At 38.9% G+C, this 288358-nt stretch overlaps 8 protein-coding genes across 8 annotated transcripts; 4 read left to right on the top strand and 4 right to left on the bottom strand.

The window, feature by feature from the left end:
• Positions 1 to 65037: 65037 nt before the first annotated feature.
• Positions 65038 to 106678, bottom strand: LOC140239728 (uncharacterized). Its single transcript, XM_072319550.1, has 11 exons — positions 106531 to 106678; positions 98865 to 99173; positions 97596 to 97931; positions 94644 to 94658; positions 90350 to 90478; positions 81851 to 81898; positions 81315 to 81476; positions 75234 to 75401; positions 69218 to 69305; positions 66124 to 66191; positions 65038 to 65369 (listed from the first exon to the last, which is right to left on the bottom strand). The coding sequence occupies exons 1-11, from the start codon at positions 106676 to 106678 to the stop codon at positions 65038 to 65040; spliced, it is 1803 nt and encodes a 600-aa protein (XP_072175651.1).
• An 11710-nt stretch (positions 106679 to 118388) lies between these two features.
• LOC140239521 (uncharacterized) lies at positions 118389 to 123081 on the top strand. Its single transcript, XM_072319352.1, has 4 exons — positions 118389 to 118470; positions 119596 to 119691; positions 120455 to 120698; positions 121404 to 123081. The coding sequence occupies exons 1-4, from the start codon at positions 118464 to 118466 to the stop codon at positions 121504 to 121506; spliced, it is 450 nt and encodes a 149-aa protein (XP_072175453.1). The 5' UTR covers positions 118389 to 118463; the 3' UTR covers positions 121507 to 123081.
• A 240-nt stretch (positions 123082 to 123321) lies between these two features.
• LOC140239520 (protein N-lysine methyltransferase METTL21D-like) lies at positions 123322 to 129815 on the bottom strand. Its single transcript, XM_072319351.1, has 5 exons — positions 129519 to 129815; positions 128405 to 128515; positions 126480 to 126552; positions 125414 to 125533; positions 123322 to 124748 (listed from the first exon to the last, which is right to left on the bottom strand). The coding sequence occupies exons 1-5, from the start codon at positions 129752 to 129754 to the stop codon at positions 124620 to 124622; spliced, it is 669 nt and encodes a 222-aa protein (XP_072175452.1). The 5' UTR covers positions 129755 to 129815; the 3' UTR covers positions 123322 to 124619.
• A 5714-nt stretch (positions 129816 to 135529) lies between these two features.
• Positions 135530 to 167549, top strand: LOC140240046 (uncharacterized). The gene is made up of 8 exons (XM_072319858.1): positions 135530 to 135567; positions 137731 to 138455; positions 138954 to 139172; positions 141319 to 141485; positions 143783 to 143875; positions 145687 to 145899; positions 147321 to 147389; positions 167186 to 167549. The coding sequence occupies exons 2-8, from the start codon at positions 137786 to 137788 to the stop codon at positions 167348 to 167350; spliced, it is 1596 nt and encodes a 531-aa protein (XP_072175959.1). The 5' UTR covers positions 135530 to 135567; positions 137731 to 137785; the 3' UTR covers positions 167351 to 167549.
• A 10674-nt stretch (positions 167550 to 178223) lies between these two features.
• LOC140240111 (uncharacterized) lies at positions 178224 to 189340 on the top strand. Its single transcript, XM_072319920.1, has 5 exons — positions 178224 to 178357; positions 179363 to 179426; positions 186092 to 186190; positions 186885 to 187061; positions 187621 to 189340. Exons 1-5 carry the CDS (start codon positions 178224 to 178226, stop codon positions 188884 to 188886), a joined length of 1740 nt encoding a protein of 579 aa, XP_072176021.1. The 3' UTR covers positions 188887 to 189340.
• Positions 189341 to 207397: 18057 nt separating this feature from the next.
• LOC140240123 (ciliary microtubule inner protein 5-like) lies at positions 207398 to 211801 on the top strand. The gene is made up of 3 exons (XM_072319934.1): positions 207398 to 207693; positions 210165 to 210204; positions 211528 to 211801. The coding sequence occupies exons 1-3, from the start codon at positions 207398 to 207400 to the stop codon at positions 211717 to 211719; spliced, it is 528 nt and encodes a 175-aa protein (XP_072176035.1). The 3' UTR covers positions 211720 to 211801.
• A 9163-nt stretch (positions 211802 to 220964) lies between these two features.
• On the bottom strand, positions 220965 to 222993 carry LOC140240145 (caveolin-3-like). Its single transcript, XM_072319952.1, has 3 exons — positions 222745 to 222993; positions 221982 to 222074; positions 220965 to 221258 (listed from the first exon to the last, which is right to left on the bottom strand). Exons 1-3 carry the CDS (start codon positions 222991 to 222993, stop codon positions 220965 to 220967), a joined length of 636 nt encoding a protein of 211 aa, XP_072176053.1.
• A 7012-nt stretch (positions 222994 to 230005) lies between these two features.
• Positions 230006 to 275113, bottom strand: LOC140239438 (caveolin-2-like). Its single transcript, XM_072319276.1, has 5 exons — positions 275073 to 275113; positions 233417 to 233600; positions 231829 to 231921; positions 230082 to 230336; positions 230006 to 230044 (listed from the first exon to the last, which is right to left on the bottom strand). Exons 2-5 carry the CDS (start codon positions 233585 to 233587, stop codon positions 230006 to 230008), a joined length of 558 nt encoding a protein of 185 aa, XP_072175377.1. The 5' UTR covers positions 233588 to 233600; positions 275073 to 275113.
• Positions 275114 to 288358: the final 13245 nt, after the last annotated feature.

Raw genomic sequence — 288358 nt, 5'->3', positions numbered from 1 at the left:
ATCATCCCAAGACTTTATTAAACAAACATGAAATGTAATCATCTGTGATGCAGAGATGTTTTAATTTCTCTGTACAAAGTGTGTGCCAAACATGAAGTATGAGCAGCATGTACAAGGAATTGGTGGTGGTATTGTTAAGGAGTATGTGTTGGCATTGCTAAGGAGTATGTGTTTGATTGAACAACTGTGAACACTGTGCTGTACTTTAAGCTTGAACATCTCCATTATTTCAGCAGGATATATAATATATATAATATTGTATGTAATATTGTATATTATATATATGTCTATTTAATACATGTATTATATATATATATATATATATATATATATATATATATATAATATATGTAACCCATTAAGGAGGAAAAATAAAAACCAGGGAGCGTACATGCACCGCAAAGGGTTCAATTTTGATATCTGAAAAGTTCAAGAATTAACCCTTTTGGGTGGAAGAATGAACCTTTTTACAACCTTGAGGTTAAACAATGTATCCTTCAGAGGTTCAATTTTTAACCTGCCTGGGTGCAAAAAATAAACCTTGAGGTTCAGTTTTGAACTCAGCGGGTTCATTTTTATGGAATTCAAAATTGAACCCTAGACAGGGGTTCAAATTTTGAGGGAAAAGGGTTCATTTTTATGGGGTTCAAAATTGAACCCTAGGCAGGGGTTCAAATTTTGAGGGAAAAGGGGTGCTGCTATTGCATCACGCCTAGAGGTTCAATTTTGAACCCTGATTTCTTAGTGTGTAGTTGCGCCCGATGCCCCCACCCACCCCTTAATTTCCAAAGCGAAAGATAAATATAGCTACAAACGGGAGTTGTTGGACTCTAGAATGTCAACATTTTCAAGCTCGCTCGCTTCGCTCGCTCGCATTGAATCGTTATGCCATTCTCCTAATGTTGCTGACAGTAATTGCCAGTAGTTGCGCCCGATGCCCCCACCCCTTAATTTCCAAAGCGAAAGATAAATATAGCTACAAACGGGAGTTTGGGGACTGTAAAATGTCAAAATTTTCAAGCTCGCTCGCTTCGCTCGCTCGCATTGAATCGTTATTCCACTCTCCTAATGTTGCTGCCAGTAATTGCCAGCAGTTGCGCCCGATGCCCCCCCCCCCCTTAATTTCCAAAGCGAAAGGTATAGTTACAAACGGGAGTTTTGGGACTGTAACATGTCAAAATTTTAAAGCTCGCTCGCTTCGCTCGCTCGCATTGAATCGTTATGCCACTCTCCTAACGTTGCTGCCAGTAATTGCCAGCAGTTGCGCCCGATGCCCCCCCCCCCCCTTAATTTCCAGAGCGGAAGATATAGCTACAAACGGGAGTTTGGGGACTGTAAAATGTCAAAATTCTCAAGCTCGCTCGCTTTGCTCGCTCGCATTGAATCATAATGTTGCTGCCAGTAATTGCCAGCAGTTGCGCCCGATGCACCGCCCCATTAATTTCCAAAGTGAAAGATATAGCCACAAACCCCAGTTTTGGGACTGTAGAATGTCAACATTTTCAAGCTTGCTCGCTTCGCTCGCTCGCATTGAATCGTTATGCCATTCTCCTAATGTTGCTGCCAATAATTGCCAGCAGTTGCGCCCGATGCGCCCCCATTTATTTCCAAAGCGAAATATATAGCTACAATTAAAACTCCAGTTTTGGAACTGTAGAATATCAAAATTTTCAAGCTCGCTCGCTTCGCTCGCTTCGCTCGCTCGCATTTTATTGTTATGCCATTCACCTTATGTTGCTGACAGTATATAATTTGTCGATCGTTTCACACCGTCATTCCATAATCCATGTAAGGAAAGCTTACGAATGTTCCTCAATGACTGCGTTGTTGAATGTATCACATTCCGTAATGTATTGTAGTCCCATTATTGCTCACGCACACACGCACAAGCATACAGACCGTCAAAATTACTTTATGGTTCCCCCCCCCCATGTTTCGACCCACCGTACGCCACTTTACATATATATATATATATATATATATATATATATATATATATAATAGATGTGTGTGTGCGTGTGCGTGTGTGTGTGTGTATGTGTATGTTGTGTAACATAATGCATGGTCTAATCTTGAGCCCCCTCCAATGTTTGCCCCCCCAATCCAAAACTGCTTCCGGCGCGCCTGCTTGTAAGGATTATGTTTTAGCAGAGAATCATGCTGTCATTAATGCAATTATACCTCGCAAGAGTTTGTGGACAGAAATCCGAACCCAAGTTTGTCTCGTGAGAGTACAGAACATCATACATGTCTAAACATAGTTATAACTGTACATACAAATCAGGATTTACTGATGGATTCATCCAGTGAAATATCTAGACAAATATTTTGTACATATTTCATCTTCAATATTTAGGCAATAATTACAGCATGATCATTCAAAATAACTATTTCAAAAATATGATTCTTCTTTTTTTTTCTGTCTCATGAACATCACTGACCCTATAGTATGACTTAGGGAAATAGACATTCTGTATTTTTTTTATGTATGTTATTTGGTATGAATAAATAACATATGTGCATGTGTGCTTGATCTCAAAAGTGAACAGTCAAAAGTATTACCATACATAAATATAACAACATAATGCCATATGCAACTGCTCTTGCAAATCTGCTAGCTATCTGCTAACTGCTATCTACTGATTGCCCATCCCACATCACTTTTTCACCTCCACTGTGCCGTAGATCAATCACAAGAGAATATTGAAATGATTATACATTACACACACAAACCTACACACAGACGTTTCAATTTCATTGCGTCAAATATTAAGTGAAGAGATCAAAGAAGTTTGATCACATCTGAGAGTCATCGCTTAGGTCTCGGAATAACCAGCTGTAGTCATGAAAAGCTCCAAGAATAAGGAAAATGACATGAATATATTTTCATACATGATGCCATGCTTACCGCACCCATGGCCTGTGAAGTGAATTTTTACTCCATTTTAAAGTTGACTTGTGTCATTCAACCAAAGTGATGGCAAAAACGGTCTCCCAATTTAGTATCCAAATCTTCTTCTTCTTCTTCTTCTTCTTCTTCTTCTTCTTCTCCTTCTTCTTCTTCTTCTTATCGCGTACTGTCCAGCGACCCTTAGTAGGTCATTTTTGTGACTTTTCTCTTTAGTTTACGGGAATCGGAAACGGTACAAAATACACAATTCGCGAAACATAAGCAAAACAAATACACAATAAATTGACAATAGACTCTATGCACTATTATAGTTACAGCCACACACCCAGCGGGACCCTACGCCTCAGCTCTGGTCTCTCATTCAAGGAACGTCAGCCGTTTGACTATTTAACTTACTTTCAAGTTTCTCGGTCTCTCAACGTCCGGTTTTCGTTTTAATTTGTGTCTTTGTTTTTGTTTTTTTATTTGTCTTTGCAAAACGAGGACATTGATAACACGGGTTAGAACGGATATTGACGTCGTATACGGTATAAGTGCAACGCTATTCACAGAGTATACTCTATTCTAAGGATTTTGTGTTACAGAGAATCATGTTCTCATTAATATACCTCACAATAAAAACGATTTCAATGACATGATTCTTTTTTTTTCTGTCTCATGAACATCACTGAGGTTATAACATGAATTAGGGAATTAAACATTTTCTATATTTGCTTGACTTTGCTCGGTATGAGTAAATACTAGTAATGTGCATGTTTGCTTGACCTCATGATTAAAGTGAACAGTAAGAAGTGTTACCATACATACTATATCAACATAAAAGCGTAACATATCCAACTGCTCTTGCAATTTGCTAGCTATCTATTAACCGTGCTAACTGCTTCCAATTTATACTGATTGACCATCCACCTCACCCCCAACCCACATCACTTGTTCACCTCCACTGTGCCGTGGATCTATCACAGACAAGAGAATCGTGAAAATGATTATATTGATATTGATATTATATTGATCTGTATGTGTGTATATATCATATACACACACACAGACACACACGCAAAAGCGGACGTTTCAATTTCATTTTGTCAAATATGAAGTCAAGACCTCAAATATATTTAACCACATCTAAAAGGCATCGCTTTGGTCTTGGAATAAACAGCTCTGGTCATCACAAGCTCCAAGATTGCGGAAATGGCAAGCGTAACATATACAACTGCTCTTGCAATTTGCTAGCTATCTACTAACTGCTTTCTACTGATTGACCATCCACCTCACCCCCACCCCACATCACTTCTTTACCTCCACTTTGCCGTGGATCAATCACAAGAGAATCGTGAAATGATTATGTATATACACACAGACACACACAGACACACACACACACACACACACACACACACACACACACACACAGACGTTTCAATTTCAATTTCAATATTATTGTATTGAAGAGCTCAATTCAAGATTCAAGATTCAAGATTCAAGATAATTTATTGTCATGTATGAAATATACATAAAATTTGTTTCCGGACATACATAAAGATAGAGGTGCATAAATGAAGAATATAGATCATGAAATAACTTAACATGAGTTTTATACCATACATACATAAAATATATACATTTAATACAAAAAAAAAATGAAATATTGCAGGAGAAAATAAGCGTATATAAAGTATGATTTTTTTTTCCTTCGCCCCATTCGCCCCATCCAGGCACTTCCATATGCTAGAGCACTCCTCCAGTTGAGACTTTAGCACATGTTCTACACACCACCACTACCCTCCCCCCGACTCTCAGAGAGTACACTTCCACAAACACACCCACACACACACGCACACACACATACACGCACACGCACATACCCCACACCCGCGAGTTACACCCATATCAACTTATATTTGATATATTGTGTTTATGACTCCAGATTTGTTATTCTCAAAAACATATAATTCGCTTCACAAACAGATATTAAAGCTGAGGAAGACCACGGTCGAAAGCTTCACAACTCTGCCGGTTTCATGCGACATCTTCTGTTATCTACATTGTCTCAACTATAATTTCATTTAAGATGACAGAGGCGTACGGTAGGAATATCAGCATCATCACTATATATATATATATATATATATATATATATATATATATATATATATATATATATATATATAGTGTGATGATGCTGATATTCCTACCGTATAAAAAGCACAGCGGTATTCACAGTGTTGCTGATCACTTGATGATCTAACAATTAACCTACATGTTGCATAATTTTTTAAATGGGCCATTGGAAGTTTGACGGAAATTTGTATACATTGCTAACCATTCTCCTTTCGTCCATTTATATGAATTCGTCAACATAGAATGAAGTTTGAAGATGCGGCGCCTAATATATTTGAACCGAATTTTGGAATATGCTTCAGGTTTTCTTCCTGCAGATGTTAATCCCACAATGTCGATCAAATCATAAGACAGTTAATCTTCCTGAAGCGGTGGACACACAAAATTGTCATGTCAGTGATCTTCCTAGGAATGATGTGTAAGAAGACGAAGCTTAACCTTGCCTTTGGTTTTGTATTGTTTTACCGCTTAAGTTGACACATGCGAACACAAGGTTTTACTGTAAAACGAGGAATAATTGCGTGCATGATACTTTCGCAAATTTCTTGAGAACCAAGAAATTACCATGCAAGTGGAAGTTCTTGCCTACACTATATGCATTGAATGCCAGCGACAATAAGCATAGTTGAATCGCAAATCTTCAGCATTGCAGGGATGAACCATAAAAATCAAGCATAATCATGACTGTTTTATGCCAAATAACATTGTTTTCTTTTTTTCTTTTCTTTTTTTTGTTTGGGTGTTTTTTGGTTTTCCTTTTTTTTTTTTTTTTTTTTGGGGGGGGGGGGAGGGCGCCGTGGCACGGTGGATATTTAAGCTTCACGACTCCCAGTCGAAGGACCCGAGTTCAATTCCCTCCCCGCATGCAGCGATTACGTCCTATTCCGTCCTATAGCAACTCTATATAGGGCAATAATGTCAGGCGGGCCCTCTGATAGCTAGAGCACTGATAGCATTGAAGAGGTTACTCTAAAAAGAGAAGACTTTTTTGCAATTATCATCATTATTATCGTTATTGTTATTATTATGATTATTGCGGGTTTTTTTCTTTTTTTGGGGGGAGGGGGTAGTACTATTGCTACAATATCATTAGTCTTGCATGAATACGGTTAGGATATGTTCTACCTCCTATCTCTTTATAACATTCATCTATCATCTTCACAACAAATTTCAAGACATCATTATGTTTGTGTCATGTAACTATAGTTAGTAGGGATATTCATTTCACTTTGAAATACTACGATAGTAATTGACATAATCAGACAATAATTATTCTTTTTAGTATGACAGGAAGGGCTCATCGTGAATCCAAAACCCAAAGAGAAGTGCGGTTTGAAATGGCTGAGATATAGGTGCCCGCCTTTTACAAGGATCGCTATGTTTCACTTTGTTTCTGGATATCTCTACCATTTCAGAACCGATCTTCACCAAATGAAATTTGATTTCCTGTCAGAATTGTATGCTCTATAATATTTCTTTCTTTTCAAAGTATACGTTGTATCTGTAAAAAGGCTAATAGCTGAATCTTCATCTCAACCAATACTATTTCATGCTTGAATATGCTTCTCTGCACCTCGAAAAAAAGAATGCGGACAGTTTATCAGCATGTAGCACATTGATTTGATGAAACTGCAATACTGATGCTGTACTTTTTTTTTACATGTTTAGATTAGTTTCTTTTTGATAGCAGCGGAATAGTGTGCAATGAAAGCCGACTTATGGATGTTATCATAATAAGTTATCGAGTCTTATATGATACATTGTTACCTGTAATCTTTAATCATAATTTTGCGATTTTCGTCTTTTACGTTAACTTTCAGTATGTATCAAAATGGACATGCGCCATTTTAGATATTAAATAGAGTTATTCTTGACAACGGTTTGTTACATTAAACATATTGAAAGTGCTTTTTTTTTTCAGTACCATGCATTCTATCAAAATAGTCTAGTAAGTTTACAACTAAGAATTAGTATGCTTAGAATTGCACCATTTGCCCATTTTTATGCAAGAGTCAAATTTCCCTCTTTTTTGTACGCAGTGGACACCTCAGTGTCTATATAGAATATGAGAATGATAGTTATTTCAGGCTATAGGGCGCATCAATTTTGAACTTTGTGTTTGAAAGGCTATTGTCATCTTAAAGACAACTAATGATGTCGCTCAAATCGACTGGAGCAAGCCCTCTTATGATTCATGCTCGGATCTATAAAGACTTTATGGTCTAGACATTCCCAGTAGTACAAAGAGACGGGACGAAAAGCATCGGTGGTACACAGGATGTGGTTGCTTAGGCGACGCTTTCTATTGTCGGGATTCATGGGGATGAAGAAGGTTCTTTTATTATGTGAAACGTTAAGCGCGTGGCCATCTTAATCTCCTGAAAGTAGCTAGTATAATATAGGAGTCCATTCAAAAAGAAACTGCCGCGTTCCATTGAATTGTATATCCGAGAAGCTTACAACCTGTTTCTTTTCTCGGACGAAACGCTATAGCAGTCCTGCTTAGCGACGGCGTTCACGCTCCATCTCACGCACTACCATTAGAAGGAATAGCGATACCACGCATGATACATGAAAACATGTTTAAAAGGCGAGAAAACTAATGAAGTTTAAAGTTGACTTTTCCTTCCTCTTTCAATGAAAACAGAATAATTGAATAGATCTATTGAAGCGGATTGTCACTGCTGCGATCGATCGCCATAGCATCGTTAGTCTTGCGAGCAAATCGAAATCCTAATACATGTACTTTTATTTTTGCCTGATAATATGAGTAGTAACCCTTTAAAGGACTCGCAAATTCGACGTTTCAAACAGTAAAGTAAAACAATCGCCAGTATATATTGTGTGTTGTTTAGACGCCCTCTAGAGGCGACTGTATTGTAACCATGTTTCAGCCTGGATCTCCAATAAAGTGGAGTGTTCTTTTCGCATCCTAAATCCGATGTGTTATGTTTGTCTGTTTTACGGTAATGGCGTGGTGGCAGCGCTCGGATCGTTTTCCACGCATCAACCAAGGCTTGCAGGCCACATATGGCCGACACATCAACAGTTAGATACAGTAGCTGTCGTGATTTTTGTGATTTGAACTGGCTGTTCATCACCTCCATCAGCGTTAGCGACACACAGGTAACGCTTTGATAGCCCCACGTATACATACGATACGATGGCGCGTCAGCTGCGGATGCGCCCGCACAATGGCGCTTATGTCGGGACGAGACTCCCGAGTCCTTCCTAGCGTGGAAGAGTAGTCTCATGAGCACACTTCGTGCATACCCGGAATTCTCTCCATTCCTAGCGGAGGGGGTTTCTTGGAAAAGGAAGTCGAAGGCAAATCGTTTGCGCGGTTTCGTCGATGATTCCTCTGACTTGTCTGGCGGCAAGACAGCCGCACAGAAAGTTCAATTGCTAGAATTGATGCTAGGTCAAATTTCAACTTTCTGCCCAATCATTTCTCGAGGTTCAATTGTCAATAATTCAACTTCCCTGGCAGACATTTGGCACCTCGTTTGCATCCACTATGGGTTTGATAGACAGGTAGTTGATCATGACATACGTAACTGTGATTTTGTTGATGGTGAATCTGTTGCCAGTGATGATGAACCAGTGAATGATGTTGAGCCATTAGATCTAGAGGATTATAATGATAGTGAATTGAGAATCATTGATGAGTCTGAATACGAGATTAGGCCCAGAGCAAATAAAGAAAGCAATGATGATGGGTTGAATGTGAGAAGTGTAGATAACGGGATAAGTTATGCCAGATCTAGTCGCTATTTGGATGAGTCACAAAGTGAAATGACTAGCAGTACCGGTTGGGATATGTCTGTTGGACGCGTTGTACGTGTAGCTCTTCCCATTGGTTGCACAGGATCTAGATCTGTTACAGACTGTGATCATGATCATACCGCTGTTCCCCCTTATGGTCTAGGCCAACATGGCACGTACACTGACAAGAGGTTGGTAGTAGATAAAGTCAAGCTCCCTGATGACATTACCAATATTCCTGGTGATCATAAGCATGTGGAGAGTGTGTCAGTGTTAGATGAGGGTATTCTCGGATATTCTCATGGTCTTGAACTCGCTCTTGGATGCGACTGCCCTTGTCACATGTTGGCACATTTTGGTTTGTCAGAAATCAGTAATGTTGAGTTTACTGCCAATGTTGACAACTGTTTTTGTTGTGTTGGGCCAGTAGGGAAGGGTGAAACTGTCAGAGAAGAGGAGTTTTGTGGTAGCGTCCCTGTATTGCTGGCTCAGTTCTCTTCTTCTTGTGTCGATGAGTCCCAGTGTTCTGTAATGCTGCACTCTAGGCGTACACACACTCAGCATTCACACTCACGCAACATGCACGCTGTATTTGGTAGCGAACATCACGATTTCGCCATCAAGCAGAACACCGGTCCAGCCAATGCCTTGAGCACACATCATCCGGATATGTACGTGGACCAGCCATTTCCACATCAGCCATCACCGCTCGATAGTCCACCCCCCACACTAGATCTGGGTGCCACTCACAAGCACGTTACGGCAGACGGCCAGCTCTATCCGTGTGTTGATGCTCCTCAGCCCCACACAGACCAGGTCCAGCTCATTGCAGTTCCTGATCATCCTTGTCTCTGGGATACACGTCCACAACATCTCTGGCGCAAAGCAGCGCAGTCGTTCCTTGATGACACGCACATCTTCATGTACCAGCCAACCAGTCCCGTCCACCCCACCCCCATTATAATCGATGTCGAGGGAACTCAACTTCAGCTTGATATGAATCAGGCTCCTCCAGGCCGCCCTCCTGACACCCCCGCTGATGGGACCCACCTTCAGCTTGATGTGAATCGGGCTCATTCAGACCGCCCTCCTGATATTCCTGCTGATGGGACCCTCCGTCAGCTCAATGTGAATCGGGCTCCTACAAACCCTCCTCCTGATACCCCTGCTGATGGGACCCACCTTCAGCTCGATGTGAATCGGGTTCCTTCAGACCGCCCTCTTGATATTCCTGCTGATGGGACCCACCTTCAGCTCGATGTGAATCGGGCTCTTTCAGGCTGCCCTCCTGATACCCCTGCTGATGGGACCCACCTTCAGCTCGATGTGAATCGGGCTCCTACAGGCCGCCCTCCCGATACCCCCGGCTGCCAGCAGACAAGCGGTTCTTACTCCACCCTTCCCGTTCCTGACACCATTGCGACCCATTCTCCAGGCCGCCCCCCTGATGTCCTTGACTATCACCCTGCCTGTGGTGCTACCTTTGTTGCTGTCAAGGGTAGCTGTTGTGGAACCTACCTCCTGTGTGACAACATGTCATCTCCTCCAGGTCGTCCTCCGAACATTCTGCAAAATGACATCACCACCACTGCAGCACTAGGGTTGCTGTTACTGCATATTTGCATACCAATGAGGATGCCTGAGATCATCTGCACTATCTTGCCACAATATCTCCTAAGTGTCTCGGTGCTAACTCAATCCATGTTTGCTGCCTTGCACTGATCATTGTACAGCATGTTTTTGGCACTGGACTGTTAAAACATGTTTTAGTTGCAGGCTTTGCCTTTTTTGCTTTGAAATGTTAACGCATTTATCAGAAACGATGATGTATTTTTGCATATTTTTGATAGTTATGGTAGCCTGCCGGCTGTTTTGTATGTTGATTCATTTCTTCATACCACTTTTGACTGAGCAGACAGTTTTGTTCAAATCCTTCTTGCTTGTTTAATACACATGCATTTGGTGCTCGGATTTATATATTAAGTGTATGTAGGTACTACATATTTACCAATCATTTCCTGTTTGTACTGAGTGTTGGTAAAGTATGACTTTGTCATTTGTGCAGGTTGTCGGAATTTTTGTGTATACTTTGTTTTATTGTCTCTTACGCTCATACTCGTACACTTGAAAAGAACTTTCTGCGAATTTTTTGATGGTTTGTTTAGAATATTACAGCGCTACTGTAATGTTGTTAACGGGATTTTTTTTTCTCCATTGGGAGGTATTTTATTGACCACTGTATTTTTGAACGCTTTAGTGATATAAGTATTTTGGTGTACTTTTATCGTTTATGTACATGTCGTATGCTGTGATGATACAGTTTTGATTAGTTTTATGTCTGTGGTTATTTTTTCCAATTCACAGTCCTGAATAGTTCAGGGGAAGGGATATGGAACGTGGTAAAAGAAGGGAAGAGCGTATAGCTAACAATGCAGTTATACAGTGTACTTGTTTTATGGGGGCAAATATGTATAGAAGTTCGGGTAGTGAAAGAACAGAGGAGGTAAGGGAAGTAGTGTGTGTGGATAGGACCAATGAAGATATTATGACAGAAGAATAAAGAGAAGTTATGATGTGTATACAGAAGCCACAGTGTTTTGATAGGACAGAAGATTATAGAGAAGTTATGTTGTATTGATAGGATAAAATGATTAAGTTATATGTTATTAGAGGGAAAGAATGACGTTATGATTTAATGGATAGTATACAGTGTATTGACTACTGTCATAGGACAAAAGAATGTCAGATGTGGTGAGGTACAATGTAATGACAGGACAGAGTAATGTACAGAAATTTCAGTGTAATGAAAGAAAATGCTGAAAGTTGCATGGATGAGAAGAAGGGAGATAATTTCATGAGTTATTCGCAGTTTTTTGATGCATTCTGAATATGTTAAAGTGTAGCATGCAGCACTTACAATACGTAAGTGTATGTTGTATTATATTTTGGAGATATACAATGGTTCGGTGAATGTAGGGTTTTTTTTTATTTAGGGGTTCCAGTTTGGGCTTACTGGATTGATAAAAACAGTTCGCATACTATCCCCTCTCTTTTTATGGAATACAGTGTTAGATGTTGTGTGATGGTACATGTGTATTGTGATGTTAGCGCTACACTCGTACTACGGTCAATCCTTGTTTTTTTGGTTTGGTTGACTAATCACATAAATTGTCAGAAGATAGTAGATATTGGATGCATACAAGTACTGCTTGAGTTATTTTTGAACGTGTATGTATAAATAGTATGTATGGCAGTACACCTGTAGTTCAGAATATAGTACCTCACAAGTTTTTTAGTATTTTTATAGTTTATACAATAGACCTGTATATACGTGAAAGGTAAAAGATGACATATTAAAGAAAGTTTGGTGAAGTAAAAGGCTGCTTTGATGCCAACATCATACACGTGTGATTTTACACGTCTTATGTGAGGTTGTGGAACACGTGACATATTTATTGTTAGTTATTTCTAATAGAAAGTTCTGTCTCAAAAGCAACACATGTTTGCACTACGTACAATACATATTGCTTTTATTGCAACTGATTGACAAATTGCCCTACATCGACGTAAATAAGCACTGAATTGATCAGTGTTTTAGTAGTAGCCATGGTAAAAAATCATGGGCGTACATACTCGAGCAGGATTCGAACCTACGACCTCCTGATCACCGGACAGGCGTCATCTCCACTAGACCACCGAGCTTTCGCCCGAAAGCAAGTGTTGGTTCTAATCCTTATAGCATGCAGCGGGTACTGCTTTGTTATTCAAATTCATTATTTACGTCGATGTAGGGCAATTTGTCAATCAGTTGCAATGAAAACATCTCGACGGAAGAAAATCATGAATTTGAATAACAAAGCAGTACCCGCTGCATGCTATAAGGATTAGAACCAACACTTGCTTTCGGGCGAAAGCTCGGTGGTCTAGTGGAGATGACGCCTGTCCAGTGATCAGGAGGTCGTAGGTTCGAATCCTGCTCGAGTATGTACGCCCATGATTTTTTTTTACCATGGCTACTACTAAAACCCTGATCAATTCAGTGCTTATTTACGTCGATGTAGGGCAATTTGTCAATCAGTTGCAATGAAAACATCTCGACGGAAGAAAATCTTGAATTTGAATAACAAAGCAGTACCCGCTGCATGCTATAAGGATTAGAACCAACACTTGCTTTCGGGCGAAAGCTCGGTGGTCTAGTGGAGATGACGCCTGTCCGGTGATCAGGAGGTCGTAGGTTCGAATCCTGCTCGAGTATGTACGCCCATGATTTTTTTACCATGGCTACTACTAAAACACTGATCAATTCAGTGCTTATCTACGTCGATGTAGGGCAATTTGTCAATCAGTTGCAATGAAAACATCTCGACGGAAGGAAATCATGAATTTGAATATTGCTTTTAGTTTGTTGGAGTATGGTACAAAGTGTTCCCATACTTGTGATACATTATTCCGCACTACGTACAGTACATATTGCCTTTAGTTTGTTGGAGTACAAAGTGTTCCCATATGTATTCATTATTCATGGTATGCACATGTTTGCACCATTCCCAAGAGAGGAAAGAAAAACAGAAAGAAAGAAAGTAGTCACGCCAGTATACATTGTGTGTTGTTTAGACGCCATAGAGGCCACTGTATTGTAACCATGTTTCAGCCTGGATCTCCAATAAAGTGGAGTGTTCTTTTCGCATCCTAAATCCGATGTGTTATGTTTGTCTGTTTTACGGTAATGGCGAATGAAATGTATTTCAAAAACATTTGGATGCGTTGGGTGTTAGCATTTAATAGCATCCATCTGCATTTTATTTTCCGTCCGTATTGCACACAGAAACGCAAGCAAACAGTATACTGTGAATGCGCTGTAAAGCATCGTATCATTATTAAAAGTGTATTCATTCTTCTTTTATTTTTCAGCCTGCTTGAAGTAGTAGTCAAATCATGTGATCAGTTAGGCAGCCTATGTATAAAGAAAGTCGTTACTCAATATTCGTTTGATTTGTTACTGTGTGGTTACGATTACGAACGTTGGTTATGAGTCCGAAACACTCGTTCATATTGAACTACATGTATAAAGGTCAAAGCTGTTTCGATAGTATAGCTCGGTACGAGTTCAAAACGCAATCGAAATCATCAGAATGCTATCATAGGCGGAAATTATAGCTAAGGAAAACTTGTATTAAATATAGGCATGGGCGTAAATCCCGGGGGATGGGGGGGATATATCCCCCCCCCCTGAAATGGAGGAGGGGGGGGATGGCCTGTACAATCATCCCCCCCCCCTGAATTTTTAGGAAAAAAATGGAGGAAGCAGAAATGTGATATGAGGTGTATCAATTTTGGCATATTGCATGACGTTTGTACGCCGGCCTTCAGACAGGTAACAGAGCTGAACATTAAATTTTATGCTATCTTGTAGGAAAATGTATACACAGTTTTCTCAGGCGCTCGCTCGCTTCGCTCGCTCGCGAAGAAAGTAACATCGACATACACTGCGAGGTATGGCTCAGACGTTGACAACGTCAAATAGTATAGGCCTACATGTAAACATCCTATGACGCGAGTAACTGGGGACCATCTGCAAAATATGTACGAAAACAAACAAACGAACAATAACAAAAAAATATATCGCCATAATTGAACCCCCTCCATTTCCTGAATCATTATTGAGAAACGACAGTGACTGATGACTCAGTCAGGATACATCTATGGGCATACCCAGGGAAGATCAGGGGCGTCGAATCTATTGGGGGGGGGGGGGGGCAAAGGGGCATTTGCCCCGCCCCTATACGGATGTGTTTAGGCAGACAAATCATTTATCCCCCAAGCAATTCCCGAGATGAGGACAAATCTCGAACTTTCTTAATGGAACATATTGTCCAAATATCGCCAGAATTATGCACCAGATCGTTGTATTGCAATCATAAACATGCAAATGCTCTGCTATACAGGATCCCTTTCGATAAACTTTGTACACTTTTGATATTGACGTATATTACCCTAATTCATCAAAGAGTGTGGAGCAGATCTTTCACTTAAAGGCAGCCGGTCGTCGCAGGCGATTCGCAGCTCAGTAGAAAAGCACGACAAGCTGCTCCTCCCGTTGTTGTACCCTGTAGAGCCCACTAATGTCAAAATCGCCCACTAATGTCAAAACAACCACTAATGTCATAACACGTCGACGACAAATGTCAAAACAACCACTAATATCATAACGCGTCGACGACAAATGTCAAAACAACCACTAATGTCATAACACGTCGACGACAAATGTCAAAACAACCACTAATGTCATAACACGTCGACGACAAATGTCAAAATCGGATCAACCACTAATGTCATAACACGTCGACGACAAATGTCAAAATTTCCATTTTTACTGCAAATGTCATAACACGTCGACGACAAATGTCAAAATCGGATTAACCACTAATGTCATAACACGTCGACGACAAATGCCAAAATTTCCCAATTTTCTGCAAAATGTCATGACGCGTCACAAGGGCGGATCGAGGAATTCCATAAAGGGGAGGCGCCTTTACAAAATCAAAGGCTGGCGTGACCCTCGGCCCCCTCCCCCCCCCCCCCCATTTTCTTATTTTTATTTCTGTTGTCTTGACAAAATAGAGAGAGGGGGCTCTAAAGGGGGATGCGCCCCCTCTAAATCCGCGATTGCGTCAACCACAAATATCAATATTGGATTAACCACAAATGTCATAACACGTCGACCACAAATGTCATAACGCGACACAGGGGCGGATCCATGAATTCCGTAAAGGGGGGGGGGGCCTTTACAAATTCAAAGGCTTGCGCGACCCCCTTTTCTTTTTGTTTCTGTTAGTGAGGGTGCACGAGAGGGGGAAGCGCCCCCTCTCGATCCATCATTGCGTCAACCACATAAATTATGGACAAACTCATTGCTTGCATTACAGGGGCGAATCCAGGAATTTTGTCAAGGGGAGGCGTCTTTACAAAGTCAAAGGCTGGCGCGACCTTACCCCCTCCCCATTTTCTTGTGTTGACGAAATAAAGAGAGGGGCACTAAAGGGGGATGCACCCCCTCTCAATCCGCGATTGCGTCAACCAAAAGTCAAAATCGGGGATTAACCACAAATGCAATAACACGTCGACCACAAATGTCATAACGCGTCACGGGGGGGGGGGGGGGATCCAGGAATTCCGTAAAGGGGGGGGGGGGGGAGGCGCCTTTACAAAATCAAAGGCTGACGCGACACGTCCCCCCCCCCCCAATTTTTTTTTCTGTTGTTTTAACCTAATAATTACAGTGAGGATGCATCAGAGGGGGATGCGCCCCCTCTCGTCGACCCATCATTGCGTCAACCAGAAATATCAAAACTCATTGCTTGTATTACGGGGGCGGATCCAGGAATTCCGTAAAGGGGAGGCGGCTTTACAAAATAAAAGGCTGGCGCGACCTTCGCCCCCACCCCCATTTTCTTATTTTTATTTCTGTTGTGTTGAAAAAAAAATAAAGAGAGGGGGCACTAAAGGGGGATGCGCCCCTCTAAATCCGAGATTGCGTCAAGCACAAATATCAGTGTTGGATTAACCACAAATGTCATAACGCAACACAGGGGCGGATCCAGGAATTCCGTAGGGGGGGGGGGCGCCTGTACAAAATCAAAGGCTGGCGCGACTCCCCTTTTCTTATTTTTGTTTCTGTTGGTTTAACCTAATATAGTGAGGGTGCACGAGAGGGGGAAGCGCCCCCTCGCGATCCATCATTGCTTCAACCACATGATACAATGGACAAGTGATGGAAAAGCTCATTGCTTGCATTACAGGGGTGGATCCAGGAATTCCGTACGGGGGGGGGGGCGCCTTTACAAGATCAAAGGCTGGCGAGACACCCCCCCCCCCCCTTTCTTATTTTTATTTCTGTTGTTTTTAACCTAATAATTATAGTGAGGGTGCACCAAAGGGGATGCGCCCCCTCTCGATCCATCATTGCGTCAACCACAAATGACTAAACTCATTGCTCTCATTACAGGGGCGGATCCAGGAATTTCGTAAAGGGGAGGCGTCTTTACAAAGTCAAAGTCTGGTGCGACCCTCCTCCCTCCCCCATTTCGTTCTTGTTATTTCTGTTGTCTTGATGAAATAAAGAGAGGAGGCACTGAAGGGAGATGCGCCCCCTCTCAATCCGCGATTGCGTCAACCGAAAATGTCAAAATCGGAGATTAACCATAAATGTCATGACACGTCGACCACATACAAATGTCAAAATTTTCAAACTAATTGCAAATGTCATAATGCGTCAGAGGGGTGGATCCAGGAATTCCGTAAAGGGGATGGCCGCCTTTAAAAAATCAAAGGCTTTTAACAAAATATAGTGAGGGGGCACCAGAGGGGGACGCGCCCCCTCACTCGTTCCATGCTTGATTGCGTCAACCACAAAAATCAAAACTCATTGCTTGCATTACAGGGGCGGATCCAAGAATTCCGTAAAGGGGAGTCACCTTTACAAAATCAAAGGCTGGCGAGACCCCACCCCATTTTCTTATATTCATTTCTGTTGCGTTAACAAAACATAGCGAGGGGGCACCAGAGGGGGATGCGCTCCCTCTCGATCAGCGTTTGCGCCAACCGCAAATGTCAAAATTGGATTAACCACAAAATGTCATAAGACGTCGACCACAAAAATGTCGAAATTTCCAGATGTACTGCAAATGTCATAACGCGTCACAGGGGCGGATCCAGGAATTTCGTAAAGGGGAGCCACCTTTACAAAATTAGAACAGCCGCACCCCGTTTTTTTCTTTTTATTTCTGTTGTTTAAAAAATGAAAGAAGGCAGCAGAGACGAATGCGCCCCCTTTCGATCCGCGATTGCACTATAGGGGCGGGTCCAGGAATTCCGTAAAGGGGAGACGCCATTAAAAAAATCAAATGCCTGCGCAAGCCACCTCTCCTTTTTCTTAATTCAATTTCTTTCGTGTTTACAAAAGTAGAGACGGGGAGGGGGTATACCGCCCCCCTCTCGACCCGCGACTGCGTCAACCACAAGTTTTTGGCAAATCTCGTTGTTTGCATTGCATGGGGCGGAACCAGGAATTCCGTAAAGGGGAGGCCCCTTTACAAAATTAAAGATTGCCGCACCCCCATTCCTTTTTTTTTCTTTTTTTTAACGTTTAAACAAAAGAAATGAAAAGAAAAATAAGGGGGAGGGGGATTTCGCAAGCCTTTCATTTTGAAAAGACGTCTCCCCTTTGCGCTTTAAGGAATTCTTGGACCTGCCCCCGTAATGCAAGCAATGAGTTTTGACATTTGTGGTTGACGTACGCGATTGCGGATCGAGGGGGGAGGGGAGCATCCCCCCTGGTACCCCCTCTCTATTTTTTGTTTTTGTTTTGTTTTTGTTGGTAAAACAACAGAAATGAAATAAAAAAAGGGGATGCGGCATAACGCGTTAAGGTGCAATCACACATCGCCGGTTTAGATGGCGGTTCATGGCGGTTCAGCAAATCGCCGTGCTCCGCCAAAGACCGTGTTTACACCGTACACAAACCGTGGTCATCCGTCACCCATCCGCCATGAACCCCGAGAACCGCGGGGAACCGCGGGGAACCGCCAGAAAAATTAAACATGTTTAATTTTTCGTGGCGGTCTTGGCGGTTTGAAATGGACCGTGTTCACATCGCCGTTCATCGTGTTAAGAACGGCATCCTCCGTGTTTGCACCGCAGGATCCGTGATAATACCGTGTTAACACCGCCATAATTTTCAAGCGAAAAGAAACAATGAACTTAAAAGAGAATAATGGCTCCGGCGACACTTCGTGGCGGAGCAGTGAAAATTGAAGATAAACGCAACAATGAACCCATAATGCAAGATCGGGCAAATATATTGAATGCTACAGTTTCCTTACTTCTTTAACACATATACAGTAACAAATAAAGTTTAATGTTCAAAAAGTTGTTAGGTATGTTGAATAGTACCTCATTTACATTAAAAGGTAAGTTCATAATTTTATCAAAGCTTAACAGCTTTTAAGATGGCCAGCAACGTGTTACACACAGAAGACTTATAATGTAAATATGTTAGGTTCCGCTTTCGTGATTATGTATGCCATTTTTGTAAGACATGTTGATACAGATATAGTGAAACTTAAGAGAGTAGAGGGAAAAGCAATGTTGAAACTTGAAAAAAAACACCATTATTATGTTACATGAACCTGTAAGTAAAGAGGAAACTATGCACATAATACTATAATATGCTTCTTTGATAATGTATAATGTACATAATATGTCTTTTTATTGACTGCTGTTAAAGATATCATTATTATATCATCATCATTACCGGTCTTTGATACAGCGCATAATACCTTTGGCAAGGTCTCTATATGCGCTTTAGAGGAGGAACAAAAAGATAAACAGGAAAACGTAATTTCAGAAACAGTAACATGTTGCATAAATCATCATCTACAATCACTATGTTACTATTTTAACAGTTAAGTATTTAAAAACATTTTGGACTTATTGATGGAATTTGCATGTTCTATCACTTGCGATGCTGTTCCACAGTTCTGGGGCGGCATAAACCACGTTTGCCATCTATAGTAGTTTGTCGTAATGAATCGAGGGTATCACATACAGATTCCCCTTACGATTTAGGAACTCTCCTAGGCTCATATTTCACAAGAAGCTCTGAAAGATAAGAAGGAGCAATTTTGTGAAAACATGGATAAACAAGCAACAAGATCTTAAATTCAACACGCCAAATAATTATGTGAAAACTTAATTAAGAAAGAATAAAAAAGAGAGATGTTGAAACAAGCAAGTACTAACTTGTACATCACTTAATAAATGAACCTACAAATGAACAGGAAACTTTGGAAACTATTTTGGATCCTGCTTTGATAGGTATGTCTTTTTAATGACAGTTAATACGGATATTTTAAGAATTAAAAGAGAAAGAGAAAAGTCACATTGAAACTTGAAGGTAATTGGTTGTTACATCACTTATATCAATCTGTAAAACACAGGTGGTTACAACGTTTCATAATTTCTTTAAAATTGTGTTTACCTAACAAAGCAAAACGCTCATCGTTGAAACCCATTGAGGACAAGTGAAAGGGCTCTGATTGCATCCAACTACATGGGCTTGGTATGGACTCCTCCACCTTCCGGGACGATACGTGTTAGTACCGCGTCAATCCGCGTTTGCTCCGTGTTCAAAACGTGTTGAGAACGTAGTCAAAGTGCTTTCCGCCATCATTGGGACACGGTTCACGGCGGTTTGAGAACCGCCATGAACCGCCATCTAAACCGGCGATGTGTGATCGCACCTTTACAGGGGCGGATCAAGGAGTTTCGTAAAGGGGGGGGGGGGGCGTCTTTACAAAACTAGAACTGCCGCACCCCAACCCTCCATTTTTTTCCATTTTTCTATTGTTTTAACTAAAGAAAAAGAAAGAGAGGGGAGCGCCAGAGGGGGATGCTCTCCCTTCTCGATCCGCGATTCGGTCAACCACAAAATGTCAAAACTCATTTTTGCTTGCATGATAGGGGCGGATACAGGAATTCCGTTAAGGGGAGGCGCCCTTACAAAATCAAAGCTGCTGCATCGTTTGCATTACAGGGGTGGATCCAGGAATTCCGTAAAAGGTAGACACCTTTACAAAATTAAAGGCTTCCCCCCCCCCCCCCATTTTATTTATTTTTTTTTTGTTTTAACAAAAAAAGGGGGGGGCACCAGAGATGTACCAGTCCCCTCCCAATCCATGATTGCGTCAACCACAAATGTTAAAACTCATTGCTTGCTTTAAGGGCGGATCCAGGAATTCAGTAAACGGGAGGCGCCTTTACAAGTTATAATGGCTGCCGCACCCCCATATTTCATTATTGTTTTAAAAAAAGAGAGGTGGCATCAGAGGGGGATGCGCCTCCTTCTCGATCCGCGATTGCGTTAACCATAATATGAAAACTAATTTCTTACCGTACAGGGACGGATCCAGGAATTCCGTAAAGGGGAAGCGCCTTTACAAAATTTAAATCTGCCGCACCCCCCTATTTTTTCTTTTAATTTTTCTATTGTTAAAAAAAAAATGAAGGAGTCACCATAGAGGTATGATCCGCTCGATCCCTCTCGATCCGCGATTGGGTTAACACAAAATGTCAACACTCATTGCTTGCATTAGAGGGGCGGTCCAAATTCCGTAAAGGAGAGAAGCGTTTATAAAATCAAAAAGTTGCGCAAACTGCCTCGCCTTTTTTTTTTCATTTAATTTCTTTTGTGTTAACAAAAATAGAGACGGGGAGGGGGTACCGTGTCCCCCTCTAGATCCGCGACTGCGTCAACCACAAGTTAATGGCAAAACCCATTGTTTGCATTACAGGGGGCGGAACCAGAATTCCGTAAAGTGATGGAGGCTCCTTTACACAATTAAAGACTGCCGCTTTAACTGTCGTTTAAACAAAAGAAATAAAACGATATTGATAAGGGGGAGGGGGATTGCGTCAACCTTTCATTTTGAGAAGACGTCTCCCCTTTACGCTTTACGGAATTCCTGGACCCGCTCCTGTAATACAAGCAATGAGCAAGCATTTCTGTTGTTGTTAAAACAACAGAAATGAAAAATAGGGGTGCGGCAGGTTTTAAATTTGTCAAGGCTCCTCCCCTTTACAGAATTCCTGGATCCGCCCCTGTAATGCAAGCAATGAGTTTTGACATTTTGTGGTTGACGCAATCGCGGATCGAGACGGGCGCATCCCCCTCTGATGCCCCCTCTATTTTTTTTGTCTTCAAAACAACATAAATGATAAAAAGATGGGGTGATGCGTCAGGCTTTAATTATGCAAAGGTCCCTCCCCTTTACGGAATTCCTGGACCCGCCCCTGTAATGGAAGCAATGAGTTTGGTCATTGTGGTTGACGCAATCATGGATTGAGAGGGGGCGCATCCCCCATGGTGTCCCTCTATATATTTTGTTAAAACAAGAGAAAATGAAAAGAAGAAAATGGGGTGGTGTCGCGTGAGCCTTTGATTTTGTAAAGGCGCCTCCCCTTCACGGAATTCCTGGATACGCCCCTGTAATGTAAGCAATGGGTTTAGTCATTAGTGGTTGACGCAATCCTGGATCGAGAGGGGGCGCATCCCCCATGGTGCCCGAAAAGAAGAAAATGGAGTGGTGTCTCGCGAGCCTTTGATTTTGTAAAGGCACCTCCCCTTCACGGAATTCCTGGATACGCCCCTGTAATGCAAGCAATGAGTTTTTCCATTTGTGGTTGACGCAATGATGGATCGAGAGGGGGCGCTTCCCCCTCTGGTGCACCCTCACTATATTAGGTTAAAACAACAGAAAAAAAAATAAGAAAAGGGGGTCGCGCCAGCCCCCTCCCCCCTTTATGGAATTACTTGATCCGCCCATGTGACGCGTTTTGACATTATTTTGTGTTCGAAGTGTTATGACATTTGTGGTTAATCCAATATTGACATTTGCGGTTGACGCAATCGCGGATTTAGAGGAGGCGCACCCCCCTTAGTGCCCCTGTTTTTATTTTGTCAACAGAACACAAATAAAAAGAAGAAAAGTGAGGAGGGTCGCGCCAGCCTTTCATTTTGTAAAGGCGCCCCTCCCCTTTGTGGAATTCCTGGATCCGCCCCTGTAATGCAAGCAATGAGTTTTTCCATTTGTGGTTGACGCAATGATGGATCGAGAGGGGCCGCATCCCCCTCTGGTGCACCCTCACTATAATTATTCGGTTAAAACAACAGAAAAAAAAATAAGGAATTGGGGGGGGGGTTGGGGACAGAGTGTTGCGCCAGCCTTTGAAATTGTAAAGCCCCCCCCCCCCCCCTTTCCGGAATTCCTGCATCCGCCCCTGTGACGCGATATGACATTTGTGGTCGACGTGTTATGACATTTGTGGTTAATTCCCGATTTTGACTTTTGGTTGACGCAATCGCGGATTATGAGGGGGCGCATCCCCCTTCAGTGCCCCTCTCTTTATTTTGTCAACACAACAGAAATAAGAAGAAAATGGGGGAGGGGGGAAGGTCACGCCAGCCCTTGACTTTCTTGTGAAGACGTACGCCTCCCCTTTACAAAATTCCTGGATCCCCCCCCCCATAATTTCAAGCAATGAGTTTTCGAGAGGGGGGGGGGGGGCTTCTCTCTCTGGTGCACCCTCACTATAGTATGTTAAACCAACGGAAACAAAAATAAGAAAAGGGGGGTCGTGCCAGCCTTTGATTTTGTAAAGCCTTCCCCTTTTTTTATGGAATTCCTGAATCCGCCCCTGTGACGCAATCGCGGATTTAGAGGAGGCGCACCCCCCCCCCTCCTAAGTGCCCCCTCTCTTTATTTCGTCAACACAACAGAAATAAAAAGAAGAAAAGGGGGAGGGTCGGGCCAGCCTTTCATTTTGTAAAGGCGCCCCTCCCCTTTACGGAATTCCTGGATCCGCCCCCGTAATGCAAGCAATGAGTTTTGATATTTGTGGTTGACGCAATCATGATTCAAGATGGGGCTCTTCCACCTCTGGCTCCCTCTCACTATAGTATGTTAAAACAACAGAAATAAAGATGAAAATTGGGGGGGGGGGGTGTCACGCCAGCCTTTGATTTTTTCAAGGCGCCCCTCCGCTTTACGGAATTCCTGGATCCACCCCCTGTGACGCGTTATGGCATTTGCAGTTAGTTTGAAAATTTTGACACCTGTGGTCGACGCGTTATGACATTTGTAGTTAATCCCCGATTTTTACATTTGCGGTTGACGCAATCGCGGATTGAGAGGGGGCGCATCCCCCATTAGTGCCCAATCTCTTTATTTCGTCAACACGACAGAAATAAAAAGAAGAAATAGGGGAGGGGAGGGTCGCGCAAGACTTTTACTTTGCAAAGACGCCTCCCCTTAACGAAATTCCTGGATCAGCCCCTGTAATGATGGGTCGAGAGGGGGCTCATCCCCTTGGTGCACCCGCCAGTGTTGCGCCAGCCTTTGATTTTGTAAAGGCGCCCCCCCCCCTTTACGGAATTCCTGGATCCCCCCCCCCCCCCGTGACGCGTTATGACATATGTGGTCGACGTGTTATTGCATTTGTGGTTAATCCCCGATTTTGACTTGTTGTTGATGCAATCGTGGATTGAGAGGGGGCGCATCCCCCTTTAGTGCCCCTCTCTTTATTTCGTCAACACAAGAAAATGGGGAGGGGGAAGGTCGCGCAAGCCTTTTACTTTGCAAAGACGCCTCCCCTTAACGAAATTCCTGGATCAGCCCCTGTAATGCAAGCAATGAGTTTGGTCATTTGTGCTTGACGCAATGATGGATCAGGAGGGGGTGCATCCCCCTCTGGTGCCCCCTTTCTTTTCTTTTCTTTTTTTTTTTGGTTAAAACAACATAGATAAAAAGAAAAATATGGGAGAGGTGCGGTAGCCTTTAATTTTGTAAAGCCGCCTCCCCTTTACGAAATTTCTGGATCCGCCCCGTAATGCAAGCAATGAGTTTTGATATTTGCGGTTGACGCAATGATGGGTCGAGAGGGGGCTCATCCCCTTGGTGCACCCGCCAGTGTTGCGGCCAGCCTTTGATTTTGTAAAGGCGCCCCCCCCCCCCCTTTACGGAATTCCTGGATCCCCCCCCCCCCTGTGACGCGTTATGACATTTGTGGTCGAACGTGTTATTGCATTTGTGGTTAATCCCCGATTTTGACTTGTTGTGATGCAATCGTGGATTGAGAGGGGGCGCATCCCCCTTTAGTGCCCTCTCTTTATTTCGTCAACAAGAAAATGGGGAGGGGGTAAGGTCGCGCCAGCCTTTGACTTTGTAAAGACGCCTCCCCTTTACAAAATTCCTGTATCCGCCCCTGTAATGCAAGCACTGAGTTTTTCCATGTGGTTGACGCAATGATAGATCGAAAGGGGGCGCTTCCCCCTCTCGTGCACCGTCACTAACAGAAACAAAAATAAGAAAAGGGGGTCGCGCCAGCCTTTGACTTTGTAAAGCCCCCCCCCCCCCTTACGGATTTCATGGTTCCGCCCCTGTGTCGCGTTATGACATTTGTGGTATACGTGTTATGACATTTGTGGTAAATCCAATATTGATATTTGTGGTTGACGCAATCGCGGATTTAGAGGGGGCGCATCCCCCTTTAGTGCCCCCTCTCTTTATTTTGTGAACACAGCAGAAATAAGAATAAGAAAAGGGAGGGGGGGCGAGGGTCGTGCCAACCTTTGATTTTGTAACGGCGCCTCCCCTTTGTGGCATTCCTTGATCCGCCCTTGTGACGCGTCAGGACATTTTGCAGAAAATTGGGAAATTTTGACATTTGTCGTCGACGTGTTATGACATTAGTGGTTAATCCGATTTTGACATTTGTCGTCGACGTGTTATGACATTTGCAGTAAAAATGGAAATTTTGACATTTGTCGTCGACGTGTTATGACATTAGTGGTTGATCCGATTTTGACATTTGTCGTCGACGTGTTATGACATTAGTGGTTGTTTTGACATTTGTCGTCGACGTGTTATGACATTAGTGGTTGTTTTGACATTTGTCGTCGACGCGTTATGACATTAGTGGTTGTTTTGACATTTGTCGTCGACGTGTTATGACATTAGTGGTTGTTTTGACATTAGTGGGCGATTTTGACATTAGTGGGCTCTACATACCCCCGTACGTACCGAATGCCGAACACGACGCTACGCAGCGCACCAGCGAAAACCAGATGGGGCACGAGCGCCGTGCGAGCTGTCCACTGTAATTTCAACATGGACGCCCGAATACCTACCGAATGGGGCCGAATGGGTGCATGCACAAAACCGCACAACAGACATGCGCATGAAAATCTCTCCCGGTCCGCGACACAAGAAGTAGTGAGAGCTGTCGGGTGTACGTACGTATCTGGCTCCAGTCTCTGTTTATATGCACTATGGTGCCAATTTCAGCAATCTAAGCAATAATATTTCAAAATGTCTGAAAATATTATATAACAATATCAGAAATTATTCATATCGTCGGTCGCATTACGAACCGGCGAATGTTCGAATTTGCGCGGAAACACGATTACGAGATAATCGCGTTTAAAGAATCGGGACTTCTTTAAACGTATAAAAACGTGTCTTATAACCGCACATTGATGATGATATTAAGAGAGTGATGAAAGCGGAATTTTCTGCCTTGTTTGATACTAAATATTATTTTGTAGCTGCACCTGGGGCTCTGTGGTAGTGATGCAAAGTGCGTTTGCCGGTTCGTAAAACCCCCCATTTCAGCGTTTTACGTATATCGCGTACTAAAGAGAGGGCATTACGAACCGGCAAATGTTTACATTTGCCGGTTCGTAAAGTCCATGCTCAATACGTGTGGACGTAGCGAGTGCGCATTACGAACCGGAAAATGTAACATAAAATGGCGCGTATCATCACACATTCCACACGCTTAGGTGGTACGCGCACAGTGTAATGTATACATTCGCCGCTCTAGGTAGTGGGATTGTGATTCATTCATGTTCATTCATGTTAGTTGTATCATAATCATGGATATTAGGAAAGTGTAACAAACACCACAGTTATTTTCTCAAACTATGCAACCTACTTTGTACCTGTACTTTTACACATTAATTGTTGATGCGAGTAATGTTATCAAACTGTGCAATGGGTTTTTGATTGGATGAGTACCGTTCTATTAAAGTGTGCCTGGTAGTCACTGCAGGGCTGCCAACTCTCACTCATTGAGAGTGAGACTCACTCATTTTGGTCCTTTCTCACTCTAAAACTTTATTTCATTTGCATGCATTTCTATTGATCTCACTCATTTTGCCTCCTAAATCATAGCATTGGCCTATGGCAGTCTCACTCTCAACTAGTTTCAAATGTTGGCAGCCCTGTCACTATCTATAAATATTACAAGTGTTAAGTCATTATCAGTATTGAGAGAATATAATTACACCCATACAAACACAAACATAGACAAACACACATACACGCACATATACCAGTAAACACACTCGAACCCACACACACAACCTACTTTCTGACACATTAATTGTTGATGCCAGTAATGTTATCAAACTGTGCAATGGGTTTTTATTGACTACTGGATGAGCACTAAAAGTGCGCCTGGTAGTCACTGTCTATAAAAAAGTGTAAATTCATTATTGAGAGAATATAATTACACCCATGCAAACACAAACATACACAAACACACACTATACATGCACATACCAGTACACACACTCGAACAAACACACACACACACATACCCTCTTACAAAGCAGTCATAATCACCTTGTTCTCCCAATTCTAGGTATCTGTGTCTCTCTCACTCCTCTTTTTTTTCTTTTGTTCTTTTTTTTTTGTTTTCTATTCACCAGTCCCAAGTTTGTGAAGAATTCTGCATTTTATTAATTCAAAATGCACCATTCCACATGTGTGTTCATAATTACATACAGTGACTCCAAAACAAAGCATTCTCCTCAAACTTCCAGATGTAACCTGTAAATTCAGAGAGTGATTTTTTTTTTTTTTTGCATTTTCGACAGCTCACAATAATTACATTGCACACTATTATTACAATACATTAAATTACAATTGATACAAAATAAATGTGACATTCTCCATGATACTTCACTATGTAATCTCACTTGGAATGAGAAGTTAGGCATTTGTTGCATTTCAGAATTGTGTTCTGACCACTATAAAAGTGGTGCAATAACATGTACAAAATACAAAATTCCCCCAACACTTCACGAGGTAATCTGACCTGTAAATTGGTGAGAAGTTCTGCATTTCCTTGACTTTAATGTATTACAGTAGTACGCGTGTTAGTCACAAATAGTGCAATAACATGATCAAGTGTACCATTCTCCTCACACTTCACAAGGTAATTTTGCCCAGGGTTGAATTAATGAAAGTGATACCCAATGTGTTTATAAACACGAGTCTACAAACTTTAACAGTCTGCCAACTACTGGACTGCCGGGAGGGGAGTAGTGTACGTCATTTGTCTCTTTTTGCTGTCCTTAGGATGGGGGACAACATGACAACATGTTAATAACATGTCTGGCTAGCCATTCTCTTTCTAGGACCAGAATTTTCAAGGCATGATAATATTGTCTGATAGACATTCTGCCATTTTCACTGAGGCAATCATAGCCAAAAGATTGATATGGTTACGTGTTAAATCACATCTTTGATGGTTAACATGTGTTCTACCATCTACAAATATTTCTGACTTTTTGTAGGCTTCCCCACTGTTCAGCTTTTTTTTGACAATTCTGTTTTAGATTCCATGAATTTTTTCATGACAACTGAAGATCTATCAGGAATAGAACTGATGTCAGTACCTACATATTCTTCCACATGAAAATCTTCTGGCTTTGCACTGACATCTATCTTCCACTCCCTCAAAAGCCTCAATGGCAGTAGTTTCCAAATTTGCAATGAAGAGACAATAAATGGAATACATACTGGAACACTACACTTTATTTCTATTGTTTCTTTTATATTGAATAAGGTCCTCCCGAAGTGATAAAAATTGGTCGATTTGTGTGAAACTGTGTTGAAATTATTGAAAGCATGTAGCAAATATGTAACACTGAAGATAAAATAATTACCAGAAAGTATTACAAACTTGATCATGCATCAAGTCTATATTTGTACAAGGCACTATGAGCAAGAAATTCACCAATAATTCCCTTTCCTCTCCTTGCAAGAAACATGTACAATAGTTTGCCTAAATGGTCTTTATTTTAGGAAAGTTGGTCAACAGTTAGTGCACTACATATAATAATGTAAATACAACCAGATGTATACCAACAAGACTAGATAGAGGGCAATATAGAATACATACAGCATAATATGAATATGCTGTACTTCCATTACACTTCACAAACAGTTTTCTATTGCTTTCCTGTGTCCGGTTACCATCAAAATCGGTTCTTCAATGTCTGACAGGGACATTGCTTTCTCGAGATTTAACAGTTTTCCATCATCCAGCATGGTTCAGTATTCTTTGTAATCTGAAATAAGAGTGGAGGACTTAGTCTGCTTTCAAATTGAAATCAGGTACACCTAATGCAAGGAAAACAAATACATAATTTGATGAAACTGCCAAGTCTGGTTGAATAATTGTTACTTCATTTACTGTTTTTTTTTTAAACTATTGTTTGCAGAAGACAGACTATTTTCTTTAAATTTTACAGGTTGCCTGCCACAAACTTTTTCTTACAAGAGTGAAGGATAAAAGAAAAAAAAAAGATAATCAAAGTATTTATCACATGTTTAAATTATTTTACATTTGTTATTGGAAAATTAAGTTTTGGCTCATAATTGCTTTTTTAGGAATTTGCACCGCACAGACAGATAATGCAAGAAATACAAACAACAGTTATACAATGCCCTGAACTTCTCAACTCCAGTTGAATTACCTTCAGTTTCAAAGGTAACATTGCTGCGTTGTTTCTTAGAATGCGGACACCACAGTTGTTTGTAGAGGCTCTGCTTCTGTTGCTGCTGCTGCTTCTATAGCAGTGTTGCTAATGTTCCTGGAAGTGCAGATGCTAAAGTTGCAAGTAGAGGCTCTGCTGCTACAGGGGTAAGTAGAGGCTCAGTTGCTACAGTTGTAAGTAGAGGCTCTACCACTGTTGTCGTACTTAGAGGCTCAGCTGCTAGGGCTGTATGTACAGGCTCCGCTGCTGCTGCTGCTGCTGCTGCTGCTTCAAGCGGTGCTGCTGATGTTTCTGGGGATTCAGCTGTCACAAATCGACGTTGAGGCTCTGCTACTGCTGTTGCAAGTAACGATACTGCTGGGGAAGTTGTAAACAATGCATCAATGAAAAAAATTATGTGACCATCCTGAGGGTAGAATCAACAAGATTTATACTAGATATACTTGCAAACATCTATCATGGACACTAGAATCTACAGTGTATTACATGCACATAAAGCAAATTATCAGTAATTGATTTTGTTTTGGGACTGAGAAGAGACGTTGACATAATAAATTGTAAGTAATAATCAATATCAGACTTTTAAAGAAAGGAAGTGGAAAGCTAACAGTCTTCAGCATCCTACAGTCGTTACAAACTGCAATTACGACATTTGTTTTATTCATTACACAGAATTGAACATTTATATTGAAATGGTAATGCAATGAAAGTACATTGTACCTACATGATACTATGCATAAAAATCTCTACATCATTTTAAAATGAAAAAAGACATAATATATCTTGATAAACTTATTGATGTAGAACAAATCAGTAACTATGTATTCAAATTACCTCAGGCAGAAAGAGGAATGCCCTCGTCATCTGACATCCTACGTCCATCCATGGGCATGTTGAAGACTTGAAGCACCCTCCCTTTCCACCAGCCTTTTTCACTTCTCATATGTACGCAGGAACCTTGTTTCGGTTTGGTCCGTTGAGCATGATAGAGGTCACTTGAGCTGACAGGATTCATAGAACCATCCCTCTTCCACTTGACAAGAACATCTATGCCTACGGTGGTTCAAAAACACAAAAAATTGTATGGACAATTTCAGTGAGAAATTTGACAGTTGTGTCATACACTATGTGATAAAACATTACAAGTACCTGCAGGTTTGAAAAATGTGAAGAAGAGTATTTCTTAGAGCTAAAGCACAATTTCAGAAGAAAAAACAAAGTAACATAAGGAAATTCTTTACAGGCAATCACCTACGACATTTTGTGAGACAAAATGAAAATAGCTACAGCCAGCATACCTATTTGAAATGCAAAAAAAATTGTCATCAAAGTCTGCTGATCTCTGAAGGGCATAGTAATTCAGGTGCTATTGGTCGAGCTTTTACACCTTGGGGTTGGCAAAGGTAAATAATGATAACTGCTACACATTCTTTGATTAGAAATGTGATGTCTTTCACATAAAAACCTAACAATCTTATACACAGAAGTGTTAGTGCTTGCTTTTTTCTCTTTTAATACATTGAGTAGCAGTCAACATTGATATACATGTATGAAATAATTACTGTAAGGCCATTAGAAACTTCCCCCAAGTATGCTCAAGCAGGTGCCTAGGGAAGAGCTTGTAATATCAACATGAGCCTGTCCTCACCAGGTTAATATCTGCATAAGATACTTGACAGTAGAGTTAGATAAGATCGACATTACAGAAAAGGTATGACTACATTACATTCCAGATATCAAAACAGTGATTTCTGTCAAATGACATGGTATTGTTCAATCATCTATTCCACTGAAAGTAATAAATGACCTATTCCATTCACCGTAAACTGAGAAATGTTTGTGAATACCTGGTTCCCGGTACACTTTATGGTCCACAAGTACCGGTACCATAATCACTTGTTACGAATCAAACTTACCATTATAGGCAGAAGGAAAAACATCCTCATCACCACTACTCTCTGCGGTTGTACGTAGAGGCTCTGCTGCTACAGTCTGAAAGGCTCAGCTGCTACAGTTGAAAGTTAGGATCATGCTGCTACAAATGTAGAGTTTTACGGTAGCATACGTAGACGCTCTGTTGCAATAGTACTGTCGGTAGGCCTACTGTAGTACATAGAGGCTTCGCGACTACAATTGTATGGAGAAGTTCAGCTGCTACAGTTGCACTTTACAGGCTCTGCTAATGCTGCTCCTGCGCCGAGAGGTGCTGCTGATGTTCCTGGGATGCTAGCTGCTACAGTTGTAATGATAGCGGTGCTGCCTTTGTTTATTGTGGGGACTCGGCTCCTGCTTGTAGTGGCCTGCTGCTCCTAGAATTATCCCCAAGATATAAATAAGGAAAATCATGTCAGTGTTATCAGGGCACAAATAGGATACCGGTACCGCGGTAACTTATATAGAATAATTAAAAAAATCCCTGGATATAGGCTTATACTTGTACATGAGTGTTAAAAAAAACTGTGAGTACCGGTACCGGTAATCAACTTCGTTTAATTTTTCTGAAAGTTCATTGATATCTGTCCCGGTAATCAAAATAAGTAACATACCGGTGAATACAACCTCGATCTAGCCTATAAATTTACTGTTTATGTAGGATTTTAGTTAGACAGTAAAGGCCACAGCAGCTATTCTTGCATGCTTAAGGAAGCTACTAGTGGTATATGTAACTATAACTGACTTAACACTGACGCTAAACAGTCTCATCATGCAATTTCATTCTTACTTAGTGCCTAAATACTATTTTTTTTTAATGCAACAACATGAATCTTTGAAAACAATGATAATCATTTATTACTTTGGGCCTATTTTCAGTTCTACCTGGGTATTTGCAATTGCTACACGATATTTTTTTTTTCAGATTATAGATTCTACTATGCTTTAGTTTAAAAAACAATGCATACGGGTTGTATGGGAGGATTGCTTTATCTCTGACCAAGAATAATCAAGGACCCCCTTCGGCAAACATGGTGGCTAGGTGTACGACTGTGTAGGATCTACAAGGAAATGAAATACACAGGAAAGCTACTTTTACATGATAATGTCGAGCAATTCTACTTCTCTGATGTAATATTTTATGATTACACATTAACCTGCCCCGATTATCATTACTTTTGTTTTCAAACAGAAGATTAAATAACAAATGAGCAACAAAATGCACCTAGTAGTTACATACCAGCACAATTCCGAGTGCATGGGACTGATGGTGATGACGAGCCCTCGCTCGCGGCCTCGCAAGCTCCTCGATTCGCCCCACATACCTCACGTGTGTTCCGTCTGAACAGGGATTTTACGAACCGGCGAATACGAACATTTGCCGGTTCGTAATGTCACAAATTGCAGCATTTGGACATTTTGAAAATTCTTCACTACCAAAAATACATGTTTTCGTGAATTTTGCGATTTGAAATTTTGGAGATAGATAGAGTTTGGTATGGACATTCAAAACATGGAAAAAAGTGAATTTTGAAAAATTGACCCAAATTCGAACATTCGCCAGTTCGTAATGCGACCGACGATATATTACGTTGTTTAATATTTGGTATTTATAAATATGCTTTGATGAAGAAATATTAAAACTCTAAGCTTCATGTATAGCAAGTTGCAATGCATATGGTCATATATGGCAGGTTGGTATGATCTCATCGTGCAATGTTGTCTGCTGCGTCAGGTGCATGTGTTATACGTACAGCTTACAGTACGTTGGGCCGGATCGTAACATAACAAAGTTGATAGGAAGTCGTCGGTACCGGTATGTCAATATCAATATTGTGTGTGGTATGCGTGTACTGTTTGCAATAAAAAGTGCTGTACTGTTTCGGCTTAGCCTTGGCCTCGGTTTAGTAATGAACCCTCACAATGGAGATCAAACAGCCGTCCAACTCGAAGCAACGTATCTACTTGTTTGACGCTATCGACGAGTGGAGAACGCAGAGAGACGTGTTCTTAGCTGGAGGACAAGAGATCAGAGGGGGAGGCTTCAGCGTCAGCGTGCCGATGAAAAATTTGCTTTCCACTTGCTGGAGTTGCATGAACAGTTTTGCAGGAATTTTTATGTAGAATGTGCAAATTCGTGTTACGACATGCACGGTGGAATTGTGTTGCCACGGCTTACGCCAATCAAGCAACCCCAGCTGGCCAAGTCAACAACTTCAAGAATCCAGATCCAGATGATGTGTAAGTAGAAGTCTACACATGAATCAATGATTGAAGTGGAATGACTTTTTCTAATCTAGTATCAGTAACTTTAGGGCATTTGCGTTTGATCGACAAGTAGGCCTATTTTTCTATGTATAATTCCGCGAAAAACTTCTCTAAGTTCTCATTTATGTCAAATTATGATAATGCCGTAATTAAAATGTCATTTGCTGGGTCAGTTTAATGTCATTAGTCCCATTAAATGAGAAGTTTTTCATATCAATCATGTTATGCAAATTCCCCAAAAATATGATTTAGGATTTGCAAATAGGGGCCTAAATAAAAAAAAAAAAATGAATAGATCTATCGCAAGCTCCATCATACATGTAGTCTAACCCAATAGATCTGGTAGAACTCTAACGTTTAAACAGGGGAACTATAGGTTCAAAGATGATAGATCTAACAATAATAGATTCTAGTTTAGGCCCTACTTCGACTTGAAGGTATGTCGGTTGGTGCACGGCCCCCTTCTACCATGGCCACAGTTACACTGTGCAGTGCAACTGTGGCCGTTGGCCCTGCACGCGCACGGGCACAGTCGCTTCCCCGTCCTGAATTTACACACGCCAGGGCAGGTATGGTTGGACCTACTACTAATCGACCGCCTAATGTTTATCTGCTTGATAAGAATATTTAACACTGAAATTCTCGTAAAAAAACTTGACCTACGTGATTGAGAAAATCCAGCTCTATCAAATGCCGTTGTTCCGTTTTCGATTCGAAGTTTCAGTGCAAAAATATCGCCGATGAACTTGCGTGGCCTCGTTTCAGCTCCCCGCGGTAAATCGCGTTATTAGGATCGACCGCTGTTTTTGCATTGACAATGCACGCAAACCGAGTTGTATTGAACACCGTGTTGTAGAAAGCTTTTTAGAAGCCTTTTAGAAACTTCCATAGACATTACATTGTGCTGTCATTACGATTCGGTGAAAATATTCATTCGAAATTTTGTCCTTGATTAAAACCATTAATGAACAATGAATTATCGCGTTTTCCCACACCATCCTCATCTACATTCACAGCCAATCCATTTTTATGTGCTTTGCGCGCAGAGAAGTGCGTACTAATGTTCAGTGCGCGAATTATACGCGGTCGGTTTCAATAAGGGTGGTCCATAGGGCACAGCTCTACGGGGTGGTCGATATGTAGTAGGGCTACCATACAAGACACAGGGTCTCCAACCCAATCGTCCGCCGCGTTCAGAATGGACAACTCGGCGGTAATATCCGCTACTTAACCATGACGATGTGTCATCGTCCATGATGGCCACCCTACCTATATACATAATCTGATCTGACGATTACAGTGTAGTTAACGAGTGACGACGATCGACGGTGCGATGAAGAGAAGGCGTACACTGTAGTCGTACGAAGTATAGGCAGCTAGCTACTATAGCTCATGCGAACATTGCATCACACAGTACATACAGTATACCATACAATGTCATTCAATTCACATTACACAAAACGTACTCCCCGCGCTCAGATCAATCAAGCGAGCAAACGAGATACTATAGCGCGATACATTGCTTTAGGGATGTCTTGCGCACACACACATTTCGCTTCGTAGCAACTTCGGAAGCGAGTTTACGTGCTGCCGCCCGCGGCTGAAATATGTCCATGTATCCTCGCGACTGGGTGTCTTTAAAGGACAAGTTCTCCTTCATAAACATAAGGATTGAGAGAATGTAGCAATATTAGCAGAACACATATTGAAAGTTTGAGGAAAATCGGACAATCCGTTCAAAAGTTATGAATTTTTGAAGTTTTAATGCAGTAACCACTGGATGAGAAGACTACTGCATTGTATGAATAACTTTGATGCGTACAACAATATAAGGAAAATACAAAGAGAATTTCACAAAATTTCATCTTTTGAAAAAAGTACACATTCCCTTGACTCGTTACCGACTGATGTTAGGGGTAATCATCCCCCCTGCCTTTAGAAAGAGGTAAGTCAAGTGCTCTTTTATAATATGCGAAAAAAGTGAAAATAATTTATGTTGAATTTTCTTTACATTTTCTTTATACTGTTGTACGCATATGACTCACAAGCTCTAGTAGTCTCCTCATCCAGCGGTTCCAACACAAAAATTTTAAAAATTCATAACTTTTGCATCGATTGTCCAATTTTCCTCAAACTTTCACTGATGTGTTCTATTATTATTGCTGCATTCTCTCAATCCTTATGTTTATGAAGGTGAACTTGTCCTTTAACAAAAGTACCCTCATATTATGAAGAGGCGTCATGGGGGGGGGGTGGTTCCCCCATAAAAGTGGGACAAACAAAAGCGAAAAATATAGCTACAAACGGCAGTTTCTGGAGTGTAAAATGTCAAAATTTTAAAGCTCGCTCGCTCCGTTCGCTCTCATTTAACCGCTATGCCATTCTCCTGATGTTGCTGCCAGTGACTGACAGCAGTTGCGCCCAGTGCGCCCCCTTAATTTCCAAAGCGAAAAATATAGCTACAAACGGCAGTTTTGGGACTGTAAAATGTCAAAATTTTGAAGCTCTCTCGCTTCGCTCGCTCGCATTACTAATCATTATTCCATTCTCCTTGTGTTGCTGCCAGTAATTGCCAGCAGTTTTCGCCCGGTGCGCCCCCCCCCCCTTAATTTCCAAAGCGAAAAATATAACTACAAGCGGCTGTTTTGGGACTGCAAAATGTCAAAATTTTGAAGCTCGATCGCTTCGCTCGCTCGCATTTAACCATTATGCCATCCTCCTGATGCTGCTGCCAGTAATTGCCAGTAGTTTTCGCCCGGTGCGCCCCCTAAATTTCCAAAGCGAAAAAATACAGCCACAAACGACAGTTTTTTAGACTGTAAAATGTCAAAATTTTCAAGCTTACTCGCTTCGCTCCCTCGCATTTAATCATTATGCCATTCTCATGATGTTGCTGCCAGTAATTGCCAGCAGTTTACGCCCGGTGCGCCTCCCTTAATTTCCAAAGCAAAAAAATACAGCCACAAAGGACAGTTTTTTAGACTGTAAAATATCAAAATTTTCAAACTCACTCGCTTCGCTCGCTCGCATTTAATCGTTATGCCATTTTCCTGATGTTGCTGCCAGTAATTGCCAGGAGTTGCACCCGGTGTGCCCCCCCCCCCCTTAATTTCCAAAGCGAAAAAATACAGCCACAAACGGCAGTCTTTGGACTGTAAAATGTCAAAAATTTTCAAGCTCGCTCGCTCCGCTCGCTCGCATTTAACCACTATGTCATTCTCCTGATGTTGCTGCCAGTGATTGACAGCAGTTGCGCCCGGTGCGGCCCCCCTTAATTTCCAAAGCGAAAAATATAGCTACTAATGGCAGTTTTTAGACTGTAAAATGTCAAAAATTTCAAGCTCGCTCGCTCTGCTCGCTCGCATTTAATTGCTATGCCATTCTCCTGATGTTGCTGCCAGTGATTGACAGCAGTTGCGCCCGGTGCGGCCCTCCTTAGTTTCCAAAGCGAAAAATATAGCTACAAACGGCAGTTTGGGGACTGTAAAATGTCTAGATTATCAATGCAAAAAGATTTCATCGTGGGAGGGGGAAACCTCCCTACCGTACCCTCCCCCCCCCCCCCTCGCTTGCTTCGCTCCCTCCGTGGCACATAACCGCTCCTCCTAAGATCAAATCCTGTCTACGCCGGTGATAGGCCCCATTATTTAGTAGGCCTTCAGAGTGATGTCGCACAGGCGGAGCAAGAGCTGAAATACCACGATTTAGTCATTCAATAATATATTGTGAATATTTCATTTTCTTATTGTTTTTTAAAGAAAAGAAAACAAAATTTCACCAAAAGTGTGCACCAGATCGCTGAATTTCAGGTCTGAAAATGCAAAATCTTCCTCGTGTGGGAGAGGGATACACACCCTCCCCCCGTTCGGTCGTTCCGCTCCCTCTCACAGATATTTCAAAAACAAAAAGAAAAATGTTTTCATACTTTTAAGGTCTCATTTTCCGCCGAAAGTCATCTGACAAGCAAAAAAAAAAGCAACAAGAACATAACGTCTTCATATTTTTGCTGCCACTTTCCTCCCACTATAACTTATTCCATGCAAAAGAGTGGGACATCCGATCCCTGTAAAGTGTGTGTGTGTGTGTGTGTGGGGGGGGGGGGTTTCACCAAGCTTCCCTTCCCCCCCCCCCCCCCCCCAAGGCTGCGCCGGTCCGGTTATGGGCTTGTAATCGTGGTGATGGTGACCATCCCCCCCCCCCCCCCCCCACTCCTCAGTACGGATTTACGCCGTTGAATATAGGTCAATAAAGATTGCCATATCCAATCTCCGTAAAAAGTTTTGATTCATGCCATCTTCTGAGCATTTTGAGATATTTTGCTTGTGTTTTACTTATGTTACGATTTAGGTTTGAACGATGAAAATTGAAAGGTGTGGTTACCTCAACGATGTCGCAGTTCCATTAACCATGATGGGTAAAGGGAATTCATGACTTTATAAGACTAATTCTTGCTAAATTGAAGATCACTTCTTTAAACCATCACTTATGTCTTGTAGATAGATACGTCTGTAATCATAACAAAAATGCCTTTTTTTGGGGGGGGGGCGGGGGTGGGGAGACGAAAATCATCAAACGTTTATAAACGTCATCCGACAAATTTACAATTTACAATGCGAATGTATGATTGCCCCATTTGCATGTAGCTGTAAGCTATCTTTACGTTGAAGTTAACTTCCCTCCTAATTGAGAAAAAGAAAAAAAAGTCGGGTTTTCGCTAGAGGTACTTATTAGGAAACGGTAAAAAAAACAATTGTCTACTAAAGAGATAACCCATACAAACATGAAACACACGCATATTCTGTTCGTTATATGCATGGATCTGTTTATTTGTTTATTTGGTCATCATTGTAATGGCATTGATCTTGTTTTGTTTTTTTTTTTCTAATGGCATCGGTCTTGGTCGGGGGAAAGATAACAAACAAATGTATCACTCTGTTATCAGATCAGGATGATTGCGAGAAGGGTGTACATGTATTCCCGCCTTTTTTATACAGGCAAACAATAAAAGCTTTGTATGCTATTATAAAAGCCTGGAGGCAAAAGGCAGTTTCAACGTTCAACTTTAGTAACCATAGTTTATCCAGGGCTCGACACTAACGGTGGCCCGGTGGCCCGGGGCCACTAATGCACATCGGGCCACCAAAATTTCAGAAATGAAGACTTTGGTGGCCTGATCGGGCCACCAAAAAAGGACGTATGTTTGCCTTTGGGACACCAAAAATAAAAGTTAGTGTGGAGCCCTGGTTTATAGGACATAAAGTAAGTTAGCGTCTCACTGACTGTGGTTCTTTTGTTTTGGCTCAACATGAACACAAAGGGGGTCTGAAATTTGTTTGTACATAGTACTTGTAGCAGACATTTATGCCGATTCTGCAACAGCATCGCTCCATTACGTCACTTCCTGCTATCAATGGCGAAGAAAGAATGATGGCTGCTTGATTATCCATTCCTTGAGATTGCAGGAAGCTCACCTTTCTTGTGTGTGTGTTTCGTTGTGTGTGGTTCTGTGGTACTCAGTTACAAGGCGTGAAGGTTCGAGTCTTTTCATTCTGATTACACATTTCAATACAGGCAACTGATTCGAGTTTCGCAAAGCTGTTGAGGCAAATTCTTTGCAGACTTGACCTCTGAACTGTCAGGTACACGTACTACACGAAAAACATTGTTATTGAACAAACACATTTTGTGTAGCGACAGAGCTTTCTGTCATTTTCTCAAATAGGCCCTACTTCTAAAAGTGCTCAGATGAAGAGATTTCACAAAAAGAACACGAGTTAAAAATGGGCATCAGTTATTGTTCAGATTTCTCTCCCTGCTGGCAATAACTTATTTGGTCTTTGGACTGGGAAAAGTACACAATATATTGAGTTGGCGAATCAGCGAATGAATTATTACACGAATTGTCTTTGCGAAAAGGAAATTAACCTTGTATATCTCCAAAGATAAACTTTGAATAGCCCGTCACATAGTAGGGAACAGCTGATTATTATCATTATTTGAATGAATTATCTATTGATGAAGCCAATAACCTTTGTAAATGTACACACGGAGAGTTGTTGTAAGTTCGCTATTTTGTGTTTTAGCTGTTAGAAAGTACGATATATATATATATACTGAGTATATATATATATATATATATATATATATATATATCGTACTTTGTGTCTACACTTTTCAAACGCCATTGTGCGTCATGCCAATCACCACTTCATGAAATGTGGTGCGTGTATATCGCCGATCAGAGTCTTGCTCAGCTCATCAGTATTGCGCAATTCTAAAGCCCTCGCCGCCGCACGCTCTATGCCTTTTGTCTTCTATGGGGTCAATAGCAATGCTCATTAGCATCTTATGCTCTACAACGGAAGCGGAGTCTCGATCGGGCCAGCCTTTTGTCAAGGCCCTCTCGCTGTATGGTGAAGAAAGCCCAAATGCAGCTGAGTGGGGTTGCGCGCTGGCGCGGTCGGCTGGGCTCGCTTCGCTCGCCCATTACAGCGAGAGGGCCTTGACAAAAGGCTACGATCGGGCAAGAACAATAGGTGCAAAGCGCACCGTAAAGTCGATGGTTGGAAAAAAAAAATTGTGACCGAAAAAAAAAATGTCTCAAAGCAACCGTGATTTGGGACACTTTTACTAATTTTTTTCACACTGAAATTTTCTGAACAGATAACTAAAACACCAAGGAATCATTATCCGTCATAAAATAACTTCCCTATTTGACCCGAGTAGTGCATCCCCTTCATCTTGTTTGTTTGTTTGTTTTTTATTGTTCCATATTCCACATTTCAACAAATACATAAAACATAAACATCACAATACAAAAGCCTGGATGAATTGTCACGTACAGCTTATAAGACAATAAAACATGTGAAATATGAGGAATCTACATAGAAGCATTGCTTGTAGGGTGTAGATTCCAAGATGCGGATGTGAGATTATTTCTTACTTGGGTATGTAATTAAAGGAATGACAATTTCTGAATTGGAGAAATATAAACGCCAAAAGTAAAAAGGAAAAGAAAAAAGAAAACAATGAAAACAATGTCCGCGGCACAGACTTCTTGAGTGTTGCGCGATCACCCGAGCGAGGTACAAGTCAGATGCAGTGCACAATAGCAGAGATACCAAATGTGTACAAAGGAAGTTCAGGAGATAATACAGAAATCACGAGCGAGGCACATGTTACACAATCGATAATGTCAGTAATGTGAAGTATGAACAGAGAATATCGAGGAGGATTGAAGAATAGCTATAGATATGAATTCAGAAAAACTAGTTTAAGTTTATGTTGAAATGAATAAAGAGACTGAGATTGGATTATTTCTCTATCCAACTCATTCCAAAATTTAGGTCCTGTAGTGGTTATTGTTTTTAAAGTAGATACGGTTCGTACAGGAGAAAGATGAAAAGAATCTTTTTGTCTAGTAGGGTAAGAATGAACTTCAGTATTTTTGACAAACATCGAAGAAAACACATCAGGGAGACCACCTGAGTTTAATTGATACATAAATGACCCGATATTAAAATGATATAAATCCTGGATCTTAAGTGTTCTACTGGAAAAGAATAAGACATTAGTGTGTTCGAAAAATGTGGCGAAGTTAATTATCCGTATGGCTCTTTTCTGTATCAATAATAAAGAATTAAGTCTAGTTGTACAGCAGTTTCTCCCATGCCAGGATTCCATAACCCATATAAGGCAAAAATAGGGTAGAATACAATGAATGCAGAACATGTTTAGGAAAAAACTGTTTTAACTTATACATAACACCTACATTTTTTTTTTGATAATAATTTACGCAAAGAATCAACATGAACTTTCCATGTCAACTTACAATCAATATAGAGACCAAGGAATTTTATATATTCCACCTGGTTCAATTCTACGTCGTTTACAACCAACTTACCCGGTAAAATATTGATTATATTGCTAAAAACCATAAATTTTGTCTTGGTCAAATTCAATGACAATTTATTAGCCTGAATCCACTTAGATACTGATTTTAATTCAGTATTTACGGTATTCAGTAAAACATGAGGGTTTCGATTTGAATAAAAAATACTGGTGTCATCGGCAAAAAGTAGAAAATAGAGCAGAGAGAACGAACTGCGAAAGTCATTCATATAAAGAATAAACAATAAAGGACCTAAAAGACATCCTTGCGGTACCCCACAAGTTATAGGCTGTGAACTGGACACATGGCCATTCAAACTAACAAATTGAGTTCTTCCAGTAAGGTAACTTCTAAACCACTCCAAGGCCCTCCCACGAATCCCATAGTGTTGTAATTTGTATAATAATATCTCATGGTTGATTGTGTCAAAGGCCTTGGAGTAGTCAAGAAAGATACCTACTGTATGACACTTGGCATCGATCGCTTTGATAATTTTCTCTATCATGAGTAAAATAGCATGAATTGTGGAATGCTTTTTACGAAATCCAAATTGATTTTCATCTATTACATTACAGTCATTTAAGAATCGGAATACACGTGTGTACACAATCTTTTCAAGTAATTTAGAAAAAGAGGTTAATAACGATATTGGTCGATAATTTCCCAGTTCATCCTCTCGGCCCTTTTTATATATCGGGGTAACTTTAGTGATTTTCATCCTGGTAGGCACTATACCGTTCAGCAATGACAAATTAAATATATGGGCGAGAGGTACAACAATCTCATGTATAACATATTTCAGAAGATAATTAGAAATTCCATCATAACCAGTACTTTTTTGGCTTTAAGATTATTTGCAAGGTCAACAATTTCGGATTCTAATACAGGCATAAAAAACAAAGATTGATTATTGCGATGACTTAAATACGTAGAAAAAGGTATATCCGTTTCCGGAGTAACATCAGCTAAATTAGATCCAACCTTCACAAAATATGAATTAAACGCTCCAGAGATTTCATTATCATCTCTTAACCCGATGTCATTTACACAAATCTTATGGATATCCGATTTATTTCGTTTCTTCTGCAGAACAATATTGATAACTTTCCACGTGGATTTAATGTCCTTCTCATGGAGAAGAAACAGTGAAGAAAAATATTTCTTTTTTGCCTCACGCAACACAGAAGTAAGAACACTACGATAACTAGTATATTTACTTTTTGCAGCATCAGTTTTTTGAGACTTGAATATATAAAAGAGCTTATTTTTCTTATTGATAGACCTCAACAAAGATTTCGATATCCAGGGGGATCGTGGTATCTTTTTATAATTTGATATAAATTGTGATCTTATCGGAAAATGAAAAGAGAAAAGAGGAGCGATCAAATCAACAAACTTATCATATGCATCATTACGTATAGGCTCATTCGCATTGAGAACCACTGACCAATCAATATTTAACAGGCTTTCCTTAAATCTTATAATATTTTGTTCAGACATAACACGAGCTGTAGAATTCATTTCCCAAGTTGCAGGCTTAAAGCGATTTAGTATAAATGGACTGGAAGCAAACACTGGGAAATGATCAGACATATCCGAAACTATTATACCTTGATCAGTTGGATAATGAATATTAGTGAATATATCTTATCAATAATTGTATACGCTGAATCAAATATTCTGGTAGGTTTAGTTATACACGGCGTAAAAGCATATGAAAACATAGTGTCCACAAAATCCTGGCAACAGGGCTTTTCGTGACACTGCAGTAAATCAAGATTGAAATCCCCCATTAAAAAACAATGTTTATTATGCAAAGACTCAGAATTCAATACGGAATTCAGTACATCAAAAAAAAGCAGTATGATTACAGTTTGGTGGTCTATAAATCTCACCAATTAAAATATTCTGTCCAGCTGGTACATCGATTTCAATAAATATGCTTTCAAAATCTTCAGTCATATGACATAGATTCTGAATCAAATCAAAATTGAATCCTTTCTGAACATAAAGAGCGACACCCCTTCCATGTTTATTTACTCTATTATTAAACACAAGAGAATATCCATCCAAATGAACTAGGGGAGATGACACGTCAGACAGCCACGTTTCGCACAAACCTATAACAGAAAAATCCACATTGTGTAAATTCAAAAATGTCTTCAGTTGATCAAGTTTCTTATACAAACTTCGTATATTGAAATGAAGAATAGAAAAGTTGTTCTCCATCTTGAAAAAATCACGTGTACATATGTCCTGAGGGGAAATATAGTCGGAACCTCTACCTCGCAGTAATGTATCATTTTCATCATATGACAAGTCAAATTCTGGAGCTTGTTTGTTTAACCTTTTGATAACATCGGAATCAGAGATCTCATTATCATCACCATAATAATGCATGCCCATACGACTGGTCATTAAGTCACTGCTCTCTCCATTAGTTACCATAATGGAGGAATAAACCTTCGGATTTAAGAGACATTCATGATAGGTGAATCAGGGAAACAGAGCTGAATAAAGTACCTCGCCAGATAAAAGAAAAACGTGTGTGTGTAATTACATAACAAATGGCGTACATGGAATAACTCGCTCGGGTGACTCACGCATACCGCTAGGGATGATTGACCTTGTATATGCATAGCACTATATGCATTACAAACTGTGTCAAAAGGGTAAATGACATAGCTGAATATTATTCACGGACATGTTTTGACAGGAACTGAAGCATTGATAGGAATGTGAACTTGAACATCGTTTCAAAAACGGCTACGAAACACAACAGTAAGTGCATACATATGTATGCATTGTACATTGAAAAAAAAAAAAAAAAATCTATTCGACGACATTACTGAGTGAACCGGAGGTTGCGCCTGAACTAACACTGCCACCACCTGTACTTTTGATTTTTGTGTTATCGTAAACAAGCACAATACAAGCAGGCATACCTCTTTAAAAAAATGTCGTCTTGACTAAGCTTGAACCTTAGGGCGTACAGTCAAATTTAGTACATAGAGAAATGCTATATGAGTACCCTTCGACGAAGAAAAAAAAATGCCGTACGAAATGTAACTATACATACATTAAAAGATAGTATTTGTGATCCATATTACAAAGTGTAGAGTACCTGCATCCTTTGTACATCATCATTATTATAACAACTGAACATTATCGGCCTATTTGTACGTCCCTACGGTACAATTAAAAAATCCGGAGTCTACAAACATACGGTTTACATGAATTGTCAGATAGGTTCTGTAAATCTAATGCACATGCATCGTTTACACTCCACATAAACACGTATATAACTTACTCAAAAATATGCGGTGTAATATTAAAGGTATCAAAATGTGACAGTTTTTATAATCGGTAGTACACAAGCCTAAAATCGCAAAGATCTGCAATTTTCAGACAATTTCAGGCTACAGATTAATGACAATTTCTGATGAGTTCAGACTTACGCTTTTGAGTAGCTTTGCAAGACATACATAATACCAATTTCGATGGATTAATCTTTGTACAATTCCCACTTCTTTGAACCTTTCTCTTTGAAAAAGAGCACTACTTCCGTACCTGTGACAGATATTATTGTCGACAGATTCTTCTCCCTCCTCATCTTGTAGGCCACTTTCGCTAGCTGACTGCGCTTGACTTTCAGGGCAGATGGAAGGTCGGTTCTCACCGTCATCCGAGCCATGTCGCTTGTAGTGTTGGCGTTCTGCTTGCGAGGGGTATTGGAGTCGAATGCTGCTAGAATGCGGTTGCGTTCAGCCATGTAGACAAACTTCGCGATAATTGGCGGGGGTCTGTTATCATCGGCACGCTGTTGTAGGCGATGTACATTGACGAGGCAGACAGCCTTAGCCTCCTCCGTGCTCAGGCCCAGGTATAAGAAGACATCTCTCACCACTTTGTCGACATTCTCGTTGGGCGTAGACTTTACTCCGTAGAAGAGAAGGTTTGATTTGCGTTGGTAGATTTCAGCGGCGACCATTTTGTTTTCTGGCTCCAGAATCTTGCGTCTAAGTCGTTCTTTCACTTCAGGGATGTGCTGCTTTTCAATGTTCAGAACACGATCAGAATTATCCTGAACTGCACTCTCAAGATCTTGAACCTTCTAGTTGAGGACAGTCAAATCAGAGTGCATTTGATCCAACTTTGCACAGACTCTTTTTTCCGAGTCCTGAAGTGACTTCATGATGTCTGCGAGTGTGAACGCATCCTTCTCACTGCTGACTGGCATACACGTATCGGCCGCAGGTTGCGCTGGTGTCTTGAGGCGTTGACTCTGCGTAGCCATTGCTTCTTGAGGTGTAGGTTTTCGCCTCAGATTATACGATTTTTCCATGAGCACATGTCACTAGAAATATGATTCTGGAGTTAGGACATGGACGAGAGCAGTAAGGTGAGGACGGAGCATGAGAAGAAAGTCGAGTATGCTTGCTTGAAAAGCCAGAGAAATGGTGGTGGCGGAGCTCAAGAAATCACACGTCCTCCATGTTCACGGGTGTCATTCCAATGACATCTCTGGGTCATCTCTGGCTCATTACAGGAAAACTCCACGCGCGACTTAGTACTCATTTTGAGAGAGCGCCACACCGAATAGACGTTACCTAATAGGTTGCAGCGTGAAAAGCTTAAAGGGGCATTCCGGACGATTTTCATAATTTCACATCATGTAGTACATAAATCAACAGCTTCATGTATAGATTTGTAGAATTTATTGTGGTTCTTGAGCAGAGAAACAGTACTTTCAAAAACCTTAAACAAATTACACTGAACAAAGATGATGACATAGGAGCCTCACATATCTCAGAAATGTAGCAGTGTCATTCCATTACAATACCGCATGCTTGCAAGCTCACCTGTGTGTAATCTATGCATGCCTTCTTCTTTTGAGCTGCTTCCTTGAGCCACATCTCATGCATTCTTATGGTGAGGCTACCATGTCATCATCCTTGTTCATTGCAATTTGTTATATACTTCGAAAACATTCTTATTTTTCATCCCAATCATCATAAATCCTGAAACTCTGTACCCAGTATAACTAATTTATATATGTTCAAATGTAAAAATTTGAAAATCATCCGGAGGTCTCCTTTAAACTTCTTTAGACGAGCATGGGATCATTTTCTTTCTTTCTTTCTTTCCTTCTTTCTTTCTTTCTTTCCTTCTTTCTTTCTGTCTGTCTGTCTGTCTGTCTTTCTTTCTTTCTTTCTTTCTTTCTCTCTCTACCATCTTCGTCGCGACGATATGAGACAAAAGATCGTCGCCAATCGTCCCCGACGATCCAAATTTTGGGCCTCATGTGCTCATTACTGCGCTCTTTTTGGCTCATTATAAATATCAACAAAAGATGGTTCCGACGAGTCGGAACGAAGTCGTCTCTTTTCGTCGCGACTAATCAATTAAGGAAGTCTTTTGTCGATCGGCGAAGCGTTTCAGTGATTGTTCAAACGTCGCACATCGTCCCCGACGACTGCGTATTCAACTTGACTAACCGTTTTGTAAAGGTTTTGGTGATGGTTTCGCGTCGCTCATTGTCCCGACGATTGTCCATTCAACTTGAATCACTGGTCAGAGACGCGTTTAGTAATTGTTAAAGCGTCGCGCATCGTCCCTAGGCTTGCCCATTGAACTTAAATCACCGTTTGGTATGAGTTTGAAACGTCGCACATCGTCTCGACGATTGCTCATTCAATGATAGAAATTGCTCGATGCTGAGGTGTTTATTTTTTTCTAACATCGCGAGTGGTCCCGACGATTGCCCATTGAATTGAAACTGTCGTTCAATGATTGCCACCAGGGTAATTCATCTTCTATGAAGCCTTGCTTTTATGTTTGCCGTACTTGTCTGTTAACAATACAAAAACATCGTAACGAGATCCGATGGCTGTCAGACTCCCGAAATTCGTGAATGAATCATGAAAAAAAAAAGTGATGAACGTGCACTATTATCTTTCCACAAGTCCAGAGCTTGAAAGAAAACATCCGGCATTTATTTTATCATCGTACGGAGTTGAATATCATTGTTATTCATTTCCAAACGTCAAAGCAAATTTCCGACACTTATATTAGCATCTTTCAGAGCTGAATGTTATTGCTATTTACTTTCGAACGCATAAGCAAATATCCTGCATTTATTTTATCATCGTACGGAGTTGTATATCATTAGTAGTCATTTCCGAACGTCAAAGCAAACATGCGATATTTATTTAATCACCGTACGGAGTCGAATATTACTGTTATTCATTTCCGAACGCAAAATCAAATTTCTGACATTAATTTTAGCACCGTACGGAGCTGAATCTTACCGTTATTCAAATCCAAAAGTATAAGCATCCTTGGTATAAGCCAACATCTGACATTTATTTTAGTACCGTACGGAGTCGAATATTACCGTTATTCATTTCCAAAAATAAAAACAACATCTGACATTTATTTTAGCATCTTATACGTAGTCGACTGTTACCGCTGTCCATTTCCAAAAGTAAAGGCAAATACCCGACCTTTTTTGGTGGCCCGACGTGCGTTTTTGATGGCCCCGGTCCACCGAGCCACCGTTAGTGTCGAGCCCTGGTGTATACCTCACTAACCTCAGCTTGTTGGGGAAACTTTTACTGCCATAAGAGGGGAGATGCTTTCATCTCTTCTAGAGAGCTTCCCTATGAGCGAATGAAAATCTTTGTTTGGCATTTTCATTTCTATACTCCATAATCATTCGTTGTTTCCAAACTTTTCATGATGTCGGTATTTCAATATCATAATATTTTTCTTTATGTATTCCATTTTCATTCCTTGACCAAAGTCAGTAAGTCCGCCACAAGTACGGCAATCGCTGCGTTTCGCGCAGTGCAATATTATGTGCCGAAGTGCGAAACACGTGGTTATCAAGTTCAATGAAACGCGCCGTCCATGCGTGCTTCTTGTTTGGTTTCGTAGTAGCTCCATGGTTACGGCAAAGACAATAAACGGAGGAGGCACTCCGTATAGTGTTTTTCGTTTACAGTAAACAGTTTACATTCGATACAAATAAATTAATAGTCACGTCTTTTACTGTATGATGATCGCCAAGTCGGGAAGAAGTATCTAGAGGAACTTCTCAGTTGATAATATGTCCGTGATGTTCATTCTAAATTTCACACGCAGTGGTACGCAGATTTTATGAGTGTGAGATCGAAAGAAGTTTCAATATATGTCGCCATGATATTATGTAGGCCTACTGTTGTGTAATTGGGTAGGTATAGCTCTTACACTTTAAACTTGAGCTTGTTGCAGCGGCATCTAGGAAAGCGATATTTTCTTCGGCATTCGGGACCTTTTTTATATTATCATTATTTTTTTTTTTTGACACGTGATTCTATTGTAAGTATGAAGCGACGAATAACCCCTATGTTTTGTTTTAGTGTTAACATTAATGTGTAATACACCAATACTGTTCAACGTGTTTGTTTTTTTTTTACTGTTAAAGAAGCCAAGATAAGGCGACATTTTAATAGAATTATGCCGTTCGGTCGGTTCACAGACTGCTTATAACCTGAAATAGTTACAGTGCGCGCAATTTTTTTTTTTTGCCACCTGTTTTCGCAGAAATTTACACTAGAAAGATTGTCAGTTTTTTTCTTCTGCCATTATTTTCTCTGATATGATTTGTCGTGGCCATTAAGTTAGTTTCAACCTAAAAGATACGTGTCACGTAGGTCTATTGGTTGCCAGCACGCATTTATCTGACTTGTTGTGCGGTCAAGTCTGTTGTTGTTGTTTTATCATTCATGGGAGGGGGCAAACAAGAGTGAGAAATGAGGGAGAGGTGAAATCAGAACAAGGAAACATCTGTTCATTTAGTTGTCACTTATGCCAGCAGTAGAAATTGTCATCACCATTGCTATTCAGATCAATTTTAGTCATATCCTATAACATTCAATACACGACTATCATCATCATGACATGAGAGAGAGAGGGAGAGAGAGAGAGAGAGAGAGGAAAAAAAACGCCACCCGTTCAAGGCCGTATACAAAGCAAACGAATGGGGCGTTTCATCAACGAGTTCGTCGAAGGTTTTCACTGACAAATTTGCTATCAGCCAATCAGACGCAAGGATTTCAGTAGCTTTTAGCAGTTGTCAGTGTAAATCACTGACAAAAAGTTTCATGAAACGGTCCCCAGGAAGGTGGATTCCTTGTACAATATTCCGTACGGCATACCAGCAATACAAACAGACACGTTACTGCAAAATAAATGATAGAACACAGCAAGCAAGCAGGCTAGAATCAAACCTCCTTTTGTAGGGAAGTCCAACAAAAGTCTTACAACATACCTGTAATAGGGGGTTCACACCTACACAAATTAGCATGTTACAGAACTCAATTTTTGTTACCCTTTAGCAAACTCCAGTCTTTTGCACATGTGGACACACACATACACACACACACACACACACACACAACAGAAAATTAGTGCGAACCAGTAGCGCGATGCATAACCTCAGAAATCTTGCTGATATTTTTGAATGAGCGCGGTATTTGCCCCGGCAGTACTTGAACGGTCGGGTTTAGAAACTTGATTGAGTTCTTTTATTCCCATCATTAACAACAGCGTGCTCTCCACACCACTGTGAGGCACAAGAACAATAGTTTCATCGATTGGCAATTAGCTGGTTATTTTCTGTACGTGTGAACGGTTGCAAAAAAAAAAAAAAAACAACAACTATAGTTTCCGAGGGTGGCTGGAGCGTCTGAACCAAAAAGTGTATAATCCTCACGTGTACGCTCTGTTGTCTGAGAAGTTGGAAAAAAAAAACCCTGAGCATTGGAGCATGTTCAGTAACGCGCTATTTTGCACAAGTGAATGCAGGTATTGATATATCAGACTCAGCATGTGGGGGGGGGGGCTGATGAAATCTAGCATTAAAAGAATAATCTACACTGACATACTAAAAATGATAAAACTGGACATGAAGTTCATGACCTCTATCCGAGTGCCTCGGACACGGGAAGTACTATGCATGTATCTACAAGCTACATTAAAGTAAAGCATACTGATATAATCATAAACGCTGCGATTCGAAGTGTTCTTCTGTTTTGCTTTCAGCAATAACCAAAACTGTATTTTTACGCTCGATTCACAGTGGTGCACTAAATAAATCGAGCGTATAATATCAATAAATATATCAATAATAACAGCAGGCCTGTGATTTCTCTATTTAGTCTGTTGAAGTATCTCATTGATATGATTTTTTTTTTTTCAGTCAATAAATTGTGCTCCCCTGACTAAGCTATCAAGAGTACACGTATAGCTTTTGTGTTCGGAAACTGGATTCACGCAAATCATACATTCACCATGTATAGTACAATGCTCCAATATTGATGAAAGCGGTTTCGTGTGTGATACTTATTCCTCTTTCGGGTGAGTGTGCTGTGAAATCCGGTCATTTTGTTTTATTTTCAACTACATTTCCTTATTTTGTAATTGTGGATGAGACTTTATTACATTTTCTAAATCATGCAGGATGAGCCATACGTTTATTTTTCGGCATAAATAGATAATTCACCTTTTTGAATGACGAACCTTACGTGTAATTTTTGGATTAACAGATTTGTTACAGCTGCACTGGGATGTCTTCTAAATTATATTTTGAGGCCACTGAGATCAAGATGATCATGCGTAGGCATATATAACTCTCTACACTTTAATTTACATGAAGTTGTTCAATTAAGAAAAATTAACATATTAACTCTTGCTTACAATCCAGCACATTACAACGCATCGCACATTAACCTGCCAATGCCCAATAATCTTGGTAACAGCTCGTTATTCCGAAGGTTCGTTATTCACAAGACTCTTTAGTCCGAAGATTCGTTTTTCCGAAGCTTCGTTATTCCGACTTTCATTTTCGAATTAACGAATCTCCGGAATAACGAACCGTCAGAATAACGCCACAATGTTCGAATTAACGAACCCTTTTTCATTTTCGGATTAACGAACCTCGGTATAGGAAATTTGTGTGTTTCAGATTAATGACCCTTCGGAAAAGCGAACCTGGGAATAACGAACAGCACCAATAATCTTATAAAGAGAAAGGATGCCCGATACATTAAAAATATTGAGGTATAATTAAGATACAGCATTATGTACATAACAGCAGCAACAACAACAACAACAAAATTAGGATTGAGTAAGCACACAAGTTTTCAACAATGATTTGAACATATCAACACTTTCAGCTATACGAATATAGAGAGGGAGTTTATTCCAAAGGGGTGGGGAAATACAGAAAAGGTCCTATATGACCATAGTGGGTATGTGAGGGACCACGTGATAATTGGAGAGAAGAGGGAGAACAGGCTGAAGTGGAGGAGCGGAAGGGAGGTAGGATTAATCCATAATATTTATCTTGTAAACAATAAGGATGATTTTAAAGGTGATACGTTGATGTATGGGGAGCCAGTGGAGGGATTGGATAACTGGAGTAATTTGGTCAGATGTTTTTTGTCAGGGTTACAAGCCTTGCAGCTGTATTTTGAATTGTGAATTTGGTGCAATACTCGAAGCAGGGAGACCAGCAAGAAGGGAATTGCAGTAGTCAAGATGAGAAGTAACAAATGCGTGAATTAGACGTTCGGTGGAAGACTGCTCCGATAACTTACGGATATTAATGATTATTTTTTACAAATACCCCTGAAGCAGCAGAACGACATGAGTTCTTAATGTGTGTGTTATTTTATTTGTTTGTTTGGTTTTTTTTTAAGTTCAGATGCTTATCTACCATAACTCCTCGATCTCTGACGGACTGAGAGATATATATTTTTTTTTTTGTGAGAAAACTAGCCCGCCTGACAATTCTGATTTAACAGAATTCAATTTCAAATGATTATCGCGAGACCAACGCTTAATATCATCAACACAACTATATCAAGTTTGCAGAGCTCTTCGACGTTGGGTATTTGGTAGTATGATTATGTAAATTTGAGTATCGTAAGATATCTTCACGATCTTTCACAAATATTTCTTAAATGATCAATATTGGATGCCCGCGTTCTACAGCTGATCTAAATTACAGCGAATTATGTGTCCTGTCAATTGGAAACCTTCACAATACCGCAATTTAACCGTCAAACGCGATAGAAGTGCTACAACCTAAGGATTTGAATCCTCGTTCATCATTATTGTTTCTATTAATGAAAAAGAAGGGACAGAACGAAATGAGATTGAGACTTTTATGTTAGTGAAATTGATCACTCTCAGCTGCATATATTTTGAAGGAAAATTAATGATTTCGGACATGACTGTGTTAAAAGCATCGTCGACAGCGCGATGCTGCTCCATTTGGCATGTTTGGTAAAGCCTATTATATCCCCTACTCCATTCCCCCTTTCTTTATGAATTTTGGGGATCACAGTGTCATAATAGGGTACGCGCTCTTTTGAAATGAGTCAAGTCTTAGTTAGGCATATAATCTTAACTTTACAGTGATCACACTAAGGAACCCGATTCCACATCATTCCATCTAATCAGAGAATCGAAAAAGATAGCTTTTCTAATTGATGTTTGTTGATAGACCAAATCAGTGTATCCGTCCCGTGATTGCCTATCAGTGACGTAACAGTGCGAATACTATGCCCATACAACTGCTTGAGCTATCATAGGCCTAATCAGTTACACTAAGAAGCTGTCCGTGATGTGTGGTGTTTGCACCAAAATTAGTATGTAAAATTCATACAAATTTTACACTAAATGGCTTACATGATTTCTTAGCTAGTTGGCAAGAGGGATACCCCAACTCACAAGCGAGCGCACCCTCTGCGAGCTGTGTATAAAACATGTCTCGTTTTGTGTGTTGTTGAATCAGCGTGTCTTATTCGATTCTTCTTATATTGTTCCGCCAGGATGGTGTCTTTCAAGACAGCTGGACACTACTTTCATTGTTCCTGGGAAAGGGTCATCTTTCTTTTGACGGTCAAGCCTTTCATCATTATCGTGGTGAACTTCACTAATCGTCCCCACGCTAACGTACAAAGGAAGGAAATGCTTTTATTATGTATCAGTGCACGCTTATTATGTATCAGTGCACGCGTAACACCATCAGTATAGGCCTAAAAAACGAAAGTTTGACTGGTATTGTCCCGAACTGTAGGCCCTGTAATAGCAACTATACATGAAGTCAAGTATGGAAACGATGGATTCCCACTGCCAATCAAATCTCTCTCGACAAGGACGCGATCAGAATCGATCTTGATGTGATCGATCTACCTTGAACGACATTGGTTTGGCTTCCTCCTATACACGATATTTTTAACACTCTGTCGGACTATAGATCATAACAAGCAGATTTGATCGGCAGTGGAACCCGGCCCTAAGGCGGATTCTTGTTCGAAAAGTAATAGCAGAAAATATCCTACCGAAAGACAGAGAGGAAAACATCGAGAAAGTATAGTTCCAATCTAGAATTGAATGAAAGGTATATGTATATATGTAACTGAATGCCATAAAAAGATAGATAAATAAATAAACAAATACAGCTCCAAAGTTATTCGCTTTGCGACGTCCGCCACGCACACAATCTGAAAGTGAAGTTGGCTGTATGATTACATGATATTGCGCATAATATCCGTTGGTCTGTCGAGGCGGTTGCTCAACCAAAATACGTAGCACTACACTCTTAAAAAGAAAAGGGTAAAACAGCGTTTTAAAAGGGGCAAGGAGCGACAGCGTTTTCAAAATGTTGTATTCACCCTTTTTCTTGCTGTATCTAGCGCATCTAACGTTGGATTCAGCTGGATAGATAGGGTGAATGCAACATTACCTTAAAAATGCTGTCACTCCTCAGCCCTTTTAAATGTTGATTTACCCTTTTATTTTTAAGAGTGTAGGAGGCTAATTTTTTGTTTTGTTTTAAAGAATATTTTATTCTTCATCAATGGAAACATAATATACAAATAATTTGATACATAAATCTCCGGACCAATTTTATAGTCCTTTTCATCAATGGATGCAAAACTGATACCAAAACTTTACATCGGTTTAACATGTTTTTTTTTTTTCACAACCAATATATACATTCCATATGTACACATCTCTTCTTTTCTAGTTTTACATTACTAATTCCTCAATCTCTTAACAATTTTTTTCTTTCATTACATATTAAATTCTATTAACTGAATCACTTACCCCAAAACTAATTTTTTCAGCTTTCATACAATCCAACCTAAAAAATCAATATCCAATGATTGAAGTTTTTTGTTAAAAAACAAAACAAAACAACCCCCTTGCCACCCCCCTCCCCACTACTCAATACCCCGTACATTCTCCCTCTTACTACCCCACCCCATCCCCCCTCCCCCTTCCAAAACCCCCATCACAACAAAACTTCAAAAGCAACTGAAACCTGTGTGTCCTGACTTACATTATAACACCTAATACGAGTGCGTGGAAAAGACATTTCCTGGTGGATGTGCGGCAGACCATACTCTGTTAAATAAGCGCAAAGCAAATTCTCAATTCTTTTTCCAGTTTTCCCACTTTTGTAAATGTATTGACAACGTATTACGTATAACTTCTAATTTTTCTTCTTCTAACCTATCCTGCTCTATAGACCTTTTAATGAAATATTCCGTTGGGGCTGTCTTATTTTTCCTTCCTAAAAAAGCAATTTCTTCACCTAAATTATAACATCGTTAACTAACTGAGCTTTTCCTTTATCTGGTAGCTCTATACCAAAAAAGATCTCTTCCCAACTCAACTGTTGCAAATCAACATATTCGAAGAAAGTACTACGTTTTCCCCAAACTTTCCTAACAAAATCACATGTATAAAATATGTGTTTATACGTCTCTTCCTCTTTATGACAAAAAGAACATAAATTATCATTTACGAACTTAAACTGAAATAATTGATGATTTGTGTACACTATTCCAGGCAATAATCTATATTGAAAATCCCTCAAAGCAGAACTCAAAGTGCTAGTTCTTATCCTACTAAAAATACATTTTATATCTCTATTAGAAAAATCACAAAAATATAAATTTCTCATTTTTTCAATCACCGAAGAATCATCACTTACTTTCTTCACTAATTCAACATAAATGTCTTTAGAGGTAATCTTTTCCACAGGAATTTCCTTCCCATTTCTTATAAAAGTCATTTCATCTACATTTGTATTCTTCACTACCTCTGTGTTCTCTGTATTCCTTTTCCAACCAACTGGAAGCGCTTCATATATCTTTTGAATACTCAAAATATTCAAATAATTAAATCCTTTATTATAAAAATATTAAACCGAAAATAATTTACCATTCCTATCCATTATATGTTCCAATCTAAAGCATTTTTTCAAAAACAATTTTTCATCAAAACTGCATTTTCCCTCAATGCGGATCATTTTATTATTACACAAAACTTCCTTCCTTATTTGATTATAATTACCCCTGAAATCCCTTGTTTTCACCCATGTTTTCAACAGATCCCTGTAAAATTCCGGTATAGACAAATTCAAAAGATAAATAAAATAGTTACAACAAAATATAAATTTACCTCCAATATGTTTAGTAACAAACTGAAAATATTGTTTCCATTTCATTTCTTGTTTACCATAAAATAACCTTTTAACCCACATTACTCTTTGAGCGTCTATCAATGATGAAAAATGCATAAATTTTACTCCCCCGTGTTCATAATCTAATACCAACACATTTTTTTTTTTTTTGGGGGGGGGGTTTCCCTTGCCAAATAAATTCCCAAACAACCAAATCCAATTCTTTATATACCCATTCTGGCAAAGGAGTTAGAGACCCCACATATATCAATTTAGAATAAATAATTTCAATTTCAGATCGAGCAGCTAGTCATGAGTTGTTTTGATCGATGCCATGCCATTTGCCGTAATTCGCGATAACAGGTTCGGTTCAAATTTACGAAGGTGATCGGAAATTCTATATTTAGCGTTCTCGTCATTTTGGTGCAAGTTGGTACATTGTTTAATTTGATAAGTCCCCATGGGTATGAAAATAGGCCCTACACTAACGCCTGATTCTCTTTATTCGAGACAGTGTGTATATTGGTATTGTGCCATCATCACACTATATGTGCTTGTTTTGTTCAAAACCGACTGTCTTTTTCTCCATCCTTTACAAGTTACTTTCAATACGCAGTAGTTCAAAGGATGTTTTGATATACAGGAAGGTAAACGAGTAATTGCTGTTCGATCACCGCGATCCCCGACTTTCAGCTAGAGCCTCGTTGGCCAGCACGCAATGCTAAATCCCTCTAACCAAAGATTCTACGGAACAGTATTACCCAGTGATGAAAAAAAAAAAATCCAACAAATCTTTATTTCCCGTTTTTGTTGTTGTTTTTTCTGTCTCAAACACTGTCATTTCTCGTTGTAAAGTTATCTTTCGACATTATTGCAATAGTCGGGTAACGGGAAAACAAAACGTAAGGATTTTGTGTTTGATTCCGCACATATTCTCTTTTAGTCCAGGCTAGGCTCCATAGAAAGTGCACCTAACCTTGTTTTTTGATATATACAATGTTTTTTGATGGTTTCTTGTCAATTCGAGGGTGCTGATTCCAAATCCGATTGATGCCACTCGCGTAACCTTGAGCATTTTCGGCAAAATGCAAAAATCCAAAATGGCCGCCAGATGTCATGCTAATTTGGCCATGATAATCCCAGTTATGTCAATTTTATGACAAATTATTCCATCATTCCATAGGCTGAATCCCAGATGATGACACAAATGAAATTTCCAATTAACTATCCTGTTCTACATTATCTAAAAGCGATATTATACAAACTTTTTAGTCCCCTCATCCGAGAAAGAATATGAGGCAGGGGAAAATGGAAAAAGGGACCACCTCACTTCCTGTTGTCAAATCTCTGAAATGAAAACAATGCCCCAAAGTTTTTAATGTTAACCCAGATGAATTATATATGGTAGATGAATTTTACCACCGTTTTTTTTTTTTTTTTCGGAGCGAATGTGTTTGAGTATAGGCTTATGATGTCGAGGGAGACTCTGAGATCTGTACAGTGCTGCCTCATTATGAAAGCAGTGTTCTAACAACTTCACACTGCTTGTCTTTAATCTTCAGCCTTTGCAGATTCAGGATTGCTCTCAGTAACCAGACCAGCTGTGTTAGGACTCTGAATCTAACTCCACTAGAGGTCTTTTTAACATATGTGGTGACATTACATTCACTTTACGTAGGAAGTTTGCAGATGATCTTGCCTTTACGTCTCATAGAAAGTCCTTGGATGACATGAGCCGAGTACTGACCCATCTCAAGACAATAGTGGAGTACTTCATCTTCTGGAGACTTTGACCCAACCTTTATTAGATTATCATCAGACCCATGCCTTCCATCTTAGTAACCATCTTGCCAACGCTATGTTCAAGGTAGCCCTCTCTGGCAAGCCTTCCAAGCATAGGCTAAGGAAGTCCACCCTCCTTCACTGGCACTCGATCACTCTCCCTCACACTGGAAGGAAAGGATGGCCAGTGTCACCAGTGCCGTCAACGCATACCCTGACCTTCCAAGCACGATAGCATGGGGGTAGGGGGGCATTTCATGAAGCGTTTTGTCTGACAAATTTGCTCTCAGCCAATCAGATGCAAGGACTTAATAGCTTATAACAGTTTGTCAAAAAAGAAAAGATCTGAAAAAACACTTCATGAAATGCCCCCTTGAACAACCTGCCATCAATGCGCCTGAAATCCCACAAGCCTAGATTTCCCTACTGTAACTTGAAAGCCTTGACCCCAAAACAGGTTGGGGCAGATGCTGGTCTGATGTCATCTCTGATACTATCCAAGTTACCTACAACACTGTCTCTGGCCTGGCAACAAAGCCACAGGGCTTCAACGGGTGGTGATCAAGCAAGTCTTCATGTTTTCATCCTGTTTCTATGGTAAGTAATCGCCCTCTGACCCCTGAGGAAGTGCTGAACATCACCAGATGTGGTTGGAATTAAAACAATTGCAGGACTAATATGTATCTTTAGCCTGAGAATTCTGCACATTTGGGGCTGATGTCGCCTGCTGCTAAACATACAAAGGGTTCTTTAAAGACAATAAAAATGACAGTTTTAGTTTTAAGACAAGACTGAATGAGATCATGATGTCAAAGTGTATGTTGTCAACACTTGGGAACTGTGAGAGAATTAAAAGAGGTATCTCACATTGCTCCTTGGTTGATGTTTAATGAACAGTTTGTACGGTATTGCATTAGGCTGCGTTCACATTCGGGTATTCGGGGCTCGTTTTCGAGGGCACGCGAATAGCTTGAATCGAACGATAGGATTTCCTCACACCGGTTTACATAAGAGGGCACTATTCGAAAGTACCGAATAGCTGCGAATAGTATAGCAAAGTGGGAATAAAGCTTGTTCGATTTTCTTGCAGCGTATACCGTCTCTCGTTAATGAAATAATGACAATTTTGGTCTGGATTTGCCCTTTAGCAAAAATAAGCATGTAGACTGACATTCTGATGCAGTTTAGAAATTGTTCATTATATTTGCTGGGATGTAAGAGGAAGAAATCCTCACTGCATGGGATGGTGAGTTGACGGGTGATGGTGTATTCGGTACCCGAATAGCGAATTGCGAATAGCGAATAGCGAATACCGAATACTTCTATGTGAACGCAGCCTTAGGAAAGTTCCGTTTATGCCTTCAACAGTTTTTGTTGTTGTTTTAATTCAAGAGGAAAATCAGGTTTGCTCGATAATATCAAGGCGGCAATTCTAAATTAAATCCAATCAAAGTGATGGAGGTTATGATCCATTTCGAACTAGCCTCAGGACTGCCCCCCCCCCAACTCCTTGCTGAAAAAAAAAAATCTACAATGTAAAGGATTTTTAGTTGTGTCATTAATGTGTTTTTGTCTGCAACCATTATCTCCCTAACACAGTTTTTCTGTTGTGCCTTATACATACACACACACACACACACACACATACACCAAAACTATCACCTAATCAACGTGAAAGAGCGCTCCAGCACACAAAGAGCCTGGGCAAGGATATGAGACAGTAAATTATCTCAAAGAGAATTTGCTGCGTGACAAAGGCTATAAAAAAAAACAGAGACATTCATACACCATACTAAAATATAACAGGCAGTGTGACGTATTGCAAATGCTCAATAATGTTATCATATTTGTATTTTGTTGAAAAGTTCTCTTAATTCTTTTCCTTCTTTCCTTTTCTGCGTATGTTCCAGTAACAAATACAATATATAATAAATTAAAAATATTTCATCACAAAATCTAAAACATTCAATTCAGTCATAGGCCATAGGGTTGGCAAGACATGCAGCTCAAAACTTCCCAGGTGTACTGTTGGCTCATCCACAATTACACTGCTGCTGTTTACAAATTTGTGTACAACTATTTTGCAATGAGTCAAAAATATGTAACAATTCAACATAACTAATGAACAATACAATTGTCATCAAGTGCACACATACTGGACTTTCACACCACAAATATACTGCACAAAGGGTAGTTAAGTTCAACACATACAGTACATGTAGATAGGTCAGAGCCCTGCTTGGGCCGAGTCATCTGGCACTTGTCTTAAAAATACGACTCATGAATCATGAATCATTAAAACAGTTCACATATTTTAAACATATGACATGTACTATAAATAACAAAAAACATAACCTCATCTATTAAATCTGCTATTGAAAGCTTTACATGCTGCGATCAGAAATGACCGTCTGAACCTCTCCGTCTTTACTTTTGGAAATCTAATTCTACCTGCTCTGTTTACAGTCACCTCATCATGAAACGGATGTTATTCATCTTTCATTACGATATCAAATCTAAACACAAAAACAAATTGTACAATATCCTCTAGATGTTGCACAGGCATTCCTATAATTTTACTGACTTGAGATACAACCCTTATCAATTTGAACTTATTTTTCTCTGTTAAACTACTAAACCATGCTTCTGATAAAAAAAAAAACACATAACAGACTGGATACACTTTGATAAAACAAAACAAATATTTAACTCTTCACATTAAATGACCTGAGTTTTCTAAGGAAATACAATCGCTGGTTTCCTTTTGATTAAATTTTCTTATTATTTGCATCCCACTTAAGTTTATCGTCTATAACTGTTCCAAGGTATTTGTACTCTGACATCTGCTCTATGGTATCTCCCCCAATTGAAATCCTGCCATAATTGTCTTGACCAGTTTTTCCAAAATCAAAAATCATCTCTTTAATTTTCCTGGTGTTAAAAATACCATACATAAAAAATACATTCTCAAATATGTTTAATCACTTCTTAAAGTCATCGCTTTGGTCTTGGAATAACCAGCTCTGGTAATCAAAAGCTCCAAGATTGAGGAAAATGACACAAATTATTTTCTTATTATATTTTATTATACATTATACATTTTATTTCTTATTATGTTTATTAAACACAATAAATAGACAATAGACTCTCTAATGCACTATTAAGGTTACACCCAGCGGCACCCTTCGCCGCGGCTCTGGTCTCTCACCCAAGGAACCAAAACCTCTGTGGAGGCAAAAAAAAAAAAAATGCAAACCAGCATTACAACACCATATACAGTATCACAAATGTGACTAGTTTATACAACGTCATTTAGCCTCATATAGATGGTAAATTCAAAACAACACACATTAAAATGAATCATATAAAATATATAAACGCACCTTCGTATTCAACCTTCTTTCTCAAGTTTGTCAGTCTCCCAACGTCCGTTTTTTTTTTTTTTATGTCTTTGCAAATCGAGGATATTGACACCGGTTAGAACGGATTATTGACTTCGTATACGATATAATGCAAGGCTATTCACAGAGTATACTCTCGTGTAAGGATTGTGTTTCAGCAGAGAATCATGCTGTCATTAATCAATACCTCGCAAGAGTTTGTGGATAGACATCCGAACCCAAGTCTGTCTCGTAAGAATTCACCAGAGCATCATTCATGTCTAAACACAGCTATAACTGTGCATACGAATCAGGCCTTACAGATGGATTCATCCAGTTTAACATTTTGTACATACTTTCAGCATTCAGGCAATAAAAACAACGATTTCAATGACATGATTCTTCTTTTTTTCTGTCTCATGAACATCACTGAGGTTATAGCACGAATTAGGGAAATGTACATTCTCTATTTTTGCTAGATTTTGCCCAGTATGAGTAAATACTAGTAATGTGCATGCGTGTTTGACCTCATTATTGCAGTGAACAGTCAGAAGTGTTACCATACATATTATATCAGCATATTATACATACCACAAACATAACATATGCAACTGCTCTTGCAATTTGCTGGCTATCTACTAACCGAGCTAACTGCTTCCTATCTATACTGATTGCCCATCCACCTCACCCCCACCCAACATCACTTCTTCACCTCCACTGTGCCGTAGATCTATCACATATACACACACACAAACACACACACGGACGCGGACGTTTCAATTTCATTTTGTCAAATATGAAGTCAAGACCTCACACAATGTCATGTTTGACCACATGTAATAGGCATCGCTTTGGTCTTGGAATAACCAGCTCTGGTCATCAAAAGCTCCAAGACTGAGGAAAATAGCATTAAAATATTTTCACACATGTATAATGTTATGCTTACCGCACCCTCTGAAGTGAAATTTCACTCCAATTTCAATCCAAGTTGAATTGTATTATTAGAATATAATATATTTATATGATATATGGCAATAACGATTTCCCAATTTAGTTTCCAAATCTTATTCAAAACTGTTTTTAAATACGGTGATTGGAAACGGTACAAAATGCACGATTCGCGAAACATAAGCAAAACAAACACAATAAATAGACCACAGACTCTCTAGCCCACTGTTGTATAGTTACAGCCACACACCCAGCGGGACCCTATATACGCCGCTTCCAGCTCTGGTCCCAGCTCACTCAAGGAATGCCAGTCTCTGTTTTAAAACATTATTGCCAACCCATGTGTGCTGTACGTAGCTTGCCATATTAAAGTGAAATTAACGCCCAATATACAATATACACTGTACTTGCATTCGATGAATGAAGCAAGAATTTGAGGCCTGACAATAATTATATGTGACCGTGCACCTCAAAACGAAAATAAAGTCGCACACACTGATTTTGCGTGAGGACTGAAAATAAGTGAAATGGGTCAACCTAACTGAACTTGAATTTTTCATACTTTCTGAAAGAGCGGGTCTTCTTTTACATTATGCTAAAATTTGGTATCATAAAACGGGCAGGAAAGAGTGTTTTTTAGCAGTTTTTTTTTCGAACATTTTTGGTAGAATAGAATAGTCTTTTTTTAAATAGTTTTTTTAAATCCTCTACAGAGGTACTTTATTCATTCATTTCCAAAGCTTTACATCAAGCGATTTCTTTTTTTTTTTAACAATGAATGAGCACATACTCAAAAAGTACAGATTCTTCATTGGTTACCAAGTAAATGGTTTCATCATGTTTGTTACAATCTCAGAAACATCATCTAACAATATTTCATTTCTAAAACTATTCCATATTTTCAAACTATTGTATGAATGCCCTTGAAATAAATGCATCATGTATTGTTTATAAATTGCAATTAGTGCGATTAGGTGTGTCTTTAGAATCCCTTTTTCAATTCTGAAAAACCTTGTCCACACTCTTCACTTTCAGCTCTAATAACGTTTGGAAGGATAGTGCTACTGCTTTGAAAGTTGGCATTTATCATGGACAGAATATGTTAATAAGGCGTGCTTAATTTCAGTTTAATCTGACAATCCCTTCATTATCAATTCATGAATTATTAATTCATCATTATTAATTCATGAATTTGAATAATCCCTTCATTGTTGTTACTCTCGTGGTTTACTTCCTGTTTTTTTGTCCCATTCATCGCACAGCCAGCACGGTTTGGTAAAGATTAAGCGCTTGAATAGACACTGTACTTTAGAGCCTCTTTTCTCAGTTCACACTTTTCCTGAGTTTGTGCTTTCTTTCCAATATTTAGATAGCTTAGGAGAGTCAATTTGATTTGAGTTATACATCATTTTAAAGCTTAAAGTCTGCTCTGTCAGAATATGGTCTTAACTAAAATTCATGTCTGGCGACTTTTTGTTTGTTTTGAGGTGCATGGTCACATATGTACTTTTAACGTGCTGTGACTAGATGTCCCATGTCGTGACTCATTCTCCTCTCTGAGATTCTACTCTGCTCAATTAAAAACCGTTTGTATTACACTGCAGTTCTCAACACGACAACTCATGCAGTAAGACATTTGGCAATACGAATTTGGTTGACTGGGAGAAAAATAATCCGATAACAGTTTATTGCAAATTCGTTGCACGCAAAATTCCTCTCGCACGGCTGGCGAATATGTCACGGCGTGACGCTCATTGTTCTCATCGTCTTTCATCTACTTTGATGTCTGCGACGTACATCGAGGATAATGATCACGAGGTCGTACACGCGACATACAGTGGGACCTAGATTATCCGGCCATCGATTTACCGGATTCTCTGTTATCCGGAAGTCGATTGCCTGACATATCTCGTTATATTTTCTTGCATTTTAAATGACAGTCACACTGACTCAAAGCGAACATAAGTTCAACCATTATCATGCGAATACACGGCGGAACATCTTCCAATCATTGCAGCGGGCTGTAACTTTTAAAGCCAGTTCGTGAGACGATGTCAAAGACTTTATACCGCGCTTATCACTGAACCTGAGTGCACAGCAGTGGTTACAGTATATAACTGTCGATCCCATTACAATTGTATTGGTCAATATCCATCATACAAACATTATACGTGAAGGGATATCTTACTAATATTTCATTTCATTCTAATATCAATTAATTAGATATGAAACATGCAGATAATCGTAATATTAGTGAATTGATAATAATATGAGTACTATCATAAAATGCCTGAAAGTGCTGTGTTGAACATATATGTATCCGGCCAAATCGATTATCGCGGATGCCTGCTGCCGGTCAAAACGTGGCCGGATATTGGAGGTCCTACTGTACTTGGCACTGCCTTTTTATCCATCATGTTCATTAGGTAATAAACCTCGACATTAATATCCTCAAACGGCAAATCATTCTCACTCTCCCCTTTCTACAATCATTTGCCTAATTTGAAACTTTATTTTCTTTTATTTCGGTTGAGTATCACATCTTCTTCTCCCACCCCCCCCCCCACACACACATGGGCACATAATCTTTTGTCTCTACCTCCAGACGAAAACACACGCGTAGAACACTGTTTGCTGTAACTGGACCGAAAAATTGTTAAAATCTACTCAAAACTGGCAAGATGTAGACCTTCTATTATACCCGACTTCACTTTCACACATACATAATCGGTTATAAAAGACTAAAGACTAAATTGGTGGGGCTTCTAGAATATATCACAAAAACAAACGATTAAAAAAATAATTCACTGGGTTTATATGGAAAATGGTCATTTGCATTCTCTCTCTCTCTCTCTCTCTCAGAAAATTGAAGTCCCCAAGTTATGACTGAATTAAGCATTGACATAATAAAGAGCATCCAAACCGATCATTATTATCTATAACCCCTTTCACCCTTCATTTAGCGGGGCTCTTACAGTCAGTGAGAACTGCTATCTTGCCATAAACAACACGATGTTCCCTTCGGACCACAGCATATTTTCCTAAATTTTCATGGTAGACAAAATTATCAGTTGAGTTGACAATAAAGGGCAGGCATAAAATGTTGGATTACATTACACTGCACCATCTATCATCTATTGGTCTAGATTCGTCTATGGGGCGAAGGAAAGAGAGGAGATATTTTGGCTTGGGCTCCTCGATAACCTCATTGTTCTTAATGGCAAGATTGTAGGCATTCTGATCGCAAGTCTTCAAAGTTGTCCACAGAAACTGCAGTAGCTGGATGTCTTTCTCGACGTCCTCCTCGTGACTTTCCTCTCTGTAATTTTCCACCAAAAATATTTTTTTTGCGTCGCCGACAAAGTGTTTGACACTGAGGACTACAGCCTCGGGGTTTTGGTATTCATCCCTGTGAGTTATGACGAGCAGTGGTGAAGACGCTGCCGGGAAATTCAAGAGACATCTTGAATGAAGATAAGGCTGGCGTAATGTCCCAAAATTGACTCAAGCAAATATTCAATATCGCGGGAAGTGATCCCAAGTAAAAGCAAGTACGACTTTTAGTTAGCAGCCCCCAAAACTATCTGTTTCCATCTTTGCTCAACTTCGGGACAGTGTTACGCGTGCATATTAAAAGGGAAGCTTCAAGTCGAAATGGAGGGTCTACTAAAAGAACAGGCCAACTTATATACACACACAACAACAACTTGCAAACACTTGTCGGCAAAGAGGTTTTTTTTTTTTTCTATTTGAATAATAATTATAAATGAAAAATGAATGAATAAATAGGACCCTCATATACACACACATACAGTACACATAATATCATAAATTATATAAAGTATATGTATGCATTTAATACATTTATATGAACGTGTGTTTGTGTATGTTTTGGCGTTGACTAATGTGAGATAAAGTGTGAGATGAAAAAAGTAAAGAGAGTGGAAAAAACCGAAAGTCTCTGAGTCATGATTCGAGAGTTTGTCACTCCATCCATTTCACCATTATCTTTGTATGTTCCAAATCTGTCGCCATATTATATCTGACTGAAGTGCCTGATTATTCAAATTTCACGAGTACGATCTTTTTTCATCGAAGTAGCTGTGTCTCGTCACAGCAGCTCAACAATATACTGATTATTTGACTTCAATGTTTCTATTTTATCTAAAAAGAGAAAGAACAAAATAAACGTACCGTGAATTTTCTCCACCTCTTTGAAGAATTGGTTGATGAATTCATTAGCTTCACGCTCGCATAGCTCCCTGCAAATGAAAGCAAGAGTTCTTTTTTTTAATTACGACACAATGTACTAATAACGAACTCTTCATGATAGTAAAATAAATTAGAATCATTTTTATTGAAATCTTATAACAACCAAATAATGTTCGCTTCGTCATGTCAATAAAGTCACCATTTTTATAGGCGCCATATGTATATTTATAATTATATATTAATGTATATATATATATATATATATATATAATATACACATGGTGATTCTATCCTGAGTGCTCGATATCCTCAAAGGAAGAGCTTTAGACAGAAGTATTGGAACAAGTTCACGCGGTTGACTGCAGGTTCATCCGTCTTTATTGCCACTCTGAGTTTCACACAACTTCCGTGAGGTGCAATCGTCAGGCCTGATGATTGCACCTCACGGAAGTTGCATGAAACTCAGAGTGGCAATAAATACGGATGAACCTGCAGTCAACCGCGTGAACTTGAAGAGTTTGTTCGCAAAAACTGTTAAGTCCATTTTGGAAGATTTAGAAGTATGGTCTCTGTCATAAAGTACAAAATAATACCTTTTAAATGATATATTGGTCACTACATATAAAGGTAAATTTTTTAAGTTATGGTCAAAAGAAGCAAAAATATTCTTATTCTCCTTATTTTTCTTGACATTTAATCGCAAATATCTCCATTTAGCAAATATGGACTTATCGGTTTTTGCGAACAAACTCTTTACTTGTTCCCATACTATACATATATATGTATATATATGTATATATTAATATAAACATTGTAGTTGTTCCGCGTATTGGCAGTACTAGAAATAGCAATAATAAAGTCACAACAGAGGAATGCAGGGAATGCATTAATAGCCAATCTTGATTTAATGAATAATCCGAATTTTCGAGGAACCTTCCTCTTCTTCAGGCATGACAGTGCGAATATTCACACTGTCATCCCTGAAGAAGAGGAAGGTTCCTCGAAAATTCGGATTATTCATTAAATCAAGATTGGCTATTAATGCAGTCCCTGCATTCCTCTGTTGTGACTTCATATATTAATATATATATATATACATATATATATATATATATATATATATATATGCATGTGTGTGTGCGCATGTATGTGTGTTTCATTAGAGAAAAATACATGTAATCTTTCAAACATAAGTCCTCCTCAGATATTCCCGTTATTCCACCATATATACTATTGTGTCTAGTCTCTCTTTCTTTGATGTCAGCTCTCCTGCATTCTTACCGGTATGATTATGTACACAAACAATATCTATGTAATATATTCAATCCCGGTTGAATATTATCAATACTCTTACATCGTGAAATCCAGTTTGTTTCTGTCCATGACGGCGCATGTTGTGTTTTCATTTTTTTTTCTTTAATCTCCTTTTCTTCCCTTGCTAATTTGATTCCACGTAACTTTGCATGGTTTCTTTGGATTTTGTTTTTTATCGGTTTGTAGTTTGTTAATTTATATTCGCGTTTATATGTATTTTCTTAGGATCCCACATAGTGCAAGCTTTGCTTTTTAGTGGTACCCTCTATTTCCACTCCCATTCTTATTTAATTTATCATATGCAAATATATATGTTTTCTTCATTTTGCTATATACTCATTTTCACATGTACTTTGTTAACTTACGTTTTTGCAATTATTACAAAATATGTTCTGCTTATACATGACATACATAATTTGTATAGATATAAGGCAAACTAACACGGATGTAAAAGTCATCACGACTTGTTTTTGTTTTTTTATTAAATGTGCATTTTCTGCAATTTTGAATCTAAGGAATATCGCATGCCCAATGCCATTTTTTCACCTCGACAGCTGTTCACTGTAACTTCCTACTGTAAGAGTGTCGTTAAAGTATTGACGGATTTCCGTTATTACGCACTATCTGAAAACACACTAAACCTTTCGCGAGTTGAAAGTTTTGAGCAATTTGTCCCACCCTGTCCTACCTATAGCAGGAACTAATGGATAACATTAGTTCAGACTTCGGTTTCACAAAAGGAAGCAGCCTTAGGTTTCTTCTTCTTTTTTTTTTTTTTTTTGCATTATGAATTTACATTATCGTTTCACAATTCGTATGCTTGGTATAACAATAGTGCATAACCCTATAATATACAAATGATGCACAGGATAGAGTGCGTTAGTGGAGGCGTATAGTGCACTCGAGGGTATTTACAATTGTGACACATGCACGAGGCGAAGCCGAGTGCATGTTGCACTACATTGTAAATACCCGAGAGTGAGCTACGCCTCCACTAACGCCACGAAATAATCCTGTGCATCATTTGTTTTATAAAATGGGTCGAAAATTCGAAAACTAACAGCATTTTTCAGCGTTTTTCACGTACCTTTGTGGGTCAAGACGTCCGAAGATGTTCGTCCCAAACATTTACGCACGTCGCACTCGGAAATCCCGCACATATAAGTATGATGGTGGGTTGGGTTTCCGGACACTTAAGTTCCCGCATGAAAACTTACTTATTTTACATAGAATATGCACCCTTTACCTTAAAGACTTGATATAGACTCCTCATATAGGCCTACTAGACAACATACTCTGAAAACGGCGTGAGAATTAATCTGCTAAATCGTTGGATTTGCCCTTCAAAGTGACTCCATGTACGCGTCCGGTCCCACAACGCTTGGTCTACTGTACACTGTACGTATGATACGTACGCCACACGATATGCACAAGGGAAGAAAGGCCGGCCGGCCGGCAGCCCGAACTTGAAGTTGTTTACAGGATTGACAACGCGTATGCATAACGCATGCAATTCAAAGGAGCCGCCGCGCGCACAGACGATCGGCAATAGGATTTAACACGCAGTGCAATGGGACTGAGTAACCAAAGCACATGTGACTCATTTCAGCGCTTCCTATTGGCTACATTCTTGAACCCATTTTATAATATAGGCTATATTATAGCCTTATACAAATAACAATAACATGCTCCATTTTTGTCTAATCATTTCGAATACATGTAAGGTCTACGTCTTTTATTTTGTAGAGGATGTTTAACTCACATTTTGTGGTATATTAAGATGGCGGCATGGCATTCTTCAGACTTGTCTTTCACTATTTTGTGTTCCGTGTCCATGCTTCTGCAACCATCTGAAAAAAAAAATAAACAATTAGCATGGAATACACGTGTTAATATTAGGGACAAGTAGACCCAACGGCCAGAAAAGCGGTTCAACAAGGCACTGTGGAGTGCTAAGGGCAGGTTAGAGCACGGAAGATGACCTGGCCTTCCACTGCAGTCAACGAAGTTACCAGTTGTAACAATTCATCGTGCCATGGGATCATGACTTCTGCGACCGAGAGGATGGGGTTGCTCAAGCGCAACAGCTCTTCTACTAAATCTCCTTCACGCGCAGGTTTCTTGTGCTACCTCTCTGATCTTCCCAAAAATACTACGGCGATGGGGAATGGGTGATCCGACAGGTGGAGGTTGCCACTGGAAGTCGCAGCTATGAACCTGCACGTAGGCGGTCTGTGGACAAGGGGTCGCTCTTCTTTGAACCTAGGGCAGCAAAGAAGTTCGGCAGCATCTCAGGCGACTAAGAAGCCCTGTTTAGGGATAGCACTGCTTACCCTAATACTAGTATTACGGAAGGGACAAGAAAAGGTGTCCTATACAAAGCCTGCCCTATTTAGCAACTGGTCAGCCTACCGCAGCTGACAGTGTAACCCACAAAGCGGTCGACATCAACAGAAAGAGAAACAAACCAAGACTAGAAATGTCGCTATGGCGACTGATGCCTCCGCCATAATGCATGATTCTCCCAATAGGTGTATAGTACAATGTCTTCACAATGTGTGATGACAGTTTCACATAACTGGCAAAATATCGAAATAACAGGTTTGTCAGAAATATCTTGAATGTTCACTTTCCACGAACTGGGTTTGCTATAATTGTTTATTAAAGAGTGCAGGTACACATATTTGGGGAATTGAAAATTTTTACTTGACTTCTGACCGACCTTATTATAAGTTTATGCATTGAGTATAATTTTCAAGGTATGAAGAAAGAGTGTAATTACAGTACAAAATATATCTTTTTTGCATTTAAACCTGACCTTTGACCCTTAACCTTTGACCTTTGACCTTCTGGCTGGAAATTTCCAAGAAAATCTCCATTAAGTAATACATGTACATATATTAAATTTTGAAACTAATAATGCAATCATTGCATATACTAGTATATGAGGGAAATAGTAACATTTTGAGGAGTTGACCTTGACCTTTGACCCATGACTATTGACCCATGACCCCTAAATTCCCTAGATAATCCCTGCCAGTCAGTACATGCATATGTACCAAGTTCCATGAAGATACATTGAACTATTTGCGAGAAAAGTGATAAATTATTGCAACATTTTCACCTAACCTTTGACCTTTTGACCTTTGACCTTATGACATGAAACTCTCTCTGAATAATCTTTACGCAGTAGTACATGTCTACACTAAGTTTCAAGAAAATAACTGCAGGCATTGCATAGATATGGGGGAAATAGCAACATTTTTAGCATTTTACCTTGACCTTTTGACCTTTGACCTCTTGCCAATGTCACTGAAATCTACTCAACTAATTGTCCCATCATACATCATCCTTGGACCAAGTTTGGTGAAAGCTGCTTCATCCAGTTTTGAGTTATCACGTAAACAGATAAATTTTAGGATTTGACTTTGATTTTTGACCTTTGACCTCTGTCCGATTTCACTGAAAAACTAATCACGTAATTGTCAGATCATACATCATCCTCCAAGAAAGTTTGGTGAAATTTGCTACATCCAGTCTTGAGTTATCGCGTAAACGGATACAATTTCATGATTTGACCTTGACCTTTGACCCTTGACCTTTAGCCGATTTCACCCAAAATCTACTCAAATCATTGCCCTATCATACTTCATACTTGGACCAAGTTTGGTAAAATTCCAGTAAATATTACTCAAGTTATCGCGTAAACGGAAGTGGACGGACGGACGTACGGACGGACGGACAACCCGAAAACATAATGCCTCCGGCACCACTTCGTGGCGGAGGCATAAAAATTCTTCTCGGTGCATGGAATATTCGCACCCTTATGGACAGAGAGGGAACCTCCAGGCCCGCCAGGAGAACAGCCCTCATAGCGAAAGAACTAGCTCGGTACAAGTTGGACATTGTAGCCCTTAGTGAAACATGATTAGGAAATGAAGGATCAATCTCTGAGTTCGAAGGAGGATATACTTTCTTCTTGAAAGGAGCTGCAGAAAGTGACGACAGAATGCACGGAGTGGGATTCGCCATCAGAAACGGACTCCTTCGCCAACTCCGTGACTTACCCACTGGCATCAATGACCATTTGATAAAGCTCCGATTCCCTCTCTTTCCATCTCCACACATCACAATCATCAGTGCCTATGTCCCAACTCTTACCAACAGCGAGGTTACCAAATAAGAATTCTATGTGTTACTCGGGGATTTCAATGCTAGAGTTGGAATAGACCATGAAAACTGGAATAGAGTGATAGGTAGCCATGGACAGGGAAAGATGAACAGCAATGGACTGCTTCTCCTCACCACGTGTGCTGAGAACCAACTAAGCATCATCAACACACCCTTCAGAATGGCCGACAAATACAAAAGAACTTGGATGCATCCTAGGTCTAAGCAATGGCACCTCAATGACTATGTCATTGTCCGAAGGCGTGATATTCAAGATGTCCGGATCACAAGAGAGGAGCCGAACGCTGGACTGGCCATCGAATGATCAGAGCTATCCTCAGTCTACACATAGTACCGTTACACCGCAGGAGACCAAAACAGATTCGTCTATCATTCAACATAGGAAAGCTGTGCATGCCAACTATGAAAGAGCAGTATCAAGCTCACTTGGATGATCTACTCACTGCCCATGGTCCCCTGACCGGTGATCCTACTGAAAAATGGAACCAGTACAAACTGATGCTTACTGGAGTGCTAAGGAGGTTCTTGGACTCAAGAAACGAGCCCACCAAGACTGGTTCGATGAGAATAGCGTTGGGATTGGGAGACTCCTGGAGGAAACCGTGCTGCATACATCAGATGGCAGAGTAACATTAGTTCCATGTCCAGGAAAGACCATTTCAAACATCTGCAACGTAAAGCCCAACGAGAGCTTCGAGCCATGCAGGATAGCTGGTGAGACAGAAAAGCTGACGAGGTCGAGCACTACGCAGAGTCAAACAACCCAAAGGAGTTCTTCAGGTCTCTAAAGACTGTGTTTGGCCTACAAAGGCTTAGAACTACTCCACTCCTTGCAGCTGACGGAACCACATTGATCAAAGACAAAGACAGCATCAATAATCGTTGGAAGGAATATTTCTCCACTCTACTGAATACCCCTCCAGTGTTGACACCGCAGTCCTAAGACACGTTGATCAAAGACCCCCCAGTGGAAGACCTCAATCTTCATCCATCCCTTGATGAGGTCCTAAAGGCTATCAACAACACAAGACCTGGAAAAGGCCCTGGATTGGATGGCATCCCTGCACACCTGTTTAAAGCTGCTTCCCCTGCATCTCCCAACATATTTCACTGCATCCTTGTCAGTATATGGACTGAAGAGACCATGCCTCACGAATTCAGGGACACAACAGTTGTTTCTTTATTCAAAAGCGAAGGAAACAAATCATACTGTGGCAATTACCGGGGCATATCGCTCCTGTCTAATGCCGGTAAAAAACTGGCACGCGTCATACTGAATTGCCTGATCACCACTATCTCTGAAACTTTCCTGCGAGAAGCTCAGTGTGGTTTCAGACCTGGCCGAAGCACTGTAGATATGGTCTTCACGGTGAGGCAGGTCCAAGAGAAGTGCATAGAACAGAATTTGGATCTGTATATTGCCTTCATCGACCTTACCAAAGCTTTTGACACAGTGAACAGAGAGGCCCTCTGGACGATCCTCGCAAAGGCGGGCTGCCCACCTAAGTTTGTGAATCTCGTTCGTCTTTTTCATGATGGAAGTGAACGTCTCATCCTCGCCAATGGTTAAACTTCGAAGCCCTTTGAAATTGCCAATGGAGTAAAAAACAGGGATATGTGCTTGCGCCTGTCCTCTTCAACCTATTCTTCACCTGTGTACTAAACCATGCTTTGCAAGACCTGGAGAAAGGGGTGTACCTGAAATATAGATTGGATCGATCACTCTTTGACTTGCGGAGACTGAATGCCAGGACAAGGGCTATTGAGTGACTCCTGCGAGAAGCACTTTATGCTGATGACTGTGCCCTTATGGCGCATTCAGAGACTGACCTCCAAGCCATTGTTAACAGATCCGCAGAGGCTGCCCGATTATTTGGTCTGGATAGTAGCCTTGGCAAGACGGAAGTCCTCCACCAGCCATCACCAGGAACTACATCTACCCCACCAACCATCTCCATTGAAGGTACTGAGTTGGAGAATGTTGATCAGTTCAGGTATCTTGGTATCACCATCTCCTGTGATGGTAGTCTGGACAAAGAAATATCCACGCGCATCAACAAAGCAAGTCAGTCACTCGGCCGCCTTCGCTCACGAGTGTTGAGCCACAGGAACGTCAAATTGAAAACGAAGATCAAAGTGTACAGGGCAGTCGTCCTATCAACCCTACTGAATGGATGTGAAACTTGGACCCCAGAGCTACAGAAAGCACCTCAGACAGCTAGAATGCTTTCACACTAGAGCACTACGGTCAATCCTCGGGATCAAGTGGCAGGACAGAGTAACAAACTTAGAAGTCCTCAATTGAACAGGACTCTGCAGCATTGAGTCCATGATCGTGAAGGCCCAACTCCGCTAGACTGGACATGTGATCCGAATAGATACCAGTCGCCTTCCTCGCCAAAGTCTGTATGGGGTTCTTTCCCGTGGACAAAGACGAGTCGGACGGCCAAAGAAGATATATAATTCAATTCAATTTTTCAATTCAAATGATCTTATTTCCATATAAAGTAATACAAAGTAATATACATAACGCTTACATGAGTACATAACATCACAAGGAACTTTCAATCACGTAATTGTCAACAGAACATGGATACAATTATCATAATGATCTCAACTCTGATTTGGAATAATAAACAAGTAAGCAATACAATCTAATTTATAACTTTACATAGAAAACAGGAATTCACAAGAAAAGCATAGCTTGTAAAATTTGTGAATGACTCTAGAAGGTGAGGGCATCTCAAGATATAAGGACTGTATCAGGGACACTCTCAAACGCAGCGACATCTCTCCACAAAAACTTGAGGTGTTTGCTGAAGATAGGCAGCACTGGCGTGACCTGACAAGAGAGGCCCTATCTACCTGTGAGAACAAACGCCGGGAGCGAATAAACAATGCCAGAGAAGGCAGGAAGGCCTCTATCTCCGCAGCACCCCCACCAGCATCAATCCAGTGCCCACACTGTCCCCGAATGTATGCCTCAAGAATTGGACTTGTCAGCCACATCTGGGCCCATGAGAGACGATAGCACAACCCAGAATTACATCAACGACTCAATGGTCTACTAAAGATTATTGACACCACTAATACAAATGTTTGGTTCAAATATCTTATCTATACGTGCTGCAATAACAGGCGCTAAGATGAAATTATTGAACTGATGTGCATACACATGTTTATGTTCATTGTGTATTATTGCACGCATCTGCTCTCAGTGAGTATTGTCTTGAAATTGCCTGGACAGTATACATGCTTTAACCGATTCTCCCGTCAGGGCAAACGGTCGACTATCAGCTGATGCCAGTGATATATAATAAGGTTGAAACACATGGAAACTTTCTATTAAATAATCCACAGTGTGACATGCATGAACTTTAAGAATATAACGTTTTTATTGCTAGTGCCTTATTACTAAGTACAATTGAATCACAGTGGTTTAAAAACAATGTTAATGTGATAATGAAACTAAATCTAGAAATGACGACGGAAGGGGGAGAAAGAATATTTTCATTACTCGCTCCCCCTTTATTCTCCTATCTTCATCCTCGTGTTCCCCTTGAGTACGAATATGACATTGGACCTACTGATTTCATCTTTAATCCGGTTTAGTTCATGTAGGTTAAAGTGATTCATTCCCCGGTTGTCCTGCACTGTGATGTAGTCAGTCAACGGATGGTGGTTACGCAGTCTGGTTTGAACTCCCTTCGTGGTCTCAACAGTTTTTTCATCTGCTACTTTGTCAAAGATTCCACCTGTAGAAAAGGCACGTTGAAACAACGAATATTGATGGTTAATATGTCAGCAAAATATTCTAGACGAGTTAGTGATCGGAATAACACACTTCTTTTGAAAAACATAGAAATAGGTAATTGCAGCCACTTGTTGACACACCCTTTAAGTGCTCACAATTATACCCACAACGGAAACAAACAAACAAACTTTATGTCCCACTTTTTTGAGGTAGTGGTATATTGATGTAGATTACTATTGAAGAATTTGCCTATAAAATTGTATCACTTGAATAATCGTCTTGTATTAATTCTTACAAGGAATATCATAAACGCTATCTGTTATTAAGCCATCGATCAGAAAAAGCATGCACACGAGGGTGTAGATAAGGGGTATTTCTCCTTCCACACGAAGGCGATTTTGCATTTCAGACCTGAAATTCAGCGATCTGGTGCAAACTTTTGGTGCTTTTTGGTGCTTCCCCCCCCCCCCCCCCAGAAAAAAACAAAACAAAAACAAAAACACAAAAACACAAAAACCATGGAAATGATTAGGGTTTATTCGGGGAAGTGTTAATAGCTAAATCACGGAATTTAGCTCTTATTCCGCTTGTGCATCGTCCATGTGTATGTACAAAGTCCAGTGAGGTAGAGGGGGGTGTGGGAGGGGATGCTCCCTCCCACTCAACGGAAATTTTATCTTTTTAGAATTGAAGTAAAGCGATCTGAAGCACACTTTTTGTGTGAAATGCAGAAATTATCATTCCCCAAAGTGTACTAAGTCTATCAGTCAGAGGGGACCAAGCATTGGGAAGGTGGAATATAGAGCCTACCCCTTTTTCATGAGGGAACTTTTGAGTTTTCGGAATATAAGTGACAAGTCTTGTGCACTCAGAATTATTTAGAATTTTTGTAAATCTCAAAAGTGTACTAAGGCTATAGGGAAAGGGGCACAGAGGGAACGGGTTTTTTGAGGGGGTATCCCTTTCCCAAGCAAGACAGATTTTGCAATACATTTAGAATTAAAGTTCAACGATCTGGTCCACACTTTGAATGAAATATTAAAGAAATTATGATCTCACTTATAGGTTGAAAGGGAGATCCGCCTCATGCAAATGCATACCGTATGCACGCAATTTTTCATTTTTGCGTCTTCCAATCCCCGGGCCATTTGTGTCTGTATTATTTGATTTATTCACATATTCTTTTTTTTTGGGGGGGGGAGCAAATCCACCAGCAGTACTTGGCGTGGCGACAGGTTTGTTGTAAAAGGCCTGGAAGGTTCCTTCCCTGCTCCAGCCGACATGTGTCAGAACCTCTGACATTGGAACTGCGTTGCATGCGGCCTTCGAAGTTGTTGCTGCCCGCGTGGAATGGGCCTTGTACACATCTACATCAATGCCAGCGCGTGTCATTACGTCCTTGAGCCATCTTGAGATAGTATCTGTAGTGACTCGTTTATATGGCTTCCTATAGCTAATGAAAAGGTACTTCTCTTGACCTCGAAGGGAGCTGGTGCGGCGTAAATATTCATTAAGGCAGGCAAGAACACAAATACGTTTATCCTGGGGATAAGCAGCGAGAGCAACCTTTAAACCAGTCCTCCCTGGTCTGCTCTGCTTTACTAGATCTTGAACTATGAACGTACATAAAGTGGGCGACATAAGCATATCATCAATGTTCAGTAATTGTCGCGTTTGCACTCTCTGAGCACTGACGAGGGCGATCAACATACATGTCTTCAATGAAAGATCCTTAAGTGACATACTATTTAACTCTGGAAGGTTGCGAAGATAATCCAGGACAAACTTGACATCCCACGTAGTCTGATATCTGGCCCTGGGAGGCTTAAGGTGAAAAACTCCCTTCATAAAACGTGAAATTAAAGGATGGGAGCTGACTGTGTATCCATCAGTAAGAACAACAACAGACGCGAGTGCTGACCTCGCAGTATTTAATGCACTGTAACCTGAATTCTTGAAAAGTAGCGTTAGGAAGTCCAATACTTCCTTTACAGGCGCTTGCATCGGATTAGTCTGTCTCCGATTGCAAAAATCCAACCACTTCCTTGTGTAGACTGAATACTGCTTGTGGGTTGACTGACGCCAGGCAGACAAGATGATCTTGGTAGTTTCATCTGAAAGGCCTGTACCTTGAAGGCGTTGCCGGATAATCTGCAAGACATAAGATGCAAGCGTTTGTACAATGGATGTGATACTCCTGATACAGGCTGTGTGACTAGGGTCTTGCTCACAGGCAGGATTATTGGCTCGTCTATCAGCAAATTTAACAACCTCCCAAACCAAGCCTGAGTTGGCCAATTGGGCACAATCATAAACCCCTCTGCTTTCTCTGCTTCAATCTTCTGCAGACATCTGCCAATCAAGCAAAAAGATGGGAATGCATAGAAATAATCCCCCTGCCAATCTATTGAGAATGCATCCACAGCACACCCCCCTGGGTCAGGTAGCCATGACACATATTTGTCAACTTGAGCATTCAGTCTGGTGGCGAACAAATCCACCTCTGGGTTACCATAGTAACCACACAGTTGACGAAACACATCCCGATTGAGCATCCATTCCAATTGGTCATTAAACTTCCTTGATTTTTCATCAGCTATTTGATTTTGCACCCCAGGCAAATGTGTAGCTGTAATCCAAATCTCACGCTGTTTGCACCATTCCCAGATTCTCTTAGCTAGCTCACAATCACAAACACACAATCACAATCACAATCACAATCACAATCTCTTGATTTGATGCCTCCCTTGTGGTTATATATGCCACTGCTGTTGTGTTGTCTAACCGCATATGCACATGCAAATGAACATGGTGAGAACAAAATGTCTGCAAAGCATAAAATGCTGCTAATAACTCTAGGAAGTTAATATCATTGAGCTCTGCTCTGACTCTCTCTGTCTCATTCCATCTGCCCCCAATATGGGTGTTCCCATCTGATGCACCCCAGCCTAGTCCTGAAGCATCACTAGTTATCATCACTGATGGCGGTGCTTGACTAATGCTGCCACAGCAGGAGTCTATGCTCTGTACCCACCACATTAACTCTGCTTTTGCTGCCATAGACAGGGACATTTTACGATCATAACGGCCTTTACTCTGGCGTAGTGCCATAGATTTCTCTCTCTCAAGCTGCCTATAATGCATCTGACCATAGTGAACTGCAGGGAAGGCTGCTACCAGTTTACCTATTACAGAAGCAGCTGTGCGTATCGTTGGGGCATGTGCTCTTAAAAGTGCATAGCACAGACTCTTAATCTGAGTAGCCTTCCCTTCTGCCAATGAGATTTTCATAGCATTGGAGTCAAGTACAAAACCAAGGAACTGGATATTTTGTAGTGGCATTAACACAGATTTCTTTGGGTGAATGACAAAGCCGATCTCTCTCAACAATTGAGCAGTTTCGATCACTGCCTTCTCGGCTAGTTCCTTTGATTTTTGCTATAATCAGTGTATCATCAATGTAGGCAACTATCGTATACATGTCCCTTAGCTCTCATGGCAGCAAACACGGGTTTGAGTAGTTTGGTGAAAATACGTGGTGCTGATGCTAGTCCATTTGGCATCGCCTTAAACTGCCACAGCGAGCCTTTCCACATGAATCTGAGATACTTCCTATGACTTTCAGCTATTGGGACTGTATAGTATGCGTCACGAAGGTCGATGGAAGCCATATAGCAGCCTGGGGTAATCAGTTGCACTGCTGTATCAAAAGTATCAATTTTGAAATGGTGATAGGCAATGTGCTCATTCAGTTTCGACAGATCCAAAATAATTCGGTGGGCACCATCTTTCTTCTCCCGTACAAATATGTTCGAGATAAATTGCCCTTCTTCAGGCATTGCATGTTCAATAACGCCTTTCTCTAGCAGGCGAGAAAGCTCATCATCAACTGACTTAAGCTCAGAGCTATTCAATTTGTAAGGTAATGGTACCCTAATCTGTGCAGGGGGAACCCGTTCCTCAAATTCCAGTTCTAATCCATTCACTACATGAAGAATATATGGATCTGAGGTGATTCTTTCCCAGGCATGTTTATGGCTTGTCAATCGACCACCGATACATGTTACATTGGTAGTAATGTAAGGAAAATGTGAATGTTCACAGACCTTAGCTGAGTCATTGGTGGTTGGATTTGGTGTAGTGCAGACTACTGCTGGTTCAGGGCCGGACGTCTGTCCGGCGCCAGGGCTGTGTGTGTGTGTGCGGGCGTTGTCTGTATCGTGGAGTCCTCTGATTTGGATTCCCTGATGGCCTGCCTGCAGCAGCTGCCTGGCTGTGTGCTTGTGCAGACAGGGCTCTGTTGCCTAAAAAAACCCTGGCTCTAGGCTGCATGGATCTCGTCCTCAACCACCCTGCAGTAACATACCTCTGATGCTGGAAAGGAACTGCTTGAGACCCAGCGCGTGGACCCTGCTGGTATGGGTTGTACCGTTGTTGGCGGAAGAAGGTACGACCTCTGATGGCTCCCACTGTTTTTTGCTGCTCATCCATCTCTTTGACAGTTTTATGGAGGTCTTCCCACAAAGAGCCACTGCGTGGTCTTAACCGAAGGTTTGCGAAGATGTGTGTACCTTGAATTAATGTCTGGCTTGAAGAGAGACTTCCTGAGTGTATTCAGTTCATAGCTGGCATTAGCAATAAGGGCTATGGCATCCTGTTGGGTGTCTGTTGGCTCTTCCGCCTCACCGCGGGAGGTATTCGCTGTGCGAAGCATGGCTGTCATCCCTTTCACGAGGGGCTTTAGACACTTCTGTAAGCGTAGGTCGAGTGCTCTAACCTTACCAGACAAATTGTCCCAGATTATCGGGTTTACCTTAGGCACAACCAGTTGGGAGTTCTCTGGCTGGGGGTACTTGTCACACGTCTCAACAATGTGATTTTCTTCCAATGCATGGGTCAAGAGAAAACTGACGCTGCTATTGAGCTTATCTGGGAGCGGGTCCCCAATGTCCGTCTGCGTCGCAAAACGGGAGGCAAAACCAATGTCTTCCTCTATTTGCCTCGTCACATGCTGGGCTGGCACATCTTTTGTCAACTGTTCTTGAGCGACTTCTCGGTCAGTAGCCTGCCCAGTCTGCTCACCCAAACTAGACATGTTCCTTGCTGTATATCAAGGATGTGCAGCCTGAACAGATGACGCATCATCATCATCACAAAAAACGGTTCTGCTTATTATGAGGGTCCAGTTCAAAGTCCCAGTCCATAAAGTCTAACTCGGGGTCGTCAGTTTGGTTCGAGCGAGGCAACATAGATCTAGATATCTGAGACTGGGTGTTGCACAATGTCTCTATCATAGTCTCTAGCTTCTCGAGTCTGCTCTCCATTGAGACCTGTGCTGGAGCACCTCCAGCAGTAGGCCTACTAGTTCTAGTACTACTACCTGTAGCTAAGCAAATTTTTGAGGTGGCACTACTACCAGATTTCTCCGCAGAGCGTTTGGCTTTCGTCTTTTTAATGATCGGAGTAGCTGCACTGGCCTTTACCACACGTTGCACCGACTGTAACTGCACACTATCCTTACCGTACGTGCTGGGCTGACCGGTTTTCCCCGTCTGCAATTTCCCCGCAGGGCTGCCACTGGGAGTATGCGTTAACGTTACGGCAGTACGAGACTGCACCGATTTCTCCACTTGCACAGGCGTCCTCTCAAAAGGGACCCTTTTTCCGCCATCTACTGGCCCCGCAGGGCTTTTGGTCGGTAAACCTTGTTCCATCCCAAAACGAATTTTGGAAACAGCTCCGACAAAGAATGAAAGACGAATACCGAATAATCAATATGATAAAACTGAACTGTTTTGTCGCGCTCACGCGAGAAACGTTTCAACAATGCGCCATGTTGGAACGAACTGACTGCGCCTGCGCGAACGGGATCTCACATTAGATCGAACGTTTATGAAATAAAATGAAGACTTACCTTTCAAGGCAAAGAAGAGAGAGTTAATGAAGGCCGATTTTCCTGCACTCGTCTGTCCGAATAGATTGATGTTGACTAGCTTCAGATTGCCAAGGTTGAACTGCCGGGCACTTCCCGGTTTGTAGTTACGAATTTTTTCTCGAAGCTTCTCTCGAAATCGTTCTATGTACAAAAACAATAATAAACAAAAAAGGGACTAATACAGCTTACTGTTTTTTATGCGGTCCGTCTTTGTTTACAAGACTTATTGTAAAGCCCACAGATCTGAAAGCAATAATATTGCTTGCTATTATTGTTTGCTATGATACGTACTATCAAAGGAAATTAGAAGAACAGTTTGGGTGTTTTCGGTAAGATGTGGGTAATAAGAAATAGTTTCATATTTGGATTGATTCATTATTTTTAAAGTTATTATTCAGCAGAGTCATGTTTGTTTGTTTGTTTGTTAGTTTGTTCTTTTTCTTTTCTTTTCTTTTCTTTTTTTTTTTTGGGGGGGGGGGGGGGGAGGGGACACACAATACATGATGTCATATTACCCCTCCGCGCTATGAGTGGCCTCTTCCAGCATGGAATCCATGTCAATCCTACAGTTATGTAGAAATGCAGAAATGCAGAGAAAGAGAAATAACATGAAAATAAGTGATCAAGATTCTTCTGGTTTGTTTGTTATTTGTTTGTTTGTTTGTTTGTTTGTTTGTTTGATTATTTGTTTTATGAGCGCTTGGGAACCGTGCACTCTTGCAATACTTCGAGATACAGCCACATGCAATGTCAACAGATCTGATTAGAATATAGGTCTTTAGTTCAACGCTTCCAGGAAACCATCGAAAGTGCGTCGCAAAGTTTTGTAAGTTTTCCTTTGTTTTTTTTTTCTTTATTATTACACCACTCTTACACATATGGGACTCTGCACCTCAAAACAAACAAAAAGTCGCCAGACATGAATTTGTAGTTAAGACCATATTCTGAAAGAGCAGACTTTGAGCTTTAAAATGATGTATAACTCAAATCAAATGGACTCTCCTAACCTATCTAAATATTGGAAAGAAAGTACAAACTCAGAAAAAGTGTGAACTGAGAAAAGAGACTCTGAAGTACAGTGTCTATTCAAGCGCTTAATCTTTACCAAACCGTGCTGGCTGTGCGATGAATGGGGCAAAAAGCAGGAAGTAAACCATCAGAGTAACAACAATAAAGGGATTTTAAGATTAAACTGAAATTAAGCATGCCTCATTAACACGTTCTGTTCAAAATTAATGGTAACTTTCCAAGCAGGAGCACTATCCTTTCAAAAGTTATTAGAGTTGAAAGTGAAGAGTGTGGACAATGTTTTTTTAGAAATGAAAAAGGGATTCTGAAGACGCACCTTATCACACTATTCTACCAAAAATGTTCGAGATAAACTGCTAAAAAACACACTTTCTTGCCCGTTTTATGATACCAAATTTTAGCATAATGTAAAAGAAGACCCGCTCTTTCAGAAAATATGAAAAAGTCAAGTTCGGCTAGGTTGACCCATTTCACTTATTTTCAGTCCTCACGCAAAATCAGTGTGCGCGACTTTATGTTCGTTTTGAGGTGCACGGTCACATATGAAATATATTATGATAAGAAAATACCCTGTAACTGACCAAGAGATATGTTATCAAATACTTCCAACTAAATCTATGACAAAATAATGCTATTCGAGTAGTCATATAATGTTAAAAATTCAACCAGTAGTCCCTCAGTGCGTATCAAGAAAAAAAAAAAACTTTGCAGTTATGGAGAGCGCGATGTTGGTTGTGAGGAAAGAGAAACTTGTCTTCTTTACATTGGTACCAAATTATGTTGACAAATGTTATGCATGACTGAGCCAGGGGCGTCACCAGCTTTTTTTCAAGGGGGGTGCGTTTTGACACTAAATGTAACAAGATTTTTTGAACGGACATTCTTTTGGAATTCAGGAAGCTCTCAATGCCCAGACTTTTATGTTTTTTTTTTTTTTAGGGAAAAAAAGCGGGGAAAGGGCACCGGCGTAGCAAGGATTTCATCTTTTTTTTGGGGGGGGGGGAGGGAAGAGGCTGTTAGTATGCGAGGGAGCGAAGCGACCGAGCCCGAGCGAACGGAGCGAGCAAGGGGGGGTGGAGGGTGGGAGGAGGTTGTACCCCCTCCCACGGTGAGAATTTTTTGAATTTTGATGTTGTAAATGGTGCAATTTGATGAATGTTTTTGCTTGTTTTATCGAATTGAAACAGTCCCACTTGTTTAGGGTAGCAGTATATTTTGATGTAGATTATTGCTGAACAATTTGCCTATAGAATAGTGTCATACAAATAAACTTCCTGCTTTAATATTTACACTGAATATCACGAACGCGACCAAACAAGAGCGAGCTGAGGGAGCGATGGGAGTGAGCGAGGGGGAGGGTGTGTGAGGGGATGTCCCCCTCCCACGGTGAGAAGTTTTTGCATATTGATGTTGTAAATGTGACCGTGCACCTCAAAACGAACATAAAGTCGCACACACTGATTTTGTGTGAGGACTGAAAATAAGTGAAATGGGTCAACCTAGCCGATATTGACTTTTTTATATTTTCTGAAAGAGCGGGTCTTCTTTTACATTATGCTAAAATTTGGTATCATAAAACGGGCAGAAATGTGTGTTTTTTCGCAGTTTATCTCGAACATTTTTGGTAGAATAGTGTGATTAGGTGTGTCTTTAGAATCCCTTTTTCATTCCTGAAAAACCTTGTCCACACTCTTCACTTTCAACTCTAATAACTTTTGAAAGGATAATGCTACTGCTTTGAAAGTTGGCATTAATCATGGAGAGAATGTGTAATGAGGCATGCCTAATTTTAGTTTAATCTGATAATCCCTTCATTGTTGTTACTCTGGTGGTTTACTTCCTGTTTTTTGTCCTATTCATCGCTCAGCCAGCACGGTTTGGTAAAGATTAAGCGCTTGAATAGACACTGTGCTTCAGAGCCTCTTTTCTCAGTTCACACTTTTTGTGAGTTTGTGCTTTCTTTCCAATATTTAGATAGGTTAGGAGAGTCCATTTGATTTGATTTATACATCATTTTAAAGCTTAAAATCCGCTCTTTCAGAATATGGTCTTAACTAAAAATTCATGTCTTGCGACTTTTTGTTTGTTTTGAGGTGCAGGGTCACAAATGGTGCAATTTGATGCATGTTTTTGCTTGTTTTATCGACTGGAAACAGTCCCACTTGTTTAAAGTAGCAATATATTTTGATGTAGATTATGGTTGAACAATTTGCCTATAAAAATTATCATTAAAATAAATTTCCTGTTTCAATATTATCATTAACGCGGCGAAACAAGAGCGAGCGGAATGAGCGAGGGGGGGGGGGTGTGGGAGGGTGTGGGAGGGGGTGTTCCCCTCCCACGGTGAAAACTTTTTGCATTTTGATGTTGTAAATGGCGCAATTAATTTTGATGCAGGTTTTTGCGTGTTTTATCGAATTGAAACAGTCCTACTTGTTTAAGGTATAGCAGTACATTTTGATAAAAATAACTGTTAATGAACAATTTGCCTATAGAATGGTATCATCCAAAGATACTTCCTGTTTTAATATTTACACTGAATATCATGGCCGCGACCAAACAAGAGCGAGCGGAGTGAGCAAGGGGGGAGGGTGAGAAGTTTTTGCATATTGATGTTGTAAATGGTGCAATTTGATGCATGTTTTTGCTTGTTTTATCGACTGGAAACAGTCCCACTTGTTTAAAGTAGCAGTATATTTTGATGTAGATTATGCAATGGTTGAACAATTATTTGCCTATAAGATAATAAATTGTACCATCCAAATAATTTTCCTGTTTTAGTATTTACACTGAATATCATAAACGCGACAAAACAAGCGGCAAGTGAGTGAGTGAGCGAGGGGGAGGGTGGGGGGGGGTGTGGGAGGGGGTTTCCCCCTCCCACGGTGAGAACTTTTTGCATTTTGATGTTGTAAATGGTGCAATTTGATGCAGGTTTTTGCGTGTTTTATCGACTTGAAACAGTCCCACTTGTTTAAGGTAGCGGTACATTTTGATATAAATTGTTAAATGAACAATAATTTACCTATAAAATGATATAATTTAAATAAACTTCTTGTATTAACTTACACTGATGTCATGAACGCGACCGAGCGCGAGCAAGCGGAGCTAGCGAGGGGGAGGGTATGGGAGCCGGTTGTCCCCCTCCCATGGTGTGGTGAGAACTTTCTGAATTTTGATGTTGTAAATGGTGCGATTTGATGCAGGTTTTTGCGTGTTTAATCGACTTGAAACAGTCCCACTAAGGTAGCAGTACATTTTGATGTAAATCATTATCAAATAATTTGCCTATAAAATGGCGTGATTTAAATAAACCTAATTCTTACACTGAATATTATGAACGCTGTTTGTTAAGCAATCAAACAGAAAATAAGCATGCACACGAGGGTGTACATGAGGGTCATTTCACATTGTTTCTTCTCCCAAACGAAGATGATTTTGTATTTTCAGACCTGAAATTCAGCGATCTGGTGCAAACTTTTGGTCAAATACAACTGTACTTGAATTTGTTGCAGCCCCCTCCCAAAAATAATAATTCAAAAATTTTTTTTTTCCGTTGAAATGTTAATGGCTCTTATTCCGAGTGTGCATCATCTCTGTATAAGTACAAAGTAAAGTAAGGTGCTGGGGGGGGGGAGCTTTTGAGTTTTTAGAATTGAAACAAAGCGATTTGAAGCACACTTTTTTGTGGAAAATCCGGAAATTGCCATTCCCCATAGTGTACTAAGCCTATAGAAGGGACAAGGCAATGGGAGGGTGGTAAGATACCTCTCCCATATTCGATTCAAATCCCCGGTCAAAATCTTGGGGGGGGGGGGGGCGACTGCTCCATTGCCCCCCCCCCCCCCCTTGGCTACGCCATTTGGAAAGGGTTAATAATTCAATTGAAAGAAGATAATATCTCCTCCCCCACGACGGAACTTTTGCATTTTTTTTTTTATCAAGTAAAGTGACAGATTTGGTGCATACTTTCGATTAAACATATGTGACCGTGCACCTCAAAACGAACATAAAGTCGCACACACTGATTTTGCGTGAGGACTGAAAATAAGTGAAATGGGTCAACCTAGCCGAACTTGACTTTTTCATATTTTCTGAAAGAGCGGGTCTTCTTTTACATTATGCTAAAATTTGGTATCATAAAACGGGCAGGAAAGTGTGTTTTTTTTAGCAGTTTATCTCGAACATTTTTGGTAGAATAGTGGGGTTATGTGTGTCTTTAGAATCCTTTTTTCATTTCTGAAAACCCTTGTCCACACTCTTCACTTTCAACTCTAGTAACTTTTGAAAGGATAGTGCAACTGCTTTGAAAGTTGACATTGGTTATGGACAGAATGTGTTAATGAGGCATGCTCAATTTCAGTTCAATCTGATAATCCCTTCATTGTTGTTACTCTGGTGGTTTACTTCCTGTTTTTTGTCCCATTCATCGCACAGCCAGCACGGTTTAGTAAAGATTAAGCGCTTGAATAGACACTGTACTTCAGAGCCTCTTTTCTCAGTTCACACTTTTCCTGAGTTTGTGCTTTCTTTCCAACATTTAGATAGGTTAGGAGAGTCCATTTGATTTGAGTTATACATCATTTTAAAGCTTAAAGTCTGCTCTTTCAGAATATGGACTTAACTAAAAATTCATGTCTGGCGACTTTTTGTTTGTTTTGAGGTGCACTGTCACATATGTAAATCTGTCAATCTATAGGTGTATCAAGTCCATGGAAAAAAAGACCGAACGGGGGAAAGTGTGGGAAGAAGTATCCCCCTCCCACACGAGAGAGACTTTGCTTTTTTAGAACTGAAATTCAGCAACCTGCCATCTGGTGCACACCTTTGGTGAAATAATTGGACAGATTTCTAACAAAAAAACAAGAAAATCTTCTCATCTCGGGAATTACAATTATGTGGGGTGGGGAAGATATGGTGGCTTGCCCCTCGAACATTTTATGGAGGCAACTTTTTTTTTCTGTCAAAAAGCAAAAAAAAAAAAAAAACCTTCTCAACTCACTAATTATTAGTTATGGCGGGGGGGGGGGGGGGGGGCAAATGATAATATGCTTGCCCTTCCAATGTTTTTAAGGGGGTAAACTTTTTTTTTTTCTGGCAAAAAAGCAAGAAAATCTTCTCGTCTCGGGAATTATGGGGGGGGGGGGTGGGTGGGCAATGATATACTTGCCCCTCCATTTTCTTTTTTTTTTTAATGAGGCTAAGGCTCGCACTTGGGCTCGCATTATCAATATGGATTGGTCAGAAGTAACGTGCTGTACATAGACCCAACATACTTGTAAGTATAGCACACGTACATGCAAACGTGTACGTGCTCCGTACCCTAAGGCCCGGTCCCACTGCACTTACGGATGCAAAGAGGATGTAAAGCGTACAAAAAATCTTGCCATCCGTTGGAAAACGCTACGAATCCGCTGTGTACCCATCGCATACGTGTCTCATCCGCTCTATCCATCGAGCATCCGTCCACTGTGATTTCATCCGCGCAAAAAGTTTTAAGCTGCTTAAAACTTTTAGAACGGATGAACTTTCCGCTGTGTAAACGATGTAAATCCGTGACATACGAGCAACAAACGTTGTATGTCCGTGCGGCATCCCTTAAACGTCCGCTGCATCCTCTCTGCATCCTCTGGGCATCCTCGCAACTCACATCCGCTGCAGCTAAAAACGGAAAGAGGGAAGAAAGATATGGTACGTGGAACGTCTTTACATCGTTAACAGCACGTTAATAGAAAGGATGTAAGCGTATGCATCTCGTATATAAAGCATTTCGAAAGCATCCCCTCTGCATCCGCTCTGCATCCGCTCTGCATCCACTCTGCATCCGCTTTTTCTGCTATGCGTCCGTTTCATCCCCTCCAATCCGCTTTCATCCGCTAGGCTTCCGATGAACATCCGTTTAACATCCCCGCTACATACTACCCACGTCCGTTCTATTTCCGTTCTGTTACCGCCAATTTTCGCCAATTTTGTCAATTTCTGGAGCGGATGAAAGCGGATGAAGCCATCCCCGAAATTTTGCTCGTCCGCTGTGTCCTTTCTGCATACGCTTTGTGTCCGTCGGCCAGTGGGACCGGGCCTGTACGGATGTACAGTACGGTCGATAAAGAGTAAACACTGTAGAATACTCGTAGATAAAATCAGTGTTGACAGAGCCCAGGATGAGAATTGTTTTTGCCTACGATTTTGTTGTCCCTGTTGGAAAATAAAAAAAAAGGAAAAAAAAAAGTATTATTTAGCGTCCGGCGTTTAGGTTGCTCGCAGACTGAAGAGGTGATTTATTTTTATTTATTTATTTTCTTTTTTTGGTCTGAAGGGGGGTGCGTCCGCACCCAACGCACCCCCCCCCCCCCCCTGGTGACGCCCATGCTGAGCACATGAACTTTTGATGAACTTTCTTTTAAGAGAACAATGACAAATTGCCCTTTTTCCAAATTTGAGTGTCACATGAAGGAACAATGAATGTCTCAATACATTGATGGATGAGATCTGTCAATGAAGGTGGTCAAATCAACAGGCAAGCCTGCATGACTGCAGGTTTGTGTTTAGGATTTCTTCTAACCTTTTATGATCCATAACCTTGAAAGTGGCCTTGTTGTCGATAACTTGGTCACTCCCACAAAAGTTAACACATAATCCATTTTCTCCCTTCATATTCAAAACATGGTTTGTTACTACTATACGAGCTATGTGTTGAATATGAACATAGAAAATGGACTGTGTGAGTTGGCCTTGTGGGAGTGACCAAGTTATCGGGACAGGTGGCCATATTGAAGGTTTAAATTATGGACCATAAAGTGTTGGAAGAAACCCTGAAAACAAAGCTGAACACAAACGGATTTGGACAGGCTGGCCTGTTTATTTGGACTTCTTCACTGACAGATCTTATCCATTCGGCGAGGCAGACACGGTCCCTTCATGTGACAATCAAACTTGGACAAAGGGCAATTCGTCATTATTGTCTTAAACGTTTATGTGCTCAGCCATGCGTAACATTTGAGACTACCTATTCTTTACAAATTTAATTTTGGTTGAGAGCAAGGTATACTTTGATGAATGAAATTATTTCCCGCAGACCTTGGTTCAGAGGAGTATTTTCTGGCCAGATGTCAACTATGCACTCTTTAAGTTTAAAAAGAACTCTTGCCACAAGGCCGTCATCTATACTTCAAAATTTGAAATCTACACTGATATCTAGAGTGTACTCTTAATTACATTATTCAAATGGCGAGAAAAATTGAATCCTGTTTCACAAAGATACAACCCATATAGTGAACATCGTTAAGTATGCAAAATACTTAGTCAAATACTATGCGGTAAGTTACACGTTCCACGTTTTGCATTGAAAAGGAATAGATTGATATCATAAGTACAGTTCAATAACAAAATATGCAAAGACACATTTGGGGTCGACGGACTCGTTTTGTAGGTCTTACAAGATCCCTGTTTTGCGCCATTCTATCATAATATATATTTACGATCTGACAGGAGATTGATACGTACTGGTTTGATAAGAGCTTGATTTTAGGGCCTCACCATTTGCCGCGTGCGGACCACAGTCGGGCAGAAAGTTGACCCATGACTTATTTTTTTTACATAAAATTTCGTTGAGTCGAGATGCTAAATAGTTATATGAATACAGGTGATATGACGCCTTGATGACGTCACAGTCGAAAGATCGTACGAAAACAGTAACTACCACTCGGCGCTATTCCTAAGGTGGGTGTGATAGAAACACCATGAAGAATGATGGTCACAGTGAAAAGGGGTCCGAACTTTGTACAGAAATAACAAATCACTAATGATTCTGCCAATAACTCTAGATTATAATGCATGGTAATGCATATCAATAAATAAAGACATTAAGAGCAATTCACCAGAAATCTCTAAATTCGCAAAAACACACTAAAGTAAAGGAAGAACACTAAAAAGAGAAATAAGCAAACTGACTTAACATACTCACATATATGACATCATTATTTTACCTTCAGGCATGAGTTCTGGTTTGTACTTCTGCAAAAGTTTTCCAGTGACCAGAAACAGTACTATCATTACCAGGACCAGAATGAGCAACGTTAGTCCGAGTCTGAGCCCCATTCTGTCGAGACCTGATGAAATTTTCAGAATGAAGAATCCTCCATTTAAGTAATATCTAATCCCAATGTGTATAATGTATAGTAAAGGTTGAAGTACATGAAAACGGAAGTAATCTCATGAACGAACGGGTAAAATAAGCGGGGTCATCCCACTAGACCGCCACCCACGAATCATACAGCCCAAGAGTTAGATAGTGAAAACAGGTCAAAGAGTCAGGTAGCTCACGCGTCATACAGCCCATGATTTCGACACCAGGCAAATACAGCCGAGGAATTCGACACTATGTAAAAACAGCCCACGAGTTTGACAGATACAACACGGGGCTTAACGTGTCGGTCTCGTGGCTGTATGACTAGTGAGCTTTATGACTCGTGGGCTGTATGATTCGTGGGTGTCGGTTTCCTGACGTGCACAAAAAAAAAAAAAATGAGCACTTACAAATTGAAAGGAAAGCGGCACACTTCGATAATGCAAAATAGTACAAAAACCAACAAAGTATTATGATATAAATACATATTTTCTGGAACTGCCAATACAAATTATAATATTCACATGATTACTATAATCAGGCAGAATCATGCAGAACCATTACAATCCCTTTTGAGAATGAAAATGGCTAAATTTCTTTTTTATCTCTTCAGCAACATTATTTTTTTCTTCTTTTTTTTGCTGAAATGACACTTTGCAATTTATATCGCTGCATTAGCATTTCATTTCATTTCATTTCATTCATGATGACGTAACGACCGCGAACATGGAGGACGCATGAGTCTTGAGCTCTCCCACCACCACTGGTTCTTCGCCAACTTTAAGAAGCCAGCAACAACAAACGTATGTACTGAACGTATATACTGAACTGTCTTTACTTCAACTTCAGGCGTAAGAACATTTGAAACCAAATTTTTGCTTGCTTCTGATGGAAAACTCCTACAACTTGAGAAGTAAATCTCACGAAACAGCTATGCCGAACGATAACCAACGCCCAGTTGGCCTGCACAGCAACGCGCAGCTACCACTGCAGCAGCCGGTGACAAAGGCACGTTCACACTCGCTGATGTCATGAGCTCACTCAAGGATTCGGAAACCAGAGTGTGTGCCAAACTCGAGCAAATGCATGCGGACATAACTGCGGTCAACCAGAAGGTAAACGATCTACAAGTGGCTGTGCAAAACAACTCGGCAAGAGTCCTAGAGATTGAAAACGGCAAGATACCGGAGGTAGAAGCTAAGCTTCAAGCCAGAATTGCTGACCTGGAAAAGAAGATCATGGCTGCCGAGATTTACCAGCGGAAGGCCAATCTCCTCTTCTATGGTGTGCAGACCACGGCCAACGAGGATGTCGACATCGTTATTCGACACACGTTCACTCACCTCGGCATTCCCAAGGATGACGCCGATACCATCAGCCTTGTGAACGTCCATCGACTTCCGCAGCGCGAGGGAGACGACAGACCCCCACCGATCATCGCCAAATTTGTTTACATGTCTCAGCGTAACCGCGTCCTCACGGCATTCGAATGTGCAAGCAAGACGGGTGGAAACGCGCCTACCACCGGAAAGAGGATCACCGTCCGAACTGATCTCCCCCAGCCCTAAAAGCCAAACGGAGCAAGCTCGCCAACACTGCGTTCACACTTCGCAGGGAAAAAAACCTGTCAACGAAGATAGCAGTCGTCGGCACCAACGTGGTCTTGTTTTGCAAGGAAAAAGGTACGAGGAAATGGGAACCATACAGAGATTAGTTCTCTTAAACTTGTCTAATGTGTATGGTAGTGAATAATACAAATCTTTTTTTTTTTTCATCTGGTATAAATTCATTTGATAATCTAAATTCAGGTTCAGTATTATCCTTTTTATTATTATTTTTTGCTTGTTGGCATTGATAACCTCCTTTACGAGAGAAATTTTGTGAGTAAACCATGCGTTTGTATATTCGGTTAAAATCCTGCTCCGAATTTGTCGTCTGAATATCATTGCCGATTTTTCTCTTTTCTCAATGTCAGAATATGTTTCATACGTACATGTTTTATAGAACAAGCGGAAAGAGAATGTAAATCAATGCATTTCCCTGGTATGTGGTTTGGTCCCATGTCAGTTAACGTGGTGGTGGTAGGATTTCATTCCAGCCCAACTCAGGTCCTGTAGTTCCGTTTACGTTATTATATCAGTCACACCAGATGTGCGTTCACAGTTCCATTATTCTGTAGCTCTTGCTTTCATCATATTGTTCCATTTATTCGTAGCGTTAGTCAGTGTATACACAACACCGAGTCTGTTTCTCTGTAAACTGAGAATTCATGAAAGTTGTACACCACATTTTTCTCATGCCTCCCTTTTTGTATCACGTCATGTCGAGATCATCGTTCTTGAGCTTTGGTATTCCCAAGTCACCCGTGCGACGCATCATGCGACTTATCATGTACTAAGTATTCAATTGTATGCCATGTCTCCTCAGCACAAACCATATCCAGTCTTTTCCCCTTACATAGTGATTGTTGTCTTGTTAATGAAATGGATGGTGGTGGAGTTCTGTTCCTTTTCCCCCCAAATCCAATGTTGTAGCTTTTCATCGGTCACACCAAACAAATGGTTACTATTCCTTGATCTTGTCGCCTTCGGCTTCTTTAAAAAGTCCTATGTATTCATAGCTACTGTATTCTTAAAACTTAGTTTATGTTTGTGGAAATCCAGTCGCCAGTTCAGTGATAGTGCAAAGTTGCATTTTTCTCATGCTTTCTCTTTCGGAACATGTGCATACTGTCGTGTGCATTGCCCTACGGCTCTGATGGTGCCAAGTCACCCTTGCGATACTCGTACTATGTGCGTCTTCATATGCATTTCAGATTGTAACAAATTGGTTGAGCAAACTGAGATATCTGATGTTATTGTATTCTCTTCTGAGGATGATCCCAAGCAAAGTTACACCACCTTATTACCTTACCCATGTATGTCTGTTAAAAATGTTAGGTAGTGTATCCAACGATATTGACGATATCAATACTCTTAATGATGATATGCCTAATCTTGACCTCATTCATGATGACCATGACGCTTCATTCCATCCGAAACTAACAACATCTTGTTATATTCTACCGCAACACGTAGCACAGCTTAAGTCTTTCAGAGCGGAGTATACTTTCTCAGTTTTGCATCATAATATAAGGAGTTTGATTAAAAATTTTGACCAGTTACAAATATTTCTTGACACTTTGAATGTAAAACTGTCAGTTTTGGGATTATGTGAAACTTGGCTGACTGAAAACTTCACTTCCCTTGCACAATTAGATGGTTACACACTGGTAACAAATAACAGAGTTTGTAAACAAGGTGGAGGTGTGGCATTTTATGTGAAGAATAATTTGAAATTTGAAATGATAACCCAGTTGAATTATATGTCTGATTCAATTGAAAGTATTTTCATTGACATAAGTATGCCAGGTGGTAAAAAAAGTATTGATAGGAGAAATTTACAAGCCCCCAAATTGTAATTATTCTGACTTCATCTCAAACGTAGAAATTATTTTAGATTCGCCCTATCTCCGCAACAAACAAGTGTACATAATGGGAGATTTTAATTTAGACTTACTTGATTATGGTAAGCCACAAACACGTGATTTTCTTGATACTATGGTATCATCCTCTTTCACTCCTTGTATCACTAAGCCTACAAGATTATTTGGAGCCTCCGCAACACTGATTGATAACATATCTTTAAACAGCTATGATTATGATGATCAATGTATCGCTGTTACGGACATATCAGATCATTTTCCCGTTATAGTTTCTTCCATTTCTACTATACCTGAATCGCATAAACAAAAGGTGTGTAAAGATTTATCGCAATCACGAGTGTTCTCCGATCATAATATCCAGCTGTTCAAACAAAGTTTATCCGAAATTGATTGGAATGAGGTTTTAAACTCCACTGATCCGAATGATGCGTACGACAGATTTATGAATATTTTGGTACCTTTATATCACTTGCATTTCCCTTTGAGAAATCAAAGAGGAAACTACAAAACAGTTCCGCGCTCACCCTGGATAACAAAAGCTTTACTTAGATCCATAAACAGAACAAATACTTTATTTTACAGATATAAATCATGTAATACAGTTTTAAATAAATCAAAGTACATTAAATATCGGAATGCTCTCACGTCCCTGTTACGTAAAGCAAAGAAAGATTATTTTTGTTCTCTGTTTGAACAGCACAAGTCAGATGCAAAATCTACCTGGCATGTAATAAATAGTGTTATTCATAAACGTGTAAATAAGGATAGTATTGATAATATCCTTTGTGAAGGGAAGAATTTAACAGATGATGTGGAAATTGCGGAAGCATTCAACTCTTTTTTTTTTTTGTTAATATTGGTCCGAATCAGGCCTGCAATATTTCATCTGTACACAGACCCTTTCATTCTTACCTTTTAAATTCCAATCCACAGTCCTTATTTTTTCTCCCAGTACTTGAAACAGAGGTCGTAGATATTGTCAATTCTTTTATCCCCAAGAAGAGTACAGGTCATGATGGGATTTCTAATCACCTCATGAAAAGTATTGTAAACGAAATACTATCACCCTTAGTTCACATTTTGAATTTATCTTTGTTGACTGGTATTGTGCCCATTAAAATGAAAATTGCTAAAGTTATCCCAATCTATAAGAAAGGCAGAGAGGATGAGTTGGGAAATTATCGACCAATATCGCTTCTGTCATCCTTTTCTAAATTACTTGAGAAGGTGATTTATAATCGTTTAATCAAATTTGTAAACGATTGTGATATTTTAGCTGATAATCAATTCGGATTCCGGAAAAAACATGCAACCACCCATGCTATATTACTTCTGGTTGAGAAAGTTGTAAGAGCTATAGACACAAAGTCGCATACAGTCGGTCTGTTTCTGGACTACTCCAAGGCCTTTGACACAATAGATCACGAAATTCTTTTGTATAAACTAAATCATTACGGTATTCGTGGAAAGGCCTTGGAGTGGTTCAGAAGTTATCTTACCGGTCGATCTCAATTTGTTTCCGTAAATAATCATGAATCTGATACAAACTCGATTTGTTGTGGTGTTCCACAGGGCTCCCTCTTAGATCCTCTTTTATTCATTTTATACATCAATGACTTCCGTAACTCATCCTTTCTGCTGTCTTTTCTTCTGTTCGCAGATGATATAAGTCTCTTTTATTCTCACTCAGATCCTTATGTTTTGCTCGATTCTCTGAATAATGAACTTAAGTTGGTGTTCGAGTGGATTCAGGCAAATAAATTGTCGCTTAACATAAATAAGACCAATTATATGGTTTTCAGTAACACAATAAAATCTCTTCCAGGTTTAGTTTTAATGAACGGTTTACAATTAAATCAAATAGATTCAACAAAATTTTTAGGCATTTATATTGACAGTAACCTTTCATGGAAGGTACATGTTGATTATTTATGTAAATTGTTGTGCAAGAATGTTGGAATTATTCACAAACTGAAATATCTCTTCCCAAAGCCAATATTGCATTCTCTTTATACAACTTTATTATTACCTTACTTGAATTACGGAATATTAGCCTGGGGGAATTGCTCAAAGACTAAAATTGATTCGTTATTTTTGGTTCAGAAAAAGGCCTTGCGGATTATAAATCGAGCACAATTTTTTGATCATACTGATGAATTGTTTGTTTCAAGTAAATTGTTAAAAATTTCTGATTTGTATTTATATCATGTTGGAATTTTCATGTATAAGTTGAATACTGGTGACCTTCTTAGTATATTTTCCTCAATATTTGTGAAAAACAGTGATATTCATACTTACCCTACAAGACACAGTGAATCCTATCATTTTTCTCCTGTTCGTACAGTTTTAGCCCTTAAGACAATTACATCTACCGGCCCTTCTTTCTGGAATGAGTTAGATTCGGTTCGGTTGCACTCAAGTTCTTTAAGCTCCTTTAAGAAAAATCTCAAAGCCAATTTTCTAAAATCCTATGTGTAATTATTTCGCCGTAATCGCTTAATTTTTTTTTTTTTTTTTGCATATACTTAAATGATGCCTCGCTCGGATGACCTCACCAGTTTGATTAACTTGTACTTTTTTAAGCATTTACCATAAGTTAATCATAAAACATTATATACTATACTTTGTACATCCCGTAAACATTGTAATATTCTCGATATTTTGAATGTTATATTTTTGGAACCCACATCCTACAAGCTTTGCTTTTTAGTGGGTTCCTCATATTACACGTTAATTATATGTCCTTATACATTTGTGCATCATTGGTTCAAACTGACAATTGTGTGAAAAAAAAAAAAACTTTTCTGCTTCAAATCAAATGGAATATAAAACTTGTACGAAATGTGGAATATGGAACGTCAATAAAAAAAAAAAATAATATAGTTCGCCTCGATGAAATACTTTGTACGTAAAGGCCATCTTTTTAAGCGGGGGCGGACAAGTGCGTAAGCACAAACAGATTTTCTTTTCTTTATTAAACACAGTCAAGCATATGCATTGTTCACACAATCCAATGTCACATTCCTATTTTCAAAATTAATGTCTTATTTTCTGTATCCTGTCAAGAAACATAATAGTGCAAGATGATGCACTATTATGTAAGCCTACTGTGCAATGTGCTTGTGTGATCTTGTTGCTATGATACTGCTATGGCATTGTAGATTTGCACAAACTTAAGCAAGAAACGGTTAAACCAGTATATTTCACATTCAGATAGAGGACGTCATAGATAAATTCCCTTTTGGAACAGCGAGAAGGCCTATCCATGCGTCTCTAATATTATGGTTTTATGATTTTGATTGATTGCAATATTTACTAGAACTTTTGATGTCAGAAATAGAACAACTGATCACACTGCTTTTTAGAAAACCATTATTCCAAGTCTTAAACCTCACTCTGTGAAAAACAAAAACAAAAATCTGATAAACACTCGCACATTCTTGCCGGCACACACGTATCGTACGATATTGTATCATACCATGCATTATCATGTATTACGTATTGTATTGTAAACTATAATGATATACCGTATAACAATATTTTGCAATAAAGAAACGATTCTTAGTATACACATAGGTCATGAAGAATTACTGATAACAGTAAGTATTTCTTTACTGCCCACCTGTCAAAGGTAAAGCGGTTATGACCTTTGATGAGGTTCCGTTCACGGAATCGCCTATTGCAGTACAGGTGAAGTTTTGTTCCTTGTCGTGACTGGCTGTAACGGTTATTGTCTCGAATCTTTCAAAAGTCCCGTCTGGTGAAGTGTGCTGGCTGGACCTCACTGGAGACAGTGCTCGACCCGATTTGCTCCACAGGAGCGACACGTTTGGCTTGAAACCCGTAAGCCGACAGTCGAGATGAAAAGTTGGGGCTTCCTTCGACGTTTGGATAGTGCAAGGACTCAAATCATGAACCTCTTCCGCACATTGTTCGATGATATGCTCCTTAGCCATGGCTAATAGTCATTATAATGAGAATTGCAATAATGATTTAGACCATATTAACAAAGACAGCATTAAGAATAATAAATCAAGCAAAACTCACGACCGAGTACACTCGGGAAGGCATGGGCACTTTACATAGGGAGATTTATTCGACAAATAAAAAAGTTTTTGAACTTAAAATGAAATAGAATAACTAATTTTACGCAAAATTTTACTAAAATTTTACTAAAGTTACGCACCTGAAATCCATACGCACTTAGATATAGTGATAATCTTAATCCCCACAAAATAAATAAAACTAATGTATATATTTGTTTTAGCATTTTAAAATGAATAAGATCTTCATTTGTTTTCACAGATACTTTGTATTGGATTATTTTTGTGAGTAAATGTTGCAATTCAGCCGTTTTGGCAGCGAGAATAATTATGTTTTTATCTAATAAACCGTACAATACCATACCATACCAACTGAGGCACAAGACAATTTTTATCTGCAACCCCGGTCGAATACTTTGGAATAGTGAACCATTTCCCCCTCTTTTATTGAGATCAAAACACCCATCTTGATTAACAAAAATCAAACACAACTGATCGTTGTAAATGGTCGCATATTCCCCTGATAGTCTAGTAATAATTTGATTGTGTTAACTGGTTACCTTTAATTCATTGTATTCATAACCAACCAGTGAGACCAGTCCTGACCTTTCCTTACATGTCTCAACAGAATGGGCACTTTATACAGAAAAGACATTCAGAAAGCACTTAGAACGTATATCAGGCTCAAGGCTATGCTGGGGTAAAAAAAAAAAAAAAATGATCAAATTGATTGGCCAAGGAGGGTTATGTAATAGTTGCTGAAGTAACTTTCCTTTTTCAAACAGCATGATATCGCTTAAACATAACTCTGATTATAATAACACTTTTATACTGTACTCTCAACGCACCATTCACGGTAAGAAAGGTTGAATTCGAGAAATCACTAAAATCTAGAAGAACCACTTTGCAACGGTAGTAACCCTCATCTGCCACTTCTAGGTTGGAAATTATGAGGCTGAAGTCCACTTCCATGTGGAACCTTTCTATCTTGCTCGTAAATTTCTGCTCAAAGAATGTAGCTAAGGTCAGCCTCTGTCCTGGACTCGTCATGTCCTCCTTCACCCAATACACAGCTAGCGGTGTTCCTTCGAACGTGCATAGTAAACGCGTGTCTTCATCTTTCCATCCGATCGCGGTCGGGACAGTGCCTACAGTACCTGGTTAAAGTGAAGAATACATATACACTTACATATTATGTAATATATTCTACTTGGGAGAATGAGACAATCTATAGACCACACAGTCGTAGCGAAAAAAAAAATGTACAAAAAAAAAAGCAGGCACAAACACAAACACAAACGAGGGAAAATTGATTTCAGTGTTGAGATTCATTTTGATGATAAAAGAAAAGTGATGTTCAACCTTCAAGTGCTACATCAGGATGCGGACTTGATATTGCGCTCAGCCCGACAGTGTTGTCATTGCTCTGGCCCCAAATTTACTTTAACTCACACAGTTCTTCTTGGAATTTCTTTGGGAATTAAAATGCGTAACCAATTACAAGCTGTATATTATATAATTACATGAATCTTCAGCAAAACTAGGCGAAATTTTGCAGGCATCTGGACACACGGCACCTTTATTAATTTTTAGGTAGTTCATATTGCTTCATAATCACGATAACCAACCATGCTTATAATAACACGAACCGTCGATGGAACAGAATGAAAGCTGGGTGATCAAAGAACTGACCACTGTATAATATACACTGTAGAAGGTTAAGTTTTGATATGCCTGAAAAAAGGAGAAAATTGTGTAGATAGTGTATGTCTGTCCAGATGACTCATGACCGCCGAGAATCTTACTCTGACTAAAATATTACAATCAGTGCCAAATACGTAGAACGCTATCCTCATAACCTAACCTATTCTGTCAAGAACTTATATTTCTCTCCAATCTAATGAAGAAAAAAAAAAGAGCTCGTTAAAAGTACATAAAACTTGTATAACAACTGACTTTTAATTTCAAGTCATAATAATATTGATGACAACTCATTTCCAAACTGAAATTAATCGGTATATCTTATTTCAATTAAGTATATTTAAAGTATCCTTCCTGTAGTGCCTAAATTAATTAAGTAAAAACATAGCAGGTAATCAACACAGCTCTCTAAAGAACGGTAAAGCAGGGAATTAAAAAAAAAAAGCATGTAAAAAGGGCGCACGTTTAAAACATGAATACCAGAAATTAATTTACGAGTCTCAGTCATTTCTTTATACACTCCCATGACAGGAATTAGTCAGTGCAGACAGGAATCGTTCGATAGTCTTATGGTCGGACATCCGGGTATTTAAAGGCGGCTAGAGTGAAAGCAAACCGACGATATTCAGTGTACGATCGATGTATCTTTTAGACGAATTTATCAACTTTTCTTCCATATTCGATTATTGGCTTTGAAATTCTATGAACTGTCAATTATGGCACATCTTAACATTTCGGATAGACACAAGGAATGTTATCGATAAATTACATAAAAGAATGGTAGATCGAGGATTTGTAACGCCGACCAGTGTCACCTGTATCACCACGTATAGATTTGCACAATGTAACATGCTTGCGCTATCAACGCGGATCAAAGTAGACTAACCCACGCCGATTCCACTCCAGCTTCGGACACACGTACTGTATGTACAAGTGAGCTACTGTACAGCTGTACACTAGTAGTTGTTTCACTTTAGCTATATAGGAAGTAACTCCGACAATGATAATAGAATCAAAGTCATGCATCGTTCTTTCAGTTTGAAAGCTTCCATGATGTTTTATTTTCGGATGTTGATGTGCGTGAAGAAATTTGAGGAGAATTCGCTAATATTCTCTACCCCAGGGTATCATTCTGGGCTGGCAGTAATGTGATCAAACTGTCAGATGTTGATGTGCGAGAAGAAATTTGAGGAAAATTTACTCATATTATTCTCTACTCCCGGATTTCATTCTGGGCTAGCAGTAATGCCATCAAAGTTCATTTTGAGAGCACTATACTAGTATATTATGAAATAACAAAGCACAGCACCAGAAATGAAAACAAAAATAACATTTCTAGGCACTATATTTAGATACCTACATCATTAACAACATCATCTAAATGCTGACATTATTATGACAATTAAAATGCTTGATTTTATTTTCCAATTTATGTAAACCAATCACATACATTCAAATATCAAAGAAACTCATGAAAAAATAATGCTGACATTCTTATTCAAAGATGTAATCGCATCTACTTCCCATTTTCATATTTATGTACCTTGTCAAATTATGTTCTGCAAGTATTACAAATATCCTGTACATATGCAATGTATATAATTTCTTTGTTTATTTGATGGAAGTGAAAATAAAGTTGAATAAAAAATGAACTCTTCCGTACCTTGGAAATGAGCTAATGAAACATCAATGAAACTTTGCATACATATTTAGACCGCATAATTATTTGGTTCTGGAGGATTTTACCATGGGTTCATCTGGGTCAACTGGAAATGCTAAAATGTCACTATTTTTTCAATATCATGAAAATACCTAGAAGCATTGGTAGGAATAAAAAACCGCAGACTGATTATTTGGTGACAGCTGGGATGGGAGTCATGTATGATAAAAGGTCAAGTAAAATATGATAAACAATAAATTATTCTTTTTACTGATATTGTTAACCAAATGAATTTCGTTCAAGTTACGTGAAATCACCTAACGCATTTTGAGGATGTGCCATCTAACTTTCAAATTTCAGTTTTTTGGTCGATCATGTGAACTGTCTCACGTTGTCAAGATCTATACCATATGGGCCTTATTGGAAAAGTAAGAAAATGATATGATATAGCAGAGACATACAGGTCACCATAATAGCAAATTTCTAGATCCTTTAAATGTTAATATCGACCTTGTGCAAGTTATGGAAATACATAACTGTGACGTCATTTGTTTTGTACAATGATGTAAATATATACCGATGGAAAAATTGTCCTGTCATCCACCAATGAATATGAATCTGAATGAATTTGGCTGACCACTGTACGGTATTTGAAATTTATTATAGACATAGTTATTTGGCATACTGTAGAGGGCTTAACTATACCTCCTGCTTGCTCTTCAATAAAAATGATAAGTTTATCCTTTTAGGAATGTCACTAATAGTGTTGTCAAAAATAGCAGCAGTGAAGGGTGTGAATGATAAGTTTGGCAAATTTTAATTCATAATACATGTATTTGCATTACATATTAACACAGGCATACATTTTCAGCGTCATGCAAAAACGTAATTTTGTCTACATGTACAATACAAAACATGTAAGCACAGGGAATTACACTATTGTACTCATATATTACATATTAACACAGGCATATAGGCCGGGGTCATCCCATTAGACCGACACCCACGAGTCATACAGCCCACGAGTTCGACATTGAAAATAGGTCCATGAGTCATACAGCTCACAAGCCATACAGCCCGTGAGTTCGACAGTTATGTAAAAACAGCCCACGAGTTCGACAGATACAACACGGCATGATAGTGTCTGTCTCGTGGGCCTTGTTGGCTTTGTGTCGAACTGGGCTGTATGACTAATATTTGTGAGCTGTATGACTCGTGGGCTGTGTGACTTGTGAGCTGTATGACTTGTGGGCTGTATGACTCGTGGGTGTCGGTCTCGTGACGTGCACCCTATAGGCTTACCCACTCGTAAACACATGTTTACACCTGTAGTACATGGAGATTTACACTTCTGAACTAGATTTGAATTGGGGAAAAAATTAGTGATGGCACTCTCAATTTACACGAGTTAGATTCTTATCATTTACACATCACCAGAAGCGGTCTTACCTGTCGTTGTACACGTTACAAATGAAATATTACATCAACATCTAAAATGCTGTTACTCTTCCCACATTTTGCAAATGTTAGATTTAGCTGTCACAATGTTGGATTCAACAATATTATATTCTGAAGATGGCAGATTTGATGGTATGAAGCTAACATTTTGAGTGTAAAAATTATATATTTTTCAAAAGACTGGACAACACTTAAAATGTTGATTTACCATTAATATTCAGAGGGTTTTTTCCCGTTGGTGCAGAGACTTGTATAACAGCTTCATAGCAATGATTCCCTTTCAGACAAGGAATATGTTTCCAATGTTTATACATTAGGACCTATGGTTTTTCTTTTGGAAATTATTCAGGATGAACTGACATATTATTAACACCAATTCCATGTGTTTCGACCAAAATTACACAAAGTTAAGATTGATGTTATTTTCTTCTTTTTTCTTTCAAGTCTCTATCAAATTCAAATGTGTTGCCGAATCTTAAAAGTTCGTTCGTTCATTCGTTTGTATATTTCTGTTTCTTCTCATATTAAGTCAAATCAAATCAAATCAAATCGAAATGAATTACAAGGGTGTGATAGGCCTAATTTAAAAGATATAAAACTAAATGACAAAGGAGCAATACATAATAATACAGTCTATACTATACCTGGTATATGTATAACAAATATTTTTTTAAAAAAAGTTTCTCAGAAAAGTTAAAAGCTGAATCCTCACCTCTACCAATGCTCTACAATTCCTTTAAGCAAAAATCCTACCTCTGATATTCACATTTTGAAAAAATTATCTGGATTAAATTAAATTCATGACTGCTATGTGCCTAAAACACAAACACAGAACATGTCTAAGCATTAAAAATGAAGTTCTTAGTATGGCCTGTTTAACATTTTGGACAAGCTTGGCAGTTCTTGATCAATATAAAATGTAACATTAACGTAACTGAAGTATGCCATACTTCTATCATTGGGTCTTCAAAGACATGCTCTATGAAGCATTTATGATAAAACGTTGCGAGTGAATTTTGCGCCATGTTTTACGGAGGCCTACCCGTCCTTGAAAATGATCTTGAAATGTCTCGCTAGACTCGATTTCCAGTCGCTGCCAGCATTAAAAAGCCAGGCTGCAGTGGGCTGTAGTAGTATAGAACACGTAGAATGGATTCTCGGCCGCCACTTCACCAGGCTACAGCGTCGTATTGCTGGTTAAAGGCTAGCAATCAGACGCGGGGATTCCCACGCAGCGCAGCACAGCTTTACCGAGAAAAGGTCTGTGTTTGACACTACAAGACGGCCTAAAATCACGACGAAAGATACTTGCTGTTTATTCTTTAATGCTGTCTTATCAACGATTATATTATGATGATCCCTACGTGCAGTGAACACCTTTTACTCTACTTGGGAGCACAGTAATGTTAAAAACGTCAATTCCACGCACAAACTAAGAAGAACTAGAAATATACAGGGAAAGGCAGTGCGAGTAAGAGTAATATATTCTTGGTTTCGCAGAATACTCTTGAACAATATAAATCAGAGGGCCTGTGGATCCTCGGAGAGATGTTGCATGATCCCCCCCCCCCCCCTCTACATTTCTCACAACGAAAAATTAAAGAAAAAAAAAAGTAAGGTAACCCATACCTCTCTGACAGTTCCTGTGATTTCTCGCTATGAAAGTACTGTATATCAAAGGCTAAACATCAACGTTTTTCTCTAGTTGCCCGTTTGGGACTCTTTAATCTTTGCATATATATATATATATATATATATATGATGTAATATTATATAAATGGTAATAATAATAATAATAATAATAATAATAATAATAATCATATATTATGGGCGCGGGTGTATACCACACTGAACCTTGACTCCGACCCCCTGCTACAGCCCGGACGTATTTGATAATTTTATATTTGACATGGAGTGAAATCATGGACCTACACATGGACATTCATCATTTCCTTAATTAAATGCATGCCTCTGTCTATCTCAAAAGTGTCACAGAAGCATTTTAAACATTCTTCCCTGCTTTGATCGTATGAACTCCGCCGCCGACATGCCTGGGCAAAAACAAAACGCAGCTTTGAAAAATCTATAAACTAAATGCGCAGAAGATAATAACTGACTTAAATCAAAGAAAATGCATGTGCAGTTGTGGTATGTATTGGTATATCACCGCTCAGACATTTTTATTAGCGAAATGCAGGTACTTTTGAAGAGATAGCCAAGTTTTTAGCTAATCGATCATGATTTTTTATCTCATTTTCCACCTTTTCCGCACATTTTTCCAGATTAAAAACAGATAGCAAGGGAAGAGGATATATCGGTCTTACTATCAGGCAAAGTCATGTGAACGCGAACGAGCGAATCGATAATTTCCAAACCAATGAAACGAGATCAGCCATTTTTTTTTTTCAGGTTTGCTGCTTCTCATCACTGGCGTTTATTCAAAGACGTTTCAGTCTGCGCGAAAAGGCGCATCAGCCAAATAATACCAGAATTAGGGAAACAATTCTTTTGTCAGTGACGATGCATGATTATGCAATCATCATATTTGAGACACCTGTGTGTACTCTTTGAGATGCGCATAGTCAGGTGGCGGCGGATCTCGTACTTCAAAGTGATAGGTTTCGTTGAAAAGTCCATTCGTTAGTAGGTCCATGGTGAAATGAAGGGGGCAGGAAAACAGCTCAAAATTTAATGATATAAACCCATATTATAATTGCACATGAAGACAGCTCCACCCCAATTATGAACATGAAATGAAAATAAATCATTCTCAATTTGAACCCCAACCATTTTGTTTCAGTGTGCATAGCCATAGCTTCCATAGCACGGAAGTCCCTATCAAGTTATATGACAATGTGGCTTACGACATTCATGTTATACAGGGTGGCCCAAAAAGAACGGAACGCCTAAGACCTTTAATTTCAGCAATATCGTTGCAATTATTATGTCATTATGTTGCATACTATTAGAAAGGCCATTCCTTTTCCAATAGAATGATACCAAGCTCTTTAATTTCAGTTAATGCGTTACGATTTTAGGCTCATTTTTGTCAACCCTTGCAATTTTTAAAATGTGATCATTTTGCACTCTCAGAGATACAGAAAGCAGTGAGAATTCGGCTTACCGTAGAACCAGTAGCGTTCGCAATGTGCGGAATGTTGGGCGGACAGTGTTATTGTCGTCAGGTCGTCTCATTCACAATGGTAACGGACAAAGACAGCCACATTCCACACATTGTGAACGTTACTGCTTCTATGACAAGCCGAATTCTCGCTGATTTCGATGTCTCTGAGAGTGCAAAATGATCACATTTTGAAAATTGCAAGGGTTGACAAAAATGGTCCTAAAACCATGATGCATTAACCAAAATTAAAGAACTTGGCGTCATTCTTTTGGAAAAAGAATGGCCTTTCCAATAGTATATAAAATAATGATGTATTAGGAACAATATTGTTACAATTAAAAATATTAGGTGTTCCGTTCTTTATTGGGCCACCCTGTATTATGCTAAGTACATACACTCACCATGTACTTCGGAAAAGCAGATCACAAGCAGTCCAGCTGCCAAAACTAGCCGTTGAGTAAACACAAGGAGATGGCGATTTTCATTCATGACTGTATAGTTAACGACAAAGACATTATGAAAGCACAAACGCGGAAAAGAATTCAAAGAACAATGTCATGTCACGACGCACTCGCCAGACGGTACTCGACAGATGAAGTAGACTGTAAGTGCAGTGCAATGGCAGCGCTGCCGCAGCCAACACCCGTAGAACACTGACTCCTTGACTCGGAGCGCGAACTGGCCGGGGATTCCCCGTAGTTCACCTCGTCATAGGTCATGTTGTTGGCTACGCATACTATACAAAAATAGTTCCATGCGCATACGCTTTGAAACTGGTAAAATAATGTAATGTATTGTCCTTGGATAACTTGGAGGATGGTGGTGATGGGGGGGGGGAGCTGGGGAGGAAGGGGGTCACAAAAAATTGGACTATTAATTTTGTTTTGGGCTATTTGTTGACTTTAAAAATCTGATTCTTTAACGAATATCAATGACCCATTACAGCAAAGTAAGAATAGGCCATGGGGTGAGCTGGTTTTTTCGCTTGTTTCGTTCCGACAACTGCGGCACTAAAATATCTCCACAGCTACGTGTAAACAAATAACCAAAAAGGCTACAGGAAAAAGTTCGACACAAACCCTCCTGCAGTATTTTGGTAATTTAGGGGGAAACAGTGAACTTTTTTGTCACTGAGGAGCTGAATATGTACACTTTGCCGTGTACGATATTCATTCGCGAACGATCATGTGATGTATGTTATCCAATCCGAATCGAGAATTATTGTTTACGAGTCAAAATGGCCGCCCCCTGTGAGCCTGTCGACGCGTCTACGTCGTCTGCTCTGCCGAAACTTTTAAGATGCGTTATTATGCATGTAACATCGATGAAGTTTGAAAATTTCACGGCTATGACAAACCTAAGATAGACGAAACCTATTTTGTGTGCCAAAGAGTGGATCAAATTGAGTGGGGGAGACCGTGAAATCGCAGACCAGAACGAAGTGATTCATACTGCTCACTCAGGGGGACTGACTGCAACCTACATAGGATAATTTACAGGTTAGTTTACGTGCGTACAGTCGTAGCAGTCGACACTGCAGTGCAGTCTCATATATATATGGCTATGCGTAATGTTAATGACCATGCATGATGACTGTACAAGTACAACGTTAGCTATGTTATGAACGTTGCTTGTGTATATTATAAGGATATTATAATGGACCGTTTAGTAGCGTGTCTGTTACATTTTAGATAAATTATCTTGAATTTCACCTTGGCATGGCATAGCGCCGTTATCAATGTACGATGTAGCCTAGATGAATTGTACATGTTGTTCTATACAGCCCAGGTTAGGTTGATGTAGCTGATCAGTGATATTGTTTTGTAAAAATCTTGACACACAGGACTGGATTGAAAAAGGTCTAAACTGCATGTAAATTTATATTTTTATAATCATGGCCATGGAGTATTAATATTAAAAATCCATCCTGTCTCTCTCACCCCGAAATTGGCGAATCCCCCCTCAAAACACACATTTGGCATCTCATTAAATTAACTTATTAATATTTTATATAAATAGGTCTAAAAAACCAACAATGACAAAATCATAATTTCAACAATTAAACTCCCTAAAACTTAAGATTACCATTATGTTGTGCCAAATTATAAAGCAGTGGGTGGTGGTGATAGTGAAAGGCCAAGGATTACTAGTAATGTACTAGTATTAATGATGATAAGGCAGTTGTATTCATATATGATAATTGATATTGCATGTGATCAGGTGCTGAAAGCTGTAGATGTCATTGAAAATCAGTAATTGCACTGCAAGTACAAGTTGAAGTAGTTGATGACAATGATCATGAGGTGTACCTGGCATAGTACTAGGGCCTATTGGTAATTACAAGATTCAAATATTGGCAGTCAGTAGTCTACCGTACATTTAATGATATATTGAGTGTAATGTTCAACCCCTCCCCCTAGCGTTTAGCCTTTTTTTCCCCCTAACAAAATCCAGTGGCTAATCATTGCTGTTCATTTCTCCATTGTATTAAATAGGATTCCATGAAACGTGCTACAAGAGGTTTATAGATAGCAAACGCCTGAATCTCGCTAGGAAATGAAAGCTGAAGGAGGAGCCTGGTCCGTCAGCAGGAGCATCTGTTTCCTCCCCTAAGATGCTCACATCAAGATCAAGATTTTCTTCTGGAAGCTCTTCAGGTTCTGCTGTGTTGCCTGTAAAATGCATCATTTGCAACAGAGTCAACCTGCTCATTACTTGCCAAGGGAAATAGGTCAATATGATTAATATTGAAGCATGAAAACATTGTCATGTTACTATAAGTTGTCCTTGATAAAATGGAGCAATATACATTGTATATACACCACTGAAACATTCACACACATACACAAAGAACTTCAGTGCAAAGTTCAGAAACAACAGAATGTACTGTGTATGCACCAATGCTTTGGTCAATGTGATTAATGTTCAAGAATTGACATCTTACCAAAGTTGTGCATGATAAAATGTCTTTGTAATACAGATTGCTTCCTGTATTTTGAATGCCAATGTTTATGCAACATGTTTTTGACTACTTGCCTCAGTATGTGATTGTTCGCCCTTTAGCAAACATTTCTGCCCACTATTATGATTTGATTAGGGTTGAATTATCTAAGAACAAAGATGTTTTCCTGTGTGGTTTTTTTCATAAAACTGAATGACTACGATTGAAATTTGTTTCTCTCACTCTGGGGGAAAAAATTTGTAACTATTATTAATACTGAAACAGAATGTTCATGTAGAAAGGTCAGTACAATGTAGGTGTGAGCACAAAATCAGTTTGCTAAAACTAATACCAGCCAAATGAAAATTGTGCATAAGTTGAGTCAGGTTTGCACAGATCCTCTGATATTGGAAGTTAATTGCAATGTTATCATAATTTTTAATGCCAAACCTGTTTTATATACATGTATTTATTCTCTCCAAGATTTTCAGGTACACATTGCCTCCAATACAGAATCCAGCAGTTTTCACTCATGAATGGGTAAACTATGATATTGCCTTTATTTTATATATTGGCATTTTTCAAAACTTTTACACCCTTTCAAGGATATTTGGACCATGGAATGTTCCAGGAAATTAATTAAAACTAGAACATTTTATCATTTTGAGCTATCTTACATGAAAGGAGGTAGTGTCCCACCAACCTAATGATAGCAATGAAAACTTCAGGAAATTTTATGAAGATTAAATTTTCTTAAGTACTGTAATATTTCATGAACAACGTGATTGCTATGTGATCTAATATTAAAGCTTCTTAAGAAGAAGAAGAAGAAGAAGAAGAAAAGAAAAACATGTTTACTGATAAACAATGTGATCTGTTTAATAGTAATGTCTCATGTGTGTAAATGAGTTTGTTTGTGCGTGTGAGTGTATAATAGGTATGTCAGCGTTTTTATGCACCTGTGTATGTGTAATGCACTGATCAATACATGTATTATATCATTGTGTGTGTTCATGTTTATGATAATCTTTTTTATGATGCTGATGTGATAAATGGCCAAGGCATGTAGAATAATATTGTAATACACTTGGGTATCTTCATAACTATGTGTGTGCATATGTGTGTGTGCATGTGAGGGTGTGTGTGTGTGTGTACAATAAGATTCTCCCACATGCACGCGGACACACAAACAAACAAACGCTCTGATTTTTTTTTTTTTTTTTGCCTTGAATGATGAGTCATTTGATTAATAACATGTCGTTGAACAGAATATAAGGCATTTGCCTTGACCTCTGACAGTTAGTCAGTGCTCTCTCTCATTATGGTCTCGAACCACTTTGCTCTTGTCCTCCTTTGCATAGCCAGCATCAGGAAAAGCTGAAACATGAGATATAATGCAACTATTAAACCAAAACTTCACTTTTTTTCTAGGTACTATGTGGCTAAAAGCAGTGCTTTACAAATGTGTATACATGTAATTCAGCTTAGAAACACTATGGGAACTATACTGCGGCTAGCAGCCCCATACGCATAACTGCGGCCAGCAGCCCCATACGCATAGCGTCATGGGGCTGTGAACTATAGCATACAGGATCATGACGGATATTTTACTGCGGACAAATATCAACTTAATATCGGGAAAAAATCTTCAATTTGAAGACTTATTAATAAATTTGAAGTATTGATAACAGAGTTCGTGCAAGGTTTGCTTCTGCAAACAGTTCCTTTCTGTTCAAATTGATGACTAAATGTGACTCGGTCGAGAGGAAACTGGGAGAGCTACACTGAATTGACGGCCAGCGCATGCGCACACAGACATCATATCCAGTCAATGGATACGAAATTTGTGCGCAGTGATGTGTGCGCCTGCGCTGACCGTCAATTCAGCGTAGCTCTCCCAGATTCCTCTCGACCTATTCATATTAAGTCATCAATTCGAACAGAAAATGACTATTTGTAGAACCAAACCTTGCACGAACCCTGTTGTCAATACTTCAACCTTACTTGTAGGTCTTCAAATTGAAAATTTTTTGTTCGATTTAAGGTTGACGTTTGTCCGCGATACTATCCTGTCATGATCCTAAATGCTGCAATCCGCAGCCCCATTACGATATGTGTATTGGGTTGCTGGTCGCAGTTTATAAAATATGGATTTTCGCAAAAACTGCACGATACTTCGAGGAGAACTTTTTACTGTATATTTAGGATGTACAAAACATCACATTTCCGCATTCAGAAAGTAGTGCCAGTGTTGCAGGAACGAAACCCATTTTCTAAGCCTCTTTTTCAGCTTCACCCCATGGCCTATATGTATGATAACGTTGAATACTGATTCAATGTCAATGTTCATGCAAATATAGTAGCATCAACTGCACTGGAAGCCTAAACAACTTTCAGCAATTTATTATCTCTGCCCGAGACAGATTCGATGCAATACGTTTTCATGGTTTACGGGAAATCTTTTATGATTTTACGGTTAAAACATCAACAATAACAACAAAAACCAAAATAAAACAAAGCAAAAATATAAAGGAAAAACGACTCTTTCCCATCATTGGGAAAATCAAATGAAAGCTTTATTATTTTCGTGCTTGGCCTCTACTGCAAACACTAATTTTCTTTACAAAATAAGTTGTCTTTTTACGTTCTAATTTGCGTAATTATTGTGATTGTGTGCCTGTGTGTTTGTTTGTGTGTGTGTGTTGGGAAAGGGATATGCACACCACAGATTTCATTTATTTTCTTATTTTTTACTTTATTTTTGCTGGTCCCTACCTCACCCGAATTATTTTTTCTCACCGCCCATGGATGCCCACCCTCCCAACCCATTCCCGATTCTCTGTATTAACCTCGTGTATATAGTCATTACGTTTTACTGTATACCATTTTTAACATGGTCATTATACAACATATATACCGTTTTTGGGTGGGGTGTATGAAGGAGATTGCTCTTGACTGTGTAGGGGCATGCCTATACGCTATATTTAGACAAAACTAGAATCGCAGTCTGGAAGTGCAATATTGGTTTAATCATTAGAAATGTGTTTGTTTGGGGTCTTTTTTCACTTTCTTCGTATGGTCCGTTTAGTCTTATCTCCTCGCTTCCTCCTTCTCCATTGCACTTTTCTCTATATTGTTCACCATCAACAGTTTGGACCATGCATCCTATGAGGTTACTAAAAAGCAAAAAAAAAAAAAAAAGGAGAGCAAAACAAAAACTAAAAAAGAAAACAAAACGTCAAATTATATAGGTGTAACAACATCAAGAGGCAAACAAAGAAATCAAAAAATCCACTAAGCAGCTGCAGATCTACATCAGAGTGATGCGGTTCATAGTCATTAAAATAATGTTCATACCATTTTTGAAGGTAGGGAAGAGTGTTATGTATTGAAAATTTCTTATCACAAAATGGATACCAAGGGCGACTGTCGAAAATTAGATTATTAATGGAGCAATTAAAAAGTTTAATAACAATCCCCCTGGGAAAAAGAAAAATAACATGCCGCATTTTTTTTTTTTTTTTTTTGAACAACAAACCTAAAGGCCGTGTCCTTTCTGGGCAAGCTACGCAGGCTTGTGGCGAGGAGGTTAGTTTCCAGCACGTAGAAGATTTTCCGCGAACGAAGAAGAATGTTTGCACTTTTCGCACTGTCTTGTTTCTTACCTACTAGACGCGTGCTACTTTATAGCTTCTTAACACATAATACTTGCGTTGGAGTTGCCTGCGAGGTGCTGCCGGTAAGAAGTTTTGAGCATGCTCAAGGCCTTGTTACACCGTATCTGGGAAGTTTTGCGGCTTGACTTGCGGGGAAACAAATTTGCTACTCGGAGCTCTCCGCAGTTGGTCCGCACCCGACAGAACCTAGCGCGTATCTCGCCTGTAGTTGCCCGGAGGTGCTCACGCAAGTCCGATTTAACCGCAGCCAAGTTTTGAGCATAACTTTGACCAAAACTTTTTTTCCGAGTGAGTCGCGGGGATGCCCGGAGAGGTCCATGCAGAACGCCAGTAGGAGGCCCTTAGCGGCCGAAATACTTCGCAGGCAGCTCCCACGCAGGTACTTCGCAGTCCCCGTATGCAGCCGTCAGATAATGACATATCGTGGGACGTTTGTCATTCCTTCAGAGGAATTCCTTTGCTGATTTGTCAGCCCCCACGCGACTGGTAAGGCAGGGATGCCAAGTTCAAAAAAAAAAAAAAAAAATTATGAGTGAGATTTTCATGACTCGGCATCTCGGCGAGCGAATGTACGCGCGAGCGAGGGTGTGGGAGGGGTTTTTTCCCCAGTAGCCTCCCATGGTATAGGGGAGCTTTTTCAATTCTTAGCTCTTAATGGTGCGATCAGGTGCATATAAGTGACTATTTTCTACTTATTTTGAAAGACATATGGAAAATATACCTTCAATTGCAACTATCACTTTAATCTTTTGAGCTTTGCTCATTATTATATGCCCAAGTTGCAGACTTCGCCCGATACTTGAGAAAAATGGGTGCCATGCGTGAGATCGTGAGACGGCCCCTAAATGCTTGAGTCTCACGCAGAATGCGTGAGACTTGGTAGCTCTGCAAAGGTCACACAGTATACCCGCAAGCAGAATTTAAGTACGTGTACAACGCGTCCAGCAAGTAAGACACGTGCACTGACTCGCCCAAATCCTTGTTCGCCCTCAGAAATGCCCGGTATGCTGGAAGATCCCTACACGCAACACAATGCATAGCTTGCCCGGAAAGGTGTAACATAGGGCATAAGCATGGTTGCGGGTAAAAAGATTTGCATGCACACCTCCGGATGACTACGGGTGAGATACCTGCTAGGTACTGTCATGTGCGGCTCATTCCGGGGACCAAGTCGCACGCAAGGCTTGCCCGGAAAGGCGTGACACGGCCTTTATTGATTATTCCATTTTGTGATTGTCAAATTCTATTTCTATTTGAAATTTTCAGACGTCACTTCTATTTCCCGACTAACAAAGAAAGGATTCCATTAGAAAAGTAAAAGAAATCAAACTTTGAAATAAAGCACAAAGACGTAATGATTTCTTTTGCGGAGTTAAGGAACATTTTGGAGTAATGAAGCAGACTACGCAGACACACACACACACACACACGCGTACACACACACACACACACACACACACACTTTTTTTGCTTTATGATATCCTTTATTTTAATTTCGTTCGATATCAGGCCCATGTTAACAGTGAAATTTATATGAACAAAATTAAGCAGCTGCATTCTTCTCTCTTTTGCTACTAAATCATTTTTTATTTCAACATACAGTGCAACATCATTGTGTTGGGGTTTCTTGGCACCATGTATAAGAAAAATAAGATGAAATTCTGTATGACTCTCAGAAAAAGCAATCTTGATCAACTTTAATCAAGCCGATCCACATCTGCCTCATCACTCAAACACTTGTGCTGTTAGGTTGATCAACTTTTTTTTAACATACTCTTCTTTTGTAGAGCATATAGTACATACAAAAATTATAGCAAATTCTTCATAACTCACAGAGAGAAAAAAATAGATCTGAGGAATGGCGTAGGGGTCGTTGTGAATCATTGTTACTTTGATCGAGTTTGGAATTTATTTATGGTAGTATAAGGCACTTAGGTGTTTACTTGTACCTTGTAGATTTCTTTTTTTTTTACATTTTGTAAAAATAGTATACAAGTATATTGCAAATACCCTGTTTACATTTCTCCATATCTATTTAGGCTTATCACATGTAGGTTTTATTTAGAAGAAACAGGTGCAATATTTGTTTTGTCGTGGACATGTTTTTTGTTATTGAGTGTTAAGATTTATGTGTTATTCATATATGAATTAATGACGTGTGTAGTCATATTATCATCTGTGTTGCGTTTGAAATCTATGGATGTGTACTAATATGCCACTTGAATCATGAGGAATTTTTATGTTATGGACATTTTGATTGAAGTGAAATCATGATCAACGTGATCAAATCATTCAACATCTGCTTCATTTCATAAATTCCCTTACACTCCCTTGAGAATACATCATTTCCAAAAAATCTGCAGTAGACGAAAAAACAACAATTCATATTTGATCAACCTACCCCTCCCCCCTCCCCCCCCCCATCTGATTTTTATCATCCAAAACCAGGCTGGGAAGTGCTCTCTTCCAACCCACACACGCGCGCAAACGCACACTCACGCACACACACACACACACACGCACACTTAAGATCCCATAATAACGAACCCCCGTTTTTTACCCCTGTTTACGAATCTTGTACGTGTATTGAGTATTTACGAACATTGAAGATAGTATCATTTTGGAATAATTAGCATTAACCGAAAGATAGTTTTGACACGATTAGAAAATGACGTCTAATCAGAACTGATAAAATCAGAATTGAAAAAAAAAAAAATAATAATCTGCCGGGTAATGCAAAAGAAAGTACGGAATTTCAAGAATGCGAGCAAAGGTGACTGATTTAAAAGCTGAATGAATAAAAAGAAACCAACGTCAAGGTCAAAATCTCCCATTGTCAAGGAAGATTTTATGAGGGGCGGGAGGCATTCTAAAACGTATGCAAGACTTCTAGAAATTTGACATTTTTGGGAATCAAAAATCAATGATTGAATCATTGGTGTCATTATAAACCGTGTGTAAATCGCAATTGCGTTTATAGCAACATTCTAACCACAAAGCACGGTTTCGAAATAATGCAGGTTTCTAACGAGAAAACATTTCCAATAACAGAAAAGAAAAAAATGCAACCTAATAGACACAATGGGTTCGGGGCAGTGATGGTCCCCAAGGCCAACGGGAGAGGACAACCTCTAAAAAGATGAAAGGGTCGAGATGCAAGAGCGTAGCTGAACCAAAATTTTTTCAATAAACCTATGAGATACGGAGATAATGGAAAGTTAATGAGGCATTCACCCTATTGGGACAAGTTAGATGTTTTAAAAAACAACATGGAACTAATCAGAGAGAGGAACATGGATGTATTGCTGATCGAAAACGAAATAACATGTATTAGTAAATTCCTACTCTCTTTTAGATTCTGTCCAAGAATAGCAAATTAACCAACATGAAGTGCATACAAAACTCAGCAACCATCAGTCATAAAAGTATGAGATACGCTAGACCTGATGTAGACAGATTAAAGAAAGAAAGAAAGAAAGAAAGAGAGATAGAGAGAAAGAAAGAAAGAAAGAGAGAAAACATATTGATCTGAGATTTGTTTTGCAATGAAAGTAACCACTTTATAAACTTGTGATGTCATTGCATACTGATATTGTTGATTTAACAGTAGGTCATACCCTATACACTTAGGTCCTATAACTGAATTGAATCGAGGTTATTCCCACATTTCACATCAGTCATTAAAACAACAGTAACATTGGTAATACACGCACAAAAAAGAAACAACAACATACAAATGATAATGGTGGAATAACACACACACACACACACACACACACACACACAAACTGGGTTGTTCATCGTGATCCCCTAGTAAAATATAGTGATTACCGTTTGGATTTATAAACAAAAAAAAATATTATATATATCATACAAAGTATGAGGATATAAAAAAAGAAAGAAGGAAATATTTCATAAATTACACTGAGCTTCACGTTAAAGCAAACAATATTGCTTTTCATACAGTCTCTTGAAATGACTTAAAGGACTTGCTTTTATGTTTAATTGAATTTGACAGATTAGCCGCTATTCAAAAGGATTGATGAAAAATAGAAAATTGTGAAATTTTACAACGATTGAAGGGAGAGAACGAATGTTACGAACACTACTAGTACAAGTATTATAATTACGAAATGAACAATTCAAAATAGTATACTCATAGGCAAACAATTATGACATCATTAAACATACGTATAGCAATTTCCAAAGACATCAGTCATCAATGGGAATTACTTCTGTTTAAAAAAAAAAAAAACAAAAAAAAACAGAGGACTTGGTGTGCTGCTGATCAATTATGAGAAGTGAGTTATTATTCGAATGACCCGTTTTTGTAACTTATGAACACGATCTTTATTAATTTTTCTTTGGGGTGAGAGGAATTCAGAGTTCAGGTGACGGGAAATATGTAAGCTTGGGTCAACGGGTCAACACGTTGCAAGAATCCTTCGCGGACAACTGAAGAAAGCAAGCAAGACGGGGGGGGGGGGGGGTGTGATCTCTTTGGTCCTAATACTATAGGTTTCCCCATCCATTTTCGCACTTTTGTCATTCAATTTCAAAGATTTATTATTCAATTTCGTCACGAGAAGCACGTGGAACGCAAATCCTAACTTCATTTTCGTCAATTGTCATTGTAATTCGTTTTTCGTCAAACATTTTCGAAGATATAGCATTCAGAATCGTCAATTGTCATTCAAATTCATCCCTCCCGCTGACGGATCGCAGAATTTTAAGATCAAATTCGTTTTTGTTCACACAATTTCATAAATTTTTCATTCAAATTAGTCAGATGTTGTCGATTCTTTATTTTGATGGTGAACCAACTTTAAGCCGACATATATTTTTACTTTCTCTCGTAAATTGTATCGTTACACATTATTCCCTAACCATTTGCTTAGACAATACACACGAAAAACATGACTGCCAACCTAAATTGATTGAAGGTTAAACGACAGTCAAAAGACATAACCCAGGACCGACATGACCATTGTCAGTGTCACCTTTTGAACTTAAACTTATAATGTTCAGGTTTTCGCATCATAATGCATGAAGCAAACTTTAATTTTTATACCCTGGAAAGCAGCAAACATAATTATGTTATCAATTCTTTGACATTATACAGGGTGAAATTCTACACGTAAATTTTGTCTTTAATCATGTTTTTCCTAGAAATCGTTTGTCAGTGCTTTCATTTGCGAGACGGTACGTCTGTTTGTATCAGTGTGTACTCGGATTGCCTGTGTGTGTGTCTCTGTGGTTCTGTGTGTGTGCGGGGGGGGGGGGGGGAGAAACTATAAGCTTCTTCGATCGACGATGTTAACTCCTGAATGTAATATATTTGTGAACGGTTACATTAAAAAAAAATAAATAAATAAATGCATGAATGACTGGAAAATAACACCGGATAGAGATATGAGACGAATATGAATGAAAATTTAACGAAAATGATTGACAATTTAAGACGAAATCGATCCTGCCCTTTTGAGTGCTACGAGTGAGACTGACGAATTTGAACTGTAATTTATAATGACGAAAATGTATGTCAAATGACTAAATTGAGTGGACTTTATTTGAAAATGGACGACGAAAGACGAATTTGAAAGTAAGATTGGCCTATTCCCGACATCCTGCGACGAAATCGAAGTAAAAATTTGAGAAATCGAATGAAAAAAGTTTGAAAATGAATGGGAAATCCTATAGTAGGCCTACTTGAGTCTAGTAACGCAATATGCCATAATGAACTCGATCGCCTCGCCGGGGAATCGCAACATCGATCTTCCTTGTTTTGTTGGGCGCCATCTACGACGGTTTCTATTGGAGATCGAGAAACGCAGCTGCTGAGTGAATGTTGTGAAGGAGAATTCTTACTAACTATTGCGATTGAAAATGCCAAGTGAGTGCTACCATTTTTTTTCGTCAGTTTTAAGATCAATTTGTTGTTAGCATACATTATGGCAACCTACGAAGGCAGATGAAAGAGAGATGACCTCTGTTTTTAAGTTACATTTTTCCGATATTGGCTCCAGTTATAAAGTAAGCCAGTCCCATATATTACATTTCGTGTAATCAAATCCGTTAGATTTAGTTCACGCGTACGACTAATTTAACTCAGTAACTGCGACCAGCCCGATCGCGCCCCGTACGACGCATGTGGGCTGTAGGCCCCTATGCTATGTCGCCTTTCGACTGACAGACATGCATTTTTTTTTTTTTTTTTTGTGTTCATAGCTCTTCATGTGTACCGCAAAATATGGAATTGAGTTGGGTCACGTCAGGTTCACTCAGGTTGTTGAATTTCCATGCTGCAGAGTTACACTTGTGACTTGAGTGACATTCTCACTCGGTCAGACAGAGGCGCACACAGTGCCAGCATTCTGAATCTGAGTTCATCAATGACAATGTACAAATACAATGATAAATGCTCAACCTGAGCTTTTCAAATCAGATATCAGAGTCAAACACTAACTAATGCAGATCCAGATTGACATTGTAATTTTCATTTTTGTGAGATGCAGTCTAACATCTAGTTTTCTAGTCTCTGTACACGTCACATGACACAAGCATCAAGGAGACATGATGCGAAGCATGGCAACGTCTGGTCAGGCTAGTCTATTGAAGTTGTCGCAGCGGTAGAGGTCTGCTCTCTAGACACTACATTGGTACTAACAGGCTAAGAATAAGATCTAGATGGTTCCTGTATCCCATAATAAGAGCCCTGTTGTCATGCTCACCACATTATTGTCATCAGAAGTAAGAAGTCAAATAAATTTAATTATAATGGCAATGAAAAAAAAATCAACAAAAACAAAAAACTTGAAACCCCTTATATTGTGCACTGCTATTTAGTAAACTTATAAGCATACTTCTTACAGCTTGCATGGTAAATGATATACCTGCAGAACTAGATTACAAGATACATGTAATTTGACTATTCAAATTTTATCTGTCACTACAATACTCTTCGTTTACCCTTTTTCGATTGGAGTCTAAAATGATTTTGAATGATTCATTTCTTCAGGTAAAGGAGGAGGAAGCAAGAAAGGAGATGGCAAGGAGGAGCCAAGAAGTTCAACTCTGAAGGGTGTTTTTGTTTTTCCCAATGGTGACAGATATGGTAAGATGACCAAGAGTGTAGATTTGATTGATCCAATCATCATGTGAGAGTATTGAAATAATTTGTCATTATTGCACCACAACAAGAATGCCGAAAATGGGCCCTTTAGATGTCAAGTTTCTTTCTTCAACCCTGCATGAATCTTGTCATACGAAAATCCAAAGCTACGCTGTCTGTACATTCCAATTTATGATTTTTGCCCAGACATAACTGTAGGTGAATCATTATAAATGAACATAATATATACATGAACTTGCATTAGTTGTTTGCTGAAAAGTGGTCAAGTTTGCTGCCCGTATTACTCCTGTGTTTGACATGAGACAAAATTTGTTTTGTGAAAGGCCAATTGTCTCACTACAAGAAGTTCAAATAGATTAAGATTGGCATCCATATGCTGTAGGAATACAGTCTGTATTTGCACTTCAATCCATTAACTACAGTCTGTACCACAAAGACCCACATTGGCAAAAAGTGAAAACCAATATCTACACGTAGGTTTAACTTGAGTTTTTGGATTATGAGCATTGGGCGTTGGAATTGTACAAAACCTATTCGACCTTTATATGTGATGTCAAATGTGATCCTTCAATGTTAATATACGAGTGTGTACCAAGGCAAGTGAAATTCCTGTTGCTCATTGTACTGGCTACATTGCATGTTCTTGGTCCAGACTGATCATGATATCTCCTTTGAGCCTACACAATAAGAAATTGATAGCAACTTTTTTGAAAGTACGTTTGTTTCAATCTTTAAACCTGGACAGAGGGAGACTACATAAAAACTGATGATGGTGCCCTTGAACGATGTGGCTATGGAAACCATATCACAACAGATGGTCAGCGCTATGAAGGACAATGGTCCAGCGACAAAATGAATGGTCAGGGAAAACTGACCCACCCATCGGGCAGCGTATATGAAGGAGAGTTTGCGGACAATCAGTTCCATGGGAAGGGCACCTACACCTGGCCCAATGGAGCTGTATTTGATGGCACATTTTCAGAAAACAGGCAAGTGACAAGCAAGAAATATAATACACTGATTTATGTACATAAGACTTGGCATTACAATATTCTGAGGGCTGTAAAGGTGTGGTTTGTTGTTGTTGATGTTGTTGTTTGTTTGTTTGTTTGTTTTGTGGGGGAATTTGGTAATAGCATTGCCACCATTCTTGCAAAAGATAATGTGTTCTAATGAAATTTGGAGAAAACAGTATTTCGCCCCCCCCCCCAAAAAAAAAAAAAAAGAAGAGAGAATACATGTACAAAATAATACAGAAAAGTAACAGTTGCCACATCTGGATTTATTTGCCTATGACATATCTTTGCTGGAAAGAAAAATGTATGAAGAGGCTCAATTTCTGATTAGCTGCTCTACGTGTATATGTGTGTGTGCATATAATTCTTTTATTAATTTTCATTACCATAAAGTGAAAGCAACCTCATTTACCCTGTTTCATACGAAAACTTGATTCTGTTCTGGGGAGTGCAAATTGTCACATTGACCATTGTGTGAGAAACTGATATTCAAAATGTTCCACATGTACTTGTTCGTACAGCTTGGTAGTGGAGTATTACTGAATAGCATCTACACGTAATGAACTCATTGATGCAGAATTAATTTACCATCTGTAACTCTTAGTTTCCCCCTTTAAATGATAATCCATTTTCTCACGGTCTCCCTCTCTTTCTTTCATTGCCCTCTCTCATGCACAGGATGGAAGGTGAAGGACAATTTACAGACACAGACAAGCAGATCTGGTCTGGCGCCTTTCACTTCAGGGCAGCACCAGGGCTCAAATTTAAATTGTCCATGTGATCACTACGGGAAAAACACGAGGAATGAAACCTTTTCAATGGACTAAATTATGCGTTTTTGAAGCTAAGACTGCTGGTGCACATGACCGGAACATTCAGCCTTCAGGATACATGTATGAAGTTATCAGAAGCTGTTTGTTTTGTTTGTATTTAATGCTTTGATCTTTCAAGTCATAGCAGATAAAGTCTTCACAGACATTGGTTGAATACAGGCTCTCATGCACCCCTCTCATGGTACACCACTGTACACAAAAGTCACAACTATGCATCTGAAGTCATAAAAATGTATTTTATAGGCTGTGACCTGTGTTTGGATTACTACAGTGAAGGCTTTTCTGCACTCTTTCAGTGCCACTTTGCTCCATTTTTTGAGCTTGGTCATTTTCAGCCAGCAGTGTTTGCAGCATGACATGGAAGGGAAGATTACCACTAGACCGTCATTGTGAAAAGACAAACAAACAGGTGGTAATGGGCAGTGCTGCCCTGACCATTATCTTGGAGAAGTACGTTGCTATATTTGTCCTCTCCTCCCTCTTCCCCCCCCCCCCCCAGGTTTTTATTTTTCGCATATTTTACGAGCATGTGAATATGTTCAGTTTGATCCCAACATGAAGGTGACTTGTATGGAGTACATTTTACAGAATTCCACCATCGCCAAAATTGTCTGAAAGTCCGATTCATGAAATTTAGACTTGCTATCAAAGTACATACATTGTACTTCTTTAACATATATTCCAGAAAGTTACCACAATCCATATTACGTCAGCATTGAAACAGCAAATGTGTTACTGTGTTCATTGTCCACAAACCTACACTGTACTTTGTTTCTTGATTTTTTTCCTGTTCCTGTCGGCATTTCCTTTATTTACACCTTAGAGGGACTGTATACGAGTAGTATTGGTTGAGATGAGGATTCAGCTTTTCACTTATTCTTCTTCCTATACTGTGCAGAACCTCCCAAGAGTATACTCGCACACTGTGAGAAACAGTACTTAGAAAACACTTCATAAAATGTGAAAAGCGTACAATTCTAAGAGGAATTAAAATTTATTTCAAAGAGATCCTTTCACCGGGATTGCTTTGTTTTACTTTTTTTTTTTATATCTCATCCATTTCAAAACTGATGTTCATCAAATAAACTCTTGATTCCTCCCATGCTCTTTCATATTTCAGAAGAGTTTTCTCATTGTCTCAAAAAAATGATCATAAAAAACTTTGGAAATCTGAAGCCCTATCTCAACCCAAACTGTACAACTTTGTACCATCCCTTTTAAAACGATGATGCCGTAAGGAAAAAAACAAACAAAAATGCAAATTGTTCATGACACACAACTAAGGCAACTTTGAGCAGGCATATGGAATGTGAGCTAATTATTTGGCATCCATGGAAATAATCACTGCCCAAAGACAGCCATGGTCAGAGGTCATATCTGGTCATAAACTCGAACTTTACAATGAAATTTCCTTTGGACATACTGTACTTGTAGATTAATGCAAGAATACTTGTATAAAGATATGTAAGTTCATCTATTGTACAGATCTGTATATAGTCTAATAAAATTTAATATTATTACCAGGTAGATTCCACTATGTTATGAGTCTAATACAAAGAGATCTACATGGCATGAGAAACAAATACAGTACAGCTTACATGTACATGCATTTCTGTGAAATTCATGTACAGTGTATGTGTTTGTATTTGTTAGTGCATACTCCCAGAAAGAGTGTGAGAGAGATAAAAACAGCCAAAGACAAATGAAACTAGCCTGAAATGTTTTGAAATACAACAGATATTGACACATAGACTTTTTTTTTTTATTGTTGAGAAAATCTCAATTGAGAGAGAGAAAAAAATATTTCTACAGGTACATACACTTTGCACTATAACTGTATCATACATATAAAATATGTATACAAAAGAATGATGGGAATCCCATCATGGTATTTGTCCAATACGATGAAGATATAACAAAATAGCCATTTAGTTGAATTGATTTGAATTGAAATGTCAACACAGTGGACTCCTGTTATATCAGAGTGCTTGGGACCGGCAGTTTCTTTCATTATGTGGAAATTTCATTACAACCTAATAAATAAACAATAAAGAATATAGAGCTGATAATGTTTGAGCCTGAATTTTTACTTTGTTGTAACTGGAATTTAGTTATACTTCTGTGCACTGTATTAAGTGCAGCTATGGCAAAGTGTCAGCTAATCAAATTCTCTTTGATTTCTCATTCTTTCTGTGCTTCCTTCCCCAGAGGTAGAGCTTTGGGACATTACTGGTACCACTTTGCCCTGAAAGTTTTTTTTTTTTTTTCTTGTACATGTTATATCATTTATTTTTTTTGTCACCAAAGGTAGCTCTGATTGATGTCACACTATATTGCACAGTTGCAGACAAGTTGGTCATTGATTTGTGGAGATGAAATTACAGCAGAGATGGGAGAAGCAGAAAAGATATAAATACAACTGTACATGTAAAATTGTAGCACAATCTTTTACACACTGCAGATCTGGAACGAGCATCTATAGGACCTGCACACATGCCTGGGTATACAAACACACTGATACAAGTACACGTGACTGTACAGTATACATTTCCAATGTGTGCAGGGCACCCGAGTTACAGGGACCTACAACCATGACAATCACCCTGCTTTCATCAGGTTCCTCCAAACTCATATGTATCTATACATGTACAAATTGTAAAAATATAAATATAAATTCCTACCAACAAGTTGGAAAAGGAAAGAGTCATTACATTTGAATAAGTCACTTTATACATGGTTTTACAACTGGTTAGACAGCTGCCCCAGTACAATGCCAAACCCCTTCCTTAAAAATTCTACAGTTTCCATAGCCTTTGTCTTGTATGAGTAGATTTACACGTACAAGAATCCCACTAGCAAGAGGTCACTTGGGAAGTGACAACTTGTGTCATTGACAACTTATGTCACAGTTAAAGCTAGAATGTAACCAGCATTCATCAGACCGTCTTCATTTGCTTGTAAATTCCAAGTACAGTATGTTTCTTCTGATACAGCCCTTTTGTTGGCTTTTAATTTTCCGCTACCCATCAGAGTCCATTGCATGCTCAAAACTTGTACTGCATCAGCTTAGAGTGTCCTCCGATACATCAGTTTTCCTCCTGTACTGCTTGACGTGAATTTCCTTGCTGTTGTACACTGGATGCAGTTCTCCTCTTGGAATTTCTTCCACACTGAAGTGAGGGTCCATGAGCTGTTCAACATCAAAACATCAAACAATCTGGCTGAGGACTCTATCAATGTTCACTCAAAGCTGTGGATATGATATCTTAGTCATGCCATGGAGTCTTACACTGACAATACACATTGTATATAAACAGCAAACAACCTATTTCTTCATCAAACAGGACTGTGAACACTACTCCTGGAAATACAAAATACAATGTACATTGTACTGTACATCAAGTGATGACTATTGATACAGTATACTGAAATGATATAAAAGAAAATTATAAAAAGAATTACAGTATGTGACATTATGATCAGGACTGCAATTATAGTTGCCCTTTTGGAACGCAAGCAAAGATAAATGAATGAGAACGAGTAAAAAGGCACATTTGTACCAGTCCATATTATGCTTCACCTAATACTACAATACTATGCAAGGATAAGCGGTTTGAAGTTCAGTGCTCACACAACATTTTTAAATGAGATACAGTCAACCTAGCCTATTACACATTAGAATCTATTCTGATAGAAGAAATATACCTTCAAATTAGAGAAATTTTGACTTATGAGGGATAAAATAAATTGAATATAAAGAGAAGAGGACTTGAAAAGACTGATTAACTGTAGCTGGAGTTACTCAAGTACTACAGCCAAATGTCTGTAAGAAAAGTGACTGAACAAAAGTCTTACCTGATCAAAGAGCTTGTGGGCTTCAGCATTTTGTCCTATTGTCCTTTCCTCATAACAGCAGATAATCTGCCCTCCTTGGTTAGTCAGATCCACCAGAGTCTTGACCAGGGGACCAACAGACTGTTGGTATCAAAGTTCAAAGTGTAAAGGCTATGATCACACATTTCCCCTCTCCAATCTATCACACTTGTGTGAGACACGTTGATACGATGAAAACTACTATGGCAAGATAGCATCAGACAAAATATTTGCCATGCAAAGATTTACAGAATGAAGAACAATGAACTTTTTCATGTCTGTGATAACAGGACTCCTAGAAGTTGAAAAGGCTTGACAGGAGTGTGTGTGAGAAAGACTTCTCTAGCATGAGTCCCACACCTAATTCATGTAAAATGTGGGAGACTTGGTAAGTCTGCCACCTCCTGAGAATGCTCACTAAGACAAAGAAACATTATATGATAATATTCATTTAAACATAAAAGTTGACTTTATATCTCTCTTGATATGTGTAATGCAGTCATATCTTATGAGAACTACAATGTACATGCATATAGGATGTGGGCATACAGCAGCATAGCATCAATTACTGACATGTTCCCAGTAACATTTCATTCAAATAAATGATTAATATGCCTTCTTACTTTCCATGTTTATATGGGATAACTTACTTGTAGGCCTACTGTCACATAAAACTCATTCCCACCTGGCAGGGTCATGAGATTATGTAAGAAAGTGACTTCTCATGTAATGTTCATGTTCTTTCTATGCAACACTAGTTCATATATATTTAGAAACACTGAAAATGACATAGATTAGACTGAACAATTTTCCATGTTTGACTAAATGCTAGAAAGATGTTTGAACCATACATTTAGACATATTAATGTGATATTTAAATAACTATGCATACGGTATATTTCTGGAACTTCTGAGATGTCATGATTTCTGTACTTTCTGGCTTTATATTTTGTTTCCTCCAAGAGGGGGTTGAAAGAGTCAGTAAAATTCCACAATTCAAATTCTAGATGTAAGTCAGGAGATATTCATCGGGCATCGCTTCAATTACCTCTGGGTAGTAAACACAATCTGACATCAGAATCAGATCTGGACTGGGCAGGAAGTCTGCTACATCATCTCCCCTGCAGACAATGGTAGAAAACATTATGAATTAATTTTAAGGGTGGTACAGCATACTGTGAATAGCTCAAGAAAGAGGATAGAGTGAAGACAGCAAATGAAACATTGACAAAATTAAGAGCAAAAACAGTTACAAATATGATTTCAAAACTGAAATACAGCTGTAAGATGTCGATTAACCTATCATAGCACTTGTGGCACTACACAATCATTGTTATTAAATGTTATAGTGAATTCAGTCTCCTGTTAACTCTTTATGTGCCACGTTCGCATGTCCAGCTCAGTCTACGGCATGCCAACTTCGCATATTCTGCTCAACAAACAAAGCCGCCAAAACCGATCGATAAATCCCTAATCACTGCTAATCCCGCTGCACAATGAAAGTGTTTTTCGTGCTTTTGTTTCACTCATACACGGCTTGCATTCTATGTAGTGATTGACTATCACGCGGTGTTCCCAACTAGATTTGCTCGTACATTCTAAGTTTCTGTCACGGTTTTATGTGCAGAAGTCATGCCTTTACAGTAATGTAGCAACTGGTCATTCAAAAGAGAAATTTAAAATAGATCCGTCATACAATTTATATCGAAACAAAGTTTGACATTCCTCTTTAACTTTGCCTACTATTATGCCTATCCTAATAGAAATTTGTAGAGGTTATACAAATTAGAAAAACAGAATTCTTTCTCAAAGCATGACTATCTTCGTGTCTCGGAATAACGTGGCACACAGGGGGTTTCCACCATGGCACATAAAGAGTTAAGGTAAATGTTGTTCTAAGAAACAAAGAAAATGTCCTCTGCTGTTTATACCTTAATGCATAATATCAAACATATTTTATGAGTAAACTTTAAAAAATATGCTATGCAATGCATCAGTTATGTAATACTTGTTTGTCTGACTGTCTGTCTGTCTGTATGTTTATCTGTTTGTGTGTTAGGTAGGGATAGGCAAGCAGCCAAATTAGACTTACAAGTTTGCATGCCACACAGGTAAAAAAAACAAAACAAAACAAAACAAAACAAAACAAAAAACCACCCGGTCTCGATCTGTATGATAATTTTCCGACTTGATACAAACTGGGCAAGAAGAGAAGAAAAGGAAGACTGAGGAAAAGAGTTGTTTAAAAAAGAAATACTAAAGGGAAAAGACAGCCAAAGAATGTATAAACCCACCATAAGTTACCCTCCCCTCCCCAAAACCAGCCCAGGACTCTTCTATCTTGTATCACATCTAGGCTTACATGTAGACTGTATCTACAGTCTATACTGTTAGCAGTTATTTAAAACAAATTATAGAATGGGTGGCGAGAATCCTGCGATCTGATTGGTCGAGAGCTATGTGTTGATTTTTACTGGCCGCACGCTGAGTCACAGTGGTAAACATGTTATCGCGAACTTGTAGCAAGAGTACACGTACTTGTAACAAAGGTTCACGCACTAAAGCAAGCGTTCGCGCACTCAGTACGAGACGCCTATTGGCTAAAACAACCACGCATCAGTTTTTACTGATGCACGGCTGGCCGTGCGTCCAGTAAAAACTGATGCACGCTCGTTTACTGCGAGCCAAAAGGAAATGCATCCAGTAATTTTGTCATCGGGTAACACGATAGAAATATGGGTTTTTGGCAAGAAAAATACCCATTCTATAAATCAGATGACGCACATGTCTTTTCGTGCGTCAGTCGGAATATAGTGTGCATGCGGTAACTATGGACTTTAGCTTAATTAAACCAACTTGGCTTCGCCTCGTGGGTTAAGCATTCCATAGTTACAAGTACCTTATGCACACAATTCCGATGTACTGACGCACTCAGACCTGTGCATCATTTGTATACTGCTGATCTGTTATTACCATTTCAGAACCCTGGCCTTGGCAGATCCCATCAGTGCACTCTCATTGGTCTGAATGTTCATCTCCATCAGTGGCAGAAAGTCTGGAAGGTCTGTCAAAATGACATCAGCACTGTGGCAAGAAAGTATTATTGTAGTGTACAACAATTAAGTGCAAACAATGATTATCAATGAACAAGCTAAGGAAAGGAGAATACCTTGACATGATTGAGGTTTTGTCAAACAAGTTACTAGCAGAGTGAAATCTAAATAATGAAATCATCGATTCAATCTGAGGAGTGAGACAACGTGATGAATATTTTACAAAATGTAGTAGTACCAGACATTACTGCCAACCACAATAGCAGCTAAAAGGAAAACAAATGAAAAAACAAGAACCTTTTGGTTTGGAGCAATCAATACTAACATTTAATAGTATTATTAGTATTATTAGTAGTAATCTATTACTAACCGCACACCCATCGACCCCAACCAATACTGGTCACAGCGCCCCACGCCGGGGTTAATATAATGTACATAAGTGTAGTATTATTAAAGTATTTAGATTGACATTCCCTACCCGGAATGCCGGAAGTAAAGAAGGAATGTAACTTAAAGCATAATACCGTTATTCCTTACAGGTGTGCATTATATCACATGGCCGGCGCTGCCGTAGGGGCCGTGGGGGCAGAGCCCCACTAAGGAATACATAAGGTGTCATCACTTTGGGCCCCAACACTTTTTTTTAACCCGGAAGTACGTAAGTGGCACTAAAAATAATAGAAATAAATAGGGATCTTGAAGTATGGCGGTGGTAAGGTTATGTTTTTTTCTCTGAAGACCTTTTTGGTTTTTTTTTTTTTTTTTTTTTTTTGCTTGTCAGCTGAAGAAACCCGGAAGTGCACGGGGAGAAGAGCGGAAGTGGGCCCCCACACTTTTGAAAACACTGCGCCGGCCCTGTATCATGGAGGCTATAGTGAGCCTGCACTCACATCATCATTCAGGCCCAAAAAGTTTGGCCCAGTCGAAGCAAATTTGTTTCCGTGCGCACTTGTTAGGCGTCGCATGCTAAATGGTAGTACATGTGGCCTAACACTTGTTGGTGCATGGCATAATATCACGACTTTTGTACTTACCCTAGACGACAAGCAACTAAGCCTGTTGCACCTGTCCCGGCTCCAAGCTCCAGCAATCGCTTCTTCGTCAGTTCGCCATATCGTCGTCTGAAACCGCTGGTTTCTAGATACTTTGCTAAAACAAGAGCAGCATCCCAAACGACACAACCAACATCCCCGATGAAACTTTGCTTGATCGTGAGAATCGTCTCGTCTTCACACTCTATTTCGCGGTCGAAAAGATTACCAGCATCCATGCTGGTCGTGCAAGCGGGTACTAGCTAGGCCCAGCAGCTGCAGCAGTAATGCGGGAGGCGACTTGACACGGTGCGGCAGGGCGGAGGCGGCGTGCAGATTCACATTGGTAGCTGTAGAATCCCTTAGTGTTCAGCTGAATGAAATCATGCACTGTACGCAGCCAGCTTTCGGGACTTCCCCTAGATACAGTGAGGGCGCGCGTTGACAACAAAGGATACGAAGACAAGTGGCCATGATGATGATGTGATGGTGATGATGATGTCAGTGGTCATAATGATAATGATGATAATAATAGTAAGATAAATATCAGTATCATTATAATTCTTATCATTATTATTATCATTATTATTATTATTATTATTATTATTATTATTATTATTATTATCATCATCATCATCATTATAACAAAAAGAGGAAAAATGATAGTAATCTATGATAATGATAAATAGTAATATTGGTAAAAGGGTGGCCAACCACAAGTATTTTTTGCTGTGTTTTCTTTGCAAATCACTTCTTTGCAAAATTTTGTTATTATCTTGAGCTAATTTGTATTCCTGTTTTGATTTTCTTTCATTATTATGAGGAAGCAATGTCCTAGATAACTTTTGGACGTTTTCTCAATGTTCTTGAAATGTTCCAAGTTCGTTATTTGGACGTTTTGTCGAAACGTTTTCAGAACGTCTTTTTTTGGAAGGTTTTCAACGTATTTAAAATGTTTCAATGGATGTTATAAAAACGTTTTTTAAACGTTTAGAAAAACAATAATGAAAAACTTTCGGAATTTTTTTAAGGACCTGCAGAAAACCTTGTGGACGTTGTAGACGTCAGTAAAACTTTTTAAGAATATTCAAAACGTTCTGTGGATGTTCTGCGGACGTAAAAAAAAAAAAAAAACCTTTGAAAACCGTCTAGAATGTTTTCAAAAGTTTTAAGAACGTCTAAAAAAAAGTCTTATTACCTCTTCCATAACGTTTAGAGAACCTTTCATATATCCGTCTAGAACATCCAGAAAACCTTTTACGAACGTCTAATGTTTATTTTCTATTGGGTATCTAAAAACAATATACAGTTACAGCATGAGATTATACAGGCACAATCTGGGATTAATGTAGGCCTACCCTAATCCTAACCTGTTCCTTCCTACCACCTATATCTATGTTACATCCTGTTCCCATTATTCCTACTGATGAATCTGTATCACATTCTTTTATGCAAGTATACCAGCCAAATGTTGTAATGTATGAAGACATTGTTACTAAAAATTAGATCGCACACACCGCCTGCATCTATGTATGTTTATCCCCGCTCCTTTCAAGCAAACTAGATACAGTACAGGGCCATGCCCTTCGAATATGCACCGGCGCGCTACCATCCACCGCCCTGCATGCACTTCAAGTAGAATGTAACGAACCACCACTCCATATACGCCGTGAAAGGGCCGCCTTCAATTACTGCGCCTACATATACACACTGTCTCCACTTCACCCCGTCCGAAAAGCCATTGTCAACTGCTGGCAATACTCTTCGAATAAATGGCCACAAAACAAACTTCCTTTCGCTCTCCGAGTAAAGCCGCTTACGGACACTTTCCTAAAGCTGCAACCAATGCATGTTTATCCCAGTCCCCCTTGGTCCAAAGAACATCCCAATATTGACTTCTCTCTTCACAGCTCATGTCCCAAGACCGCCCTCCCTTCAGCGCAACATCAAACTGCTCTTCAAACCATAAAGACCACATATTCAAACCACCTGACAATTTACACTGACGGTTCCCATGATCCCTCCACTAACTGTTCTGGCATTGGAATTTACGTACCTCACTATCGTCATGAAATAAGTGAAAGGGTTTCACCCATCTCAATTTGTCGTACAGAACTGGTAGCAATTCTTCTTGCCCTATCATGGCTGGAATCCTCTCCCCCTCTCAGAGCTGTTATTTTCTCAGATTCTCTCAGTGCCTTGACACTTTTGAATAACCACACCTCAAATATCCTTGACCTTCCCAATGAAGTCCTTCTTAAATGCTCAAATCTTGTAATGAATGGGTGTGACATCACTTTAGCATGGGTACCAGCTCACTGTGGTCTAGCGGGCAACGAAAAAGCCGATTATCTTGCCAAACAAAGTTTACGTAAGAATATTACAATCAGTGTTCCTCTAAGTGTTGGTGATATACGACATGTAATTAAACATAGGTGTCTTGACGCTTGGAACGCGTTATGGCGCTCGTCTAAAGCCCCCGTCACACTAGAGCGTATCTAGCCAACGAATGCCCAGCGGATCCGAAAATTTGGAGATACGCTCACATCCGCTGCTCATCGTTCGTGACCCGCTTGGCGTTCGCTGTATCCGTTAGCTGTTCGCAGAGATTCGCAGAGATCCGCCGGAGACAAATTTTGATTTTGGACATGTCCAAAATCTTGAGCGGATGACGAACGGAATGACAATACGCTTTGTGGTCGCTTAGCGCCCGCTGATCGAAAGTTGTGGTCGCTCTGCGTTCGCTTCTCATTCGTTCGCCGTTCGTCCAAATTCGCACAGCAAATCTGGACAGCACAGGTAGCATTTATCAGTTGGTCATCAGAAATGGAGGACGCTCAGAGATTTCAGATGCAATATCTTCTAGCTGTTCATCAACATGAGTATGACCTAAACCAGCTGGCAATCGCCAAATACATCCAAGACAAGAGAAAACGGAGGAGAGGAAAACATCGAAGAACGATGTGGACCAGGGCCTGGATCCGAAGACGAGGGCGGTTCGGGTTGTATAATCAGCTTCTCATCGAACTTCCGGGATATTAAAGTCCCGGCGTTTGCCTCTGGCTTTTTTTTTTCGCTGAAGGTCCAGGCTAGGAACAGTTGGAGGCACCAGACGTAATGGAGGATGTTGGACTCCCCACATCATCGTCAACGTGATCATCAGAAGGAACACAGGAATCTTGAGAACTGTCGAGGGTAATGACATCAGCAGCACTTGATGGTGACTTCTCCTTCCTTCTTTTGGGGGCCATTCTCACAATCACAACGTTACTCGACACTGTCACTACTCAAAATGATTTGGGAAAATGTGCGTCAGTCGAGATCCGTCACGTGACTGCCGCAGTATCGCTCTGCATATGTTGGGCATTCGCTCCTCATTCGCTTTGTCCGCTCAGCATCCGCTGGACGGACTGTACGCATTCGCTTTCATTCGCTACTTAATCCGCTCGTAACACGGTTAGCATATGCTCATCATTCGTTAGGCGAACGTTCGAAAACGACGTTTTGCTTGCGGATTCGAGCGGATTCGAGCGTATCTGGATTTTGCCAAATTTTGCCCATCCGCTAGGCATTCGCTGATTTATACGCTGTAGTGTGACGGGGGCTTAAGAAAGGACGCCATCTTTTCAACATCCAACCCTGTGCCTCAAACACCTTCACCTTTGAAAGTCTGAATAGACGTGATGAAATAATAACTCACCGACTCCGCATGGGCAGAGCCAGATTAGCAACTTTTTATCATATTATCCGTAAGCATCCCACTGGTCTTTGCTCAATATGCAATGCACTGGAAACCGTGGAACATTATCTATTACACTGCAAACAACACACAAATCAACGTACAAATCTCATGCGTGCTATCCATAAGCAATCACTAAACATCTCTGATTTACTCGCAAATCACAAAGCTCTGGACGCAGTTATTGCCTATGTCAAGGAAACCAACAAATATCACAGTATTTAAGATTGCATAACTTTGCTGTAGCATGGACTTTGCAAAGTCTTGCAGAATGTACATGTACTTTATCATTTTGCAAACGTAGATTTCAAGATATTTTGTGAGTCGTATTATATGTTATTATGCATTATTGGTATTATCAATTACTTGTTTATTAATAATGTCTCCCACGTTGCTGTGGAATGCATTTGAAGAGGTATGTACATGTATCATACATCTTCATAAATAATTGCGAGTTGCCTATACACACGTCATGTTGGCATATATCTGCTTATCAATGATATGTGGGTTTTTGTGTTTGTTTGTTTTGTTTTGTTTTGTTTTGTTTTGTTTTTCTTTCTTTTTTTCATGCTTGATTGTGATAAATCTCACTTATGTTTTATTTAGTCTCGTTTTCCCCTTCCCAGTACACAGGGGAAGGACTTTCATTCTCCCCTATCCTCAGCGTAGACCTTCACGACATTCGCAGCGGACATCGCTCTCCGGTCCCCTCCGACAACAAGCCCACCTTTGAATTGGTCAGCCGTCACGTCGAGGCCTCCATCCGTCCACCTCGCCTATAGGTGCCGGAATCTGCAGCAAGCGGGTTTGGGGAGTCACTCGCAGCTGCAGATCCCGGCATCTCCCTCAATGGGTCTCTATTATATAAAATATATTCATGTATATTGTCTTACGTTCCTTGCGTGCGTTTCCCTAGCAAGAACAGGGGATCCTTTCGTTCATATACCTATAGTGTAATTTTATAAATGATACACCTTTCATCATTTTTGTGGTGAGAACAACTTAAAAATATTTGCTAATCCCCTTTCGTATGAGTCGCCTGCACCTAATTAATACTTTAAATCTGTGGTTTGAATTTATTTTGAAGATTATTATGACTCCCACTTTCTGGCACTAAATTGTACTTTTTATTTTTTGGGGCTTGAAGCCCGCAGGTATACTCATACGTCTTTGATTCCAGGATTATATCTGTATCATATTTCTCCGTTGTTTGCTGCAAATATTTTTCTGTATCAACGCCTTAGAGCTCCTTGATATAAACACTGCAAATATTTTTCTGTATATGCAAGTATTTTTCTGTATCAACGCCTTAGAGCTCCTTGATATAAACACTGTATATATATTTTTTTTCTTCTTCTTCTTTCTTTCGAAACAATGATACAGTTATAGTAATTTTATCTATTTTGTAAAAAACATATCATTGTGTGTGTGCTCTATTTAAATACTGTACATTATTTTGGGTTGAACCATGATATGGATGTGTCTGTGCGTGGTTGAAGGTGTGTGTATGTGGTTGAGTGTGTGCACGTGGATGAGTTAGTGTGCGGTACACGCGCGCGTGTATTGTGTAATTATTTGAGTTTGTCTGAAGAATAATATGAGGTATTCATCAATATCATATGAGCTCCCTCGTGGAGACGTAATGAGCTCCTTTATGGAGACAATATGAGCTCCCTCGTGGAGACTTTATGAGCTCCTTTGTGGAGACAATATGAGCTCCCTCGTGGAGACGATATGAGCTCCCTCGAGGAGACTTGGTATGCATTTAATATTCTTGTTTATATCTCTTTAAGATCTATAATGTTTGTTTTATGTTATAAGTGCTGTCTGGGGCAAATTATTTGTATAGGGCCCCATTTCTCTCTCTCTCTCTTCTTTCGATCTTTAAAATAACAACAACAACTATGTATTCATCTTATGAAAAACCAAAGAGTGGTGGGGAGGAGAAAAATCTCTTTGTGAAAAACTAATTAAACTGCAACATTTATTTAAAAAAAAACAATCAAAGGGCATGATTTTCAAAAATGTCTCTTTTAGAAGCTTTATAACCCTTAAATGTGGAATTTCCCATATGATGTTGGGGCAAATATCATCAAAAACACATTTATGATGTTACAAACTCAAATACAGTAAATATCTATGACGGCTCTATTATTATACCCGCTCTGCAACCCGCTCTTGATCCTGACACTTTGGCGCCCTCTATGTTTATTGTTGTACAACGAATACACATCATCAGCTGTTCATGACACATTTCATAACAAACGAATCCAAAGTCTAAAGACTGAGTGAGAGCAGACTATCATTCTGTCGGTAAGGCAAGCTATTTACTTGTGAAATTGCTAATGCATTGCCAATATGTGATGTGAGTCCTAACTCATCCTAACCACGACGTTTCTCTTAGAATATAGTTAGAATTAGAGCTGTCTGCTTAACTTCATGAAGGAGGCAGCAGGAGGCGTGTCCACTCTCGCAAACACAAAGCCCTTTGATTTCCACCCAATAAAAATTTATAGTCCCACATATTGCGATCAGTGTCCTCGTAGCTCTACCCGTTTCCTGTTCAGACGGCCGACGGGCAAGTTTGAGTTTTCAGTTTATTTTATTTCACCACGGGTCACTTACTTCAGCCGATGGCTGTTCTTCTGTGAGTCTGTGAGGTACATGTCCGTGATGTTACAGCCAAGAAAAGTCTCACTAACGTAAAGGCGCAAAGCTTTATACATGCGGCTTTCTGTTTCTGTTCAGTGTTTGAGTTCTGCTTCTGCCTGGTTCCGTCGGTATACTCAGAATTAACTGTACTCCAACGTTCTGCTGTTCTCGATGTAAAAAAAAAAAAAAAAAAAAAAAAAAAAAAGCAAAAAATTTTAGCACATGCGTTCATTGTATCTGTTTTATAAGATTCTGTCAATTTCTAGCAGTAACATCAGTCCGGGAAATCCGCTTGCTCATGAGGCCTGAGAGGGGGGCTCCGGCCAACATCCCTCCTCCTCCTGCCATGAGCCTTGCATGGCCCCGCGGCACATAGGGAAAGGCGTCATTCAGTGCTTTCTGGCATTCTGCGCTACATTCGGTTTGCCAATTTGGCGACACTATTTTGTGTGTGTGGGGAGCTCATGAAGTCATGTAGGCCTACGCACAATGTATGAATGAAGCCCTCGGGACAATATGCTCATTAGACATGAGGCTCCCTGTTCACTTTGAATATTACCCGTCGACCTGTCTCACATCTGACATATAAATTGTCACATGTCTATCTGTCTGTCTTTCTCCCCCTTCCCATTCTTTTCTAATGGATGCATAATTCGTGTATGACAGCCGGACTGTACTAATACGGTACTGGTTGAGGTGAGGATTCAGGTTTATTACATTTCCAAGTGAGATAATGAGAAACCTAGTCTTACTTAAAATATGAATGAGCATGTAATTTTAAGAAGGATTCAATGCTTATTTGATGAAAATTGGTTTTCAAATGGCTGAGATATCCAAAAAAGTGAAAATGATAAAAGGCGACAGGCCATGCCTTATATTAGGATCTCACTGTTTCACCTTGTTTTTGTTCTAAGCCCTTTCAAAACCAATTTTCATCAAATGAACTTTTAATTCCTGTAAGAATTGCATGCTCTTTGACATCTCATCTCTAAGAGTAGTTTCTGAATATCTCGCAAAACGTTAAAAGCTTAATCCTCACCTCAACCAGAACTGTACAGTCCTTTTAAGTTATTTCATGTTAAAGGACAAATCCACCTTCATAGACATGTGGATTGAGTAAATGCAGCAATATTAGTAAAGAGCATCAGTGAGAGTTTGGGGAAAATCAAACAATCCCTTCAAAAGTCATATGCATTTTTGAAGTTTCTGCTCAGTCACTGCTGGATGAGAAGACTACTAGAGCTTGTGATGTCACATATATGTAGAAAGATATGAAGAAAATATTTATACAGAAAATTCAACATAATATATTTTCACTTTTCTTGCAGTCCGTTGAAGACGAGTCCCGAGTGTACTTGGGCAAGGGTCTATGGGAAATGTGTGTTGTAGGCAATTCAGTCTGTCCTCAACTGAAAAGAAGAAAACTTGATTTGCCTCTTTCAGAAGGCAGGAGGAATGATATTTAATACTCTTAACATATGTCAGTGACAAGTTGAAGAAATGTAGGTCCTACAATTTTTTTAAAAATTGTGAAATTCTCTTGATATTTTCCTATCATTCTACTCGTGTGACATCATACACTTTAGAATTTTTTTCATCCAGCAGTGACCATGCAGATATTTTTAAAATTCATAACTTTTGAAGATATTGTCTGATTTTCCCCAAACTTTTGCTGATGTGTTCTACCAATATTTCTGCATTCACTCAATCCACAGGTATATGAAAGTGGACTTGTCCTTTCTGGCATGCAACATATTTTGTACTCTTTTATACAATGTATCAACTCAAGTGCATAAGCGTATTTGATGTTTCTGTTCTCTACAGGAAGTGAAAAATCGGCTACAATAGTTTCATCCAGAGACTGGCCTGCGGTTATTTCATGATGGACTGCTTCCGTGGCCAACCCCAAGTGGTCCTCCGACCAGGTTCTATCCAGGCCCAGGGCTTTCAGTCCCTTGGAGAGCAGGAGGCCCGCCCTGTCAGGATAAAGCAGTCTCGTCCCCTCCCCCCATGGCTCTGGTACATCATTGCCAAATCCCTCGGTATCAAAACACACCCGAAGGACAGGCCCATATTTGCCCTGTTCCTATACCTTCTCACTCTCTTGAGCACTGTAGGCTACGTCATTGCCAGCACGTGGTACACTGTCAGCGACATCGTCTCGCAGAATACAACATTTGATTCGCTCAACGGCACTGTCAATATCCTGATGGCGCTCATGTTCTGCTCAGTGACTGTCTACGCAAACAACCTTGCCTTCCGACTCTTCACCAACCGCCTGTTTGTGCAGAGCGTTCGCCTTCACACCAAGACCTTTCTGAAGATGAATTCTGCTGTTGTGATAGGCTTCCTTGGACTGACTTTTATCGGTCTGTACAACTATGACAACAGGCACTTGTTCCATGACGACACATGTAACTCAGTCGCCATTTCACCCTGGATCTGCTTCATTCAGTACCCTTGTCTAGTGGGTTTAACTGCATTTTCTTTCCTCTGGAACATGCTGGTGGCTGTGGCTTGTCTTTCTGTATGCCGCACCCACACAATCAGTGAGTACATTTGTTTCAGAGTACCCTTTTTTCTATGTCAAAATCTCAGTCTTCAAAACTCTTTGTAGAATTCAAATGAGATTTAGAATGCAGTCATTGCTTATACATGAACCGTACAAGTATTGGTATATTGGCCTGCCATTTTGAATTTGCAGGTTGAAGACTGCTGTGATATCTAATTACTCCTTGAGTATAATACTAGTTCATGCATTATTTTGTTTTGTTTTGTTTTGTTTTGTTTTGTTTACTTTTTTGTCATTATGATTGTAAATATTAACATTAGAAATGGTATTATCAGTTTTATTATTTTGACACATAAAACACAATAAATGATGACTTCACAATTTTGAGAGATGTACTGTTTTCTACAGCAGAATTACACACTACCATAATTAATTTTGCTCACATCCTAAAGGATACACAGAGAACGCAAATTTATTTCATGTAGAAAGTCTGGGTGGACAGCAAGCTATCAGAATTACGCTCACTTTTCTCTAGGTGTTCGCCACTTTCTCTTGGAGCTTGACGAGGATGCGATGATCTGTCACATCAGTAACTACCACCGGCGTTGCGCCAGACGGCATCCCACCATCAGCATCGCTGAGGATCAGGTGGACGGGACTGCCACTGCCATCCTCAACGACAGCCTTGGTGCGGCCAGGCACCAACAGATTCCCCCTTCACCCACATCTGAAGAAGTCATGCAAAGTCTTGAAGGTACACTGCCAGAAATATAAATTATTGAAGTGATATACTTTGTGTGTCTTCCATACAAGGTTAATGATTTTGAGTTGAAAGATAGAAATTGTTTAAAATACAAGTACAGTATATTTCAACAGGATCAAATACTGATGTTTGTCCTCTTTGACTTTTAATCACTGATTACCAAATATAGCATCTTCAGAGAATTTTGAGGCAGCAGTGTACTATGGTTAGCTACATACAGTGCACTCCCATTATAACGAACACAGTTATAACAAAAATTGGTTACAACAGAGTAAAAATTCATGTCCCAACATTATCCGTTCTATATCTTTTCATTGTTTATTTGTTCAGTTTTAATATATTTCGATATAATGAAAGAAAACTGCTGGTCCTGAGGATTGTGTTATAATGGGAGTCCACTGTATATGACTCTGCTTCACTAAAAGCCACTAAAAAGTCACCAGATAAGATATATTTTTTGTGGAATAAATTTCATGATCTGAAAGGGTAGATTCTTCACTTAATTACCTCCACCAAAGGAGGAGGTTATTTCCGTTACCATTGGTTTGTTTGTCCATGTGCAAAAGTTAACAGATTTGGATGAAACTTACAGGAAAGGTTGAGAATGACACAAGTAACAAATGATTAGATTTTGGTAGTGATCTGAAAATTTTGGGGGAATTTATGATTTTTTATATTTTGACAGGTAGGGTCAATGAATTTGGGAGTTCAAGCTGCACATTTTTGAGGTTTACAAATGCGCACTAAAGTGCATGCTCTTGTTTCTGCCAGGGCGAGGCGCGCCGCGCTGCTGAGGGTTTATGACGTACCAAAGGCTTCTATATATTGGAAAATCAGGCGATTTTCAGCATGTATACCTATGGGTGGAAATCACTGCTCTTTATGGAAGAGCCCAAAGAGCTTTACCCCAGTGATGGAGAGGAGAAAAAATCTCTTTGGGAAGAGCAAGATCACCGGTGGAAACTGCTTGGTGGAGGTCTGCGCTCTCAGAGTGCTTTTCTAGTTCTTCACTGTAATGATAACTTGGAATAATTGAATGCACCAAGCCAACTGTTAAGAAATGGAGTGATGGAAAATAAAAAATAAAACATTTAGCAATCCTCCCACCGAAAAAAAAAAGAAGAAACTTTAAAGTCATGTTTTTATTCAAATGCACTGAGTTTAACTTTTGTGTGGAACAAACAGATAGTCACCATACGCCACCATTATGAAGTAATTACTAGATAGACCTAACACTTGGTATGTTTCCTCATCAACAATGTTTAGTTCGGATCGTGCTAAAGTATCAAAACTGCTTTTGACCTCCCACACTTCCCTCTCCTCATCCCACATATCACCATTACTCACTGTAAGATTGATGCTCCACATAATGTATGGTTCCTGATGAAGTGTGTGCAAACTTACACTACTGCACTTCCCTCTTGTGACAATTCTTCTAATCTATTATGCTCTGCCATTCACAGCTCCTTCTTATCTCCATTAGCTCACCACACCATATCGATAGACACCCTCCTAACAGCTGAGATCTTATGATCAGGCTCTGGCCCTTTTTGACATCCTTACATACCCACTATTCATGGAGAAACTGCATTTTCTCAGTTGCATGTCTCCAATCTTGAGAACTATCCCCACACCACTTCCTCGAAACCGTTCCACAAACTGATGTTCAGTTGAATAGAATATATCAATGATGGGGGAATTTCCCTATGCATACATGTACCATGTATGAAATGTGAATTTAGCAAATGCTGGAAGATTGGTGATACACTTAGTAAAAGTTTGAGAAAGAATAGACAATTTACTCAAAAGTTGTGAATGTTTTCAAGTTTCGAAGTGATATGAAGTGTTAATGGTTATGAAAGATGTAGTAGGGTATGAACACAAGTGAAATGTTGTACTCAACAGTGTTTAATTTCCACTCAACACTGTCTAACTTCCATGTGCACAACAGGGGGGCATTTCATGAAGTGTTTTTGTTGGATATTTTTCTGACACACTGTTACAAGCTACTGAAATCCTTGCACCTGACTGGCTGAGATCAAATTGGTCCGACAACTTTGTCGGACAAAATGCTTCATGAAATGCCCCCCAGGTTTCTCTGAAAGACATTCCATTTTCCTTTTCCAAATGTTTGCAGATGAGTGGGATATGAATGAGCACGAAAGAAGGCGCATATCCGTGTCTCGGCTGCATCGTACCAGTGTTGGATTTGATTCTGTCGATGCTGATCATTCCAACCACGACGTCTGGGCTCATCTCCTCGCCTCAGGCTATGATGGCGGTAGACAAGGAAATAGCACAAATGTGAGGTTCTGCAATTTTCATAATGTATTTCTCTTCATGGATACAGATTTATGCGACCCTGCATCACAAAACCAACAAAAAGTCACCAAACATGGATTTTTAGTTATCAAAGTGCATATCGTCGCTAGGGTGACAAAACCTTGTATCTGCAATTTTGGTGAAAATGACTTTTTTGGATTAATGGTCAAATAATGGGTTAAGTGATGTCCTGTCCAAATCCCAACTGTCTTACTCCAGAAATGAAGCCATCACAGCATGTCAAAGGAAAGGTTATCCTATTCGCCACAGTGCTTTGGCCGCAATGTTTTTTGGCACTCCTGAACATTTGACTTTTTGTAGATATGAGGTCTTGTCGCCCCAGCGACGATTATTCTGAAGGACCAGACTCTAAGATTTAAAATGACCTACTGATAACTCAATTCAAATGGACTCCCCTACCCTAACTAAGTATTAAAAAAAAAAACACACACACTCATACTGGATAAGTGTGAACTGAGAAAAAAGGCTGTGAAGTACAGGGTCAAGTTGAGCACTTATCTTTAACAGGCCTTGCTAGCCATGTGATGAATTGGACAAAAACAGAATGTAGACCACCATACCAACAACAATGAGGGAAAATGCACTATCACCACATTCTGTCCTGTTATCAATGCCAATGTTCAAGGCAGTAGCATTTATCATTTCAAAAGTTATTAGAGCTGAAAGGGAAGAGTGTAAAGGATTTCTAACAAAAGAAAAGCAGCCTCTATAGTAAGACATACCTAATCACACTATTCTTCTGAAAAGGGTTGTAGAAAAACTGCTGAAAACACACTTTCCCATTCATTTTATGATCCCAAACTTAAGAATACTAGAAGATGAACAGCTCTTTCATAAAACATGATAAAATCGAGATTAACTTGGTTGCCCTGATTTTAACTTTTGTTTAGTCCTCTCATTAAATCAAGTGATGTTGATTTTTGTTGTTTTTTTGATAGATGGTCACAATTATTAGAATTAAAGCTTAGTCCACAAGTCCATACACAAACCATCACGATCATCTATTGAAAAACACCCAAACTCTAGAGTTGACCCATGTGTGAAATATTTCCACACCTACGTACCAGGAAACCAAGAACCCACAAAACCTTTTTGGGGCTTTGTGATGCAGTTTTACAATCAGCTGGGTGTGGAAGTCATTTCCTCTCCCATCATAAACTTGCTCAGAAACTCTGTACTAAATTCCATCCTTTTGTGGCGTAGGAACATGTCCATAAATTTAATGTCAGCAAACATCAAGACTTCACAACACAATTGCACTTGAAGGCTTTAAAGTTTTCAGTGTGCCAATTCAGTAACACTACATTGATTTCTTTGTTACCACAAAAGAGAGAGAGAGAAAAAAAAAAGGTGTGAAATGGTTTAAAGCACTGTTGTAAAAATTGATGATGGATGCTGCACCATTCAATAGTTTAGTGACTACACCATTCCGCAATGGAGTGAGTAGATCATGAGTCACAAATGCAGAGGATCTAGTGCACAGCGCGATGACGAGCAAATCTATTCAAAGTAATAAATCATCAGTCATGTGATGAAAGGAGATTGAGAGTTTACCTTAGGACAAATCATGGTCACACAGTGCAACTTGTCAAAGTTTGAGATTGATGGATTCCTGGTCAAAGTCTAATGTGCAGGGACGGATCCAGGAATTCGTTTTAAAAGGGAAGGCGCCTAAATTAAAAGGGATTCTCCCTCCTTTTTTCTTTTTGTTTCTTTTGTTTTAACAAAAAATAAAAATAAAGAGGGGGTGCATGCCTTGTGCACCATCCTCTGGATCCACAACTGAGCCCTTGAAATAATCTGCAAGGCCTGTCCCCCCCCCAAAAAAAAACAAACAAACAAACAAACAAACAAACAAACAAACAAAAGAAGAAAAAAATGTTTGGTAAATGGAAATGACAGCAATAATGACAGATCTATAATGTGATAAGAATTTCATTTTCTGTGATTATGTTGATGGTTCAGGATAGTAACTAAGATCAATGTAAAAAATTTCCCTGTACATGCATTATCTTTTAACCTGTTAAGGTCGAGTCCAGAGTATACTTGGGCAAGCGCCCTAGGAATGTGTGTTGTAGCAAAATCAGTCCATCCTCAACGGGTTAAGAAAGATCATACTAAGTCTTGTATTTATCAATCTGTGAACATGTTAAGTGAATTGTGGTGGACATGCCAGATGACTGATTATAATCAAAATGAACATTTTGGTAGTTGCTGTGTAAACCTGATACATTATTTCATCATCATCCTAACTTCAGGCACGCAGTGAATTTCAGTCTCGGATCGCCAATGCTGATGGTGTCAAAATCTTGGAAAATAAAGATATTCTGGAGAAGTACTGGAGACTACAGGTAAATTCTGGTGTAGATATTAGCTTGAATAGAGGTATTCTTATGATTAGTAATGTATACAGTCGAACCTGGGTACAAAGACCACACAAAGGAAACGTAAAATGTATAGTCATTTGTAGACATGTGGTCTTAATAGACAGGTTTGGTGCAAAAATAATTTTGTAATGATACATTGTATTTGTAATGCTCCAAACAACATGATTACCATGATGCTATACACAGCTTATACACAGGTCTGTAGAAAATCGTCAACATAATATATATATTTAAAAAAGAAGAGTGTTGGATGATGCCTGTGACCTTTTACACTGTATCAAATCTAACATTGTTTACATCTTGAGAATCTAAAATAGATTCTTAATGAATTGGCATTCACATTGAAACTGTGTGGTTGCCATTAGTAAGCCTTTTTGTCACTCTTTCACTTTCATTAAATTGGCTTTGACTTTGCATTTAGATGTTGTATTTGTTGTTGTTGTTGTTGTTTTTGCTCTGTACTATTTTGAATATCATTATCGTGTATTATTTCATCTTAGTATGGCATTATGTAGAATCAACTATGTTGGACCAATGCATTACCACTACAACTGTACTGTATCATTGTTTGTTTTTGTTTGTTTTTTTTTGACTTATGCACACATGTGACATGTGACATGTGCTACAAGTGTATGTATCACATGATTGAGGCTAGATGTGGTTATTTGTTAGCCTGTTTGTTTTTCATGTCTAAATTCATCCAAAACAAAGTACAACCGTGTCCAATATTCTTGTGAAACAGTTGAACAAAGTTGTGCCAGAAAAACATACACTGAAAAAAAAAAATGATCAAAGAAAGTATGGCAAAATAATCTGTGTTTCAGAAAGAATTCACTACATATTGTAAATCTCACTTGCTGAAGTTGATGGTTACAAGTGACCCAAGAAAGCGTGCAAATATGCGTGGATTAGTTGTCATAATGTGTCAGTGATAGCAATGTATACAATCAGTCTGGTCTAGTTTCAATGGATATATTGTATGTGTAGTATTTCAGTAATTTGTACTTAGCCAAGGATGTACAATCTTAGTTTTCATTGATAACTGAATATTTTTTTCTTTGATATAATGTTTACCTTTTACTTGTGGAATTCATATGTGAGGCAAGTTCAGCCATGAGACATGTTAATAATGCAATGTACTTTAATAATATAGGCCAACATATGACACATTTATGTATGACAATTTTTTTTTTTTCTTTATGATGAGACATAGTTATGTTTTATCGCTACTGCTTGAATTGAGAAATTTGGACATGGAAAATAAGAGGATTTGAAGAGACACCAGATTTACTTTAAAACACGGGATGTATCACCTGACCATGCAGTACTCACCATGGACCATCACACACACTCACACACATACTTTATGCATTTGACATAACAATACTCACATGCATAAAGTGTACTCGCATATAGATTTCTCAGTTGGACTCCTCTGTTTAACTATGTCTCCATCAATGCTTTGTTAGTTTCTGAAAGCCTACCATATAAAGAATGATTTTTTTTTTTTTTTTTTTTTGTACAGTTAAATGGGGTGAAGATTTGCTGGTCACCTCTGATTACATAATTTGTCAATTCCAGTCTTATTTTAAATACACATACAATGTAGTTTCATAGCAGTCAGGCATTACTTTTTGAGACTTATTTAGGAAATGCAGGATTCTCAGTGATACCCTGAATGAAAAAAAATGATTGTTCGCATGGATTGGGTATCCTCTGCGTGAATGTTAGTTAACCTTTCACCTGTGAACTCTGACCCCCTCATATCATTTCAGTGCCGGCTGCGAACCACCTCGCACTGCATCCAGCGCTGGCTCCTGAGTTGGATAGTGCTTCTCATCTTCTGGAGCGTGGTGTACCTGTTATACTGGATCAGCCACGAGGCGTCCATCATCGACATGTTCCTCTTCCTCCTCCCCCTGGCCATCCTACCACTCCTCTGTGCCGGTCCTACCGAGGTCAACGGGGAGGGTCACAAGGTCCCAAAGGTGAGCTGCAGTACTGATCCTCTGTTGTCAAGCCAGAGATTGTAATCTTTGTGATTGTAGTGTCCCTGTAGTTGTGGTTTTCAGTTTTTCTTCCATGGGGATACCTTGAACTTGCATGAGTCAGGATGTTTTATCATATCTAAGTTAGGTCTTTGATTTTAGAAATACATGTAGATTAAATCCTGATGCTATTTCATTTGTAAATATTTTTCTGAAAAAAGAACAATGTTTGGACATGTACAAAAACCTATTTGCTGAGGATAGGCAAAAACATATGATTGTATTAAAGCAGGAACAGGTCTTAAGACATTTTTTTTCTTGGGAGGTAAATAAAAATTAACTCTTTATGTGCCACGTTCGCATGGCCAACTCAGTCGACGGCTTGCCAAGTTCGCATATTCTGCTCAAACGCACAAACCCGCCAAACGGATAGTTATATCACCAAATGCCAATGTACAGTTTCTCACGATTCCAATCCTGTCACATGTAGCTTGCAAATCATGCAGTGATTAACTGTCAGGCAGTATTCCCTAGTGGATTTGCAAAGTAAATTCTAAGTTTCTTTCACTGTTTTTTGTGCAAAAGTCATGACGCTACAACAATGCAGATTCTGGCCATTTGAAATCGAATAAAAACGATAGATATGTCACTTAGCAGTTTCTCTACAACTTTGCTCATTGCATGTCAAAAGTAACAAAAATCTATGAAAGTTACATAGATTTGAAAAAAAAAAACCCACAATATTTTCTCAAAGCATGACTATGTTGCTGCCACAGAATAATGTGGCACTCGGGGGGGTTTACCATGGCACATAAAGAGTTAATAATGTTTTTGTACAAATTGAATGGAAAATTGCTCAACACCTAGATCACTCAGAGTTGCCAGTTTGTCTTATTCTTAGACTGTATGTATGAGCTTGTTTTTCTTGTGTCCCAAACATTTTACAAATTAAATAGGGGAAAAAAGGGTAATTTTTACTGTTTTTCACTGTATACCTCTCTCATTTCTCTGTCTTCATACAAAGTAACATAATATCAGATTGACATTTCCCTTTAACACAAAAAAGATAAAAAAGTTCTGAAAGGCCCTAAAAGTTTGTGCCACTGTATTCAAATCCTAAGTTGCCTTTTATCATAATATTGTTTCTTTCTTTGAAGGCAGAAGGGGGCTTATTTCTAGTTGTTATCGGCCTCTTCCCTTAATACTTTTCCTCTGAAAACAGGTGGCAAAGCACATGCAAGATGTGACTTCAGATAGTAAATTTTCCAACAAACAAATGCATTCTTTTTTTATAATTTTTTTTTTTAATCTGCCCCACAGAGCATCTGCCCAACAGATGAGAGACTGAAAGTTATCTCGTTCATCAAACAGTCACCAAACTAATGCATTCTTTTTTATTTGTTTTTAAATCTGCCCTACAGAGCATCTGCCCAACAGAGGAGAGACTGAAAGTCATCTCATTCATCAAACAGTCACCACTGTCCTTAACAGTGAGTCTTTCTGTATTCATTCTTCACAGAATGAAATTTGTAGTCATGCTTCGCCTGTGTGTCTGTCAGTCTGTTGGTCTGATTATTCCTCCATTGTGAAGCTTTTGTCTTTTCTTTCTTTTTTTCTTTGAGAGAGAGAGAGATTCTGTTGTTTTGTTTTTTGTTTCCATTTTAGATTCCATTTTGACCGAAAGGTGATTCAAGTAATGTTTTTAGTACGCCCTTCATACATCCCCAGACAAAGATAATGCAGCTGGGACATGTTTTTGTGTTTTGGTTTCAGACCAGGCACTGCCAGCTGTGGTAACTGAGCGGTTTCAAAAGAATATCACATTTTTCAATTCAATTCATTTTATTTTCATACTTCTCATTTGTGAACATTACAACAGAAACCAGACAAGTTCTTTTACCTTGTGAACAATGTGCAGAAAACAAACAATATACATGGTGATAACACAGTAATTACATGTAATGGTAACTGGTCAAAATCGAAATCGAAATGGGGTTGATCAAAGAGAAGTATGACGGGACCTACATGAAAGCTAGCTTGTTTGGCTGTAAGCCCTGAGTAATCAGTGTTAGTGAAAAAGAAACGGAGAACGGATAGAAGATAAGACCAGAATGATGATGTAAGGTTGCCAAATTTTATGTAATAAAAGAAGAAGAAAAAGAAGAAGAAAAACAAACAAACTATACATTGAACTTACTGTGACCGAGCCATCATTATTATACAGCCTACTTTGGTATAAACTATTGTTGCATTAAAACTTTCACCAGGATATGATCAGTAAGACACAAAAAGTAACATATACAACTATTAAGCCATTTGGTGCCTGCCGTCAAGCTCTGCATAGAAGGTTAGAGAGGAGTAGAGGGAAAGAGGAAGAGAGGGAAACGAAGTAGAATGTGGAATTGCTAATGATGAATTCAGAGAGCCCGATGGCAAGACCCTAAATGGAATCTGCAACGTGTTGACAAAATGTTTGATTGGACAATAACATACCACAGTATTACATAAGACATTAGGACTGTTCAGTGTCTGCAAAATATGCACTCAATACAAACTCTTTTAATTTACGTTTAAAGGAATATAAAGACGAGCAGCTTGTTATTTCGAGGGAGAGGTCATTCCAGTATCTAGGGCCCGTATACATTATCGTTTTTTTAGCGAAAATTGTTCGAGTACGTGGAAGGTGAAATGCGTCACTTTGGCGGGTAGGATAATTATGAATCAAATAGTTTTTTCTGAACATGCTAGTAAAAACATCCGGTAACTCGTTGGCAGAAAATTTGTACATGAATATGCCGACGTTGTAACTGAACAGATCTGATATTTTCAGTATTTTATTTTTCAAAAATAAATCATTTGTGTGGGACAAATATCCGACATGGTTGATATTTCTGATGGCACGTTTTTGAATACGGAACAGTATATCAAGAAGATTTCTAGTTGCATTCCCCCACACAAGAATACCATAATTAAGGTACGGAGTAATCAAAGTAGAATAAAGATTAAGCAGAATTTGACTTGGAAAAACACTCTTAAGTTTATTAAGAACACCCGTATTTTTAGAAAGAATATTACTTAAATAACTAACGTGGGATTTCCAAGATAAATCACTATCAATAAAAAGCCCTAAAAATTTTATACCATTGACTTGATTTAATTCAGTTTCATTAAACTTAATATGAAAAGGAAGGGTTTTAAGACTATTGCTAAAAAGCATACAATGAGTTTTATCAATATTAAGTGACAATTTGTTGGCGTATATCCAAGATTGCACAGATTTAAGTTCTTTATTGACTGTGTTAACAAGAGTATAAGGATCTCTGTGTGTAAAAAACAGATTGGAGTCGTCAGCAAAACATATGAAGGAAAGAATTGGCGAGGAACTAGGAAGATCGTTAATGTACAAAATGAACAATAGTGGGCCAAGTAAGGAGCCCTGTGGAACACCACATGAAATTAACTTTAACTGAGAATCACGGTCATTTATACTCACAAATTGTTTTCTGTTTGATAAATAATCTCGAAACCAGTCCAAAGCCTTCCCACGTATACCATTATGTCGTAACTTGTAAATCAAAATATCGTGGTCAATTGTGTCGAAGGCCTTCGAAAAATCAAGACAAACTCCAATAGTGTGGGAGACATCATCTATAGCATGAGCAACTTTATGGATAAAAGTGAGTAAGGCATGGGTCGTACTGTGGTTTTCCCTAAAACCAAACTGGGAGTTACAAAAAACTTCACACTTTTCGAGAAATTTGTGTGTGCGCGTATATACCAACCTTTCAAGAAGTTTTGAAAATGAAGTTAACAAAGATATAGGGCGATAATTTGTCACAGATTCTTTTTGTCCTTTTTTAAAAATTGGTACTACTTTAGCTATTTTCATTTTTTGTGGAACTATGCCAGTAGATAACGATAAATTAAAAATGTGTGTTAATGGTATAACTATTTCATTAATGATGTTTTTAAGGAGAAAATTGGTGATTCCATCACATCCAGAGCTTTTCTTAGTGTTCAAGTTTTGCACGATATCTTTGATTTCTTCTTCAATTACAGGTTCAAAAAAAAGAGACTGCTGATTCTGGTCTTTTAGAAAGTAATAAAAATCAGTATTTGAATGCGGAATACTGCTGGCAAGATTAGGTCCTATGCTTACAAAGTATTCATTGAATACTTCTGCCACATGCTATGTGATTAATGCATGAAGTATGTGTGTTGACAACTGTGTGATTGATATAGTGTGTATCATTTTAAATCACGATTAGAGGAAAAATAACAGTTCAATGCATGTGAAGCAGAGGGTGTGACCAAAGAGAGGGTATGACAGGGGTCATTGTCATAATTTTCGAATAACAATTTTGTGTGTGTGTTTGTTGGCACATGTGTGCCCATTTGTACCAGCACATAATGCATCCTCAGATGCGTAGTGATTGCGAAATATGTTTACACATCCTGCTGTCATTGCCCTATAATGATGAAAGAACAAAATAGTGCATTCTCATATTTCATGCCAGTGTTCAATGGTGGGAATTCCCAACGTCATCATGACAAGGTTGATTCATTGTTATGGCTCTGTTCTTCTGGAATGTTTGCATATGTGTGGCTTTTGTGCTTGTGTATTGTTCCTTAGAGACTTGAGTTACATTTTTGTTTGTACACGATTGTATGTGGTTTTTTTTCCTTCACAAAGGTATTTTATTGCCGAGGGAAATGTCTCAACAGAAAGTAATCTGAAATACATTTATGTCAATTTTTCGCATTTTGTAGGGGTATTAAGTGATAGAATGGAAAGAGTAATCATGGACAAAAAAAAAGATATAACTGCAGCAACAGCATATAGACAATTCTTCCTTTGATATGTAGCTCTCCGAATCTGGATGTGTTAGGCACTCTAATTTTTGTTGAGCCCACCGGAGGTGAGGGGAGACTCCGTCCATCCGTCCCTCCGTCCGTCGTCTGTCCGTAACGCTACAAAAACTTGAATAACTCTGTACTCTGGGCTTCAATTTGAATCAAACGTGGAGGGAAGAGTGGTCATACAAAGTTTTACCTTTTACCAAGTATGAAGGTCACCTCAAGGTTAAAGGACAAGTTCACCTTCATAAACATAAGGATTGAGAAAATGCAGCAATATTAGTAGAACACATCAGTGAAAGTTTGAGGAAAATTGGACAATCGATGCAAAAGTTATGAATTTTTAAAATTTTTGTGTTGGAACCGCTGGATGAGGAGACTACTACAGCTTGTGAGTCATATGCGTACAACAGTATTTTAAAGAAAATATAAAAGAAAATTCAACATATTTTCACTTTTTTCGCATAATAAAAGAGCAATTGACTTGGCCTCTTTCTAAAGGCAGGGGGAATAATATTACCCATAACATTTACCGGTAACGAGTCAGGGCAATGTGTACTTTTTTCAAAAGATGGAATTTTGTGAAATTCTCTTTATATTTTCCTTATATTGTTGTACGCATGTGACATCTAAGTTATTCATACACTGCAGTAGTCTTCTCATCCAGCTGGTACTGCACAAAAACTTCAAAAATTCATAACTTTTGAACGGATTGTCTGATTTTCCTCAAACTTTCAATGATGTGTTCTACTAATATTGCTACATTCTCTCAATCCTTATGTTTATGAAGGTGAACTTGTCCTTTAAAGGTCACAGGCAGGAGTCAATGAACTTTTAGGGCCCAATGTTAAAGGGAAGATAAACCCCAAGAGCAATGTGGATTGAGTGAAAGCAGCAACATTAGTAGAACACATCAGTGAAAGTTTGAGGAAAATCGGACAATCGATGCAAAAGTTATGAATTTTTTAAAGTTTTGGTGTTGGAACCGCTGGATGAGGAGACTACTAGAGGATATGACGTATGAGTGGACAACAATACAAAGAAAATATAAAGGAAATTCAACAAAAATTCACTTTTCTAGAATCGTGAAAGAGCAATGGACCAACCTCTTTCAGAAAGCAGGGGGAATAATTGCTACCCTTAACATATGTCAATATCAAGTTGATGGAATTTGTAATTTTCATGAAAAATGGATTTTTGTAGAATTTTCTTTATATTTTCTTGGTATTGTTGTCCACTCATACGTCATAACCTCTAGTAGTCTCCTCATCCAGCGGTTCCAACACCAAAACTTTAAAAATTCATAACTTTTGCATCGATTGTCCGATTTTCTTCAAACTTTCACTGATGTGTTCTACTAATGTTGCTGCTTTCACTCAATCCACATTGCTCTTGGGGTTTATCTTCCCTTTAAGTGTTTAGGGCACGTTTTGATTATGGGTCATAACTTTTGATCCGTAAGTCTTTATGTGACCAAACTAGGATGGTAGATGTACCTTGGGGAGTTGATGGTCACCACAAGGTCAAAGGTCACAGGCAGGGGTCAATTAAAGTTTAGGGACCCAATGTACTGTGTATTTAATTATGACTCCTAACTTTTGATCCATAGGTCCATTTGTGAACAAAATAAAGAAAAAATGTGTTGTACACTTGTGGGCGAGACACATTGCGGCACTTGCCTTGTTTTACCTTTAATTCTTGGGATACAAACTTTTGTTTATGAACTAGGGATGTGTACACTTGTATGCACATTGAACACCAAAGTACTAGCTAGTATTCATAGATCCTATCAAATTCTGTCTTATAATAATGTCTTGAATGATAGTCCAAGTGTCACATTGGCGGCCTCAAATAATACTCAATCACACTCGTGCCATTCACTTTAATGTACAATTTAATATAAGCATTTGTGGAATATTTACAGGACTGAAATCAAGGAGTTGTGACCAACATAAAATGCAAAATCAAAATTCTGAGTGAGATAATTTAAATTACAATACTCTTATATTCGACAACCAGGTGAACGGGACCCTGTCTTGGTCCGGTTCCACCTGTAATTTTGGCTTGACACTTGTTCAGAATAATTATACCAGCTTCGCTATCAATACGTTATCCCTGACAATACACTATCTGCTATCAAGCGCAACACTATTTGGTTCACACCACCGTAGTGCTGATCCTGAGATGACCAGCCTGCACGCACGACGGTTTACCGCGGTTATAACACTTGTCTTCAATTACACTGCTTCCGTTTACATCCGGGTTCTGAGCTAACCCGCAATTATCATGAAGTGTATAAATACCAATATTCGAATTATGTGCACATTATTTTCATCTTTTTACCAATTTAACATGACCTTCCTCTCTCTACTTCAGCGACACTTCCACGTCATAGCCAATCATATCTACAGGGTGTCATGCACCCGCCAGGTTCATCGCTCACCTGCGTTGTCCACAGAGTCACATTAATTGTCAAACTGTTCGCTTCCAGATGAACTGATTCGTGGGTGGAGCGTCTTTATATGCGAGGTTGCTGTTCCAGCTCCAAAGTGTCGCGAGGGACCCGCGTTCCGTATTCGCTGGCGTCCAAAGTTCTCCCTAGCGAGGGGCGGGCACAGTCGCTCTGCTGCGAATGCGTCGGCCTGGGAGTAGATTCGACCTCGGCCTCGGCGCCATCTACAAAATTATTTAAATGCAACATATACCAATGGGGTGTGTTCTAACCACACACACAAAAAAATTATCAGCTTAAAATCCTGACATCACAGTGAAAATTTGAGAACTGCATTATTATCCAATTAACATACAAAATTCACATAATGAAATGTTTCAAACATTGGAAATATAACAGTGCATAGCTTATCAAACATCACCGCATCGTTTTCAAAAACTGTACACCATTATAATATACTTTATCACTTATTCACGGGGTTCTCCGGGGCTATATGTGGTGCCCTGAAACACATTCACATCCTTTTACACGACAAAGCAGAAATCAAATCGCAATTTAACTTACCAATGACCGGTGTAATATAACCAAAATGCCTCTTCTTCTTGGCTACTGGAAGGCTGCAAAGGCTGGCAGCAAACAAAATCTGAACTCAAATCAGCCAGTATACAGGCTGACGGTAAGGTGGACGGACGGCTCCTGGCCGCAAACAAAATTGGGCTTAGACACAAAATTATCTTGCCAACTGGCGCCTGGGTGTGGCAGGTTGGTTTCCTGCCATCACGGAGCTAACTCAATGTTCTCTCGGTGAAATCAAAATGGTGTCTGCCACGAAAAGATCCAACTCTACTGTTAAATTGCTACTCGACTACGACACTCCTTTTCGAGGCATTTGGAATATTTGATACAACTAAAAGGACTTGAACGAAAACACCTATACAGCACTCTCCCGGAACTGGAGCTATTTCCTGTCTTTTCTTTCTACATTAATTGACATGCAAAAATAAATGAACTCCTCTCGGTCATCGATGGCGCGACTTGCAAAACATTTACACCTGTCCTAGCACTTTCTCTCTCTCGCTCTCGCTTTCTCTCTCGCTCCCTCACTCGCATTCTTTGTCTCGTTATCCCTACACGTAAACAAGTTTGTCTAGTTGAATGACCGATAGGTGATGTACATAAGACAACCTGGAAATGCATTTTCAATGTGACACCAAGTTATTTTCTAATTCTGCAACTTTACATTTGATGTTTATAGGATGCTTCTGCGAAGCAGCCCAATGTTTGGCTGACGATGCAAATCAATAAGATTATGGAAAATATCCATTCATGAAGGACTTGACGTGAGTGAAGTTCCCAACAGACAAAGTTTAGCGGAGAGCGCAGAAAAATCTGCTTCGCAAGAAAGACTACTTTGACTTGAAGTCATACTTGCATATTTGTTCGTGACATTTCCAGAAAGGAATGTACGATCACAGATCCTACACTACAAAGGATCTTTGGTACGATCTTCCAGAAATGCAAAAGCAGGAGTATATGTCCCAAAAGCGATTGATCAGGTACCAGTATTGCGAGGTGATATCGCCTGATACTGGCTATTTTATGCGATAGGGAGAATTGCCAAAATTTGGTCTTGCCTCATTTGATATAGGGAGAGTCTAGTTTGAAATGTCAGTCATGATTTTAAGGTTTGGATTAGGGCAGTAGGCATGGTCTTAGTATGTATGTGTGTGTGGGTCAGTGTGTGAGACACAGCAGGAGGTTTCATGATCTGGAAAATATGACAATGTCAGGAAAGATAAGAGGGAAAGAGGGACCGGGAAAGGAAGCAGATGTCTGGCATGACAACATGGAGAACAGAGATCAGGTTAAGACATCAAGGAGCAGAGAAGATTGAGTAAGCTGAAACAGATTTGTGGCACACCATGATCACCTACCAGATGTTTCCAGATACAGCACCTAAAATTGATAATGAGAGAGAGAGAATATACACCAGCTGTGTGTATTATTTATACCAAAGTGTTCTACAGCTAGTGTCAGTGTTCTACAGCTCTAGATTGATACTCAAGTTTGTATTGCACAGTCATTAAATGAAATATTAAATTTATTTTGTGACTGTGTTTGTGTGTGTGTGTGTGCGTGTGTGTGTGTGAGCATGTGTTTCTCATGTGAGTACAGTGTATTCTCATTAACATTGAAAAGACCGGTAGGCAGAGCCAATATGTTCTTGTTGGGACTAGCACAATGTAGTACAGTGTCACCATGTAAATTTCAAGGTCATTAAACAGCAAGAAACAATTGAAATATTGAATTTCAGACATTGTGAGGATGCCTTTGCTTCTAAATCTAAAAGGTGTTATGTGCCCATGCACTGTAAGTAACTTGCAAAGATGTTTCATCAATGTATGAGTAATACCCCTAAACTTGACTGTAATGCAAAGTTTTACTTGTTTGTCACAAGGCAACAGCTCCTAGTTATGTATGCCAGGGTGATTTAGCCTGGCTTCCAGACCATCTGCCAGTACTATGTATTTTTGTTTTCAACAATATAGCGCCTTCTACAAAATGACAAAAGAAGTAGTCAGCTGAGCTTGCTGGTCATGCAGACACATTTGCTTTTTGCGTAGGGTCTTGAAACCAGACTAAGGTTATACCGTGAGGTAGTTTCCGAGAGAATAAATAATCCTAATATCCTGAAGATTAATTTGAGTATTAAGTATAGAAGTCCTTGGCATGGAAGCAAGTCATTAGGTGGACTGATAAGTGAATAAAGTACAGAAAAGAATAGCCATGATATCAACAGTAGGGAAAACTGGCACCTCGTCTACAACCACCCTGTCCACTGTCCATCTAGTCTAATGCCATCTCGTCTAAACTCACTTCGTCTACTACCAACTCGTCCACCAACCATTTTGTCTATATGCCAATTAGTCTAATTGTCATTTCGTCTACTAGCCATTTTATCTAATGTCCAATTTGTCTCAGTCACATTTCGTCTAACACCCATTTTGTCTATTGACCATTTCGTCTATTAATCATTAGGTCTATGAATAAAATAGTCTACAACTCATTTTGTCTAAAAGCCAATTGGTCTACAACCACCTTGTCTAATTGTCAATTAGTGTAATAACCAGTCAGTCTACTCCCAACTGGTCTACTGCCAACTGGTCTACTCCCAATTGGTCTACCCCAACTGGTCTACACCCAATTGGTCTACTCCCAACTCGTCTACTCCCAACTGGTCTACTCCCAACTCGTCTACTCCCAACTCGTCTACTCCCTACTCGTCTACTCCCAACTAGTCTACACCCAACTCGTCTACACCCAACTCGTCTACTGCCAACTCATCCACTGCCAACTCGTCTACTGCAAACTAGACTACTCCCAACTGGTCTACTACTAGTTATATATATATATATATTTTGTTATTTAAGTCTACTTCATCCAGTTTCTTTTTTCCCAGTGAAATAGGTTGAGCACTCTTTGTGCCCCATTTGGTTTAAATTTTTTATGTTCTAATTATGACATTTTTTTAAGGAAAAAAAGATAATGTCACAGTGTAAAAACTTGCTGTGTTATTTTTGTGGTGGATGTGTAATTTATATCAGAAGCAATCATGCAGCATTTATATGTCCAAACTTCAACACTCCATCCATTCAACTTTGATACACAATCATATTAAAGTATGGCAGGGTTTAATATGAATAGTTCATGACAGTGAGACGGACTGGACACTAGACAAAGTGGTATATTCATTATTCATGGAAATGATCAGTTTGGGTAAATTGTTGAGAGTAAAACTATATCAGTTGAGAGTACACCAATTGGGTATAGACGAGTATAGACCAATTGGGAATAGACAAGTTGGGAGTAGACCAATTGGGAGTAGACCAATTGGGAGTAGACCAATTGGGAGTAGACCAGTTGGGAGTTCGAGTAGACCAATCGGGAGTAGACCAATCGGGAGTAGACCAGTAACTGTTGGTAGTAGACCAGTTGGGAGTAGACCAATTGGGAGTAGACGAGTTGGGAGTAGACCAGATGGGTATAGACCATATTGGGTATGGACAAACTAAGGGTTGGACGATATGATAACTAGACAAAGTGAATGTAGACTAAATGACTTGTAGACGAGGTGGGAGTAGACTAACTAGTAGTAGACAAAATAGATATTAGACGACATGGCAAATAGACATTGTGAGTGTAGACGATTTGGCTATTAGATCAATTGTTTTGTAGACGAAATGCTTCTTAGACGAGTTGGGTATTAGACAGTACGGGTAGTGGGCAAAGAGACTATTAGATAATATGGGTACTGGACAAAACGAGTTGTAGACCAAATGGGTATTAGACGAATCGGTAATAGACGATATGCCAGTAGACCAATTGGAAAATAGACATAGTGGCTATAGACGAGGTCACTATAAACCGACCGTAGGGCCTACTTAAAGAGGAAATCCACCCCAAAAATAAATTCACCACCAAAACTACTAAAGAACAAATATTAGATCTGAAATATCTTGGTATGGGAACATGCTGTTAGATGTATCACTTGTATTATTTTTTTTTTCTAATTTCAAATATGACATTTATGAAAAAAATTGTGAGGGTAACATCTTCAACTCACATGTATTTGTATATTTATAAGGACTGTACAAAAATGTTTTCTGAAAAAAAAAAATCAAAATGTCTTAGCTTCCTTATTTCTCATCCAATTTATGTCATGTTTGTATCATTCTGTAGGGATAGTTTTCTCTTTCTTTTAAAGTTTTCTTCATTTTGGGAGTGGATATTCTAAGTGGTGACATACAGTAAGTTGCTTGCTTCCAGAGGGAGTGTACACACAGGGTGTGTAGAAGTCTGGTTTCCAGACCCTTTGCCAAGTGGACTCCTTTTACAAAATGCGCCCTCCGCGGCGACGTCACCGCCTTTATCAAAGGGCCTCAGCCCTCTGCAGGGCAAAATTTTAATCCACATAAACTTGCTCCAGTTTTTGACGTTGAGGGCATCAATATCCTATAGAGCAAAATAATTTGAGCAGAGGGTCTGGAAGCCAGACTAGGTGTGTAGGAATGAAGCATAATGCATGAGCTCTCGAGACCCTCATTCCATGACATGTGGACTCTTTCCTTCGTCGTTTAATGCGGTAGAAGGGAGTTAGATATCTACAGGAACCATAACCCAAAATGTTAATGTTTTGTGGGAACATTAATTTGTGAATGAGGCTTATGTTCATTGACTGAAAATCACAGCTAATCTTCTGCACTGTCATTTTTAGCCTACTGAATTTACTTCTTTTTTTTTAATGATAAATTACACCTTTAATTAGATTTGAAATTTCTCATTTTGTCCGATGATATTTGCACACAATTCTTCAAATCACCACTAATAGGATTTTTATGAAGATTTTTTTTTTTCAAGCCATGAAAGATTTGTGCTTAATGCTAGCCAATCATAATTTTGTCAATTTTCATGTGATTTTCATTTGTAGAACCCAGTGAAATGATCATCACTTTTTGAAAACTATGAAATAAAATGTGTTGTAGTAAGAAAAAAAAAATATGCTAAAAGCTATTAATGGCCAGATACCAGATGAGTACTACATAATTGACATTGCATGGTTACACACAAAAATACACATTCACGCTTACACACACACACGCACACACACATATATATAAACATACGTGTTGATAATGATACCCTAGAAATCCAGTCCTGGGGGGCGTTTCATCATCGAGTTCGTCGGAGGTTTTCACCGACAAATTTGCTATCAGCTAATCAGATGCAAGGATTTCAGTATCTTTTAACAGTTGTCAGTGTAAATCACTGACAAAAAGTTTCATGAAACGGTCCCCTGATCACTAGGTCTCTTTGTGAGATCTCTTGCAACAATGCTTGAGTAGTATACAATATACAGTGAATAACTTTCACTGCCCAAAAGGGTAATAACAGGGTCTGACAAAGTCTATACAAACCCACAAAGTACATAGGGGTCACCCACGAAAGTTTGTAACCCCTGTGGAGATAAGTCATATCTGTCAGTCCATCAGTTCGCCCATTCCAGATAAGTCCAGATCCTAAGCTCTAATTCAGTTGATCTGTATGAACCTTGAATACGCCTTCAAAAAAAAAAAAAAAAAGAGAAAGGTCATGCAGGATGGTTGGTGTCCCACACCTTCCTGTATGTGGTTGTTGTTTTTGTAGGTACGTGTATGTGTGTGTGATTTTTTTTTTCTTTTTTTATACCCCCGCCAAACGAAGTTTGAAGGGGGTATATAGGAATCAGCGGACGGTCGGGCGGTCGGTCGGGCGGTCGGTCCGTTGCAAATCTTGCGTCGCGAACTACTTCCTCAGTTTTCAACCGATTCCCATAAAACTTGGCACAGATGTGTGCCTTGGGTTGTAGATGTGCAAGACGTATTTTTTTGACAGTACCCACAAGTACGTTGCCATGGTAACGGCATATTATGGGCAAAAATGGGTACAAATCTTGCGTCGCGAACTCCTCCCACAGTTTTTGATCAATTTTTATGAAATTAGGTACAGACGTTCATCTGAATATGTTAATGTGCAAGACACATATTTCCGCAGTGGCAAAAAGTGCGTTGCCATGGTAACGGCATGTTATTGGTAAAATATAGGGCAAAATGCTTCATGGTAAAACTGCTTCATCAGTGTTCTTCCAATTCTCATAGAATTCATATTGAATGTTTGTCTTAGGATATAGGTCAGCATGACACATTTCTTGACAGTGACAAAAAGTATGTTGCCATGGTAACAGCTCACATATTATGAGCCAAAATGATGGAAAATTTTGTGTTGCAAACTACTTCCTCAGTTTTTGCCCAATTTCCATGAAACTTGGTACAGATGTGTGCCTTTGGTTGTAGATGTGCAAGACGCATTTTTGACAGTACCCGAAAGTACGTTGCCATGGTAACGGCATATTAATGGCAGAAGATCAAGGAAAGATCATTCCTTGGGTAAGACTGTCGTCACGGTGCGGGGGTATTAATCACCTTCAGTGATATTTCTAGTTTTTTTTCGCCAAATTGTGGCTGCCACCACCCCGCCCCGTGTTACACTCCATCAGCGTCAGAAACGGACAAATAAAATGACTTGGTTAATGGTAAGTTTGATAACTGAAAACAGTCGGCAGGCAGGGCGGTGGCTAATTCCAGCTATGACTGTGATGTTTATTTGCTTATCAACGTGACCATGTTATGTCTCTTGCCAAGGTTCCGCACTTTTGCGGGAAAAACTGGCATGCCATGAAGCAATGACATCATGTGCACTCGACATTTAAGACCCATTTCAGCATCATGGCAACTCAGTTTTAAAGATTGTCAAACTTTCCACAAGGACTGAGTTGTATGTCGAAGTTTGGGATGATCGATGAAGACACAGTCAAGAATGCCCAAGTTTTGAAAATGATACTTGTCTTTGCAAACTAAACACATAAACATATCACCATTGTATAGATCATTTACTCCATCACTCCCAGCATGAAATGATGTCATGTGACCTTTTTAAAGCATTTAACAGGCACAAATTCAGCTACAACTTGGGGTCGAACCCCCCCCCCCCCCCCGACATTTTCCACGATCATTACCGCCGCGAAATTTTTTGACCGTGCCGCATGCTGACTCTTTACCTTCAAGTGTCATATTTTTGCGAAAATTGGATATTCCGTTACGACACTGCACGACCTTTCTCTGCCGTAAGACCCAAAATGGCTCAGAAACGTGATTTTGTTTAAAAGTATTATGCAAATGGAGTTTTCGCACCCTGTTCAGAAAGACATGATTATTTACACTTTCATAGGCTGAAATAAATGTATTTTAGTATGATAATGTATGAAATAGGTTCTGTCACAAATTTTGTGGGGAAAATGACAAAAACAACAATTCGAAAAACAAGAAAATACATAAGGAACTCATCTGATAAACGATGCAATTCATAAATCAATCTTTAAATCATATTTTTTCAAGAAAATTGTTAGGAATGTTACAAAAAAAATCTTATTACAAAAAAATTACAATAAAAAATATGGAAATTTCAATTTCTGTTTTTTTTTTTTATAGTTTGGTACATTATGACACTGTAATGTAAAGTGCCAATTTTCACGGCGATTGCGCGATCAACAGCCGAGAGCTCAAGGGGGGGGGGGGGGGCAACCCTCCCCATTGTATGAAATCCCATGCAGCTTTTATAGTTGTTGTTTGTTTGTTTTTGAAAACATTAACACATTTTCCTTTGAATATTTATGTTATGGATGCAAACATAGGTTGTTGGTAGATTTCTGAAGGTTGCTTTTTTTACTGTAATTTTTTTTTTTTTTTTTTATACCCCCGCCAAACGAAGTTTGAAGGGGGTATATAGGAATCAGCGGACGGTCGGGCGGTCGGTCCGTTGCAAATCTTGCGTCGCGAACTACTTCCTCAGTTTTCAACCGATTCCCATAAAACTTGGCACAGATGTGTGCCTTGGGTTGTAGATGTGCAAGACGTATTTTTTGACAGTACCCAAAAGTACGTTGCCATGGTAACGGCATATTATGGGCAAAAATGGGTACAAATCTTGCGTCGCGAACTCCTCCCACAGTTTTTGATCAATTTTTATGAAATTAGGTACAGATGTTCATCTGAATATGTTAATGTGCAGGACACATATTTCTGCAGTGGCAAAAAGTGCGTTGCCATGGTAACGGCATGTTATTGGTAAAATATAGGGCAAAATGCTTCATGGCAAAACTGCTTCATCAGTGTTCTTCCAATTCTCATGGAATTCATATTGAATGTTTGTCTTAGGATATAGGTCAGCATGACACATTTCTTGACAGTGACAAAAAGTATGTTGCCATGGTAACAGCTCACATATTATGAGCCAAAATGATGGAAAATTTTTTGTTGCAAACTACTTCCTCAGTTTTTGCCCAATTTCCATGAAATTTGGTACAGATGTGTGCCTTTGGTTGTAGATGTGCAAGACGCATTTTTCGACAGTACCCGAAAGTACGTTGCCATGGTAACGGCATATTAATGGCAGAAGATCAAGGAAAGATCTTGCGGATTTAACTACTTCCTCAGTTTTTTGACCAAAGCTTATGAAATGTTGTTTGGCGGGGGTATAACCAGTCGCTGTAGCGACATTTCTAGTTCTTATTAGATGAGCATATGGCTTTCCCATCTGCCATGCTTATTTCTCTTTTGTTGAGGAAATGTATCATCAGTGAACATAACAAATTTACTAATTTTTGCAGTTCAATCATTTCATTACATGTACTCAGACAAGCTATCAGTTTGTACTCGATGTTGGGCTGGACTGTTAGTCATCAAGGGAGCATTTTGCTTCAACAGAAAGTTTTGTGAGCGTACTGAACCTCGTAGCGTGAAAGCAGCAGACCAGACAAAATTTGAAAAGTTTAAACAACTATAGAATTGGCATTAAAGTAAATTAACTCATGAACATGGTATTCCTATTTTTTTTTTTTATTGTTGTGGTTGTGACTTTGGTTTCAGGCAACTCAGTAATTTATGCAAGCATGCATTCAGACATGGCAGGTGTGTGGTTTGTCCACAGGAAATATACCTAGTTCTAGTTTTTTGGTTCAGGGCAAGTCCAAGCTATTTTGCATCAGTAACGCGTGGGACATCACAAGAAGATTTAGCCCTATGATATTGCGTTGTTAAGATTGAAACTTCATATGTTTGGCTGCTTTTGATAGCTAGTAGGTATCTTCGTTCAAAACAATATAAATAATGAGAATCATGCGTTCACTATTTGATATATGCAGATTTATTCTCCAGTAACACGTGGGACCACAAAGATTGTCCTTTTTTCTTCTCTTACTTTTTATCTCAATTATTGTGAAAATTCTTGGTATACTATAAAATCATTACAAGCATCTTTTTCTACAACAATAACTGTACCTGAAACAAATATTTCAAAAAAAAAAAAATCAGGAAACCGTTTTTTCTCAAGGTCAATTATAGAAAGATAGGTATAGTAACGCGTGGGACAAGTAAAGCGTTGGACATTTTTGTCACTATGAATATTGTGATGTGAATTGCACATAATATATGCTCATATAAACTTTAAAGGACAAGTTCACCTTCATAAACATAAGGATTGAGAGAATGCAGCAATATTAGTAGAACACATCAGTGAAAGTTTGAGGAAAATTGGACAATCGATGCAAAAGTTATGAATTTTTAAAATTTTTGTGTTGGAACCGCTGGATGAGGAGACTACTACAGCTTGTGAGTCATATGCGTACAACAGTATAAAGAAAATGTAAAGAAAATTCAACTGATTTTCACTTTTTTTCGCATAATAAAAGAGCACTTGACTTGCCTCTTTCTAAAGGCAGGGGGAATAATATTACCCATAACATTTGTCGGTAACGAGTCGGGGGAATGTGTACTTTTTTCAAAAGATGAAATTTTGTGAAATTCTCTTTATATTTTCCTTACATTGTTGTACGCATGTGTCATCTAAGTTATTCACACACTGCAGTAGTCTTCTCATCCAGCGGTTACTGCACAAAAACTTCAAAAATTCATAACTTTTGAACGGATTGTCCGATTTTCGTCAAACTTTCAATGATGTGTTCTACTATTATTGCTACATTCTCTCAATCCTTATGTTAATGAAGGTGAACTTGTCCTTTAATATGTGGTACTAATTATCTTAATAGATGTATTTCTAATAAATTCTTGCAAATTTCAATGATTTAGTCCCACCAGAAAAATAAATATAATAAAAAATATGAAATGCCTGTGTTGTCCTTCTTTTTTTTTTGACATTTGACTTTGAATGTGACCTTGAAAATAGCATGGAATGATCTTTTGTGAATTACTTATCTTAAGTGGAAATTTTCACCGAATTTCAAGTCAGAATTCAGAAAATTACAGAAAATCCCTCAATAATGTACACATTTCTCATAGAAGATTAAGATTTAGTACACTTCCACTGACTTGTTCACAAATCGTCCCACGCGCTACTAAATTTACTAGTAATCAAAAATTGCAGGTATGAGATTTATCAGAATAACTTTTTATCTCTTGGATATGATTAGGCCCATTGTGAATTTGGTCTTTTGAAAGTTTCAAGTCAATTAAATCATTAACTTTTAGGCAAATGAGAAATAATTACCTAAACAAGTAACGCGTGGGACATGCTAATTTTGGCCCATCCCTCATTTGCATATTTAATCAGTTGAGAAACTGAAAATCACAGTCATGATAACTTGTTATTCAGACTTAAGGTCACCATACTTATTTCATAAGAACTTGTAAAAATTAAAAGGTATATTTTGAAATGCAGAATTTTTGAATGTCCCACGCGTTACTCTTAATTTTAATGTATGCAGATTAATTCATATATTTTTGGTTATGCGGAAGGATTTTTACTTTTTCTTTTTGAAATTCATGTATTTTAACTTCTTAGCTTTAAAATGATACCAAGTTTATGTAGATTGACCCATTTTGAATTTTCAGTCTTGTGTGATCAAATAGCTTGGACTTGCCCTTCATTTAGTAAAGATGTTGATAGTTATATCATAATGCACAAACGCAAAGATACAATTTGATTTATACATTAAGATGTATAAAGGGAATGTTAAGAATATCAGTGCAGAAAGAGCTGGCTTGTCCCTGATATATCTTTGACCCGAATTTATCTTTGACCCGAATTTCCCTTTCCAGCTAGTGCTGGCTTTATGCTTTCCTAGACAATTGTCTAGACACCTTTACCAGATGGTTGAGCAATGTTCTGGTTTCTTCTCAGTAAATTTTGTAGTTGCCTATCTCGACGACCATTGTCACTATAATCACTGAAAACATGAGAAAAGCCATGATTTCAGTTTCTTATCTTATAACCTACTGTCATATCTTTATATAGGAAATATAATTTTATTTTGTTTGATTCAGACTCTCGGATACATATATATGTAAAGTTAAATTGAACAAGGCATTGAACTGCACTTTAGTTTTGCTTTCCTGCAATCTGCAAGGGCGTATGCTATTCAAGGAAATGTATGAGTAGTTAATTGGTTTATTTTAATGTTTGTGTTTTTCAAGCTGTGTGTAGTGTCACTTGTGTTACAGCAGTGTCATCAAAATAGCGGTGAGATATAACTTACCGTTATATCTTTATATAGAAAATTATGGTATCATTTTGTTTGATTCAGACTCTTGGATATATATGTAAAGTTAACTTGAACAAGGCGTTGAACTGCACTTTAGTTTGCTTTCCTACAATCTGAGCGTATGCAATACAACGAAATTGATGAGTAGTTAATTGGTTTATTTGAATGTTTGTGTTTTTCAAGCTGTGTGTAGTGTCACTTGTGTCACAGCAGTTTCATCAAAAATTAGAGTCGGAACATACATGTACAATGCACACAATGCTAGCGTGTCATTTCCCAAGAACAGGGTGATGTTATGATGTCTGTAGGATATCCCTCACCACACTCACCCACGTGCCTATAACAATCCTTCTTATTGTCTATAAATGTTTGGGCATGTGTATATCTTTTTCTTTTTCTTTTTAAATAACATTTTGTTAGACTGCAATCCGTATAGAATGTTTAATCAATGATAATCTTCCAGCAGAATTCTCCCAATATGTGATATAAATATTAATGAAGAATGATTATGAGATGTCCATTTTGTCCTATTGATTGCCAAGCATAGAAATAGTCTTCCAAATAATGTTCCTCATTTATTTTCTACTGAAATATAAACTTGCGTTTTAGTTTCGTTTCCACAGGCTTTCCTTTCTTGTTTTTTATGCCTCCGCCAACGAAGTGGCCAGAGGCATTATGTTTTCGGGTCGTCCGTAGTACGTCCGTCCCGTTTTGTTTTTGTCGATATCTCAAGAACCGTGTGGTGGTTTTACATCAAACTTGGTATGAGGGTATAACCTGGGGGCATAATACTTTGTTTATATTTTAGGGTCACGGGGTCAAAGGTCAAAGGTCACAGGTTATTTTGTAAAAAAAGGTTGAAATTTCAAGTTTTTCTCCATATCTCGCAAATGATTCAAGGAATCTTCATGGAACTTAGTATATATGCATGTGCCGATGGGGATTGATTATCTAGGGAAGTTGGGGGTCATGGGTAAAGGTCAGGGGGTCAAAGGTCAAGGTCAACTCCTCAAAATATCCAGCTACTTTCCTTATATTTATGCAATGCCAGAAGGATTTTTTTTAACTTGATGTATGCATGTATAACCCAATATATATTCTGTGGGAAGTTTCTTGCCAAAAGGTCAAAGGTCAAAAGGTCAAAGGTCATGTGAAAGTGCTAAATTGCACTTCTTCCTCCATATCTCAAAAGTAAGAAAGGTATTATCATGAAACTTCCATATTTATGCATGTTCTACCTAACAGTGATTCTCTTTGGAATTGTAAGGTCAAAGGCCAGGTTTAGATAATACTATTTTACCATTTGATACTGAAATTATACTTTTTCTCAATACCTTGAAAATTACTCAATGCATAAGCTTATAAAAGGGTCAAAAGTCAAGTAAAAATCATCAGTTCCCCCAAATATCTGCACTCTGACGTTTTAATCATTCATCCAATTGAACCTAGTTCTAGGAAAGTGAACATTCAGCACATTATTGTGGCAAACCTGTCATTTTAATATTTTGCCAATTGTGTGAAACTGTCATCACACATTGTCAAGACATTGTACTATAGAACTATTAGGAGAACCATGCATTATTGCGGAGGCATACACCAGTCGCCGTAGCGGCATTTCTAGTTTTTTTCTGTCTTTTTTATGGAGGGGAATTCTTGAGAGGAAGACCTCCTTTGAGAAGCAAAGATTTCTATTGCTTAAATGTTTGTCAGCTTTTTCTCTGTAATTAAAAAAAAAAAAAATGCCTTGATGCATATGTTATCTTAGACAACACCACAGTGAGGGTATCTGTAGATGAACTCTTCTCTTCCCACACACCCCGTTGCAGCTATTTGGCTTTGAGCTGAACTACTCTTCGGTGTTTACGACCATCGTTGCCATAGCGCTGGCCTTCGCCACCAAGATCATCCTCCAGGACGTTTCGGACACATCCTCACCGTCTGTCCATCCCTCTCTCACCACTCCAGCAAGCAACATCACGGTGGAGCTCTGATGACCTTTGACCTTGTAGAGACCTGCCAAAGCATGATGATATAGCATGATGATGTAGCATGCGTCTCTTTGGCATAAAGCCACCACAGTTAGCGATTCATTTCAAGTTATTGGCAAATACTTACCTATCCATTTCATTTGCGACACTGTTGCCAAGTTATAATTGAATTTTGAAGTCAGGGATAAATCAGTTTTTCCATGTAGACCGTTCCATTACTCCTCCGTGCAAAGTGAATAAATGTAACTATGAAGAAAAATAAAGAAATGAAGTACCATAAAGACCCCTGAATGCTCAAATCTACCCTTCTCTTCTATTTTGTTCATTTTTTTTTCTGTTTAAATTATTTGATACAAAGGAAGTCGGGTTGGTGAGATTTTTAGAACTTCAAGACTCTAAATGCTAGCACACGGATTGTGCACGTTTTCTTGATGTCAGCAGTCATATTGCCTTATCAAGTCATTGTAAATTGCCTTCGTGCGCGTGTATGTCGAGTACCACCATCTCCTATCTGTGAAATGTTACCTCATCTTGACAGTGGCGTTTGATGAAAAAAAAAAAAAAAAAACATGAGAGAAAACTTTGAGCAACATTAGCAGCACCACGTCCGCTGAATTATGTTTTTATAGTGAAATAAGAGGAATTTTTTACTGCCATGTATATAAATTTAGAACATGATGAAATCTAAAATTACGGCTCCATATGGTAAATCATTATATATTTGTAGTTATGAACATTTGAGTGGTATGCAGTGTACTTGCAGAAAGGAATTTCCACCCTCACTGTCGTATTAGCGAGCTTTTGATCAGCGACGAGAACGTTAAGACAATGCAACCTCCCAGGTTGGACAATGGAGACAACTGTCACGCCCATGTGCGGAGCACCATTTTTGGCCTACTCATAGCGTCGTCGTAATGTTCGCGTCGCAGATCTAAAGGTCGCTATTTGACCTGTTGTTTTGTTGTTTGTTAGTATCTGACGGATCTTTACAGTGCCTATAAAAAGGGGAATAGGTTTGCATGACATCGTAAATTGAATGAATAACTTTTTATGTTGTCTGTGGCTATAAAGAGAACATACAGTAAGGAATGTAAAGAAAACAAAAAATAAAGTACACATCGACAGAATAAAATGTAAGTAGGCCTAATTTTTACGAGCATGAGAGCGTTCGAAGTCATGATAAGCAGTTACTCTGACAGAATGATAGGAAAGCAATAACTTGGGAAGAATGGAAGATAAAACATCGTTTTATTATGACCTGTTGTAATCACGTGAAAAGCGGTCATAGATAAGCGTACTGCACCCTTCATATCCCTTTCTGTTTATGCGATGTTTTTGTAAGAAGTTTGATAACCTCGCATTCTTCTGGAAGGAAAATTCTCATCATTAGTACTCCATTCAAGACATCGCAAGAATTTCACTTCAATCGAGTATCCTCAATCTATATGACAAAGTAGTTGAGTCTTTTGTATGTAAATCGAAGAGTATGTTTTGGGTTACTTTTTTTTATATAGATATTCGTTTATCTAAAGAAAGTGCACATTCCGTTGCCAACAATGTCACAGTCATGTGATCCAGACCATTGTTTTCCTTTCCCTTTTATCACTGCAGACTTAATGGAAAATTGAATTATTTTGTATTAATATTTATAGTATATATTATAAAACACATTATCAAGACTTTCTCCGTTCAGTCAAACTTTTGCTCAACGCTCAACATTTCCTTTGATATTTCCCAATTACTTCGAAAGCAACCGTCTTTGATGTTATTACCTCTTGAAATTCCTGGCAGACTTGAATATACAAGAACGATAACAAGATTGATCTAGTTTGGGCCGAAACGATGACTCGAAGTATACAGGAGAGGAGTTTACTATGTGACTTTGAGGCTCCTGATGAAAATTAGAAGCCTCAACAAGGGCGTGCATGCAGATAGAATGATTGGACAGTTTGAGTGAAAATTCAATTTTAAACACCTATATGCAGAGAAGAATGCATGATGTCAACTGCCTTTTTGTGTATTTTGTGCCAGAATGACTGCAGCAACGTCATCATTAATAGAATTTCTGCCTTTAAATCCCTACTGGAGAGAACACAGTGTCCCACAGAGTGCTCACACTGTGCTCACACATTCGACTGCCGTATAATGTGAAAACGCTCACATTAATTTGTTGTGGTGGGAAGACTAATTTACATTATGGTGTGAGTTATTCTACAGGATATTGACCGGTAGTATACAACGTAGATCTCTATTCTATTTCACACTGTGAATTGATGATTCACAATGTGTAAGCACTGGCAAAACGCTCAGCTTTAACCGTGTGAAGAGATTTCACACTGTGTTTACATCGTGCTCACACTGTGTTTCACATTGTGGGACATTGTGTTCTTTCCATCAGGGATACCATGTACATAAGAACGATCATCATTTTTTTATTCGCTTGTTTTAGTCTGTGTGCTGAAAGTTATCGCAGGGTCAATGTTTCTGTACCGTATATTAAAGGTTTGGTGCTATGAATTCACCTTGTGTGAAGAAGTTGATTAATTCATGTTTTTGTTTATTTTTATTTTTATTTTATTATTATTATTACTATTATCAGTATTATTATTATTATTATTATCATTGTTATTATTATTACATAGTATTTACAAGTCATGCCAACATTTAACTGTTGGTGCACAAAAGAAAAAAGTAAAGGCTTTCATAAATCTTGCCAAATTCACTGCCTTTTTTTAAACGTTTGCCTAACAGGGTCTTCCTATAGATAATATCTGTGGTGCGCTCTCTTTTTAAAATTCAAGTATTCTATCGGGATTCATTGAGTTATCATAGAAACAACAGCTTTTCCAGCAAATGTATTTTGCATGTACATAATACACGTACAGTTTTACATGCTATAGGACTGTTGAAAAAAAAAACACACAAGAGGACAGCCAAAAGATACTAACATTCTTGATTTTCATGAGGAATGCTCATAGATAACTGCATTGCCACTCCTTTAGATCTAAATATCAAAATAACCACTTTGATATCACTGATGGATTTTCTATCTTTATGACTACTCATAGATATTGTAAAGTGTATTGTAGCCTCTCCAGATCAAGGCAGTGTAAACGATATGTGATACAATCTTTGTATTACCAATCGTTAATCGAAAATTAATTTCCTTTAATCTTAACTGAATGAGTACCTAACGTAGATTACTGTATTTCATGTGATCGTTATTTGTGTGTATGAAATAATGTGTAGCAACCAAAGAGATACATTAAATATATAAACAGAAAGCTTGCACAATAACATGAATGACTTGCATTTGTGTTATTTCATAATATTTGCCTCAATGTAACCCTCAGATTCTACTTAAAACCCTGTACCACAAAATGTCGTGAGAGTTGATTTTCCAGTTAAGGCAAAATAGTACTACATGTACATGTATTTTAATATGTTAGGCTTCTCTGATAGCTGATTTGTTCGGCGCCCCACCCCCCCCCCCCCTCTCTCTCTCTCTCCCTCTCTCTCTTTCTCTCCCTCTCTCTTTCTATTGGAAATGTCTTTAAAGGGATAGTACAGTTTTGGTGGAGATGAGAATTGGGTTTTTAACTTTTTGCGAGATACCAAGAAGACACTTATGATATAGTACAGAACATACTATTTTAAGAGGAATTCAAAGTTTATTTGATGAAAATTGGTTTGAAATGGCTGAGATATCCAAAACAGAGCGATTCTAATAAAGTGTGGGACCCACACTTTTTTACGATCGCTTTGTTTACTTTGTTTTTCGATGTTTCATTCATTCCAAACCCGATTTTCATCAAATAAACTTTGAATTCCTCTTAGAATGGTATGCTCTGTACTATATCATAAGTGTTTTCTTGGTATCTCGCAAAAAGTTAAAAGCCCAATTCTCATCTCCACCAATACTGTACAATCCTTTAAAGGAAACCAAAACCATTGCAGATTGAGTGAAAGCAGCAATACTATAATACATTAGTGAAAGTTTTGAGGAAAATTGCCTTGCCTCGCCTTGGGCAATAAAACCTCAGTCGAGGTTGCATGTTCGTCACGGCCACGATTCATTGTGATTATCATCATTCCTACATTCAATAAGAACGTTCTTTATTTATAATGGTTGCTGGTCGTAAATTATAACGTAATAGCTATACTCATTGGCGTAAGACATGCAAGAGTTTCATGTGAAACTATACGTAGATCGAGGTGACTCCAGCATAGCATTATTGTTTTTGAAAACAGTTATAGGCCTATGCACCTTGAGCACTCTACAGAGTGTAAATGGCGCAATATAAGTCATAATTATGATTTGTGTGTGTGTGTGTGTGTGTGTGTGTGTGTGTGTGTGATGGTCGATGCGATGTTGTGGAGGGATCACAGTGACCGTACGGAGCAGCGCAAAAGCTTTGAGAAATCATTTAAACTATTTGGAGAATGTCGTCTAAAATGACGTCATTTTCCAAATAGCACACCAGACAGGTCAGAGAGTGCCAGGCACGCTAACATTCTGAAAATGTTGAAAATGCTTAGAATAACCATGTAATTCGATTTACCTTTCTGATAGAACACAGACTGTTGTTCCGCATTCTTATCCACTTGAAGCTTCGGAATGAATGAAGGCTATAATAGTTTGCATAGCTAGACGATGACGCAGGAATTAGTGTTGAATACATCTTGAGGTTTACCTCAAGTGATGAAGCAGGCCTTGTGAATGTAAATATTTTGGCGTGTCAAATTGTGTCGGAGACAGAATTGTCATAATGGTTCTGTGCCTTGTTTTATGAAGAGTTGTGATTGGTATAGTTGATCCCTATCATAGGTCTATGGCAGCCTGTGTGGAACGGGAATTTACAATCGAGTGGTAGGCAGCAAAATGTCCCAGCCCACCATTCCCCCCCCCCCCCCCAGCCCATCCTGAAAACGAGTCGACGTCCCTTTCCCCATGAAGTCGGTCCTCTCACTTTGAAAAACGTAGCGCCGGCTCTGATAATTGTTCCATGGACCTACTACACATATGGACTATGAACGGAGGTCTTTCTTTGATCCAATGTTCACCACCGCCACCTGATTATGTGCATCTTAATGAGTACATTCAGACGTTTGGACAATGACCATTGTGTAATCGTGCATCGTCACTGACAAAAGAACCGTTTTCCTCATTTCGGTTGTATTTGGCTGAGGTGCCTTTTCAGACTCAACTGCCTTTGAATAAACACCAATGATGGGGAGCAGCAAACCTCAGACAAGGACAAATTTTGGGTCACAAAATTGGTAACTACTGAAGCGGACACTTGCGGCCACGCATGTAACGTCCCTGAATGGTAACACAAGCATGTTGTCTACTGTTACTGTCCATGTTTACTCTAAAACAATGTGCGACAAATGGAAAAAAAAAATTACAAAGCACAGTCAACCTGGCTAATTATTTGCTTTTTCTTGTAACGTGCTTGTATTTCGCAAATGAAAAATTGCTTTAGCGATGATTTCGCAATATACACTACAACTGCACATGCATTTTCCTTGATTTATTTAGAGAGCGGAGTTATTATCTTCTGCGCATGTAGTTTTTAGATTTCTCAAAGTGCCGTCTTATTTTTATCCAGGCTGGTACTGGATCATGTTCAAAATGTTTTTGTGACGCTTTTGCTAGAAACAGGTGCACTAATTAAATAACAAGCGATGAATGTCCATGTGTAGTAGGTCCATGATTGTTCATAACTACATAAATTTACTGTAGAGTGCTGGAACGTTAAAAGTCACGGGAGCTTTTAAAAAAGGAAACCAAAACCCAAAGAGAAATACGGAGTAAAAGCAGCAACATAAGTATAGAACACATCAGTAAAAATTTTGAGGAAAATCGGGCAATCGATGCAAAAGTTATGAATTGTTAAAGTTATGGTGGTAACCGCTGAAGGAGGACAGTGCTAGAAGTTTTGACGCCATATGTGGAGAACAATTTTTAAGAAAATGTAAAGGGAATTTCACTAAAATTCACTTATCTAGCATAATAAAAGAGCACTTGATTAACCGCTTTCAGAAAGTAGGGTGAATAATTGCTATGTCAGTATCAAATTGATGGAATGTGCAACGTATTTTCATGATTTTTTTTTTTTAATTCCCGTTACATTTTCTCGGCTTGATAAACAAAGTTTCTCTCCAGAAACTGAGTTTATCGGCTGATAAAGAAAGTTGTTTTCTTCGGCGATTAAGTACGTCTTATCGGCGATAAACTCAATTAATCGGAATTATTGGGCGACGGCCATCTTAAAATCAAAAATGGCCGGCAGAACTGGGGGGGGGGGCGATGTTCCCAAAAAAAATCTCCCCCGCCCCCACTCACACACACTTCACACACACACACACACACACACACACACACGCACACACACACACACACACACACACACACACACATATACACACTTTTGCAAACCGGCCCTGTCTTGTCGTGGCTTGTCTCAACGAGATTGTGAACTGGCTGTTTGTGACGTTCAACTGTCCAATCTGATTCCACGATTCCAGGCGGGGAATCCCCGGGTCGCGTGCATGTCTTTTAACGGACAGGCGGTCGGGCAACGATGCTTGCATTTGAATTCGGGAGCGGACATCATAAAGGTAAGTACATGTGCCATAATCGCTGTATGTTTTCATGATTGGCCACAAGACATTTTTTATGGAATTTCTTCCATGCCGTTGTAAGTTTGAAGTTACAATTCACGTAAGAACCGACAATCAAGGTCCCTATAGTAATGTTGTGCAATGATGAAATCATGTTTCCTGCAATGTTGCGATAGTCGCTTTTGTTGTTTTTTTTCTTGTACGAGTTACGGGTATGGTAATGATATTTTTCGTTCCATGGTTATTATAAGGCATGCTTACTCTCGCGACTGCTGCAGTGGTGGCTTAAATCGGCGGAATATTCGATGCCTTTCGCGTCTTTATAACAAGAAGAAAGTGCATCTAAAATGTATGGCAACTTCAGGTATGATTTTCCTCACCTCCCATCGTCGTTCAACTATGGAAGCGGGGTCTTCTTCTCCCTAGACCTAATTGCTCTTTGTCATTTTCAAAATTGCTTACCCCTGCGATGCTTAGGGCCTATAGGGACCAACTTATCAGGAAGCATCATACAGAAAAAACAGATCAAGAATACTTATCGAGAATTTATACTACTGTATTCTTATCAATTTTATTGTTCTTAGTTCTTTATTTGTATATATTGAATTCAATGTAAAGGGATATTTATCCGTACCATGCATCGCTCATTATTGATCTGCAGGCTAGCTGATAGGCCTACCATGAGACGAGAAACGTGCACCCGGACGTGGACACGGATATGATATTTATTGGAATCTCTTGGGATTCTATCTAGATTGTATAACAGTACTCCCATACCATAAGTCCATGGGCCAGGCCAGATATTGGTACCATCTGAGGTGGCAAAACCTTTTTGGTGTCATTTTGTTTGTCGGGCATAGATATGCTTATCAAGCTATGATAGCATTTCCAAATGAGTAGCTTAGTCATAGTAAATGAATTTTTAACCAATTTGGTCTCGTTGTTATATCCCTATACTTCTGAATCGAAACTAACCGCTATACAAAGAAGAGCACTGTCTTCTGTATGTTCCATAGAGCTGTAAAATGGTATGTTCACAGGTGTTCTGTTGTAAATGCGGTGCGCTTAGTCTTTATTCAAGGCAACGAAGGGAATATCCAAAGGTTATGATGTCCACAGCGCTTAGTCTTTATTCTCGACGGCGAAGGGAATATCCAAAGCGTATGATACAGTGTATATCCTTTTATCTAAAAACAACAACAACAACAAAAGCAATTCCTCGTGAATTTTACCGTATCTTTCAATTATTTATCATTTTCCGGCGAAAACGCTACGGTGAAAACGCTTATACCACGCCAATGTCGCTTTATTTCCCTCCAGCAATATAAGATAATGCAAAAACAATGTACCGGTACACTACGGTACATTATAATTAATGATATTGTAAATGAACAGAGTGATTTTTGTTTAAAACTGATATATTTGTTGATAGGGTAGTATAAAAACAGTATAGATAATCCCTTTTATGAGGAACTTTAGATATGATAACGGTACATTGGTCTAGATAAAGACTAAGCGCACCGCGTGACAGCTGTGGACATCATAACCCTTTGGATATTCCCTTCGCTGCCTTGAATAAAGACTAAGCGCACCGCGTTTACAACAGAACACCTGTGGACATACAGAAGGCAGTGCTCTTCTTTGTATAGCGGTTTAGTTTCGATTCAGAAGTATAGGGATATAAAAACGAGACCAAATTGGTTAAAATTCATTTATTATGACTAAGCTACTCATTTGGAAATGCTATCATAGCTTGATAAGCATACCTATGCCCGACGAACAAACTGACACCAAAAAGGTTGTGCCACCTCAGATGGTACCAACAACCCATTTTTCGGGTCTTGGCCCATGGACTACATAGGCATCCCTTCTTCCCTCCGCTCCAATCATTCCACTGTTAAACAGATTCAAAAATGTGTTGCCAGATGTTAAAAAAAAAAGGTGAATAAGTACAATATCCATTTATGCACTGCTTTGTCATTTATGTTGCTATCAGAGTACTGATGTATTCAAGTCGGAAATGATAATCATGACATTCTCACACTATTAAAGCATGAAATGGAATTCCTGCGACAGTGAGACATATCATTCAATAAAAAAAACTCAGGACTATGGCTTTCTTTAAATTATCAAGTCTTTAATAGCGGAGTGTCGTCACAGTTTTTTGTTCAACAGTGTTAATTAAGCGTATGATGGGAATGGAAAACTTGTTCTATAAAACAGGAAACGGCTGTCTTTGCCAAGTTATAATAGCATAATAGGTAACAGATTATCTAGTTACGTATTGTAACCTAGAACTGGCACACGTAGGCCTATGGTGTAAGTTGCGACATCAAAACATTGACAATAGCTGCTGGGAAAAACCCACATCCTCCATGAATAAGACTAGTATTCCATAATGGCGGTGTGTGCATTCAATCGTAGCCTTTTACGATAATGTGTGGGAGAAACTGAAAAAAAAACCCTCAAATGCTTTTGAGGTAGGTCCTTAGAAAAAGAAAAACTGTCGGCACTCACACAGCAGTGAAATGAAGGGAAAGAAAGAAGAAATACAGGAAAGAGAAAAACCTCAACTCAGGCAGCCATCAACTCTCCTTAAAAACATTATTTCCGTGATTATTGAACAATTTGCGTTATTTGCATTTCCGGCGCGCGTTCTTCGTGTACGTAACGGGCCGTACGTTAGAAATATTACACACGACATTCGCGCATGCGTCGTGAGAAACAAACTGGGCAGGCTAGTGCATGGTTTTCGGCCTCGTCGGAATACATTCGGAGAAAAACTGTTGTGAATGTTGGATTTTGTCATTCGCATCCTTCTTTAAAGGGGATGGGTAGTAACTGATCAATGGGAATCAGTGGGAATGCTGGGGGTGATTGTTCCAATCCTTGTGGGATTCATTTAAGAGTACATTGTATATCTATTCTTGTGTGAACATTATTTGCTTCAGAATGGTCTCATATTCAAGTAATGTGCAGTTTAATATTTCCAGGATAGCATGCCTGTACAGTGATGGGGCGATCGTTGACGGCCCATCATCGATCGCCCCGACACTGTACAGGCTTGCTAACCAGGAAACATTGAACTGCACATTACTTAAAAAGGTAACGGAAAATGTTTGCTAAAAAATTCATTTTTTTTTTTTTTTTTTTTTTTTTGGGGGGGGGGGGGGTTTCTCGTCAAAGTCGAAACGACATTCGCAAACAGTTGACGACGCTTCCAAACCCTCACGTTCGTTTGGCGATCTTTTCCTGACTGACTAAATACAAATGCTGGATTTTGCCATTCTCGTCCATCCAAATCGCAAATCGTTCGCGTGCTCTGTGAAATCACACCTTTAATCATTCGAGTGCTCAAACAAAATGAAAATTGCATTATCTTTTCAGTCTGTACATCCCATTTAAAGCTTAAAGCTTCCACTCAAAGTAATCTTTGTTGTATCAAAGGACGTTTTATAGTAAGAATGCATCAAGTCAAAATAAAAACGCGATGAATCCACAGGTCTCCAACTGTTCCAACAATCATACCATTGCAAATTTATGATATGTTTGTAGTTATATATTGTACAAATAATGAATGTTTATGTGTGCAACTGACAGACTATATTCCAAGAAATATTTTGTCCATCGCACGAATGAAAAACATTTATTTTTTTATAACGCCTAAAAATAGGTTCTTGTTATTTGATGTTTTATTAATTTAGATCGCGAGAGTGCTCGCCAAAGACGCTGCCTTGCTATTTGGTGCTTACTGAGCGCTCGCCAGCGTCCTGTCGCATACACACAAATGCAAAAAAAAGTGCACCAATCCTTACTCATGGGCTATTTATTTGGGAATAAAACCTGTAATGTAATAAGGTTTTGACGTTATTTCATTACTTTGACTCATTTTCTCCCCCACATATAGAATACTGTAACAACATGTCATGCCAAATATAACAGTATATAATAGGGAGTGTTTTTTTATCTTCTGTTTTCGCTTTTATTTATTTTTTATTTCATTTTTTTCGGGGGGGGGGGAGATACATTATATATATATACGATTCATTTTGCCAAAATTTGTCGTTGATATATTTTATTTACCATCAGTACTGTGGTCATCATTATTGTTAGTGATATCATTATATCGGTGATTACTCTTATACCATTCCATTATTGTAATGGTCAATATTCTTTCACGCTTTCTCCATTTCATTGTTTCTCGATATTACAGACATTAATCGCTGATTGGGTTTTCGATTTTCAATCTATGGAATCGGGCCGTAAAAAAACTTCCATCAAGGAGGTTGAATGCGTGCAATGTCTTCAGCCTCAAAGAGAACCTTATTCTGGACCTTGCCAGCATCCAGCTTGCAAAGCTTGCTGGGCAGTTTACCTCACAAGGTAAGAATGATTTGATGATAAATTAGAGACGCCACAATTTCAGCGAATCTGGCTATGTATCATTGCTAATGATACGAAATGCCGAAATAGCTGTATTATGATCCATGTAAAAGACTTGTGCAAATCTCTCCCCATTCTAATCTTTAACAAGGCAAATTGGGCTACCACTGAAACAGCTCAAAATACATCAGGTTAATCTGTTTGATAAATAAAAGTGTTTTACAGGGCTTTGTAGGCAATAAGGTGATGATGACACCCCCTTAATCAAGGATAACTTATACCTGCGTCTATGTATTCATCTTATGAAACACTAATCAAAACTGCATGATTTATTTTTGAAAAAACTCCATAGGGCATCATTTTCAAAAGTGTCTCTTTGAGAGGCTTTATAACCCTTGGATGTGCAATTTTCCATATGATGTAGGGGCAAATATCATCAAAAACACATTTATGATGTTAAAAAGTCAAATAAGAAATAATGACCTCCATTATATTTAGTGTTTGCGTGGTAGAGAAACAATGATGGCAACGGTGATGGCGCTGTTTACACCTAACCAGCGCGGTAACCCACTCTGCATCTAACCTCTCGGGTTACCAATTTCCGTCATCAAGGGACCATATTCAATGTGTCGGACTGAAAATGAACAAATTAATATTCTCTCTTTGAAATCATATTTGCCTCTGTATCGATACAGAATTAAGAAAAAATGTTTTGCACTCTCATGTTGTTGATTATTTTTTCACTTCAGAAATAAAGATCCATGTAAATAGGCTATTTGAAACTTGTATTTCGATTGATATGGTGTAAATGTGTAAATGAAAATGTTTATTATTAATTGGCTGGGTTGAGGATAAAGGTAGATCAAAGTGTCATCGAAAATGTGAAATTCATCATTCAAATGTGATAAAGGCAAGAGGTGTATGTTCATGTTCATATCTCAACATTTTCTACGTCTTTATTAACTTTTAACGAAAGTCTTCTTTGTCGTTGTTGTTGTTTTTTAGGGATTTACCAGACTTGACAAAGGTGCGCTGCCCAGTGTGCAGTGCTAAATTCCACTTCACAGAGGTATGACTGCATAGTTCATGATGTTTGTTCATCAAGTACTAGTATATTGCGTAGCGGCAGGCTGTATATTTGGATTAATTAAGAGAAAAAAAAATGCGTTGATGTAGGTAAAATTGCATGCAAAACACTGCCGTGATTTTAGCATTATAGCGCTTTTTTTTTTTGCATAAAAACATGTGTGATGATTGATACCTTTCCAGCGAAAAATGGTTGTGTCCAGCCACCTGCTAATTTTGAATTCCATTCTTATTGTAATGTCTCTCTTTTCTTTCAGTGTATGCATATGCTGCGATGATTTCGCAGAGCTTTTTGCCCCTTGTTTGTCTATTCTAAAATTTGTTAGTTAGTTAGGGCATTTTCGAAAATCTCTGGAAAATCTTTGAAAAAATTGCTTACCAATAGCTTTTTTCACCAGTGTTTTCATAAAGGTGTCTACTAACACACCTCTAATAGTTCCAACTCAAATCCTTGTGGAAAATTCTGGGGAGCCAATCAAATTTGGGCATCCGGAGGGGGGTGGGGCAAAAATGGAAAAATTGATATATATATATATTTTCCAATATAAGCGTGTGAGATGTCTAACTAGGGGTTTCTGGGGATTCTTAATTGATTCCAACCATTAGTTTTGAGTAAAAACTACTATCTGACCGTAAAATAGGCCACGCCTCCTTTTTGCCCATGCCGAAACACGTAAATATTGGTACTTTTATGGGTCAGAATTTTGAACGATGTACAATTGAGCCAAAACAAGGCAAAATTTAAAAAGTAGGAAATTCTCCAAATCATTCATCTTACCTGAAAGAGTATAACTCAAGCTTTAATAGGAACCCAATTATACTAGGATTTTCCCAGAGGAACAAGTTTTTATTCACCGCTGAAGTTTACCATGTCCAGAGCAGCGAACGTCCGTCAGGAATAGTACTGCACATACATTTGAATATCATTTAACGTAGTTTGCAAAGGTCTGATTCAGTTCAAAATCCTAACGAAATATCTTAAGGGACATGTGTACGTGCTTGCAGAATATCAAGCTTGTACTCTTAACCTGTACGTAATGGTAGACAACTGATGATTTAACTAAATTCGTCATTTCTGTTGAAATATTGCTCTTCCGCAAAACACTTTCTCCACTTTACGCGCATTTTAAAGAAACTCAATATTTTGACCTCTTATTTCAGTATCTCATACTTTAATCCTCACTCCCAAAAAATAACATACCTTTTTAAGATGTATCTGATCTAGGCAGTCTCTATAACCCAACAAACATAGCATAGTTTCCATCACGGAGGTTCGCATGTAGCTCACGGACGTTCGGAACAAACAAGATATTGAACAATGCAGCTCTCCTGAGTTGGAAACGCATTCTACTCACAACAAACAGCAATTTCATGTCAAGAACAAACTCCTCTGCAAAATCCTGAATAGATATTACCAATTCTCAATCATATAAGCTTGTTTATCTGCTTATACCGAGGAATCAAAGAAAATAATTTTTCCATCTCTCGTAAACGAACATACAAACGTACGTGTAATCTCAGTGACGTAGTCCATCCTTGAGAACGAATGTATCTATCAAAATTTCGTTATCATGAAGTAAAGATTCAGGTCCTAACTTTGTTATCTAAAGTCTACAATGCAAAATTTGCTTATAACGAACATGGTCACAGCTAAAATTGTGACAAAGAATTAACATAGAAAAATAACAGAAATGTGCTCCGTTATAGAAATACGAAGTTTAGCTGGGGAGGGCAAACGAATACGTTAGGAAGAAATCCCTCTTTGTTTGTTTCTTGTGATACACACTGTTACCGACGAGAATTTGTGTTATTATATTAGTCAGAAATGATAATAGGTTCGATACTGCGAAGTCTCATCATAACAAGACACAATAAGTCCATATAACTTGGATGGATGTTTGTGACTTCGATATTATACAATATGGTTTGTTATAACAAACATTTTGTACCGCGTCATTTCGGAGGCTCGTTATTCATACAGTTTGTCAATACGAAAATTGATAGAGTTCGTATAATTATGAAGCTTTTTTATTCGGTAAGTGATAGGAATCTCCGAAGGTTAATCGCAAGGTTTATCAATTGGAACTTGAAAAATCATGTTTGCTTATCCAAATGTGGAGAAACAAGTTAACAACTAAAATCCTCCAAATTTAAAAAAAACCTCATAATAACCGTTTTCACCTGAATGAATATCAGACCCATTCCACTTTTAGAAGAACGGACCTATAATGATCCTTGATATTTATTTTTGGGACTAACAAACTTTCGGAATTAGAACATTTTTAATGAAACCTCCTGAATTAACTACAAAATTTTTTTCATTTTCGGAATAACAAACCTTTGGACATCGGAGTAACGAATCTTTGGAAGAGCGAACGTATCAAAGTGCAACCTTAAACCTATTTTTAATCATTACTTTTTTGAACATGTGTTTTCAAAGTAAGCACAAAAGCACAAACAAATTGACGATCTCTCTGTCTCTTAAATGTAAAATGAAAAAAAAAATCTTGGAAAGAATCATAAATGAACATTGCTTTTCATTGATGAGTATGAAACAACACTATGTGATGATAAGCGGAGGATTTGTGTGTTTTCATCAGACAATAATTTTATACTGCATTATTTTTGTTCGCTTGTGACGGCATTTCGATGAATAAACAACATAAACAAACAAACAAAAACTTCTCCAGAGGAATTTGGTATAACGGGAGTGCGCTGGCAATTCTTTTCTCTGTGTGTTGGAGCTCGATCCCTTCTCTGTTTCTCAGTCATTTTCATTCAACTGCTTCCACGTCCTTTTGAAACTTTTCCGTTTCTTATTCAACACATGCCCATTACAGACTTCTTCCGTCATTATCCTGAATGTGATTGCGTAGCACTTTTCGGATTTGTGTTTTGGTTTGTTTTGCTTTATTTTTGTTTTCTGTTTGGTCGCAGCATGTTCAGGCTATTGAGGGAATGAGAGAAAAATCGTCATGAAGAGAAAAATAAGAATGAATTAAGCCATTTAATATCATGACAATTACAGCGAACGTCCGTTATGGAGACCAAAACTGGATGTGTTCTGTTTGAGACGGCAGCTACCATACTCAAAAGATAAACACTTGGAGCACCTGTCACTAAAAAGTGGCACTGATCCTCTTTCTCCTACTATGTAATCCACTGACTTATTCTATCAACGAACATCCGTGACCAAAACGTTTTCCGTTTGTTATTACAGGTAAATTGAGTTCTGCACGTTATTCACTTTTGGGTATGAGCGGCTAGGTGATTTGTTAATATTTTCAACTAACATTAACTTTATGTGCTGTGATATATTTATAATTATCAGAAATTTCCTTTCTCGGACAGAACGTCCGTGAACGAAACTTTCAGAACATGTAACAGTACAAATTGTCTCCAGAACCTCACTAGAAAGAAATTTAAATGCACAGAAATGACAGATTACGCAAAACTCCATTTTCCTATAACTTTGTTTTCAGTGTTTAGCTGTTTTTGTATAATTAGAGGGAAAACAAGCGTAAAATTGTGAGTACATTTTCAACTGTTTGTTTATCATGATCACATAACGCCTTAAAACTTCTGAGACTACTGCTCTAAACTCATTGTTTACTTTGTAAAACTATATTTGTCGCTATTGGAGCCAAAAATTTTAAAGAATACAGGACACTTTCGGGACAAGTTATCCCTATCGGAGGGATTGCATACGTCACGGACGTTCGCTGGAATTGTCACGGACATTCGTTCTACTACTAGGGTCATTTTTCAGGACGGATAACTAATCGGCAGAGAGTACCTAGTCTTCCTAACTCTTTCAAAAATTTGAAAAGGTATTGTCAATGCAAATTATAAGAAATTTGACATCCTTACAACATATGTATTGCTCAGAGGGGGATCAGGAGGTGAATTTTCAGAGAAAATATTAATTATTTGCTTGGTTTTCGGTGAATTGCATGGTCCAAAAACTGCGGACGAACCTCAGTTCGCTCCAAAAATGACATGCAGTTCCTCGTCTAGAGAGCCAAAGGTAAAATGCACTTTCGCCATCAAAGCAAGATGGTGTCCCACTCGAAAACGTTTTAATCATCACGGACGTTCTTTTTTTCTCGGATGTTCGTCTCAAAATATAATTTTGGTTCCTATTTGACAAAGGATGGACAGAAACTCAAAACAAACATATTATCGTGTGGCTAGATCTTAGTTGATTACGACTCAGAACAATATCGCCAATAACGTTTAATGGGCTACGATCTTTATTAGAAAATAGCGGAAGCACGTCCGTGACGAAAAATTAGTATAATTTTGCATAAAAGAATATTACGTCCCATGTACAGACAGCAGACGTACAATTTTTGCAGGATATGTTCATTAGGTGGAACACCAAATTTTCGTAGACATTACTGTTGGGACAACAAAGCAAAATTTGCAGCAGCGATAGAAATAAAAGCATCGCGGAAGTTCGTCTGTTTAGGACTTTGATATTTCAATTGTTCTCTGTAATTTTATACGTGATCATAAAGTTCTTATAATTTTGTGGTACATACCCATGATGTGTCAGATCCAGAACATGGTCAGATATTAGATGCCACGTACGATAAAAAATGCACATCATTAGTTTGGAAAACAAAAATTATTGTGAAAATAGTGTTTTTACCGTATTTTTACGTTTTAAGACCTTGTAAAATGAAAAATATCAGGCAAAAGTCAACCAAACCATATATTTCCTGAAAGGAAATTTACCAATCTTTGAGATGACATGAAAAAATCTGGTTTCTTGGATCATCCTGGCGTGTTCTAAGGGAAAGAATGTCATAAGGTGCGAAAATTGGCAATTGTACATCGTTCAAAATTCTCACCCTTATACGTATCTCATTGGGTTTATCTAGTGGGTTTGTAGGGTGCACTGAAAACAATTATTTTGTGTGCGATGGGAAGTAGTCGTTCCCATTTCTCTTATATCCTTTACACCAAATATAATCCTGTCACGTTTTAACTAGCTCCCCAGTATTTTTCCACAAGGATGTTGGTTCGAACTCATTGAGAATCAAACATACAATAAGTATGTACAGCAGTAATATGATTATATTTGGTGTAATGGATATAAGAGAAATGGGAACGACTACTTTCCATCGCACACAAAGGTTTTTAGTGCAACCCAAAAACCAACTATATAAACCCAAAGGGATACGTATAGTTTATGTATTTCGGCGGGGGCAAAAAGGAGGCGTGGCCTATTTTACGGTCAGATAGTAGTTTTTACTCAAAACTAATGGTTGGAATCGATTCAGCACCTCCAGAAACCCCGAGTTTAGACATCTCACACGCTTATATTGGGAAATATATATGTATATTTCCATTTTTGCTCCACTCCCCTCCGGGCACTGCCGGGTGCCCAACTTTGATTGGCTCCCCAAAATTTTCCACAAGGATTTGGGTTGGAACTGATTGAGAGGTGTTAGTAGGCACCTTTATGAACACACTGGTGCAGAAAGCTATTGGTAAGCAATTTTTTTCACAGATGGTCCAGAGATTTTCTAAAATGTCCTAACTATAGTATCGAGGTAATAGAATAATCGTATACACACGTATGTATGTTCATAAATTCACCAGAATATAAAATGTTAGTTAAGAGATTATGGTGCCATCGCGTCATTTGACTTCCATCTGTGATACTTTCTAATATCTACAACTCATTATTTTTTGTTCAATTTGATAAATACGACTATACTCTGTCATTGTATGCGAACCATGTGTTCGGTATTTTCTGTACCAAAGTCAGCATACGATAACCTTACATCGTGACTTTAAAATGATCATTCTGTGATTATGACTGATGCACGTCATCTATGTGGAACAGGGTCCCTTTGCAGTCATTTCACGGGGGAGGGGATGAAAACTGATTCGACTCCTAAGTATCTTTTAGCATCAAGGTAGGAATGTGTAAACCGCGTTCGTTAATTTTCGTACGTCATATCAAGATGTAGATTTATCCATCATTATTGTCATCATCATCTATTCTTATCATTATTAATCCCTTGAATACTCAGTTCTGCCACTATCCACAGCCATGATTAACGCGTCTAACAGACTTTCAATTGACTTTAAGCACAAATGCTATACTTCCAATCTCTATACGAATCTGCCAACAATCTGCCAACAACATGACATTACTACAGATTAAAATCGTCAATTTCCAGTTGTCTTTTACCGGCTGCATGAGGGCAGTCGTCATTTTCTTTGACTAGAACCATAAAACAATTTGTCTGAATTCAACTGGAACCTTAATTGTTACGCAGATGTACTGTATATAGCCAATGTATGATTTCAGCTCCATGTTATGCCATGCTGCCGAACTCAACATTGGCTAGTATTGTGACTTTGAGTTGACGACAATTATAATACTCAAAATGGCTTATTGATTGAAATGAAATACCTTGTAGTGTGCAAGAATCGTATGTGCCACTTCGTGAAATTCGTTTTTTTTTTAATGAAAAACGTTCGTTTACCCATTTGCTCTTCTCTCATTGAATCTTTACAGAGCATTCGTCTTATATTTGATTTTTCAAACTTTTCTTTCAGCTAAGGGATGGTTTTGAAATCGAATTGTTCTTTCATTAGTATTTCCTTTTATTACACCTTCCTCTCTAGATTGTACCCGACCAAGTTGCACAGAGGCGTCTCCAAAAAGTAAAAAATGTCAGATGCAAGAATTGTTCATGGAAAGGATCGGTTTCTGAGTATAAACAGGTAAAATTCATAATACAGAGACATATTTCTACACTTTTATGTTCCATTCCTGGTGCCAGAAATAATTCACTACAGTTAAAATTGTATATTCAAAAATGTGTTCGCTTGCTTGAGATTTAACCATCACGGGATTGGTATAGGGCCTTTATTAAAATCATGGATACGTGCATTTATCTTCATATTTGTTGTTCGATATTTATGTCCGCTATGTGTTTGTATTTATTTCATTGTACATCTTATCTTGTACTATCCAAATGTGTCTTTTTGCTTGATTGTACAAAATGTGTTTTTTTTTTACTTTGCAATGCTATTCATTATTTCTTTTATAGAAAGTACTTAAAATGAAATGAAAATTTATCTTCTGAACTTCAAGAAAACTGAAACACATTTCTAGAGAGTTAATAAAAAACTACTGCTTGGAATTTAATCAGACAAAAAGACAATCGATAAATCCCCAAACGAAGGCCTACGAAATGGAGCAATGAACAAACATATAAAAGGACAGTGAAAATATATATCCATTCGTTTGAAATGGATGTACATGACTGTATATGTCACACATGTCGTAAGCATGAACTACATTTCCAAAGTGATTGATATACTTTGTATTTTCTTTTTGATCTTTATACACTCCGGTGTGTTTGTACGTGGCTGTGTATGTGTGTTGTGCATTGATTTATGGGGGAAAACACAGGACCATGAAAGTGTATGTGGAAATGTACCGCGTGTTCAGTGTAAAGTGCTGGGCTGCGGGAAGTGGCTACCGAAAAACAGAGCACTGGAGTTACACCGAACTGACGACTGGTGTCCAATGATCCTCCTGATGAAGGCGCGCCTCTCTGACGCTGAGATTCTCCATCTGAGCATGAGGGTAGAATTCTGTTCTCTTATTGTATTGAACGTTCCCATGTATAAATGCTACCTATGCTTGATATTAAGTAAGTGGAAATAAGTCAATATCCATGAATAATTATGTAGGGACATAGCTACAAGTTAAGAGAAGAAAAATATAGTGACAGAATAAAGTAACTGGGAACAAGTAATCATGTTAAAATATTGTTATCTGAAGAGTTGTAGTTTGAATCAATAAAAGTAAGGAATGTAAAGGCCTGCAGTAGGAAAAGTTTCGGTTATAAATGTTGCTATGATATTAAAGTGAATCAGTAGGCTGGATTGTAATTCGACTGATGGACAATTTAAAACAATGAAGAGAAGCACTGCGTCTGAGGTCATCAGACATTTTGCCATTGATTAGGTAGATGTGATCGCAGCAACTGAAAATTTAAAAAAAAAAATGTTAATGATTAAGTCTGTTCATTGGAGTTGCTAGAGACACAGGCAGGACGCATCATAGAAGAAATATCGGCATTTAAATCTAATTTATATTTTCGTGTAATGCTACTCTTTCTTTTTGATTTAAAAAAATATAGGAAAGTTGGGAATGGACTTGTGGACTTGTCCTAAGGAGTGACATCCCCAAGGTTCGTCAGTACCTCGAGAGGCTGATTCAGGTTTACAGTCATTTGGATCCGAACATTCCTACTTCGCTTACCCATGACGAATATGGAGCGTCGGCGCAGACACAGGATACTTTCACTAATACGTCATGCAATAACGATCAATCGACCTCTTCCAATCAACGGAAGATTACTGATGAACCCGACTCCATCTCGACGTCATCCGCTGTTGATAGTAACAAGATTACAAGCCTGTGCGGTTCCACAGAAGTGGACGGTCGTCCACCCAGGGAGCCGCCAAGAGGACGTGATTATGTGGGTGCTGAAAATTTATCACCGCAAGAGATTTTGCCAGCTGTGGCTGATCCACAGCTAAGAGTTTCTTCACACGTAAGGAAAAATGGAATTAGGACGATAAGCTATGAAGAGTTAGCAGCGCAGATCCAGAAAGCTATTGCGAAAACTCAGGAGGAGATAGAAAATAACAGAAGACGTTTGGAAGATCTGAAAAATATTCCGCGCGCCTTCGCTGTTCTGCAGGAGAAGACAGTCGTTCTCGAAGGTGTAATGGCAACGCTTCATAGAGAGGTCTCGACGCTGAACACAAGGCTTAGCGACGTCAAGCTGCCCAGCGAGATGCAAGATCGGAAGATCACAGAGGATCTTCGAAAGGAAAGTCAGCGCTTCAGTCGTGACCTTTCGTCACTTTCTGAAGCCGTTCGGAAGCTGGAGGCAAGGTTGGAGAATCTCGAATGTTCCCACACCGGCGTTTTCTTGTGGAAGATTGATAATTACCGCCAAAGGAAGAGATCGGCGATGACAACCAATGTGAAGTCCATTTACTCCTCACCCTTCTTCACCAGCCAATATGGTTACAAGCTTTGCGGTCGAGTATTCCTGATGGGAGACGGCGTTGGCAAAGGCACCCACATCTCTCTGTTTCTCACAATCATGAGGGGACCCTACGACGCCGTGCTACCGTGGCCCTTCAAGGAAAAGATAATTTTCCAATTGGTGAACCAGCGAGAACCTTCCATGAAGAGCATAGTGGAAGCTTTTCGTCCCGACCCGACGAGCTCTTCGTTCAAGAGACCCACTTCTGAGAGAAACATCGGGGCCGGATGTCCTCTGTTTGCCAAGATACAGGTGATAGAAGATCCCAACCAAGGGTTTATCATTGACGATACCCTCTACATTAAGATCGCTGCCGTGACCTCCGACATTGCAGAAATTAAGTAGCCATAGACGCTCACAGCATGCTTTTTTTAATGAGCTGAGTAAATGGTAGCTTTCAACCAAGATCATATTATTACTGTATATTCAGTGATTGCTACTGCCATGACGGTAGAGATTTCATTTGTTCAAGTGCTGCTGAACATTTCTTAAGGTGCTTGCTTGGGAGGGGGCGGGGTGTTCACCGGTGCGAGTAGGCTTCCCGGGCAGTGCCTGAAAATCGGGCATGGAACCCCATCCTGGGATAATAATTGATTCATATCCAATCTACATGTCATAATGTTTCCTTTATAAATTCAAACAGTCAAATACTACTGACCTGCCAAGGCATCCCCAGATGTCATGATACTAAAGTGAGACCTTAAGCTAAACCAAGTCAAAAGAATAAAGGACCTATGCATCGATAACATTATGGCTCGAGGACAATGGAAGGCATGTGTACCACCATGATTCTTCTGCTTTCTTTTCAACGTACGCAAAGAAGAGCATTTCTTGGTAGAATGTGGGAGATTGTCCCGTATTTTAAAACCGACATAGTCTTACTGAATAATGATCAAGCAAGGATGGCAACGTAGCAGTTCTCGATACATACATTTAGGAGTTTCATCTTTCATTAGCTGCAAAGGGGCTAACAGGCATAATTCGGGAGATCTATTCCTCATCTTCTATGATGGCTCTAGCAGTTTCGATCCACTCATTTACACATCTACTCACTTTTCTTTGGAAATGGATGGTGTTCGTGTTATGGCGTGGGGGAGCAGTAATCTTCTCTGTATATTTCAGAGTTGTTAAGGTAGCAGTACGTTTATGTTTAGCGAACAAAGTCTAGTAGAGGTTCAACGGCAATTGTCACTTCTACTTAGAACATCACAAAACAAAGTTTCGTCACGTAATTGGTTCCACGGCAATAGTCACATCTACTTAGAACATCACAAAACAAAATTTCCTCACAGGCGTAATTAAATAGAAAACTTGTAATGTGCAGGCAAGCAACTACATAATATATCAAGAGTGCAGTCCTATCCTATCCCAAGCTTTTTTCCTTGTGATAAATACAAATTACTGTCGTTGCTAAACTGATGACTGTTGCATCAAATTTCAGAAGCAGCTTAGATTTACAGCAGCGATTTGGTTGACATATGGTATTGGCAACCAGTTCTATAAAACTCCTTATCTCAGAGCACTGCTTGTAATGGTGTTGATTTAAAATCCTCTCAACTGTGATGGTTACGGATGGTATGAAGATAATTTCAGCAACCGATAAATTTGCAAACAGGAGATATCATGATTGAATTAAAATAGGTACAGAATTAAGGGAGGCAAAGTCATATAATCCTTAATATGCAACCATCCCATCACAAATACCAACATAACATAGAGTTGCCTATGAAAGAACAGAAAACATGAAAATTGAAAGAACAGCATAATTTGAGAGTTATATTCATGTCATAAACGCCAGATTACACTGCTGAATAAAGACCGCAACAATTAGACTATTACTGTCATATATGATATATTATGAGTGATAGAAAATGCAAGTACTCTCCACTTGTAAAGGTAACATATTTTACCACCTCAAATTGTGCAATCTCATTGCAGACATCGCTGCAATGTCTGAAGGTATTTCCGTGAAACTTATCGTATATCAAGATCCTATTACCAGATAAAGATTATCTGGTAAACGTTTTGTAGACTATGTGGTCAACGGTCCAATGTCAAGCAAAAATTATGGCTAAAGGTACCTTCATGAAACAGTATGCATGCATATACTTCCGGAAAATGATTCTCTCAGAAATTTTGGAGTCATGGGACCAAGGGGCAAAGGTTAGGTTAAAATGCTGAAATACTACTATTAATGCTGAAATTATAGTTTCTCCATACCTTGGAAAGTACTCGATGCAAAAACCTTAATAACACGCGGCATATTGATGCATAATACTGCACAATGATTCTGTAAGGAAATAATTATTTGGATCATGGAGTCGGGATCAAATGAAATGTTAAAATACCTGTACATCGTATTTTCCCATATTACGAATAAAGCTCAAACTGGATATGTACCCGTTGTTGATTATTTCAGGATATTTGTTTGTCATGGAGTCAAAGGACAAGGGTCAGAGGTCACGTGACAATGCTCAAATTGCCAAAATTGATACCTGATCTCCGAACCAATTAAGGGATCCAAGAATGAAACATAGTCAATGAATGTAAACACTCAACACATCTGATGTTAATTGCTCCAGGCTTTCAAATGTGTCATTTCAGGTGCTTGACAATCTCATGTCAAACTGCCGTTTCACGTTGCAAAGATGTAAAGACCTATATGTATGAACAATTCCATATGCAAAGGCATATGGTCATAGGGAAATTACTAGTTCTCAACATTAGGCTTTAATGACCAAAGGATACAATGTAAATGTCTAGAATAAGTATTCATTTTGGAATGTTCAGTTCACTTGCATGGGCACATTGTCAACCTTCTCAACAGTTCGCAGCATTAGGCTTTAAAGACAAAAGGGTACAATGTTAATGTCTAAAATAAGTATTCATTTTGGAATGTTCAGTTCGCTTGCATCGGCATATTGTCACACAAATATTGCAAATAAGGTTGCGAACGGTACATTTTGGATAATCATGCCTCTGAACACACTATTAGAAAGTTCAAGATGATATTCATGTGCAGTAAAGGAAGGGATATAAAGTACATAATTTTAGTAACGACTATCTTTTTTTGTTGTTGATTCAAATATAGTTTATAATCGTTTTGATAAAACACTAAATCTATTCTTATTAATTAAGTGGAAGCTCTTGTTTGGAGGGCTTTTTCTTTCGCTAGTCTCATTATCGGAGTTTGTTATCTCAGTTTTACATCACAAGATATCTGATTGAAAATGTGAAGCGCTTTTTTAAACAAATATATTGAGTATGCAGAGGTCTGCCGTCCTTGTTTTTGTGTTGTGTATACCAGAGATTAAGAACAAAATAGAATAAAGCAGAGGGGCTGAATAGCCTGCGTTTTCCCCTATACAACCGTGTCAACAGCGATATATTGTGACACGAACTTACGTTTAGATATCTTTTTTTTTCTCCTTTGTCGTGCCTTTTATACTTTAATCAAAACTGCGGCGTTTTCATTTCACTTTGGTTACTCGATGTAGTATGTGCATGTTTAGTTTTGATAAAGCAAGGTAGGATATTGTCAAGCTTCTTTTTTTGTACATGTATTGCATTCCTCAATCAGTATATTATAGTTTATGAAGAACTCCTGTATCAGATTCTTGCATCAAATTCAAGAATTATATTTATTGCTGTTTGTCGAATTATTATTGTTGTTGTTGTTGTTAGGCCCCGCCACCAGCAACATCAATTTGACAGAACAACAAAAATAATGATTCTTAGAAAAGAAGTAATCACAGAAATGGTATGCGTACATCAGAAGTTATATATATATATATATATATATATATATATATATGCTTGTAATATAGATATACATTTATTATAATTATATTTAGCCGGGTTCACACGTACAAATTAGCGGGATGACGGTCGCGATCCACATCCCGAGATTTGTATCCCGCTAATTGGTGTACGTGTGAACCCGGCTAATGAGATATATAATCATATATGAATAGTTATGTCGCAAAACGAGCTTATTGCATTTTTGTTAAGTTGAGATATTATTTATTAAAGCTGCTTAATACAAACTACTTATAATGATAAGAAAATACGGAATATTTTTATATCATAACTATTATAATATTCCTGTTTATGTCACAAAAGTTAGGTATACCTGGAAAGGTTTAATTTTGCTCCATCTGATGATGGACTTACTTTGAAATGTTTTAAAATGGCACTTAGCTCATTTGCAATAAAACTCTTCATACAATATATACAATATATATATATATATATATATATATATATATATTGTGACGCTTATATGATATGAAACATACAGATACATACATTTTGTTCATGCATTATTCCTTTTACGCCGTAAATTGCATGAATAATGATGTACCCTTCTCCTTTACGCCAAATCATCTTCTTGCATTGTGGTTTTTCTGTGACGTATAATCTTGGTCAAAATATTTACAATGTACGGCTGCATTTTTGCCCACTGTATTGTTTGTAATGGTGAACAAGGATATGAAATAGTTTTCAAAATGCTTGCAGTCAAAACTGCAGAAGCATTCTTTCTTGAGGAATTCTTTCGGGATTACGCACGAGTTAACTGGCGAGTGTGAACATGCTTCAATTTTCTTGCGTGCGGGTTCAATTAATCAACTGAGATGGGAAAAATAAAAGAACAGGACAGCTCAGTGCTATGGTGACGGGATTCAAAATTGAAAATGTTGTGAATTATTAATGAGCTCTGTGACTGACGACCGTGATATGCGTATTCTCTCACGGTAACTCGTCTTTTATGAGGCTGAATGAATACACCACAGACGACTGCCAATTAATCACGCGGCCAAGGCAGGATGTGTTGCAGGGTATTAATTTATATATTTATTTGATCTAATAAAGACTCTACAGAGACAAGTTGAGAGCTTTCTATGCGTGTACACTGCGTGTGCACTTGACTAGCCTGGAGTTGCCAGTCGCTGCGGATATGATTTGAAGGGTTCATGATATCTCGACCCGTCGTGCACAGTGTCTAGTAATTTTTGTTGTTTTGTTCCGCACCTCTTGAAAGAGCTATCTCCGAATGTCTGGAAAGAAGCATGCGGTGTGTATGTGTGTGTGGGACGGTGTGTGTGTATGTTTGTGTGTTTTACGTTGATTCCAGTCATCAATAGTTGGCAGTATAAATGACGTAGCTCCATCACACCACGGATTTGCACCTCCTCCCACGATGATACAGCGATTGAATAAGCCGAAAGTGAAAGGAGCTAGGTATATTACTCGGATGTTGAAGAATGTGAGGTGATGGCGGTACATAGAATAACACAGGGGGTCCCCTTATATCAGTGTGAAATGGAAACCAAAGCCCCAAATTTTCATGAGTTCATTACATTGCACTGTGTAAAATACCTTCTTTCTTATAGTCAAAACGCACTGATGTACGACTTACCAACATTAGCTGGAATTTCGGGAATTTTCAGGTTCAAAGGGAAAAGTAGTTTTGAAACCAGTTATTTTATACGACATAGCGGGAAATCGGCGACATTAATCAGCGTTATAAATCGTTTTCAGTAGTGGCCAGCTCCCCAGTGAGGACCAATCCACTCCACAATGTTCAAATCGGGTAAATGCACAAATTCATCCAGATAGGATTGTGAAAAGAAAACTTATTGAATCTTCATTTTTTTACACATTCTCAAATAGCCGTGGTATTTGAGACCTTATACGCCATTTAGAAGAAAAGATGGTGTTCAATGCAATGTACGTCTACCATTGGACCTGCAGAGGACGCTACTTAAAACTAAATTTCCTCCTTTTTTCAGATTCCTAATGGTTTGATGTGGAAACGAAAAAGATTTGTGAGGTTTTGAGATAATTACATAATCACGAATTGAACTGAATTGAGTGGAATTGATTTGAAACGGTATTTTGTTGAGGAATATCCATTGCAGAAGGCAGGCTGAATTGCAGATATTTTACAAGAAAAGACTATGAATGCATTAGAATATTTACACAATTATTAAAATGCATAGAAAAAAAAAGCATATTCTTCTTAACTATTGCACAATGAAATTAACCTGTACGACAAAACAAACACAAATCTCCTCTTCAATTCATATGTGAGGTTGCCACCAACATATTATTCCGTCAATACCTTGCAAGCTTTCCTAGTGTATGTCAGAGTTTATAGCTCTTCTATTCGGTCCATCTGAGTGTATTGTTATAGTAAAAGGGAATTGCATAGTTTTGGTTGAGAAGGGGGATTCAAGTTTTAAATTTTTGCGAGATAATCAGAAACCTCTCATGAAATATCAAAGAGCATGAATAATTCTATAGTATTCAAAGCTTATCGAATGAAAATCGGCTTTTAAGTGGTTGAGATATCCAAAAACAACGTAAAACCAGGTGGTCCTAATAATGAAAGATCATAATAACTCAAGGTGAGTCCCACCGTTCATTAGAACCCTTTGTTTCTGCATTTTTCATCCACTTCAAACATTATTTTCATCAAATGAACTTTGAATAACTGTAATAATTGTATACTCTATCGTATTAATTTTCAAAAGAGGCATCATTTATCTCTCCAAAACACACACACACACACACACATACACACAAATTGGAAACCTGAAGTCTCATCATTACCCAAACTACAGTATCCCTTTAAAGTCATTGTGAACTTGATGTGGACAACCCACTCCTTAAACGTTTTATATCGGAGGGTGCATGGCAGGGAAACGGTACTGTCCCGGAGTCAAGTACGGAGACACTCGCGGTCTCGTCTTACGCATTGACCTTCGACATAGGCATCCGTGTTGGAGGTCATGTTTGTAGATCGAGTAACCATGGCAATTCAAAATTCCAGTCCCCAAGACGATACGCTGGACCTTTTTATTGCACTTTACAGAGAGAGTTACGCTCACAACCTTAATTGCCGTCTGGCATGTGAGACTGGATTATGAAAAGGCCTATGTGCCCTACAGACAGTTTGTTAATCTTCTTCACCCCTCACACATCATCATTATTAGTGATATTGATTGGTCCTCAAACAACATACTTGACACTTCAAAAATACTACTCAATTCTTCCGGAGGGAAAAAGAGGGGAGAGACCGATACAGACTCAAGAGAGGCGGGTGTATACCAGGGAGGTGAGAGGAACACCTCGATCCCTGTCCACTGAGGAGAGGACAAGAAGCGGCGAGAAAGGATTGATAGCAAAGACGGGAAATGAACAATAGAAGAGAGATAAAGAGATACATGTGGATCGAAAAAGGTGTGAGAGTGAAAAAAATTAATGCAGAAAGAAAATAAAGAGATAAAACATATGGGGAGATTAGCTGAAGGGGATGTATGTGAAAAGGGAAAGGATCAGCGAGGTGGGAAAAGCCAATGAGATTTACAAAAAAAAAGGGGGGGGGGAGGAACACTATAGTTATGAAAAGAGAAATACTAGCTGGTATATGCCATGAAGTTCATGAGGGAAAGAGGGAGAAGGAGAGTGAGATGGGGCTGGAAGTGCACACTTGAGGGGGGAGTGTGTGAGTGTGTGTGTGTGTGTGTGTGTACGTAGGAGGGGGGGGGGGCAATCCTGACTCTTTGTTCAGCGCTTCAACTTGCAGGGTTTTCACCTTGAATAAATAAAGACTGACAATCAGCACCGCAGTCCATTGTTAGGCAGGTTGTACATTATATTATTGGGTTTTCTGTTGACAGGACTTGTCGTGCTCGGACAATAACATGTTTTGTACACCGCATGTACATTTTATTCAGTAGCTTTCAGCGATCGAACATGTTCATATCTACATGAACATCTCCACCGCACCACTTCAGAAAATTGCATCACGCACCTTCACAACGAGGAGATCAGCCAGCGAAGTTCATCTACCATGACGTGATGGTCATGGTGTACGGCGACAAGATGTGTTCACACGTGAACGTAAGTGTCGGCTCGAGTTGATATCCGTATTAAGTTTGACGTCAATGTACTGCCTCTGGAGTCATGACATTGCGTACTGGTACCGGTACAGAGGCATGATTGTCTATGACAGAGACAAACGAAGAGGAGTGACGCGCCCTTCGCACTTCACACTGGTTTCACATTGATCCAACAATACTCTTTCTTGCTGCACGTAATACCATTAGATACCACATGAACAAGTGCTATCTTCCTCTAAAAGCGCTTTTTTAAAGGTGTTGGATCTAAGCACCTGTTCGAGCTGCGGTAACAAAATTCCATATTAATGCTGATGATATGCACTTTTCTCCATATCAACGTCGCAAGTATAATCAGCGTATAATCAGATTTTTGTTATAAATGGGAGATATGTTTACATCGATTTATCGACGCCTGAGAGCTGTGGGTTAGCACATCTACGCGAGCGTCCACCACCGAACGAGATGATTTGAGTGCAAGTCATTTGCCTTTTTTTAAACTTACATAGTCACAGGAATAGACGATGTTTTCTCAACTCTGTGGACATGCAAAGGCTCCCTGGATCTTTTAGAGGCTGTCGAGAAGCAAGATGGTGGGATCACCTAAAAGAAGCAACTCGTTGCATCTCGATCTTCTCTGTTAGAGCAAGAGGCTGAACAGTGTGCCAAGGGTTTCTCCCTTCTACCCCCCCCCCGAAAAAAAAAAAAAAATCGTAGATATTGCTAACTTCGTGTCAGTGTAGGCATCCCGTCGGAGTGACAACAGCAAAGACAGGAAACAAAGACTTTTGGACTCTAACTGAAGAAAGAAAATATAAGAATAAAAAAAGTGAAATTTCCTACTCCTGCTTTTGCCTTCAGGAAGAAGAAGATAAGGAGGAGGAGGAGGAGTACTGAAAATTTTGATACCACACACCTTCGTCTGAGAAAGAAAAAGAAAAGAAAAAAAAATGTTCCCGAGGAAAGCGGCCACCAACTATTCATACCTGGAGTCGGTCAACCCTGTTTTAGGTCAGACGTAAGTACAGTTTATCTTATTCTTCCTTTTTCCCCTCAGTAATAATAATGGTAATGATAAGTAATAATGCGCCATCGATATAGTGGCCTTTTCGTAGGTTCAGAGGGACATAAAAGCAAATTACATAGTTGAAAATAAGAAAGTAGGTCTCTGCAACATAATTTTCTCATCTAAAAATGTATTTAATCTCAACTGTGTGTATATTTGCACAAAAAGGTATCATCAATTCATAATGTTTCGTACCATCAAAATAACTATAGGCCTACATGTACGTTGTAAATATAATGGTGACTGAAAAAAAAATGCCTTTCGAACAAAGGTTGATGAAGCCGTCAGTTTCGGTAATGTCTTGGCACTATAAACAAGTTTGCATTTGATGTTTAGTGTGGCATACCGACAACGCTGAATACGCCTATCAAAGATCATGTGCATGTGCACTTCAGCCTTGTTGGATCCAAGGTCAATGTTCATGAATTATCCATTGAATTCAAGGTGAATATACACAACACATTAATGAATATAGTGATGCGGGTGGCCTGACGTAATGCGCATCTCAATCCCTCTCGGGAATAGACATGGGAAGTGGGGGGGGGGGGGGACGACCTGATTGGTGAGTGCCAAAATTCTTTCCTTGTAGACCACATAAGATTTAAAAACGGTCATTTGTGTGTGCTGTATTAATTTAATTCAGCTTTGTTTAGGACGTCAATTCGAGAAAAAAATGTCAGCAAATTATGCATCTTTTCTACACAAAAAAGGCGTTTAAAAAACCACTTGATGGCTTTTAATAATGACTCCTTTTCCTGTGATATCCATCGCCATACTTCAATCATAATAATAATAACATCATGAAAGATTGAGTATACAACGTAGCGCCTATTTAGTAAAACAAAATGTTTCTAGGCACTCTCTAGTTAAAAAAAAAAAAAAAAAAAAAAACACATTAAGAAAGTAACACCAAATTAACGTCAACATAAATCACGGAAGGATGCAACTTATATGTTTGTGTCGACTCTGTATTATTACCGTGTTGTGCCGTAGGGCGTCCTATACACCACAACAATAGGAGCGAATCATCAGATGTTTCAGTCCTGGAATCGTAAGGATTCACCTCGGTTGGCAACTTGATGTTTACAGTTTGGCGAAAGATCCAAAAGCCTGAATATTTGAAGTTCGTTTATTTCTATATACTTTTACACTATTCGCGTTGGGATGTGAGAATGTAGTATGTATCATCAAGTAGGCCCTAGATCGCCGGTGATGTCCCTGCTGCGTAAACGGATTGAAGACAATGCTTTATAATATGAGAAGCTCTACAAGTCTAGGAAGTCATTTGACTCATTCCTAGATTATACCTCCGCCATCCGGATTAAAGAAGGAACTTGTGGGATCACCCGTCCATTTAGCGTCAAATATAATATATCTTTTCCATTCATATTCTTTATACAACCACCAGTTAAAACATCTGCCAAGATGCAACGTCAAATCTCTACATGTGTAAGACTTAATGGTGAAGACGAAGACATGAAAATACAATATGAAAAGGCTATTATGCTTTTGCACTGAAGCATGATAAATGGTGGCCATATACTAGAGTTGCGGAGGCCATCTACTTATGTTCTACTAGTCTTATAATAATGTTCCATATATACTGTACTATCCGTCTGTATGGAAAAACGTACAATCCACTCTGTTATCAACACCGGCGATGACCTCGACTTGAACCTGACCTTCCTTCTAACCCTTGAACTTGGCCCGATTATCTCTTCCACGGACGTTCTGCAGCAAGATTTTACGTGGTCTTAGTTGCTTGCATTGATATTTTCAGAATACGAGATGAACAAAATGATACTCCTTGCTCTCTCGCACTTTGCTATGTTTGTGAGACCGTTCCCCCTCCCCCTTTTTTTTTTGTCGTTTAAAAAAAATGTAGCAGAGCAATATTTTCTAGTCGTTGTTATTCACAGGTTCATGAACTTACCTGCGTTTGAAGCATGGTAGCCGCTAATACCATGCAGTCTTTGACATGCATCGGCAGGTGTCCAAGTGACAGACGGAAGACCTTTATGGGCTGCCGAAGTATTTCTCATTATGGGGGAAACCATTAATGTCTCGTTTCAAATGGCATTCTGCGGGCATGGATGCAGCAACGGAGTCGTGTATGTTTACATCACGAGAAATCGTTTGACATAGTGCAATGATCCCAACCCATTGGAATTATAGGCCTACGTCATTATGTTGTTACCGCTGATGAGAATGTCGGTGAGCTGTATGATACGTATAGTTGCAGGCGGAACATTCCTTAGCAGCTGCTCTCTAATGCTACGTTCACGCCATGTTCCCGGCGATCACGGCAGTCATGTTATGTCACGACACCGTGGACAAGACGGGACTGACGTGAAACAACGCCGTGGGCGTGACAAGCTACAAACGTAGCTGGCCGTGATTGCCGTGCATGCCATGTCAGATTTTAAACTGTTAAAAAAATGCACCGCAGTCATTGTGCTGAATTGTACACAACGTAATGACACGGGATGAACGCAACAAAATGTGACAGATTGTACGCCGTAACAAAACTTGGAGGCGGTCCGTAGTGAGACGCGACGAGAATAATAGTTATGTGTAGTCTAGCCTGACCAGACGCCATGAGAACGGTGTGTGATAGCTAAAATATTCCCCGCAGTGAGGACTGGAAAGAATAATATGATTAGATTACGGAGGGGGAAAATGACACGCCTCTTAAATTAACAACAACAACAACATCAACAACAACAACAACAACAACAACAACAACAACAACAAAAGTGGCTGTATACCCAAAAATCTCTCTTCTATCAGTGCATGAAGAACACAAATTGGTAACAACATATAATGTGTGAGTTTATATAAAATGGCAGCAGTCTTCCCAAGCATACTTCATCATATAGCACGCTAGTAGGACTACAAAATATGCGTGCATTTTTGTATATAAATACACTTGTACTTGTCATCACATGTTACATATTTTGCCTACAGCTACAAATTTCAATGTCTGACGGTACCAATGGTTTTGTTTGTGTCCACGCTGTGTATATCCTTTGATCAAATGCTGCGAGAGAGCTATGGGTAATTTGCCTATAATTATGTTGATGCTAAGAGCTCAATTATCCCATATCTACATTTGTTTATCTTGTTATGTTTGATGAGATGATTTTGCAAGACGGCACATGAAGAAATCAGATAACAATTATCGATCACGTAGCGAGATTGCTGGTACAATATCTGCGTCAATGCTTGAAGACATCCCCCCCCCCACACACACACACTTTCTCTCCCCCACCCCCACCCCTTCTCTACCTTCCTCTCTCTACCATGACTACTGTCTCTCGTATAGGATGATCCGATTGGGTATAGTAAGGACATTCAGCAGTGAAACCTTGTTGCTCTTTTAGCAATGGCGCTCATTTTTGTCGCTGACTTACCGATGACTGTCTGACAAAAGAAATCGATAGGATATGTCAGAAACAAAGCCGAAAACTTGAACCCAAGGTCGACTACCAACGGGGCAGATTTTAGCCGTCTGGTTGTACCATGATTATTGGCAAAGGCTTGTGTCGAACAGGCAATGGTCTTTGATCTCATTGTAAGTTAATCAATGTCTGTTTACCGACCGAAAAATTTGTCCGACCAAATGATCGATCCCCTCCAATTGGTATTTGATGGGTAAACAGTGTGCGAAATGTCGCCTATTGCCCACCGGTGGTTATATAACATGCAGGGAGCTCGGAAGATGTACAAATTTATTTAAGAATTAAATCTTACCAAACAAAGGGACCGTGACACGGCTGTAATCCGACACTGAAGTCAGCGTTTTGCCAATTAAAAAGAGATCAATCGACGAATTGAAGGTTTAAAAAAAAGAAGGAGAAAAAGCCACCCGAATACAACTTGTTAAGATGTATAAGTATTACAATAAACTGTTTTTCTGAATGACGTAATAGGTCCTATACAGTCCGAATCGCTGGTTTACGCGGTCTTTATCCGGCAGCAATATGCAAAACATGTCATATCTTGCCAAAAGTTAAAAGCACAAAATACATTGATACTATATATCAAGAATGTCATTTTAGAAAGATAACTCCTGAATGTAAATTGTATCATATTATAATTGTATATTATTATAATTGTATAATTGTATCATATTGTATCATATCAATTGTATCATATTATTTTTTATTGTCGAAAAACGAAATAAATTTGAATTGAATTGAATAACAAAGAGGTATACAAGAGATATCGCGGTTTCATGGGGAGGCGGCGCGGAGCTCCTACGTCCACAAGCCCATGTGTGCATAATGATATGGCGGTTATGACAAAAACATTCAACAAGTGAACCATCGACAATCGTAAATTAAAAGAGAGAGATTTGTCTGGAAAATCCTTCATTATATTCACAAAAATGTAAAAAAAAAAAAAAACGATTCCTATCAAGATCTCATTTCAGGCAAAATCTCTTACCCAGTTTGTGGATGTAGAGGTTTTTTGTATCCAAGTTGACATAATTATCGAGCCTTAAAAAACAATTTCAAGAACAGAAGAAATGATTTTTTTTTTTTTAGCATTGAATTACGCGCATATTTGCCTTTCTTAAGTTCATTTATTTGTAAAGGCACTGTAAAGCGAAATGGACATGTTTGGAAAAAGATCAGTGGTTCCCAATGGACAGATTGCTGATATGAGTGGATGGATGTAAATCAGTAGACACTCAAAGTTAAAAATATGGAGAAGAGCTGAATTTGGCTTGCGAAATTCAGGCTTCTTAGTCATTTCTGTGCCACAGACTTTGAACAGTTTGTAGAATGCTACGAAGTTTTCTGTGCATGTCGCCACTCACGGCACACAAACGGTTAAAGTATCAAGTCAGAAGTATAAGTACCACACTCGGACGACATGTAAGTCTCAATATTGCGGATAATACTGTGTCTGCAAACCGAAATCCTCCTCCGCTCTCCCGACCGCCACAATAAATTAGTGTTCCATTTAATGAAGCATTTTGCTCCCCGAGCCTCCCACTTTAAGCCTCCACTCCCAGCGCCATCACTATTAACATCATGTCTTAAATGCGATGCCCACGGGGCCTTGTTTTGGCATCAAGAGCAGCGTTATATTTGCCAACGTCTTATCGGGCATGTAAGGAACAATTGGCAGCCAAGCTTCGATCAGCCAGAGTGGACATTTCTTCTTCTCGCACAATAATGTCAACCACCTCCTATTTGTTCTCTTTCTTCCGCGCATCTTTATTCTATCACCCTGAGACGGCTGTGGCATAGCATTTTTAACTTTCATCGTTCAGATTTGGATTATCGCCCTGCTTTTCGGGCGTTATCGGAGAACTTATCTCGCTTGTATCGTCACCATCATCATCACAAAACACCTCACCAACACTTCATTATTATGATGACGTCATCAAGCAACATCTCAAGCACTTGAGACCCGATTATTGATCTCAAACGGGAGTTATAGAGAGATTGTTTCCCACTTCTTCTTTTTCGATGGAATTTGGTCGATGTTAGACACCTATGTCATGTTTTGCTTCATGTCGGTGATGTAGACTATCGTTAGCTGAACCTCGTGAGGTTCCAGACGTTTGTCTTTGCAAGCTCGACCAAGGAAATCACCATGAGGAGCGTTGAAAGGGGAATGCAAGCCACTGGGTATGTTGGAGGTGGTAAATTCTTTGTTGGTAGAAAACTGAGTGATCCTGTTGATTATAAGCATGATTTATAATTCGCGCATGTTACAAAGGTGCAGTTACAGCATCATAATGTAGTGCGTTTAATTCGTCGAGAATAGCGAGTTACGGAAGGGAAATTTTGTTACATGATTAGTGTTTGCAGTGCCTATTTCATATTACATCATTCTGGAGTCTGGTTCAACTTCTTTCTGCAATGTTAATTTAACCCAAGAGTAGTCAACGTAATAATATTGGTGTATGCAATAACCCTTCTTCGCAGTCAGCAAGGTTTTCGATACACCATAGTGATATCCGACATCAAGTGCGAATTTTTAGCAATGTCAAACTTACATCATACCACGAACACTTCATATCTGCATGGGCAAGTGATGGAATTCATTTGCTTATTCCAGATCGTCGCAAATTGTGATGTCCTTTTTTTATTTGGAAATCTTATGGGCTAGAAGATGTGTGGTTTTTTTAAGAGTGACACTCAATTCGAGGTTATCGCCGGTTTTTATTTTCCCGGAACTCCCCTCCCTCCTCCATCCTCCCCTTTCCCCGCTTCCGTACACCAATAATATTGTACTCGCTCTGATAGATAGTGTGAGATGGATCTAGAGTGGAACATGGCGATACATATTTTCATCCGAGCGTCGCATTCGTGACGTCTCGGCGACAGAATTCGCCCTTAACTCGTCAGAATTCATGGTGGTGTATCCCTCATGTCGGAATTCAAAAGGTTAAAAAAAATTCAGAAGTATCTGCAGGTGTTTCTTTGTGCATCTCAAAGAGACTGGACGCTTCCAGGGAGCTGAGCAGAAAACTGTTGTCATTGGGAACAGGATAAAGATTCCTTTCACCCTCCTCCTCTCAGCGCCTCGGAGCAGGTGAAAAGCACTGAGGGTAATCAATAGTTGTTTTCCTATCCTCCCCCTACTTAAAGAGTACTGATCAAATCTGGGTTAGATGCTTGAATATTCGATTTGTAGATATGAATTTTTGAAGACCTTCATCATTTTCTTTAAACTGTTACTTGTTTTCATTAGTGGAGGAGGGTGATAAAATAGAGTTGTATTTCTTTTTTCAACGAAGTTAGAATTTTTTTATTCAAATTTAGACGAGAAAAAATTGCGGCAAACGCGTGATCGATAGATACGGTGAGGGAGTTTATAGTTGATATCGAGGTGGTTCTTTTGCTCGAGTCAAATTGTCAGTAGTCCTTGTCATGGTTGTAGTCAATGTTAGTGAAAAGTATTCTACAGTGTATTACGTGTAGTGATGTGGCGATGAATACAATTCATGTGTTCTTGTCTTGAGTAGCCATTTGTACGTTATAGGTGCAGTGGTTAAGCATTATGGGACTCGGCATTGGCAGATTGGGGACTGTACTGGCAGGTCCTGTCTTCGGACCAAGACAGTGGAATTAGTGTCCTCCTCTATTGGGGAGTGATGTGTGAGTTATATGCGTCAATTCAGGACGTGCAACATTTCGAACAGATTATCTTGAAATGATGAGAGAGGAAAGAAACTCAGCAAAAGACATAAGAGTATAGGCGTTTAATTATCCCTTGGAAGCATGAGGGATAATACATATCAGTGTGGTAACCAGTCAAATGACTAACAGAAAAGAAGTTTAAGAATAAAATTCCGAGAAACTATTTCAAATACAGTACCTCGAACTGAAAGTGGCATGTTAGCGCTTTGTTTCTTCTATACACCGGACTGATGAAGTCCCGTATCCACAGAAAGAGCGTCGTTTTTAATAGCTGAACTTTCATCATGCATTACGTTTTATTTACATGGTACAAGCGATATAGAGAGAGATATTGGCGGTAGGCCTTGGTGATAAAGGTCGATAGTGGCACCTCATAATATACAGTCATAATGCTGCAGTAATGTTCTGAGAGTACCTTGTAATGATTCCCTTTGTCATGCAGTTATATGGGAGGTGATTTATTCCTCACAGCGACTCGTGGCATCGTGGGGGTCTGAAAATGAGTTAGCTCTGTATAGATGATTGCATGGGTATATAGGTCTACACGTCAAAACAGAGTTCTGCAGGGAGTGATACTTATCCGAAGTTACAGAAATGAATCCCTGAACAGCATACTCTACTGTATTCCAAGAAAGGGGTGATTATAGGGTGTGCAATAACTACTATACAGCAAAGTGAGTCTTAAAATCAGTGTTGATGCCCAATTAAGAAGATTTCGCACCATGATTATCTCTTGAAATGCCATACCTTGCACTTTCTCATAGTAAAGCATCATAAATACATACAAACACACATACACCTGATGACATACATAGGCCCCTACATACATACAAGTAGGCCTACATACATACATACACACATACATATACATACATACGTACATACATACATACATACATACATACATACATACATACATACAAATATGGCGTCATGGTCGGATTGTACTCAGTTTCCTTTTATTGTTTCAGTAACCTAAATGAGGCGTTATACCTTCACCAAACCAGCTAACGATGAATAAACAAAGTCATAAAATATTCGATCATGGAGACAAGGCTGTATTGAAGAGATTAATGATAAAAATGGGACACCCTTTTAAAGTGAGCTTTTAAATGGAACGCAACAAATGACGTGACCTCTGCGTTTTGTAGAGTGGAACGACCATTACCACTATTGATACCTTATCGGGGTATACGATGATGGAAGCACGACTGAGCTTTGACCTCCATGTTTTTCGGGGGGGGGGGGGGCACGGAACCAAGGGAAGAGGGAGGGGGACACTAAGGCCCCCTACCCTCCTCTCCCACCTTTCCTACGTAAAAAAAAAAAAAAAAAAAAGGAGAAAGAAATGGAATAATAGAAAATAGCAAAAAAAATCTCACCAAGACTTTCTTACGAGGGCTCCGTCCGGAGATTCTATAATTCATATTTTATCATATTATAGTTAATATACATAATCATGATGATATGTTTGTTATATAATTATACCATTGTATCGTATAACGTAAGGCCGGGGAAATTAGTTCATGAGTTAGACAAGTATTATGACTGATCTTTTTTTCATAGTCAGAAAATCAAAAGAAGGGTAGATGTGCAATGTTGCGCCTCAATTTTAGATACATGTACATTTGATTCAGTAAAGTATTCAGTATAAGAAGAATTTATAGAAAGGTCTTCGAGTAAAGGTGGCACAGAAGATACGGACGCGCGTTCGTCGTAGATCACTGGCTCGCCGCATAACTATCCGTATCCAATTCAAGTCAGGCAGCGCACGGGTCCCTCATTTCTCTACTCCTTCAAATAACACTTGAGAAATCGAAGAAAGCGGCTTCCCAGCCAGCGCGCCCGCACTGCCGCAGATCTTTTGTTGATCGTCGCCTAGCGACACTCGGGCTCTATCGACACGCAGTGTCAACCCCGAACAAAATCTATTCAGGTCTCTCGCACCCGAAAGGTCCCCCGATTTTCTTTTCTTCTTCCTTTTCCTTTTGTAGTGTCATCCTCTGTGGTTAGTCGTGTATGGAATCTTGTTTGTCCATTCGGCACAGGGCACTGCCTTTCGCTGCGCGAAGCCATATCGTCATATATGGCGTAGTCCCATGACCAGCTTTCTCTGCTCTTTTTACGCCAGATCTTTGGATAATTTTGCTGGACTCTTACTCATATTCACTCAGTGAAGATTGCATGTGTCTCTGGTATTCGGTTTACGTGTTTTTCTGCCTTTGAGATTCCTTCTAATCTCGGACAGACGAATGAATCGTCAGATATAACGAGTGCATTTTACATCGGAAAGACCGGACGCACCGATAACGTATCAGAGGGCTCAAAGTTTGACGCCACTTTGCTTGACATGAAATCGGATATGCACTGTAGACATGGTAGAGGATTGTACAACATTGCAGCTCAGTGACATTCGAATGTTGTGGCATCGTGACGTGCCTTGCTCTTTATAGCGTTCTCAAGATCCCGTGTGTGATTCCAGCTTTCGGTGTCCGTGGATGAAAGTTACGAGCAATCAGCAAACAGAGACTGATGTGAAACTGCCAAGGACAAACTGCGCTGCGTCAATGTCGTTACCATTATACTGAAATTTAGTAACATCCACGTCTTTATATTGTACGGTATAGATATGGCACGGTTGTGCATATAGGTATTTGATATATTACTTGAAGGAAAGTAAATGGACGTATATATTTTTTTAAGTCACTGCAATAACTATCACCATGAGTTCTCACATTCAATACACTGACCGGGCCACTTCGGCTGGTTACCGTCTTCCCGCTTCAACTCGTATCTCTAGCGCCTACCACAAGAAGTGCGTACCGGCCGAGCAGCGAGCCGAGAGCCAGCGCCTCCCGGAGCCCCGTGTTGGAGCTGGAGGAGGAGCAGGAGGTGGACTTGGTGGTGCAGCGGGAAGTGGAAGACACACCAGGGCGGACTTCCGGGCGTGCAATGTCGTCATCGAGGACAAGACGTGGCGGGAATCCGTCGGCAGGGAGAAGAAGGGATCAATCAGATGGTAAGGACGCCTCATGAACAGTCTGTAAAGATGCCATAAGCACCGTAAGAAAAAAAAAAAACACCACACGCACACACACACACACACACACACACTACAATAAACCCCACCACACTTATCCCACAATTAATCACAAATACATTGTATATCTACTATATGTTTACTGTACATACTGTCCTTGGTGCTTAACACTCTTTTCATAGGAAATGGGCCTTCAACCTGTTTTTAAAACGTAGCCACAATGATTATAGACCAGGTGCAGACCACAATGCCATGCTCTGGAGGCCCAGTAACTGTTTTGGGGCTACATTGTAGATATTCCCTGTAAATTGGGTCAATTCTTACGATGCAGTGAACATTTTTCTAGACTGTCCACAAGACTGAGCCTGAGGCTGATGTAAAGAGAAAAAAAAATGAAACAGAGACACACAAAAGAGAAGAGTTGATTTGGTTATAGTATTGCCCATTTTAGGAAACTGGAAGTATGAAAAAGGTCAGTTATATTCCTCCTTGTAATCTTTTGCAAAGGCTCAAGAGAGATTCTCTCCCTCTTTCAAAGACCTGTGGGACATCCTGACTGTACCTTTCTGATCGCACCTCAATATAATCTATCTGTCACCTGAATACTCGTGTATATACACCATACATTATCTCTCATAATAATTCAGCTATAAGACATATTTGTATATATACATGTGATAATGTTCAACATGGCGCCATTACGCAATCTGCGATGCACTAGACCATTCAATCACTGACCCACAAAATTCGCTGCACTGTCTCCATTGTGTTGTCAGAGCGGTCCTTGTGTTTTTTCTTTTCATATTACATTTGAACTTCATTATCCCATAGTCCCATACAGATAATTGTTGCCTGCACATGATGATCTTGCCCGATGGTATATGCATGCGAGTTAGATGACTTTTTCGTAACACTCAAACAATGTATTTCTTGTCAGCACTGAATTCATTGATGTTTCATTTCCACGACATGCAACTGCTGTTAACATTGCTGGTTGGACTTTAATCATATACAATAATTATGTACAAAGATTGTATATCAGTACTGCTGAAGTATTCCAATGCCTGTTGATCACAGTCATTTAGGTGATAGGGTTTCCATTAATGTGTTAGAATGTTGCTCTTAAAAATCCTGCCCCCTTCCCCCCCCCCCTTTTTTTTTTTTTTTTTGCTTCTTCTCTTTTTCAATTTTGCAAAGAGGTTATCGAATTGACAATGGCAATAGTATATAAGTGAGCTTGGCAGCAAGAAAGATAAATGATTGCTCTTGATACGTTTCTCAGACCACTTTTAAGCCTACAATGTGTATTAAACTAACAGTTAGTTTATCCATCTGTTGTTTGTGATCCAAGGAAGTATGCAACCCCTATAATAAAGGGAGAGCTCAATAAAATCACAGTAAAGAAAAGAGATTAGAAATGCGCGCAATTCCGTAATGTCTAGTGAGTGTTGAGCATAATGAAGGATAATCTAATTTCTCTGTATCGCAATATGCAAAATAAATTCATGCTAATTGGGTCAGACAAAGGTTTTTTTTTTCTTTTTTCCTACCTTATTATTCTATTTTCAGAAAAAAGGATTGGTTTCAGATAATCGTTACGATATCGATTTTCAATTAGCACTTCAGGTCACTTTTTAGAGTGTATACAGTGAAAAAAAAAATCGGTATAAACGTTAGTTTCATCAACATTAAATAGAGAAAAATTTAACAAGTGTGTCTGTGTATGTTTTCCCCTAATTCACATAATTTCATGAAACAATGATGACGAGTACGATCACACACAGTTGACTCCCGTTATAACAAAGTCCTCGGGACTGGCAGTTTTCTTTCGATATATCGAAATTTCGTTATAACCGAACAAATAACAACAACAACAACAAAGCCATGGAGTGGATACTGTTGCGGTCTTGTTCGTGATAACGGGAGTGCACTGTATAGTATACAATAATGTGTATACGTCAATGAGGGAATAGCTGGAACGTATTTGAAACTTCCAGATTCTAAACTTTCTCGTGTTTTTAATTACTCTGAGCTCCGCTTTATACTTAAGAAGGAAATCCATGCTAAGGTCCCCAAGAGATGTTTACAACACACTGTGAGATTCAAATGACCGTGGGAAATCGGTATTTGAAAGGAAAAATCAATAACTTGCTACAAAAAGTCAATGGCCTTGTCGCCTGAGAAAATCTCGCGTCAGCCATGTCTGCAAAACATTTCTTTCCTTAACATTTATACCCTACATGGCACACTAGTTATTTTGCAATGGGATGATGCTGTAGATATGGGCAGTCTGGATGACTATTGTTCATCTACTTCTATATAATTTTCCTAGATTTCCAAGAGATCGTTATCACGAATGGAAACAAACAAAGATCTGATTTGATCCGATGTGGTTTGGTAAACGTAGTCAGTCTTATTCTGTTGTTTTGCTTCTTTGTTTCCTTTTGCAGGGAGGAAGGCTGGGGTTTCCTGAAAGAGTATGACCAAAAGGTAAGTCATGAAAGTGCCTCAAGTTAAATGATGAGAAAATAGCATCATATCATTGAAATTGGAAACGAACTTAAATCGTTGTTGTGTAAATTACGCAAAACAATAGTTGATGCTCGTATATGTTAGTCACAATCTCCTATACGGTCACGACTCATGCAAATTCAGATATGGTACTTGATTTTTAATTTCTAACTTGGAACATTGTACTGTCGCACTGTGTTTGACTAACTGATGACTGTACATGTGTATGTTACTAGTAACTCACACTTAGCTAGCACATGGAGTGGGATGTCCATCCAGGGCGTTGTTTTACCACCTAGTGATGTGTAGGCCTATCTCTCTGTAACTTTGTTTCCATCATTCATGTGCATGTACATGTGTCAAAATCATTAGATAATACACTCGATGCCGGCACTATGATGGATTGCTCGTGTGACTGTTAATCCAATGTCGTCAAAAGTATCCGACACAATATCATGATTATGATGAGTTGCTCCGCTGTAAATTTCTCATACTATATTTCAAAAAGAGAGAGATAGAAAGTGTGTGAAATTGTGTGATACTATGTGGTTCCCTGACATTTGCTTCTGCAACAAGTGCTCCCACGAAATTTCTGCACGTTAAGCCCATCATAAATTCTACCAACAAACATCACCCTAACCGTAGTCCTAATCCTCATATCAAACTAATCCAAAAACTTAATTACAACCCTATAACCATCATAACCCTATATAAGTCCTTGGAGAAAATAAGACCGGAGCAATATTTGTCGCAGGAGCAAATGTCGTGTCGCCTATTATGTAGACATGAAGTACATGTAATTTCCCTTGCATGATTGATCAGCGACATGATTTCAAAATTTGATGGCATACAAAAATGACATAAAATCAATAGGTGTCCCTCCATTGTCCTTAGAGATGATCAATACCAGCCCATGTCACTTCCAATTCTGTCGTGTTTTTTTTTTTTTTTTCCTCTGTGGAACGAACATACAATAGCGATTCAATCGATAAAGATTATACAGGTCAATTTCATTCAGTCAGTTGCCCTAGATATGAAATAGGTTTTCATTTCGGATGCCGATGTGTAGTAGGGGACGGCAAGTTTCAAACGTACGCCTACTCAGCCATGCGAGAATCTTCTGCAATATCAATGACATTGTATCCGGCTAGGGTAGGCCTATATTAATCCTTATGCCCTGATATAATTATGTTGGAAGTATTAATGGGTGGCGTTCACATTTTCAGTTGCGTTGAAGAAAACAAACCCACGCCGAGCATCCAAAATGAATTTTGTGTTTGTCGAATCGTTCCATTCTTGCAGGGAAACCGGAAAGAACCCACGCAACCTCCTGAAAACCTCACGGTGTACTCAGAGACAGTCCCTAACACGGCCAATCAGAGGTTCGGACATCGGCAAAAGACGGGAGCAGCGAAAGCAATGGTGGACCTACAGCACAGACTCAGCACGACGAACAGGAAAAAGCATCACAAGGAGCTAATATGCTACGACTGAAAACAAAGTCTGAGTCAGCGAACTGATCGATCTATATACAGATATAAAATGTGCATCAATCAATACTTCATGCGTACGCCATGAGAAACGCATTGTGTATCCGAAGTCTGACTTTTAGCCTGGACTGCAAATAGACATGAAAGAACGTGGTGTAGCTATATACGGCGGTGATTAGTTTCGCAAAACAATCAGCCGTCGCACGATGACAAAGAAGAAATGACTTTAAAAAGAATGTTATGGCTGATCATGTACATCAGACTGTCAGGTGTAAAATGATGTTTACAAACTAGCACCGAATGTGCATCGAATTTTGTTGGCTAACGAACAAGTCATTGTTGATGGTTCGTACTCAAATGATACATACTAGTATACGATACTTATTCTTTCTTCTTCTTTTTTTTTTTTGCAAAGCCAGCGTGTAGCCTGCGGTTGATTAACGAATGAGCACCAATGAAAAAGTTGACGGGAAGCAGTGTATTTCCTTTTCGTTTTAATGAATGATTAAAAAGGATTTATCGATGGCAAATGGTAAAGAAAACTAATGTGAACTCATCTTTCATGGGAATGGCTGTATGTGCGACATACAAACATTATACTCGTGAACAAGGGTCCTATGTGGAACATTGCAATTGACGTAAATCTCTGTTGAATGGGAGAATGCACGAAAGAAACTTACATTGTAAAAATGGTTGGAATTTAAAGCAGGACTTGATCCATTTACGTTATTTCTTCTGCAAATTATGGATAGATATGGATAAATGTGGATAAATAAAAGACTATTATTGCAAATGGATCTGGTGTCCAAAAAAATCTAGCTCCGGTCCAATTCAATAGTAGGCCTTCATGTAGTTACATTGATATCACAATTTCAAAAGTACTATTCTTTCAAAACTGTATGGTTTGATCGTAACGTGGCCTTCGAAATAGTGTTTCTTAGAATAATTTTTACAGTTTGACAATCATTTTAGCTGCCTTTCACGTTTTCAATTGTCGTGTTTCCTAGAAGATTAAATTTCCACTAGTGATCTGCAGTTTAGAGTATATTTGGGGGTAAATTCAGAGAATAGAAATTGAGTATATGAATATAAGAACGACCCAAGTCCATGGAAGATCATTTCGAGTAAACTAAAAAAAACCTTCATATCTTTTTCATTTGTCCAATAATATTCTATTTAACTGTGATGGGAAGGCAACATTGTATATACAAATGAGAACATAAAATTATGACAATTAACATTTACATTAATTGTGGAGAGGCCATTTTGTGTGGTGGACTTGGGTCGTTCTTTGATTCATATGGACTTGGGTCGTTCTTTGATTCATATACATGATATTCTGCTATAGAGATGGGAGAAGGATGAGAGAGGGCGCTATTATATGAATGTAAGAATGACCCAAGTCCTTCATTCTTACATTAATATAAGGTTTAACTCATTCGTTTCAGGCACTTCCGGGGGTAGTTAGGATTTATCATTTATACACAAGATGAGTCCATGCATAAGCTACAATTTCCCATATCAAACTGAATTTGGCCAAAAATTGGACTTGGGTCGTTCTTATATTCATATACTCAATTGTTCGTGCTCAAAGTAAAACGTTAAACAGTGCTCCATTATGGGCCGTATTGCATAGCTACCATTGTATTCGTGTTGTAAGTTATCAGGAAATGTTCACGCATTAATTTTGTAAGACGAGAAAGTTGAACAACATTGGCACTTGCGCAGTGGGAAGAGACTGGAGTTGCAAAACGACATGTCAGTGTGGTTGATGTCATATAGTGATTATGATAGAGAGGGGAAAACTCAGTCTGTGTCGTATCCTGGCGGTTTGCAGTTACGGAAAATGTCGTGTCGTAATAAGAATTGCGAAATCCATGGGTCTTTTTACGGACATGGAAATCCCTGTGTTTATGTTGCCAATTTTGATGACGCGATGTTTTCTTTTTAATTTCAGATCATATTACATCGGTGTTAAAAAAAAAACAACTTAAATTAATGTAGTGTATGTTCCTAAATAATTGTCACCAAAGTTCAGCACTATTTACATTGTAGCAGGTCTATAACTGCGGCAACACATCAAACGCAGATACATTTTCACGTCGTAACGTACAATCACGTAAGGCATACAGACCATCTAAACTATGTAAAACTTCTGTTCTGAGAAATGATTCGCAGCGCTCCGTTCCAAACTCGAGAGCGATATGAAACATTTACAAACAAAGGAACAGAACAATGCTTCATTCAGTTTCGAATTTCTCTTCCTTTCGTCCTCACTTTCAATCAAACTAGTTAGCCAAGCTAGGATGTTAAACAACTCCGACACAGCAATATGGCTCAACAATTCTATGGCTTGGCTGTTTGATAAAGCACGCACGGCTCATATGCTGTGTCAGATTTCATCTTCTGACACTGCTTATAGTCAATAAAAATAGTGCATATTTATTATCTACCGTGCGTCAGATAGCGCAAATGCTCATCAAGTGTACCAGAAATTCACACCGTAATGACTATCAAAATAAACTCAATCGTCCTAAGTAACCTTTGCCCCCCCCCCCCACCCCAACCTTTCGGGGTTATCCCCGCGGCTGATGTGACAGTGTGTTAGCATATCAAATCAAAAGTGTGTACAGAGTTCGAGTACGAACGGATTACTGCAATCAAACACAATTACAGTCTATTTGGTTAAATGTCTAGATGGGTGTAAAGGTTTATGTTCCATTCTTTCTTCACGAAGAAGAAAAACAAAGAATTTTTAGCAGTAGGTGAGCATAATACAAAGGACAACCATGCACTTATCCTTGTTATAGGCAACCTTCTGTGTTTATACCTATACTATTCAAGCACCTCAATGTCACAGAGCTGGTAATGTACAGCTGTTATCAAACGGATATTGCTTCATTTTCAAAACCACAGCGTGCCCGGTTGTTAAAATTACGTGTGGTGTTCATTCAATACTGCATATTACTTTGATCGTGTCTGTCAGTCTGACACGGTTCTGTACTACATTAAGGTGCAATCATTATGATCGCATTGTTTGAAGAGGCGGTTAATCATAATGTACAATACTGCGTAGCAGTGAATATGGAAAACAGTAGAATGATATTGTTAGTATTCGTATTCAACGGTTTAATGAGCCCGTACAAAGCATGATACAAGCTACAAAAATACAAGCGTAGCGAAACAGTCATGATGAAAAAATAGTTGTGATAACACGCCTTTATTTGCTTTATAGGTTTCTCGATGATCGTAAAGATGTCATCTGTTAGCGTCAGAAAACAAAACAAGAAAACTGCCAACTGATGGAAATATTAATGGCACCGAACCTTAAGCATTTTGACATAGGCCCTAAATTTTGAAAGAATGTGTATACTATTAGGACCTTCATACAAATCGAAGAACATCATGATTGCAAATCTGTATAATTATGTTTCTCTGATATTGAATGCATACATCCGTCTAGACAAGAGACCAGCCATGCAGAAATGTCTATACTTCAAATTGCGGTAATTGTATGAAGAGCTTGCTTCCAAAAGGCGCTAAATCAATTGAAAATGATGGATTTAGCGCCTTTTGGAAGCAAGCTCTTCATAGGGCCTACCTTATTCCGTGTAATCGAACTGGAATTATTTGAAAATGATGGAATAAAAACAGTGACCTTCTTTTGATTTGCTTTGCTAGCTCGTGTTTCAAAGCGCACGTGGTAATTGATACAATCTGATCCGGTTTCAGTACTTCCGCAAGTTATTATCATTGCATGTGTCCTGCCTTTGATTATACAATGTCGAGTGTGTATGGAAGAGAGAGTGGGGGACTGGTGTAGCTTCTTTCGCTTCGTGATGTTTCTAAGCAACGCTCTTTCGTGTAGTCACACCACTATCATTACCAATTTGCGGAACAAGCTACAGTATATGATGTTGTATAATCAAACAAAGTGAATATGAATAAACTCTTAGCATGAAAATGGCCTCGCTGCAAGAGGGCTATAATGGTCGAGAAGTTTGTTCAGATCAGATTAGAAAGAAATGTATGCGCACTCTGACCATGTATGTATTACCACTATGTCACCAACACTATAATATTTATACGAGTTACCGTGTCGATCGAAAGTACATGTATCTCTATCCACCTCCCTGGTTGTACAGAACTCATACTATACTGTGTCGCTAGAGTAACTCCATGCTATTGCCATGTAGGTATATCACCGATTATGATCATCTGCTTTGCGTGAAACGGACCAAAGAAAAAGCATTCTATAATGACTTGCATTGTGCCGGTAGACATCAATGAAGAGGTATAATACACGGGAGGAAAATCAATTCTATTTTTCTCAAAACATAGCAGCGGTCTAGAAGAATGGCAATGAAAATAGGAGAAATACTTTTGATCACTCACACAATGTGCCAGTAAGAATATAAAGCAAAAAAGTTTAATGGTTTAATAGTGTAACTGCTATATTGGCACACTGCCTGTTTTTTATCTGCTGTGGATCTTATACTGCATAGGCCTTCTCAGTTGCAGCACAATATCTTACATAAGTGTTGCTTTCCTGTATTTCACGTGTAAGCAGCATTATATTGTGTATTAATTGCAGGTGAGGAATGTGCAATGAATTACAATGAACATGATACCACATCAGCCTCTCTTATACAACAAGATTTTCATACGGTATGACATTATTTTGTTTCCAAAGACGCTAATTATACCATGCATGGGTTTATTCGGGAAGGCCTGAAAAAGGAAATGTTAAAGGATCTTTAAAACCGAAAATGGAAGTCACTAGGCATTCCCCGCCATGCGGTGAAAAGGGAATACCTTCTGTATGACTTAAGATGTAACATATTAAGACTTAGAGTGCCTACAGCCGTTTCGTACGATGACATTGTTATTTCAGGTGAAAAAAAAAAGAATAACAACGTTCGAATAGTGCTGCGATTTAAAAAGTACAGTTAATGATATCAAAATTCAAATACGCGTTTCCATAGTATATACCTGCAGAAGATATTGATTAATTCAGTCATGAAAGAAATTAATACATCAACATCATGGCCGACGCATGTTTAAAGTGGGGGCCACTTCCGCTTTGGTGCCACTTACGGGTTTCTTCAGCTTACAAGCAAACCAAAGTGGTGGCAGGCTATGTATTCCTATGTACGGATGCAAAAAAGGGGGATCCCCCTGCCCCCCCCCCCCCCCCGGTTCCGCCGGCCCTGAACATTATCGACCATAGTCTGTATCTGTTTCTGTCTCTTCTGAAATACTTAGATGATTGACTTTGTACCTTGACTGGGAACTATAGAAATATATTTGTGTGTTTTGTATTAACTATGATTTCGGTTGAGACTATTCATGCTGATGTGTAATTAGTGTAATATTTGTACAAAAATAAAGATCTACATGGAAACTATTGAAATCCTGCCGAAGGCCAGTAGTTCTGTTATTATGACGAGAATCTGGTGACGATCTTGCACAAAATCGAAACTTGACTTTTTTTTCCTTTCATGAGACTACAAGTGGTTTCCGGTGGAATGTACAAGAGAGAGCAGGAAAAAAAAAAAAAACGATCGAGAGAGTTACAGAGAGAGAGAGAGAGAGGAGACCGATTTGATGCGTACTACTAGTCGCAATCTATAGTGTTACCTAACATGAAGAAAAGGGGGAATACAGAAAGACTTTATGGTTGTAAGGGGATCTCTGGATTCTTTTTCTTCTGACAGTAGGCATACCCGGGATGGCACTCTCTTTGTCAAATAGTCAATTCTTCGTAAACAAGCTATTTACCAACTTCTCTACACTCACGGAAAAACACGCAGATGCACATGGTCACAGACAAACCCGCCCCCCCCCCCAAAAAAAAAAAAAAAAAAATATATATATATATATATATATATATATATATATATATATATATATATATATAATTATATGATAGTTATTACATACAAATATCAAGCTTTTGCTGTTCGTAAAGTCGACGTTTCGTAGCAGATAAATGAGTGTTAACTAAGAGTTAACCGTTTTTCTGTCTTGGCAAAGAAAATGCAATGCCGGTAGCACGGAAAGGCTTGAGCTGGTGTAGCAAGCAAAGGCCGCAGGGGATGGGAGAAGGATTGGTACAGGCATGACAGGGGAGGGTGCACAAGGTGCCAGGGAAAGGAGCCAGCCCGCCGTGATTGGTTAGGCGCCCTCTGCAGCTGGCGTGCCACAGTGAATAAGCCAGTTCGTAGTTCCACTTTGCGCATGAGTAGAAACAAGGTCATTCGGACCAACAGGCATGATGGTTTTTAAATTCACTGGGATAAGCATCTGTAATGTTATGATTATTCATGAGATACTTATAAATGCTGCTTGCCAGCACATCCACATGACAGCAAAAGTGGTATAAATATTTGGCAGTATCAATAGAAAGAGATTGTCAATACATTCAACGCAAAATAATGAAATGGATGCTTTCCCAAGTGTAAATTGACGGATCGTTCTGCTCATCTGGTCTACGCAACTCTATTCTTTGTTTGAACAGGATTGTGAATCCCATAAATTGTTATGTAAAGCTTATGCATTATGTCGCTCTAAAACGAGTGAAGTACCCCTAACCGACTGAGAAAAGAGAAAGGTCATTCGTACCAATGCGCCCATGAGCTAACTCTGAACTAGCTTACTGAGCTGTTGCTGTAGATTGTGTTGAGATTGGCTAGCATTAAAAGCGTATATTGTAAACTATAGGGCCTAATCATCTCATTCTTTGGTTGCCCATCTATAGATGGCGGAATCTGCTTGCCAGTTTGGTATTCGACTTCCGTCGTCAACCACATCTGCCAGCAGCTTCTCAATGTCGTGCCATCTATTGACGGGCAACCAAAGAATGAAATATAATGGCTAAGAATACGTCACATCATCACATTAGACCTATTCGATTTTAAGACACCGCAACTTACGTCATATAAGGGGATGGGGTGCCTGCTTCCAAAAGTTGAACAAAAAAGATGATTTCATGGTTTATGCACTGAATTAGGCGCATTGCTGTGTCAGTGCACGAATTAACCATTTTGTTTTAGACACGCAGAATATCCCAGTTATAGAGGGGAAAAAACACAACCCCCGAACGCCCAAAACGAACAGCTAGGTTCATTGGGACTACGGAGTTGAAAAATGTGCTTGGCTGTTTTGTGGTTATAAAATCAAAGATCGGTGACTCCGTCAACGTGTTGCAGGACTAATGTTTGCTGATGAAATTCAAGTGCTTATGTCTCATCATTTTATCATCATGGTACCTAGTTAAGTGGGTGGATTTCGATGTTCTCATGTTTGCTTTGTCATGACCGTTTGTGATGAATAGTTGTTGTCCAACTTGACGCGAGGTTCATGTTGATGTAGATCGCTGAACGAGTTGAGTCGGTAAGCACATTCTGTGTTCTCGGAGTTTGGTTTTCCTCTTTCTGTTGATCTTTCTCTCTTTCTTGCATAAACACACACATACATGTACAAACAGCAATCGGTTATGTTTAATTCATCATTTCATTTATTTCCGCTTTAGATCATTAATAAGTTTACAAAGTTTACGTAAAAAATATACATGATATCAAATATCAAATATCATATCATTTCTGTCCACTAATGCGCCTGAGAAAGGCTAACATTGGTTCTCCTTCTGTCTAGACATAAGATGTTGTATCACCATATACTTCTTGAAATAATTCTTCAAAATTTCAAAGGTGGCAAATAGTCTCAAGTATAAGTCAATATATATATACACTGTACATTTTACATTTTAGAATCCCCCGTAATTAATTTAGTGCAATATATTTCAATAGGTATACATTGTGCATATCTCTCGAGAAGAATCTCATTGATCAGTATAGGCTTTGATGATCAGGGGGGCATTTCATGAAGCATTTTGTCCGACAAAGTTGTCGGACAAATTTGTTCTCAGCCAATCAGATGCAAGGATTTCAGTAGCTTGTAACAGCTTCATGAAACGCCCCCAGGTGTGCGTGAGTGATCACTGGGGTGTAACGAGAATAGGAAATCAGCAGGTCTGTTAATGTACTAATATGATTATTGTGTGAGCGTAGTGGTGCGTGTGCAAAAACATGAGAGAAAGAGCGAGTGAAAGCGACAAAGAGCGAAAGGGCGTGTGATAGTGTGGGAGGCAGGTGTCGAAAGAGAGTGTGTGAATACCGTAACCTTATCATCTGTGTTTTTGTTATGATGTTATGTTTACGGCTTGCTCAGTTTGTAGGTCTACATGTCCTGTCGTATGACCTCGTTTCTTAATGTCAGTATTTTACATGTTTCTTTTATATGAGTACTTGAAGTGTTTGTTCGCAAAAACCGATAAGTCCATTTTTGAAGATTTTGAAGTACGGTTTCTGTCATAAAGTACAAAATAATACCTTTTAAATGATATATTGGTAACTACATATAAAGGTACATTTTTGAAGTTATGGTCAAAAGAAGCCAAAAAGAATCGTATTATTCTCTTTATTTTTCTTGAACTTTAATTGCAAATATCTCCATTTGGCAAACATGGACTTATCGGTTTTTGCAAACAAATTCTTCACTTGTTTTGTAATATCTGTTGTCTCTTTTACGATGTAAATCTATGTGCAATTCAGTCGTATGACTGCGAGACATGAATACTTCAATAAAATACCATCTATCTATCTATCTAAAATACCATTTATCTAATATGGCTCAAAGAAAACACTGTTTTCTTCAACCGTTAATTCTATCTTACTTGAATTTAACTAATTTTCAATGAAAGCGAATGCGAAATACATATCGTATGTGACGTCTTTTTTCGTTGTTGTTCATAATAAACGTTGTAGTTTATTACAGACAACCTGTACACTTAATGAAAATTAATTTCATTTCACTGGGGCGATGGGGCGATCGGTTCTATCCGTTATGCTTGCTCCTGCGACAATCGCTCCCATGAAGTATCTGTACGCCAAGCTAAACTTAAATCCTATACCCACAAACATATCACTAGCCTTAATCTTAATCCTCACATCAAACTAAAACTAAAACCCTATCGCAGCCCTAACCCTATAAAGACCACCGCACACTATAGACTCTCGGCCGGACGACTGACCGATTTTGGATCTGAAATAAACAAGCGTGTTTAGGGCGTATTCCGAAGCAGTAGTGATTTAATTCGGATCCAAAGTCAGTCAGTCGTGTAACAAAAGTCATATATAAGTGTACGTAAACCCTTGGAGAAAATACGACAGAGCATATTGTTGGAGATCACACGTTCTGGATCTGGCCCGTCTTCATCGTCACGTTGATGTCCGATTCGGTTACCTGAAATCGGCCCCTGATGCCCGACAATATGAGCGACATGGACCGGAAGATCGGATCGATAAAGAGTCGCACCGAGGCTTCGAGCAGCATGCTGCTGATTCGGAACATGGTGAAGTAGGACTTGATGCACGGCTGGATGAACCAGATGATGAAGATGTGGAGGACAGCGAAGATGACGGCCCACATGAAGGAGATGAGGGGACCGATGATCAGCGTCAGAGAGGCGTACAAGGCAAACTGTAAGGAATGACAAAGTTTTGACTTAAGAATAACCAGTCATGAAATCAATTTCACAGGAAAATTATAATTTCACGGGATACGCCTACCTTGGAAATGACACGTCGAACAGGACATTTCTCCCCGTCTTTACCATGATGTCACTACCTGCATGTTTAATCATAATAGAAAATATCTCTTACCTGGCAGGATCACTGCGACAGATGACAAGACATTCTAGACAATATGATTATCACAATACGATGTACATAATGCTGCACTTTCACATTGCAGAAAAAGAATCAACAAACTTCGAAAAGTGAGAACGCTTGACATGCAAACCGAGAGAGGACGATATTAGCACCCCGATCTCTGACAAATACGACAATAATGACAATAAATCTAGGACATATTTCTTTTTTTTTTTCATGATTACCACGGTCAACACGGTCAAACACGACTTTACTTATTCAAATTATTAGAAAAAGGGCCGTCTGCCATGAAAATAAAAGAAATGTGTACATATAACGTTGTGAAAAAAAGGATAACATTCTAAAACTGTTAACATTGGAAAAACTCCAATGCCAAGATGAAACTGTGGCTCCAAATAGCCAAGTTTCCAACGTCAAAGATAACAAACAATTACATCTTTTAAATGTCATGGCTATGTTGGGCTGATAGGAAAAACTCCTTTGAGCGCTGATCTTTTGATAGTCAACGGAGTAACGATAATCATCAACTTACGTGCGTCCATCTGTAGATATTTTTGTTGACTGATTTCATAAAGGGGAACCCAGCGGCCGTCTCAGATTCTTTGAAAGTGTCCTCATGCGTCACCTGTCAGATAAACAAAGCAGTCATTATTTTTCGGTGTGTGGGTTATACAGGGGTATATATATATATGAAGGGTTTGTTTGCAAAAAACGATAAGTCCATTTTTGAAGATTTTGAAGTACGATCTCTGTCATAAAGTACAAAATAATACCTTTTAAATGATATATCGGGCACTACATATAAAGGTATATTTTTGAAGTTATGGTCAAAAGAAGCAAAAATTTTCTTATTATTCTCTTTATTTTTCTTGACCTTTAATCGCAAATATCTCAATTTGGCAAATATGGACTTATCGGTTTTTGCAAACAAACTCTTCATATATATATATATATATATATATATATATATAATATCAATTGTATTTATCTATGCCTTATAATTATACCTTCAGAACTTTTGTCCAATCAGGGCGAAGCACAGCATTTCTTATGGCAGAATGAACAAGATTTATGAATGTGTCAGTAGGCCCTATTTAGTGTTCTAGTCAGCGTGGGAAAGAAATAAAAAGTACGTCATAACCTCCTCGCTTTAGTGTGCTTTGTTCTGGTTTGTTGCCAATTTGTAGCTTTATTGAAAGAAGGAAGCAAAGAGTGATAATGATCAACAATAACAAGATGCACAGCAGCAAAGTATCAAATACATACAGTAGTACAGACAAATAACAGATACTCACATTCACATGTGGTTTCATACTGTAAATGTCCTCGAAATCATAGGCAGCTTGTTCCTGATTGGTTTCATGCTGCGTTGCCGTGGTAACTGGAACCGCCCCAGCTGTGATGACGTACGATGGAGGAGAAGCGTTAATCGGCTGGCTGGGCATCTGGGCAGCCTGGCCCTGCATACTGTGGTAATTAGAAGGGGCCGCACCACCGAGCAAATGCGCGCCAGTTGTCGCATCTGGACCTTGTTTGTCCGCCATCATGTCACCCCTGGTCACCTGTAATGAATTGATAATTATCATAGTCTAGAACCATGGCATAGTATAGTTTCTCTAGTATTAATAATACTCTCTCCAGAGGGCTTACCATCATCTATTACCCCAACGTGCAGGTATCGTGGACTTCTATGATACGTCTGGGTAATGAGGGACATTGTGCGCGAACGCAGCAAACAGGATTCGAACCCTAGACCCTTTGCTTACAAATGTAGAGCCCCGGAGACACTAAACACAGCTGATCCTGTTGACTGAGCAGTCCTATGAAAATTTGGTCTACTCTCCTACTGTAAGAAGAAAAATGCATTAGTGTACGGAAATGTTCGGCCTGTAACCATAATATAATATATTTCTTTAGCCATTTATAAATCATTCAAGTAAAGTTGAATTATGTCTGTGAGCAACGAGGAAAACAATGAGGCTGTCATTGAGGTTTTCCACGGTCTCATTTCACCATGGATATCAAAATGCAATAATGGCCGGGATGTAATAAGCTGATTATAATCATCAACACGTATATCGGTAACGGTTCAGCGTTACATAGACCGGTTTCATTTTCATTCTTCTAAAATGTAGTGTGGGTATATGGACTTAAAACTATTTCCAATCACATTACGTGCTTTGGTTTTGAGGGGAACAGTTTACTTTAGTTATCATGATATAATGGCGTTGTCAAGAGTGATTGAGCAATATTTGAGTGCATACCAATACAAAGCATATTTCGAAAGCACATATTATTGTCCGGGTTATGTATACCAAGGTGTTTATACTGACAATTAGTTAGACGTTGTCTTTCATAGATTAACAAGAGAACCATAATCTACAAACGACGTTTTGTATCATTCATGTACCCGTCATAAAAAACTACATCATTCGATTCGATTCACGTCTTTTGAGATTACAAAATGGCCAGTCGGATAGATTATGCCACAAAAGAGTCACGTATACGTACAAATCCCTAATATCATTTTTTCCTATTGTGTGAGAGTAAAGTTCAGTAGGCCTCCACAGTTTATGACGGAACATTCATTAACATTCATAAAATATTAATGATATTATCTTCCCCAATAATCACAATAGGTATGAGCTTATATTGTACTGGAGAGAGAACTCAATGTGTGTTGCTCCCTCTTCTATATATGTTTTGCTATACTGTACAGTCTGAACTGCCTAACCTGACAGATCTACTGCAGCTGGAAACCTTGGTACAGTGTAGGCATAGTAGGCCTGTACTGTACTGTACTTGGATGTTGATACTCCTGGCTATCTTGACACGCAGAAGATAATTTTTTGGTGTTAATTACCATGTATTTCACTATTCCCTTGGTGTCATAAATTGTTTCGACTAAAATAAATACTTTCTGATCGAGAAAAACAATTCCCAGTTGCCAGTTGCGGAAAAATTTCAGTTTTAGTTTCAGTTTATTTCTCACTTCTCACATGATATTACATCAAGAATGATAGCTCTAATTCTTGTACCTTGTCACTTTAAACGCACAAAAGTAATATACATACATGATATACATAATACGCAGTAATTATAATGACATCTGGTAGAAATTGAAATTACGATTCGGGTTGTACAAAACTAAATATGACGGGACCTACATAAAAACAAGATTGCTTGGCTGTAAGCCCTGCATAATCAATGTTGTGCTCATCATTGTGAAGGCCTCGCAAAAGCACCAAATTTCGATTGCAGGGATATTAAAGAATAATTTCCTACATTCTGGGGAAATCCAAACTGCCGTAATTCGTTTTAAAAAATGTGAGCATACAATGATACATACATGTGAGCTATCTCACAAGTTTTGAAGCATGTTCTACAGCTCTTCCATGTATGAATAACAGGTCTATTCACTGTATATAGGCCTAGTAGCAAAGTATTGTACAGTTATAACTATGCAAACAGTGAATCTTGGACTTACCTTTGAGCTAACAGCTTGCTGGAAATTATAAAACTGTGGACTGTGCACTGCGAGGGAATCATTTTATTATGCTGCAGAGTAGAAATTAGCATTAGGTTAGGTAGAATTAGGGAGGTGGAAGTGGAGGAGACACCAATCAGTGCTAAGGTTTAGGGACCAAGGGGGGTGAGGGTGACGGTGGCGTACCATACCGCCGTCGCCGTTGGATGGGGGACATCCATACCCCCATGTTCTACACGGCGTCGTCGACGTTAGCCTCATAAAGCGATGTTTTTCTCGCTCTTTCCCTCCCCAACCCCCCCCCTCCATTTCCAAAACAGGCTATCGACATTCTCTAGGCCTACTATTTTACATAATTTGGGATAGTACATGTGAGTGGTGTAGATTGAATATGCCCTGTGATTTATATCTTACATCTGTTTGACGATATTCCTCATTGTATTCCAGGGCTGTGATATTCTGTTGAAATTTTCCAACCATAGTGTAAAATTGTACACAAATTTCTTTATTCACAAATGCAAATTAGGTTATATGATTTACTTGTCAATTTGGGGCAGGTATATGACGCCTCAGTAAACAGTTAACACTATTTCGGGCATGCTTTACAGGTATAATATGACGCAATAATTAGGGATGTAAACTTGATGTGCCGTATACATTCGGCATTTTGGGGTCCATTTTTTAGATAATTTGGATACGGAGGAGCTGGGGTAGCACATTCTGTTAGAGATGAGAACGATCCCTCCCCCCCCCCCCCCATGACTATAATGAGCGATCGACGTCATTCAGAGTATTACACCATCGTACATACACAAAACATACACAGGCACCTTTTAAGGGTGTGATAAACTCGTATCATCATCTCTTTCATCGCAAAAAGACGAGTTTGCCTCTAGAACCCGAAAAATAAGACAAGGAATGATTTCTTTTTCAGTGAAATTCTTCAGTGGTCTTTTCATTCAGCAATAGCTGCACACAAACTTTATAAATTCTTAACATTCTAACGGATTTCTGTATTTTGCGAAACTGTCAAATATTTTGTTCTATTACTATTGCTGCACTCATTCAATCTATACGCATTTAAGTGAACATGTCTTTTAGCCATACCTTGGAGATTCATTCTTTGGTTGTCCGACAAAGTAATTGAGCAGGATCTTCCAATCGAATTGTGGTACACTGTATTTCTAGAAGTCGACTTTCAAATTCAAATTCAAATTCAAACTTTATTTTCACTTTCTTTCTTCAACAGAATGTATAAGAAACAATATCATGAACTTTACATGCGACTCGTTGTAAATATATATAACCAGACAGGATTAACAACATATTCTTGTCTACATGATCAGTAAAATAAAGATACATACCCTCTATGATTATATACACACTGAGGAGAAAAAAAGTGGAGGTACCCACTCAAAAGACTAAGCTTGTAACATGTGGATACCTCTGAGGGAAAAGGGGGAAAATGGGGTGAAAACTTACAACTACAAAGAGTGCGGGAAACTGGGGAAGCGGGGAATAGAGAAAAAAAGAAAGCAAAAGTGTGAGAAAAAAAAAAATTGAATTTGAATTTGAATATCTTTACTACCAGTCACCACCAAGGTCCACTCACCTGCACTCACTTAGGATTCTCACGTAGGAAAAATCACTCTTCCCTCGATGGTTTAACTTCCAACTGGTAGTATTTAATTCCGAATACTTTTGCTCAAATAACAGTCCAACAGTCCAACACGCATATACAGTTCACTGCGCCGACCCGGTCTTGCTACGATCAAATCCCGAACCTTAAGTCCCGTTCTGGTATGCTTATCCGTCCCAACTCGGCCGCTATGCACGTTTCATACACAGATCTAGGCTTGGCTAGCAATCAGGAACACATTATCCTGACCAGCGCCTCCACTAGACTGTTCATACACAGCTCAAGCTTTGAAAGCTCGATGCAACTCAACACGTACTACGACATGTTTACTCTATCCGTCCCACCTCGACATCGAACCGAAAGCTTGATTACCCAAGTATATTTTTACTCAATGATTATAAACGTCGGCTACCAGGTAATTAGTATCGCGCCATCTATTGACGGGTAACCAAAAGTTGATATCATTTCATGATCTAATTCCATCAGGAGTATTTTGGAGGGGAAGCTACCTAAAACAAATAATTGTATCATTCGTCGCATACAGTAGACTAGTGTGAAAGTGATATCTGTGTCGGGTTCTAGGACAATTAATCCAGACTATTCCCCTGACCTGACCTATAAACCAAACCTAATCTTGAACCTAATCCTGACCCTAAACTAAATACCGACCCTAAACATAACCCTAACTCTAATATCTGCTCTAATCCTGTCACTAAATTTAGCCGGGGAGTCTTCCTCGGGGGTAATTGTCCTCATATACCATGTATACCCTTTGGGGAAGTTGTGCTGATCGGTGGCAGGGTGACAAGTGGAGTATAGTGATTGTTGATGATGGCAAACTAGAAGAGTTTGTATTGCTGCTATATGATAACGATAAAATTATTATGATTAATAAAACAAGAACAAAAACAATAGAAGGAGACTGTGAGCCGTAGTGGCTATCATTAAGCAAGAATTATTTATTTGCATAACACCAATGAGATATATTTTGACTTATGATATTTTATATTGATACTAATAAGCTGGAAAAATCTCAGAACGCCTTATGTTTGTACTCTTAAAAATTGATGAGCATGAGTTTATTCACAAATCACCATCTGATCTGTAAAAATGGTTCTCTCCAGATGAACTCCTATTCTTGTTTGCGTATAATATTAATCGGTTCCCCCAGTTATAGTATGGTCTAGAAAAATATCTGTAATTTTCATACTTCCCCTAATCTCATTTCATCACGGGACCTGCGGCTCTATCTGTCTATACAAGCTTGCTTTTACGCAGGCCCCATCATATTTTTCGCATTATGACCCTAGTTTAACTCGCGTGTATACAGACCTTGTGTTTATACCAAGACAAAATCTTGAACATTCCGATGAAGTTCCATTTTCAATTATGTTCTGTACTATTTTTGTATTTATATACTTTATTGTAATATATATGAGAAATATGAAAATGAAATGACATGAAATGAAATTTTGCATCCTGAAGCACGGTTATATGCACATCTCTACAAATGACACTTATTATTAATGTACTGCAGTACAGTGAACTACAGTACATAATTATGGAATGCGTTGACAATATATGCACAATAAGGCATAGTATGCACAATAAGGCAAAATAGACATTCAAGTTTCATTCTACATCAGCGGTGAATTTTAATTCCGTGATGGCTAGCTTTGCGTCTGGAATGCATTTTACCTACCTAAACCTTACCTAGTAGTATACCTAAACACTAAAGAATGAGCTGAAGATTTGACATAGCAAATGCGTATAAGTATTGTGCACGACTCTGTCCTAGTACAAAAATAAAGGAGCACTGTTTGACAATTTTCGAGTTTGAGCTGCTACTATAGAAAGCCTGATATTTCAGAAGCTAAGAAAATAGGATTGAGAATAAATGCAAATGTCCCGAAAAAAAAAAAAAACCCGACGATCTGTAAAATTTGTGTGAACTGATACAATAGTCGCGTATCGTAACCTCCTGCTAATAAGTATTATCTGCACCATGCTTGCGTCTTAAACATTGTTGTGAACAGAAAAGTACGGATGCTGATATTGAAGAGTTGTACGCATACTTTTATTCCATACATGTTGTACGTATGCTGCCCCTACACTTAATAAGATATCATGATTACTTTAACAGGACATGTAAACACGAACATTACGAACGTAAATTATCAGCATAATCGACCAAGCAGTCGGACATGAGGTCAGACAATTAATTATATTGCAATTCTCAACATTATAATGTTAATTGCAATGACTCAACTTTAAATTGCACTGATACAGATCACTCCAAAGTTTTATGTTCATCATGAAACTAATGCACTGCATGGGTATCGTGATCAACACCGGCAGCTAAATACGAAGTTCCGATACACAATGAAAGAAAGTATCTCATGTGGTTGCCAGTTTAATTTGCTCTCGATTCCGGTCTTAAAAAGAATGGTAAAGTATTGGCTGATGTGGGAATTTTTTAACGAGATATTTTGAAATGACTTTGTGAAATGTTAACGAAGCCTACAATTCTGAGATGAATTCAAAGTCTGTTTGATGAAAATCGGTTTTGAAATGGCTGAAATATCCAAAAACAAAGTGAAACAAAGCGATCCTAATAAAAGGTGGGTCCTTTGGATAGCTTTGTTTTGGATATTTCAACCATTTCAAAACCAATTTTCTTCAAATAAACTTCGAATTCCTCTTAGAATTATATGCTCTTTTCATAAGAGGTTTCTCATTTTCTCGACAGCAACAAAAAATGACCATAAAAAAAAAAAAATAAGTTGGAAACCTCAAACCCCATCTGAACTGAAACTGTACCATCCCTTTGATTGACTGAAATCCCAATCGCAGGCACGGTTGTCTCTCTTTTGTCACAACTAATGTACGTTTTAGTTCCTTCTTCTCAAGATAGTGTCTAATATTGTATTCAAGTTACATTATATGTTACAAGACATTATGTTACAAGAATACTTAGTATACCATATTTTGACGTGTGTGTTACCCATGCATATTGTTTGGAAATGAAAATAAAACATGAATGAATGAATAAAAGTGGATTTTTGTTGAGAAAGGGAAAGTAAACACACTCACATGCACACGTACAACAGTCGAGGTTGTTTCTAAAATTGAAAAAAGTAGGAGATTGAACTGTGAAGATTAACAAGAATAAGAAAGATATAATGTCGATCCTCCTTCTTTTCAGACAAAAATCATCATAACCAGGACTGATTATAATACTATACGTCTTCTTCATGTTCTTCCTCCCTTTATGCCACTCAAATATATCGTTTGAAGATTTTCAATAAAAGATGTAAAGTCTGTATGTTGTTGTTGTTGTTGTTCACAGCGGTTGTTGCAGTTTGTTTGATTAATATAGATATACATAGATATACACTACAGTATATGAAATTTCACTTCACTGAGGAGATCACACGTCCTGGATCTCGCTCGTCTTACTCGTCACACTCGTCACCAGTCTCGTCACACTCGTCACCAGTCTCGTCGATGCCTGATTTGGCCAGCTGAGATCGGCCCCTAATGCTCGACAATATGAGCGACATGGACCTGAAGATCGGATTGATTAACAGTTGCACCGGGACTTTGAGCAGCACGCTGCACATTTTGAACAGGGTGAAGTAGGTCTTGAAGCACGGCTGGAAGAACCAGACGATGACCATGTGGAGGAGAGCGAAGATGACGGCCCATAGGAAGGAGATGAGGGGGCTGATGATCATCGTCAGAGTGCCGTACAAGGCAAACTGCATTCAGAAATGACACAGGTTTGGTAAAAAACTCAGTCTCGAAATCAATGTCAAAGAATAAGCCTCCCTTAAAAATGATGTGCCAAACTGTTACAGGACAGCACTCTCTTTCTCCCTCCTTCCCTCCCTCCCTCTCTTTCTTAGCCATAATGTTACTACTCGCCTGTGTAATCATGTATAATGACAAAGGTCTTTTTTTTCCTAAATTATACAACAAAACGTCAAGTCGATTTAGAATATATTATGGCAATAAGGCATAGATAATGATGGTGTAGAACGACAAGCTGCTTCCGTATTGCAGAATGAAAAAGAAACTTAACGAAGTTTGGAAGGTAGCAAAATGTACGACAATGTTACACGCCTGCCTGTGACCTATATCACTATTATGACATTGAGCCACGTTTCTCACGAACTAAGAACCCGGGACTTTTTGTTTTTATAAATGCCGCTGTCAGACATGACTTTATTGATAAAATTGATAGAAAAAGACCCATCTCTCAGCAAAATTGATGATGTACATGCAAACATGAATTAAAAAAGAGATAATGATACATTACTTCAAAATTCTTAATTTCGCAAAGAACTCCAATGTCAGTATGGATCTGTGACCCCAGAAAATTGATATTTCCAGAGTCATAAAGATAGCAAACCATTTCACCTCTTATAATCCAATGTAAAAGGTGCATACCATAATGGTCAAATCCTACATTGCTATGTACTACAATATAACTGATACCAATATGATGAAGAGTAGTTGTAGTTGTGTGTCAGTGAGTGGATAATAAGACCATGTGCTACCACTAGCCTACCAGTCAGAAAGCTCCTGGTTCGAACACCCCTTGCCTGAGTTGGTTATGCACAGCAGTTTTGACGTGTAATATAGGCAACGTTACTTATCATCAACGCCTATAGTCCTTCGGAGACAGAAAGTGATTATAATTTTTCTCTTTTTTTCCGTTTTTGTTTTGTGTGTTTATTTTGTTTATGATTTGCTTTTGTTTTTACAGTCTGATAATCGGTAGATTTCGATTCAACTTCCATTTGTTGAATTTCTCCCATTGAAGTTCCGGGATGGAGATATCAGAAAAAAGTTAAGGGATTAGGTTTACATGTTTACATGGTGAAATGTATCACCATGTCATATTCTTGAATAAAAACAATGTTATTAAAAAAAATAACTAAAGAAAGCATTGGTCACGTCATTTTTATACAAGATGAAAACTGGTAATCACCGGAAAGGGCTGCATAGATTCTGATCAGCATTACTATCTGCCGTTCAGACAAACAAAATGTCAAAAGAGTGGAGAACAACATCAGCACATGATGCAAAAGTCTGTTTTTTAATAGTATCTCGGTATTTGTGAACAAAACTAGAAGGTGAAAATGAAACTTTCTTTCAGTCGTGTGGGGTTAACCGAAAAAGAAAAGAACTCGCTCACGAACGCATATCTGTTAATAGTCAACGGAGTAATGATAATCATCAACTTACGTGCGTGCATCTGAAGATATTTTTGTTGACTGATTTCATGAAGGGGAACCCAGCGGCCGTCTCAGACTCTTTGAAAGTGTCTTCATATGTCATCTGATTTAAAAAAAAAAGTCCAGACATGCTTTCCAGAAAAGTTTGGTAACATCTATGATGATGATGATGATGATGATGATATTATATATATATATATATCTTAACAGAGTACTAAATCATGCGGGTGTTTATGTATGTGTACCTGTTTTTTGTATGCTGCATCTCAAGTTATTAATCTAGTTTATGTATGACTATTTAAAAATGGTCTGATTAGAATGAGTAAAATCTTACGATTTCAACGGTAAAAAATTTGACCGAAATCGGATGAAAAATAATAAGGAAGTTATGAAATTTTGAAGTTTTGCTAATTTATGCTTAACAGTTCTTGTACAGTGGATATGGATATGCAGATGAATGAGCTTATACCATGTCATACCCTCACAATTTTCCATTCATTGTGTACAAAAAATGACGAAAATTCAATGTTTCTGCCACAAAATAATGATACATGATGTTATTCCTGGTTGAATAACTTTAGAATAGTAGTTAGATATATTACGATTTGAGCCTGGGGCATAATTGCGTTTGAATGAAAAAATAAAATATCAAAATTTTATATTTTATATTTTGCAAGTTCTGAGGGGATGATATGTTCACTTTTATATTTGCATATTCATAACTTTATCGTTCAAGAACTGTTTCCTCAAAAAATAGCGAAAATTCAAAATGTCATATCTTCCTTATTTTTCATCCGATTTTGATCAAACTTTTACTATTGAACTCGTAATATTTGACTCTTTGTTGTCCGACTAACTTATATTTGGACTGGATTTCCCCTTAATGTCACATTTCCATTTGTCCATCGTAACTCTTTATACATTAGGAAGACTACACTTTCTCCCTTATTGGTTGGTTTCCATCATTTCCGTCGTAAAACGTGTATGAAATTATTTCAAATATTGCTGATTTGTGTAGGGTTCCCTATAGTCATGAATAACAATATGATATATTTTCATTCTTTTTTCATTTATTTAATTTTCCAACAATGCAAAACACCAATAAGACAATATCAATACAATGTAGTATCGAAGAAAAATACGTGAAGTTAGCAATATAACGCATCACTTTTAATAGATGAAAAAATGAATTAAAATTAAAGTTGCAGGAAATGGAGATGAAATACTGAAAAGCCAGGCTTGTATTTTGCTGTCTCCTCATGGACAATATAACTAAATAAAACTACATATACATAATTATGAACATCTTCGGAACCTTTGTCCAATCTGAGCGAAGTACAGATTTTTGCTTATCATAGCAGAAAGAACAAGATCGCGGATATAATTTGTAGGCCATATTTAGTGTTCCAATCAGCCTGGGGAAGGAAACAAGATAATACTGTTTATCCCCTCCTGTTGTTTTTTGTTCTGATTTGTTTACAGATTGTAACTTATCATGAGAGAGAGAAAAAAAAGAAACAGCGTTGATTAACAACAATAATAAGATGTACAACAGCAGGGTATCAAATGTACACATTGGCCTATATACAAAAACTCACATTCACGGGTAGTTTCAGATTGTAAATGTCCTCGCTATCATTGGCTGCTTGTTCCTGATTGGACTCATGCTGTGTTACCGTGGTAACTGGAACCGTCCGGGTGATCACGTGCGGTGCAGGAGAATGGTGGACCGCGCCAGTCGTCGCATAAGGGCCTTGTTTGTCAACCATGTTGTTACCCCACCTGTAATGGGATGTGTCAGGAAAGGAATATATTTGTTCGTAACAAAAGAAGCCACAAAATCTAATGTTGACTTTGTGAGGTGAGGTTTTATTAGGTTAATGAAATTCAGGAATATAGTTACGGTGCTAGGCAAGTCAGCAAGTAGGAATAGTTCGTTTTGTAAACTGAGCGATTTTTTTATTGTACACTTTTGTCTAACCCTTATTGTCCCCGCCGAACGAGTTCGAGCAGGGGACTATGAAACGGGCTCCGTACGTGTGTGTGTCCGTGTGTCCGTCCGTCCGTGTGTCCGTCCGTGTGTCCGTCCGTGTGTCCGTCCGTGTGTCCGTGTGTGCGTCCGTGTGTGATCAAAATCTTCAATTTGCTACTTCTCTGTCATTTATGAGCCAATTTTGATTCTGTTTGCTTTATATGATAGCACTACATGGGAGCTTTGAAACTTGTACACAGAATTTCAGTCGTGACCTTTGACCTTGACCTTTGACCTATATTGTACATTTTGCTACAAAATGCTACTCCTTCGCCATTTCTAACCCGATTTCGATTCCGTTTGCTTTATGTGATGGCACTAGGTGAGGGCTTCAAAACTTCTACACAGAATTTTGACCTTTGACTTCTTTGACCTTTGACCTTGATTTTTTGACCTATATTGTACATTTTGCTACAAAATGCTACTCCTTCGCCATTTCTAACCCGATTTCGATTCCGTTTGCTTTATGTGATAGCACTAGGTGAGGGCTTCAAAACTTCTACACAGAATTTTGACCTTTGACTTCTTTGACCTTTGACCTTGATTTTTTACCTATATTGCACATTTTGTTACAAAATGCTACTTCCGGCGGGGACATATGTTACGCACCGCGTAATTTCTACTTTTCCTTGTTTTATTGATTGTGGTAGGGTGTGTAGCCCTATAAGTATACCGACGGTAGGTAACACGAAATTGAGAAACATTCTAGTAAGCACAATCATAAAATCGATACGAGTTCCAGTCATTCATAATCCACGGAGCTTCACTCGACGTCGGCGAGCGGGACTATTTTCAAGGCTAGGGGCTGCCGGTCCTGGGAACTTCGCTAGCTGAGGGCCTAATCTACTGACGATCTAAAGGGTCTACTAAGTAACAACGCAAGCGCTGCACCAACTGCTGGGGGGGGGGGGGGGTGGGAGGTGGGGGATTCGAACCTGAAACTTGATGATCCCAAAAGCTAAAAATTAAGTGTTCATTTATATCTTTGTGAATCTCTTGTTTGAATATTTGTTTATACCAAAATTCAACATTCACAATCAAAGCTTGATTAATGTTGATTTAACTCTACTTGATCTGTTTCGATCTGAATGTTTCTGAGTCAAAGTAGCAAAATGAATAACTAAAATAAAAAAGGTCGCTAATGTGACAGGCAACGGCGTAGCCAGGATTTTATCTTAGGGGGGGGGGGGCGGTTAGTCTGCGAGGGAGCGAAGCGACCGAGCCCGAGCGAGCGGAGCGAGCGAGGGGGGGGGGGAGGGTGTGGGAGGGGGGTGTCCCCCCTCCCACGGTGAGAACTTTTTCCATTTTGATGTTGTAAATGGTGCAATTTGATGCATGTTTTTGCGCGTTTTATCGACGTGAAACAGTCCCACTTGTTTAAGGTAGCAGTATATTTTGATGTAGATTATCATTGAACAATTTGCCTATAAAATGCTACAATTTAAATATGCTTCTTGTATTAATTCTTTTCACTGAATATCATGAACGCGACTGAACCCGAGAGAGCGGAGCGAGCGAAGGGGGAGGGGAGGGTGTGGGAGGGGGTGTCCCCCCTCCCACGGTGAGAACTTTTTGCATTTTGATGTTGCAAATGGTGCAATTTGATGCATGTTTTTGCGCGTTTTATCGACGTGAAACAGTCCCACTTGTTTAAGGTATAGCAGTTTATTTTGATGTAGATTATTATTGAACAATTTGCCTATAAAATGGTATAAGTTAAATTCACTTCTTGTATTAATTCTTTTCACTGATCATGAACGCGACTGAACCCGAGCGAGCGGAGCGAGCGAGGGGGGAGGGGAGGGGGTGGGAGAGGGTGTCCCCCTCCCACGGTGAGAACTTTTTGCATTTTGATGTTGCAAATGGTGCAATTTGATGCATGTTTTTGCGTGTTTTAACGAGTTGAAACAGTCCCACTTGTTTAAGGTTGCAGTATATTTTCATGTAGATTATCATTGAACAATTTGCCTATAATATGGTACAATTAAAATACACTTCTTGTATTAATTCTTTTCACTGAATATCATGAACGCGACTGAACCCGAGAGAGCGGAGCGAGCGAAGGGGGAGGAGAGGGTGTGGGAGGGGGTGTCCCCCCTCCCACGGTGAGAACTTTTTGCATTTTGATGTTGCAAATGGTGCAATTTGATGCATGTTTTTGCGCGTTTTATCGACGTGAAACAGTCCCACTTGTTTAAGGTATAGCAGTTTATTTTGATGTAGATTATTATTGAACAATTTGCCTATAAAATGGTATAAGTTAAATACACTTCTTGTATTAATTCTTTTCACTGATCATGAACGCGACTGAACCCGAGCGAGCGGAGCGAGCGAGGGGGGAGGGGAGGGTGTGGGAGGGGGTGTCCCCTCCCACGGTGAGAACTTTTTGCATTTTGATGTTGCAAATGGTGCAATTTGATGCATGTTTTTGCGTGTTTTAACGAGTTGAAACAGTCCCACTTGTTTAAGGTTGCAGTACATTTTGATGTAGATTATCATTGAACAATTTGCCTATATAATGGTATAATTTAAATACACTTCTTGTATTAATTCTTTTCACTGAATATCATGAACGCGACTGAACCCGAGCGAGCGGAGTGAGCGAGGGGGGAGGGGAGGGGGTGTCCTCCTCCCACGGTGAGAACTTTTTGCATTTTGATGTTGCAAATGGTGCAATTTGATGCATGTTTTTGCGCGTTTTATCGACGTGAAACAGTCCCACTTAGTGTTTAAGGTTGCAGTATATTTTGATGTAGATTATCATTGAACAATTTGCCTATAAAATGCTATAATTTAAATACGCTTCTTGTGTTAATTATTTTCACTGAATATCATGAACGCGACTGAACCCGAGAGAGTGGAGAGAGCGAAGGGGGAAGGGAGGGGGTGGGAGGGGGTGTCTCCCCTCCCACGGTGAGAACTTTTTGCATTTTGATGTTGCAAATGGTGCAATTTGATGCATGTTTTTGCGTGTTTTAACGAGTTGAAACACTCCCACTTGTTTAAAGTTGCAGTATATTTTAGTGTAGATTATTATTGAACAATTTGTCTATAAAATGGTATCATTTAAATAATCTTCTAGTATTAATTCTTACACTGAATATCATGAACACTGTCTGTCCAGCAGTCAAACAGAAAAAAGCATGCACACGAGGGTGTAGATGGGGCCATATCCCCTCCCACACGAAGGTGATTTTGCGTTTTCAGACCTGAAATTCAGCGATCTGTTGCAAATTTTTGGTGCAATACTTTTTCATCGAAGTGATAAAATCACGGAATTTAGCTCTTATTCCGAATGTGCACCATCTGTGTGTATGTATAAAGTCTAGTGAGGTAGAGCTTAGGGGAAGGGAGATTCCTCCTCCCGCTCGCGGAGCTTTTGCGTTTTTAGAATTGAAATACAGCGTTCTGGGTATAGCCACAGTCTACTTCTATGCATGGCGGAAGGGGGGGGGGGAGGGGCGGGCGAGCAGGGAGAAGGCGTGGGCGAGTGTTATCCCCACCCTTCCCCACCCTTCCCCACCCTTGGAGCTTTTGCCTTTTTAAGGTTGAAATTGAGATATCTCGTCTACGCATATTTGATGGAACCAACATTTGGGAAATCACACACACACACGCACACACACACACACACACACACACACACACACAACTGATGGGGGTGGGGGGCTGAGGGAGGAAAGGGTAGATTAAAAGGGGAAATTCCCCTTATACATGAGGGAACCTTGAGTTTTCGGAATATAAGTGATAAGTCTTGTGCACTCAGAATTATTCATAATTTTTTGTAAATCTAAAAAGTGTACTAAGCTAGGGAAAGAGGCACAGAGGGGGAGAGATTTTGCATATTTTGAATTGAAATTCAACGATCTGGTGCACACTTTGAGTGAAATATTCAAAAAAAAATATCTTATTTGATGAAAGGTTGCAAAGGAGACCCGCTTCATGTGCATGCATACAGTATACACGCATTTTTTTTTCCGCCTCCCAAATCCCCGGTCCAAATCTTAGGGGGGGGGGGGGGGGGGGCGATCGCCCCCATCGCCCCCCCCCCCCCCCTGGCTACGCCAGTGGTGACAGGATGATAATATCAAAGTCTTATGGCATGGTAAGACTCTCCTAAAGAGTCATTTACCATCATCTATTATACCCAAGCACTGACTAGCTGACTGGACATTGACGTCATGCCCAGCCTGTATGGCCCTGACCGCCCATAATTCGGACCGCATCACCCAGCAATCGGGCGCGCTATGCACCTGATGCATCAGTAAATGTATGGGCCTTGTGTGTCTGCCATGTTGTCACCCCATCTGTATTATAATAATATTGAACTATGGCCTGGTAAGACTCTTCACTACTGATAATGCTCTCCCCAGCATTACCATATAAGCCTATACTTTGCATTACATGACCTATATCGGTAATTCTAGTCAACTGGACTTGTACTTTGGCAACTGGTTGTTGACCCGTAACAGGGTCGGGGAATTTCGGAAAGCGCCGCCAAAGATCAGTCGGCCTGATGAAGCGTCCCGGCGGGAGAGGACGTGAAACGTCCCTATTCCAAATCAGTCCAGTTGACTAGATTTACCGATATAGACCGTTTCAATTTCGATGGCCTATTCACCTACCGCCGCTAGCGGCGCTATAACGGCCGCCATAACTGGGGGCCAACGGGGGGCTCCCACCGAACTAAAACATAGTGGAATGCGTGTTCACCCAGGAAATACGCAGCCACCAAAACTTGCTACCACCGCCATTTTGATAGGGCAATTTTTCCTTATATGGAATGCACGCTATGTGGATCCAACCACTCTCTCATTTTCGATTGTTCATGCACGCGTCATATCGCGCACCCCACCCCCACTTCCTCATCAATCGCGCACACACTGGTAACACGGGAGGTATATGGTATGATCAAGGAGGTATGTTCAATTCGGTGTAATAATGGCATAGATAAAAATGGCAGTGGTAAAAATGGCAGAGGTAAAAATGGCAGAGGTAAAAATGTCAGAGGTAATAAAGGCAGAGGTAAATAATTAAGACAGTGGTACAAATGTCAGAGGTAAAGTTGTCAGTGGTCGAAATGTCAGTGGTCAAAATGGCAGAGATAAAAATGTCATTGATAAAAATTTAGTCGTAGAAATGCAAGATGACGAGGTAAAAGTGACAGAGATTTTATTTTCGTTCATGTTTCTGACACCTTTCTAGCAATACGCGCTTTTCGTGCCTTCTCCTGAAATAATTAAAGCACGGGGGAGACCGGGGAGAAATGGGACACGGGGAGAAATATAAACTCATGTATATAAGTTGAAAAATGGTCGGCAAGTCAACAATCCAATTATATCAGTATGAGCCTCGGTACACCTGAAAAAGGACATATTGACTACCATACAGCTCTACAGGTATCTTGTCAGTAAAATATCAAACTTAGATCTCGTAGGTCCTATACTATGTTAATAGGTATTTTAATAAGTGTGCAAACTTCTGAAAATAAAATTGCTTGATAACAGACATGCAGGTATGAAAAATTGGCAGGGATCTTTTACTGTTTTTGTTATCACTGGGAGAAATTCAATAGGGCATAGTGTTACATTTCTCCCCGAAGCATAAAGTAAATCCTACTTTGGTCATGATGGTTATCTAATTTCTCTCCAGGTTGTCTCATTTCTCAGCGCTTGATGTTCCGTATTCCCCCCCCCCCCAAATTAGGGGTTAAACAAATCATTAATTACACGAAAATGTTATATATATATATATGGGTATCACAAAATGCTCTACTAATGTTCCTACACTCCTGTGCTACATACTCTCTCTAAAAAAAATTGAGTGAAAATATTCACTCTTAAAGGAGTGAATACAAAAAATAGTGAATTTAGAGTGAAATTTAGTGAAAATATTCACTCTTAAAGGAGTGAATACAAAAATAGTGAATTTAGAGTGAATTTTAGTGAAAATGTTCATTTTCACTCATTTTGGAGTGACCTCAGGGATCACTCCTAAATCTTTGAACAATGCCATTTCTACCTCTGCCATTTTACTATGACATTTTTACCTCTGTCATTTTTACCTCACAATTAATCATGTATTTGTAGCCTGTTTGAAAAATTCCAGGATATTCTTGTAAATTCCAGGAGTTTTTAGTGTCGATTTCAGGAGGACTGACCTTGAAAAGTGGAAGCACTGATGATATGAAGCAATAAGACAGACGCAGGATCTTGCCTGCTTTTGATGAGCAACTGAAACTCTGGGCCTAACTTCTTTTAGTGGCGAGCATTATGCCTAAATTAAAGTGCTTATTAATGAAGAAACTTGATTTATTTACGGTGCATATGTAATTCTAGATTTAATAAAGCATTATAGAAATTCAACAGCAAGAAAAAAAAACACGCCGCAAACATGTTAAAAGAACTAATGTGAGTCCTCCGCATAGCCGCCATACAGCCTACACACAGCGCCCGTGCACACATGATTTCGTCGAGCTCTAGACCCTTTTTATCGACTTTGTCAGACTGGCAAAAGATCGAGAAGTTTAACTCTAAGTTTTGCCAGTGTGACCGCAAACTTTCCACGTAACTTTCCGCCAAACTTCTCGATCTGTTTGCGGGCTATGTCTCCGAAGCGCAAGGCCATTGTCATGTACAAACGTGCATTGTTATGTCATAATCACTAGCCACTGGACGGCGTACTCTTGCTTGCGCGCGTACCAGTGGCCCAGTCTGACCGCGCCTAAGCGTGCACTCCATATAAGGAAAAATTGACCTAACAAGATGGCGACGCAACACGGTAAATTTGGCTGCACGGTCTCGTGTATGTTGGGAATAGGGACACGCATTCCACTATGTTTTAGTTCGGTGGGGGCTCCCACGGGGGCTCCCAGCGAGCTAGCTACCCAGCGAGTTGCACTTGCAGCTAGCAGCCCAGCGTACCCATCGCGCATAGTTAGCCGGGCGCGGCCGCATGCGCCGCCGCCGGCGGCCGCTGGGTCGCCGGGCTAATATTGTGATTGTTTTACTTACTTACTGTGGAAAAGTCATTCAGCGGCATTTAATGCCTTTCTTTTGGACAAATTGAGTAATTCAAGCATATCGATCTTAAATGAAAGCTTCAAAGGATCAGGAAAAAAAAACCCACTAACATACTGTGCAGTTGTTTGGGTGCACAAATAACAGGCGAAAAAACGGAAATGGAAGCTGCACGTCAGTATGTGAAATTTTGACGCATGATGAGTCACTTAAGTGAACACAGCGGTATAAAAATTGCACAGATTTTTGAAACAAACTTTGGCCTATGCCTATATAGATTCTCTATTTAATTAGGCTAAATCACTGCATATTCATATTCATAAAATAAAGTTGTTCATTTTAGAAGACAGGTTCAGATCAAAGATTTTGAGAATTCATTATAAAATATATATTTTTTAAATGCTTGGTGCAATACTTACAAAAGTTAGAATACACTTCCTGGCTACTAGTATACTAAAGTTGTATATGACAAACATTTTAAAGCCTACACTACAGCCAAATGAATGTTTCAAGATGTGTAAAAAAAATTTAGACCCTATATTGTAAATTTTTACTTCTTCACTAAGCGTTCAGCATTAAATTGACCATCATCAATTTGGGCCTGGAACTCTGAATTTGAATTAATTTTTGATAAAGTGATACGTATAGATATTAAACTGCCATGAATGGTGGCAAACATCCGTTTCATAAGCATATCACAATTCATATTAAGAAAGTTTGATTTGAAAATCACTTTTGTAGATTATAATTTTAGGCGTTAGCACGATGTTAAATGCAAGGTTACTTAATAGACCTTAAACAGTAGAATGTTTGGTTGTTGACATCAGGCGACGTAAATTAACTTCTTAAGTTTATACGGCTTAGAAACGCCTAGATTTGCCTTCAGTTTGCTTTACTTAGTTAGACTTGCCGGAAGTTAGTGACAACCGAAAATGATATAGGATGTAGCTATAAGTTCTAGAAGTAGGTCTAGACGGGTCTTGATCTAGTCTGGACTGTTGCCAGAATTCTAGACAAGATCTTAAAAAAAAAAAAAAAAAAAAAAAAAAACGTTACACAGACCCTACCCCGCTGGTCCGAGAAAAGGCAAAAGCCTAAAAAGGTTTAAGTTAACTGATATTATTAGTTGCTTTGATAGCGCCATGTCTATCTAGCTCAAGATTCTGATTCATTATTTGTATTTAATTATATCAGTAAACTGCTCAACAGTCTCGGCTTACTATCTAGACGTCTGTCTGCGCCTATCCATAGTTCTCCCCAGGTGTTTTTTTATCCTCTTACACAAATGTGAATAGATCTATAAGGGGTTTACACGCGAGTACCCAGGTCATCGCAAAAGAAATAGAGTCTACAATAGTCAGTCAGGCACAGGCGCAGAAAACTGCGCCTCCCGCCAGGCGCAGAAAACTGCTACTTTGGGGTTATCCGCCAGAGCGCCGAGCAAGTGTGCCCGCTACAATCGATTCTCGTAGTTTCCGCGAACAGTCGGTTCCATTGATATCGTCTGTGTACCAGGCGCCCGTTACTACTTTTTACTGATTTGCAGTGCACTAATAAAGTACTGTATGCAAGACAAATTGCCAAAACACGATAGTATGTATGTGTATACTGCACTGTATCACCATAATTATATCGAAATACAGCATGCATCAGGCACATCCAGAGCCACACGCTCTCACCAACAAACACCATGCGCTATATAGGTCTCTCCACACTGACCATAGCTCATTTATAAATCAAGAAATAGGCTAGTGAGATTGAGAATGAAGGAAGTAGGAGTCATTGGGATTACCTTGCTGTTCTGCTTCCTTTGCAGAATCATCTGCAATTAACTCTGATAACTCATGTATAACTATATGTGCTCTCTTGTATAACTCTGTCTCTCTGGAATCTAATCTAAAACTGCAATACCTATCGCATAGCCCCTGCCTCTGTGCTTTGCCCATGGTCAGTTCAAGACCAGGGAGGTACGAGGTAGGCCCCACAGAGAGCCTGGCCGCACTTTCACAACACTTTCCTTGTTTTAAACTGCTGCCCTATGTTTACTCAACAGAGATAAGAACCCAACCTGCCGGGGAGAGTACCACAGAGAAGAGAGAGGGGGAAAGAGATGATGCGTTGAGAGATGGAAGGTGGCTGTGCTGGGGGAGAGAAAGGGAAAGAAGCCACGAGAGGAGATGAGAGAGGAGAAGGGAGAGGGGAAGGTCTGATAGGAAGGAGTACATTTCTGTTACACTAGCCAACACCTGTTGCACAAGGCTAAAAAGAGGGCAAACCGGTGGTCATTCAAAAAACATTTACCTAATTATGTATTCCGACCAGAATTACGCCAGATGTCAAGGTTTTATTCCCCTAGAAATGATTATTATGTAAGATTAGGTATTTGGCTTACTACAGAGGAAATATCAGAAAAGTGTCAGGGTTAGAATTTTCGTACGAAATTAATATCGATTAGGTGTCTTCATCACCTAAATTTTCTCCATGCCTTTTACACTACGAGCATCGCGTGGCATGATGGGTATTGTCATTATAATATTCATGATAGCAGAAATCGGCGCTTTTCGACAGGCGCAGTTTTCTGCGCCTGTGCCTGACTGATAGTACAAACACTCACGGATCGTACCGATATTTACCTTGAAGTTCAAGTTTTGGCTACAGCCGTATATGCCATCTACCCATTCGCTCACAGTCGGTATAAGTTGTTTAATTTTATTAATTAGCTAACAAAAAAAGTAGACCCTATAGTTGTCACAAATCCAGACATGCGTCGATCGCTGCCAGCTCCAGAGATAGGTAGCTGGCCGGCTGGCGCCGGGTGGTAAAAGCACTGGCTGCCGTCATGCCGCTGGCACCCTTGCCATGCACGCAGGGCGCTTGCCGACCCGGCCTGGTTGGCCCCCAGTTATGGCGTCGCCTTAAGAGGGCGCACTTCCATGAACAGTCGCTTGAATCGGTCTATAGTTCATGTGATACTTTACCTGGAAAACTTAGAACATTCACAAACATACCTATATTGTATTCTTTTATATACGTCTAGCTCTTATGAACATTATGGATGAACTCTGTGAACTAGTCTAGCAGCCAGAAAGGGTCCCCGTGCACCCCCTCCCCCTAAAACAAAATTCTACGATATGTTCGAAGATCGTCAGAACCTGTATTTTCCGAATCCGGTTGTCGCCAGCGGAAAAAAAGGTTGCGCGCGCGTCTTATTTGCATATTTCTAAGATGGCCGCCGCCCGTTACTAGGAGACAGATTATTTTTGAATAACTTTATTTAGGAATAACAAATTACCATAAAAATTGTATCATTTTGAAGAGAATTAAATTTCCTACAAGCTGATACCCCATTTGATGGGATAAATAGTTGTTGTCATGAAATATTAAGGAAGGAATTATGTTTTTTAGCATTTTTCTAAAAAGATACGGAATTTGGTTATAATGTTCTTTTCCATACATCTAATATGCATTTACAAATAACATTTGAAATTTCCTATAATTATCCCCCAAACATAGCTATTATCATGTGAAAACGGCTTTCCAATACACCAATTCCTTTAAAAGTTACACGACATTAAAGGGGATAAGGTTCAATAGGTTTTACAGCAATATTTAAGGGTTATAATGTCTCCGCGCGCAATTGCGTAGGTTCTGTATGTGGGGTTTGTTGTAGATCACTGCTATCTATTGATCAAATCTCATCGAAATCGGCGAAGAAAGAAAGAAAAATTACACTTTCTATTCCTTATATGAAATAAAAATGTTTTTTTTTTCTATTCTGTGTTACCAAACTCAATCCATTCAGCTTCCCATATGAACAGTTTCTTGTCTTTTTGGATTCCCTCCAAAATCACAACTTATCTGATATTAAAAAGTTAACGAAAAAAAATTGACGTGACAGTTTCCTCTTTATATTGTAAGATTAAAGTGAAAAAAAAAGAAGAATCTTATGCTAAAAGCCCTAAGAAATAAAGAACTTGTTAAATGGCCTTTCAGAGCTTAAAATGAAACATGGCTATCTTATTTTTTCATAACAAAATGAAGGGAAGTATCTGTGTAGTTCATGTCGGCCCATACTGGGTTACTATTCTTCAGAAATGGTCCCCGTGCACCCCCCCCCAAAAAAAAAAAAAAAAAAAATCTACGATGTGTTCGAAGATCGTCAGAACCTGTATTTTGCGAATCTGCTTGTCGCCAGCGGAAAAAAGGGTTGCGCTTGCGTCTAATTTGCATACTTCTAAGATGGCCGCCGCCCGTTGCTAGGATACGGATTATTTTTGAATAACTTTAGTTAAGAATATCAAATTACCATAAAAATTGTATCTTATTAAAGAGAATTAGATTTCCTACAAGTTAACACCCCGTTTTATGTAATAAATAGTTGTTGTTATGAAATACTAAGGAAGGATTTTTTTCATACATTTTTCCCAAGAAATACAGATTTCAGTAATGTTTTTTTTCCATACATTTAATTTCTGTTTACAAATAACATCGGAATTTTCCTTAAGTTAAACCCCATAAATAAGTGTTATTCTGTGAAAGCGGCTATTAAATACACCAATTTCTTAAAAAGTTACACGACATTAAAGGGAAAAGGTTCAATACGGTTATACAGAAATTTAAGGGTAATGTCGACTTCCGCACCTGCGTAACGCGTGTAATACTATAATAATCATTGCAAGTATGATACCCTATCACTTCTTACATCCAAATTATTGATTAAATATCATTAAATCTTGTAGAATATGAAAACAAATTAAATTTTTTATTCGCTATCACCTTTGATCTACTCAGCTTCACTTTTAGTTTACGTCTTTTTTCAAAATAGAATGAAGGCCTTACGAGAGGTGTAATTTCATGACGGCCAAAACGGGCTTACCTGGATAGGGGTTTCCAACATATTGATATTAATCAAACTTCTCTTCATCAACTCTCATTCTTCTGATCATCTTCACACACATACTCACACCTCCAGTATCGCACACAGGCATTCATGCAGGGGAAATGAGCTCAGTCACGAATTTCGTGAATTTATTCAATACGCCATTAATGCATTCATTGAACATCAAACTCGAATGCTTTATTTAGATGTCGAAATAAGAGTTACATGTATACCGCACAAGCGAAATATTTCTCACCATGCTCTAGCATGAAATCAATTTATTTTTTTAAGATAAGATCGCACATACGTGTTCTCATTCTTTGGTCGTTCGCCTGATGGTTTTTAAACATATTGCTCATACGTTTATTATTGCCAAGAAACTAATAGATAGATTACAAATACCAAGGAATGGCATTGATAAAAACGAATAGTTGCAAGTCAAATCCAGTCGCTTTCAAATTCTGTGGGTTTTTTTTTTTTAATAAAAAATGATTTCATGCACTTAACTTTATTACATGGGTTGATTTAAATGCAATACAACGTAAACTTGGTTGTTAAATCCGTTAGGAGTGACTAATAATCAATATTATACAAAAATGAGAGAGAGAGAAAAAAAAATGTTATGGTTTCAAGTAGACCTTAATGCATGGATCTATAAAACATGAGGGAAATGTCTGAGGGAACATTAACTATGCATGCGTGTATGTATGTATGTGTGCATGTATATACTATAACTATGTATATATAATATATCTATATATAAATATATATATATATATATATATATATATATATATATATCACGTTTATATTTATGCAGGTTTGTATAATTTTGTGTTGTGTGTGTTTGTGTTCAAGGATGTATGTGTTTGACTAATGTGTTAAACATTAGACATATTCAGAGTGTAAATGTTTAACCACAACGAACACAATATTTTCATGTTTTCCACAGAAATTAGTTGCTAAAATGATTTGAAGTGTATCTGCTATAGGCGCATCTGACGTGCAATCCACTTTTAGAGCGCATGTAAGTTCCGCTGGAATAACATTTTAACTCATGCATGAATTAAATACACCATCCAATGTTTTCAGATATCCATGCCCTACTCGTCCGCTGGTCCTTTTTAGATAGAGTAACTATAAATGTGCATTATCGATACCCAAAAGATTATTGACATTGCACGTTAAACACTTTCACTAGGTTGCCATTGTCGCGAGTCTCGATATGCTAATACATGTATACTATCTACCACAAATCGATTCTTAGTCTACGAGTGACCGTGGTGATCTTATCATGGCTTATCACATCTTGAGGTCTATGGTGGTAATCGTGTTGATCGTAGAAGAATTATTGGACTGTTCGAAAAATTACTACGATCAACACAATATCTTTGACTGACATCAAGATTTGATTATCTGATGATCAGCACGATTAGTCCCCGAGTAAGACCACGATTTCGGGCGAATCGAGAAAGTGGACCCAGCTTAGTGAATTCCACGAGAGTGGTAACGTACCATAAGGATAATCAACACGACAGTTTCAATGCCGTACATATCAATATTTACATATCTTCAAAGATTACTTCACCTATGTAATCTAGATTCTTTTGTATGCCTCCGCCAAGAAGTGGTGCCGGAGGCATTATGTTTTCGGGTTGTCCGTCCTTCCGTCCGTCCTTCTCTCCGTCCGTAATGAATTTTTGCGGACAGCGTAACAAAAAAACAAAACAAAAAAAAAAAACCCTGAAATTTGGCATGTATGTGTATTGGGGGTGAAATTCTGCCTATCAACTTTTGGGTGCACATGCTCAAGGTCAAAAGTCAAAAGATCGAGGTCAAATGCTTAAAATTTCACTATTTCCCTCATATCTCTGCAATGCCTAAAGATATTTTCTTGAAACTTAGTGTATACAGGTATTACCTCATTAAAATTCACTGGTAAAAGTTTGGGGTGATAAGGTTAGGGTCAAATGTGAAAAGGTCAAGTGAAAATGTTACAATTTTACTCTTTTTTTTCTCTGTATCTTGGATATTGTTCAAGGTATCTTCTTGCAGGTCGAAGGGTGCGGACGTGCCGTGGTGCTCTCGCTGTTCTACTTGTACTATTAACCGAATTTTGCATCTATTTTCTGCCTTTCAGCTTTGATTAATATTGTTTGTTCTTCTTGATCATATGAGTGAGCCTGTTTTTCATTTATTCGATCCTTAAGTGACACATTTCTGCTGAACTTGTTTTGAAATTTGACTGCGGATCTGAACCCAAAGGACAACGCATATCATCGTAAGTTGTTCGACTCACGGCAGTCAAGCACTGCTTTGCACAGTCTGTCGCAGTGAGTGCACGTCCGCTGCTCTTTAGCTTCCGCCCTATACAGTTTGAGTTACCGTGATTTATACATGTTATCACTTACTTTACTACTTTGTTGTGTTGATGTTATATACTTCGTAAGATCATTTATCATTCATTGTAGCGAACAGTATATTGTCTAATTATTATTTTTCTATTTGTCTTAGATGTGTAGGCCTATTTTCCTCTGTTTTGAGTTATAGTATCCACTATTAGTATTATCCATATATCTATGTCTTTGATTGACTTCACCTGAAGTTTATTTGTGAAAGGAAAGTATTATCTGTCTGTTACTGTGTTATTATATATCCACTGTGTATTTACACCCAGGTGTCAAAATTACATCTGATTCTGTGTATACTTGTGTAAACTGCAGTGTTCGGTCGCTGCACGTTGCCAAAGCTATAGTGTGTAGCTACATGTAGCTGCCATTTTGTTTCTCACCTTCTCTATACACGCGTTCTCTTTTGTAATTCCCTTTGTTCTATACTATCCGACCTATTTACTTTATAACTGAGAGGCCTCAGACTTTCTTTAGAGTTCCTTATCGCTTGGTCTCTCTTGTCATTGCCTGGTTTTTTCCTTTTCTTCGTATTCGGTCCGGTGCGCCTTTAGTCCTCCTTTTCCCTTTATTCATTTCGCCTCTCCCTGCCCCACTTTATTGTTTATCCCCACTCGATCCTCTCCCTACATGGCCGTCACAATGGCGGCCATGTCTGGAATTCAGGACGTCCCTCCCCTCACTGTTCCCGCTAATGACTCCGAAGAAAACCCCAACAACCTCTCAGAAATGGAACCTGACCCCACTCCGATTCCTAGCCGCGACACTGGCTTTACTGAAGTTTCAAGAAAAAGACAACGACCGAATTCCCAACCCTACTCCGATGACGAATCTGATCTGTTTCACACACCCACCCGTCCTCCCTTCAACCCGCATGTAACTATCATTGGCACAGTCAAAAACATTACTCTCATCAACCCCATCCAGATCGCACGTGAAATAAACAAGCTATAGTAGGAAAAGTGTCTCAAGTCCAACGCAAACAAAAATCCTTCACTATCAAATGTTTCAATCCTAAACAGGTTCGTACTCTTATGGAACTGAATGAATTCTGCAAAACCCCAATTCGTGTCACTAACGACAAGTCATTCTCTCCTGTTCTAAAAGGTGTCATCAAACGCGTCTCGCCCGAGTTAACGGAACAAGACATCAACACTATTCGCGATGCTTTGACAGTGAAAACGCCGTCCTTTACTTGTGGTTTCGTTGTGAGTTAGTCGTGCAAAAGTCGTGCTTTTGCACTTACATATTGTCCCCGTGGTTTTGCCGTGATTGCGTTGTGATTAGGTGGTGAACGAGTTGTGAAAATGTGCTGGAATCGATGTGAAATTACCGTGGATTAGTAGTTGTTACGTCGTGAAAAAGTCGTGCTTTTCGGGCAGAACAGTCACCGACATCCTGCCTCGCCCCCTCGCCGGCTAGAGCGACTCTTTTGTTATGCAGCGTGAAAATCGAACAAAAGACACATGCTATTCATGGTGATAATCCGCCGATTGTTACATCGGCTTTTGTCCGCAGCTCTTGGGCTCCAAAACCACGACTTTTTCACTACTAGTTCACGGCCGAAGAACGATCAAATCATGCTGTTTCAGTGCTTCTGGAGCGTTGCAAAGTTTGATAATCCGCTGATAATCTTGGTTCCAGCACCTTGTTTATCCATTTCGATACAACAAACGAAGCTCTACTTGCATTGTTCATGTCGTTTGTCACAGTATAGTATGGTTTCGTCGATCGACGCGAGCACCTAGAATAGCATGAAAAGACATGCAACGAAGCATGTGTATTCGTCTTCGTAAATCCCTGCGTTCGCTACCACATTGATTACGACAAATCGCATGCGTGTTTATGTACGTTACCATGCAGGTTCTTCAATGCGTTATATCACGGCAGGCGCGTACCACGTGTCGTGTTTACCAAGACCATAAATTAAAGAAGTGCAAGATGCCTGAGCGTGACGCGAGACATGTCGTTTAATATTCATGCAGCTTCTAATTTTATCGTATCGTCCTTATTTCTACATCGGTATTGAAAGCCTAAAACAAACAAAATTGTGTTAAAAGCAATCATCCAATCTTACTATTATTTTAGCACCTTACGGAGCCGAATGTTGCCGGTAATCATTTTCAAATGTAAAAGCAAAGAACCGATATTCATTTTAGCATCTTACGGAGCTGAATATTATCCTTAGGCCCTATTCATTTCCGAACGTGAAAGTAAACATCCGCTATTTATGTTAGCACCTAACTGAGCCGATAGATACCGTTAATCATTTCCAAATGTAAAAACATCAATGTGTTATTTATTTTAGCATCGTACGGAGCAGAATATTACCGTTATTCATTTCCAGATTTAAGAGCAAACATCCAACATTTATTTCATTATCGCATGGAGCCGAATGCTATTGCTGTCCACTTCCGAAAGTGAAATGAATAATCTGACAATTGTTTAGCATCGTATATACGGAGCCGAATGTTACTGTTTTCATTTTTGAACGTCAAAGCAGACATCAGACGTTATTTTCGGATGCAACGCAACTGAATGTTACTGTTATTCATTTCGAAATGCTATAGCATCCCATATCTGACATTTATTTTAGCATCGTATGTTGCAGAATGTTACTGCTATTCACTTCCAAACGAATGTAGGCCTAAAAGCAATCATCTGATATTTATTTTGGCATCTTCCGGAGCGAATGTTATTGCTCTTACTTTCGAAAGTAAAAGCAAACACCCGACATTTATTTCATCATTGTACGGAGTTGAATATTATTTGTATGCATTTCCGAACGTTAAAGGGATCTTTCGATATTTATTCTAGCATCTTCCGGAGCTGAATGTTATTGCTATTTACTTTCGAACGTAGAAGCAAGCATCCGGCATTTATTATATCATCATACGGAGTTTAATATTATTGTTATTCATTTCCGAACGTCAAAGGGATCATTCGACATTTACTTTAGCATCTTCCGGAGCTGAATGTTATTGCTATTTACTTTCGAACGTATAAAAGCAAACATCCGGCATCTATTTCATCATCGTATCCGGAGTTGAATATCATTCTTATTTATTTTCGAACGGCAACGCAAACATTCGACATTTATTTCAGCATCTTCCGAAGCCGAATGTTCAAGAATCCTTTTCATTTCCGAACGCAAAATCAAATATCTGACATTAATTTTAGCACCGTACGGGGCCGAATCTTACCGTTATTCATTTCAAAAAGTATAAGCAAACATCCAACATTTGTTTTAGTATCATACGGAGTCGAATATTCCCGTTATTCATTTCCAAAGTTAAAAGCAAACATCTGACATTTTTTTTAGCATCTTATGGAGCTGATTATTACCGCTGTTCATTTTCAAGTATAGTTCAAGTATAGGCAAACATCCGACTTTTTTTAGTGGCCCGATCGGGCCACCAAAATCTTAATTTCTGAAATTTTAGGGGCCCGACGTGTGCCCGACGGCATCTATTTCATCATCTTATCCGGAGTTGAATATCATTCTTATTTATTTCCGAACGGCAACGCAAACATTCGACATTTATTTCAGCATCTTCCGAAGCCGAATGTTCAAGAATCCTTTTCATTTCCGAACGCAAAATCAAATATCTGACATTAATTTTAGCACCGTACGGGGCCGAATCTTACCGTTATTCATTTCAAAAAGTATAAGCAAACATCCAACATTTGTTTTAGTATCATACGGAGTCGAATATTCCCGTTATTCATTTCCAAAGTTAAAAGCAAACATCTGACATTAGTATTTTTTTTAGCATCTTATGGAGCTGATTGTTACCGCTGTTCATTTTCAAGTATAGTTCAAGTATAGGCAAACATCCGACTTTTTTTAGTGGCCCGATCGGGCCACCAAAATCTTAATTTCTGAAATTTTAGGGGCCCGACGTGTGTTTTTGGTGGCCCCGGGCCACCGTTAGTGTCGAGCCCTATGACGTTGAAATTTTTTTTAATGCTTTTGATGATGATAATGATGGATCGAGGGCGCTTGTGATAATGATGGATCGAGGGCGCTTGTGATAATGATGAAGACGAGGTGTTACGATAATGACAGTGATATATTCGGCCCCTATACAGCGTGCAAATGCGGACGAAACTTCCACGCAGAGCAGTGGCAAACTGAAAGTCTCTTGCAATTTCTCTTTCAGATATAGAACCTTGTTGATAACACAGCCTACAGACAGAACAATTTCCGTAGTTTAAATCATGAAGCTTTAAAACGCTGATATGGATATTCTCTTAAAGAAAATTATATATCTGCTCAAGAATCAGAAGTGCTAAGAAGTTGCCGCTCATTTCATCCAATCATTTTATCGAGCGGGATATCGTGAACTATGTCATAATTATGTACAGTATAATACGCAGGGCGAGTGGTTGTGTCTTGGCCCGTTCAAAATATGACCGAGTATTGTTACAAACAACATATACGACATATACTGCACGCGGAAATAACTAAGCGGCACTCGTTAGTGATTATAGCAACATTCCGTATCATTAACAGCAATATTACGATTCAGTGCAAGGTATAAATTATCGTAATTACGGCATCATGAATTCCGTTATCAACAATAATGCAATTCTGTCCTTAACAAAATTTGATAGAATTAATACGGGATAATCTTCATGTATATCATTCTTTGTGGATAGATCAGATTATAAGTGCCCATGCATGTCTAGTCAAGTAATTTTCATTTGTATTCACGAATTCACAGTTTACGTCGATATAAAACAAATTTTCAATCAGTCACGTAATGAAAACAATACGAGGCAAGAATTTCATTTATTGATATTTTCGAGTAATATAAACAACATGATCATGACAATGCAAAACCAATACGATCTCACGTTTTACCGAATTGCATGTAATAAACTGCTTACGAGATTAAAGGGAGTTAAATTTTGAACTGTTAAATTACCCTGAATACTACTTCGAGGATTTGGTGATCAACAGTAAATAACTGTTAGTCGTTTTCTGACGATGAAGTGCACTATAATGTCCATGTTACCTTCTACATCGACCAGGGAGGTGGAAAAGATCCATCGCCAAACCGACCCATTATATCGGCACAGCTCGGTCATCGTTGGTCATGCATGCGCAGCTCAGCGACTCGATGCCGTTCCACCTTTTGATATCATCATCAAGCACAAAAGCTTCCAGCCGCAAAGAGTTAATGAATATCCGGGTCATTGTTAAACAACCTACGATGGGGCAGGGAGCACCTTGGCTTTTATGTCAAGAAACAGTTTGTATACGTTTGTAATCAAATTGAAACAAAATAGAAAAAAGAACATCAGGCTTTACAAATCGGGGTTGGCCCCTATAATTATCTATGAACAGTTCTTTTTATTAGTGACCCGACTGATGTGACCTCTATGGTAAGAGCTTAATTTAAGAGAGTACCTATGGTAATTGTTACTTATCTACGCGTTTTTTTATTCATATAGCGTAAGCAACATCTGGCGGAAACTCCATGTAACGATTGCATTTTTTTTTTTTTTTTTTGGGTGGGGGTGGGGGTTAATCATACCCTCGTATGGAACAGTGTCCAAAGATACATTGTAACAGGTATAGGCACTATATCCATATTTACGTGTGCGGGAGGGGAAGAGCACGTAATCGAGGGAGAGCTGGAGCATAATAGAGAGCACAGAGCTTGTGACAGACCATCACGGGTGCATTTGTATTTTTAGATATGATATTCAACACCATTTTTATGGAATTCATCATGTACACATTTTTTTTTTTTTTTAGAAAATGTAAGAAATTTAATACTCTGGGACAGTGGGCATGGCTATAAAATCGTGATTTTTCTGTCACCTCGTGAGTCCCGTGCGCGTCTGTCACTGTGTAAGAACTTTATAGATGATGATCAAAGGTGCGAGGAAAGTTTGTATCGAGATCTGAATTTCAACGATCTAATTCAAACTTTGTTACAATATTTTTATTCTTTTTCAACAAAAAAAAAAACAAGAAAAAGAAAATGTGTACTGATCGATCGGGGAACAATGAGAATGGCTACAACCACCTTCTGATGGACGTGTGCGTCTTTCACTGTAACCAACTTTATGTGAGTGAAGAGAAGTCTATAATGTGTGGAGAAGGGGGTGTCCCCCTCTCACACGGGGGAGCTTTTGCATTTTTAGAAATGAAATACAACAATCTGGTATATAGACACTTGGTGGAATATTCGAAATATTTTCTAACGGTGTTTAATATTCTGAAGAGGTTGGCAGGAAGCCTACAATGTCTTCCTATACACGCATACAAGTTAGCAGGTTACAAAACTCGGGAGATTTGTAATCCGCTAGCAAACTTTTTCGCACGTGAGAAAGACACAAGACACAAATATTGGTGCGGACAGCATGCTAAACCCAAGAAATCTTGCTGCCCCGCGGTGACTTGTGAACGGTCGACCAAACTGCGTTCTTGTTTTTTATTCCATCATTAAAAAGAACGTTTCAACGGCATACGCTCCACACCACTGTGAGGCACAAGAACGATAGTTTTAACTTTATCGATTTATCGATAAGCAATTAGCAGGTTACATTTGTTCTTATTAATGGTTTTAAAAAAGAAATATTACTCAGTTGCCCTTGGAAATGCCCGAAATTATTGTCTGAGTATAGAGCAAGTTTGAAGGTTCACGACGAACGAACGCTCTCAGGCATGCATGCATCATGATTAACATGTGAAGCACATGAAATAAACCTACTCGACGGTTATTACATTTCAGACTTCGAAGAAAGAAATGGCAGAAGAATACACGCCCTGTCTAGTAGTATGCGCGCATTCCTTACGTGCCAAACATGATAAACAAGACACACCGCAAGTTCATGAACTTTAGTTTCTGAGGGCCGTGGGAAAGGCAATGAATTAATATTCGAGAAATTATAGCTTCAAGTTAAGAATGTATTAAACTACAATGTATTAAACGAACGCTAACAGTATTCTGATTGTTTGTTGCCCACCCCCTCTCTCTCCCTCTTTCTCTTTGTGCCTGACAAGAGAAACGAATACATGTAAGTTTGTACTAGTATTCCATCGACTCATGAGAGGAAATATACTTTGAAAATAGGTCTACAGACCCCATATTGGAAGTGAATAAAAAGGCTGTGCTGAAATTCTTATCCATTCAGGCATAATCAGTGTGAATACTAGTCATCTTTTAATTGATTTGTGATCGACACTTGTACCCGTCGCGTCGATCTCGTCCGGTCTTCTCATCCATGTGGAAGGAGTTTAAGGTTCACGCCAGTGCCGTATATAAAGAGAGTCTGGCCAACTGCTAATTTGGACGCCATGTCGTTACCCGCGTATTACACGTAACAGGGTTAGCGTGTACGCTCAGACGTAACAAAATAACCAAGCCAAGGGGTCGTAAACATAGAGTTCTGTGGTCGTAAACAGTGGGCACTGCATTATGAGCGCACTTTAGTAACGACAAGGCGCCTGTAGATCATGGGACCAGCTTTTGACCAATCACAGGCTTCAAAACACATAGCCAAAAAGCGAGATGGCCACTCTCTTTATACGGCCCTGCACAGAGTATCAGGTGCACGCATCACTTTGTACAAGTGCTCTGCGCACCTGCACTGACCGCCGCTCACTGGTAGTGCGGACGCACGTGGATGCATGGCAACGCATTACTCTCATGGACTCGTGTTAGCTACAATGTATGTAGTGTGGCGTGCACTAGGTAGGGTACATTGATAGAGGTTCACTCGAATGTAGTTTGTGACAGTCATTCGGATTCCGCCACACGGCATGGGAGAAATGAGATGTTTATCTGAATTTTAAATACCCTCATGACAAAATACGAACGATCACGCTTCCCACATAATTTAAATGTTGATAACTCTCGCTGTACATCAACATTTATCAAATGGCATAACTATACACAGCCCAGTCCGTGAGTCGTAGTAAAAATCACATTCGTGCGCTTCTATACTCTGGTAAAAACACGGCGTCCGATCGGGCTAACATGCCAATGACCTTGATCAGGGCTCCACACTAACTTTCTGGTGGCCCGAAAAAAAATCAAGAAAAACTTAAGAAAAACTACATCGGTCCTACTACAAAGAAAAACAAATATCAAATATTACTGAAGTGCGTCATGTCGAAAATAAATGAATAGAACATTCAATCATCTTACTGTTATTCTGAGTTCTAAGATTTAGCAAATAGGCTTATAGATTATTATGAATGTTATTGCAATTTACTTTCGAACATAAAAGCAAACATCAGACATTTAGTTTATGGGTGCTGTTCGTTATTCCGATAGTTCGCTATTCCGAAGGTTCGTTAATCCAAAACGCACAAAGTCTCCCTAGGATGATACCTAGAGGTTCGTTAATCCGAAAATGAAAAAGGGTTCTTTAATCTGGACATTAATTGTGGCGTTATTCCGAAGGTTCGTTATTCCGAAGAATAGTTAATCAGAAAATGAAATTCGGAACAACGCCGTGAACCTTGGGAATAACGAATCTTCGGACCGAAGAGCCTTCAACGAACCTTCGGAATAAGCTGTAATCTATTTAATCATCGTACGGAGTTGAATATTATTGTTATTCATTTCCAAACGTCAAAGGGATCTTTCGACATTTCTTTTAGCATCTTCCGGAGCTGAATGTTATTGCTATTCAATTTCGAACGGAAAAGCAAACATCCGGCATATATTTTATCATCGTACGGAGTTGAATACTATATTGTTATTCATTCCGTACGTCAAAGCAATTAAACATGAAACGTTAATTAAAGTTTTACCATCGAATGCATCTAAATGTTACTGTTATTCATTTCGAAATTTAAAAGCAAACATCCGAAAGTTGTCTTAGCTTCGTACGGAGCAGAATATCACTGCTATTCACTTTCCATCGTAAAAGCAATCATCATGACATTATTTTATTTTAACATCTTCCGGAGCCGAATGTTATTGCTATCTACTTTCGAAAGTAAAAGCAAGCATCCGACATTTTAATCATCGTACGGAGTTGAATATTATTGTTTTTCATCTCCGAACGTGAAAGTAATCATTCGACATTTACTTTAGCATCATCCGGAGCTGAATGTTATTGTTATTTACTTTCGAACGTAAAGGCAAATATTATATCCGGCATTTATTTTATCATCGTACGGAGTTGAAAGTTATCATTATCCCTTACCGAAAGTCAAAGCAACCATTCGACATTATTTTATTTCAGCATCTTCCGGAGCCGAATGTTATCCTTATTCATTTCCGAACGCAAAATCAAATACTAGTATCTGACATTAATTTCAGCACCGTACGGAGCTGAATCTTACCGTTATTCATTGTCAAAAGTATGAGCAAAGATCCGACATTCATTTTTGTATCATACGGAGTCGAATATTACCGTTATTCATTGCCAAAATTGAAAGCAAACATCTGACATTTATTTCAGCATCTTCCGGAGCTGAATGTTATTGTTATTGACTTTCGAACGTAAAAGCAAATATCCGGCATTTATTTTGTCATCGTACGGAGTTGAAAATTATTGTTATTTATTTCCGAAAGTCAAAGCAAATATTCGACATTATTTTATTTCAGCATCTTCCAGAGCCGAATGTTATCCTTATTCATTTCCGAACGCAAAATCAAATACTAGTATCTGACGTTAATTTCAGCACCGTACGGAGCTGAATCTTACCGTTATTCATTTCCAAAAGTACAATGTATGAGCAAAGATCCGACATTCATTATTGTATCATACGGAGTCGAATATTACCGTTATTCATTGCCAAAATAATAAGCAAACATCTGACATTTATTTTAGCATCTTACGGAGCCGATTGTTACCGCTGTTCATTTCCAAAAGTAAAGGCAAACATCCGACCTTTTTTGGTGGCCCGATCGGGCCATCAAAATCTTCATTTTTGAAATTTTGGACCACCGGAGTGTCAAGCCCTGCCTTGATACATCGGAATATTCGGAAAGTCATTTTCAGTACCATTGATCTTCTAGACATTTTCGTTACGGCGACAGGAACGGATTACAAACTCCATCGAAGTGAAATATGGAGTGGAAATCGATGCAGATTAAGGGAGAGTATACAGATGTTTTGAGTGAGGCAGGGTGTTTACTGTTTCTCCGATTTTACTGAGTTCACGCTTTGCGTTGACATTGCGTTAACGGAGGTCTTATAAAACGTTTTGACGTAAAATACAAATGATTTTGTTGCACATTTTACTATGTAATTTGCGACGGAAAATAAGCGATCGATTAGATGCATGTTTTCAGAATATACCTAGAGTCTGATCATGAACTTTCGGTAAAGTTTATATCTTTTCTTTCTTTTTTTTCCGTCCTCACTATGTGCACTTCGCAGTCGAAGCGATTATCGTGTGCCCGGGCGGCAAAGCGCGATGAACTGAGGGAATTCAAACAATGTAGTAATCTAACGGTAAGCCATGGTAGTAATCTAATCCACGCGACTATAGAAATTTGCGGACGGCTTGCTGCGCTATATATAACAAAAGCTTTCGAGAGTCCGATCAAGACACCCTCGCCAGAACTGTGCTTTTGTTCCGATTGTTACATTTTCTAAAGAGGGCGAACAAAGATCTATTAACATGACAAAGGGGCTACCTCATTATCTACCTCATCGATTTCACAGCGATATCACAATAAAACCACGACTTTTTCACGACGAAAGCACAACCATAGGACGACTAAATCACGGTGTAAGGACGGCGTTTTCACTGTCAAAGCATCGCGAATAGTGTTGGTAGTGGGAGGCGCTGGCGGGCCAGGATGTGACCGAAGTAAAGCGCATCTCAAAGCGATCAAACGATGGTCCCACCCCAACCAATGTACTTGTTCTCTCTTTCGACTGCCCCTCACTTCCAGAATCAGTGTGCATTGGCTACGAAACTTTCCCAGTAAGTGTATATGTTCCCCCTGTTTCTCGCTGTTTTCACTGCCAGAGGTTTGGTCACACAAAAGATACATGTAGATCTAAACAGCGTTGTGTAAGGTGTGGAGAAAACCATGATCTCTCTTCTTGCCCGTCCAAATCCAATCCCAAATGTCTGCGATGCGGGGGCCCCCATAGCGCGGCATATGCAGGTTGCCCAAAGTTCAAACTTGCACGTAAAGTGCAAAATTACTCCACTTTGAATCATGTTTCCTACGCTGAAGCTGCCAAAAAACTACAGGTTACCCAATCCAACACCCAGGCTATGAATTCTAACCCAGATCAATCTGACCCGCAACATCTCCCAGGCCCTCATGTGCCCGATTCTCCTCCTCAATCCACCATACCTGCTCCCATTCATAACTCCAAGTCCAACCCTACCACCTCCTCCATCACTACTTCTCGCTCCCATCCTACCACTGTGAATGTGACCCATGCATTTACTCAACCCCAACAGGCTACTGACAGGGCCCAGGTTCACAGAAGCCTCCCAGTCCCCACAGATACAAATACGGCCTCCACTCAAACTAACAAACGGCAACTCCCTCCTACAACATCCATTCTCCTAGTAGAAAAACTAGTCTCCTTTGTGAGCACAGTTATCAACAATCTTCATGCGGCTGATTCTGACCACAAGAGAATCATGTTAGTTGTTCAATCTGCAAACACTTGCTTCGATGTGGTCGTTTCCCAGGAAAAGATATTCGAACTCCTACACCAGATCCAATAATGGATCTGAGCCTCATTATTTGGCAGTGGAACGCCAGAGGGCTCCCCTCTAATGGCGCGGAGCTGACTCAACACATCTACTCTTCCCCTTCTCCCCCACATGTTATCCTCGTGCAAGAGACCTGGTGTCACGATGACACAAATTTCTCCATTCCTAAGTATACTGCTCTGTGGCGCAATCGCGTCTCATCACGTGGAGGTGGCTGTGCAATTTTTATTCATCAAGACGTAAATTTCAGCAATGTTCATTATCTCCCTCACCTAGAGGGCTTAAAAGTCAATATTCTGTATAGAAACGTTTCTGTCACTGTGATAAATTTTTACAATCCTATAAAAAGATTGTCCACACAAGATTTACTTTCACTTACAGTCGACTGCCTGCCATACACTGCAAAAAGTCCGGTGTTAAATAGTGAACACCGAGCTGGTGTTAAATTTTCGGTGCTCATTTATGGTGTTAAATTAACACCAACGGGTGTCATTTCCAAATTTTAAACTGTTTTTTGAAGAGTTTCTTAGTAACTGCACTTGTTGTTGATTTTTGATTTAAACAAGACGATCAAGAATTTTACATTAAAATACTAGATTTTTGAAAAAATGTGAAAATAAATTTACACCAAAGTAACACCAGCTGGTGTGGTCCCTTATTGAAGCTGGACGGGTGTTAAACCATTGATATTAACACCAACAAATATCAAATCAACACCATGTGGTGTCATTTTTGAATTAACACCAGTACAGTGTCAAAATAACACCAGGTACAGTGTCAAATTAACACCACGAAGTGTCAGGTGAACACTTTTCAACACCATCACAGTGTATTTTTAACACCTGTGGGTGTGGTCCTTTATTGAAGTTTGATCGGTGTTAGATTTAACACCCGTGGTGTTAAATCTAACACCCATGTTTTTACAGTGTACTATGTCATTGGAGGAGATTTTAACGCCCACCATCCTGCATGGGGAGGAACCACTATGGACCTCAACGGAAAAGTCATATTTGAATTTTGCAATGATCACGATATTGTTATACTTAACGATTCCTCAGCAACACGCTTTGACATTGCTAGAGGATCTTCCACATCAATTGACCTCACTCTTGTTCCTCCGTCATTAGCCCCACACTGTAACTGGTCGGTATCCCCGTTTTCCCTCGGGAGTGATCATTACCTTATATATTGCAGTGTTCATTTTACTTTGCCATTAAAGCGACTTTCCACACCTAGCGCTTCCTCTCAAAATCATGACAATCTTCCGCCCCGTTGGGCTTTTCGAAGAGCCAATTGGGAATCATTTCAGCGTGAACTAGAATTGTTACATCATTCACACAGCTCCCGTCCAGCAAATATTTACGATTTGTATGATCTTTTTCTACAATGTATTACCCAAGCTGCTAATGCTTCTATTCCCCTCCAGACCCCGACCTGTCGCCCACCTCTTTCCTGGTGGTCGGCGGCCTGTTCGAGAGCTGTCCGCGACCGTCATCGTGCCAAACGCAAGCTTGATAAGTCATATGTTTACGATGACTTAATCACTTATCTACAATTCAATGCTGCAGCCAGGCGCACCATTATATCAGCCAAACGTTCTCATTTCACTACTTTTTGCAACTCCTTGAACCGTTTTTCCCCACTCTCAGATGTATGTGCAAAGTAAAACTATTGTCTAACAATAACACCAGGAGTACCTTCCCACCCATACTTATAAACAATACTTATACTCATGACGCCCACTGTATCGCCAATGCTATGGCAGTTGCTTCTCTCAAAAGCCTTCTTTAACTCCCACTCTCCCTCTCCCTACTTCCCAACCCCCATCCTATATACATGACAATGATTCTCCTCTCAACGCTCCTTTCACTCCCAAAGAGCTCGAAATGGCGATCAAAGCTTCCAATAACTCAGCCCCTGGGGGCGATGGAATCAACAAACAGTTGTTAATCCATCTAAATAACAATATGTTTTGCTCTCTGTTAGAGATTATTAACATGAGTTGGGAAACGTCTGTGATCCCGCCCCAATGGAAACACTCCATTATCAAGCCCATACTAAAGCCTGGCAAGGACAAACACTCCATCAGCTCCTACCGCCCAATTTCTCTCACACCTATTGTATGTAAACTCATGGAACGTATGATTGTCCGTAGACTCGTACATTATTGATAAATATGATTTAATTTCTTCCCATCAGTCTGCTTTCCTCCGACATCGTAGAATTCTCAATAATCTCCTTTGCTTAGAATCCGAAGTAAGGAAATCCCTATTCAGTAAAGCATATACGGTCGCTATCTTTCTTGACATTTGTCAGGCCTTCGACTCTATTAATCATCAGGCACTGCTTTCCAGACTTTACTCAGTGGGACTTCGAGGCCGATTTCTAAGCTGGGTACAAAGTTTTCTGGACTCACGAACTTTTCAGGTGCAAATAAACTCCACACTTTCAGACATTCGTACATGCCAAGCTGGCCTCCCGCAAGGTAGCGTCATTAGTCCTCTATTATTCAATTTGTTTATTGATGAAATTATACATTATTGTGCATCAAACGTGTCTATGTATGCTGACGACATCGCTTTATGGCATTCTTCTACCAGTCTTCGTCACATCAATACAAAACTCCAGTCCGATGTGAATAGCATCTCTGATTGGATGACACAGTATGGACTCTCTCTGTCTACTAATAAGTCTAAAGTGGTTATATTTCACTCTCGCCCAGTTTCTCCCACAGGTTTCTGCATTCGTCTCCAGAACGCTCCGCTTGAAGTCGTCCCTTCTCATAAATACCTAGGGGTTACCCTTGATTACTCCTTGTCATGGTCCCCTCATGTTCAAGACATCTTAATGAAATGCAACAAACGGTTAAACCTCCTCCGTTCGCTAACCGGTTCAAACTGGGGCGCCGATACACAAATCCTTCTCTTACTCTACCGGTCTCTAGTCCACCCTCATCTCGACTACGCCTGTGAAATCTATGGTTCTTTATCCCCACTCCTTTCAAGCAAACTAGATACAGTACAGGGCCATGCCCTTCGAATATGCACCGGCGCGCTACCATCCACTGCCCTGCATGCACTTCAAGTAGAATGTAACGAACCACCACTCCATATACGCCGAGAAAGGGCCGCCTTCAATTACTGCGCCTACATATACACACTGTCCCCACTTCACCCCGTCCGAAAAGCCATTGTCAACTGCTGGCAATACTCTTCGAATAAATGGCCACAAAACAAACTTCCTTTCGCTCTCCGAGTCAAGCCGCTTACGGACACTTTCCTAAAGCTGCAACCAATGCATGTTTATCCCAGTCCCCCTTGGTCCATTGAACATCCCAATATTGACTTCTCTCTTCACAGCTCATGTCCCAAGACCGCCCTCCCTTCAGCGCAATATCAAACTGCTCTTCAAACCATAAAGACCACATATTCAAACCACCTGACAATTTACACTGACGGTTCCCATGATCCCTCCACTAACTGTTCTGGCATTGGAATTTACGTACCTCACTATCGTCATGAAATAAGTGAAAGGGTTTCACCCATCTCAGTTTGTCGCACAGAACTGGTAGCAATTCTTCTTGCCCTATCATGGCTGGAATCCTCTCCCCCTCTCAGAGCTGTTATTTTCTCAGATTCTCTCAGTGCCTTGACACTTTTGAATAACCACACCTCAAATATCCTTGACCTTCCCAATGAAGTCCTTCTTAAATGCTCAAATCTTGTAATGAATGGGTGTGACATCACTTTAGCATGGGTACCAGCTCACTGTGGTCTAGCGGGCAACGAAAAAGTCGATTATCTTGCCAAACAAAGTTTACGTAAGAACATTACAATCAGTGTTCCTCTAAGTGTTGATGATATACGACATGTAATTAAACATAGGTGTCTTGACGCTTGGAACGCGTTATGGCGCTCGTCTAAGAAAGGACGCCATCTTTTCAACATCCAACCCTGTGCCTCAAACACCTTCACCTTTGAAAGTCTGAATAGACGTGATGAAATAATAACTCACCGACTCCGCATGGGCAGAGCCAGATTAGCAACTTTTTATCATATTATCCGTAAGCATCCCACTGGTCTTTGCTCAATATGCAATGCACTGGAAACCGTGGAACATTATCTATTACACTGCAAACAACACACAAATCAACGTACAAATCTCATGCGTGCTATCCATAAGCAATCACTAAACATTTCTGATTTACTCGCAAATCACAAAGCTCTGGACGCAGTTATTGCCTATGTCAAGGAAACCAACAAATATCACAGTATTTAAGATTGCGTAACTTTGCTGTAGCATGGACTTTGCAAAGTCTTGCAGAATGTACATGTACTTTATCATTTTGCAAACGTAGATTTCAAGATATTTTGTGAGTCGTTGTATCATTTGTTATTATGCATTATTGTTATTATCAATTACTTGTTTATTAATAATGTCTCCCACGTTGCTGTGGAGTGCATTTGAAGATGTATGTACATGTATCATACATCTTCATATATAATTGCGAGTTGCCTATACACACGTCATGTTGGCATATATCTGCTTATCAATGATATGTGGGTTTTTGTGTTTGTTTCGTTTTTTTGTTTTTTTTTTCTCATGCTTGATTGTGATAAATCTCACTTATGTTTTATTTAGTTTCGTTTTCCCCTTCCCAGTACACAGGGGAAGGACTTTCAATCTCTCCTATCCTCAGCGTAATAGACCTTCACGACATTCGCAGCGGACATCGCTCTCCGGTCCCCTCCGACAACAAGCCGACCTTGGTCAGCCGTCACGTCGAGGCCTCCATCCGTCCACCTCGCCTCTAGGTGCCGGAATCTGCAGCAAGCGGGTTTGGGGAGTCACTCGCTGCTGCAGATCCCGGCATCTCCCTCAATGTGTCTCTATTATATAAAATATATACATGTATATTGTCTTACGTTCCTTGCGGGCGTTTCCCTAGCAAGAACAGGGGATCTTTTCGTTCATATACCTATAGTGTAATTTTATAAATGATACATTTTTCATTATTTTTGTGGTGAGAACAACTTAAAATGTTTGTTAACCCCCTTTCGTATGAGTCGCCTGCACCTAATTAATACATGTACTTTAAATTTGTGGTTTGAATTTATTTTGAAGATTGTTATGACTCCCACTTTCTGGCACTAAATTGTACTTTTATTTTTTGGGGCTTGAAGCCCGCAGGTATACTCATACGTCTTTGATTCCAGAATTATATCTGTATCATATTTCTCCGTTGTTTGCTGCAAATATTTTTCTGTATCAACGCCTTAGAGCTCCTTGATATAAACACTGCAAATATTTTTCTGTATATGCAAATATTTTTCTGTATCCAGGCCTTAGAGCTCCTTGATATAAACACTGTATAATATATTTTTTCTTCTCTCTTTCGAAACAATGATACAGTTATAGTAATTGTATCTATTTCGTAAAAAGAAATCTCATTGTGTGTGTGCTCTATTTAAATACTTATATGATATTGGATGGCCTTGAGATTAATACAAGGAAATATTGGACGAGCTATGCACAAATATTGGACGAGTCGAAGACGAGTCCAATATTTTGCTTAGCGAGTCCTATATTTCCTTGTATTAATCGAAAATAGGACATCTAATATTATCATTATTATCCTACAGAGGATTTTAGCAAAGAATATTTTCACTTACCCTTTCTGTTTCAGAGTGCTGTATGGTCTCCTACTTAGCTACTGTACTTGATCCTGACATGGGGTATGGTACACTCCTCAGTGTTAGTTAATCTACTTCATTCCCTGATAAAACAGTGATCTATGTATCCATGGTAGCAGTCATGTTGCTGTTAGGCCGAGATCTAGCTAATTTACACCAGAATTAGATGTTCTTGTGTCCGAGATCTGAGACACAATTCACGCCACATCTTCCGTAGATCGTGAAAGATCGAATTACCGGTACTCGTACACTGTACTGTAGTCCTATGGCCTACTGTACTTAGTATACACATAACGTAACATGCATGCAAATGCAAGCGGCGGTGGCCGGCTACATGTATCGCGCGCGGGCTATCTAGCAGTAGCGCTGAGCTGATCAGTCGTCGCCTTTGTTTTCATCAAACCTAAATTTAATTTCCTGGTATGAAAGTGATATTTTGAAAAATTGTATGCAAAACAATTTCATCTAATTGATATATGAAATTTGTTTGTATAAACACAGAATTTTAGAACAAAATGATGTTTTAGTTAATTCGTGATTGACCAATCACAGACGTTTTTACTTCATATTTCAGGTCATCTCGTATATGTCTCAGCCAATCACGGTGCAGTTTATAAAAAACTGTGGGGAATCCCCCTCTTGCCGTCCAATATTTTAAATATTGGTCGCCTCGGCAAAAAAAATATTGGTCTAGTTCAACAAACTTTCTCAGTGGGTCTGAGGTTATGAGGTGCATCGACAAAATAACACTTGTATTTGGGCTCTAAAAATCCTCTGTATGGATAATAATGTACATTATTTTGGGTTGAACCATGATATGGGTGTGTCTGTGCGTGGTTGGAGGTGTGTGTATGTGGTTGAGTGTGTGCACGTGGATGAGTTAGTGTGCGGTACACGCGCGCGTGTATTGTGTAGTTATTTGAGTTTGTCTGAAGAATATGAGGTATTCATCAATATCATATGAGCTCCCTCGTGGAGACGTAATGAGCTCCTTTATGGAGACAATATGAGCACCCTCGTGGAGACTTTATGAGCTCCTTTGTGGAGACAACATGAGCTCCCTCGTGGAGACGATATGAGCTCCCTCGAGGAGACATGGTATGCATTTAATATTCTTGTTTATATCTCTTTAAGATCTATAATGTTTGTTTTATGTTATAAGTGCTGTCTGGGGCAAATTATTTGTATAGGGCCCCATTTCTCTCTCTCTCTCTTCTTTCGAGCTTTAAAATAACAACAACAACATCTTCATGGAACATAGTATATATTATGCATGTACTGACTGGAAGTGATTATCTAGGGAATTTGGGGTTCATGGGGTCAAAGGTCAAGGGCAACACTTCAAAATTTTACTATTTCCCTCATATTTATGCAATGCCAGCAGGACTTTTTTTTAAACTTGGTGTATGCATGTATAACCCAAAATAGAGATTCTCTGGCAATTTCTTTTTTTTTTTGCCAAAAAGGTCAAAGATCAAGAGAAAGTGCTGAACTTGCTTCTTCCTCCATGTCTCGGAAGTGGCTCATGGCATCTTGAAACTTAGTACATATTTATGCATGTTCTGCCTGACAGTGATTCTCTTATGAATTTTAGGGTCAAAGGCCAGATGAAAATGGTAACAATTTTCTACACAATACAAAAATTGCACTTTTTCTCCATACCTTGAAAATTACTTAATGCATAAACTTATGAAAGGGCCAAAGTCAAGTTAAAGTCCTAAAATCCCCAAATACATGCTCTCCTATTCATCCAATTAGACCTAGGTCAAGGAAGGTGACCATTTTGAATTTTGAATGGAAACAATGTCATTATCGTTTTCAAATTCCCAGTAACAAGGCATTTAATCTTGTTGCTTTCGCGTGGCCTTTCTTTCTATAATATACAAGAAGTAAATTTGTTATTTCTTTCAGCAATAACAAATTTGGGCCCGTTTATCTATATCATGACGAACCTCCGGAATAACGAACCTTTGGGAAAAAAAAATGAACCTTCGGAATAATAAACTGTGACCAATATTGTTATTATTGTACAAGCTTTAACGCCGACATCTATTAACCTACTATATTACTACTTTCACTCTTTGAAAGGAAACACGCCAACAACCAACGACACAACAGGAATGGAAACAATGTCATTATCGTTTTCAAATTCCCAGTAACAGGGCATTTAATCTTGTTGCTTTCGCGTGGCCTTTCTTTCTATAATATACAAGAAGTAAATTTGTTATTGCTTTCAGCAATAACTAATTTGGGCCCGTTTATCTATATCATGACGAACCTGCGGAATAACGAACCTTTGGGGGAAAAAAAATGAACCTTCGGAATAATAAACTGTGACCAATATTGTAATATTGTACAAGCTTTAACGCCGACATCTATTAACCTACTACTACTTTCACTCTTTGAAACGAAACACGCCAACAACCAACGACACAACAGGAATGGAAACAATGTCATTATTGTTTTCAAATTCCCAGTAACAGAGCATTAATCTTGTTACTTTCGCGTGGCCATTCTTTCTACAATATACAAGAAGTAAATTTGTTATTGCTTTCAGCCGGCAGCATAGCTTTCGATGGTTTGTGATATCATTAGAATTAAAACATTGAGCTCTCCATAGCTGACAATTGTAAAGTAGTAGCCCGCCAAAGTTGGATTACCTTTTTTTGATACGCACTGTATAACCTGAAAATAAAAAACAGATTTATTGGGTTTTTATCAATTGTACATTATAGCCACTCATATAATGATGTATTGTTTGAGTTAGTCTTCGTACATCACTTAATTACCAACTGCTAATAATAGTCGTAATCTTCGTTGTAATATTAAACTAGAAATGTCGCTATGACGACTGGTATGCCTCCGCCATAATGCATGATTCTCCTAATAGGTCTATAGTACATGTGGACAATGTGTGATTACATTTTCACAAAATTGGCAAAATATTATAATGGCATGTTTGTCACAAATGTGTTGAATGGTCACCTTCCTTGACCTAGGTTTAATTGGATGAATAGGAGAGCATGTATTTCACTTGATCTTTGACCTTTGACCTATCGTAGATTTTTTTTTTTGGGGGGGGGTGCACGGGGACCATTTCTGAAGAATTTATGATGTAACCCAGTATGGGCCGACATGAACTACACAGATACTTCCCTTCATTTTGTTATGAAAAAATAAGATAGCCATGTTTCATTTTAAACTCTGAAAGGCCATTTAACAAGTTTTTTTTTTATTTCTTAGGGCTTTTAGCATAAGATTCTTCTTTTTTTTCACTTTAATCTTCCAATAAGAGGAAACTGTCACCTAAATGTTTTTTCTTTACCTTTTTAATATCAGATATGTTGTGGTTAATTTCACGTTCTTGGAGGGAATCCAAAAAGACAAGAAACTGTTCATATGGGAAGCTGAATGGATTGAGTTTGGTAACACAGAATAGAAAAAAAAAACATTTTTATTTCATATAAGAAATAGAAAGTGTAATTTTTCTTTCTTTCTTCGCCGATTTCGATGAGATTTGATCAATAGATAGCAGTGATCTACAACAAACCCCACATACAGAACCTACGCAATTGCGCGCGGAGACATTATAACCCTTAGATATTGCTGTAAAACCTATTGAACCATATCCCCTTTAATGTGGTGTAACTTTTAAAGGAATTGATGTATTGGAAAGCCGTTTTCACATGATAATAGCTATGTTTGGGGGATAATTATAGGAAAATGCAAATGTTATTTGTAAATGCATATTAAATGTATGGAAAAGATCATTATAACCAAATTCCGGATCTTTTTAGAAAAATGCTAAAAAACATAATTCCTTCCTTAATATTTCATGACAACATCTATTTATCCCATCAAATGGGGTATCAGCTTGTAGGAAATTTAATTCTCTTCAAAATGATACCATTTTTATGGTAATTTGTTATTCCTAACTAAAGTTATTCAAAAATAATCCGTCTCCTAGCAACGGGCGGCGCCCATCTTAGAAATATGCAAATTAGACGCGCGCGCAACTTTTTTTTTTTTTCCACTGGCGACAACCGCATTCGGAAAATACAGGTTCTGACGATCTTCGAACATATCGTAGAATTTTGTTTTAGGGGGGGGGGGGGTGCACGGGGACCCTTTCTGGCTGCTAGACTAAACAGGATTCGAACCCCAGACCTGCTGTTTACAAATCTAAAACCCGAGACATTAAACAAAACTAACTAAGGCAACCCTATGCAATTGTTTTACTATACTCTATTATTGTAGAATATTTGCACATTCGCGATATGACCAAACAGAAGCTTAGTAACAGTGTCTTTCATTTTCTCTACGCTTAAACAGTTAGATAGTCATCACAAATTTTTATAAAATTCAACCTAAAATACTCTGCACGCATATGACTCGTGTTAAACAGTGTGCATGTATAGACCATGTAGACTGTGCCAAAATTAACCCAATCTGTGCCAAGACCTTTGGACATTGTGTACAACGCTATGAGGTTTCCTGTGCAAATTGTTTCTCAAACCACACAGAGTGGTAAACGACGTCGTGTTCAAGCACTCAATGAAAAGATTGGCACCGCATATGTATATGGGTCAGAATTTTGAACGATGTACAATTGAGCCAAAACAAGGCAAAATTTAAAGAGTAGGAAATCCTCCAAATCATTCATCTTACCTGAAAGAGTATAACTCAAGCTTTAATATGAACCCGATTATACTAGGATTTTCCCACAGGAACAAGTTTTTATTCACCGCTGAAGTTTACCATGTCCAGAGCAGCGAACGTCCGTGAGGAATAGTACTGCACATACATTTGAATACCATTTAACATAGTTTCCAAAGATTTGATTCAGTTCAAAATCCTAACGAAATATCTTAAGGGACATGTGTACGTGATTGCAGAATATTAAGCTTGTACTCTTTAACCTGTACGTAATGGTAGACAACTGATGATTTAACTAAATTCGTCATTTCTGTGGAAATATTGCTCTTCCGCTAAACACTTTCTTAACTTTACGCGCATTTTACAGAAACTCAATATTTTCACCTCTTATTTCACTATACATACTTTAATCCTCACTCCCAAATAATAATATACCTTTTTAAGATGTATCTCATCTGGGCAGTCTCTATAACCCAACAAACACAGCATAGTTTTCATCACGGAGGTTCGCATGTAGCTCACGGACGTTCGGAACAAACAAGATATTGAACAATGCAGCTCTCTTGAGTTGGAAACGCATTTTACTCACAACAAAAAGCAATTTCATGTCGAGAACAAACTCCTCTGCAAAATCCTGAATAGATATGACCAATTCTCAATTATATAAGCTTGTTTATCTTCTCATACTGAGGAATCAAAGAAAACAATTTTTCCATCTCTCGTAAATGAACGTACAAACGTACGTGTAATCTCAGTGACGTAGTCCATCCTTGAGAACGAATATATTTATCAAAATTTCGTTATCATGAAATAAATATTCAGGTCCTAAACTTGTTATATAAAGTCTACAATGCAAAATTTGCTTTTTATATAACGAACATGATCACAGCTAAAATCATGACAAAGAATTAATATAGAAAAACAACAGAAATGTGCTCCGTTATAGAAATACGAAGTTTAGCTGGGGATGGCAAACGAATACGTTAGGAAGAAATCCCTCTGTGTTTGCTCCTTGTGTTACACACTGTTACCGAGGAGAATTTGTGTTATTATATTAGTCAGAAATGATAATAGGTTCGATACTGCGAAGTTTCGTCATAACAAGACACCATAAGTCCATATAAATTGGATGGATGTTTGTGACTTCGATATTATACAATACGGTTTGTTATAACAAACCTTTTGTAGCGCGTCATTTCGGAGGCTCGTTATTCATACAGTTTGTCAATACGAAAATTGATAGAGTTCGTATATTATTAAGCTTTTTTATTCGGTAAATGATAGGAATCTCCGAAGGTTAACCGAAAGGCTTATTAATTGGAACATGAAAAGTTATGTTCGCTTATCCAAATGTGGAGAAAAAAGTTAACAACTAAAATCCTCCAATTTCAAAACCTCATAATAACTGTTTTCACCTATGATCAGGCCCATTCCACCTTTAGAAGAACGGACTTAAAAATAATGATCCTTAATATCTGTTTTTCGAAGAACATTTCTAACAACAAACCTCCTAAATTAACAACATTGTTTTTTTCCATTTTGGAATAACAAACCCTTGGACATCGGAGTTACGAATCTTTGGAAGAGCGAACGTATCAAAGTGCAACCTTAAACCTATTCTTAATCATTACTTTTTTTAACATGTGTTTTCAAAGTAAGCACAAAAGCACAAACAAATTGACGATCTCTCTGTTAAAAAAAAAAAATCTTGGAAAAAATTATAAATGAATATTGCTTTTCATTGATGAGTATTAAACAACACCATGTGATGATAAGCGAAGGATTTGTGTTGTTTTCATCAGACAATAATTGTATACTGCATGATTTTTTTTTTCGCTTATGACGGCATTTCGATGAATAAAAAACATAAACGAACAAACAAAAACTTCTCCAGAGGAATTTGGTATAACGGGAGTGCACTGGCAATTCTTTTCTCTGTGTGTTGGAGCTCGATCCCTTCTCTGTTTCTCAGTCATTTTCATTCAACTGCTTCCACGTCCTTTTGAGACTTTTCCGTTTCTTATTCAACACATGCTCATTACTAACAGACTTCTTCCGTCATTATCCTGAATGTGATTGCGTAGCACTTTTCGGATTTGTTTTGGTTTGTTTTGTTTTGTCTTTGTTTTCTGTTTGGTCGCAGCATGTTCAGGCTACTGAGGGAATGAGAGAAAATCGTCATGAAGAGAAAAATAAGAATGAATTACGGCATTTAATATCATGACAATTACAGCGAACGTCCGTTATGGAGACCAAAACTGGATGTGTTCTGTTTAAGACGGCAGCTACCATACTCAAAAGATAAACACTTAGAGCACATGTCACTAAAAAGTGGCACTGATCCTCGTTCTCCTACTATGTAATCCACTGACTTATTCAACCAACGAACATCCGTGAAAAAAAAACGTTTTCCGTTTGTTATTACAGGTAAACTGAGTGCTGAACGCTATTCACTTTCGGGTATGAGCGGCTCGGTGATTTGGTAATATTTTCAACTAACATTAATCTTATGTGCAGTGATATATTTATAATTGTCAGAAATTTCCTTTCTCGGACAGAACGTCCGTGAGCGAAACTTTCAGAACCTGTAACAGTACAATTTGTCTCCAGAACCTCATTAGAAAGAAATTTAAACGCACAGAAATTACAGATTACGCAAAATTCCATTTTCCTATAACTTGGTTTTAAGTGTTTAGCTGTTTTTTGTATAATTAGAGGGAAAACAAGCGTAAAATTGTGAGTAAATTTTCAATTGTTTGTTCATCATGATCACATAACGCCTTAAAAATTCTGAAACTACTGCTCTAAACTCATTTTCTACTTTGTAAAACTTTATTTTTCGCTATTCGAGCCAAAAGTTTTAAAGAATACAGGACACTTTCCGGACAAGTTATCCCTATCGGAGGGATTGCATACGTCACGGACGTTCTCTGGAATTATCACGGACGTTCGTTCTACTGCTAGGGTCATGTTTCAGGACGGATAACTAATCGGCAGAGAGTACCTAGCCTTCCTAACTCTTTAAAAAATTTGAAAATGTATTGTCAATGCAAATTATAAGAAATTTGACATCCTTACAACATATGTATTGCTCAGAGGGGGATCAGGAGGTGAATTTTCGGAGAAAATATTAATTATTTGCTTGGTTTTTGGTGAATTGCATGGTCCAAAAACTGCGGACGAACCTCAGTCCGCTCCAAAAATGGCATGCAGCTCCTCGGCTAGAGAGCCAAAGGTAAAATGCACCTTCGCCATCAAAGCAAGATGGTGTCCCACTTGAAAACGTTTTAATAATCACGGACGTTCTTTTTTTCTTGGAGGTTCGTCTAAAAATATAATTTCGGTTCCTATTTGACAAAAGATGGACAGAAACTCAAAACAAACATATTATCGTGTTGCTAGATCTTAATTGATTACGACTCAGAACAATATCGCCAATAACGTTTCATGGGCTACGATCTTTATTAGAAAATAGCGGAGGCACGTCCGTGACGAAAACTGAGTATAATTTTGCATAAAAGAATATTACGTCCCATGTACAGCCAGCAAACGTACAATTTTTGCAGGATATTTTCATTAGGTGGAACACCAAATTTTCGTATACGTTACAGTTGGGACAACAAAGTAGAATTTGCAGCAGCGATAGAAATAAAATCATCACGGACGTTCGACTGTTTAGGACTTTGATATTTTAATTGTTCTCTGTAATTTTATACGTGCTCATGAAGTTCTTATAATTTTGTGGTACATACCCATGACATGTCAGATCCAGAACATGGTCAGATATTAGATGCCACGTACCATTAAAAATGCACATCATTAGTTTGAAAAACAAAAATTATTGTGAAAATAGCGTTTTTACCGTATTTTGACGCTTTAAGTCCTTGTGAAATGAAAAATATCAGGCAAAAGTCAACCAAACCATATATTTCCTGAAAGGAAATTTACCAATCTTTGAGATGGCATGAAAAAGTCTGGTTTCTTAGATCATCCTGGCGTGTTCTAAGGGAAAGATTGTCATAAGGTACGAAAATTGGCAATTGGTACATCGTTCAAAATTCTCACCCATATATATCAATTCACTGAGAGTCACTTCCACTGAAATATGACCAACTTAATGCATGTTGGTTCCCCTTCCGGTGTTTTGCTACACAGTCGGGTAGTATTACCTCACAGTCACACGCTATATCCACTGCTGTAGGCCTTGTATAAAATAATGTTAATACATGCACTACTATCTCGATATGAGAAAAATTATGTCTGTACACTCACCGTGCATGAAACTATTCCCTAAATGCTGCAGGCCCACAAAAGATAAACACTTCAGAGGAAACCATAATATTATTCCATGCAGTTTAGCGAAAACATCAGTTTCAGTTTATTTCATACTTCTCATAAATGTTACATAAAGAATTCATGATGGCACAAAATGATTATTGTACCTTGTAAATGATAAACGAAGAAAAAGATAGACATACAACTGGTACCGGTCGAAATGGACATTAGGCAATGTTAGGGTTCGAGTTGTACAAACTGAAATACATAATGTCTAGAACTGTACATAGAAGCAAGCTTGTTTGGCTGTAAGCTCCGAATAATCAGTGTTTGTGTTCATGTAAAGGCGATGCCAAATAAGGAGATGCCAAAACATCATATTTCCATCCAGAATTTAAACATTGCAGAGAACCTATTTTCCTTTTTATTCCGGGGGAATCCAAAAAATGGCCATTATTCGTAACTCTTGTATCAAAATGATGAGCATAAAATGAGATTACTATCTCACAAGTTTTTGAAATGATGTATAAAGCTCTTCCATGTAGGCTTTAATAAGAATATCTATACAGTAGCAAAGTACGAAAATACAGTTATGACAATGTTAACAGTGACAATTGCAGGACTTACCTTTGTGCAGGCAACTTCAGTAAAAGAAAACTGTGGACTGTGCACTGCGTGGAAATCGTTTGATTACGCCGCAGAGTGGAAATTAGCAGGGAAAGTAGAACTAGAGAAGTGGAAGTAGAAGAGACGCCTATAATGGAATATCCTATAATGGAAAATCCCTATAATGGAATATCCCTGACCGCATCACAAGATCGCACCAAAGATACTAAAATAAATGAAGAAAAAATTTAACAAAAATATAAAAAATCAGAAAAGGCAGTAAACTGTTCGGCAAAAACAGACAAGCTGCAGATATTGAGTGTAAATTCTTCTACAAGCTGCATTTTGTTTGGAAGATGAAAGCTTTTCTCATGGAATTTGAAGGGACTATATTTGACTGGGTGCATGTAGAGAAACTAATGTGATGTTTTTTTTTTTTTTTAAATAAAAAGAACATTCGTAATCTGGCTTTGCGAACCCTTGTTCATAGTTTGAGCTGAAGAACCTCCATTTGAAATTTGATGGATGAAAGGGTATACATTACTTTTTTCAGGTTAGTGAAGATGAAACACCAACCTCATTTCTCCCAACTATTTTAAAGATTTTTTTTTTTTATTATTTTGAATTTTAACACACGTCTCTATGGGGAATTATTCACAGGTGTGAGCCCTAAAGGGGCGTATGAGGATTAGGATCCCTCCAGGCGGTCGAGGGTGACGGTGACGCCGCCGGTAGGGTCGGAGAGACGGGGGAGCTATAGGGCTCGGTGGTGACACCAAGTATAGGATATGCTATAATAAAGGTGTGACGCAATTTGGGGATGTAGATTTGATGTGCCGTATGTCTGTATGTGCGCCATTTGGGGTCCATTTTCGAAGTGTTTTGGACATTGGGGAGCTGTAGGGTAGCACCTTCTGTCCGTGAACGACCCCCCCCCCCCTGACTATAGGCTTGATGACTGAGTAATCAACGTCGTTCAAGGTATTACCATGGTACTCAGACAGAAGCACTCACCGTGCGATGAACACGTATCATCATCTCCTTGGTCCCGAATAGACGAGATCTCGGATCGTACCTTCTTAATTGCCTTTTCGAACCCGAAAAAGGTGGCGGGAACTAATTCTTCTTCTTCTCGCAGACATTCTTCTTAGTCTTCTAATCCAGCAAATAAACTTTAAAAATTCATAACTTTTGAACGGATTGTTGTATTTTGCTATAAACTTTCAATGATGTGTTCTACTAATATTTCTGCACTCACTCAGTCGACACATTATTTGGGTGAATATGAATGACAATTATTATTGTGCTTTAAGCCATTCCTTGGTGTTTCATTCTTTGGTTGGAATCGTTGCCCGACAAAGTAATTGGCAGGATCTGCTGGCCGATGTGGTACTAGCTAGTCAACTTTAATTCGTCGGCTGCCAGATAATCAGATCTCTGCAGATTTAAGAGTCCCTTCATAATTAGTATGTTGCGCCATCTATTGACGGGCAACCAAAGAAATGACATAATGATTAAAACCATACGTCGCATAATAGACTGGTATGGATAATATTAAGCCCTATGGATGGACAATAACCCCAGACACCAGACCCTTCACCTGACCCTAAACCTTATCCTAATCCTGAACCTAATCTTAACCATAACCTAAATTCTGACACTAAGCCTGACCCTAGCCCTAATCTTTACTCTAATCCTGTCACTAACCGGTATTTAGCCGGAGTGTTGTGGGGAGGGGGGGGGGGGGGGGTAATTTCATTTCATTTCATTTCTCATTCTATTTCATTTCCGACAAATTGAATGAAATGTTCATAATTATATCAAAATTTGGAGTACAATATGACTTTTGCATATTCAAGCGATATCTATGCAGGTCATTTTTTTAAACAATAAAACAAAACTTAGCTTAAAGGGATGGTACAGTATTGGTGGAGATGAAAATTGGGCTTTTAACTTTTTGTGATTCATGCTTTAGTGTTTAGGTAGGTAAGATTTAGGTTGGTAAAAATGCATCCCAGATGCAAAACTATAGCCCTCACGGAATTAAATTTCTCCGCAGGTGTAGAATGAAACTTGAATATTTAGTTTGCCTAATTATGCATTAGTTTGTGTCATTACATTCCATAAAGATTATGCACTGCAGAACATAGTTCACTACTGCAGTACACTATTATGTGTCATTTATAGAGATATGCGTAGAACCGTGCTTCACGTTACAAAATCATACGCAAACAATAATGGGACTCCATCTTAAGGAAATGCCTACTCAAACTGCAACTAAATCGTATCAACGAAAAGATGTTGGAAATGGAGGGAACGGCTAAAAGCCTAGTTTGTAGAATGCAGTCCCCCTATGAACAGTAATCCATGATTATGGTCAAATGAAACAATGAGACAAATCGCCTCAGAAACAGGGGAACATAAAACAAATCACACGCACACAATCACACAGACAGAGAGAAACAAAGTGGCTACATGACAGAATAAACAGGAGGAGGTCAAAGAGGACAAAGAAAGGGGGGGGGAGCAGGAAGAAAAGAACAGGGAAAGGGGACAAATGAGCAGTGGCGGATTCAGAGGGGGGGGGGAGGGCACCGGGCACGCGCCCCCTCTTTATTTTTTGTTAAAGTAATGATATGATAAGTAGCACCAGGAATATTGTCCCCGCCCCCCTTTAGGGAATTCCTGGATCCGCCCCTGAAGGTGTTTGAGGTCAAGGATCAATGCCAAAGCACATGAAACCAGACTTACCGAGATATGCCTGATACACTGTATCACATGCTTGTGTAATATGAAATGAACAAAAAGATTAATAACTATCAAACAAGGAAATGAATTTGCGGTTTTCCAAAATACAAATCCCTAGTGATATTAGAGTTAATAACAAAATCTCTTTGATTTAAAAGTAAAAGTATGGACACTTTGAGCTTCTCTCATGCTACTATAAGGAGAATTCCAGAATTTATGTCCGGTAAAAGAGAATAGAGATTTCGTAAAAATCGTCCAAGACAATGGCAAATGAAATTCATTAGATTGTTTGGTAGGATATGAATCTACAATTTTGTTTTTAATAAACATAAAGTCAAACACACTTGTCCTGATACGCTTTGGGAAGGTTGGCCGGATCGGTGGGTGGGTGGTAAAGTGGATTAATGTTTACTGATGACGACAATCAAACCATGCAGGGCCCTGTCTTATGAAGAGTTGAATTTGATTATAAAGTTGATTTCTATGATAAGTATATGCCAGCCTGTGTGTTAAGGGAATATAAAATCGATTTTATCTTTTCATAAAACAGGGCCCAGGGTCCCATTTCATAAAGGATGTTACGATAGCAACTTTTGCTGGAATGACAACTTCCCATTAAAACAACAAATTAAAGGGATTGTACAGTTATGGTTGAGACCTAATTTCAGGTTTCTAACATTTTTTGTGAGATAATGAGAAACCTCTTATGCCTAAAGATATTTTCTTGAAACTTAGTGTATACAGGTATTACCTAATTAAAATTCACTGGTAAAAGTTTGGGGTGATAAGGTTAAGGTCAAATGTGAAAAGGTCAAGTGAAAATGTTAAAATTTTACTTTTTTCTCTGTATCTTGGATATTGTTCAAGGTATCTTCATGGAACATAGTATATATTATGCATGTACTGACTGGAAGTGATCATCTAGGGAATTTGGGGTTCATGGGGTCAAAGGTCAAGGGCAACACTTCAAAATTTTACTATTTCCCTCATATTTATGCAATGCCAGCAGGACTTTTTTTTAAAACTTGGTGTATTCATGTATAACCCAAAATAGAGATTCTCTGGCAATTTCTTTTTTTTTTTTTGCAAAAAAAGGTCAAAGATCAAAGATCAAGAGAAAGTGCTGAACTTGCTTCTTCCTCCATGTCTCGGAAGTGGGTCATGGCATCTTGAAACTTAGTACATATTTATGCATGTTCTGCCTGACAGTGATTCTCTTATGAATTTTAGGGTCAAAGGCCAGATGAAAATGGTAACAATTTTCTACACAATACAAAAATTGCACTTTTTCTCCATACCTTGAAAATTACTTAATGCATAAACTTATGAAAGGGCCAAAGTCAAGTTAAAGTCCTAAAATCCCCAAATACATGCTCTCCTATTCATCCAATTAGACCTAGGTCAAGGAAGGTGACCATTTTGAATTTTGAATGGAAACAATGTCATTATCTTTTTTTCAAATTCCCAGTAACAGGGCATTTAATCTTGTTGCTTTCGCGTGGCCTTTCTTTCTATAATATACAAGGAGTAAATTTGTTATTGCTTTCAGCAATAACAAATTTGGGCACGTTTATCTATATCATGACGAACCTCCGGAATAACGAACCTTTGGGGGAAAAAAATGAACCTTCGGAATAATAAACTGTGACCAATATTGTTATATTGTACAAGCTTTAACGCCGACATCTATTAACCTACTACTACTTTCACTCTTTGAAAGGAAACACGCCAACAACCAACGACACAACAGGAATGGAAACAATGTCATTATCGTTTTCAAATTCCCAGTAACAGGGCATTTAATCTTGTTACTTTCGCGTGGCCTTTCTTTCTATAATATACAAGAAGTAAATTTGTTATTGCCTACAGCAATAACTAATTTAGGCCCGTTTATCTATATCATGACGAACCTCCGGAATAACGAACCTTTGGGAAAAAAAAATGAACCTTCGGAATAATAAACTGTGACCAATATTGTTATATTGTACAAGCTTTAACGCCGACATCTATTAACCTACTACTACTTTCACACTTTGAAAGGAAACACGCCAACAACCAACGACACAACAGGAATGGAAACAATGTCATTATCGTTTTCAAATTCCCAGTAACAGAGCATTAATCTTGTTACTTTCGCGTGGCCATTCTTTCTATAATATACAAGAAGTAAATTTGTTATTGCTTTCAGCCGGCAGCATAGCTTTCGATGGTTTGTGATATCATTTATTAGAATTAAAACATTGAGCTCTCCATAGCTGACAATAAGTAGTAGCCCGTCAAAGTTGGATTACCTTTTTTTGATACGCACTGTATAACCTGAAAAAAAAAACAGATTTATTGGGTTTTTATCAATTGTACATTATAGCCACTCATATAATGATGTATTGTTTGAGTTAGTCTTCGTACACCACTTAATTACCAACTGCTAATAATAGTCGTAATCTTCGTTGTAATATTAAACTAGAAATGTCGCTATGAGGACTGGTATGCCTCCGCCATAATGCATGATTCTCCTAATAGGTCTATAGTACATGTGGACAATGTGTGATTACATTTTCACAAATTGGCAAAATATTATAATGGCATGTTTGTCACAAATGTGTTGAATGGTCACCTTCCTTGACCTAGGTTTAATTGGATGAATAGGAGAGCATGTATTTCACTTGATCTTTGACCTTTGACTTATCGTAGATTTTTTTTTTTTGGGGGGGGGGGGTGCACGGGGACCATTTCTGAAGAATTTATGATGTAACCCAGTATGGGCCGACATGAACTACACAGATACTTCCCTTCATTTTGTTATGAAAAAATAAGATAGCCATGTTTCATTTTAAACTCTGAAAGGCCATTTAACAAGTTTTTTATTTCTTAGGGCTTTTAGCATAAGATTCTTCTTTTTTTTTTCACTTTAATCTTCCAATAAGAGGAAACTGTCACGTAAATGTTTTTTTCTTTAACTTTTTAATATCAGATAAGTTGTGATTAATTTCACGTTCTTGGAGGGAATCCAAAAAGACAAGAAACTGTTCATATGGGAAGCTGAATGGATTGAGTTTGGTAACACAGAATAGAAAAAAAAAAAACATTTTTATTTCATATAAGGAATAGAAAGTGTAATTTTTCTTTCTTTCTTCGCCGATTTCGATGAGATTTGATCAATAGATAGCAGTGATCTACAACAAACCCCACATACAGAACCTACGCAATTGCGCGCGGAGACATTATAACCCTTAGATATTGCTGTAAAACCTATTGAACCATATCTCCTTTAATGTCGTGTAACTTTTAAAGGAATTGATGTATTGGAAAGCCGTTTTCACATGATAATAGCTATGTTTGGGGGATAATTATAGGAAAATTCAAATGTTATTTGTAAATGCATATTAAATGTATGGAAAAGAACATTATAACCAAATTCCGGATCTTTTTAGAAAAATGCTAAAAAACATAATTCCTTCCTTAATATTTCATGACAACATCTATTTATCCCATCAAATGGGGTATCAGCTTGTAGGAAATTTAATTCTCTTCAAAATGATACCATTTTTATGGTAATTTGTTATTCCTAACTAAAGTTATTCAAAAATAATCCGTCTCCTAGCAACGGGCGGCGCCCATCTTAGAAATATGCAAATTAGACGCGCGCGCAACCTTTTTTTCCACTGGCGAAAACCGCATTCGGAAAATACAGGTTCTGACGATCTTCGAACATATCGTAGAATTTTGTTTTAGGGGGGGGGGGCGCACGGGGACCCTTTCTGGCTGCTAGACTAAACAGGATTCGAACCCCAGACCTGCTGTTTACAAATCTAAAACCCGAGACATTAAACAAAACTAAGGCAACCCTATGCATTTTTTTTACTATATACTCTATTAGATAATTGTAGAATATTTGCACATTCACGATATGACCAAACAGAAGCTTAGTAACAGTGTCTTTCATTTTCTCTACGCTTAAACAGTTAGATAGTCATCATAAATTTTTATAAAATTCAACCTAAAATACGGCGGTAGAAACTCATTCTTTTTTGTTGTTTATTTTATCATTATTTACTAATCTCTTTTCTAACTTACAGGTAGCGGATTTCTTTGCAGGCCAAACAAATTCGGAAATGTGCTGTTAAAGGCATAATTTACCATTTGCTGATGAAAGCATTAGTGCTTTAAAATAGTTCTAAAATGTGAGTTAGGGATAGAAACAACCACTGTCGAAATTTGAATCCGTATAATCGATGTTAAGTGTTGTTAAATACACAAAATGTGAACAATAGTTATAATAAAAATGTTTCCAGATTAAACCGTATACAGTTACGGTTTATTGAGAAAAACCCTGATATCTCCTTATATTTTAGGTTTTATTGCAAATATTTCATATGGTAGGATGTTTTATGATGCAACAGACCTACACATATGCATCAAATGTGATATCTGGAACATTTTTGAAATCACTGCTCCCAAAGGTAAACTGGACCTTTGATTATTACTTATACATTTTCTCATGTTGTGACAGTTCTATTGGTTCTCATTTTAAAGTGAGCCAAAACCTAAGAACATTCTCACTTATAATTTCCAAAGAGTATTATGCAGGCACGCAAACTCATTTTAGTTGTATTTCATTTAAATGTAATGGGTAAGAGGGTTTGAGAGAGAATGGAAAGTGCTGAGCTATGAAGTAAAATGGTAAAGTAAAAAGTTTGTCAGATAGTATTACAAAAGAAACTCATTCTTTTTTGTTTGTTTATTTTATCATTATTTACTTATCTCTCTTCTAACTTAAAGGTAGTGGATCTCTTTGCAGCCCAAATTCGAAAATGCCTAGAGACAGTTAGTAACCAAACATGCTACTATGATTTAATAAAAAAGAAATAACCATTCCAGTATGTATCTTAGTGTGCACAGTAAGACAGATCAAATCAAATAGGAAAACATCTGAGCACTAAGCCTGAGGTCTGAATTTGCACTCAACTTCTTCCAATGGCTAACGGATGTTTAATTTTTGAATTTCACTGACCTCCAAATTTCACAAAGAAAACCTTCTTAGCATGATGGTTAATATGACATTTGACTGATATTGGAGATGTTTGCGAATCGGATCTACTACCTTTAATATTATTAAATCTAAAATGATTATTTGAAAGTTCGGAAATGCTGGAAATATCCTACCACAAGGAGGCAAAATATAAATGGTTCACATTTACAATTCATTTTGTTTTAAAAATTTTCTTATCTATTTTCGTTTTTGACAAACTCGCATACCAACGGCTGATATACTGTATAGTAAAGTGAATGTTTCATCTTCCAAACAGCATCCAATGGGATGGAAAACTCCAACTGAAAGGTGGACACCGTGACCATACACTCGCTAAAGAAAACGCGTAATAGGGGTCGTTTTTTCTCACGGATTAGATGGAAAGTGTGATGTACGAGCGTATATAATCAAAGGGTATCAAAAAGGCCGAAATTTGGGAAAATGGTATATTGTTCAATCATGATGAAGTACTTCTTTAGGGTGCAGGAAACATTTAAGGAATACTTGTTTTTAAGGCCCGAAAAAATCATATAATCATTACTCGTTTAGGGGCCATTTTGAAAGTCCATGTATGAGCATGGTGTCCACCTTTTAATTGTCGCTACCCCTCCCGGGACAGTATCAAAGGACCGTTTTGTTAATTAACGCAATCCCCCCCTTCCTTTAAAAATCCTGGCTTCAGGCCTGCTAACCCGGGTATACAATAGAAAAAATAAAAGTTAAAACAACACCAGGAAAATCACTATTCTCAATTTTGCGGCGCGCTACGCGCGCAGAGTCTCGAACACAATTAAACTTTGCAACTTCCTGGCAAAATGAGTTTTTACTATTTCCTAGATGAAATACCGTAACGCGATTGCATGCAACAGACAAAAATACAAATTTCCTCGAGACTTTAAAACGTCATTAAGACAGTCAAAATTCACAATTTGCGGCGCGCTTCGCGCGCAAATTCTTATACAACTTTTGTAGTTCGGTCGTCCAAAGAATATATATATATGTAATTGTGTGTGTGTGTGTGTGTGTGTGTGTGTGTGTCATCATTGGTATTGGTACCGAAGGTCCGTTTTTTTAGTGACCGCACCCCCCCCCCCCTTGAAAAATCCTGGCTACGGGCCTGTAGACGTACAACTGGTACTGGTCGAAATGGACATTAGGGTTCGAGTTGTACAAACTGAAATACATAATGTCTAGAACTGTACATGAAAGCAAGCTTGTTTGGCTGTAAGCTCCGAATAATCAGTGTTTGTGTTCATGTAAAGGCGATGCCAAATAAGGAGACGCCAAAACATCATATTTCCATCCAGAATCTAAACATTGCAGAGAACCTATTTTCCTTTTTATTCCGGGGGAATCCAAAAAATGGCCATTATTCGTAACTCTTGTATCAAAATGATGAGCATAAAATGAAATTGCTATCTCACAAGTTTTTGAAATGATGTATAAAGCTCTTCCATGTAGGCATTAATAAAAATATCTATACAGTAGCAAAGTATGAAAATACAGTTATGACAATGTTAACAGTGAAAATTGCGGGACTTACCTTTGTGCAGGCAACTTCAGCAAAGGAAAACGGTAGACTGTGCACTGCGTGGAAATCGTTTGATTACGCCGCAGAGTGGAAATTAGCAGTAGGGAAAGTAGAACTAGAGAAGTGGAAGTAGAAGAGACGCCTATAATGGAATATCCTATAATGGAAAATCCCTATAATGGAATATCCCTGACCGCATCACAAGATGGCACCAAAGATACTAAAATAAATGAAGAAAAAATTTAACAAAAATATAAAAAATCAGAAAAGGCAGTAAACTGTTCGGCAAAAACAGACAAGCTGCAGATATTGAGTGTAAATTCTTCTACAAGCTGCATTTTGTTTGGAAGATAAAAGCTTTTCTCATGGAATTTGAAGGGACTATATTTGATTGGGTGCATGTAGAGAAACTAATGTGATGGTTTTTTTTTTTTAATAAAAAGAACACTCGTAATCTGGCTTTGCGAACCCTTGTTCATAGTTTGAGCTGAAGAACCTCCATTTGAAATTTGATGGATGAAAGGGTATACATTACTTTTTTTCAGGTTAGTGAAGATGAAACACCAACCTCATTTCTCCCAATTATTTTAAAGATTTTTTTTTTCATTATTTTGAATTTTAACACACGTCTCTATGGGGAATTATTCACCGGTGTGAGCCCAAAAAGGGCGTATGAGGATTAGGATCCCTCCAGGCGGACGAGGGTGACGGTGACGCCGCCGCACAGTGGGCCAGAATGGCTCCAAAGTGCGCCAAAATTCATATTCACCGAGATCGACTTAAAACGTACGCTAAATTGACCGATCTAGGTGTAATCAGACCCGTAGAGTGCAATGAAAATATTTTCAAACACATATGATGTCATTTATAATAGGGATTTCTTATTGGCTGTGAACATCCAATGAGAAATATAATATTTCTCACGTTACAGTATTTTTCCACTGTCAGAATTGATAGTGCGAACTGTAGCTGTGGGATAACGCGTGTGCTGAAACAACATGAAAAGTAACAAAATAAAAGAAACAAAAATAAAAGAAAGACGTCAAAGGTTCAGACTTTGGTCACACTTGGAGGGGCGCCCTTAAGGACTTTTTTTGTATTTGTCATTAGTTTGCTATATTATGTCCCCTCTTGAAAATGCATGCGTTAACATTGCAAATAAGAGATAAGTGAGAAACAAACATTGTACACAAATATTATTGAAAAGGAAATTTGATAAAGTTATTATGTTAAGCCCGTTAAGGCCATAATATATAAAGCCTTAAAATGTTTTAGAGAGGTATTCATACTTCTTCAAAATGAATTAATGAGAATTTTTGGTAAGTATGTAGGATGTTACAAGACTATAGATATAATCGCATAATGATGGAGGAAGATGTGCTTACGGAGGTAGGACTGAAAGACAGAGAGGTGATATTATTATGATAAACTAAGAATTCAGTTAAAACATACCTTTTGAAAATAGTATTTACTTTATTTGATAAAGGGGAGAAAATAATGGTTATTCTACATTCTCGGGCATACATATATTTTCGGAGAAAAGATACTCTACATTTTCGTAATGAAAAAAAACCCGAATGATTCTCCTCCCCCTTCCAACTGACTTGAACAGTGTGGTCTACAGGCATGCATAAAGCATGAAGAACTCGGTATTTCAATACAGGAAAAAAAAAAAGATCATTAACACTCACACTGGAAACTAACCTTACACCTCAATAACCCTACACAATAACAGAAGCAGAAGCCTATGGTATCATGTATTGCGAAAACATCATGCTAAAACAAAGTATCATGAACTGTTTATCAACACCCAATACTGCGTTGCATTTTCTGTTATTTTCGTGTTTTCCAACTCCTTACAGTCAGGTGATCCCATCACTGCAAGCCCTTGAGGCTTTTACGGGACACCTTTTTCTTTCACTTTACTTCACTTCTCCCCTCTTGTTTTTGTTCTTCTTCTTTTTTTTAAAGTCTGACTTGGTATATACTATAGTTTATGGGGCCTATGTCATCCCTTTGTGAATTATATTGTGAACTATGTTATATTTCGTCTTTTTTAACTGTATATACTGTAAATGTGGAAAGAAATAAAGGAAAGTCCTATGCTCTCGGTCAATTCAATTCAATTCAATTCAATTCAATTCAATTCAATTCAATTCAATTCAATTCAACACTGTGAGATGATCAATGATAAGAGGATATAAAAATATGACTGCGGTACCACGAAAAAACAGGTCGAAAGAATCGTGCAGGAGGAGAACGTCAGATCTGTAGGTTTCTTGAATGTGGGTGCTTGGCATGCTGTTAATCAGTGCAAGTAACTGTCTACACAGGCATTATAGGGTTATAGACCATCGAGACATTTATGGTCATTTAGCTGGTTCGATGTGAACATTGTACACCTATCAATCATGATGAACATGCCACCCCGCCCCTCCCCAGACCCCCGCCCCATCTCGCCCCATCTCTCACCCTCTCTCTCCCTCTCTCTTGCTCTCTCTGTGGTCTCTGTTGTTGTAAGTGCCTTGCCTGCGTATTGGGATCCATTGGATGCGTGCTGTCACCGCACGCGAGATTTTGGCAAAAAAACAGGCAAACATGCGGATGGAAAATTGGGTTTTTCTTCACAAGATTGCGGAAGATTGCAGCCAAGTTTGGTATCATTGTAAAGCAGGAACTACAGCAAAGGCGACTGTGATATTTTTAGCGCGGGAATCGGTGGGAATGTAGACTATTTTTTCACATTAAAGGAAATTTGATATTTTTAGCCCAATTTTCCTTGTTTTGACCCAAATTACTTTCAGAGGAAATAAAATCTGGCCTGTAGAGTTTATGATCATTTAAAATAGTTAATTTGACACGTGTGTTGAAAATTTGAAAAGGGTCAAAAAGACCTGTTCGGCGGAAACCTTTTGAAAACCGCAATATTGCATTTACACGTGTTTTACCCAGTATTCACAAATTTTGAGTCTGTTTGTAGATAAACAATCCACTTAAAATTAATTTCAAGAAAAACTATTATTCAGAGGTGTTCAGGAGGATGTAATTTGTGCCTAGGATATGAAAAAAATAAATTTCCTTCCAGTGACTAAATCCCTATTTTGGCGCACTTTCATTCACACCTGGCCCACTGTGCGCCGGTAGGGTCGGAGATACGGGGGAGCTATAGGGCTCGGTGGTGACACCAAGTATAGGATATGCTATAATAAAGGTGTGCCGTATGTCTGTATGTGCGCCATTTGGGGTCCATTTTCGAAGTGTTTTGGACACTGGGGAGCTGTAGGGTAGCACATTCTGTCCGTGAACGACCCCCCCCCCCCCCCCCCGACTATAGGCTTGATGACTGAGTAATCAATGTCGTTCAAGGTATTACCATGGTACTCAGACAGAAGCACTCACCGTGTGATGAACACGTATCATCATCTCCTTGGTCCCGAATAGACGAGATCTCGGATCGTACCTTCTGAATTGCCTTTTCGAACCCGAAAAAGGTGGCGGGAACTAATTCTTCTTCTTCTCGCAGACATTCTTCTTAGTCTTCTAATCCAGCAAAGAAAATTAAAAAAAAAAAGATCATAACTTTTGAACGGATTGTTGTATTTTGCTATAAACTTTCAATGAAGTGTTCTAAATATTGCTACACTCTCTCAATCGACATATCATTTGGGTGAATATGACAATTAGTGTGCTTTAAGCCATTCTTTGGCGCTTCATTCGTTGGTTGGAATCGTTGCCCGACAAAGTAATTGGCTGGATCTGCCGGCAGAAACATGGTACTATTATAGGTAGTCAACTTTCGTCGGCTGCCCGATAATCAGAGCTCTGCAGATAATTAGAGTCCTTTCATATTGCGCCATCTATTGACGGGCAACCAAAAAAATAGCATCATTAAAACCATACGTCGCATAATAGACTGGTGTGGATGATTAAGCCCTGTGGATGGACAATTACCCCAGACACCAGACCTTTCCCCGTGACCTTAAACCTTATTCTAATCCT

This window comes from Diadema setosum, chromosome 16 (genome assembly GCF_964275005.1).
Source record: "Diadema setosum chromosome 16, eeDiaSeto1, whole genome shotgun sequence".
Classification (NCBI taxonomy): Eukaryota; Metazoa; Echinodermata; class Echinoidea; order Diadematoida; family Diadematidae; genus Diadema; species Diadema setosum.
This window is presented reverse-complemented; position numbering and strand designations above follow the sequence as displayed.

Bases quoted from the DNA above. Each gene is read 5' to 3' on its own strand.
- LOC140239728 (XM_072319550.1), bottom strand. From the start codon at position 106,678: ATGACCTATGACGAGGTGAACTACGGGGAATCCCCGGCCAGTTCGCGC. The intron at 99,174-106,530 runs GTGCGTCGTGAC...CACTTTAACCAG, and splicing joins TGTCGAGTACCGTCTGGCGA to GTACTGTAGGCACTGTCCCG. The intron at 69,306-75,233 runs GTAGGTCCAATG...TTTTTTTTTCAG, and splicing joins CCGGATTAAAGATGAAATCA to ATGGTTGCAGAAGCATGGAC.
- LOC140239521 (XM_072319352.1), top strand. The intron at 119,692-120,454 runs GTAAGATGACCA...AAACCTGGACAG, and splicing joins TCCCAATGGTGACAGATATG to AGGGAGACTACATAAAAACT. The intron at 120,699-121,403 runs GCAAGTGACAAG...TCTCATGCACAG, and splicing joins GGCACATTTTCAGAAAACAG to GATGGAAGGTGAAGGACAAT.
- LOC140239520 (XM_072319351.1), bottom strand. From the start codon at position 129,754: ATGGATGCTGGTAATCTTTTCGACCGCGAAATAGAGTGTGAAGACGAG. The intron at 128,516-129,518 runs GTAAGTACAAAA...TTCTTGCCACAG, and splicing joins TTAGTTGCTTGTCGTCTAGG to TGCTGATGTCATTTTGACAG. The intron at 125,534-126,479 runs GTAATTGAAGCG...TGATACCAACAG, and splicing joins ATTGTGTTTACTACCCAGAG to TCTGTTGGTCCCCTGGTCAA.
- LOC140240046 (XM_072319858.1), top strand. From the start codon at position 137,786: ATGATGGACTGCTTCCGTGGCCAACCCCAAGTGGTCCTCCGACCAGGT. The intron at 141,486-143,782 runs GTGAGGTTCTGC...TCCTAACTTCAG, and splicing joins GACAAGGAAATAGCACAAAT to GCACGCAGTGAATTTCAGTC. The intron at 147,390-167,185 runs GTGAGTCTTTCT...ACCCCGTTGCAG, and splicing joins AGTCACCACTGTCCTTAACA to CTATTTGGCTTTGAGCTGAA.
- LOC140240111 (XM_072319920.1), top strand. From the start codon at position 178,224: ATGGAATCGGGCCGTAAAAAAACTTCCATCAAGGAGGTTGAATGCGTG. The intron at 178,358-179,362 runs GTAAGAATGATT...GTTGTTTTTTAG, and splicing joins TGGGCAGTTTACCTCACAAG to GGATTTACCAGACTTGACAA. The intron at 179,427-186,091 runs GTATGACTGCAT...CTTCCTCTCTAG, and splicing joins CTAAATTCCACTTCACAGAG to ATTGTACCCGACCAAGTTGC.
- LOC140240123 (XM_072319934.1), top strand. From the start codon at position 207,398: ATGAGTTCTCACATTCAATACACTGACCGGGCCACTTCGGCTGGTTAC. The intron at 207,694-210,164 runs GTAAGGACGCCT...TTCCTTTTGCAG, and splicing joins AAGAAGGGATCAATCAGATG to GGAGGAAGGCTGGGGTTTCC. The intron at 210,205-211,527 runs GTAAGTCATGAA...CCATTCTTGCAG, and splicing joins TGAAAGAGTATGACCAAAAG to GGAAACCGGAAAGAACCCAC.
- LOC140240145 (XM_072319952.1), bottom strand. From the start codon at position 222,993: ATGGCGGACAAACAAGGTCCAGATGCGACAACTGGCGCGCATTTGCTC. The intron at 222,075-222,744 runs GTGAGTATCTGT...TTTATCTGACAG, and splicing joins GTATGAAACCACATGTGAAT to GTGACGCATGAGGACACTTT. The intron at 221,259-221,981 runs GTAAGTTGATGA...CATTCCTTACAG, and splicing joins ATATCTACAGATGGACGCAC to TTTGCCTTGTACGCCTCTCT.
- LOC140239438 (XM_072319276.1), bottom strand. From the start codon at position 233,587: ATGGTTGACAAACAAGGCCCTTATGCGACGACTGGCGCGGTCCACCAT. The intron at 231,922-233,416 runs GTGAGTTTTTGT...TTTTTAAATCAG, and splicing joins ATCTGAAACTACCCGTGAAT to ATGACATATGAAGACACTTT. The intron at 230,337-231,828 runs GTAAGTTGATGA...TTCTGAATGCAG, and splicing joins ATATCTTCAGATGCACGCAC to TTTGCCTTGTACGGCACTCT.